The sequence below is a fragment of the Argiope bruennichi genome, chromosome 5 (genome assembly GCF_947563725.1).
Source record: "Argiope bruennichi chromosome 5, qqArgBrue1.1, whole genome shotgun sequence".
Classification (NCBI taxonomy): Eukaryota; Metazoa; Arthropoda; class Arachnida; order Araneae; family Araneidae; genus Argiope; species Argiope bruennichi.
The window spans coordinates 56020344-56308701 of record NC_079155.1 but is presented as its reverse complement, the minus strand read 5'-3'; the positions used below and the strand labels follow the sequence as shown (position 1 = coordinate 56308701).

At 28.5% G+C, this 288358-nt stretch overlaps 2 protein-coding genes across 2 annotated transcripts; one reads left to right on the top strand and one right to left on the bottom strand.

Moving 5' to 3' along the window:
• The first annotated feature begins 122188 nt into the window (after positions 1-122188).
• On the top strand, positions 122189-265752 carry LOC129968674 (pyrokinin-1 receptor-like). The gene is made up of 2 exons (XM_056082806.1): positions 122189-123390; positions 261402-265752. Exons 1-2 carry the CDS (start codon positions 122454-122456, stop codon positions 261860-261862), a joined length of 1398 nt encoding a protein of 465 aa, XP_055938781.1. The 5' UTR covers positions 122189-122453; the 3' UTR covers positions 261863-265752.
• LOC129968675 (vacuolar protein sorting-associated protein 26C-like) lies at positions 261321-285373 on the bottom strand. Its single transcript, XM_056082807.1, has 10 exons — positions 285228-285373; positions 284832-284975; positions 282627-282776; positions 279847-279927; positions 275295-275369; positions 272363-272443; positions 271627-271723; positions 270209-270334; positions 267246-267372; positions 261321-261764 (listed from the first exon to the last, which is right to left on the bottom strand). Exons 1-9 carry the CDS (start codon positions 285282-285284, stop codon positions 267290-267292), a joined length of 894 nt encoding a protein of 297 aa, XP_055938782.1. The 5' UTR covers positions 285285-285373; the 3' UTR covers positions 261321-261764; positions 267246-267289.
• Positions 285374-288358: the final 2985 nt, after the last annotated feature.

Here is a 288358-nt window from a genome sequence, read left to right as displayed (position 1 = left end):
AGTAAATACCGAAAAACCGGTATTTAAACTTGTGAATACCGGTATTACAAAATTGTACAAATGGCTCAAAATACCGGTATTCGGTATCCCGGTATACCGGTATTGCAATCCCTACACGTAACATAACCACTAGACAAAAGTGATCACCCCAGTCCGGAGACTGTTAACTGGCTTATGAAACTACCACCACAGGTGTACGTTGAAAAGATCCAATAAGCTCAAGAATGGTTAAAAACATTTTTTTCTCTTAAAATCCCTATTATAAAGTCCAGACGTAACGATTATAAAGCACAGCACAGGTAAAAAAAAGAACAAATGTAATATATTCAAAACAGAATTTGCCTTAAACAGCAGAAGAAACGCAGCAAATTACTAATAAGCTATCGTAATAGCACAAAATAATGAAAAGAGATTAATGTCCTAATAGAGATTTAGCTCAAAGAGCTCTCGTCTTTAAATGACTACTATCTATTTCTTTTCAGCTTTTACTCTCGACTTTATGCAGTCTCCGTAACAGAGAATTGAAAGTTCTAGAACAAAAGTTGGAATTTGGCACTCCATTCAAGAAGTAATGGCTAAAGTTCTCTAATGTCTTGTACAATTTATTTTCGTCTCAAAAATTGACAAATGTGTCGCCAAATCGCCAAATAGGGGCCAAAGTCGCTTCCATTCAGTAGTCATTACGATATCTGTAAGATAATATTTCTTACCAGTAGACTTATTACTCAAGGAAGTAATATTACATCCTAAGTTATACTTCATTCAATAAGGATGAAGTTAATTAGAAAGTTAGTTAGTTAGAAAAATGTATTTTAATTTTGTCATCGCAGCTATATGTCAAACAGCTGTATACACAGAGAGACAGATAGATAATCAACGAGTTGACAAATTATGTTAAAATTTGGTACATATATATTTTGCTGACCCTACATTTCAAACTTCATGTATCAAGTGCGGTTCTTTCTTGTGTTGTTATGTTCATTTGTACAAAGTTGGAGAAGCAGATAGAATTACTCTTGATTAATGTCATTTCACAAATCGAAAAAAAAACTGCATCGAAATATCATTCATCTAAAGTGTTTAATTTTTAATTATTCTTTCTAAATAGACACAATTCTAGAAATGTAGATTAGCACAGTTGATTGAATCGAAAGTATTGATATACAACATTCATACCAAATAATCTAGTCGGCGTCATATAAAATGTTCAGTTCTTAAGTTATTGAATCGAAGGTATTGATATACAACATTCATACCAAATAATCTAGTCGGCGTCATATAAAATGTTCAGTTCTTAAGTTATTGAATCGAAGTTATTGATATACAACATTCATACCAAATAATCTAGTCGGCGTCATATAAAGTGTTCAGTTCTTAAGTTATTGAATCGAAGGTATTGATATACAACATTCATACCAAATAATCTAGTCGGCGTCATATAAAGTGTTCAGTTCTTAAGTTATTGAATCGAAGGTATTGATATACAACATTCATACCAAATAATCTAGTCGGCGTCATATAAAATGTTCAGTTCTTAAGTTATTGAATCGAAGGTATTGATATACAACATTCATACCAAATAATCTAGTCGGCGTCATATAAAATGTTCAGTTCTTAAGTTATTGAATCGAAGGTATTGATATACAACATTCATACCAAATAATCTAGTCGGCGTCATATAAAATGTTCAGTTCTTAAGTTATTGAATCGAAGTTATTGATATACAACATTCATACCAAATAATCTAGTCGGCGTCATATAAAGTGTTCAGTTCTTAAGTTATTGAATCGAAGGTATTGATATACAACATTCATACCAAATAATCTAGTCGGCGTCATATAAAGTGTTCAGTTCTTAAGTTATTGAATCGAAGGTATTGATATACAACATTCATACCAAATAATCTAGTCGGCGTCATATAAAATGTTCAGTTCTTAAGTTATTGAATCGAAGGTATTGATATACAACATTCATACCAAATAATCTAGTCGGCGTCATATAAAATGTTCAGTTCTTAAGTTATTGAATCGAAGGTATTGATATACAACATTCATACCAAATAATCTAGTCGGCGTCATATAAAGTGTTCAGTTCTTAAGTTATTGAATCGAAGGTATTGATATACAACATTCATACCAAATAATCTAGTTGGCGTCATATAAAATGTTCAGTTCTTAAGTTATTGAATCGAAGGTATTGATATACAACATTCATACCAAATAATCTAGTTGGCGTCATATAAAATGTTCAGTCCTTAAGTTATTGAATTCCCGACAAATATAGTTCCAGAGAAATTAAAAGATTCATTAAAACCATGGCTTCGATTTTTTTTTCTGATAATAATCATTTCTTTTTTCATATATCTTACAAAAGAGAGTAAAAAAATCAAATATTGCTCTAATAATGTGCTTTTGTATTTTTTATTCATAGATAACACTTTTTCATTATGATAAGGAAAGAGGACTCCTGTGATATTCCTTTATATTTTGTTACAGAATATTACTCGAAGAATTTTTTTCTAATATATCGTACATTCATTCCGTCAAGAAGGGAAGATATTACTGACAAGCGTTCCTATCTGGTAGGACACTGGGGCATAAAAAGGAAGGATATTAATATTAAAATCCTTTTATTGGAGATTCAAGAATCTATATATAGATTTTTTTTCTAACATTCTTTTGTTCAAATCTCGCATTTATACATTTAATATCTAGGATCTCAGCAGTGATAGAAGATTTTTTTTTTCTCTCTTTCTTTTTCTTACTTATAGTTGCGATTCGTCCAAAAAAAATGTGAAATTAAAATTATTTTAAAAAATGCAATTGTAATTGTTTTTACATGCATTAGTTCATATTTTTCCATGTCATCACTATTTTCAAAACAATTAAATTATTGGTCCTGCGCTCTTAAAAAAACTGATATTAGAATAATTTTAAACTAAAACTTTTCAAATTGAACATCGTATGTTTAGGTCTTTTTAATTTTTTCAAAATATTAGATTTTTAATATTGTTTTTGTTTTAAAACATCATGAATATCTACTAAATACCATCATAAAGAGAACTTCTTTTCTCTTTTTTTTTAAGTAATGATATATTTTCCCTATATTTTCTTATCATTCAATTTCCATTTATTTTTTTCCATACGGAACAACAAGAAAATTATATTTTATGTTAAATAAAAATTGGCGAAATTGATATAGTGATTGAGGATGAAAAGCCCTGTCGTGTTTTCTTTTCACCGCAGACAATGCAAAGTAGTATTTTTAAGAATTCACTCAAATAATTGGTTCGAGGAAGATTGACTAATTGACGATTGAAGAAGTATCTAGATTTCATAATTTTCATATGAAACAAAAAGAGACGAAATCTGAGGATGGTTGTGGCTTGGAGACTGGTTTTATGGTTCTGCCAAGTTTTTTATTGCTATTATTTTTCTCACTGATTAAGTCATTGAAAAAATATTTGAATTCGTCTGGAAAATTTTGAATTAAATATCTGTCAATGTAGGTAATTTGATCTCTGGCGATGAATATCTCAATAATGGCCTTAAAAAATTTGAGAGAGATAACTGAATTAGAATGTTGGACACAGGAGTTTTTATTTCAGTTTCCCTCTCTTTTTTTTCTGGAAAAAGCCTCTAATTTCTTAAAATTCAAAAAAAAATTATGTCAGACTTGTAAAACAATTTTTTTTTAGAATGCCAATATTCTCTCTTTTTGGCGGTGCAAATATTTCTTCTATATTCACCAAAAACAGCACCACGAGCAAACACTTGCAAAAAAACATCCAAAACAGAGCAAAATATTAAATAAGATAAATTATATATTGGACCTTAAAATTCGGGCTTCGAAGCGCATTGATCTACCGTTACAACTACCTGTCTGTTAAATTTCAGAACTGTAAATATAACAGATTTATCTGGACACCACCGACGTACGTAAAGACACACAATCCTTTTTATAAGCATAAAAAATGCATTATACCTTTATCGTGAAATGGTTCCAATTTAAAAATAATGTCCATTCACCACAATTACGTTTTTGTAAGATTTCTTTCCAAATTTTGTAATAGAAAATTTTTATTGGAACCCTGAAATTGTTCGTTATCATTTCTTGTAACCACTCAGATGGCATTTTTTTTTTTTTTTGGCGAAATTTTGGATTTTTTGGCTCGATTTTGTTGTGCTTGATAAGAAACCAGGTATTAATCTTAAGTCTTACCATGAGATATTTATAATTAAGATTTCTGAGTTTCCGGATTTAAGCTGCAATAACTCAGTTTAATTGTCTGCACCTCGCTCTTAGGTTGGTTACTGCTCGTAGAATTGAAAGAAATCTGTTTACGTCCAAGCTTAATGGATTTTGAACTGGATCCGTAGTCCAATCCATTGATGAAAGGACTCATGATAAATCAATGAAGATCCGTTCTGAAAGGAGAGGATAAATTCATTTGATTAGCACAAACACATCTGATGCTTAGACGCTAATATCCGATCCAACCTCATGAAGGTCAACTAGCTCTGTTTACAAACCAAACCTTGCAAATGAAGATTTAACGGGCAAAATTTCCGCCGCATTAGCTCACTTCCATGGTCGAAATGGGGGAAAATCGAGGGGGCGATATATTAGTTTCCGTTAGTGAGAGATTATTCAATAATATGAGGATAACGGTCAGAGAAAAAAAATTGATTTTTTTCTATCCTGTTTTCACTTGGTGATATTTTACCATTTGGATATATTTTTTATCAACAATGTTTTCAAATAATTTTATTTAAAAATGGTTTATAGTCAAGTCTGTAACAAATTATTTTAAATGTATAACATTTTAAGAAGATTTTTTTATATATTTCTGAAGGTTTTTTCTTACTTTTATAATTTTTATTATTATTATTATTTAAATTTGATGAAAGGCAGCAAATATTTCAAAGATTATCTTTCATTTATTATTTTCTTTTCATTTGTTTATATGAATGATTTAAAGGTTATTTATAACCCCGAAAATGAAAGTTAAAATGTCACTGGATGATTCAAGATTTATATAAAAATCAACATCAGTCGTTTAATATTTTTGATAAATGTATTTGTAGCATTCTTTTGCCAATCTATCAACATTCTGTTAGATTTTAATGAAATAACACAGACACTTATATATAAGTAATTATAGATATACAAGGGTGTTCAAATGAAAGGTACGAAACGTCGTAACAACGTAACCGTTAACATATTTCCCTATGCCGCTATGGGAGACGTAACGAGACATATAGGGATGCGATTGGAGTCTCCGGTGTAGATCGGAGCATGCGAAGGCGCCCACATGCGCAGGAGAGAGAAGAGGCACTTATAAAGAGCGTCGTCCAATTGACGTACTTGTTGTATTCCTCGAGCACAGAACCATTAACTCCGATGTGTACTGTGAGACACTCCGAAAACTACGCAAGTCCATCAAGAACAAAAGACCGGGGCTACTCACGGAAGGTGGGATTCTGCTGCATGGTAACGCGCGTCCACACGTCTCCAGGATGACACACGCGGAACGGGCAAAGTTTCTGTAGGAGCAATTCGACCATCCGCCTTACAGCCCGGACATGTCGAACTGCGATTTTCATGTGTTTGGTCCCCTGGAAAAAACATCTGAAAGGGAAGTGCTTCAACTCGGACGGCGAACTCAAGAACGCTGTGAAGGACTGGATCTCGTCACGGCCATAGGAATTCTGAGAACAATGAATCCTTTGGCTCGTTAATCAGTGGTCCATTGTGATCATGCCTATAGTGTATATTTTAAATAAAGTCTTCATTTATACCCACAGTGTCGTTTCATACCTTTTCATTTGAAAACCCCTTGTAATATTTATGGCTATAATATTTCCGTATTGCATATCGGGAAATCGGTAAAACCTAAATTAATTTTTAATTATTTCAAATTTTCATAAAAAATCTCTACAAAGAGCGCATTACCATAATTCAAACTACAATTCTGCCAAATTTGATGGCCTTGATCAAGAAATGGACCATTCACAGACAAACACACATTCTTCGTGATTATTAGTAAAGATTAATTTTTTCATATTAAAAATAAACACATTTCGATTCAAAATAGAAAATTGACTTCTTGGTTTTTCGAATGTAATATTTATTCTCTTATTTTGTCTTCTATTGCTTCCAATCTTGCCTCATTGGAAACTTAATTTCCCATTTAATGCAATATTTTAAACATAAATAAAATAACCTTCTGGGGACAAGCAAGCAATCGAGTTGGAAACAGAAATTACTAATGAAAATTCATTATGAAATTATAAAGCTGTTTATTTCACTAATAATTAATCATCTTTGCCTTTTAAGTAACGAAACTGTAGTTATTTTCATTTTACAAAACTATGAAACTATGCTCTAAAATTGAAAATAACATTGAAGAGAAATATCAAATCAATAAAATATAAACCGAAGTGGCATTCGAATGAAGGCATTATTTACTGTAATTTTTTTTACCCTAAAAAAATTTAATTTCATAATATTTTTCTTTTTTTCTTTGTTTAATTTCATTTTAAACTGTGGTTGAAACTAGAAATTGCTTCTGACGTAACACAATTATGCTTTTCCCTTTTATTCACTTAAATTCGATTATTATTTTATCTTAATATGTAAACAACATGTCAAAGAATTTGAAAATTACTTCACAGATATTAACTTCGCTTGATAAACAAGACGTCCTCTAGAGACTTTAATGAGGACATAACGAAATTAGAAATTCCAATTCGATGTCCAATTAAATCTCAAAGGAAATTAATGGAAAATAGGATACTTGATGATGATATGAATTTATTTATGGTATTTTTAAATCATATAAGCAACGACTGACTTAAGGTTTGAAGATAAAACACTACCCATTTGATTCAAAACTTGTCAGGGGCTTTACAACAAGTAATCATTAAAAAAACCGTGAATTTAATAGAAACTGTTAAGATCTTTTCCGAAACAATTTAACTTATATGAAATTTCTAAAAAATGTTTTCAAGTTTTGAAAATACTGTCCTTACAATGACCATAGTAATCGTTTTAAAAATATGCTATATACATGATTTTAGAGCATAAGAAAATTATTTTCATTTTAATTATTTTCTGCTTTTTTCTCTGTCATTCTTTATTAAAATATAAAGGAATCTATTTATGGATTTCTGATTTGATGGATGTCTTAGGCATTTGAAATTCTGTAAGTTTAAACAAAATGCATATAAGCGAAATATATATATATATATATATATTGCATTTTGTTCTTAATTTTATCCTTACTTCTCTTTACATTTTCTTCTGAAAACAAAACAAAAATGATATTCTACAAATAAAACTGAAATATTAAAAGGCTTAGTATCCATAATAATAATTTTAAGAAATTCTACATACATGATTTTTTAATTTAATTATTTTCTACTTCTTTCTCTATTTTTCTTTATTAAAATATTAAGAAATCTTGATACTGATTATCTAACTTGGTGGGTATCTTAGACATTCGAAATTCTGTAAGTTAATACGTAAATAAATTATAAGCTTTAACAAAATGTTTATAAGCTAAATCTTTTTAAAAAATGTTCTTCTTAATTTTATCTTTATATCTCCTTTATAGATGTAGCATCTTTTTTTCTAAAAATAAAAATTGATATTCTGCAATTGTCTTTATTGCTAATAAAATAAAACATTAAAATGCTTATTAATGAACAATTGACAATTACAATATTCTTTGTCCCAAAAATAAATCTTTACTTTTTCGTTTACTCTTCTTCTGATCTCCATCGAAGCAATCTCGATATTTGATTTAAAAGAATGAAATTTCACGTACTTCTGCTTGAGCCAATAAAATTGCTTTTACGAAAAACCATCTGCGCCTGCCAAAATTTTGTATTCAAAGTTTAGTATTCATGTTCCTCATACACTTAACACAAAATATGAAATACATTCTAAGTAAATGTGGCAACATCTGCCAAAAATGCTTTCAATTTTTCAAAGAACGCGGAAGCAGCTCCTTACAGGAATACTCAAAATCCTAAAGGGAATCTGCTCGGAAAAATAAATTCAATTTTTGCAGACGATTTTTGAATGCTTCTTTGGAGTTGTTTGAGTGTATTACTTTTGCGACCTGTGGCAACAAGAAATAAGAAGACAGCCTCGATATGGATTTTGAATACATTAAATAATTCCAGATTTTGAAATAGTAAAGAATGTTGACAATTTATTTTTTATGTCATAAAATGCTGAGCAAAAGTTACAATGTATTTTAATAAGAATATATATGTGCTCAAACTTTAAAATACAAATATGGAATGACAGCTTCAGGAAATTTCATGTTTCGTAATTTGGAAGAATAGAGATGGATCTATAATATATTATTATATACTCACAGCCGAATAAGTATGTATTTATAAGTATGTAATAAATATGGAATGACAGCTCCAGGAAATTTCATGTTTCGTAATTTGGAAGAATAGAGATGGATCTATAATATATTATTATATACTCACAGCCGAATAAGTATGTATTTATAAGTATGTAATAAATATGGAATGACAGCTCCAGGAAATTTCATGTTTCGTAATTTGGAAGAATAGAGATGGATCTATAATATATTATTATATACTCACAGCCGAATAAGTATGTATTTATAAGTATGTAATAAATATGGAATGACAGCTCCAGGAAATTTCATGTTTCGTAATTTGGAAGAATAGAGATGGATCTATAATATATTATTATATACTCACAGCCGAATAAGTATGTATTTATAAGTATGTAATAAATATGGAATGACAGCTCCAGGAAATTTCATGTTTCGTAATTTGGAAGAATAGAGATGGATCTATAATATATTATTATATACTCACAGCCGAATAAGTATGTATTTATAGAAGCAAAACAAATACGTATTAATAAGTCGTATGTTTTGCATTATTATGTCATATATATTCTCATATGTCTTTATGTTTCTTTTAAAAATACAACTGTTGAAAATTATAAAAAGAAAACCTTTCATATTGAAAAGTCAATGGGTTTGGGTTAAATTGACTTCTTGACCAATTTTTTTAATTAAATGGCTAGTTAACCCATAACTGGAAACGGGAGTCAAAATGAATCCGCGTTGTTCATTAGCTTTGACTGTCACGTGTTACTTTGAATTCCATCATCTCCTCAGTACCTTCAAGTTGTTCTTTCAGCAGTATGTTGCCAGAAGTCTAAGTATGTACACGTGCGTATAACCGAGTTATTCTTTTTCAAAGATTTTTTTGTTATTTACGGAATCATTGACTCTATGTCTCTGAAACTGCTTTGCATTTGAGTAATGCAAAAAGAATAAAAAAATAATATTAAAAAAGTTATCTTAAACTATTGTATTCTTCATTTTTATTTGTTAAATTCTAACAGTTATTAACATTTGTGTAATTCCGTAATATCTAACCGAAGTAAATACTCATTAAAAGATTGCATAGGATTTTATTATAAAATTTTTCCAACGTTTAATACTAATAGTTTTAATACTTTTGGTAACTATATGATTTTCAGAATGTATTATGTTTCCAAAATAAATGCCAATATGTTTACAAAAGACAAAAATAAAAATAAGAATAGAGTCATTTTGACTCCATGTCTCTGACTGCTTGAGAAAATTTATATATCCAGTTACGGGTAAATTATTTGTATTTATTGTTATTTCAAAGAATGTATATGGAAGTTGGCAATCGGCAGGAAAGAATGTTTCAACTAGAATTATCAAATTGAGCACATCTATAATCTAAATGCTTGAATAAGGCATCTTGGAAGCAATTATTTTTGTAATTGATTAAAACTTAAGCAAGATCTTAATGTTTTCTCATGATATGTTTCGAAAACATAATTACATAAAAATGATTTTTATACTAATTTAGAATACAAAAATTTCTTTTTTATTTGTTTTTGAATTTTTTCCAAAATTGTGAATTATTTTTACAAAATTTTTGTTCAGTATTTGCAATAATATATTTCACTGTAACTACAAAATTCAAATTTTCATTCTTGCGTCAAATATTTACCCTCACACTTTTCTCCTATTGCCAAAAGATGAGTAAGAAATATTTCTAATTATTGTTTCCGAAGCTTAGAAGCAAAACATAAAATTGCGTTATGAAATAAAAATTTGCAGTTTGTAATAGATTACCGGGATAAGTGAGCTTTTATTTGCTCTCTCATGACATACGACTTACCTCTGATATGAAGATTCTAGCACATAATAAATAAACTACATGTAGACCTTCAAAATTGCATATATTAAAACCTTAAAAATACTTTTCTGGAAGAATCTTGAAGATTAACTTGTGAGTAAAAGCTCTAAATAAAATTAAATATAACCATTATTCTCAGTGAGCTAGCTGGTTATTAAAGACAGCCAATACAATATGTAAAATTCCCTTAATAAAAAGCTGTATTTATCAAAATTGCTCAAAAATTGTTAAGCAATCTACTTGGACATTTTTATTCCATAACACTATTTTCCAGAGCAAATATACATATTAAGGATATTACTTTTAAGTCATTTGAGCCAGAAAAATAAGTTGCTCACAATAAACAATAGTTACAAAAGACTCCCAAAGGCCTTTAGAGTGCTATTTTTGCCAGTTTTTTGGGATTAATTGCTAGTTAGTTTTTTACCCAAAAGCAAAAAGAAAATCAAATGTCTATTTTGGATGCTTTCTTTCCTACCAAATTAAATCAAAATTTAACGCATAACTACAATTGTAGTACAAAATCACATACTAAATTTCACAAATTAAACTCATTGAGTTTTTGGGTTATCGCATTTACATATTTATGATATTACAAACAGATAGACAGACAGAAATTTAACGCATAACTACAATTGTAGTACAAAATCACATACTAAATTTCACATATTAAACTCATTGAGTTTTTGGGTTATCGCATTTACATATTTATGATATTACAGACAGATAGACAGATAGGCTCAACTCAACCCTCTGACAAGCTTCGTTTCAAATTTGACACATATTTACACTTTAAATGTTAACTCTATGTACCATGCTTTATCTATCTTTCTTCGTTTTGTATTTGTAGTATTCTTTTTTGAATGTATTTGTTCAAAATTTGATAGAAATCCATATATCTGGAATAAAGATCATATACTAAATTTCATAAGCTTAGCTCAAAGCGTTTGTGAGTTATCGTGTGCAGACAGCTAAATAGATAGACAAATGACATAATCCAAAATTGTGTCTTTCGAATTCACGAAGAATCTGAACTCAAAGATACGATAAAATCTCGCTTTTGAATTATTTCACAATTACAATACTTTCTTTTTGAAAACTTCGTAAATTTTTTTTTCAAGTTTAAACAAAATCCAAAGAATAAAGTCTCTTTTTTTTTATCTGGGCAATATCAGGAACTAAGCTAAAATTACAAATGATATATCCATATGGAAGCTACCCAACTACAGTCTTAATGGATTTGGAATGGATTCCATTAGACAACCAGATTTGATGAATGGTTCCAGATAAGGGAATACAGGTCAATTCCGAATAAGATCTCAGTGCATGAAGAGGAAATAAATTCATTTGATAAGCGTAAAAGCATTTGACGATTGGATACTTAAAGATTAACCTATCTCCATATCGGTCAACTAATCCTTTTACCTACAATAGTTTCAAATGTAGATTTAATGGACAGAGTTTCCGCCGTAATAGCTCGCTTTGCTAGACGATATTATATTAATCTTAAAGTAAAAGTTTCATTACAGAGTAATTACTCAGTTAAGCTATAAGACTTTTGTTTCCAAATTCTTTAGTTATTTAATTTTTTCATAAATTCTAAATAACAAATATTTTGCTGCTATTTTAATTTAGGAGAAATTTATTTAATAAAATTATCTTTCCAACAACAGAAAAATTTAATGCTTTGCTATTTAATCTTATTATATCGTCTTATAAACTCAAGATAAACCTTTATTTTAATTATCCAAGTATAGTGAACGGAAAAAAATATACTGTCTCGAATTCCACAACTAAGCCTTTAAATATATTATATAGACCAAACCCTTAAAATAAATAAAACATTTATTATCATAATTAATTATCTAGCATTGCGTTACTATTACTAATTATTAAAATGAATCTAAAATTTATTGCATGAAATAAAATGCATAATCCAGGACTTTTCATTATTGCAGAGACAAGAAATTCTGCAATAGTTTATGAAATGACTGCTACTCGTAGATGTATGTCAGTGAAAAATTAATTATGGCTATAACAACCTCAAATAAACAAAGAATGTCTCGAAAACCCAATGTGAATGGTCCCGAGGGGAAACCCAATTAATAAGAAGGTATTATATAAATATTCCAACATCCAGAAGTTGGGATTTAGGCTTAAACTTGCATTTATTTGAAGTTAGAATATTGGGAGCCTTACGTACGTAGGTGCTAGGATTTTAGGATTATTTTGCTAAAAATTATTGTTTTATGGAAATTTTGATTGCATTAGTTAATTAATTTTAGGATTATTTTGTTGGAAAATATTGTGTTATAAAAATTTTGATTGCATTAGTTAATTAATTTTCTGGAAGAGCGTTTGAAATTGAAATTCAGATGTTTATGTGATATAATTAAGAATAATGGATTGTTTATTTAAATTATTACTTTGGAGAAAGTGATTATTCAGGAATTCATGAATTTATTTCGAAATCATATTAGTTACCAAAGAAAAGAAATAATTTATCAATATTTTAAAGATTTGAAAACAAAATAAGATAGAATTATTTTCACCTTTGAAAAAATAATATTTGGTAACTTTTAAATGAAGTATTGTTTGAAAACATGATAAAGTAGAAAAGAATAGAGTCAAATAGATTAAATAAGAATCGAATCTCTAGAACAACTTGTAATTTCCATGAAGTTTCGGTAAAATATACCACTAAAGTCATAATATAATTCGCTTATGATTTCATCATATAAATTATTTATTTATATCAAATTATTTAAAAAATGGAAATGTTGCTATTTCTGTGATAAATTAAACATATAATAAACTAGATGAATAAATTTCGCATGTCGTCTAAATATAATTAAAAATTGTAGTTGTCGGTTTTCCGCATACATACATAGTATGTATGTTTACTATGTATGTATGTATTTTTCACATCTCCTTCTAAACAACTGGGCAGAATTCAACCAACGTTTACACAATTATTATATAAATCATAAGAAAAAATGTCAATTTTTTAAAAAATACAACCAAATAAAAAATACACACGCACAAAAGTTAAATAAATATTTAATTAATTAGAAATTAATAAAAATACTGCTTTTTTCACACTTTGAATACGCTACCACTCTTTCTTTTAAATTTCTCGTTTTTTTTATTAGTCTTTTGACAATGCTGTTATTTATTTTAAAGAAATATTTCAGAATTGTTTTAAAAAAAAACATAAACCAATTGCTCAAACGCTGTTAACCTTTCTTATATTCTTAATTTCTTCAACATTTATGGGCAAAATTTTTAAAAATATTAATAACTTATGGAGAAAATTAGATATTAGTAGTTTTTAAAATAGTCTAGTTTATTTAATATTCTAACTTCAATTTAAAAAACAAAATAAAAGACATAAAGTGTTCAGTCAATAAAGTATTTACCATAATATTTTGTGCAAAATTAATTTTTATGTTAAAAGTATTAGTCTTTGCCTAAAGATGGTAATTCAAAGTTTAATTTGAAGAAAATCCGTTAAAGCGTAGATTGCTTGTTTTTTATATGAAGCCAATGACTGAAAACCTCACGAACTAGATAAATGAATTTCACAATGTGGTCTTGACATCAAAATTGTTGAATCGTTTCAAATTTTTGCGACAACCAACCATAAGAGACGTTTCCTCAAAATTAATTCGAAATTCTTTACAATCTAAACTAAAACTAATCACAAAATGTCCAATAGCAAAGAAGTGATGGTAAAGTGGAAAGGAGCATGTCTCCATTTATTCAGATTAATCAATTGAACTATTTGAATAACATGAATAAATATTCACAGCTTTCCTGCTAATTGATTTGAATGAAAAATACGTTGAAATGTAGCTTATTGTGGTTTGTAAATTGCTTCGTTCCATAATTAATTTTAACCAGAAACAACGAGATATATATACTAGTAACTTAGTGAATAGTTACGATTAATCAATTTACAGAGTTTTAACTCAGGAAATTAACTAATTAATTCCACTGCAAAGTAGATTTGAAAAGCGCTTTGTAGTTAAGTGCATCATTGACAAACAATTAGTCAGTTAATTCACCGAATGGATATGTTATTTAAATTTGCCAGATAAAATCCCTATAATCGACTAAAAGGATTCCTATTCTACTTTGCTATCATGAATTGCTTTGTAGTTTATTTATTATATTTTACAATATATAAGTATATCATTAAAATGTATTCTATCCCTCAAAGCATACGGAGATAATGAATAGTATACACAGGTATCTGAAAGGTTTACTTTCAAACTTTAAGTGTAAATCAGGCATATAAAAATAAAATTTTACAGTAGAGCATAGCGTTGCAAGCATAAACGGTGGCTTCTACAAAGAAATCCTTGTCATTGAATTAAATGGAATTAAAAAACTGATATTCCCTAAATAAATTGTTCGAAACAGATTTAATAGAATGCAAATTTATAATAGAGCAACAGTGCAATTTTAAAGATAATAGCACTCAAATCGTGTTTAGATTCATTCGGCAAGTTCTTTCAATGCTATTTTGATCATTCCAAAGGTGTATTTTTGTTATTGCGTCGTATTAGCCATTATATTTGCAATGTCGCGTATGGCTTGTAATATTGTAATATCATGGAATTGAATTCAATGTAGCCTATGTTGTACAGTATCTGATATATCCTTTAATTTTATGTATTTCACTTATAAAGAATTTCCTGCAGCGATCTTCTTCCTGCGTTTGAGAGCTAGTATTGTATTGCAGAAATGTCGTGTCTGCAAGTCCTATTATACCTTTAAATTTTGTGAGAATTCTTTTGGGATATTATATATGATAGTATACAATCTGTCCCAGCATTCTTAGGAGTATCTCAGGTATGGGAATGAGAAGTTACCCATGTGATGATTTAGTTCATGTTTATTGCAATGATACAGCCTCGAGCTAACTCCACTCCGATGATAGAGCATACTTCCTACGAAATAGGTTGAATCATGGCCAATGATGGCCATTAGAACTCAGTACCTCAGTATTGTAGCCATGAATGTCATTCATATTATTCCGTAAGCATTAGGGTTGAAGTATATGTTTTTTTATGTTGTGTGTGTATCAATAAACACTCTAATCATGGCCATTAAAAATAGGATACGCTTCCAATTCGGGGTATTGTTTAAAGAAATAAAGAATTATGTTTCATATTATTTAATCCGATAAATATACTTTTGAAAAAATTACAAAATAAACGTTTATAAATAGTCCTCATTTCCTATTTGTCATATTTAATAAAATAATCTCCACTCACTAGTGCTTTAAACAAAAACAAAAAATGCTTCACTCTTCTGAGATTAAAACTGGTCTAATAAAAGAAGCTTTGAATATTACGGTTTCAGACCACTTAAACGCCACTTCGAGACAGGTTCTAAGATTATTTATCGAGACAATAAATGAATGGTACATCTGCGATGCAAAATAATAATTCATTAATAAAAAACACATTCAATCTTAGGTAAATGGGACTTTTTTTTGTTTAAAATATTAATATGCCATGATTAGCTTACTAAATATGAGTAATAAGGCTCTATTCGAATCTCGAATCAAAATCTTGATTTAGAATATTTGGCGATGCCATATTTCATCTATAATTCGTATACGAGAAAGGCAAACATGCAAATGTTTGAAAAAAATCAAATGTTAAAAAAAATGAAAATGTTAAAAAATTAATGATTAGAATGTATAGTTTGTTATTTGAAATGTAAAATATCGTTTGCTACTTTTAAATTTATTCTTGTTTCAAAATGTCATATATAACATACTGTGGATTGAAGGAAATCTTTTGCATTTTCCGAAGAAAAATATTATGGAGAATTATTATGGGGATGAATATTCTTTTCCATAATTCAGTGACGTTGTAAAATGCATAATAATAAAATTTCTAAGCATAGAATAAGCAAAAATATTCATCGGAAAGGAAAGAACAGACAATGATTATTTTTGCATGGAAAGAAGACTCCAAACGATTGCCTAAAAAAAGGTCATATTGTTTCAAATATTTTTTAAGTGAAATCGCTGATAAAAACAGAATGTCTGTCATCGCAGAAATGAATTACGAGCCTTTAAATAAATCAATAGCAACAATAAATAAAATAATAAATCAAGAATTGCAACACAAAATTAAAAAAAAAACATATTGTTCACCAGCTTTATGTTCAAGGTATGAAATCTAATACTAAATAGCCTAAAGAACCCTGTACGTGCATTAGTTAACAGAATATAAACGGGAAAACATTGTGATCCTTGATGAAGGAATAGTTTATCTAAATGACTGCAACAGAAATAAGTCTATTTAGTATCGAAAATAAAGAGAAAAAACTGTAAAAATTTTGTTCCGTTTATGCGAAAGAAAGTGTAAGTACGGAGTTTATACTTGTCGCAGGAATATTAAAAATAAGAAAATTGAGGGGAATGTTAAAATCAACTTAAAGCAATATTAAGAGAAAGTTTTACATTTGGCATTTACAAAAAAAAATCCATTTCTTGATCCCAAGGATTTTTAAAGTGTATAACTTCATCAAGACAGAGCTACAAGTCATACTTCGAAAATTACCATTGCAAGCCTTGAAAAAATAAACACTGGGACAAGTATTGAATAAATATCTTTTCTGTATACTCCTTCGAAGTCTCTTGATGTTATCAATCATGGATTAGTGTTCCTTTGATCTGTTAAAAAGAGCTCTTTCTAAGCGCAAACCTACCACGTTTGATGGAATCTGAGAATTAGTGAACAGGGAAAGGAAATCAGTACCTCTGGAAATTTCACGAAAGCCTACGAGCATGGAAATCACAATGCTGATTTATAATCCGCAATGAAAGGTTATCAGCTCAAATAAACAAAAATTAGTCTTTAAAGCTCTGTACATTGATTCAATGATACCGAAATCGTTTTCAGAATGTGTAAACATCCACAGTAGGTAGGTACTGATTGCACATATACAGACTGCACATAGTATATAGTATTATTATGTGCTATATAGTACTCGAATAGTTATGTTACACATTACCGAATTTAAGTTGTAAATCTACGGGAGACTACATAGCACATGCGTGTTTAACGTACACTCTTCTAAGGTAAAGTATTGCCAAATGCAGAGTTTTTATGTTTTTGGCTCATCATTTAAGTATCCTCATGTATCTTTAGCTCGTTTGGGTAATATTTCCATATTACCCAAACGAGCTAAAGATACATGAGGATACTTAAATGACGAGTCAAAAACATAAAAACTCCATTTGGCAATACTTTACCTTAGAAGAGTGTATAAGGTAAGGTGTTCCAGTCATGCATTCTTATTTGATTCTGCCTACTTTGTTTATTTTTTACTTTCCCTATTTTTGAATTTAAAATATAATTGAGTTCATTAAACATCTCTAAAACTTTCATTTAATGTACTTAGCTTTGATTTTTCTCAGTCTCCTTAATGTGTTAGTTGTTCTACTTTTATTATTGCATCATCAAATATATGACTTTCAGTTATGTCTATGACCTTCATTATAGGAATATAAATTTAATCAAGAAATAATATAATATCATGTAATTTATTATTTTAACATGCATGATAATAGCAAAAATTCAGAATTGGAAAAATATTATCAAGACAAAAAAAAAAGAATGGTCTCCTTGAAACATTCTCGTGCTCTCAAAAAAATGTATTACCCCAACATGCTTCCTTTACGTAAAAATGTGATTGCTGATGCTCCCAATTTATTAAAAAAATCCCAATATGAGATTTTGCATCAAAAATATAAATTATAAACAGCGTAAGAAAGAAAAACAAATGTGAATTTGTATGGATTTTTTCCAACCAATTGAAATGGGAATTTAACATAGAACTACAATTTTAATAACAAGATCATGCATCAAATTTCATTGATTTAAGCCATTGCATTTTTGAGCTATTGCGTTTACATGCATATAGAAGTACACATTTGCAGACGTTCAACCTCTTATCAGAGTTATATTTAGACACAGATTTCGTGCTACACTTGTAAATCAAATTTCACTCATCTAGCTCTTTAAGTTTTGAAGTTATTGTGTAATCTTACATTAATATGGGCATACATAAATAATTAAATGAATTTTGTGAATGAATTTTGCTCAAATTTTGACAGAAATCTGCAAATTTGATGTAAGGGCCGCATGTTAAATACTATATATGTAATTCTATGTGTTTTTGAGTTATTATATTCAGAAATAAATGAATTATCTACAGACAAACATCTATTTTCTGTTTTTCAGGAAGGGTTAAAATGTGAAACATCACCAAAATTTCAAGTTTGATTTTTTTTTTTAAGTTATATTTCCTCCTTGTGCATTTTGTGTATCAAAATGTAAAAAGGAATTGTTAATTCTGGGCATAAAAGTAAAAATTTCAGGTTTAAAACACAAGAGAAAAAGTAAATTTTCCAATTTCGTCCTATAATACTAAATATTTGAATTGTGGAAAGCATGACGTTTTAATCTTTTTTTTTTATGTTACAAGTAAAAATAAATAAGTGTCTCGCAAATAAAAAGAAATATTTGAAGAAAATAAAAACTTCATCGGCTCATTTATTTGAAAAGGGAAAATCCCTCTTTTTTTTTAAGGTTATTTACCTAGTGGTTCATTTGAAGAATTCTAAGTCCATAAAAAAGAAGCACTTTGACAAAAACTTGCTAAATTCAAAGATGCTGTTAAGATAGGTTTTATGAAGAATTTTTTTAATGTTTCTGAATTTTATTTTAAATCTGAAAAGCAAATTTTTAAGCATAAAAAAAACTATGTTTTATTTTAAAATTCTTATTTTAAAATCTTTCTCTATCTCCTTTAATTCGTCTCTGCGCTTCCCTTCGTAGATTCAGGTAGTCTTAGAGTTTAGTGCTAAAAACCTAAAAACCACCGGAAATTAATATAGTAAAGCGATCAACAAACTGATTATTCAAATGTTCTAACTCTTTCTTCGAATAGGATATAAATTCCAAATTTTTCTGTCTCAGTACCAAAGATAATTTGAAACTTCTAAAACGTAAACCTGAGAAGAAAAGGAATGCAAAATTGCGATATTCACAATGTTAATGAAATGAGTCCTAAATAAGAAAGAAACATTTAAAAAGGAGAAAGGACACAGAAAACGAATTTAACCCGAAAATTGATTATATTAGTTGAAGAATCAAAAAGTGTTAATTCTATTCCTTATTTAGTCATGGAGGCAAAATATCAAAGGTATGGTGACTTCTTATATTATTTTTAATATATTATAAAGCCAAAATATTTAACAGAATAATTCATCCAGGAAGTGCAAGTAAAAGAAACAAACTATAAAAAATGAAAAGACTCCACCAGAACAACTTACTTGGTAAGAAAGAATAATATAAATATTTATCCTAAAGAATCGGAATACACTCTAAAGCTCAATGTTGAGGACATCGTTTCTATGAAGAGATGCTTGATAACGAAATTCAGTTTATAGGCATAAACTTAACAATGAATCAGATATTAAGAAAACAGCAAAACTAACAATGGTTTTTTTTAACCAGTTAACTGTTTTTGACGAGTATATTCGTCAAGGAAAAAAGTACAACATTTTGCGTTATGACGAGTTTATTCGGCGGGAGTAATAAATAGTAACAATTTGTAGTTTGAATTACAGTTTTAGTAAAACCTCAAACACATTCGTAAATTTCAAGATCTTTAAAATATTTTTGAATTCAAATCGAAATCGAAGGAAAAATATAAGATTATTATGCGCTGCACCATGCTTTGCTCAATACCATTCTCTAAGAGCAAATTAAAATAATAAAATATTTTTGTATGTTTCTTTTCGTTCATAAGCAAAATATTTATGTTAAATTAAATAAATAAATAAATGTGATTATTAAAATGAAAAAAATAAAAATCATTTCATTACAACATCATTTCATATTACATATACTCTGTGTTTGACGAGTGTATTCGTCATCGCTAATTTTTTATGAAGATGTTGGAGCAGTTAACTTTAAGACAGAATTCGTTTTGAGGCTTAGTCGATGAGATGTTTCACTCATCTTAGTTTTTGTAATTAATTATCCAAGGTCTGTCTACATATTTTTCAAATACAGACAGACAGTTATATAAATTCTAGTTTTTAGATTAATTAGCCTAAAATATCGCTTTCATCAGTTCATCAAAGACAGATCCCATACTCTTAAATCACCGTTATATGAAATTTTGCAAAATTTAAACGTCTCATTTGTTACATTTGCAACCCTTTTTGAAAACCCTGGAGAGATGTATAACAATGCCTTCTACAGTAATGATTAATAATGTAAAAGTCTTATTTTTGTTTCATTAAGTCCTGTAATATTGTAGAAGAGTGAAATTATGAATAAAAAGCTTTTCATGCATGGTCTTAGAGCTTTTATTCTTCGTTTGCATAATGTTCATTCTGTGTCAAGCTACTTCTAACTAGGGTCTTTTCTGCAAAGTACTCTTTAAATAAGTAAATAAACTTCTTGCCTTTTTGTATTTTATCTTGTATAATACTAAAGGGATTTTGTCCACCCTTTCAGAGATTTCTTTGTGAACACTTTTTGTCTTCACGCTCGAAGAAACTCCTTAAGGCTAAAAAAAGTCACCTTTGAAAATTTTAAACTTTTCGTGTGAGTAAATATAAGCTTATTAGGTAAAGAAAAAAAAAGTGGCATAATACCTTTTAAAAGAAAGTAAAAAAAATATTTCACGTTTCAGTAAAGGAAAGATATTTATGAAAAATTATTTTACTACTTGGTTCATTCCCTCGGTATAATATGAAAACTACGTTTAACAGTATAAATGCTTTTTAATATGTTTTAATTTTGCCTTCAAATACATTTTAAATTGCGATAATCAAAATATGAAGCATCCTATTTCTTTATTTTTACAATCTCGTATATAAAGTTTAGAAAAAGTATTGTAATTGTCAAAAAATTCAAACTCGAGATTTTGACAAAACTTCACATCTTAGACCACCGGACTCCCCTCCCCCCTAGTTCGAAAAACGCATTTTTAGAAAATCCCTCTCTGACTGTTACAAAGATAATTTAAAAATGACTGTATATAATTTTGAAATGTAAGTTTGGGACAATAAGTATACTTTTGTATCAAATTTTAATTTTAATCGGTTGGGAAAAAACGCGTCTAAACCCCAAATTAATTTTCGAATACTTTTAAGCAGTTGCTTAGTTGCCAACACTTCACAAAGAATCATACGATAGTAAAAACTAAATTCACGATAAACGTTAATATTTCGTAACTATCATTTGCCAATTATATGCAAGGCGTTCTCTGCGTTTTGGTTTGGTTTGGATTTTTTTTGGTGCAAGAGCCAATTTTAGCTAGACTGCGCCATACGAAGATGGTGGAAAATAAAGTATACCCAGAAACATGTGAAAGAAAATGTAAAACTTAAAAATCACTAGTTCGATCAAAACACGATTATATAAAAGTTGGCATTTTCTGGGATAAAATCTTTATTAAAGAATATGCGAAATTTTGAGGAGACCTGTTTAGAGAATATAATACACAACAATATTGAATAGAAAACACTGTTTAATTAATAAACATTTTAAGCAAACCAATATGCTTACCTCTTTCTCTAATATTCTGATAAAGCAGTAAGTTTAGTTATAGAAATTCTAAGTGTATTATATAATTTTTTTACTAATACCTCTTCAAAAAATTTTATTTGTAGTAGAAATTACAATGCATAATATAATAAAACTAAAAAGGAAAGACAATCAATTAATAAGAATACGACAAATAATTAAATAAAACACAAAATTAAAAGGAATATATTTCTTTTCCAATACTCCGCGAAATGTTTCGTTATACAGGGTGTCCATAAAACAACTCCGGGGTTTTAAAAAATCATAACGAGTTAACGGTATGAGTTTCGTCAGATCAATGAATTTTGGAAAAATTAGTAGCTCATCAAATTTTATTCACACCAGTTTCATTTGTTTTTTCAATACCATATAGCGTCGTGTGTCATTAACCTTGAAGAAACGTAGCAGACACTCATTCCATAGTGCAGTGCTATAGACAACAAAAGGCTTAGTGCTCCCGGTCTATTTTCAGCAAGATTGGACACCGACTCACTCAGTCTGCATATATGGGAAACATTGGATACTTCATTTGGCAACAGATTGGGAGAGAAAGGCCTATTTCTTGGTCTCCAAGAAGCCCGGATCTGACTCCATTGGACTTTTTTTTCTGGAGACATGTCAAGAATCTTGCTTTCGCTCAGGATCTCAGGTAAAGGATAATCATTTGTGTGGCAAACTTCACTCCAGACATGCTGGCCAGGACGTGGGAAGAGGTTGAATACCATTTGGATATGTGTCGTGCCACAAACGGAGCATATATTGAAATCCATTAAATGGTAAAAATCTTGATAAATTAACCTCTTTGTACAAATATCAACATTAACCTAATTTTATGATTGAATTTCATCAAAACCCAGGAGTTCTTTTATCGACACCCTGTATTTTACATCATAATTTTAGAAAGCATTCTTCTTCCAGTCTTATTATTTTACGTGGTACTAACAAGCTAAGATTTTATAACATTTTATTGATTTGCGAAGATAAACAAATAATTAGCAAAGAATGTTTTCATAAATAATAGGACTAATTAATATCATTAACAGAACAATCCTACGGTAAATGAAGCATTTTTGTCTTGCAGAGATCAATTGATACTGTTTCTTCATTAATTTCTTTAGCAGGCATAAGACAGGCCTTATTTGTAATAGGAAATGAAATTCGTGACATTTCAGTAGCAAATACAGAATTAAAATGTTTGGATCGTGACATGGTTATTCCAAATTACCTAGCATGAAATAAGTGTTAACACATCAAACAAACATAACTGCCATTAAAAATAAATGTTCCCAAAGTCAGAAACAAGTTAGAACCGTATTAATCAAATACTATAAAAGAAATTAGCATTTATGTTTACATAAGCCATTTACTGAAGCTAAAGTTTTCGAAAATGTTTGTGCAGAAGTTGAAATCGCACCAATTGTTTGCTGCAAAATATTTTATCACGTAAATAATGGTAGCTTTGTTTATTAGTTTTCTGCACGAATGCCTCAAATTCAAATTCCAGACTCTACGTGATTCATTTATTAATTATGGAATATTTATTTATGCAATTACTTTGGACAATACGATTTCAGAATCTCGATGAATTTAAAACAATAAATGGGAAATTCGTGAGCCGAATTTCCATACTTTTACTAAAATGTCAGTCCATTGAATTTCATTGACTTAATTTGATAACGCCATTAACGAAATGCATTGCATTTAATAAAGTTTTCTTTGCATCTGTTTGTTTTTCTTTAAAGTATACTTTATGGCGATGGTACCTAGAATGGTATTTAATTATATTTTTTTATTCATTTTCAAAATAGCAGCTGAACCTTCAAAATGCATCCAAAAATGCATACATGTTCTAAATTTGATATATATATAATTTAGAAGAATACAATTTGTTGAAAATTTTTTTTTATTTTTAAATAGAATTTTATTAATTAAAATAATCAATTGAAATGTTGGTGCTTTTTCCACAATAGGTTCCGAAAATAGTACTTACTACCCCAAATTTTGTATCAAGCTAAAATTGAAAAATCTATCTGTTCAATTCATACCGATTTTGCTACCATATATTTGTTATTTATTTTAAATAATTTTTTTTTAAACTTTGAGCGAATTTTGAAGCAATATATTTCATCGTTGAAGTGAAAAACCATTTCTAATGTTGCTACTAATATTTTGTATGACATTTTTTCCGCTATTGTTGATCAAGATGCGAAAAACTTTTTCAGAAATCATTATCTGTAAAAGATATAATTATTTTTTAAAAATGTTACTGTATTTACAATTAACATTTAATTTTAGAATTAAAAAAAATGAAAAATATTTAAAATGTCCACATTTTTAATATTTTTGTTCTTTTGTGTAATAATAGGAAGAAAAAAAGATGAACACAATGAATAAAACAATGTAAGACTTCTAAAACAGTAATAAAATAATAAACCACTATATGCCTTTCAAAATTGGGAGTTGAAAATATTTTAATAGAAAATCATTAAAATATAGTTACATGAAATTCAAACTCGAGATTTTGATGGATCTCCCTATTTCAAACCACGATTCGTACAAAAAGCAAATTTATGGCATTATATTTGTATGCTGTCGGTCTGTCTATCTGTCCAATTATTGAAAAACTCTTTAAAATTCGACATATAAAATAATGACCACATTTGTAAATTTCTATCAAATTTTGAACGAAATCCATTCACATCTGCCTTGGGGCCGCGATGACCTGGTGGTAAGGTCTCGGCTTCCGAACTGGAAGGTTTCAGGTTCGAGACCCAATTCCACTTAAGAACCGTCGTGTAAGCGGGTCTGGTGCACGTTAAACGTCCTGGCCAAACGTCCTCCCGCTGGTGTGGTGTGGCGTGGTGTGGAGAGGGGTTTGCCAACCCTGGTGTCATCCTCGTCATCTGACCGCGGTTCAAAATTACGAGGTCCGTCCCAAAGTAGCCCGAGTGTTGCTTTAAAACGGAACGTTAATATAACTAAACTAAACTAAACCATCTGCCTTGATGTTTGAGTAAAAGTGAACTCCATAATTAATGTAAACGACTAAGTCGAGAAAATCTGGTTTAGAAAATGTTTAGCATCCAAATTAAAGATTCTTATCGAATTTTGAACCAAATCTGTCCAACGGTTGACCGTATGTCGATATGTACTTTCTCACCCATGCAGACATAGTAACACTTAAAATGCAATGACTTAAATCAACTAAATTCAATATGTGATCTTGTGATTCCCGTAGTTTCGTGACAAATTTTGGATTTCAATCGTCGGGAAAAGGGAATCTTAAATACATATTCGCGTGATATATTCAGTAAAAATGCTTAATTGACCACAAAGTTCTATATTTCGCATCTGTCTTTCACCAATACCAAGCAAGGTATTCGCGAACTTATCCAAAGTCCCTAATTTTATACGGATGACATAATATAAGGCTTTAACTGAAGATAATACGGTAAAGTTTAGAGAAGACCTCTGGTATAACTAATTCAAACCATTTAATTTAACCTTACTACGACCTTTTTAACCACAGTTGTTAATTGTGCGGTGTATTTGCCATAGTATCCTTCTCCCTTTTGAACAAATTCCTTTTTTAATGTTTTAAAGCCCATTTGATATTATATTCAAGTTTAAAATACGTCTGACAATCAAAGTGTGCTGGAGAACATCATTTCTACTAAAGGATGCGTATTCAGAACAGAATATCGCCAAATTCTTCACGTTGCGCAACATTGGCTTAGTGATTCTTCGCCAAACTTAAGTTTACTACTGGTTATGCAAACTTTCCGAAAATTCGAATTTTGTTTATCAGAATTATTTCATTTTTTAATCAGATGGAGAAAACTGTCGAAGTTCAAGCTCGTCAGATATAGAAACAAAAAAAATTCTGTCTAAGTGGAAGCTAGAGATGGAAAAGCAACTAAGGTAAGTTCTAATTGTCGTAATTTCTCTATTTATGCTAGTGTAAGATAACTTTATGTCTGGACAGTGAAAAATGTGGATATGATACACGGAGCTGTACATTGTAAATCCGTATTAAAAAGATTATTTAGATCAATGCAGAAATGCTATGTTAAGAGGGAATCATGTACTTTTACATTTTTAATTCTTATTCCATAGTTAAACAGTACAATTTTCAAAAGTAAATATAACTTACAGTGAGCCACGAAATTGAGTATACACCTCTAAAACTTTTAGACTTCTTCCAATTACAAATTAAATATTGATTTAAAATAGATATTTTTTTTTATTCTAAATAATTTAACCTCTGCTTTACCATCCTATAATAACACAATTCTATAGTTAACTTATTTATTACGAAAAAAGTTAAGCGATTCGATGAAAAGATAGAAAACCATGCCACAAAATTGAGTATACACTTCTTATATTTGTAAATTTTGCCACCACTTTTTTTAGTTTCAAATTTTCTTTAAAGAGTTTCAGGAGTAGCTGCTGCTTATAACACGTGCTATTGCACTTCAACGTTTTTAAATAGTATTTTTTCTCATTAAAAATCGTAAAATGAGCTCTCGTAGAGAAACTACTGAATCTGAACGTTTATTGGTTGTAAAATGGTCGAAAGAGGGCAAATCTCTTCTAGAAATCACTTCCTTGATTGGTGTAACTCATGGTTGTGTCCAAAAAATACTACAGAAGTATAAAAAAAACTGGATCTGTGGCCAATATTTCTGGAAGAGGACGTAAAGAAACACTGAGTACTACAGCGAAGAGGAAGATCATTCACTCAGTAAAGAAAGATCCGAGGGTGAGTGCCTCTAAACTAGCTTTATCAATGTCCTCTACAATCGGGAAAAAGATCTCGGATGAAACAATTCGACGTACCCTTCACCAATATGGGTTTCATGGCCGTACACCAATACGAAAGTACACCAATATACCACTCATCAAGTATGTGAATAGACAAAAGAGAGTGATTTTCGCCAAAGAACATCGTTTAAAGCCTATTTCTTTCTGGAAAACTGTAATATTTTCTGATGAAAGTAAGTTTAATCTTTACGGAAGCGGTGGACGATTTAAAATATGGAGAGAAGCTGGGAAAGCACTGGCACCTAAAAACACCATTAAGAGAGTCAAGTTCGGAGGTGGATCTGTCCTCGTTTGGGGTTGTATGTCGGCTGGAGGAGTTGGAGAGTTTGCTTTTATTGATGGTATTATGGACAAACATGTATATTTGGGGATTTTAAATGATAACTTGAAAAAAAGTGCCAGTAAGTTGGGGCTTGGGTCAAGCTTCATATTCCAGCAGGACAACGACCTCAAGCATACAACGAAGATTGTGCAGTTATACTTGCTGTACCATTGCAGGAAGCAATTAAACACTCCAGCCCAATCTCCAGACCTAAACGTCATCGAAAATTTGTGGTCGCAATTAGAGAAAGCTGTACATGAGCACGAAATCACAAGCAAGGAAGTTCTCAAGAAGGTTCTGAGAGAAGAATGGGCTAAAACTTCTGTTAATACCACTAAAGCACCAGTAGAATCTATGCCTACAAGATTACAAGCTGTAATTCAAGCAAAAGGTTATGCAACAAAATATTAATTTGTACGTTAAAAGGAAATTAATAAAGGTGTATACTTATTTTTGTGGTATTGTTTTTCCTCTCGTCTCAGATCTTTTATTTTTTTTCGTAAAAAATAAATAAACTTAACAATTTTATTAGTATAGTACTGTAAAGCATACACTACTGTAAAGCATAGAAGTATATAAGGTAAAAATTTCAATCGTCTTAAAGCAATTTTTAATTTGTAATTGCAAAAAGTATCTAAGTTTCTAAGGTGTATACTCAATTTTGTGGCCCACTGTATTTCATTCGGGTAAACAAAAATTGTGCAGTTTGCAAAAAAAAATTAGGTGATCAAGTTATATGAAAAATACATTGCATTCTGTAATTTACAACTTTTATTGTAAATTATAGAGTAATTTACAATAAGGTTTGTAATTGATTCCTGTAATAAATTTTAGGCTTTCAACTCCTTTGCTGTATATGCGTCCTCAGACTGTTTGGTTGGCTGACATTTTATAATATACGATATGCAACCTGGATATAGTAATTACATGAAATAATATTAAAACGTCTTAAAACTGAACCCTGCTGAACAGTAGTCCTGCAATTATTTAATTATTACAATTATTTTATATATTTTATATAGCGGTGTCGAAACGATACTGGCGGACGGCGGACGTTTAAGGTTATAGAAATCCCGGACGTTCTATTAGTAAATGACACAATCTTATGTTACGGTACATGATTTCTTGATATATAAAATAGAGCTGTAATAACCAGAAACCAGCGAAAAGTTCTTAATTTGAAAGTGTTAAAATAAATCATATCCAATATTTCCCTATTATAATAACTTTGCAATTCCCTGAATTATAATTATTATTATGAAAGATTGTATAATCCCAACTCCCGTCAGAGTTAAAAGGGAATTTGTAATTTCATAATAGGAAATAATTATGTCAATTTTACACGACATTTAAATTTCTAATGCAGTGAGCGAATTCATAACTCTGAATACCTAATCATAAATGCTGGGTGGCTACTAAATTTTGTTACAAATATTGAATCCTTTTATTTCATTGGTAGATGACAAATATACCAATATGATGAATATCATAAACAGTATATCTTGAAATAAATTTATTCGAATCGACAACCATCATAATCGATGATTGAAGATAAACTAGTATATCACTGTTCGAATGCGACAAGAAACTTTTTATGTGTCTTCATGAGGCAATAACCCTTTTGATCTTTTCCGTTCATAAATTATGAAGAATTTGAGACATACCAAACTTCAGTACTGTTTAACATTGTTTTGGGTTCTACTATATACTAAAATCAATTGTCTAGAGCAGAGGTTCCCAAACTTTTTTTTCTCGTGGACCACTTTCAAAGTTTTACTATTTTCGGTAGACCCTCTACTGCTACATTTCTACTGTATTCCCAAAACTCCTAAAAAATATCACCCTAAATTGGGGGTGTTAAGAAGAAAAAAAAAGTAGCACATTTTCTTGTGTCCTATTTATTAAAATAATACTTGTGGTTATACAAAATTATAAACATTTATTATTATAAACAATCAACAGTTGACAAAAAATCAACAATGAACTCTTAAATGTATATCAACAATAAAAAAAGTCCCGACATGTGGTGTACACTTGTACTATTATCGATTGTTCTATTCAATTCTGTGTTTGAACTGAGTCTCGAATATTTTTGAGTACCTACCTAGTGAATGATACTACCTGCCTACGTTGATAGGTAAATCCAAGCCAAAATTTTTGTTCTTTACTATGAAAATCAGAAAATTTTTTGTGAACCCCCACTTACAACTTGTGAACCCCTGCTTTCTTTTCACGTCTACGTGGACCCCCGTGTGGTCTCCTATGGATCCCAGGGGGTCCACCTGGACCACTTTGGGAACCTATGGTCTAGAGGACTTAGATATGTTGTTGAAGGTGACAAATCTTCTTGCTTGATAAAATTTGACGTAAGGCATGGAGCAAAGTTGAATTCAACTATCCGAATATAAGTTAACATAATAACTATAATAGTTAGAAAGCCAGATAGACAATATTTGTAGCACATATTTAAAATCCAAAGTCTAGATATATATCAAATTTAAAACAAAATTCATCAATGCGTTAACTGTCTGTCGGTCCGGACTTTCACAAGTATTACACACAATGACTCAAAAAATATTGATTTAAATACATGAAATTTGATTTACGATTTCGGGACTAGAATTGTAGTTCTTTATCGAATATTGGTTTTATTCGGTTGAGAAAAAAGCAGCCAAAATACGAAATTCATCTTTCTGTACATGTGTACTAATCACATCTCAGCGCTTAATCGCCAAACAATTGCAATTGTAGATCGCATTCTCATAGGTTCTTTCATAACTATTGTTTGCCATTAATAATATGTGTAATACTACGCAAGTATATTTTTATAGTGCATGCGAGAAAGTTTCGAAGAAAAAACCACTCCCATTATGTTGGTATGTAATCTGTCAGGTTGCTGAAATAAATTTGAGGAAAATATGTTTTATTTGTAATATTCTAAATGATAATTGTCTCTTTATTGAAGAATTCCGGAGAAAATTTTATACTCTTTGAAATTGCATCCAAAGCCATAGCAGAAAATTTGTACTGGAAGTTTTAATAGCCCATACGTCTCATGTAATTCCTAAAAGCTTGATGAATATACTTTATATATAAGGGGTGCTCAAATGAAAAAGTACGAAACATCGTAGCAACGTAACCGTTGGCATATTTGCCTATGCCGCTATGGGAGAACGTAGCGAGACATCTAGGGATGCGATTGGAGTCTCCAGCGTAGATCGGAGCATGAGCAGGAGAGAGCAGAGGCACTTATAAGGAGAGCCGTCCATTTGACGTGACAGTGCATGGGAAGACAGGATTCCTCGAGCAAAGAAGTACCATTAACTCCGATGTGTACTGTGAGACACCCGAAGACTACGCAAGTCCATCAAGTGTATAAGACCGGTGCTACTCAAGGAGGGTGTGGTTCTGCTCCATTATAACGAGCGTCCACATGTCTCCGGGATCACACACGCGGAACTCGCCAAATTCAATCAGGAGCAGCTCAACCATTCGCCCTACAGCCCGGAGATGTCACCCTGCGATTTTCCTGTGTTTGGTCCGATGAAAAAACATCTGAAAGAGAAGCGCTTCCACTCGGACGGCGAACTCAAGGAATGCTGTGAAGGACCGGGTCTCTTCAAGGCCACAGGAATTCTAGGAACGAGGAATCCTTAGGCTCGTTAGTCAATTGGATCGTTGAGCTCAGGTCTATGCTGTATACTTTAAACAAAATCTACGTTTATACCGACAGTGTCGTTTCGTACTTTTTCATTCGTACACCCCTTGTAAATGGCTGATCTGTATCAAATAATGAATTAAATTTGTCAGGAACTGACCGTCCGTCTATATGTACTTTCACATGCATGAAAACGCGTTAACTCAAAACTGACACTACTTAAATAAATGAAATCCGTTTATGATATTGAGACCAAAATTGTGATTCTAAGTTAAATTTGATTTCTAGCGATTAAGAAAAGCGCCGTCTAAAATACATATTATGTTTTCATTACTGTACTATAAAGCATAAATATGCTGAATCTGGAAATAAAAATCTGAATGATCGGTGCAATCACAGCCTTGCTAAAAGTCCAGAATTTTCACGTTAAGATAGAGAGGATAAAGCTTTTATTAAGAAATATATTTAAAAGTTCCGGGTTAAGCAATCCCATTTTTATTAATTAAAGATTTTACCAGCAGGAATTTATGATCAAGAATACCTTTAACTATTATTCCTTGAGCTTCCATTGTTAAACGAACTATACATTTTTGCTTTAAACATAAAATATCTGCACCAGTAGAAGGTTGCTAGTCGCAGAGTCATAAATTCTTTCGCCAAATTACTGAAATTCGTTTTTATTTTTGGGGTATTACAGCATTTCGTAACCATCGAATGTACTTGAGCGCAATACCAACAACGCAGTGCACACAACAGTGAATTTCATTATGGTGAACTCTTATTTTTATGGTTGCATACGATCATTCGTACGATTACTAAAAAGATTCAGCTCTATTCGCTATTTCCATCATAAAAATATAAAACTTAACAGAAACTTGTCGAACATTAAATTGCGAAATACAACATAAAACAAGTCTTATGTAAATAACAATAAATGTCGCAAAAATATTTCAGATTTATTTTTCATTTCGCTGACAATCAATTATGCTCAAATATTTACATAGTAGCTATATTCGCATAATAAAACCTTAAACAAATAAAAAATAATAGCTACTCAATATAAATTTCCTGGTATGGAAACTGAAGTGAAGTGACAGCTTGAAAAGTAATCAAAATGTGCTTAGCTCAATGGTTTCTCGTTCCTTAGCTCCTATAATAAAACTTGAAAGAAAAAAGGAAAAGATAAAAAAAATGGCTTCTGTTTTAAGCTCTGAGACTAAGCAAAATCAGATACTTATAGATCATCGTAAATGTTTAAGTGTGATGTAGCACAGTGGCACAAATCAAAATAAAAATTTATTTGTATTATTATGATGCATTTTTATAATATAAAAATGCTTTATATTAACAAAATGCATATAAAAACTCCGTAACAAGAAATTGAAAATTGAAAAAGTAGAAAATAGAAAAGTACAAATAGAATAGTACCGTAAATTGAAAAAGTATCTTTCCAAATATTGTCATATCAATTTTCTTTCGATTTTTAAGGAATTGTTATACAATATTTTATTATATTTTACAATGATCTATTTTATTGTTGAAGTAAAAGTCAAATCATTTACATTGTTCCTTTTTTTTTTTTTTCATTATTGTGATCAATATATGAAGTTTCGGCTTATTTTTTCAAATTGAATAAATTTCGGTGTTTAAAAGGGTCTTTTTTTTCATATTGAATAAGATTTTTTTTAAATTGTTCTCGTGTTTTATAATTCTAAACACTAAGTTTTAAATTCACAATCAGTCACTGGTGGAAATTCTGGAAAGTGCGGTCAATTTTTCATGTATAAATATTTGAATAGTTTTAAAAAAATGATTAAATACAATTTCACATATGAATATATTTTGCTGATAATGAATATATTTTGCTGATAGTTATAACATAAAGTTTGATGGATTAATAAGTTGGATAGAGCTATATTAATGTTCCTTATTTTATTCTACTATCTGCGTTTGAAGACAAATTTCTCAGAAATCAATACTAATTGTTAAAGATTTGAACTAAATTAGCTTGCTCAATGAAATATGTTAAACCTTATATTTTAACAAGCAGATTGCTTATATTATGTACATAAGTTGTTAACTGTGTGTTTTGTTCAACCTGTTATGCATTTCCGCATTTTCTGTTTATATCTTTATATAGCCAATAATATCACTGTAAATATTAGCAATATTTAAAAACGGAAGCAACACTTTTTTAAAAATTCACTATTGCATAGCTTTGATGTTAAACCACAAATGTAATAACAACATTAATTTCAAAGCTTTTATTAAAAAATAAATTTTATGCTGAACCTACTCAGTATGAAAAAAATTGTTCCGAATCTTCATACTTTAACCATCAATGATGGGAAAAGAAACCTGTATGAAATATTACTCGCAACAAGTAAAATGATTTGAATTTCATTGCGATAATGAAATAAATTGTAAAATGCGCTTAAAATATTTTTAGAAACTGATTCAAAATTGAAAAAATATATATACAAAAAACTAACACGAAAAAAATTATGTTTGAAATAATTTATGAATTAAAATTTTTATAGAAAATGATAAAAAAAATGATAAAAAATCGCTTTAGGAAGTATATACCCTTTGTACAAAGTATGCGTCAAGTTTGGTAGCTCTAGTTCAAACGGTCTGACTTATAGAGTAGCAACACACACGTAGAGATTTGTCTTTAGTATATTTATTGGGGGAGAGTCGATGTAAAAATAAACAAATGTGTTAATTAAAACTTTCATAAAATATAGTCTTAAAAAATCGTTCTTATCAAAACCTTGGGGGCCCGCCTCGTGGGTTCTCATCAGTTTTAAATATAAGATTTTTTTAGATAATGAAATGCATGCTTTCAAAACTGAGATCGCAATATTTTGTGATGACTGCCATCCCGTACGATATACAGGTAATTAGAATTTGAATACTTCATTAAAATTTTAATCGAATTTTTGAAATCAAATATGTTACCAAGAAACAACGATAAACACTAAATTATAAAGGGTGTCCCAAAATTAACGCAAAATTTGAATTTTCCACCATTCGTGCAGTAAAGTGTTGGCAACCCTATTAGAAACCATTTGTCAAATGATAGTTTAGGGTTAGTTAAAAGGGAGAGTAACACGATAAAACAACGTGTTTTTCATTGCTGAACAATATTTCAAAAATAATGAAAGTTTGGCGGTCACAGTTCGCAAATTTCAGAATTGGTCCCGTAGATCGCATGATTTAACACCACTGGACTTTTTATGGGATTATTTGAAGTCAAAGGTCTGTTCTAACAAACCCACAAACACGCGTGCATTGAAGGAGGAAATGCAATGCTGCATCAACGAAATCAACCACATTTATGCAAAATGATCATAGAAAATTCGGCAAAAGATTGTGTATTTGTTAGCAAAGCCATGGAAACCATTTTTCCTATTTGTTATTCCATACATAACCCTATCCTGTGCACTTTACGATTCAATAAAAATATAACAATTTAAAGAAAAAAAAATTGCGTTCTTTATTTAATTCAAATTTTGTGTTAACACATAATTCTATCCTGTTGCGTTCCAATTTTGTTAATCCTAAACTATCAGCTATCAAATGATTTTTAATAGGGTTGTCAATACTTTACTGATCGATTGGTGGCAAAATCAAATACTCCGTTAACACCCTTAATGGGACACCCTTTATGAGTTAAATGTCTCAAGCATTAATGTTACATTTATTTGTTATTTTCCTCACCCAAACTCACAGCTGTTTATTTGTATGAAAGTATGTACCGTATGTCTGACTATCTCAAGATCATACAGCACATATAATAAATTGCATTAAGACTGAGAAGAAGAAGATAACGATTTTTGAAATCTTTTCCTTTGAATCCATTACCGAAGATAATACTGGCAACCTTCGCATGATATCAGAGTTACCAAACAGTTTCTTGGAGGAAGAGTATTTTTTATAACTAAGTGGTCTCGTCTAGACGGGCTTTTATCTTGTTAACAATATGTCAGCTCTGATTTAATGTATCTTACTTTTGTATGCAATTTTCTCACTTGCAAACCTTTGTTTCCTCTCTGTGAGATTTTCTCAACATATAATATTCACAAACATACAAAACAATCATTAAAATCGTATTGAATAAAAAATATATTACTATATTAATAAAAAAACTGCAATACTAAATGCAAGCTTTAAAAAAAGCTGAAGGAAAAAATTATTGGTTAATTCGTGATTATAATGTATCAGCATGAATATAAAACAATAAAAACTGCACACTTCAGCTCATTGACCTTTGCTACAATCCGGCATAAAATAACAAATAGAATGGGAAGTGTACGATGCCGTCACTAACTTTTTTTTATTTTATGAATGAAAAACAGCTGCAGGATCATAAACATTATTAGAAATCGTTGATAAATCACTCAATTTATGATCTATATTTATGAAACGCTAACATATAAGGCACAGGTATTTAATTTAGAATTTGTTTCGTAATGCATATAATGTATACATGAGATATATTGATGATTTTCATAACTTCTAACAAAATTAATATGTTAACCAAATATCTTAGTTATTTGATATCAAAATAAAGATTGTTATTTGAACACTCGACAATGATACGAACCAAAGAGAGAAAATATTTTAACTCTATCATGTATTACAAATGTCGTTGGAGGCTTCCATTATAATTATTCATCAAAGAAAACCAGGTCTCTAATAAATAATAAAATGCAGGAAGGGATTTAAAATTTCAAATAAATTCTTATTCTTCTAAATATAACTCTTTATCTTCTTCTGTAAAATCGGATTAATTTTTAAACATATTGTCACACAAATCAGAAAAAGTAGCATTCACATTGGCTCAGTCGACAAAGCATCGCATTTCTGATTGGTTAACCCGTGCTTCGAATCCCACCAACGGCGTTTTATCCAAACACTGGGATTCTTTTATTTAAAATGTTATCTATTGTTTAAATAAGTTCTGGAAGATTCTAGATCTTTCTAATATATTCAAATGGAATTGTTCACGAGCATTCTATATGGGTATAAAAGCTGAGCCCCATCGTCTCTGAGTAAGTTCTCATTCTCGTGCTGTTGAGAGTTCTTCGTTCTAATGGAATTAATTGTTTGTTAAATTAAGGACGGTTTTTTTTTTTTTTTTTTTTTACATCTTTGTGACAATATGGATATGATAACAATTTCATACAATAAAATGTGAAAACTAACTATACAGTGAAAAGCGCTGCTGTAAAATCTATTTGAAATGCTTTCTTAGTGAGCACCTTTTGAACAAAAACTAAGTTTCCATTTGGTATTTCTTCTTCTAATTATCATGTAAAGTTTTCTATATTAATTTTTCACTGCTGTAAAATCTATTTGAAATGCTTTCTTAGTGAGCACCTTTTGAACAAAAACTAAGGTTCCATTTGGTATTTCTTTTTCTAATTAAGATGTGAAGTTTTCTATTTTAATTTTTCCCTGCTGTAAAATATATTTGAAATGCTTTCCTAGTGAGCAACTTCTAAACAAAAACTAAGTTTCCATTTGGTATTTCTTCTTCTAATTATCATGTAAAGTTTTCTATATTAATTTTTCACTGCTGTGAAATATATTTGAAATGCTTTCTTAGTGAGCAGCTTTTAAACAAAAACTAAGTTTCCATTTGGTATTTCTTCTTCTAATTATCATGTAAAATATTCTATATTAATTCTTCATAGCATGCATCGTACGCAGAACTTTGCAGATAATTATAAGCATTATTAAGTTAAAAGATACAATTAAATGGTTTATTATACCTTCAAAACTGAAGTTATGTTTAATTTATGTTTAATTCGGTAATTTTGAATTTATGTTTAATTCGGTAACGGATATAAGAGAATTTCCAACAAATTACAAAGAAAACAATGTCAGTTCTAATAAGTACAATGAAGTTGAAAAAACTTAAGCTCAGATGGAACTAAAAAGTAAGTTAGAACAATATTAATAATATATTTCTGCATATAAGTAAAGAATTTAGAAATGAGCTCCGATTTAAAAAATAAAATGAAATATTTAATAAAATATATATAAATATATTATATGAAATAGAGTAATAGAATAGACTAATAGTATGATAGAGTTTTAAAAAATATAAAAAAATTATTAATATGAATAATAGAAGAGAACCAATAGTATGACAGATTTAAAAATTATAAAAATTTATTCATATAAAATAGAATAATAGAACAGATCAATATTATGAATAAATAAATAGGTCGGCAATAGATGGTTATTAAACAAAAAATTTTAAAGCATATATCAGCGATGGAATACAAATGCATGCAAACGATAATTATACCAATATATGTCAATAATGTAGAGTAATATGATGCTCCATTTTTTACATAAATATTCTTAAAAGAAATGAAATTGTTGTTAATACTTTTACAATCCAAGTAAAAAGGATTATGTAGAACAGTGTAACGACAAATTTTATTAAAAAATTTCCAATGAAAAGTATTCAATCAATCAATAAAGTTTAATCAAGCTATTCAAGAACTGAAAATAAATTTTTTTTCTGACATTTTTTATAGCATAACTAGCCGCCTTTGGTGACCAGCCGGTTCGCCAGTATTACCGCTCGCTACAATTTTCAATTAAATATTTTAAATAACTGGTCTCTTAATAGATTCCCAAACAAAACATTTTTAATCTTCAAATTTTGATAGTCAGGCCAAACTTCTACTGTTGTTTAGATCGTTTCGTTGAATTTACTATATATATTTTGCTAATTTGTTGTCATTTCCGGTAAAACTTCAACTTTAATTTAAAGTCGAAACGATGAAATTGCAATTAATATAAAGATATTTTTTAATAAAACCAAGCGTTTTATCTTATTTGTCATCTTTATTGTTATTTATTTATTATTATTATTATTGAATATGAGTATTGCAAACAGAATCGGTCGGTATTTAAGTCTTATGTGAACTACAAAATATTTTTCATAATTTATGTAATATCTTAAAGAATAATTCAACAAAAATTTCTCAGATTCAGCATAAAATTCAGTTTTTAGTTTTGCTTTCAAAAGGATTGAAATGAAATCAATAATATTATTTTGTTCCGGCCTATAAATATATTTCAAAAAATATGAAGTCTAAATTTAATGCAGTAAGATATTATATTCTGAGAAATATTCTGGATACGCCAAATTTTAAATAAATGAATGAATGTTTCTATTTTCCACGATCAACTAAGACTTATTTATGAAGTTTTGAATGTTAAAAATTTAGAAAAACTCAACATTTTCATAATCTTAAGCCAATTAATCTTGAGAAACTTGCTGTCTGATTGGCGTATTTTCTTTGAAACGATCGATGGAAAATCTAAAATTATCCTTTTTTATTGAATAGTGATATTGAAATTTTCATAAATCAGTCAGTTTAAGTGATTGATTTAGTTGATTGGAAATTAACTCTTTTTATTTAAAATATTAGTGTTTCGAGAACATTTTGTTAATCGTGATTTCCACAGCAGATGCTTTATGTAAAATCAAAAATTCTTTATTTATTAGAGCATTTATTGAATCAAGTTACATAAAATATAATCATTTCCCATTTAGACCATTTTAGCAGATCTGTGTCTTACTAAAGGTTTACAAATTAGCTGTGTGGCCCTGATTTGAATGAATATCCTGTTCATATTAAACAAAACTTGCCTTAAGATAAAACTGATTTATTGGATTAATAATATAGAGAGTGTAAAAGATCATAAAATAATTTTTCTTGAATTTTTTTTAAAAATAATATTTCATATTTGTTTTTTTTCCTACAGACACGTGCCGAAAATTATATTTTTGCAGATTTCATTTCCAAAAAGATTTAATTTATTTTTAATTGGAGCTTTAATCAATGTGATGGCAACACTTTGAAAAAAGCTAAATTTTTCCCATGAATGCGAAACGTGCTCGTGCAGCTTAAATTTTATTTTTATTTTGTACGAAAAAAAATTGTTGAAAAATATAGTTAAAATTTTTATTTAAAAATTCATTAAAAATAGAAATTTAATTTTAAGGTTAAAACATTGGTATCATTTAAAAGATAAATTTTTGATCTTTAACTTCATGTAAAAATCTTTTTTGTGCGGTAATATTTTCAAAAGTTATAACAGAAACACGCCAAAATTTCGCTTAATTTTTAAATAAATAAAATTCTAATTAAAAATTCGAAAAAATAACCCCCAGGTGCACATTCCCGGCCTCCAAGGTATACACGTGCCAAATTTGGTAGCTGTAGGTTGAATGGTCTGGCCTGTAGAGCGCCAACACACACACACACACATTGAGCTTTATTATAAGTATATAGATATAGATATTCCTTTATTTAAGAAAATATTGAAATATAATTTATTTTAAAAAAGATTTCTCATATATCTTTAGTTTTAAACTTAAATACCATCTGAAGTAAATATCTTTAAACAACATTTCAAAAAATTAAAAGTGCTTTTATTCAAAGTAATTCTGGAAATGCTTTGAAGAGAAAAACTACCTCATTTAATGGATTTGGAACATAATCTCTGCCCCCATCCATTAGCCAGTATTCTTGATCGATGAATCCATGATAAATGAATCCAGGGCAATCCTGGCAATGCAACAGTGCTTAAAGAGAGAATAAATTCATTTGATAAGCGCAAAAGCATTTAATGCCAGGACGCTCAAAGCCCAATCAATTCCTATAAAGGTCAACTAGCTCCTACCAAGACCAAACGTTTCAAATGAAGATTTAATAGCTCGAATTTCCGACGCATTAGGTCGCCACCATGGTCGAACTTGTGTAAAACCGAACGTGCGATAAATTAGTTTCTGTTAGAGTCTGATTATTCATTTATATGGGAGATAATGACCTGAGAAAATAAGGAAAGTAATCGCTTTTTTTATCCTATTCTCCTACAGTAGAGAATTTATCGCTAAGTCCGATGGGCCTTTTTTTTATCAGCGATATCCTGGTATCTGAAGCTTTATTGGAAAAAGTGGGTTCAAACACTAGTTAATTCCAAGATCAATCTTCTTGGCTGTAAGAATTCTAAATAAGTGGCGTCATTTATTTAATATATTTTCGCCACTTAACTATGCCTGCTATTAATTAAGTTACTTATTTTCGTAATGTTTTATATATATTAACTGACACTAGGAGGAAAATATTTTGATGCTTTTTTATTGATAAGAAATTATTTAATTGATTGTCACTATAACTTTCCTTGTTCTTATTTATTTACAGTATACAATAGTAATTTCTTTCCAATTATTTGAAGTGTAATAATTATTTTTCAGTTATTTGAAGTGCAGAAATTTCTTTCCAATTGTTTGAAATGCAGAAATTCCTTTCCAATTATTTGAAGTGTAGTAATTTCTTTCTAATTATTTAAAGTGTAGTAATTTCTTTCCAATTATTTAAAGTGAAGTAATTTCTTTCCAGTTATTTGAAGTTTAGTAATTTCTTTCCAGTTATTTGAAGTTTAGTAATTTCTTTCCAGTTATTTGAAATTTAGTAATTTCTTTCCAATTATTTCGAGTGTAGTCATTTCTTTTCAGTTATTTGAAGTGTAGTCATTTCTTTCCATTTATTTGAAGTGTAGTCATTTCTTTCCAGTCATTTGAAGTGTAGTCATTTCTTTCCAGTCATTTGAAGTGTAGTCATTTCTTTCCAGTCATTTGAAGTGTAGTCATTTCTTTCCAATTATTTGAAGTGTAGTAATTTCTTTCCAATTTTTTGAACTGTTGTAATTTCATTCCAGTTATTTGAAGTGTAGTCATTTCTTTCCAGTCATTTGAAGTGAAGTAATTTCTTTTCAATCATTTGAAGTGCAGAAATTTCTTTACAATTATTTGAAGTGCAGTCATTTTTTTCCAAATATTTGAAGTGTAGTAATTTCTTTCCAGTTATTTGAAGTGTAGTCATTTCTTTCCAATTATTTGAAGTGTAGTCATTTCTTTCCAATTATTTGAAGTGTAGTCATTTCTTTCCAATTATTTGAAGTGTAGTCATTTCTTTCCAATTATTTGAAATGTAGTAATTTCTTTCAAGTTATTTCATAAATAGTAAATGTTTGAAAAATGTGAGATATTTATAACAAGGGTAACATTTATCATATTCACATCGATTATTGATGGTTATATGTTTTCGATGTTATATATCAAAAAGAAAATCGAATTATAGTATACGAAAAAATGCCAGAAATTCGTACGAAGAAATACATTTTAAAAAAATTGAACATGTTTTTCATAATTTAAAAATGCTTTTATATAAAATATTTTTATACAAAAAAAAATATTTTTACGATTTTATTTCTGATTATTTGATTTTTGAGACAAGCTGGTTCACCGAGGATTTCTGTTATATTTTAATTAAGTAAATTACTTAGATATGGTTTCATCAAACTGTCAGACATTAAAGCCGTATTATTTTAATTGTCTTATATATGCTTTATATTGTGCACTTGAATCATTCTTATTGAGACTACTCCCATTGTATCTTGGCGCAATTAAAAACGTACATGTTCGATTTGTCGATCTCTAAATTTTCAAGTATTATAAATCCTCTTTTTTTATTTGTGTATGTCTAAAAAGTAAACTATACAGACAATGAACAGAATACTTCAGCTTCAGCTTCCAACATTGGAAGAAGATCACGTCAATAAATATTTGATGAAACAATTAAAATGGTTTAAATTTCAGCTCAACAATTTAATCTATTGTTGGAAAATAGACAAGTTATTGAGTTTACGTGCATGCGAAAGTACAGACCAACAAATGGTCAACCGTTTGATTTCGTTCAAATTTTGACAACAGTGCTAAAGTTAGATATTAAATCTTTGAACCAAATTTATTTGCCAGCTCTTTGTATTTTGTAATTATCAGGTTACCTTGAACTCGAACAGCCAGGCAAAATATGGACTGGTTTTAATGTGAATATAAAGAAACGTCAATTTCTCAAATCTGAACGAATCTCCTACTTTCAGTTTAAATCTACACAAAGAAAGTCGTGCTCGAAACGAAAACTCAAAAATAAATTTGAAATAGCATGATCCATCACCACAAGTTTCCTTCTTGAACAACAGCTTTACTTTAAGCAATGTGTCATTTTCTTTGACATGACATGATGAATAACAAAAACTTTCTCTTTACTTTACGGGACATAAAGCATTTGAAAGATCTTTGGAACAGGCCTTTTTGAAGGATTTATGCTGTTTCCATGGTAGGAGACATATACTGAAGCTGCACCATGACTTCAGTTTTGGTTAAGCCAATTAACCGTCTTTGAAGGATAGCTGGTTTGGTGGTAATATTGGTTGTGTATTATTTTAAACTAGCCACTTTTGACGACCAGCCGGTTAGCTAGTATAAATGTTCGCTAAAATGTTCAATTAATATTTTATGTAACTTGTTCGCATAATAGGTATTTCAACAAAATAGTTTTAATCTTCAAATTTTTATAGATATTCATTTATATTATTATGTAGACCTAAAGCTGTTGTATTCATTGTATTACTCATCTCTCTCCCCCTTATTTTCTATTAGCGCCTTTAAAATTCAATTTTAAATTTAAGTGGAAATGATGAAACTGCAATTAATATAAAGATAGATTTATTTTAGGGAATCCGAGCATATCTTTAAAAAAAAGAGAGATAGAATTGAAAGCAGAGTCATTCGGCATTGAAGTCTTATGTGCACGTCAGAATAAATTTCATAATTTATAATATCGCAAAGAATTATTCAATAAAGATTTCACAGATGCAATGAAAAAGTTGGTTTTTAGTTTTATTTTTTAAAAGGATATAAACGCTATCAATAATAATATTTTATTTTTTCCGGTTTATATTTCCAAAAATTACGAAGTTTAGATTTAGACTTTGTTGCTAAGGAATTATATTCTGCAAAATATTCTTGACACTCCAACTTTTAAATAAATAAATAAACGTTTCGATCTTCTACGTTCAAAATCTGACTGACTTATTAAGTTTTGAATATTACAATATTAGAACAAACAACATTTTTATAATCTAGGCCAATCAATATTGAGAAACTCCAGAAGATGATTGGTTTCTTTGAGACGGTCGATGAAGGGATCTAAAATCACCCGTTTCTATAGAATTGTGATATTTAAATTTTCATAAATAGATCAGCTTTAATGATTAATTTAGTTGATTGGAGTGCAATCTTTTTATTTAAAACATCAACGTCTGAAGAATGTTTTGTTAAATATGATACCCTGGGCAGAAGATATATATAAAATTCGCAATTCATAAGCATTTATTGACTCGATTTATATAAAATATAATTATTTATTACATTTAAAACATTTGTTAGAAAATGTATGTCTATTAAGAAAGGTTTACAAATTATCTGTTCTGCTCCGATTAGAACAGATATCGTGTACATAATAAACCGTATTTGCCTTAAATAAAATTGTTTAAATGACTAAGTTATATAGGTATTGTAAAAGATCATACAAAATGTTTCCTTGAATTTACTTTTCAAAAAATAACATGTTTCGTATTTATTTCATTTCATACAGAAAAGTACTGAAAATTGCATTTTTATATGCTTAATTTGCAATAATAGTTCATTTATTTTTTTAATTTGAGCTTTTGTCAATATGATGGCAACATGTTTTTTCCCATTAACGTGCAACGTGTTAAGCTTTATTATTATTATTATTTTGGGCAAAATAAATTGTTAAAAAATATGATAAAATTTTTTTTAAAAATTCATTAAAAACAAAATTTTAATTTGTTAGTTAAAACATTAGTATCATCGAAAAGATTATTTTTTGAGCTTCAATTTGATGTGAAAATTAATTTTGTGCTGTAATATGTTTGGAAATTATAGAGGAAAAACTCCAAAATTAGGCTTAATTTTTAATTAATTAAAATTCTAATTAAAAATTCAAAAAAATCGTTCCGAGGTGCACATTCCCGGTATATACGTAGCAAATTTGGTGGCTGTAGGTCGAACAGTCTGGCCTGTAGAGCTTCAATACACACACACACACACATACACATTGAGCTTTGTTATAAGTATATATATATATATATATATATATATATATATATACAGATATAGATAGATAGATAAATGTTAAGCCACATGAACAAAATACGATAAATATTAAAACCTACTTATTTTTAATGTTAGTAATTAACACATAATAGTTTTACGGAAATTCCATTCATTATGTACATGAGACTTCGCATTGAAATCGAAACCCTTGACATTATAGTGTCAAAAAATATTCAGTATCTAGGTAACATATTTCAAGCTGCACATTAACGTATGCGGTAATGCAATTGATGTAAAATGCGCATACAATTAGCAGAAAATTTCTACTTTTCAGTTATGAAAAAAAGAGCATATTTGATGAAATGTTGAAAATGGTTTGAACTTCATTGCAAAAATGAAAACTACTGTTGAAAATTATGCAAAAAAAAGAATATTTTTAGAAAAATGTCGGAAAATAATTAATTTAATATCATTCGAAAACAATGTTTTATTATTAAAATGTTATTAAATATATTATGTTTATTATGTATTAAATATATTATGTTTATTATGTATTAAATATATTATGTTTTAAAAATCAGTTTTGTGTAGCAATATTTTTAAAATCTATATTTGAAAATATTAAAATCTCGCTTAATTTTTAATTAATTGAATTTTTGATAAAAAAAAGTATACAAATCAAATCAAGTTGCATGTTCCATGCCTAAAAATATTTTTGAGCCTGATTATAGGATGCAGACAGAAGCGTGCCATTCGGCACACGCATCGACACATATACACAAGCACAGGCACATATTCTCCGTCAGTATTATATTATATTAGAGATTATTTTTACACACATTATCCTTTATTATTGTGTTATATTAGAGATTATTTTTACATATAGCGAAAACTAACTTTTCCACATTATAGTAACTAGAAATTCAGTTGCTTTAATTAAAATTTTCTCATTTTATACTATATGAATGAAAAATATATTTATCCACAAATGAAACATTTTGTAATAAATTATTTATTAATAATCGTTTATTTCTAAAGTTGTGAAGTTAAATTACCTTTTTTTTTCAAGTTTTTTTTTTTTTTTATTATTTTTAAGTTTTCATCAAATAAGCATAATCTTAAGGCTGAACTTTACTTTCCATTCTTTCATTTTAGAACAAAACATAAAAGAAATATTTCTATTTTATAAGTGATAAAGAATTTATTATTATTTTTTTCATTCATAGAAAAAAAATCCCTAATCCTAATAAATTTCTGATGAAAAAAAAAAGAAAGACGTTAATAAAATCGACAAAATGAAAGTCATTGATAAAGTCAAAAAAATTTAATGCATTCTACATCACGCATTCCATTAACAAGAAATCTTATTTTTCACTTAAGCATTTGCAGATAAAAAAAAAACTATTTTTGATTTCATTTTCAGAGATTATTTAAATTAAGTTTCATCATTTCTGACGTAACGCATTCATTTTTTTTTCATTTGAACTAAAAATCGATATTTATTGAAGAATATGTTTATAAAGGTCAATAAACATATACAAACTAAAATTCCATTACATTTAGCCTTATACAATTTCGTTTCTTGTTTTAAATTCAGAGTAGCATACATTGGAATATTAATTTATCCTAATAAGTCAGAAACAGGTTGATAGAATTGAAATTATTTCAGAAATCATACGTTTATAAACTCTTATCTATGCGAATTTTAGTTCTTGATAAAACAGCTTGAAAGGTATTATGTTTTGAAATTATTTGTCAAGTTTTAGAACAATTTTTCGGGTATGAAATTCGTCTAATTTTAAATTTACTCTCATGGTAAATAAATAAAAGCATAAGTATCGATAATAAAATGAATAAATGAAAGAAACGCGAACATCATATTTAAAAATGAAATTATTACACTTTGTATTAAAATTTATTATAAGCCTTAAAAGAGCAGATGTAATAGTAAAAGTATTATGATATAAAAAATTGCCAAGAAATCTTTTCTAATATTTTTTTATTGTATTTTTTTAAATCAGATAAAAAATAAATAATTTTACAAATAAAACTGTTTCAGCATCCGTATTACAACATAACCATGCAAAGTCGATTTCAAATTATCGTTTTGCGTTTTATTTTTCTTATCCTGAAACAAAGTGCCTCTGAAATCTATATTGTCGTCTGGCAGTGGCTAAAATACTTTTTTATTGATAAATTGTATCCAACTTCTAGAAAAGATGAAATATTGTCGCTAAGAACAAAGTTTCTTTTCATTGTATCTTTCGAAATTCTATCTGTATGTGGATTTATGTTACAAAAGTCGATGATTAGTTTTGTAAAATACAAAATATTATTCGCTATAAGTTCTATTTGCAAGTGAGAGATATACAGAAAGATATAATAATTCTCCTTAGAGATTTAGTTAGATTGCTAGGATTTCTGAAACTTTGGTAATTACATAGAGCAGACGCTTAGTTTTTTTTTTATGTGTAGTATATGTCTTATTTTGTTACATACTATATGAATGTTGCCATCTCATTTTTGTGTATTTATGTATTATACTATTATACTGTATACCTTTGGTGACCAGCTGCCTCAAACAATGGCTGCATTAAATTACAAAGAAATACTTCGTGCTTATAATTCTCTTGATAAAATATTTTTAAGCATCCCACAGTAATAAATATTAAAGCAGTACTAGAATATTTTATTAACCTTACACCTGTTTTATTTATTACTAGCCGCCTTTGGCGACCAGCCGGTTCGCCAATCTTAATGTTCGTTAAAATTTTAATAATTAAATATTTTATGCAATTCCTACTTTAATAACTTCTTCATCAAAATATTTTAAAACTTCAAATTTTGATTGTCATATAATTCATTCATAATATTATAAAGGCCTTTAGTCATAACGTAATATGTATCTCTCTAATTTTCTGTTAGAACCCGTAGAATTTATGCTTTAAATTAAAGTGGAAACAATTAATCTTCAATTAATATAATAATATTTTTTACTGAAACAAAGCATTTTATTTTTATAATCTGATTACTGAAAATAGAGTCACTCAGCGTTTAAACTTTACGGGCACTAAAGAATATCTTTTTTAATTTATGTAATATCTCAAGAATTTGTCAACAAAATTTTCTTAGATTCATTATGAGCAGATCGATTAATTAACAATGTTTAATTTTAAATGCATCAAACACTAAGAAAATAAAACGAATCGTTTAAAATAAACGGTTGAAAACAGGTTTTAAAAAAACTACTTAAAAAACGGTGTACTTAAAACTATAAGCATATACAAAAAATATATAGCTAACATAAATACATTTTAATTACAAAAGCATACAACGAACCTAAAAATAATTTAAATCCAGTCCGCATCCGTTGATAATAATTGTCAACACAATGCGGAATTCTGAACACAGTACGCATGCATGAATTTTCAACGCCAGTTACGTAACGCAAATACGTGATTTTTTCTGCGCCAGTTGGGGTAACGCTATGTGGATTGGAAATTTTTAATTTTCTTTATTCCGTTTTATTTTAATTCAAAAGTACTTCTGAATGAATCTGAAAGATCGATTAATTAACAATGTTTAATTTTAAATGCATCAAACATTAAGAAAATAAACAGAATCGTTTGAAATAATCCGCCGAAAAATGTTAACCCTAGTCTCATTACTGTTGGGAGAAAAAAAAACTGAAGGCTTACTCATTTGGCGGTGGATAAAACGGAAGATTTTTTTGGCGGAAAAGTTGGCGGTGGGGAAAATGGAAGATTTTTTTGGCGGGAAAGTTAGTTTTTAATTAATAATTAAAATTCTAATTAAAAATTCAAAAAAAGGAACCTCAGGTGCACATTCCCAACCTCCAAGGTATACATGTACCAAATTTGGTAGCTGTAGGTCAAACGGTCTGGCCTGTAGAGCGCCAACACACACACACACACACACACACACATTGAGCTTTATTATAAGTATATAGATGTGCAAATTTCTAAAACTTTGGTTAGGTAATTACATAGAATAGTCTCGTGTTTTCTCGTGTTTAGTAAGTGTCTTATCTAATGATAGGTTATATGGATGTCGCCATCTCTTCTTTGTGTATTTATGTATTTTATTAGATAATTTGGTGGCCTGCTAGTTCGACGAAAAACAATGGCTGCATTAGATTACAATGAAATTCTACATGATTATATGTTTAAAATATTTTTAAGCAACAAAGAGTAACAAATATTAAAACCAGGTAAAGTATTTTAATACCCTTACACACTTTTATTTATCATGTGCATGAACCTTCCCAGAAAATAAAATCTCATGATTACGAGGGTTATATATTTCTCGAGGGTTATACTGTATATTGCCATCTGATAAAATGTAATTTCATTTTCTATTCTTGAAGCAAATTGCGAAGATAATTCATCAGTGGAAGAAAGCGTGCAATTAAATATTTTATGAAATAAGGAAAACGGTTTGAGTTACATTGCAACCATGACAATACATTCAATTTCATTCAACATTTCTGTATCCGTTGAAATATTTATTGAGACAGCTTGGATGTTGAAACAACTATAATCTGTTTTCTGTTGTAGTTGTTTCAAAGTTTCACAATAATTCTAATAGCTTTACATACACATAAAAATCACTTATAAGGCTGTTAAAATAGTGAGCTTTAATATATAATATAATTTGATGATCAAAAATTATTTGTTGAAATACTCATAAGTTACACATTCGATATTTAATTAGCTAGTCATAAATAATCTCTTTTTGCGCCAAACAATGAATCTTATCAGGTTGAAGAAGCACGCTATAAATATTTCTCAAACAAATCATAACATTTAATCTTTTCTGGTAAAATTTCTTAAAGAATGAAAAACTACCCATTATATTTTGAGAAACCTGCATTGTAATATACGCCAATTGTCTCAGTTAGCAAACAATATGCCTTGAAGTTAGTATAGTTGATGGCTTTGTACTTCCTTAAATTCTATGAAATAGGAAACTATAAAAAAAATCTTAAAGTGAAGCATAGTTTTTCAATTATTTAAACTTATTCCATGAAATCATTAGGAAAAAAAATGGAAGACAGAAACGACGGTAATAAGTCATTATCATATCTCACGTTTCCTGGATCTAAGTTCCTTATTTTTTCTAACTCTTTTGTACTCCATCTGCACTTACGTTTAAAGTCAGTAATTTTGGTTGAAAAAAACTTTCTGAATGGGAAACAATTTGTCGCATTGAATGGTAATGATCTCTTCAGTTCAATAGCTTGTATGCAAATTCGAAAGTTAATTACGATCCTACACTCAAATGTAATATGTTATTGATTGAGTTAAAATGATATTTGTCCATTTTATTTCAACATCGGACTTTTCTTTTGCACATAATAGATGTTCAAATCTATTGAAACAAGATTTTATTGGAAATAAAATTAAATTTAATCAGAACATTTTTTTAAATTATTTTAGCAAAGTTATATTTTTTCTTTTATTAATTGTTTACTTTTTAATTTATTATTATAAATATTGTGGAATTTCGAAAGAAATATTTTTATGATTTCTTAATAGATGGCGCCACACTTATATGATCGAAATGCAATTAATTGCTGCTACTCGAAGTTAGAAAATATTCAGATATTGGATTAGTAGGGGAAAGGAGCAGGTATTTAAAAATTCAAAACTTTTAGATATTATTAAGAACTGAGTGCATAGAATAAATTTCTTATAATTATAGAAGAAGTTAAAATGTTTAAAGATGTAAAAAATTTATAGAAAGAATTATTCAGTTTATATTATATATCATGCAATCAATATTTATGAGAGAAATTATTATATTAATGGTAGGTGAAGAATCGATCTATTTATTACATTACAATGAATACTGCTTAAAATTAAAAAGCACTTTTTTGAAATAGAAGACGTATCATGAAAATAAACTTTAACCATATTATTTATGAAATGATGATTTCTATGAAGGAAATCTTTAAATTATCTTCCTTTATTACTGGAATTAAAATTATAATTGCCAGTTAAATATATTATTAGATCAATAATGTATAATTTTTATTACGGTTAGAAAATCTTACTAAGCACAATTTGGATGCCAAATTTTTACATTTTTGTATACGAAATATACTGCTAAGGGAAGCAAAAAAAAAACTTGCATACAAAAATGGTAGATAAAAACAAACGGCATACTTGTCTTTATACTATGAAATATACCGGGTGTCCCATAAATTTGTAAATACTTTAAAAATTCATAAAAATTGAAGAACTGGGTATATTTGAATGTGGTTTGCGAAACTATTATTCTCATAAAGGGGGATTTTTTTTGATACAGAAAAAAATAATTCAAAAATTTGTCAATAGAGGGCGCTGCACACGAGCAAATCGGTGGAAATATGCAAATTAAAGTCTTATGAAAGGTAGAGTGAGCGATTGACACATCATTTCTAAAGGTTTGCATAAGGTTTGTATTAAGATGTTGACACTGGTGGAAAGCACTATTGGTAAAGTTGTTTTATGTCAGCAACGAATCGGCGGCTGAATCCTTACGAAAGTTTAGGACCCAGAAAAGATTGAAGAAAGGTTCAGGTCCGATCACTCCTGCTGAACTTGTTTCCCTAGTACGCCGTTTCAAAGAAACTGGAAGTTTGTGTCATCGGCCACGCAGTGGTGCACCTCGTTTAACAACAGTCCGTACCCCCGATGTCTCTTCGCAAATGGACACGCTAAGGGAACAGTCTACAAGTGCAGTCAGCAGCGCACGAGAAGTGGCACGAATAACTGGTATACCAAAGACCGGTGTACCGTATCTTTCATGGTGTATTGCAATTGTACCCATACAAATTACAATCGCTACATCAGCTCTTACCAAATGATACTGCTAAGAGATTGGAATTCTCAAATTGGGCTTTGGCGAAAATTGAAGATGATCCGCGATGGCTGCTGAAAATATTGTGGACAGATCAGGCTCATTTTGCTTTGCATGGAGCAGTTAATACCCATAACTGTAGAATATGGGCACATGAGAATCCACATGCTTACACTGAGAAGCCCCAGCATTCACCACGGGTTACTGTTTGGTGTGGTTTCACTGCATCCATTATTGTAGGCCCTTTTTTCCTTGAAAAGCCCTGTAAAAAAGCAGGATGGAAGACATATTCACATAATGGAACAAGTTACTTGGAAATGTTACAGAAGGAAGTGATACCGTCCTTATTGGAACAAGATGTCCTTGACACAGTAACATTCATGCAAGACGGGGCACCTCCTCACATCGACACCGAAGTGAAGGCATTTTTGAGAAGAACTTTTACTGAAGAACGGATAATCAGCCGTCACTTTACACATGAATGGCACCCACGCTCACCAGATTTAAGACCCCTTAATTTTTGGCTATGGGGTTACCTTAAGTCTCGGGTGTACCGCCATAGGCCAAATTCGGTAGTGCAGATAAAGGAAGCCATTCGCCACGAAATCTCATGCATTCATCCGGATATGCTGTATGATGCAGTTACCAGTGTTGTCTCCCGCTTCCAAACTGTTATTTGTAGTGATGGTGGACACATAGAACAAGTATTGTAGTTCTGGTGTGATACGCATGTAAACAATTGCTTGCATGCAAATAAAAGTATTTTTCCCGTAGAATTGTATGTTTTGCTTGTGTTTAGCGCCCTCTATCGACAAATTTTTGAACTATTTCTTCTTTTTTTTTTTCTTCTTTTTTTTGTATAAAAAAAATCCCCCTTCATGAGAATAACAGTTTTGCAAACCGCATTAAAATATACTCATTCCTTCAATTTTTATAAATTTTTAAAGTATTTACAAAATTATGGGATACCCGGTACATAAATTTCACTTAAAAATTCACCAGCACCAAATCATTTTCGTCTATGTTATTTTAGTATGTTCGTTATATCTCAAGTTTAGACAATAATCGCAAACATATTTAATAATTGCTTCCATCTATTGCATTAATTAAACTTAAACCTTTTATGAAGTGAATAATGCATTTATTCGCTTTATAAAAAAATCCTTATACCTATATGCATTACCAAGTGAATTATAAAGTTGATTAGTTTATGAAAATAGCGAAATTCTGGCTACATCAATATATTCTTTAAGAAATGAAAGTATTAAAAAATTAGAAGAAAGGAAAGCTTATTTAAAAACTGAACATCAGCGAATACATAAAATTTTTAATACTATTATCGATTCAAAAAATTTTATATGTAAAAGTTTCCAGAACTGTAATTGAGAAATCTTAATTTTTAAAAATAATAAAGTATCAACGATCAAATTATTAAAAACAAATCATCTACCAAATTTGGCAATTTATGTGTGGAAAATGTAATTTTGATACGATTATGAGATTTTTAATACCATTTAACCACATCAGCCTGCATATCATCAAAAACTAATTATTTTTATCCATAAATAATATTACGACACTATAGATATATCATATTAGAATATCGTATACAATGACGCTTTTAATTCCAAAATTCTTTTAAATGCAAATATCTCTCACACAAAAGAAAATTAATACAGATATTAATTTTATAATCGAATGTCATTCCAGGATGAATTGTAATTGTAAAACCACAAAAAAATTTTTAATGATAAAGTGATTAAATTATTTTTAAAAATCTACCAAATACGACAGTTTGTGAGAGAAGGTTGTAATTTTCATATGCTTATGAGATTCTTTAATACCAATTAAAGACATTAGGTTGCATATCATTGGAAACAAATTATTTTTATTCATAAGTGATATATGTATAAGAGTATCGAGATATCATACAAGAATACCGAATTCTGAATACAATGCGGTTTTTTTTAAATTTAATATCTCTATTTTTTTAAATACGAATAACTGACACAAAAGAAAATTAATCTAGATATCAATTTTATGATCGAATATCATTTTAGAATGAAATCGTAATTAGTTTTTCAATTATATTGTAGAAAATATATTATTAATTCGTAAAATCGAATTCTCGTTTAGCTCAATATAGATTAGAAATTAAAAGCGATAAGTTTAACCCTTGAGGTTTTAAAAATAATAAAATAAAGATAATAACGTGATGCTTAATATTGCTTATAAACAGATATAATTCTTCGTAGAAGTCATTTAGTTAAATATATTTGATATTTTATAAATACAAATGAATATATACGTATCTCTACTAAACCATTTTCAAGCACTTTTGAACAATAATACTTTTTTTAGAAATAACTATACTTAATCGGATTTCAGTAACTATATTGTAGCTATATATTATATTCAGTAATTATATTACAACATATAATGTCTTATTTTGTATGTATCTTATTTTGTTGCAGAAGAAACAATTTAACAAAAATATTTTAGCAACAAATTTAAATATTGATGCTTTTGATAATCTCTCTTTTCTCTACTTCTCTCTGCGCTGCTGACAATATCTACTGACAAATATTTCTTTCAGTACTAAGACATTGGATTGCTGTTATTCTGTTTCGAGATCTTATTTCTCCTGCGGGATCTGAGTCCAAATCAGTTTCCCTAATCTCATAAGCTGTAGCCACTTCTTCCGACATATTAACAGAAATTCTCTTCGGACGATTGTTATTGATTGATTGCCATATACAAGAAAACCTAAACAAATTGAATTATTCGGGATTTACGAAGAAGTTTCAGTGAAATATTGTTAGAATGATTGATTTAATGCAATGGGTACTTCATAGATAATATTTAAATCTCTTTGCATAAAAAGAAGTCATAATAAATATTCAAATGCTAAATCTTGTAACTATTGTAAGGCATTCATTTGAAGTAAAATCGTACTCTTCTCTATCTTATAGTGATAGGGGCAAACGAAAATAAATATAAATAAAGCAATATTTATTCTTAAAAGAAACTGGATTAATTAAACAATAAACTAAAAATAGTGCTTCAAATTTTTATGTTTAGTGTTCAGATAACTACTGGGTTTTTAATAATTCTCCTAATTTTAAATTGCCTGCCTGTAAATATAATTTATTAAAAAAATTACTGTTCCCAGAAAGATAGAAGAAATAAAGTTATTATTTTGTGGTGAATAGTATATAAGCCAGCTAACAACTACGCTGCACGGACAATTGCTTTTGCATAAGGGTTATGTTACTGGACTGCTAACCAAAAGGTCCCAGGTTCTATCCTCGCTCATTACAAACCACCATAATTTATTTATTCATTAAGTGAAGGATGATTAACGTATTTAATCAAAAACTTTAAAATTTTTTTAAAGTAATTGCAGAAAAAAATATCTACAATGAATAACATTTTTACAGGGTGTCCCACAAGGTATGCAAAGTTTAATTTTTATAGATTCAGAAAGAACACGTTAAGGCGAGTATTTTGATATACAACATGTGGGACCTCCGAATCATAGTCTAATTACATGAAAACATTGATAATGAATCCGACAGTTTGTATTCCAAATTACGATGCATACGGCGATTGCCCAATATAGAAGTGATTGTGCAAATTCGTGGCAACTAATGAGAGGGAAGGCGTGTCTGCAAGTGAATATGCAAATTTCTGCAGCGGCATATAAGGCTAGAAAACAGGTTTGATAAGAATGAGTCGCGCGTTATTGGCTAAAAATTTTCTGTGTAATGTGTGGATTCGTTGAGGCTCTGAAATGAGCAAATATTCGATTCAACGTGTTTTAATGGTGCTGACTTATCATGAATTGCAATCAGATCACAGTGAGCTGAAAAAATTCGGCAATCACCACAACATAGACGACACGATGACTAAAAGAACGTACGAAAGATTTAAGGAAACCGGCACTGTGTTGGACAATGTGCTAGCGAAAATGTGAAGGGAAAAAAAGAGATGTGTGGAAGAACAGAATCTAATGTTCAGAAAGTGAAAGTTTTTGCATGACAGTGACATTCTATTTTTGCATGGCAAGATAAGCGATTATTAGTTTATGTAAGATAGTGCTAGACCTCAACTCACTCTCAAAACTTCGATCTCTTAGCTGAACAATTTCACGATAGACTGGTCGAGTTGGATTCCATTACGGAACAAATAATGATAGAGAATTGGCCACCTCTCTCCCTGGATCTTAACCTCTCCCCCATACTTTTTTTGGGACGTTTGAAAGACACAGTGCATCTCATACAACCCTCAACATTGGCGACTTGAAAGTAGCAATTGAAATCGAGGTCAAGGAAATTGGAACAGATGTTTTGCAGAAAACAGTTGAGAACTTCGATTCCAAACTTCGAAATTTTATTTGTTCCAAAAGCCAACATTTCAAAAATCTATTGTATTGAAAGTTCTCAATAAACATTTATTTTCATTTGGTTTTGTCCTCATTTATTTAAGTTTTCATGACACAAGCTTCACACCTTAATTAGACTATGACGTTATATTCGGGGGCCCCATATGTTACATATCAAAATGCTCGCCTTGATGCGTTCTGGACGAATCTGTAAAAAGATTGTCTTCTGTAGACGCTGCATACCTTGTGGGACACCCTGTACTTTTTCTCGTACGAAATATACAAAAAAGGTAATCTAACTCGAGTTCGTAAATATGAATTCGAGCTCGAGTATATGAATTCGAGCTCGATATTTCAATGAATCTCCATGTTTCAGAAATCACTGAATCTGAAAAACAAATTTTTGAAATCATGTGTTTTTTTTTTTCTGACTGTATCTGAGCATATTAACGCAAAAACTGTTTCATTTAGATGTATGAAATTCAGTGTTTGGTCATTACACAATGTTTGCAGATTTCTATCAAATTTTGAACGAAATCCATTCGATGAAAACCTGTCTGTCTGGCTATCAGAATCGAACTTAACACAATAACTGCGAAACAAATATGGATTAAAGTCTGTACAAAAATGTAACATCTAACGCGTAATCTACGTGAGTCAATTTCTGAACCAAATCTCTCAAGGGGTGCACCCCTGTCAGTCTGTTGTTTTGCACGCAACTAAACGCGATAACTCAGAAACATACTAACTTTTGTAAATGAAATTTGGTTAAGAGTTTTAACATCTAAAGTGTAGATTTTTATCAAATGTTGAGCCACATTTGTCAACGAAATGACAGTCTGTACTTTCATAAGCTTGCAAGCGCTTTAATTTGAAAACATAAAGGCTTAAATATATGAAATTCAGAATTTTATTTTGAGACATGAATTCTGTATCAAATTTTGGTTTCAATCGATCGGAGAAAAGGCTTACAAAATACATATCCTGCTTTCTGGTACTTGTGTGTTAACTGCATCTCAGTTATTAATTCCAAAAATCGCGCTCTTATAAGCTCTTTCATAAGTATTGTTTGCCAATGCCATGTAGTTCATAAAACACAAGTACATTTATCATATCAGAGAATATGTGAAACTGTTTCGGAAACATAATTCCATTGGTTGTATTATGAAACAAAGCTATCTACTCGAAATTAATTGGCAAATACAAGGGATGTGCAAAAGATAAGGTAAGAAATTACACTCTGGATATAAATGAAGACTTTATTAGTCTTCATAGGTCTGAGCACAATGATCCCATTGATAAACGAGCGGAAGGATTCCTTGTTCCCACAATTCCTCTAGCCGTGACGAGACTCAGTCCTTCACAGCGTCCTTGAGTTCGCCGTCCGAGTTGAAGCACTTCCCTTTCAGATGTTTTTTCATGGGACCAAACACATGAAAATCGTAGGGTGACATGTCCGGGCTGTAGGGTGGATGGTCTAGCTGCTCCCACTTGAAATTGTCCAGTTACGCGTGTGTGACTCTAGAGACGTGTAGGCGCTCGTTATCATGGAGTTGAACCACACTCTCCGTGAGTAGCCGCGGTCTTTTGTTCTTGATGGACCTGCGTAGTCTTCGAAGTGTCTCACAGTACGCATCGAAGTTAAGGGTTCTTCTGTGCTAGAGGAATCCTGTCTTCAAATGCACTGTCACTTCAAAAAATGGACGGCGCTCTTTATAAGAGCATCTGCTCTCTCCTGCGCATGCTTCGATTTACGCCGGAGTCTCCAATCGCATCCCTAGGTATCTCGTTACTTTCTCCCATAGCGGCATAAGCAAATATGTTAACGGTTACGTTGTTACGACATTTCGTACCTTTTCGTTTGAACACCCCTTGTTTCACTACTTCATACATTTGGATGATATGGAAATTTCCATTTGATTTAATATTTTTATTCAAGAAGTGTTTAGTAATATTTTTATAATATTGTTGGCAGAGATAGGCAAACGGAGTCATAGTTGTTATGATATGACAACGAAAATTTTCATTGAACTTGAAAATTCAAAAAATTTTATTCATTAACCTTTATTATTCATTTAATAGTAGAAAATAATTTTATCTATTGAGCTAAATAAAGACTAAATAAAGGCTTAATATTATTGAATTCATAACAACCAGCTTTCTAAGTTAAAAAATTACGTAAAGCTAAACATTAAATTAGAAAACTGTTCCTAAAAATTAACCCAATAAATCATATTTTTAGTTTAATTTATTTCATATAAATCAATCTGTTTCATGAAATAGTTTAAAACTCAAAGTACATGAAAATCATTCATTTAATTATATTAAATCAAAATTATAATTTGATTTTGAAGTGAAACAGCATCAAAAAGAAGCAAAAGTGATATTTAAGTATTTCCATATTTTCCTTTTAAATATGTTAAGCACTGTGTCGGGTCCTTTTTAATTCGGTATTTTTCTTCTGTTCATTGCCCTTATTTTACTGTCGTTAGTTTTTCAAATTTCACTGATCTGCTCAAGGAAAATAAATTTAGAATTAGAGAACAAATTAATTTTTCATTATATAATTTGCATATTAACCTCATTCTTATTACAACCAGCCGCTTTATATAATATAATTTTAAACGTTTAAACGTTTTTAAAAATTTGATTTATTAAAATCACTTAATATTCCAACTTCAAAATCAGTTTATTACTATTTCCTGATTGCAAAGCTGGGAAAATAACTTATTTTTAGAATAAAGCAAGCTCTTTAGTTCAAATTGAATGGTTCAACCCTTTCTTAGCCGCCTAACACAAATCATGTCTTAAATAAAGATAGCACGTTAAATCGTTGGTTAAACTAAGAAGAGTATGTTGTTTTTACAGTGACAGTGTACGAATTTATGGGAGTTCAGTGCCAAATTTCCAACCTTTCATTTATATCTTATGCCTATGAATAGAAATCTCATGTTGAGGAGCAGAGCTTTTGAATTCTCTTTCATTAACGGTACATTCCAGAGAAGACAAATGCTTTCAGAGCCTTTAGGAACACCTATTGCTTTTGTTGATCTACACGAATCTTTGTTTTGACATGCATGTCTGGTGATCTTTTTGAACTTTTACTTTCAGCAACATTTCTAATAAAGAAAGTACGACACAACTTTAAAATTTAAATATCTTTTGAACTTATTACCTATTTTTTAAAAAAAAGTGATTCAAACTTCCAGTATTATCATGGATAATGCCGGATTATCATATGATGATAATCCGGATTATCATATTATGATAATTTTTATCATATCATGATTATCATTACAGATTATCATATCATGATAATAATTATCATATCATGGTTATCATTCCAGATTATCATATCATGATAATAATTATCATATCATGGTTATCATTCCAGATTATCATATCATGATAATTGTTATCATATCATGATTATCATTCCAGATTATCATATCATGATAATTATTATCATATCATGATAATTTTTATCATATCATGATTATCATTCCAGATTATCATATTATGATAATTATTATCATATTATGATAATTATTATCATATTATGATAATTATTATCATATCATGATAATTTTTATCATATCATGATAATAATTGTCATATCATGATTATCATTCCAGATTATGATATGATATTTTTTATCATATCATGATTGTCATTCCAGATTATCATATCAGGATAATCTTTCAGTTGTGATTCCGCCTTTATTTCATTTTTGAGGTATTCGACTAGAAGGAAAATTCGAATTTTAATTTTTAATTTTTTTACAGTTTCAAAAAATAGGTACGTTTTTGTTTAGAGTGATATCTCTATTTTGTCTCTATATCAATTAGAAGCCACGTTATAGCTAATTATTGACATGTAATTAATGCTTATTTATAAGCATTTAAAAACTTTAAATCATTTTCTGAGGGACGAGTTTTTTTATAATTCTATTGTACGAGTATCATCATATCAAAAGTATCGTACGAGTATCGTCATATTGTCAAAAAATAATAAGATATCTTAATGAAATATTTAATGAGTGCTCGTTATGTTATGAAGCATGTAATCTACTAATTATTGGAAGTTGAATGCTCTAGAATTGGATTTAAGATTGTTTAATATAAATGTTGTGGAAAAACTTCCAGAATTTACTAGATAATTTCATATATTACAGACACGATTTTTTAATATAATTCTTAGATAATAGTTGATCCACACTCTAATTTATTTTATACATGCAATGCTACAACGAACAACAATATTTTTCTGTAGGACAATCCCAGTTTTTGTAAATAAAATCTAAAATTTACATCAAAATATACTTTTTCTTCAAGAGTTAAATATACAGGGTGTTTATAAAGTCCCGGACCCATTTTGATGTTTAATAACTCGTAAAATAATAAAGATATAAACAAACTTATGGCATTTATTGATGGAATAACTCATATATTTTCCTTTTCAGGTTTGAATATTTTTACTTTTGTAAATATCGTCTGCACGTGTGGTGAATTTCAGATAATTTCATTTTCCAGTCTAAATATCTGTACTTTTCTAAATATTGTCTGATTATTAATTGCATTTTTCTCTCTTTTGTTTTTGGCAACTATTGCAATGTTATGTTTACTTTTGATGTGTTTGTTCTATGTAGTACTTTTGTATGTGATGTTTTATTCTAGCGGATATTAAGGAGAATGCATACACCACAAGAGAAAGCACAGATTTTATGGTGGTTCATAGAGAAGTATCGAAGATAAGAAACGTTCCAGACGTCCTTGCACAAGTGATTTTGATGTTGAACGTGTCAGAGAGACATTTTTACACAATCCTAGAATATCTGTGAGATCAGCGGCAACAGAATTGGATATGCCAATTTCGACGGTGTACAAGGTTATTAAGAAAAAATTAAGACTGCATGCATACAAAGTTCAAATTGTTCAAGTTTTGGAACCGAACGATAGGCCTAGGAGGATGGCCTTTGCAACAGATATGCTAAGGAGGATAGAAGATGCTGCTGATTTTCTGAAGAGCATAATGTTCTCCGATGAAGCATCCTTTCATGTTTCTGGCATTGTTAATCGCCATAATGTGCGCAAATGGCTCTGTGGATGCCGACATGCTTGTCGCTACCTGGCGTGAAATTGACTATCGACTTGATATTCTCCGTGCGACGAAGGGGGCACACGTGGAAGTTCATTGACAAGGGTCATGAAACTTTTTGAGTCTATTTAACCATTTATGTTATTAATTTAAATCTATCTTTATTATTTTATGAGTTATTAAACATCAAAATGGGTCCTGTACTTTATAAACACCCTGTATATTTAAATAATTTCACTTTTATTTATCATTTTATCCTCATATTAATAAAAAATGATATAAGAAATGAAATATATATATATCCTCCTAACCTAGCTGAATACCTTAAGTTTTATTCTTAACTATATAGAAATAATAATTTTGAAGTTTTTAAAAAATATTTAAAACGGTCGTAACACTAGAGTATAAATGTAAAAATAAAGCAATTGAACATTTTCATAAAATATACAAATACATTTCAAACTTTTTTTAAAAAATTAATTCTAGAAAAAACTTAAGCGGGAAAAAAATGTGGGGCCATTGAATATTTTTTAAAGTAAAGTAAATAGCGCTTGAACAATAATACACTACGAAATTATAGTAGGAAAATATTAAGGTATCAATTAATTTTTAGTAAAATATTTGATAACAATTTTTAAAAAAACTCTTTTTCTAGTACTTACTACATAAGGTAATCAAATGCCAATTTAATAGCTTTTGATTCATCTATTTGCCTTTTGAGTATTAACCTGATTTTTATCCTCAACTTTTGCAAGTTTTGAAAATATTTGTATGAATAAATTTCAATGAAGGTATCATATTTCCACTGAAATTTAAACCGTTTCTATTGTTTGATCAAGTATTAAAGCGTATTATTTTTTTTTCATAGCTGAATGCCACAGGATGAAGTTTCTGATTATTTGGTGGACAATTTATATAATGAATCAAATAATGAAAATATATTATCTTATAACAACGTGCTGTTCGGTAAATATCATAATCTAAATCTGTTAATAGACATTTAGCAGACGATTCCTTTTCAGACATTTTATAACTGCTACTATTTTTATTTTGTTAAAATATTATTAAAAAGTAAAAGCAGACGATTTTTCTTTGATTAACATATTTTGTTAATATTATTTCGTTTATTTTTTGTATATAAGCTGATGATCAATTGTAAACCTTCTGAAATCTGGCAATGTTTGCAATATACGCTGTTATATTGAAAGAATAAACAAGCCGATGGAATTCTAAAATGCTTGGAGTATTATTTTAATTTTAAGAATTTAAGATGCTCTGCAAGCTATAGTTTGAAGCTTAAGAAAACGAGTAGTTTTCTAGAAAGCATGCAAAAACGTGCAATAATAGGATGGATTACAATGATAAACACGCTTCCATTGACACTATGACGTCATTTAACTGGATTCCAATTAGAATGTTCACATGTACAATAAACAGAAGGGACTTGTTATTAAAATAAAATAATTTCAATGCTTATAAAAATTTTGGTATCTGAAAATAGATTTTTAAGAAAATTAAATTTTGCATAAAAGATTTAATTAAAATTAAACACAATCAATATTTTTGTTGGCGATGCAAACATCAAAAGCATTTATTTACTTCAGAGCAATACGCACACTAAGACATTACTAAAATAATTAACTAAGAATATTACTTCTTCCTGAAGAATATATATTATAAAGAACGTTAGCAACAGCATCGTAAGGATCTCCATTCATATAGAATACATGTGAGAAAACATCTAGCATCTGGCGCATGAGCAGCTTTGGCAGCTTACGTAACGGCAGATTCTACTTTAGAAAAAAAAAGGGGGGGAGTCAGGAAAAGAAAATAAGCTTTGATAAGCATTTTTCGAGAATTTGAGTCCGAAATAGGATTTTTTCTTCCTCTTTTATTTCATAGAATGTTCCATTTTGAACTTGTACTTGCAATAACCTATTACAGACTGATTTCATTAATTTCATATTTAAAATATAATGAAATAACAAAATGAATTCCATAACGGTTCCAGTATTCCGGATGAAAAGGTAATTGCCAAAGGTAGTAAGTTACACTTACTAAAGGTAGTAAGTTACATTTACTAAAGGTAGTAAGTTACACTTACTACCTTTGCAACTTACCTTACTTTTTTGCCAAAGAAAAATGGCAGACAAGTAATTAAATAATTCCATTTTAATATGAAATATTTTATATAAAAAAGTACTGTTAATGTATTCACAGTAATAAAATATTTTTGTTCTTTTATGGAGACATTTCGCTGGCTATTTAATTTTTATAATGCAAAGAAAGATTAAATCTTTTTGGGATCATTTGGGATAATTCTATAACGAGAACCAATACTCCGGATGAAAAGGTGATAAGTTACACTTACTACCTTTGCAATGACTTTTTTCCCAAAAAATGGCAAAAAAGTAATTAAATGATTCCATTTTAATATGAAACATTTTATAAAAAGACGTATTGTTAATTTATTTAAAATATTAAAGTATTTTTGTTCTTTTATAGAGACTTTTCGTTGAATATTTAATTTTTATAATGCACAGAAAGAATGAAATCCTTTTGGTATAATTTGTAGAAAATATCTCTATAGATTTATTTCTACATAAGGACATAATTTAATCAATGTTGCAAAACAAAATCTAAATATATGTCATCCTTGATGTCGTTTCAACTTCAACGAAATTCAAAGAAGTATTCTAGTATAAAGTACAAGTTTCTAGACGGTGAATCATAATACTCTAGAAGCATCAAAGAAGTCACACCATTTTTCTAAGAAAATCTGACAGGATCTTAAAACAAACTGCTATGTTCGAAGTCTATCCAAGCACCTGGTTTTGAATAAAAGTAAAACTGTACAGAAGTTGAAGTTTAGCTGTCAGAAAAGTTTCGAAAGAAATAGAGATTGCTGTCACTGATATGTCAGGCTGTGAAAAATTATCCACAAGTAAGATGGAACTGTTTCATTTTTAGATAGATAACCCTGTCAGCCAAGAAATAAATTCAAATAAATTCTTGGAATGGGGATTTTAAAAGAACTACTCTGTTCCTGGAGTGGCACTTTTTCACTTTGTGAAAGTTAAAAAAATAATGGTGGGAATTGATTCATTGTAATTCATTCATTGGATTCCCTGGAATCAAATTGATTATGTTTTAATTATATGTAAACAATCTGATTTGACAGTTCCAAATTTATGTATTAATAATTATATTATCAATTCGTCTTTGCAATCGGAGCGATGTAATAAATTTGTTTTAATTAGCATAATTATTTCAAAGAGTTGTAAATGGTGTTCCAAAATTAACGCAAGATGTGAATTTATCACCATTTGTGCAGGAAAGTGTTGCCAACACTATTAAAAAAACCATTTATCAGCAAATAATTTAAGGTTAGTAAAAATGGTGCGTTATACGATAAAAACAACGTGTTTTCATTGGTGAACAATATTTCGAAAATAATGAAAATCTGGCGGCCACAATTCGAAAATTTGAGAATTGGCCCTCAAGATCGTCTGGTTTAACACCATTGGGATTCTTTTTATGGTGTTATTTGAAGTCAAAAATATATGGCAACAAGCCCACAAGAACGCGTGCATTAAAAGAGGAAATTCATCATTGCATCAACGAAATTCAGCCACATTTAGGCAAAAATAGTTATGGAAAATTTCGGCAAAAGAGTGCGCATGTGCCAGCAAAGCCATGGAGGCCATTTGCCCTTTGTGTTATTCCATGCATAATCCTGTCCTGTGTACTTTACGATTCAATAAAAATATAATAATTGAAAGGGGAAAAAACTATGCCTTTTATTTAAGTCAAATCTTGCGTCAATAGGTTGTTCTATCGTATAGCGTTCCATTTTTATTAACCCTAAACTGTCAAATGTTTTTTAATAGGATTGCCAACATTTTACTGCATGAATGGTGGCAAATTCAAATATTGCGTTATTTTTGGGACAACCTTTATAATTGAATACATTCATTGCCGGTTTATTTATATATTTGTAAATGTCGTATACGTAGAAATGCTTTTAGTTATATTAATAGGTCTCTTTTCCTGATACTATCAAGAAATGATCTCTAATTCTCTATATACCTTTTAGTATTCAGAATACAAATCCAAGCAATATCAAGCTATTCAGAATACAAATCCAAGTTTACTCATTAGAATCTTTATTCACTGCAGAATTATTCCAATTTGTACAGAAGATATAGCTCAAGTGATGATTAGTCCTATGATGCACTACATTATTATAAAAGCCACCATCGATGAGAGGGTATTAAATATATGCATCCTTCAGAACACTGAATAAATTTACTACCTTAACGAATATGCCTAAGCCCAATAAGCCACACTTGTTACCCAATTTCTTCATGAAAGTAACATTAAATAACACCTTCAAACTATTGCGGAGAAGTCTCTTTTTGTTTGCAGAATGACATATTTTCAACTCCTGTTATCTTTTTTGGCTGTCAAAATTGCAACTTTTTTCATTTCTATACTAGAGCTTTGTAAAGCTCTAAAAATCCAGAAGTCTCTCATGCTTCAGGCTATATCTAAATCGTTCGCTACACCTGTAGTATAACATTTATTGTCCAGGTTATCAATCATTCTTCTTCATAGTGGGACATCAAAACAGTTTCATCTCTCTGAAATACTTTCTTCTATTTTCATTTTCTTTTCTATCGAAAATATTTTCTCCTATTTTTATCTTCTAATCTATCGAAACAATTTCTTCTATTTTTTTTCTTTTGTATAATTGGCTAAAAATGCTATTCAATTTGTTGTTGTTGTTTCTCATGGTACTTGCCATGGACAAGCCCGCTGTTACGAAGACAGCGATTTTAAGCCGATGGGAAGCGTTTTTTTTTTTTTTTTTTTTTTTTTTTTTCCTGATGCGCCAACTAGGGCCAAGAGTACGACTTTGCTACTCACGCATCACTCATTCGCTTGCATAACCCTTTTTTATAGGAGGGCACATTCACACATCTCACAGATAGAACAATAGAAGAACAACCAGGCCCAAACCAGGACTCGAACCCAGGACGCCGGCGCTATTCAATTTAAATATGTTTATTTTGGTAATTAAAACTTTTAGTAAAATGCTGCATATTCAGTTCGAGAAATATAATAAAATTGTTTATAGTAACATTTAATTTCTTATATAAGTATTTAATATTATTGTTTCTGAAAATTTCTTTCTATTTAACTACATCTACTACGAGCAATAGATTTTCACAGCATGCTATTCGAAATCAATATGCACAATTGAATAAGAAACTATTTAGTGCAATACTTAAATTCTTGCAAATATACCAGCAATTGATGTTCGTTTTCATTTGATTCATATATTCCTTAAATCAGAGCTGATCTCGCTATAAGAAAGTTCTTCCCTGATTCACATTTTCCGGACTCTTCAATTGCTCCAACGTCTCCTTTCATAATAACAGATTCCTTTATCTTTTTTCATTCCATGGTTTTGTCATGTCAATTATTTCGGTATGCCTTTGACAAATGTCGCCTTGTTAAAGATGTCAGCAACCGTACGGTCCATTAAGGTTGATTTAAGATGGCCAACATATTTCATAATTCCCTTCGAACATTTATCTGATAAATCTTTGATATTTTATTAAGAATTAACTGAAAATTCAGGAAAGCAGTCTCGGTATCTGTCTTTGTCTGACTAATGTATAATTTCAACAAGAAAGTTTTGAACTTCGTTTCAAGTACATCAGATATCCATTCTATTATTTATTATACACTTAAACCAGAAATTCTTGATGGTAATTGCTTATAAATATTCATATTGATTAAGGTCTGGACTTTTTTAAAAGCTTCGTAAAGACATTTTGAATATGTAGCAAATTCTCTTTGTAATAATTTCGTGTGAATCCTGAAAAAAAGATTTTGCTAAAGAGAAATTGTTGTTATTGATAGTTTGATTATTTCCTTATAAAATGTTTATGAAATTATTCATATATAGCGATAATACTAATTTTATTGCTCTTATTAATTTATTTTGCACGTACTCGTTGCTATAAAATTGTATCTAACACATTTTAAACTATTTAATCTTTTCTAAGAATATCAACAAGAAAATTTAAATCAAAATTTTACAAATAATCAAAGTATCATAAAAGGTTGTTGAAAAAGAAAAGCCATTCTTCATTAGTTTTGAAATCGATATTCCCTAGCAAAGACATGAATTTTCTTGTTTTTTCAGAAATCATTTGCCTACTTATAGACTAGTTTTCCATTTTAATCTGGTTGATCAATGCATTTTCTTTTTCGATAGTATCTTCAATACTTCAATTTTTTTTTTCAGAATATACCTGTTGTGTTCTAAGAACCCTCATGCTTTTTCGCAACATAAAAAATAAGCTTTATACAACAATTATTTGTATTCATTTCAATTTAAAAGTGGGTGCTAATCCATTCTCCTCAAAAATTTATGCGCCAAATTTGGTAGTTCAAAGTCAAATAGGCACAAAGGATAGGCTAAAGAAAATCAATAATCACACACAAAGCATAAATGCTTTTGTACAGAGAGAGAGAGAGAAAGAACACATTCTTCTTAGTTATTAAATGAAACTAGTGACATTTATTAATCTTACACGATTGCAAAGGAAATGGTCTACCCCAAATTTTCTCGCTTGCTATCTACCGCAGGTGTTACCCTCATCTTCTTACCATATTAAATTAGGGGTCTTGGATAAGACTGTGAATCCCTTGCATGGCATTTTCGAAAAATATTGATTAAATATACAACACTAGTGATTACTCTTTAACACACGGGTTATATACAAGTACCCAAATGTAAGTTGGACGCCTTTTCTCCGACCGATTAAAATGAAATTTTGACATAGAAGAATTGTACATACTATATTTCGTTAAGAAATTGAGTTTTTGAGATATTGTGTTTACGGCAATGGCAACATCGTGATGTCGGAATTCCGCAATGACAAAGTGGTCACTAGCACTTCTGCATCATAATTTGGAATAACAATTTTAATTTGTAAATTTAAAGGGAAGATTAAAATTAATTGAAACTAGTTTATACGAACACATAAAGCTCTAATATCATTTGGTATAGTTATTTAATTAATTATTTTGATCTAATTGTTAATAGTGAAATAATATTTTGAATATTTATCTCGGAATTTAGAACTTAAATGGATTTGCGTTCCACGGGCCTTTCTATGGGTGCTGGTTTAATAAACTGTTTTGATTAGATATTTTCAAAAAAATTCAGAAAATTTCACGCGTGTAGCTCATTGTAGCTATCTAAGGACGAAATAGAAGTAATTTTGAAAAAACTTCAATGCACCAGATTGGCAACGGTGTTAGAAATTCTCGGTCATTTTACAGACGGAAAATTATAAATGTCAATTGCAGCCTAGGTCTTTTTCTATAGCTGGGCACAGCAGGATCATATGCTGAAATAACTCCTTGCGCATCTGGGGTAATTTTTCAAAGACCTTAATTAGATGTTCTTTTAATAAATTCCAAAACAGGTTCAATTTGGTGGTCAGTATAAAATATTTTCCTTCTAATGTACCAGGGAGCATTAACAATCTTCACCAGATGATTATTTTAAAAACACTCGCAACTTTTTTATTTTTTGAATCGAAGTGGCTCCCCAAATTTGAGAACCATACATCAAAATTGGTCGTAAAATGTCTTTGTAGAGCATAATCTATAGCTTATTCCATGGAGCAATCAGGCTGTTGAGTTTAACACTCATTATCGTAATTTTGGCAAGGGCCGCTTTAATATGGCTATTAAAGGTTAATTTTGTGTCTAAAACTAACCCTAGGTATTTATACTCATTTACCCAGGGAACGGGTTGGTCGAGAATTTGGATCGGCCATTTTCAATTTTTAAATGAAGAGAGGCACGCTTATTCATTTGGGTTGACTTTTATTTTCCAGCCGATGAGCCAGAGCTGTAAAAGAGTCATGTACTGTTGTAATTGCTTTGTGTAATTCTTGTAATTGAATTTGTGGATCCCTATACTGTGTAAGAATAGCAGTATCGACTGCAAAAATAGCTAAGTTACAATTCTGGTAAGTCGATACCATAAATGTTAAAAAGCTTTGGAGAGAGCATTCAAAAGTACACACCGACAAAAGTTAACCCCCTTTCAGGGTCTATTCAATATTTGATACTGATCATTTGATACATTTAAAAGTTCAATCTGTGTACTAAATTTTATGTCTAGTTATTAACATTTTGTAGCTATCAAGTTCATTTGTACTCTTCTGAATGCATTTCTTTCAAAAGCAGAGCCCATATACCAAATTTCATCCGTCTAGCCCAAATAGTTTTTGGATCATCATTTTTATAGACAGACATGTGTAATTTCGAAAATATGTTGTTGTTGTTGTTTTTACTGATATTGTTTTGAAGTGTGAAGACTCGTCAAAAAGTCAAATTTGTTGTTTTGATTTATGGCACTTTACAAGCCCGCTGACAGTTACCTGTTCACGATTTAAGCCGAGTGAGCGTCTCTTGCTTTTTCAGTAGCGCCACCACGGACCAAGGGTACGACTTAGCTACTACTTGCGATACATTCGCTTGTACAACCCCTTTTTACACGGGGCACATTCACTCACCTCACAAATAGAATACAGAAGAAGAAGAACATGTCCGACCCGGGACTCGCACCCGGGATACACAAATCACTGGGAAGACGCTCTACCCCTATGCAAGAACGCCGCCAAAAAGTCAAATTTGAAGTTTTTTAACGATTATATTAATTTATCTTCAATAATTTCTATACGAAAATGTAAAAAAAAAAAAGTGTTTTTATTCAGGTTTGATTCTTAATTTTGTATCTCACCTTTATCGTTTTCTAAGCTCGAGCGTGACTTCGAAATACTAAAAATGTTTTTTTAATTATCAAAACTAGAATTATCGATATAAATTTTTTCTAATGGCAAATTGTACTTTGTTTCTTAAGGTATTCGACTTGGTTGAAAATATGAATTTAAGTAAAAGGGTACCCAATTTCAAAAAAGAGGTACTTTTCAGCTTCCAGTGATATCTTTATTTTGCCTCTATGTTAGTTCGAAGCCAAGTTATAGCAAACTATTGACATGTAAGTGATGCTTATTTATAAGCATTTATAAAATTTTAAATGCATTTTCTGAATATCGAATTTTTTCATCATTTTACTGTACGAGTATCGCCATATCTCAAAAAATAATCGAGATATTTTAATGAAATTGATAATTAGTACTCGCTATGCTATGCAGAACGTAATGAAGTATTGTTCTAATGTTGAATGCCCTAAAAGTGGATTTATGATTTTTTTATTGTAAATACTGAAAAAAAATCCAAATTTCATATATTACGTACAAAAATTTTATTTTTGACTATAATTCTTAGATAATAGTTAGTTACAATCCAACATATATTGTACATGTAATGTTACAAGGAAAAATGAAAAACTGTAATAATTTTAGTTTTGGAAAATAAATACTAAAATTTACATCAAAATATGCTTTCTCTTCAAAAGCAACAAAATTATTTAAATAATTTCATTTTTATTCATAGTTTTATCCTTATATTAATAAAAAAAAAACATCATAAAAACATTATTTTGATATATTAAAACATTAAAAAAATAATGATGATAGATGCTGAAAAATCCCCTCCTAATCTTATCTAATACCTTAATAAGGAAATAAAATTGTAAAAAACGTGATTTTCACATTAATCTGAAAAGAAATCAGAGCCAATATCAGCATCAATCATCATTCATCTATAAAAAGATTTGCAATGGAATTAAGTCACGTGACCCCGGCGCCACGTGATATATGTTATCTAAACATATTCAGTTTTGTCCTTCTAAGATATGCAATTAGTTTCAGAATTAAATCAATATACTGATGATGTCGTATTCATCAGAACAATTCATCACAATTAGGGAATAAATAATACATTGTTCCTTTATCGTCATGATTTCCTAGATTTGATATTCGATTTCTGACATATATATTAAGCACATCAGATTTTATTGAGTCTGTTCTTTGTCACAAATATGAATAAATAATTGCGTTACGGATTATCCTTGAAGATCTATACTGAATCATTCCGCCTCTTTTGACCACTTACATCCAACAGTTAATTAAAACAGAGATGTTAACCCTAATGACCATATAATTCGCGTACATTTTAAGAAAAGTTCGTTTTTGTAACATGAGCTCTGATAGAAATCAAAGAGCGAAATCTTTGTTCCTGGTGTTATTAATTTTTCTTAAAAGCAATAATTAGCTTTCATCCTATAATTAGTGTGGTCTCTGATGTCTTAATAACCACTACATTTTTATCTGGGATAATTAGGATCAATAGATCCGCTGTTCATTTCATCCTTTGATTTTAAATTTGGAAAATATAACCACTCCTAAAAAAGAAATGAAAAGTCTTTCTACTTTTATCGAAATGACAATCTAATTTTCTGCAGAATGTTTTAGTTTGAAGGATTGGTCATTTTGCCTTTTCAATTGTTAACCTTTGCGCTTTATTATAATTATTATTTGAAGTATAGAAAGTCGTTAATTAAAAAAACATTCCATTTTTATAGTTGATTTATGGTATGGGACCACGTTCGGGACGAATTTTGAAAAACGTTTGAAAATTGTTATATTTTTTAATATTTTCATAAAAAAGATTGAAAAGACATCTATAAAATCAAAATATACCAATGAAATGCCAAAAGGTATTTTGAAAATTAGAAAAAAGGGTCTTTTTTTGGCTAAAAAATCATACAAACCAAAAATCATCTAGTTGAGAGATTTATTTAATGTGCTTAAAATTTTCAAATAACTTAACGAATATATTATCTAGTTCCTGAACTAAAAAAATAAGGTTTATTTCTATCTATTCGTTAAATATTGGCTTTCGACTGATAAATAACACGAAAGTTTCCATTTTTTTTTTCACATTGTGAAGTAATAAAGCAACAATAAAATATTTCTAAATAAATAGATTATTTATACTCCAGTTCAGGAACTACAGAACATATTGAGAAATTATTATACCAAATTTAAACAAAAAATTTGCATTAAATTTTAATTTATGAGATTTTTTGTTAGAAAATTCTATTATATTCTGTATTGAGAATAGAGCATCTAAAGATATAAAACAGCATTAAAACATACACAAATGCAAATATAAAAATCAGTGCCACTTCCCAAAAAATAGATTTAGAAAAAAAAAATACGGAGGGTTTTATAAAAAACCAGTTCAAACATTAAAAATATTAAATAAAAATATTCACAGTTTCACAAAAAATAGACTTTTCAACTTAGTCACCGACCTTATTACAAATAAATCGGTACAGTATAGCGAAATATGGATCAACTAATACAAATAATTAATCGAAATATGGATCAACTAATACAAATAATTAATCGAAATATGGATCAACTAATACAAGTAATTAATCGAAATATGGATCAACTAATACAAATAATTAATCGAAATATGGATCAACTAATACAAATAATTAATCGAAATATGGATCAACTATTACAAATAATTAATCGAAATATGGATCAACTAATACAAATAATTAATCGAAATATGGATCAACTATTACAAATAATTAATAACACAACAACTAAATTACAAATAATTAATCAACCAAATAATAGAAAGTAATTTAATTAACAAACAAGTATAATTTTTTTTGTCAGAAATTGTGCAAAAGTAAGAGAAAAATGTTTTAAATAACCTGGAAATTTAATCACATTTATAATACATTTTAAATTACAATTAATATTTGGATATTTTCTTTCTTATTCTTAATGCATTAATATCTGTATCTATTTATTTCAGTATCTCAAGTTTTAAAGATTTTTATTAATTTTTTTTTCTTTTTAGTATATTAATGAAATTTTTTCTTTTGTTAACAAATATTTTACACATTTCAATCTTTTGCATAATTTAGAATTCCTTAATATAATCGTCAAGTCAACAATTGTTTTCTCAAATTCATTACCAAACGATATTTTTTATATATGATAAATTTTTAATTAATTCGAATTAAATTAATTAATTTTAATTAAGTTAATTCGAATGATTGAAATTAAAATACGCAAATAATTTCATCGCAAATATAAATTGTTTGGCAACGGATTCTAAAATCCTCCGCGCTTTTGCTCATGCATTAGGATGAGTTTAATTCGACAAAATACTAATGAAACGAAAGATTAAAGGACGAGATGTTTACATTTAACAATAAAATTAATTCCGGAAATTCGCACATCCTTCCACGTTTCACTCCTTAATGAGATAGAATTGTCGAAAAGTGGTGGTCTCAGAATGCTGAAACGAACTGTATGTCAATATTTCAGAGTTCTACCACATCAGAAAAAGAAATGATTAGAAAATCTATTCAAAATTCTATCTCATCAAACATGAGATTTAGAAACATAAAAAAAGTCAAATTGAGCAAAAAGGAATATAAAATATTATTTTTTTTTTACATCTAAAGACTGTTTTGAAAACTTGGGAAAATATTTACTAAAGTAAATAATATTGTTCAACTAATATATTCATGACATTCAAAAGAAAAGAATTAATTTGCTATTGTCTATTTCTAGAAGTTTCATTTCTGTTTGAATAAATACATGAATGGACTTTGTATATTCACTCTGGATTATGAAAGCTTGCTTTTATTCCTTTCTTTAATGATATTTATGTTTCCCAGTTATTCTGTATTTGTACAACGAAGACAATGAAAATTCACTTTGCTTTCAACGTCTATCTTATTTCCTTTAATTTTAAAGCCAATAGAATTCTTTTTTTTTTCCTCATAATTCTTTATTTTGATACGTTTAAAGTATTTATCACGATTATTTTCAAATTTGTATTCAAAATTTGCATCAAACTACACTTAATGTTATCAAATCAGTACCAAATTTGATGTATTTAAGTCATTGCGTTTTGAATTATCGCGTTTTCATGCTTCTGAAATTACAGGTTAATAAACAGTCAGCCCTTGTATTTCGCTCAAAATGGGATAGACGTCTATACTAATTCTATATAGACTGTATTTGATAGGCTTCTACACAATTCTATTCTTTACTAGGCTTCTATACTAAAAGAATTTATTGGCTATTGTCTATTTCTATAAGTTCCATTTCTGTTTGAATGCATAAAGGGCTTATTGAATATTCAATATATATAGGATATTGAAGTTCATCTATGTAGCTCTTTTCGTTTCGTAGTTATTGTGCTAATTTATATTCGAACAGACGGATGGACAAATTTCTTCTGATTGGATTTTGTTCAAAATTTAATATATATCTACAAATTTGATTTTAAGCCTGTATAACAAATTTCTTCGTCCTAGCTCAAAGCATTTTTCAGTTATCTTTGTCACAGATAGATAAACGGAAATTTTCCAAAAATGTGTTTTTATAACAAAAATGTGTATTTATAATACCAAAAATGTGTTTTATTATGTGTATTTATAATACCAAAGATGTGTTTTATTGTGTGTTTTTATAACAAGAATGTGTTTGTTAATTCCACGTTTAATGTGTATCTAAAACGTGGAGACTCGTCAAAATCTCGACTTCGTATTTTTTGACTATTACTATATTTTCTCTAAACTATATATATGTGAAAGTAAAAAATTGTCTAATTGTGACTTTAATAAATCTCGATGTTTTGAACCTCTCTGTATCTGAAAAAAAAATTTTTGTATGTGAGCATATATAAAAATGTACATTTTTGTATGTATAAAAGAACTATGGGTGTGCGTGCGTGTGTATTTTAATTTATTTAAATATTAATGTGTAGGATTTTTCAAGCACACAACGTACTAAATCTCTAAAATTTGTCGTATAGACTTTTTCCAATATTTGTAGATTGTATAAAATATTTACTAAATTCGTCAGAGAGAAGCAATATTTTTCTTAAATATATACCGAGAAATATTGAATGTAAATTATTTTTATACATCTTTCTAAGAGAAATAACACATTCTTGAGATGAATTTGCAATAAAGAAAGATGGGTAACAATAAGAAAATAATCAATATATCATTATTTTATGCTTCTTTAACTCGCTCCAATTTTATTGAAAAACTTACAGAGGTTGTTATAGTAATTTTTTTAATCAATCAATGCTTATAATATTTTCTGTACAAAAAATAAATATTACGAAAAATAAATGCAATGGCAATTTGTATAAAAAAGTTTTCTTGTAACAAATTAAAAAAAAAAACGGATTACTTGCAATTGCATAAACTTGAAAACTGTGAAAATTAAGGAGAGAGAAAAAATCGTTTGGCTCATTAGTCACCTCATTAATAAAAATTAGTGAATAGTAATGTTTCTTTACGAAAAAAACTTCTAAAGCTAATTTATCAAACATTAGAAAAATAATATGTTAATGAAAAACAATACATTGCATTTACATTTATCTATTAATTGTTCCAAATATCTTCATATTGAAGCCAAATCTCTCTAATCAAATTAATATTATAGACATAAAAACCTTTTAATAGCATTTTAGCTTACTAATACATTAATGATGTTTTTAATTACATGTTCCTGCTTTTAGTAAGCAAATTAAAATTATTATATAATGAGACAATATTTTTTATATCAAGTTAATAAGACATTCATAGTTTTTTTCTGAATTAATCCTTTATTGCACAATAGATTGGTTTTAAATATATAAATTACATGATTCTTCGTAAATAAATATAAGTATTAAATGAAAAAAATAATTCACAAATGAATTCTCAACATTTTTTTCCCTAAGTAACTTTCCAAAAAAAATCATGTTTCATTAATGAAATTGTCCTCTTAACGAATTAAAAATAACATACTTAAGTTATTCATTTCTAAAAGATAAACCTTATAAAGAAAGAAAGGCTTCAAAAATGCTTATACAAAAATAATATATCGTCAATTATTTAATATTTAGGAGATTTTTTTATGAAAAATTAACATAAGTATTGCAATACAATTTGCCATTTGCTAATTGTATGATTTACGTAAATAATGTTATACATAATACATAAATAATGTGATTAGTTCTTTATTAAGGAGAAGTAGAGATATAGTAGAGAAGAGAAGTAGAGAATATATTTAGAGGCATTTGTAGAAAATTAAGACGCATTTTGGACCTCTTCATACTCACCGATTAGTTGCAAAATTTGATATGAGAATGTAATTTTAACCCTTTAAAGGGCCACTTTTTCTAGTCATATTATGTTAAAATATTTTCAGGCTTGAAATTAGAATAAGAAAAGGGATTCATTTAGCTTATTAGATAAATTTAATTTGATTAATTAATTAATTAATTAATTTGGTTAATTAATAATTAAGTAACAAATCAAGATACATCATTTTGTGTAAAATAAAGAACTAAAGCACCTAAGTTTCTGTCTTTCTAAAAAAATTTGTCAGAATTTATGCCAACCTACATAAATTCATACGAAGATTGATAAATTTGGTGGAAAGCATACTTCCCACGGCCCTAGAAAGGGTTAAGATAATATATTAGTTTTTTTTATTCTAAGTGTGTTTGAATGTTATCTGTCTATGTATTGGAGGGATTCATTCAGAAGTCATCTCACTCTGATATTTGGTTTTCCAATGATAGCCCGAATGCCAATAATAAAATGAATATTAGATTAATTACAAAATAACTATAATCGCAGTATAAACTTACCCATTTAGAAAAAGATATAACTAGTCAGCATTTACAGTAATACCACCATCACTTCTATCAACAAAACTCCTCTTTCTTTTCTTGTGACTTCCCATTCCCAAACATGAATTGCCCTCCGATGATAATTTTTTTTAATTGTACGATAATTCCTTCCTCTAAATTTTTTGCCTTTTTACTTTCTGGTGTATGTAGTGTAGAGAAAGTATAGTAATCGTCAAAAAATTCGAACTCGAGATTTTGACGAATCTTTACGTTTTAAACATCCCTAAGTTCGAAAACACATTTTTGAAAAATGTCCATCTGTGGCAGAAATAACTATAAAACGCTTTGAATTAGACAGTTGAAATTCGGTATACGGTCTTTAAACCAGATTTTAAGATTACATCAAATTTTGAGAAAAGTCTGTACTGAGAAAATCCGGCTATTCAAATATAAGTTAACACGATAACTACGAAACAAAGAGAGCTAGATAGATAAGATTCGGTAAGCAGATTTAATATCTATGGTGAAGACACCTGTCAAATATTGAGCCAAAGCCAAAAACGGTTTGACTGTCTGTTGGTCTGTACTTTCAGAAACATGTAAACGTAAACGTGATAGTTCAAACATGCAATGACTAAAATATATCAAATTAAATATCAGATTTTGTGATTACAAGTGCAGTTTTATATCAAATCTTAGTTTCAATCGACTGAGAAAAACATGTCTAAAGCATAAATTCGATTTTTGAATACTATTAACAGTATGCCAGGGATTATTCACTAAAAAAACTCGCCAATAATGGCACGATAAATTCAGTAAAAATGCCAAACTTTCGCCAAAATTTAATATTTCATAACTATTGTACGGCAGTATCATGCAAAATGTTCTCTTGCTTGACAAATTTATCAGACAGTATGAGGGAAAATTTTGGCGTATTCACTCCTGTTGGTTAATTTGTCATGCTTAACAGCATAAGCATAAATATGTAGACAGACAGTCACCCAGCTCAGGAATTTCGTTTAATATTTGATAACAATTTAGAATGCTACATTATGAAACTACACAAATTAGATGCATGACTGAATTTTTTTATTTATCGTTTTTATTTACATACGTATGGAAAAACAGACAAACAGCCACTTCCTGGAATGATAAAAAATACTTGATAAAAAGCTGCTATTTTGTTATTGCACTACATCTAAATTTCATCCATGTAGCTCATCACTTTTTTTTCTTATCTTGTTTCCAATTTAACAAGCAGAATTCACTCTTTACCTTATGATTCAAACACTTTATGATTCAGAATGTAAACTGTAGTGATTCATAAAAATCTCCATATCGGTTTTCTTTTTTATTATGATTTCAGAAATTGCTTTTTATATATACGGTAAAAGAGAAATTCATTGCACAATAAATGTACATCACAAAAAATACAATATCTAAAAAGACTTACTCACATCCTGCCAACAAATTTGACAAGACAATTAAGAAATAATTTTGTAATAAATTTATAAATAATTTAAAATTTAATAAAAATATTTATAAATTTATTAATTTAATTTTAAAATAATTTAATAGTTAAATTTTGAGATAAATAACTTAAAATTTTGCCAATATTTATTTGTATCACAAAACTCTGCATTACCGCGCAAATGCACCACTCCATAGTGTGAATCAGATTTTATATCGTATATTAGATTAATTCTGTTCAACAAAAAATAATTAAAATATGATCTGGACTTGAAAGAAAATTAAATTCCTTAAGATATATTAATACATCTGATTCACTCTAATGAATGCACAAACAAAATGAAAATATAGAATGATATCTGTAACTGCGTAATTCGTTGCTTCCATTTTCCTACAATCCGATAGCAAGATAATGAAGAGTTCCCAGACACCAAACAGGCATTGAATGAATGAAAAGAATAAACAGTGAAAAAGTGACACAAAAAATCCAAGAGTCACGGGGTCTTCTATGATTATATGATTACTCCGAATTACTCCGAAAAGGAAATGATTTTGACCTGACAAAGGACTGTAGATTCTTTTTTTTAATCTAGAATGGTCGATTTTATCTGAATACATCTGAGGGTTATTTTAACTATGAAAGATTTTTAAACAGCTCTGTTAGGAGCAGGATGGACTCATTATATGCAATAGTTTAACTATTCTTCAATGGAATTTCATTGATAGCAATTTAATGGGTACATTTTAGAATGATGTTACTAGATATTCCCTATCCAATGTCATTACATAACACATGATTCTTGTGCATTGAATCAGGAATGAGTATCCTAATAAGTATCAGAATCTTGTGTATTAATTTGTTCTGAGGCAATGCGTTGAAATATTGAAAGATTCGTGCCATGATTGAATGCTAAAATAATGAAAGATTCGTGCCATGATTGAATGCTAAAATACTGAAAGATTCGTGCCATGATTGAATGCTAAAATAATGAAAGATTCGTACCATGATTGAATGTTAAAATATTGAAAGATTCGTGCCCTGACTGAATGTTAAAATAATGAAAAATTCGTGCCATGATTGAATGCTCAAATACTGAAAGATTAGTGCCATGATTGAATGCTAAAATAATGACAGATTCGTGCCATGATTGAATGCTAAAATATTGGAAGATTTGTGCCATGACTGAATGCTAAAATAATGAAAAATTCGTGCCATGATTGAATGCTAAAATACTGAAAGATTCGTCCGATGATTGAACGCTAAAATAATAAAAAATTCGTGTCATGATTGAATGTTAAAATATTGGAAGAATAGATGAAAACACTAGATATTTATGTTATCGCGGGAAGCCATCTGAAGAATTCTCTGTCATTTTGGTATACTCAAGCATTAGTGTGAATGTTTGATGATTAACATCGCCCATAAATGAAAATAATTTAAAATGCATTATATTATTTTCCCCTTAGACCTATTACTTCCGAAATTTGGTATCATCAACAATGTTAATGTCAATACAAAAAAATGAGATTCCTTTATCTAATTTGTTGCATTATCAGTTATTGTATTTATATAAATACACACAGATTTATCATAAACGAACTGTATACAAAATTTAAAATAAGAAAGTATAATTTGTTTATCAAGTTTTGATCGTTTCGTATTCACGAAGAGATAGGCAGTAGTCCAAAACTTTACGTTACAGAATCAAGGAAGTCTGGAAAGTGAAATTAATATTATTAAAACCCCACATGACTTCCTTGAATGATTGTATTTCATGAGAATAACAATTTATCTTCAGAAACTGCGTATATGAAAAAATAAAGTAAATAAATATCAATACTTTGTTTGTTTATTGTTATAGTTTGGACAGATGAGGTATTTTACTATTTGTATTAACTAGATAGTAAAATATCTGATTGTTTAAACTAGATTAGAGTTAACAACTCAATTTTATGCTTAGAGTAATAATTTTCTATTTGAAGGCTTCTACAGCTAAATGAATGAATAGAATGAAACCACAGATTGAAATATACAGATAGAGTGAGTCATAAGAAGACGAATTTCAGAAAAAATTCCGATGCGGAAACAATTTGGTGCAGATGGAACCGAAAATAGACTTTCTCTGTGAACAAAATATTCCATCCAAGGTATGAAGTTCTCTACTGCTCATAAAATATCGCTTTGAAGGTTTGTAATAACTTCTGTTATTTCATCGTCTGACACCACTCTTCACCCTCTTTCATCTCAAATTCAAAACTTCTTAGAATAAAATTTCCACAAGTTTTTTTTAATAATACTTCTCTGTGATGCAGTAGATATTATATCTTCATATAAATTATTCCCTTTTTAAAATTCTCTAAAAGCTGCAGCAACTTCTATATATATTTATAAAACGCTATAACGTATGTGGCACAAGAATCGCTCTTATTACTTAGTTACAGAATGGCAACAACTCAAATGGAAACCTATCGTTTTGCGAAAGTTTCAGCAAACTGCTTTATTCAGCGTTTTTATAGCTGAACTTAATTCAATACTTGGCTAATTAAATAAAATTATTATATTATGAACGGTCTTGCCGTGTCAAGAACTTCATTCAGTCAGAAGATGCAAAAAAAATCAGAGATAAGCATTAGTCGGAGAATTTAATAATCGAGAGTGAAAAACAGACTTAACCATCACTATGAGTATTCGTATAGTGTAAAACAGCTTTACGAATAAAGCATATTGAGTTAAGATCGGCTTTCTGTTAACTCAAAATGACCAACAATATTATCACATCTTCTTTTCAGTATTGTACGGTATGTAAAATATAGAACATCTTGAAGATATCGCACATATTATGAACAAGTCAACAGTCAATCAAAGAACAACTGTTGATTGAATGCAATGTTTTTCATGATATCGATGTTGTCCCGTAAGCATGGGAAGTTTACATAATCTATCTAGATGGTACAAATTTTCTATCTTGTTCATGGCAACAGTGCCAAAAGTATCTGTTACTGGAGACACTAGTGTAAAAGACAAAATCATGGAATCTGTCTTCCGGTGCCTTTCATAATATCTATACAATTCTTTTCATTAGTTTTAGCTGCTGATGCCACCTCCAAACGGAGAAAGTTACTTTATGGCCATTCTGTAGTATATCATAGGAGAATATATTTTTGATTAATAGTTATATTTTTTTGGTGATTTTTATGAAGGCATTTTCATTATCAGTTTTTTTTCTGTTAAAAATAGTTTCATAAAACTTTTTAACAGTTATAAATAATTTAATAATTTTATTTTATTACACATTAATATCTGACAAAATATTAATATGTAAAGTATTAACATTCAACGTATTAACTATAAATCAATTACGTTCTTTTCTTGACACTTCTTTTGACTTTTCTATTTCAGTATTAACGATGCGAAAAATAAAACTATGACATAAATGAAATCACAATAATAAGCATGATTTCGCTTTTTTTTTCATTTTATCAACCGATTTTGGTAGTTACGGTTTTTTTTTTCTTTTCATTCTATTTAGCTTCAATATAATGCCATCATCTAGAGCAAGAAAAGAAAAACAGATAATCTACTTTTTCGGCGTTTCTATGAAATAAGGTTACCTTCAGATGGCGCTATTAATTTATCGTTTGCTATTTAACTTTTAATTAATTAATCTCTCACCATAAAAAAAAACACAAAAATATCGTTTGGTGTTTATAAACTTTGTTTTTCTATTTAATTATCGCCCTTTTGTAATAGGCAACTTCTGCTTATTTTTCAACAACCTTTTGTTTACTTTATAACCACACAACGACTTCAACTGCTTTCGTAAAAAATGTATTCTTCACGGAATATGTAAATATGTTGTAAACATTAGAAAATAATTTTAAAGCAAAACTGCATTGTATTTATTGAATTTTACCACATAAACAATAGCTTCTAGAATATTCCAGTAATAGAGAACTTGTGATTGAATTTCCTGCGGCTATTTATTTATTACCTTTAACTACCAAATTATAAACAAAATCATTTATTCCGCTTCTTCCTTTTCGCTTCTTACAGACATCTCGATAGAATATAACCTCGATATATTATATAATATAAGGAATTCTTTTTTTTAAATGTTGAATTTCTTATAGAAATGAAAAGAAATCTTTATATAAAAAGAAAAGACATTTTATTTCAAACATCATGCATAAATTTTATGCAAAACAATTTTTTTCAAAAAAACAAAATGTGTCAAAAATATTAATGATCGAGTATTGTCTCCTCTCAGATATATTGAATTAATAAAAGGATTACTTAGGATATATAGAGAACATTCTGGTTTTATTTTTACAAGGATGTCTGGCAAAAAACTCCATAGAGAAATTACGAAAGTGCGTTATTACTTTGTAAGAATCATTCAAAACCATTCCATCTATACTTAAAGAGAATGATGATAAAGACTGAAATAATGAGCATTGTTGGAGACAAAATAAAAAGCATAATAACATAGAAAAACGTGGTATTTACCGCGTAGTAATAGCAGATTGCTTACACGTTCAGTACATTATCCATCTGTTTCTTTTAGCCTCTTGCAGACATCTAAAAATGTTTTCTTTTCCCATTTGGGTCATTTCTTTCTTTTGTTCTCTCCTTTTACACCTTAAAGGGCCATAATAGTTTTGTACTAAGGAATCTAAGGATCGTGAAAATTCAATTTCCTTGTTATATGATCTTATAAATGTTGTCTGGTGTTCAGGTGTTCTCCATGTTACTTAAGCACATTTCAAAATTATGATGCTCAAATCCAAATTTAGAAACCCTTTTATAGTATTAAAAACAAAAGGTTAATAAAAAAGAAACTTCCATATCCATAACTTCTGAAATGAAAGTTATTCAAAAATATGTAGGTACGTCTAAAAATATAAAAGGACAAGAAACGCTGTAAACATATTACAAAATTAAATTTAAAAAATGTAATGCTTTAAATTTGTGAATTGTTTTTATTAGAATTTGAGAAATGCTCTACAAATAAACTAACATTAACAAATACTTTGCTATTTATATTATATATCAATTTCCTTTCCTTTCTCTCACAAAGTTTGATCAGAAAAGTATATAACAGAATCCAGCATAGTTGAAATTACTGTTAAAATTCGAAAGATATTTTTAAAATAAGTTTCAAAACATCGCAAAAATAATAATTTTGAATACAGGAAAGGCAAACATTTTATATTTTACGAAACAATTTAACAACATCCGATATTTGTATACAGTTACAGTTCGTAACAAAACTATTCAGCCTCATGGATATTTAGAACCATGCAAGTCACTGGAATTGTTCTTTAACTATTGACAAAATACTCTCCTGACTTTATTGGTCTCATTTGTTCTCATGTCTGCGAACAATGTATGGTTAGTTTTAAATTAATCCTTTCGCTTCCTGCAAAATTAGACGGCAAATATTTGCCAGTCCAAAAAATATTGCTCAGTTACTGTCGTTTAGAGAACTTGTCTTGAAAGAACTATCAACACAATCTTTTAAGATTGATGGATTTAATCAAAATCTTTTGTGGGAAAGCCTCATTTTGTTTGAAAAGAAAGTGAATTATTTTTCCATTGTATCCACGCCCTTAGCTACTTCATTTGCTGTTGGTGGAAATATTCTGTTAAGTGTTATTAAGTGAATTAAAAAATCTCTCCAAATCGATCTTCTTTGAGTAATAATTGAGTATATTATTGTTAGGTACTTTAAGAAAACTTTCATTGCATATACATTTTTAAGAGCCAACTGAATATATACTTAAAATAATTAGGAAAAACCATAGAATCAGTCCTCCATCCCTAATTTTGGTCAGAATTCGTCAAATTTATCTTATATAAAAGATCATGATATCTAAACATGTCATTGGTGGTCGTCTCTCACACATTAACTTCCTATTTTAGGTAGAAGTATTAAAACACACTACTAATGAATATATTCTGCTTTATAAGAAAAATACGACAGAGCTTCCCAGCTCTAACCGCTGTACAAATTTCGCCATTTCTTTTATTTCAGTTGAAAGTGCATAACATCCATGTACTTCGTCAATGTTTACTAGACCATTAAACCCCACTCCTTCAGTGTGTTCTATTTTCTAGAGATATTGCAAAATGAAACTTTGTTAGAGCCTCCAGCTTCAACAACTGGACCACTTTTGATCATTCAATCTCTAATTAATTTCGCCACTTTGAAATACGAATGGTCTATATTTTTGAGCAAGTGTAATTTGAAGTAGTAGTTCCATTTATTGTGATAAACTGATATTCATCAAAGTTGGTAGGCATTACTAAATTATGGCTATAAATGCCATAGTCGAACATCTAGTCGCTGAAGAAGGCTTGTTATTAACAAAAATAATATAAAAAATTATTTCTATTTTTGGGAGGTAATTTTAAAATAGATTTGTTAGCATTAAATCTTACGAATTAGAAATCAGTTTTAAGTGTATTGAGAGAAATTTGGAATCACTCGCGTTTAGAAGCGATTTAAGAGTATCCATCCACCATCTTTTGATTATAACATATCGCGTCTAGGAAATCGTTAAAAATATTGTCTCTTTAAAAAAAACCGTAAAACTATCCATCATCGTGCTCTTATTTACCTTACAATATTTTTCCACTGAGGAGTGGGGGCGCATTCAGATATTAGGATGAGAATCTTCCGGTGTAGCGGTTGGTTCTTGCCACCCGGGTGGGTACAGAAATTGTAGGAGTCGATTACCTCTTAGTTATGAAGGGACTTGCTGCCCACGGGAAGAGTTGTGTCAAAGCCAGTGAAGCTCCTTAAGATTCAACCATACTTCCCACCAGTGCTGTCGTGGCAGTCCGGTCAGTCATTTTAATCCATGTACCATAGTTGCAGGTCGGGGGGGTCAAATTATGTTTACCGTACGATATTGAAATTTTCAAATGACCAGATGGAGGGAATTTATCGGAATTCTCACAGAATTTGGTAAGGTCGCGGTGGTCTGGTGGTAAGGTCTCGACTTCGGAGCCGGAGAGTTTCAGGTTCGAGACCGAATATACCGAAGAACCGTCGTGTAAGCGGGTCTGGTGCATGTTAAATTCGTCAGGGTCAAACGTCCTCCGGCTGGTGTGGTGTGGAAGTTTGGAGACAGGTGCCAGCTCAGATGTCGCCTTCGTCATCTGACCGTAGTTCAAAATGACGAGGACCGTCCCAAAATAACCCTAGTTTTGCTTTAAAACAGGACGTAAATATAACTAATCAAAACAAAACAAAACCCAGAACTCGGTGAATACAATCGAGCTATTATTTCGGTGTTCACGCTTAGTTTGTTAAAGATCCCATGCTGATTATTTCAGAAGTTAGTGAGATATGACTTATTTTTTAAGTGTTTTAGCATAAAAGTTAAATACTTTCTGAAAAATTAAAATCCATATTATAAAGACAAATCCCAACACTCATTTACAAATCTTTACAGACCAGCGTGATTTGAAGTGCCGAATTTTTAATTTTTAAACCTCGAACAAGTCATCAAATTCGTTCTTTAGGCATTGACAAAATACTCTTCGAACTTTTATGGCTTCTCATTTGTTCCCTTGTCTTCGAACAATGATGGAGTAAAGAATGAATGGCTGGTTTTTAAAGTAACGCTTTCGCCTCCCAGAGAGTCAGGCAGACAATATTTACGAGCCAAAGAAATGTTGTCCATTTACAGCCGTTAGAAATCTTGACGTGAAAGAGCCATCAGCACGCTCGTTTAAGATTAATGGATTTAATCAGAATCTTTTCAGGAAAAAGCTCATTCTGCTTGGCACGGAAATGAATTATTTCTATGCTATATCTTGGTGGGGGAATATTCATTTATTGGTGCAAGGAAAAAAATTGTTAAGTGTTGTTAAGTCAATAAATAACTCTTTGTGTATTGATCCTTTTCTTTAACTTGATGCTGATGTTGCTAGTGGATATTTTTAAGATATGAGCGCTGTTTTCAAACTAAAGAGTAATCAATAAAATACGAAAGGTTATAATTATGTTCTATTTTTAGATAAGAAATTGAAAACGTATGGTTTGCTATTATTTAATACTTGAATTATTTGTCTGGGTAATACTCAGAAAAGTGGATTTAGAGTTAAGTTGAAATAATCAAAGACGACTTTATTTAAACAAGAACAGATTTCCTACGTTATGATAAGGAATTTTATATTATGCGTATTATTATCTTTGCATTTGTATTTCAGAAATAGTTCAGAATTAGAAAAGGAGCATTTAGTTTATAAAAGAAATGAAAATGTTTTGATCACACATAAAAGAACGTATTAATTAAGCATCAGTTATACAAGGAAGTATCAATGTACGAAGTAGAAAAGATAAATTCTGAAATAGAAATTGATTTTAAACAAGAATAAAATATTCCTCTAGGAAAACTAGAAGACAAAGGTAGATTCCTCTACATTTAAATTACTATCTGGCAACATAAATTGTTGGTGTTAGAAAAAGTCAATATTAGAACTTAAAAATCATTTTTCAGCCCCTAATTTCTAAGATATTAGAGTTATCGAAAACCTTCAAATTCAAAAGTTGTTCGTCCTTGATAAGGCGTTCATTAGCTTTATGGGATTTATTTTTCTATCTTCAAAATAAAAAAAGTTGTAGCGAAATGAAAATTTCAATCCCCACCATTTCCATCCCCTTTGAGTTAGATAAGCCATTTACGAACTTGTCCGAGATTTTTACATTTCTAACAATATATTCCAAACCAGTTAAAATTCAAACAAAATTACTATAGTTATCTTCTTACCAAAATAACATGGAGAAAGAAGGTGGTTTTGAGTTCTAGGGACCATGATCGATAAAGAACTGAAGAAATGTTCCCGAAGTCTTGTCATGAGCAATATGTAGTTTTCCTATAGAAATCTACCTACAATGAATTGGGGAAATAGTTGCTTTACAGACTTTAGGTCTCATTACTCAGAATTTAGGTGTAATAATTTGACAGTGAAAAGCCTTCATTCGTCCAACGATTTCTTTGAAAATAAATCTCAATATTTAAAAAAAAAAAAATGTATATTGAGGTCTTGAAATTACTAGGTAAATGCTATCTTTACGTATCAAATTACCAGTTTCCTTTTATTTTCAACGCTTTATAGAACCAAAGTATAAGTTTTAAAATTATTACCTTTAAATACAGAACTATCCATTAAAATTTTTATATCCGCATCAACTTGAGAATAGCGACAACGATAGTCACAAATTTGGCGTCTAGGTATGGTAAATTTACCATGTGCTACACGGTAAAGTCGATTACAATGCCATCTCGTGGCAAACAACAGAGTTAGCATTTTTATCTCAAAAAGGGTATAAAGTATAGGAATAAAAAGTCATTTCCTTTACAAAACTATAGAGCGTATTCCAGTTAGAACAAACGGATGCTTTGTGAACAATAATATTAAGAACAAAATGTGTAAAATGTACCAAATGTTTGGTAGGCAATTTTTCCAATTCTGTGATATAATAGCTGGTGACAACACGAGTAAATATCATCTTTTGAACTATAAAGGTTTACCATGATGCTTTACAGCATTTCTAACATAAAAAATAAAAGCATCTGCTAATAATTAATAGTTTTGATTTATTTCTAAGGATTTTTCTAGTGTAAAAATGTTGAATCGAAGACACAGTATAATTTTGTAACGAGTCCCCCCCCCCCATATCATGTACCATTTTTGAGATCGAAACCCTAACTCTTCTGTCGTTTGCAGCAAGATGGTGCTTTATATAATCTCATCGTGTAGCGCATATTCATTTTAATATATTTAGACACCCAGTTTGTGACTATCGTTGTCGCCATTCTCAAGTTAATGAGGATAGAAAGAATTTAGTGGACACCCTCTATTTAAAGATAATAATTTATAAACTCATATTTTGGTTACATAAAGTATTAAAAATAAACGGATATTGGTATTTAATTTGTTAGAGATAATTTTAATAAACAGAAAAAAGGTACAAATTAAAAAAGGAGTTATAAACTGAAATCATTTTTCGACATATCAGAAAATAAATTTTCAGATTAATATGTCAATTCGAGCTTTAAGCAATATCCAGTTCTCTCGCCTACAATGACTCGATGACGCCACTGTGACATGATGATTGATTATTGTATGTATGTTATGACGTAAAGCGCTAAAAGTATTGCGTAAACAAGAAATTATTAGAATGGTTGTAGGTCGGTTATGCTGCTCCTGGCAGTGACCAATTTCCTTTTACTGTCCAATCGCCAATGGGCATCCGGTATAAAATACAAATCCAGACAGGCAAAATAAAGGAACAATTAGGTCCAAACACTAAATGTCACAGTCGTTGTGAAAAACAGGATTTAATTGTTTGTTACTTATTATTTTTAAATGTTTAGCATTTGAAATAACGTTTCAAATGCTAAACAAATAATGTTCAAATAATATTTAAAAAATTGTTTGTTAAGTTATTTATCTAATCAGGTGCGGTTTCACATTGCCTGAGTATATTTTAAGTTTATTTTTGAAATTTCATAATAATTTTACACCGTTTTACTTGTTTTCGTTGATCTTCAAGCAGTGAAGGTCAATGGAATTAAAGTATCAAACATCCATCCATCCATCCATCGTTAATAAACGGCCGGAGAGACAATTCTACCTTTCTGATTGTCAGAATTCTCATTCTTTTAAATTTCCAATTACATATTATAAATGACATACTATTTTAGATGATAAATATAAATTCGATAACACGGAATGAATGATTTTTTTCAAGAAATTGTAAGTTTTTGTGAACTTTTAAGGAGTGGGCATTTACAAAATTAAGGCATCAGTCATCGCTAAAAATGCTTTGAAATAATAATGACATCTTTCAAACTGCTTCTTTCACTTATATGAGATTTATTTGTAAATTTGTATTGATATATTTCAAATTACATATTATCTTATATGTTTAATACTAGATCAATTTCAAGAGATGAGTAATTTCTTTTGAAATTGTGGATTATATCCGAAAATTAGTGCAAAAATTATTAGTAATTATTTTTAATTTCAGAGTGTACTTTAGGAGAATTTAGTTGTTATTTTATTTTAATTAAATTGTTTTGCCTTTTGGCTTCTGAAGGTAGCTTAAATCTGAGTGGAGCTGTATGCAGATAATTCTTTACTAATGGCAAACTGAAATGGACTAACCCATCTTTTTCCCTCTCAACAGGTGGTAAAAAAATCCACAGATGTTAATATTGATTAACACTTCTGAGGTTGAAAATCTCCAGACGATATTTTACATTAGGTAGTAATAGAAATTATATGCGGGGAAAATATAACGTTTTTTCACTTTTTATATAATAATAAGGATTTATAATTTTTTTTTCAATGCAGTTTTATTAAATATATGGAAACAATTTATTTAATTGTAAAATCACCACAGTTATGAAATGAACTTTTCCATTGATATTTATATGCATTTTATTAAGTACTTCCTAATTTCGAACTGTAAATATATCTTTGGTTAATTGCATTAATTTTAAAACAAAAATGTTGTATTCATCAAAAAAATGCGAAGTTGAGATTTTGACGAATCTCCAACTACAAATCTCCCTGAATCTGAAAAGCAGATCCTTGGAAATGCCTGTCCGTCTATCTGCCTGTCTATGTGTGGACACAATAAATAAAAGCGCTTTGAAATACACTGAAGAATATGGTATATGATCTTTACACTAAATTTGTATATTCCTATCAAATTTTTGAGTGAACTCTTTACACTAAATTTGTATATTCCTATCAAATTTTTGAGTGAACTCTTTACACTAAATTTGTATATTCCTATCAAATTTTTGAGTGAACTCTTTACACTAAATTTGTATATTCCTATCAAATTTTTGAGTGAACTCTTTACACTAAATTTGTATATTCCTATCAAAATTTTGAGTGAACTCTTTACACTAAATTTGTATATTCCTATCAAATTTTTGAGTGAACTCTTTACACTAAATTTGTATATTCCTATCAAATTTTTGAGTGAACTCTTTACACTAAATTTGTATATTCCTATCAAATTTTTGAGTGAACTCTTTACACTAAATTTGTATATTCCTATCAAATTTTTGAGTGAACTCTTTACACTAAATTTGTATATTCCTATCAAAATTTTGAGTGAACTCTTTACACTAAATTTGTATATTCCTATCAAAATTTTGAGTGAACTCTTTACACTAAATTTGTATATTCCTATCAAATTTTTGAGTGAACTCTTTACACTAAATTTGTATATTCCTATCAAATTTTTGAGTGAACTCTTTACACTAAATTTGTATATTCCTATCAAATTTTTGAGTGAACTCTTTACACTAAATTTGTATATTCCTATCAAATTTTGAGCGAAATCCATAATGATGAAGTCAGCTATTCGAATATAAGCTAGCACTACAATTGAAAAACGAAGAGACCAAGATAAATAAAATTTGGTATGCAGATTTATCATTTATGGTATAGATAAGCAGAAAATTTGGAAACAAATCCATCAAGGCCTTAACTTCCTGTCGGTATGTACTTTCACGAGCATATAAAAGCAATAATTTAAATTCATGAAATTTGGTATATGACTTTATGACTATAATTATAGTTCTGTGACAAATCTTAGTTTAATTGGTCAGCAAAATGTCATCCAAAGTAGACATTTGGTTTTTCTGGTAATTTTGCGTTAACCGCATCTCATAGATTAATCGTCAAAAAGAAAAAGTCGCAATAGAGTGATGCTAATAAGCTGTTTCATAATTGTGATTTGTCAATGGCATGTGGTTAATGATACATAAGAACATTAAATTAGAGAGTAAGCGATAATTGTTGGGAAAAATCATTTCTGTGTTCCTTTTTTTTTTTTTTTTTTGTATATATGTTTCTGATAAAACAATCCAACTTGAATCTCATCTTTAATTTTTCTATTATTGCTTTTTTCAATAATTTGAATTCAAACGAATTCCTGGTGATGTACACAAACTTATAAAAAGTAAACTATGCATATTTTAAAAAGGCGCTTTGGAAATGTGCAATCAAATCAAATCTAAACTCAAATTTTAACCCTTTAAAGGGCCATTTTTTTCTAGTCATATTATGTTAAAATATTTTTAGGCTTGAAATTAGAATAAGAAAAGGGATTCATTTAGCTTATTAGATAAATTTAAGTTGATTAATTAATTAATTTGGTTAATTAATAATTAAGTAACTAATCAAGACACATCATTTTGTCTGAGATAAAGAACTGAAGGATCTAAGTTTCTGACTTACTAAAAAAGTGTCAGAACTTATGTCAACCTACATAATTTCATACTAAGATTGATAAATTTGGTGGGAAGCATACTTCCCACTGCCCTAAAAAGGGTTAAATCAATTAAATGGAAATAATAAACTTAAAAGAAATATCAATTTTTTGATAATTCTGTCCATAATTTATAAGTAAATAGATTTATCATTAAGAACTGAACTGTTTTATAAATTTAATTATTGAACCTTTTTAAGCTTCCAGGAAAGAAATAAGGAAAACCTCTATCTTAAAGGATAATTATTTCATGCCATTTGACACGGTACGGATAGCAGTTAAACAAAAAATAAAAAATGGTGCTCAATTTGATTTATAACTGCAGGAAAAATAAAATATCTTAATTATTGCAATGTATTCTTTTGAAAAACCAACATCAAGTACCCTTGAACATTAAGTTGCTGTTAAAAATACTTCGAGTTCATTCCATGCTTTCAACAATGATATGTTATTTTCTTCTTTTTTGAATTATTTTGTCGCCAAAAAAATAAAATTATTTTACGCCGCCCTAAAACCTTCACCTTCGCTTTTATATGTCACGCATTGCTTTGATGCCAGACTCTACACAAAAGGAAATAATTTACGGAAATTAAACTGTTTTTAATAATTATTGTTTTTGTTGCCAAATCTTCTTTCTAAAACTCACTCATACTTATTGTTTACCACGACTAGGTTGTGTAAATCTTTCGTCGCTGTAATCAACGTACGAATCTCAACTCCAAACGAGGAAAATATAAAGTCTAGAAGATGAAATTCGGTCGTCGTGGTTGGATAGGCTTGAAACAAAGGCATTTGAAGTAAACTTTAGCTTCTTTCTTTTGTTTTGCTTTATTTTTCTTATTGCTATGATGGATACCATACGTCGCACAATGTCCCTCCACGGTAATTTACATCTACCATCTATTTTTAAACGTAGAACTCGGAATAATACCCTAACATTAGAATTATATTTATTAATAATTGTTATTTGTAAGAACTTTCATCATGTGCCAATGACTCATAATTTTGCTTTCTTGTTGATGACGGAATTCATGCTGTCTTCTTCACTTGAAGTGTATTGGGCATTTTTAACTGCATACGTGAAGCTTTTGTCCGCTGTGATTTCATCAACATTTTATATCATGTTGTCAGCCACCACATGCCTTGCGTATAGTTTGTCAGTTGATGACTTTTTGTGGTGTTTTCGAAAAACCTCTCAAGAAGTTCGAAGAAAATGGACTGTTTTCTGCAGTACTTTATTTTCGGTTGCAAAAGAGTTTATTGGCAATGCAGTTTATGCTGCCAGCTTTGTGCTTCTTACCTCCTTGCAAAAATATATCCTTACTTCAAGAAGATCCTCAACTATTCTTCTAAGCTATATACTGACTTATATATTGCACAAACTTTTGTATAATGGATACTATCGATATTTGTCCTCAATACTGTATGTGATGGTAAGAACAAGTTACTGGACATCAATCGCTTATCGGTTTTTTGCTTATATAATAATGATCAGAGATATGTTAAATTTATCCATAATTATTAAAATGCATCTAAATTTTATTTTAAATAATTCCACTTTAATGTTTTTATCCGCTATTAAAGTCTTAGCTCATATGTATTTTGTATTTTGCCTTCTGATATATAAATCTTCTAGTATATTCATGTGTATAATCTCAAATTTATTCAATTTATTTCATGTTTCTATTAACTTTCTTTCAATAATTTTTGTTGAAGTTTTCTGTCTACTGACATTAAGTCTCTTATATATATTTTCAAGTATCAAGTTTAAATTTATTAATTATTTACGATCAGAGAATTTTATTTTCATTGTTAAAATATCAGAAAACATACTACTTTTTATATATTTCATGATCATTTACATTTTTCAATCCATTTTTCGCCTTTGTACTAACTTGTTACATGTTTATTTAATATTAATTACTAAAATGATCATCAAACTACGCACAGTTTTCTCTTTTATTGGTTTTTATTATTTTAATATCGTTAAAATGTCGGTTTCCTTTTTATTAAGCATTGATTTCAATTCCCTGTGGGTACTTTTCCTCAATATCTGCATTGTGTGCTACATATTATTTTACTTAATTTGCCTAGCTATAATTTTATCTGTTAAAAAATTGTTTGTTGCTTTTAAATTTTATTTGATTACTTCGACAGCAGTTATTGATAAAGTTGGCTTTGTTATTACTAAAATTTTCAACTTACAACTGCAATGTTTGCATAAAGTACTTCTTATTTTGTACTATTTCAAGTTTTATACGCTTTTTAAAGATGTATTACATTGTATGAAGATTTTATTATCAGTTACCTATTTTTTATTGTACAATCTAGAAAAGAAATGCCTACCCATTATTATCCCTTCTGATTTATTTTTCTTAATTAAAGTGTATTTAGCTCAATTTTTAATATTTAAATTTTTTTCCTTGATTCTCCTTGAATAAAGTAAACCTTTCAACTGTAAAGTGGAAATTATATTGAGTATGTCGGTCTATTTATTAAAATATTTTTTCAAAAAAATATGAAAACAATTTTAACTAAAAGATTATTAATTATTCTATTCATTTTTGAATAGAACACATTTTATTCAGAATATTATATTATTTCCAGCTATTTTCTGATTGAATATTTAATTTTTCTTTAATTATATTCATGTTTTTTTTGAAATATTGTTTTCAATTAATCAATTCAATCAATCAATTAATTAATCAATTTTTTTGAAATATTGTTTTTAATTAATCAATTAGTCCTTCATAATTATTCCTCATTTTCTCATTGCCGTTTATGCCTTTTCTTAAATTGCTTTTAATCATTTGTTAGCTGGTTAATGTAATTAATTGCTTACCACAATTTTTTACTTAAAGAAAAATGTTAGAAAAAATTATTTATGTAAATATTTTCTATTAAATATTGACTATTTTATTGAATAATGTTTTCAATTAATTAAGAATTCAGAAAATTATTTCTGATTTCCTTTTCTCTGTGTCACATACATTCATTTTTATGTACAGGATGACCATTTTAGTTATGATAAAGTAGTTCATTTCTAAAGCATTAGAATTAAGCCTATATTTCCAATTGGAAAAAGGCTTTAAATGATTAAACAATTAAATGTTGTGTTGTTTCTGATATTAAATGTAATGTTGAAAAATTGCAAAATCTAAATTCGTATTCAGTCCCTAGATTCATGATATCTTAACCTGAGACCATTTCACAGCTGTATCAAAGAATATGTCCTATCCACGTTTCCCTGAGGTTAAAAATGTTGCTGATTGGTCTGAATAAATGAAATTCAAAGTTTCATAATTTGGTCAGTTGTTGGCCCTAAAATTGAGTTTTTTGTTTAATGTACCAAAAATATTTTACTCTGAGTAGTATTGAGTAGGATGTTCCATAGAATTGAGGAAAAATCTATACAAAGATATGGGTTTTGTAATTTTTTTCAGTATTATATTTATCGGCAAAAACAACAGAAGACTCTTAAAGTCATTTCAGTCATTTTTACATATATATTCTGCCTACAATAGTTTAGACATAAGTCGTTGAGGCCACAATTAGATTGAACTGTGGATGCCCAATTCCAACTAGCACATTTATGTTGTACAATTTTGTAGGATATAAAACAATATTCGCAATATTGTAAAACATTGTTAAATATAGAATAATATAATATGATATCGCACATTATTATGCAACAGGCTTTATTACCTGTGAATATACATTTTTTATCGAAAAATAAAATAAGATTTATAAAAGGTAGTCTTACAATTCAAAAGAAATTATTCATAATAGTGTCTTATAACTTAATTTTTTTTTTAATATTTAGACGACGTACTTGTATTTACAAATGTAAAATAGGCAAAAATATATTTGCAGTTCAAATATTCTGTGGAAAATAATGTTGGCAAAGTTGCAGCAAAGAAAAATGAGATGCATGTTACTTGTAAAACAAATGTGGTATCAAGTGCCATAGACGGATTTTCAAAAATAACTACATAGATGTATTTCAGAATTTGTCTTAACACATGTAAAGAAATAAATGATTTTCTAACTATATTTGGCTTTTGTATCATTAAATCCAAAGAAGCCAATCGAGCTCTCTTAAAACTGCTAGAAGAATCATTGATTCTAGTGATGATTTTTCTCCCATACAACATGCAAGTCACGAAGTGATATCATACCCAGATGTATTGAAGTAACAGCAGTGACTACAATCCCGTGTCATTTCTATGACGAGAAATGACATGTTGCTCAATGTTTTCCTTACTATAATAATTTTTTATAACTTCAAATAACACAATACGGAAAAGAAAATGTTATGTTTTAGTCTGGAAGATTTTCCATCAGTCATTTACTTCGTTTCTGCTTTTATTTAAAAAGTAAACTTACATTCTTCAATTGTTTTGATTACCATGTTGATTGTAATCATTTATCTCTACATTCGTGTCATTGAGTGATCAAATTATATTTTAGCGCATGACATTTCAATGAATAAGCACATCTTCTCTATCTATCTCTACTAATCATAAAGAAGGATATATCTGTGTGCCTGTCTCTCTCTCTTTTCTCTGACTGTGCATGTATGCATGTATATTTGTGTACGTGCGTGTGTGTAAGTGTGTGTGTCTCTCTTTGTATGTGAGTGTGTGTGGGTGTGTGTCTCTCTCTATGTATCTCTCTCTTTGTGTATGTGAGTGTGTATGTTTATGTCTTTGTGTGTGAGTATGTGTGTGTGTGTCTATGTCTCTCTGTGTGTGAGAGTTCCATGTCCAACCAACTGTTTGAATAATCGTAAAGATTATAGTCGCAGCGGCATGGATAGGTGTTATGTTATGTGTGTGTGAGTGTGTGTATGTGTCTATGTCTCTCAGTGTGAGTGAGTGTGTATGCGTGTGTGTTTGTGTGTGTATGTCTATGTCCTTCTGTGTGTGTGAGAATGTATGTGTGTCTATGTCTCTGTGTGTGTGAGAGAAGGTATGTGTGTCTATGTCTCTGTGTGTGTGTGAGAATGTATGTGTGTCTATGTCACTCTGTGTGTGAGTATGTGTGTGTGTCTTTATGTGTGAGTGAGTGTCTCTTTCTCTCTCTCTCTCTCTCTCTCTCTCTCTGTGTGTGTGTGTGTGTGTCCCTCTCTCTCTATTCTCTGTGTGTGTGTCTCCTTCTGTCTCTCTCTCTCTCCTTCTCTGTGTGCGTGTGTGTGCGCGTGCGTGGGTGTATGTTTGCGCTCTACCAGCCACACCATTTGACACAGAGCTACCAAACTTGGCATATATATATTGAGGAGGGTGGAAATGTGTACCCTGGATTGAAACTCTTGGGATTTTAATTACTTTAAAATTACGTAAAATCCGTTCGCCTTTACCGTGGTAATATCCGGAAATATCACAAAATAAAATTAATTTTTACATCACCTTAAAATTCAATCAAAAATTTATATTTTTACTGTGACTAATATTTTGATGTATAATATTTTTTATTCTTAATTAATTTTTCTAAATACTTTAAACTTAATTTACAACAAAATATTTCATATTTGAACTCATAATTGTTTTGTCGTTTTCATAATTGTTACTAAGATAACTTCCACAATTTTTTTCCTTGAGTTTCAGCATCAAACTTAGATTCTTTTTATAGTATGGAAAATATTTTAGCCATTTTTATTTGAGATCATTGCGTTGGTCCCTTTTTTCTCCTTGTGACATTTTATTTTTTTCCTTAAATACAATATATTTTATTTATAGCATCTTTTCTGCGATATTTTTAGAATTTTACAGTTGTAATATTTAAAAAAATCGCTTTTCACCTCTCTGTTAGTCTTCTTTTTTTTCCATATTGATGACCAATTTTTGACAGTAAGCTTAGAAACTTTCAAAGTGTATTTTATGCTTAAAATTTTATTTAATTATGTTTATTTAACTAGTTATTTATTTAATTATGTTTATTTAACTAGTTATTTATTTAATTATGTTTATTTAACTAGTTATTTATTTAATTATGTTTATTTAATGGGCAATTATCATTCATTGCCATTAAATTTAAAATCATTTAATGGGTTTAAAAGTTCAAGTCTGAAACCACTCATCGCAATGGTTTATGAAGTAAAATAAAATTACGAACTACGCTTAGAATTAAATTACAAAAATGATGGTGCCAAGTAGTTCTTTCTCTGTACAGCTAACGAAAGTTACAGGAATGTTGAACAACCACACCATAGTGTTAATGTGATTACAATGAACGGGACCTATATAAAGGAGCATTAAAAGAATATGCAAATATTAATAAAGTTTTCGTGTCATTTTCTATAGTTGAAGATATCTAACATTCTGTAAGTAGTTAAAGTTTTCGTTAATATGTTCAGATATTTCGTAAACTTAATATAATTTACTCGAAAAAAAAGTCATTTTGAATCTTTGGATTTAAAGTCATGACTTCTTTGAATTACTGATAACTTTCATCAATAATCGCTCTTCCTTTTAAGCTTATCGCTTTGAAACAAAAGTAAGTGTGATAGCTTTTAATTTTTAATAATGTCTTTTTTACTTTCTCGTCTATAAAACATAGTAAAAGTATTGTAAGCGTCAAAAAATTAGAACTCGAAATTTTGACAAATCTCCACGTTTTAGACCTTTCTGAGTTCGAAACCACATTTCTGGAAAATGTCTCTACCAGTCTCTCTCTGATAAAGATAACTCAAAACGATTTAAACTGAAATTTTGCAAAGTGTCTGTTCACCAAATTTGTATATATCTCTAAAATTCTGAGCAAATATACGAGGGATTAATCGCCAAAAAATCCCCAAGATTCATGCGATATATTCAGTAAAAAACTCTAGATTTGCGTCAAAGATCTATATTTTGTAACTATTATTTGCCATTGTCATGTAAGGGATAACATGACAATGGCAAATTATAATTAATAGAGAGTATTAGAACGTATGCGAGAAAGTTTAGAGGAAATCAATCCTGCTATTTATTTCGGTGTAGTTGTTTGATAGTTTCGAAGTTATAAATTTTAAGTGAAAAATAGTTAGAGACTCGATAGGTAGTTTCGAAATTCTTTTTTAGAGCAAACAATAGTAGCAAAGGTAAATCTGTTGCAGTTGGTAAGGAGAATCCTATGTACATGATAAACAAACGCCTATCATACTGATAGATACAGATATGAAATGAAAAACATTTTTTCTGTGGAAATTCCTTATCCAAAAATTGGTATTTATTCTTTTTGTTTTACTTAAGTGCATGGAAACCTATTCAACATGGAAAATAAGCCAAATTTTGATATATTGATCACTAGCCGCCTTTGGGGATCAGTTGATTCTCCTTTATGAATGGTTGCTAAAAATTTCAATTAAGTATTCTGTGTTAATATGCCTTAATGGTCTACTCATCAAACTATTTTTAAACTCCCAATTTTGTTGAATATGTATTACTCACACTATTTTAGAAGCCCTGTACTGTTCTTTTTTTTAAATTTTATATTGCTTTGCATTTTCCTCTTTTCTTTCTATGTATGCAATTATATCAGAGGAAAGAGCAGCAATATTCGAAAAAAGAATCAAATTCGAACATTTCCCATTTTGTCTGATACTAAAATTAAATTTTAATTGTGAATAAAACAAAACTTTCATTAAATTTCTGAAAATTACACAATATCGAGCAATAAACAAAATAATCCTATCTTGGTTATTAACAACGAGAAAAAGTAGAATTAAATATTAGTAACAAAAAATAAATCGGTTTGAACTTTACTTCAACAATTAAATATGATATTGGAAAATACGCTTAAATTATTTTTTAAATGATTAAAAATAGATAATTAATTGTACAGAAATTAAACAGCCTAGGAGCACATTCAAGGCCTTCAAACTATATAATTATCAAATTTGATGATTCTATGTTAGACAGTCTGTTCTGTAGAGTGTCAATGTACACACAGGCGCGCATTTTCCTTCCTTCTTATTATTCGAAACGCCATTTTGGTGATCAGCTGATTCAGCGTGGATATTGGCTACATTGAATTTCACTTAAATCATTTAAATATAATTTCATGACCATGATTTCATGAAAATATTAAATGCTAAACGGTGTTATTTCAATTGTTATTTATGTTCTTTACATTGCACATGAACTTTTCTAATGGAGGACCAGTTCCATGATATCATAAACGTCAAAAGTTTACTTAATTTCTAAACAATCAAAATTTTAAATAAAAATTTGAAAAAAATGGCTTCTTATTGCACATTTCCACCCTCCAATGTTATTCTTACCTAGTAGCTCAGTGTCAGATGGTTTGGCATGTAAAGCGCCAACACGCGCAGCACACGCATTCATCTTTATTATTAATAAACAATCGGGGAAAAAAGTCAAGGTGAAATATTAGAAGCAACAATGAAAAAGATTTAAGTTTCATTTCCACAATGAAATAAATAGTTAAAAAATTTTGGTTTAAATATTTTTAAATTCATTAAAAATATCAGAAAAACTATACGAGAATTGAATTGACATCGTTAAAAAGATATATATGTTTTAAGTTTTAAAATGGTGTAAAAAAACAATTTTCTAGTGTAATATTTTTGGAAGTTACAGTGAGAAAAGGCTCAAATTGTGCTTTATTATCAGTTTTTTAAAGTCTTGATTAAAATTTCTGAAAAATAGCTCCAAAGTGTACATTTCCGATATGCGCGCGATGCTTTTTAGTTTTAAGTCAAAAGATCTATTCTGTACAGAATCAACACGCACGCACATTCATCTTTATTATTAGTGGAGATCTACAGGTGGTGGACAAACGGTTGGATCACAGAAGGCGGCTTGCTTTCTAAATAAAGAGTTTTAAATCTATTGTTTCACTAAAAAAAAAAATACTAAAATTCGTGTAAAGTTAATTAGTTAAAAGATGTGTTGACAGCTATGTGTTAAGTGGTAAAATATGTGTTGACAAATTTACTAGATTCACTTCTGATTTTGAAACTACAAGAAGACCAATTTTATATATTCTCGTCATTTTCAACCTTAATCTGGCTTGTAAATCGACATCTGAGATGGTATCCACTTTTTAATCTTCCGTACATTGTTAATGATCCCAGTGGTTTTAACTTTTACTCGTTATTAGTACCGGATTTGCGACTTCTCTTTGAACCAATTACCTTTTAAATCGTAACAGAAAATGAATCATTTGTTCTTCGATACCTAATACTTTCAGCTGAAGATTAATTCATGGGTGTTCTTCATTTATTTTAAATCATATAAATCGTAACAGAAAATGAATCATTTGTTCTTCGATACCTAATACTTTCAGCTGAAGATTAATTCATGGGTGTTCTTCATTTATTTTAAATCATATAAATCGTAACAGAAAATGAATCATTTGTTCTCCGATACCTAATACTTTCAGCTGAAGATTAATTCATGGATGTTCTTCATTTATTTTAAATCATATAAATCGTAACAAAAAATGAATCGTCTGTTCTCCGATACCTAATACTTTCAGCTGAAGATTAATTCATGGATGTTCTTCATTTATTTTAAATCATATAAATCGTAACAAAAAATGAATCATCTGTTCTCCGATACCTAATACTTTCAGCTGAAGATTAATTCATGAGTGTTCTTCATTTATTTTAAATTTCATATATAATTTCATTATTATGTTCATTTCTAAATGTTTAGCTTGAATTTTCTCAAAAAATATAGATTTAATCACTTTTCATCAGGCTTAGTTGTTAAATCGTTTGTAAACAGTTTTTTAAGTAGAATTCCTATTTTTGTAGATTGCATAACAATGACGGCTTTTTGCGATAGTATCCCCCCCCCATACGCAATGTTTATCTTAGGACCAGTTTCGGCGTTCATAACAACTCTATTAAATGTAAAAAGCAAATTATATCATAAAACTCAATTCTGTCCCCTTTAGTTTCAATAGCTTTAATTTTAATATACAGAAAAATTTTGGCAATAAAAAAAATTAAATATACTATCTTGTGTAATATAAATTCTCTTACAAATATATGAAATAATTTATAAATGTAATTTATTTCGGTGTGATTTTTAAACTGAAAAAAGAATTATCAATGAAGAATAGAATGCATCATTTCTCAATACAAGATTAGAATTCTGAATTGGTTACCACAACTATAAACCTTATCCGTGTAATATGAGTAACTACATGCAAAATTGTACAATAGGAAATCAAAATGGCTTAAATATCACATTTTTTAAAACTAAAACAAGTTTTCTACTTTAGTTGAAATAATAAAACTCTGTGAAAAACCACTTCCACTATTTTGAAATATGTGTGGTAAAGTGATGAAAAGTTTTATCTATGTTTGTTTGTTTGTTTGTTCCTGAAATAAAGCAGATGATGTAATGTTGCGGGAAGAATGATGGCACCATTGAACTTGTAGGTGTTGTTGACAAATGTTCTGATTTTTAAAGTGGTGATTCATTCTTAAAACTTTTCTAATTAATCACCACGAATGGCGACTTATGGCGGCTCTGAATTAGATGGTTTCTTGTGAAATATTTTTTTTTTTTTCTTATTTCACAAGAAATTGTGAAAATAGATTTTGATAAACAAATGTGTTTCGCTTCTTAAATGTTAAAGTGAAGAAAAAAAAATAATTCGAGGAATTTCAAAAATACTTCCTTTTTCAAAAAGAACTTGTTATTATATGTTTACATTTTTCTTTTCTAAAAAAAAACCTATTTTTATAAATATTTTTAATTCAATACGCATGAAGGTCACTGCGGTTATGTAAGAATATACATTCCACTTGTTCTTCCACGTGTCTGAGTCGAATTCAGTCAAATTGTGAGCATTCATTGTTTAACTCAAAAGAAAAAATACTGTTAAGTTTTCAAAGTACAAAAATTAGTTAAATACTCAATTACTTGGAATTTGTGGGGAATTTTGCCTTTTCTCCGCCTAAATTTCAAAGCAATATATCCCAAAATAAATGTTTTATGACATCTTAAAATTCAAATTTTATTTTTTAATTGCTGCCAATTTTATTTCCACTAGATTTTCCTTAATTCTTTTTTTTATTTATTTTTCAAAATTTAGTAAAAAATTGAATAGATGTAGAGGATTTGAATGGCAAATTATAAATATGGCATCCGATGATACTCAAAATGGGGAGACTTTGAACCATTTTCTATATATTTTATTATCATGTGAAAACATGATGTTGTTTTGGCTTGAGGTTTTTGAAGCCTCAAAATGCGTAATCAACAAATTGTTGAAGCCTCAAAATGCGTAGCTAACAAATTTTAGAGATTTATTTATTGGCGAAAATATTACAGCACAAAATTGATTTTTACATCATATTGAAATAATCATTTCGATGATACTAGTGTTTTGATGTATAAATTAAATTTCTATTTTTAAATATATAATTAAATCATATTTTTCAACAATTAATTTCGCACAAAATAAAAATAAAATTTAATCTGCACGAGCATCGCAAAAAATTAGCTTTTATTAACTTGTTGCCATCTCATTTACAAAAGCTCTGATTAAAAAATAAGTTAATTACTACTGCAAATTAAAGCTAGAAAAATGTAATTTTCTGCATGGGATTGTATGAAATGAAATAAATAGAAAATGGGATATTTGACAGAAATGTGATAACAAATTGGCGAGTTGTCGCTTTTGAGGCATCAATTTTCCGCTTTTAGGGTTATTAGAAAATAATACGAATGGTGTCACATTTGGCAATTTATCGCCAACTAAAGTTACAATTCATTTCCAAATTATTCATTCTCTGAATTTTTACGAATTGTCTTAATTAATTTAAATCATTAACCAGTTTAAACCTGTTTGAAATAATAACGAGACTATCAGGTAGCGCATGCGTCGATATTTAAAAAAAACGATGTTTTTTCCCTAATTTCAAAATCGATCGAGATCTAAAACTTTGTTTGCCAGATTGAATGAAAATTTGAAAAATTGAAAATAAAACTTTTAAAAAAATGATCACTATATATATATATATATATATATATATATATATATATATTCAGAGAGAGAGAAATCTCGTGATTGTTTTGAACCGGTTTAAACTGGTTAATGACTTAAAATAATAATGACTTAAAAAATAATAATGATAACTTGAAATTTGCGATCGTAGATTTCCTTTTTATTTATTTTTTTCACTTATCTTCATTATATTTTATTGATTGATTGATAATTTTATTTTATTTTTTAAAAAGGTTTTTTGCAACAAGTATTTTATTGATTTAAAAAAGAGCCACTCTTTGTTACCATCTGGTTTGTCTAATTTACAGGTTGCTAAAATTTTCAATTAGATATTTTATGTATAATATTCTTTTATATCTCGTTTAGTGAATTTCTCATACCATGTTTTAGACACTGAAATTTCTTGTCTTCTTATTTTTGTTTCAAGATGAATATAAACAATGAATAAAAATTATTTACAGTAAGATAAAACTGTGTTTCACAGGGAAAACTTTTAAATAAAATATATTAAACGTAATATTGGGTTGACTAAGAATCATAAGCGCTTGTCAAATTTATTGCAAATTTGCTGATTTATGTTTTTAAAAAAATTTCTGCTTATTTAATGAAGTTGGTTCAATTATCCTTATTTATTTATTATTATTTTTTTATTATTCTATTGGTATATTCAAGCATTGCTACTTCTCAAAAGACAGCACAAATATCAAGAATAGATACAGTGGTTTTAACCCTTATTAAATGCCAAAACATATCTGAATTTATCGAAAATGCTCAATTTTGTCCGCTTGGCATTCCATTTTAATAATTTGAAAAAAAGTAATAATTTTGTAAATCTAAATTATTATCTCTAGAATATTAATCTCTCTTGCAATTTATATAAAACATTCTGTCAATACATTTTGTTTCTATGCCCATATTTAAAACTGAAAAAAATCGGTTAAAATTCCAATCCACTATTAGCTGGGTACTTTTTGTATAGCGCTTTGAACATAGATTAAATGAGAGAAATGCATCTTTTAGTTGGTGAAAAATTAGTAGTAAATCATTAAACTGGGATATCTACAGTTCATTTACAATTATATTTTGATTAAAAAGAAATTGAACATAAACTATTATTTCGACCTTGCTCAAAAATTGGCACTTTTATGTCGATGAAATATTGAAGTGTCTTACATATTTTTAATTATAATGTCTTACATATTTTTAATCACTTTCTGAATATTTTTTTAATTTTTAATTAATGTTTAAGATTTTTTTTAATATTTAGTTGAGTTTCTTTTTCCCGTCGTGTTACCTTCAGCGACTCTTGCTTGATTTTTTTTAATTCTTATTTTTTTAAAGATTTTTTTTAATACGCCAATAAAAATTGCTTTTGAAAACTTTATTATTATTTTTTACCATATTTTCTCATTTAGTCTCTAATATCTTCCAAGATTCATCACAATTATTAATGCAATTTTTCTATTTTTTCTTAAACTAACCACCATTGCACTTCTTGTAGGGAAACAAAATGAAGTAAAATCAAACAGTTAATTAAAACCTAATTTTTTTAAATGTTAATTTTGCATTTTCACCAGAACTTATCCAGAGAATTTTATAACTCTAGTGCATTAGAAAAGAAGGAAAAATCGATAACAATGTTCCGTCTTCATAAACAGGAAATTTAACATGAAGCGCCAAGTTATATAAAAGTTATAAAAAGAAATTTAAACTGATTCTATGAATTGTATTCAATAAAGCATAATGTTTTTTTTAGCTTATAAAATTTTCCTCCTATAGATTAATAATTTCATAATTGAGGGGATAATTGCAAGAAATTATCTCAGTGTTTTGAATTCAATGAATCGTGTGTTTTTTGTTTTTTTTTACTTTATATTTTTTGCAATTACATAAATAATTTAATAATTAAGGACACAATTGCAAGAAAGTAACTTGGTAATCGGAATTCAATGAAGAATAATATCCTTTCGATACCGAAATTTTTAAAAAATTCGTGAATATTTAAATAATTCCACATTTAAGAAGTTAACTACAAGAAATTAATTCAATGAAGTAGTTCAATTCAGTAAAATTTAAAGTTTTAACAATTCCAACAGCTTTCTGCAAATATATAAGCGTCTTTTTTGTTAATAATAAAGAAGGTAATTATAAAAGGCTATCAATAAATATCTGCGCATTACAAAGATAATTAGAAAAGAATAATAAAAGAAATACAAAGTAAGAAAAGAGTAATAAAAAAATAAGAAAAATATCTTACATTTCAAAACCTGTCATCAAATAAAGATGCAAAAAATGATAATCATATGTAAATCTTTCCAAAAATTTATTGTTAAAAGAGTAACATCGTCGTGAGACAACTAAAAATATCTATAATGACTTGATGAAAAATATATATATTTGTGTTTTTTTTTTAAGTATTTCAAGTTTCTTTAATTTTTTATTAAACGCGTAATGCTGTATGAGAAATAATATGAAGAATATACTTAATTAAATTTGAAAAAATCTAAAAGTAATGTTAGTGCGTATAATTTGTTTAATTTTAGAAAGAAATTAAAAAATATATAATGTAAGATTTATTGAATGATTTGATTCATTTTATTTTTTTTTATTTTTTATTTTTTTTATATTATAAAGCTTCGAAAGGCATGTTTTCAACAATGTCTTATTTATTTGTAGAAATCTTAATTTATTCAAATCGGTAAAATAATTTACAGAGATTACCGTTTCTCTTCTAAAACATCCTTGCAATGTCAGTTTTTGGCGTATATCCTTCATTGGCTTTCAAGGGCACATTTTGTAAAATAGAAGTGTTTTATCTTGTCATCAAAGAATGTGAATAACTTATATTTTCCTATCAAATATTGAAAACTTTTTACTTAATTTGCATATAGATAGATGTTCATAAAAGATCATCTTGGTATCCTGAAGGATTTTATCCACTTTCTTTCCTCGAAGAATTTTAATCTGGACTTTAATAAAACTAAGTATTTTGGGAAATTCAGGAAGAACTTTGTTAATAGACGGCTTTTCTCAAAATGACTAGGAATGCAAAAAGTTCTTAATGAGAACAAAGAAAAAAAAATATGATAATCCTCATTCTTTTGTTTAAATTTTTTTCTCTTGATAGCTTTTGAAATGAAATTCTGTGAAAAAAAAGCAACATGCATTACTAAATCTGATATAAATGAATGTATGAATAAAAAATATCAATTTTATAAAATTATTGTTGGATTTTAATGAGATGTAAGAACTGTTTAGGAAATATTTCTTCAAAAAAATGTTATTAAAATAATTATAATTCTTGATAACTGATGAAAAAAATTATTCTGCGTTTCAAATAATAATAGACATTATGCTAGAAGAAAATATGTGGAAATATAATTTGTTTTTATCGTTTTTTAAGGCGATGAATAAAGGTTTTTGTCACCAAATAACAAAAAAAAATAATAATAAAATTTTAGAAAAGGCAAAGTAAATAATATTTGAATTACAAAAAAAGAAACCCTACAATTCTTGTTAAAGATGATAGATTTTTAATGTTTAGTGTGATTTCAATGTTTTTTATGCATCTTTTTTTTCTTTTTTTTTCATATATATATGTTGTAAAAATCGGTTAATCTTTTGCGATATAAATTCATTTGAAGAAACCTGTATAGCGACGTGCAACTAGTATGTCATTATAGCTCAAAAATTAATTTCTTTCTCATTTTTAACATTGTTTCCTCAGGTAACGCATTTTTATCTTAGTTAACCCTTTAAAGGGCCATTTTTTTCTAGTCATATTATGTTAAAATATTTTTAGGCTTGAAATTAGAATAAGAAAAGGGATTCATTTAGCTTATTAGATAAATTTAATTTGATTCATTAATTAATTTGGTTAATTAATAATTATCAAATCAAGACACATCATTTTGTGCAAAATAAAGAACTACAGCATCTAAGTTTCTGTCTTTCTAAAAAAATTTGTCAGAACTTATGCCAACCTACATAAATTCATACAAGGATTGATAAATTTGGTGGGAAGCATACTTCCCACGGCCCTAGAAAGGGTTAAGTAACTGTTTAAATTTTCATTAGAACGTTAATGTCTTTGGAGAATGATGTTGTGCAAATAACTTTTTTTTTTTTGGTTTTACCCTATTTCTTCTATCTTGTTGATTATGAATTAATTATTAGCATTGTTGTTATTTATGAAAACTAAGTATAAACTAACTTTACTTACATTTCATACTTGTATATAATAGTACTTATTTGAATTTATTGTATATTCAGTGTGTTTATATGCTTTGTATTGATTATTTTTTGTATTGGATTATTGGCATTAGTATTTTTATTTTTTATTTTTATTTGTATTAAATTCCGTATACCGTTACCCGTGGGGTAGAGTGAAAATTGTGTTGCCATCATTTTTATTAATGCTGATATAATTAATTGAAATATTATTTTTCCAAATTAATTCATTTAAGGGAAATCCAATATGTTTTTAAAAAGTTCTATAATTTTCTCTTTTTTTATTCATTTTGAATTCCAAAACTTCCGAAAAATTGTAGCAGTGAAGTGAGACTGCCCGAATAAGTTTTCCATAACTATGCGCAATCCATTTGTCAATAATATATATATTAACAGTTTGGAATCCAATGAATAGAGCGACTAGGTAATGATAAAAGTCAGGCAAATCATTTTTGAATTTAAGATAAGTGACTACGGTAAAAAGTCGATTTTATTAATATTTTTAATATAATATAATAATTTATTTAATAATTTAATTAATATAATATATTAATATAATTATTATTTTTAATGTTCGAACAGGTTTCTTTATAAAACCATTAGAATTTTATTTCTATTTTTTAGGAAGTTATACTTATTTTAAATCTGTATTTATATACTTTTTCATACTATCTTATATCTTAATATGCTACTCTCTCAAATCTTAACTTTTGAGAGAATTTTCCTATGAACAACCTCATAAATTAAAATCTAATGCATATTTTTTGCTTATATTTGGTATTAAATATCTCAATATGTTTTGCAATTATTGAAATAGAGAATAGGTACTCTATTCGTTTAGAAATATTTTATAATGGCTTTAGCGCATTAAAATGTGAAAAAAATGGAAAATTTCGTGTTATTTATCAGTCGAACAACAATATTTAAAGAATGGATAGAAATACACCATTTATTTTTACTCAGAAACTAGATAATATTTGTCTGAAGCTATCTGTTTTTGCGACTTTAAATGCGGTTTCATGTCAAATTTTAGTTTCAGTCAGCTGGGAAGAAAGCGTCTGAAATCTTTATTCGGGTTGGGATATTTTTAACCGTATGCTTCGGGTTCATCACTAAAAAAACTTGCCAAGGATCGCACGAGATATTCAGTAAAAATACTAAATTCAGGCCAAAGTTTAATATTTCATAACTATTGTAAGCCAATGCCATGCAAGGCTTTCTTTGGCATGAAAAATTTTTTAGAGAGTATGCGAGAAAGTTTTAGGGAGACCAACCTACTGGTTAAATATATTTTTCTACGGTGCTTTTCATTGTTACAGTTCCTGTATTTGTGCATATCAGTATTGCAAATATACTTAGCACTTTTTTCTATGTGTGCACGTTACATTGGCTTTAACTAAAAATAAAATTCTCAATTTAAAACAAAGAAAGACGAATCAAATCTAAAGCATTACCGTTCTAGGATGTTTTGTATTAAGCATTCAGACTATTTTACTTTTTTAATGAGATATAAGTCCCTGTGTTACTTTTCATTAGTTTGATGTATTTTCCAATTAAAATTCAAGCGTCATTAATTCTAAAAATAGCTTAAATTGTCCAAAATTGTGAAATGTATTTGACTTTTTAAAATCTCTTTCTTTCTTGATTTTATCACAATATATTGTGATCTGCTATTTAGAAGCAATTTCTGAAGTTTAGTTATTGATGTTCTATTTGAAAAGAATAATTGACAGACACACAAAAAAATTAAGTATTGCATGCATTCGTCGAAAAAATTTTAAGAGATAGCTTTAATTGCTTCTAATTTTTTTTAAATGTAACACCAATGGCTAAATAATTCTGTGTTCCTTTTTCTATCAAATTTCGATATGCTACTGCTTTAATTCAGAAATTAATAATTATTTTAACTCATGATAGATCAGGAACCCTTCAATCTTGAATAATTAAACAAAGTATTGAATTAGTTTATCCTTATCTTACTATCTTTATCTTGAAGTATCTAGTATTTTAATATGTTCTAAAGATTGTCCAAGATAAGTAGAAATCAAAAAGAATGTCTACGGCGGAAAAAAATGACATATTACCAGGCACTCCTTAACACACCCTATGAGTTCCATACTCTTCATTCAAAAGAACAATATCACAGAAAACTGATTGACAATATTATTACGAGAGATAAAAGTTTTTGATGTATTGATTGTTCGTAAGTACTATTAGATCTTTTTTCATGAAAAATAATTGGCAATACCAAATTTTATCCTTTGTCTTCCTGGTGTTTTATTCTTTCAAGCAATCATCCTAGGTAATCTTGTGCATGCCCTTTAAATGAAATTCTGCATGAACATGCACGAATACATGAATTTTCATAGCATTTGATAGATTTTGAAGATGTAATTTTTTAACTATATTTAATGTTGAACAACATTTTTGTATTACTTATAAAAGAATAAGTTTTGGAATTATTTTAATATAAGAATGTAGCAAAAAATCATACCTTGTGCAAATGTTCAATTTTATGTCACTGCTAACTGATGCACTCAACATTGGACGGAATAAAATTTTCATGCTTTTTTTAAAGAAAAAAGGGAAAAAAGTTGTTTAATTAATTACCACAAAATCTTCATTAGAACCTGGTTTATACTTCAGCAATTTGGATAAAAATTTGAAGTACTTATAACAAATAATTATAGAAAAGTTTAAAATTATAATATAACAAATCAGCTTTTGAAAGCTTCGAGGAAATGTGTGAAATGTGAAAAAATATATATAATATGTATACGAGAAAATGTGAGAAATGTATGAGAGAAAATGTATATAATATTATATATTTAATATTAACGCTACAAGCAATTCAAACGCGTCCGTAAAGAAATACTTTTAAATAAATCATCTTAAATGCAAAATTTTATTTTAAATAAAATAATCAGCAAAATACATCTATTAAATATTTTTTTTATTTATTTTTTTATTAAAATAGGAAAAATATATTTCAGCAAAATCTTTTACTTTCACTTAGTTTTTCAAAAAATTTAAATCCCAAACGATTTTTAAAAACATAAAAAAAATATTATTCTATTTAATTTTAATACTAATTTTAAAAACAAATTTAAAACAAACGATAACTTAAGTGAAAACTTACAACTTTAGAATACAAATATGGGCATTTTTAGGAATAAACTTCAATCCCTAACTCCTAACTGTTTAATTTTGTATACTTTTTTAAGCAACAATAAACTTTAAAATGTTAAAAAATATTTCGAAAAAAAATTCCTCATGTTAAAAAAATAACTATTTTTTGTACCAATAAAATAGAATATTTTTATTTAATTATCTGTCTCATGCTTTGGGTATTTCAATTCTTTTTTGTAAACATACCTCAGACGCTGTCATAATGTTGTTGTCGCAATAATGCTATTTTCAAAGGAAACATTTTACTTAATAAAAAATTTGCCATTTAATTAATTGCCATGGAACCATCACTGTCAACTTCCTTGTACTCTACAAAATATGTAAGAAAAAATTCAAAATAATTGACGTTTCAGTTTTATTTATATAGATGATATTACAGATTTATTTATTCTAAGAACTTTTACGCGCCTTTTTCATTTATCTATGGAACCAGTCTGTAGAAAAACATTGCATTCATTTATTCCATTTTTCTTTAAATCAATGATTTTGTTTCTTCTAGAAAATCTTATTGATTTTAAAAAAGGCTGAATGAGTCTTTCCATTAAGAATAGATCGATATACCTAAAAGATTGCTTTCAATGTTTCTACGAAAATAAGTATTCATTCACGAAGTTGTAAGTTCTGATTAGGTAGTTAAAATCAGTAAATTTCTATTTTATTTCATCTTGGATGACTCTTCTCATTCTCAGCACTGTTTAGTTATATGTGTTCACATTAATGCATGAACATCCCAGTGCCAAATTAACAGCATTTTTAAACCTGAAAGGAATGTCAATGACAATAATTTAATCTATATCAGTATTTCTTAATACATTGACCGACATCTGGTTATTTTGTAAGCGCCGTGTAAGCCAAAGTGACTGGCAAAGTAAACTATGTTTGAGCAATCGTTCAACTCTACCGCTCATACTTTGTGTTTTTCATTATATGAAACAATCGACGTAGCAATTCTGGATACTGTTGCTATTGAACCAGACAATATTATTTGAAAGAAACATAATATATGCGCATCTGCAGTAAAATTATTCCATTAGCGCTGTGCCAGGTAATGTCAAAATAGCTTCAAAATTTCATTAAAAATACATCAATACAATAAAATTCTAATTATGTTTCTATGTCCTTACAAAATAGATTTAAAAAATAAATGGTCGTTTTTCAACAATTTGTATAAAATTCTATGGCAATCAATGTGCTATATAAAAAAATTAAAAGGTTTGATGCGCGTAAACGTGTAAAATATTTCATTGATATGACAAAAAAAATTATTTTTCGATGTGACAAAAAACAATCACGACTTAAATTCTGAGAAAAAATATAAACGTGTAAAATATTTCATTGATACGACAAAAAAATTATTTTTTGATGTGTCAAAAAACTATCAGGCCTTAAATTTTGAGAAAAGTATAATTTTTTAATAGTGTTCTGAAACTTTAAAACGTTGTTAATGTTAAGAAATTCAGGCTTTCTCACTCAAGAAATTATATAAGTTTTGACTTGTTTGAACGTTAAACTAGGCTATTGGTCAACTTTAAAACTGCATTTATACTTTTATGAGTGGGCGTTGAAAATCATTATCACTAAGATGGGAAAATGTTACCTGAACTTGTAATTCAATATCGCATAGCACCAAAATGACAAAGTTTTGCAACCGGTGCATCTGATATATCCCAAAACCATAAACAGATGAGTTTCCGAGGGAATCAGTCTCATATCCATAATCATTTGCTCTTCAAACTGAAATTTAGTGACAGAACCACGATTCACTTTCATTATGCAATTTTCTACAAAAAAAAAAAAAAGAGCGAAATTTGTAGAAAATCAAAAGCTTGAAAGTTAATAAACCAAAAAAAAAACTTCTTCTTTAAAAAACTACGAGATGCCTTAGAAGTTAAAAGTCTCCTTAAGTCGTATATGATTATTTATTTTGAATATTTACGGTTAAACAAAATAAAATGTTTATTTTTACAATATAGATGAATTAAGTTGATCCAGTATCTAATAAATATGCTATATCATAAATAAAATGTATGCATTATAAACCCTGTAACTGATAATTACAGGGTTTATAATATATATAGACATAAGCCCTATACTATGATAATTTTTGTTTTAAAATTTTTAATAAAGAGAAACTGATAATTAATTTTTAACTCAAAATTTACAATTTCAATAATATTGTCACAAATTATTTCGCAATGTCAAAACATCCAGAGCGTATTTTGAATCTTATTTTCGAACAATTGTAATCAAAATTTTACATAGAACATCAATTGTAGTCATAGAATCACATACCAAATTTCATATATTTGAATCGCTGGGATTTTGAGTTATTTTGAATTATGATATTTTTAGTTGACAAACAGCCAACCTGCTGCTCCATTTAGCTCAAAATTTAATACTTATCTTCTCATAACCTATTAGTTATGTGTACCATATTTTTTCTATTTAAATCCCACCGTTTTGCAGTTTTCGTGTTAACTTCTATTTGGACAAATGGCTACAGTGACTTTCACAAAATGTGATAGAACTCTAAAAATCTGGAACGGAGACTATGTACCAAATTTCATCAGTCTAGCTCAATTCATTTTTGAGTTAATTACCGTGATCACTGGAAAACAGATATAATTAAAAAAAATGTGTTGTATTTTAGAACTCAGGGAGATTTATCAAAAGCTCAAATTCAAATTTTTTGACAATTTTCTCATTATATACTTTCAAAAAGGGGTTTTGATATGAAAAAGGAAAAAAAAAGGCAGAATTTAAAATTTATTGTTCTTTCCACCGATTTGCTTCAAATACAGAAAATAATAAAAGATAAAAGGATGTTATTAAAATAAACTATTCTCCTTAAAAATTAGTTAATACAAATAAGCAGAATGAAAAATTCATCTACAAATTAACTATTTAAAATTCTGCAAAATAATTTTGATTTCTTTTTTAATAGATATTAAAAAAAGTTTAAAAAAATCGAGAAATGCTGCGTTAATATACAATTTTAAAAATCAATGGCGACTTTCCTTTCCAAAACATATGCAAAATGGCAGTTTTTATCCTCATCTTTATCATTAGAAATTCTTTTATACTTATAAAAAAATCCATGCAATAAAAACAAATTCCATAGAATTTATCGTCAACTTTTACCATTAAATCTAAACATGAATACTAAAGAAATTTTGAAAAAGATCATTGACTCATGCAAAAAAGAAAAATAAATAAATAAAAAACAAAATGTTCCAACTGCAACAAAACATTGAAATCGTAAAAGAATCCCAATTTAATGGAAAAAGAAGACAGACGCTAACAGAGAGACGCAGCATTCTTTTATCCTCTAACACAGACAATTGAATTCTTCTCCTACCCAGTCTCGTGCATAATGATACTCTCTTAAAGGGAAAATCCTGCATTCATTATGTATGAATTATGCACGTGCGAGCAATCTGAATATTTTCACTCATTATCCACAGGATACATAAAATTATCAGAATGATTCAGATTGTGACTGTTTTTCATCCATTCCAAGTACAGATGCACCAGCTTAAAAAATATGATGATTTTTCGAATAAATTTCCTGTGCATATTACGATAAATCTAATCGCTAAAAAATATATTCGAAACTTCTGAAAAATCGTTTGGTAAAGCTTAAAAGAATTATTTTATTCACTAAAAATATCTTACGCTTGCTTTTTTTTAATATTTGAAAATGTGTAGTAATATAAATAAATATTATATTTATTAATAATATTATAATAAATAAATATTATATTTATATTACTACATATTTATTCCATTTTAAATACTATTTTTAGCTAAATTTCAAATTTGTTCAGATTACTTACTAAGAAATGTCAATGCAGAAAAACTTCTTTGATAATCCTCAATAAAAAATAAATATATAATAAAAATAATATATAATAAATATATATAATAATATATATAATAATATGTATAAAATAATATATAATAAAAATATTGATCCTCAATAAAAAAAAACCTCCGAAATAAACCTTAGATTCAAATCGTGATAAACTATATGCTTCATCTATAACAGGTCTGAATAAAACAAATCAATTTAAATTATTTTATTATAAAAAGAAATTAAATTGTAATATTTCCTTATGCTTTTTCATTTTTGTTCACCTAGTTAGCAAGAAAATGCCCCAACTTTTGATAAACATAAATATGATAGTTTTTTTTATAATTGCGATGTTTGATTTTTGCCGTCTAATGGTATCATTATGGATAGAATTTATATGCTTTAAAATTACTATAATTACGAATACTATGTGCTTGCGTGTTGTGGATTTCTACAAGTGCTCACTTTGGTTAAGTTTCTTACTACCTGCGCTTCTGGATTTCTTGATGGATAAAGCAACATTTTAGTTTATTCTTAGGTTGGAATTCTTTCAATCTCCATCCAATGGACAATATCTACAACAATATTGAAAAGAATATTTGAAAATACATTCTCTTATATGGCTGAAAATGCAATTTTTTTTCTCCATGTTTACCCTATAATGAGTCGAAAATTGGATGAGAAAAACAAAAAAAAAATCACAACGATTGTGTAATTACATATGACTGAATACTTATCACATCTTATCACATTACAATGAATATTTAAAAAAATATATCTTTTAGTGAATTAGAATCCACATATCATGTTACGAACACAGTTATAAAATATTATTTTTTTATAGCTTTTGTTTTTTAATCTCGATTAAATAGTATCTGTAAACAGAAATGTTAAAAATAAAGCTAAAATATATAAAATGTTCAGCAAAAGTTCTGCAATAAATTACTTTATTGTTTAGACTACAAAAGTTATCATTACTCGCTTTGCCATTGAGTTTTGTGTTTTTACTGAAAATTCTTCTTTGAGTAACTTTTTTTTTTTTTTGATGAATTAGAGTAAGTCTTTGCGTTTTAAAATTTCAGTATTTCGTAAATTCTATAAACATATTTCTTTAAATAGATATTCTGAGATTTTAGAGTCTAAATCAAAGAATTCATTTTTTTACTGCGATTATTTTTATTAAAAAAAAGTAATCTAAAAAGCGAAATAATCTAGTTCTATGTCAAAAAAAAAAAAATACCATTCGTAAAACATTATTCCGAAAAGGCTTATAGCTTTTAGCCTAACTGGAAATAGAAATTTCTTTAGAAACTATGTTTACAGAGTAACTATTATAATATTTAAAATTATAGTAAATTTCAAAAAGATAGATGACAAAGTTTGTCATAATAAGTTAATAGCAAAGTTAAACAACTTTGTCACAACTCTCTCTTATGACCCACTTTATGATATCAGTTGCAAAAAGACTTCTAAGATCAAATATTAATACATGCTATTTAAATAAAAATCCAATGTTATTTTCATTATGTTTTATGATTTCGACTTTCCAAGCTCTATAAGTGGCGAGAAAAATAACAAACAACTCAAAGTGAAAAAGTAATAAACAAGGAATATGTTTATTTTTTTAACCCTATCTCGGAATTGCCGTCATTATAACCAAAAGAAATATCATCACTATTGCTTTTTATCAATCTTAAATTGAAATATTTCTATTACTTTCCAAAAAGTTATAGTTTCTATCATTTCAACACACAATATGTAAAATACTTTCCAAACTTCACCTCTTTTCCTCATAAAGAAAACTATTAAAAAAAATTCGCTCTTTCTATGCAACGTGTTCGGAAGAAGATAGTGCTATCTTTAAAATATACAGGAGCCGTGTTTAAATTTACTATAACGTGACAAAGCTATCTCAGACTAAAAAGTAAATATTCTTATCGCCCCTGTTCTTTTTATCAACATAACCTTATTTATCCTTTAAATCACGTACCGCCGAGCATAAAGTTGAATGAGATCGTATTGCTTTCATACTTCCACTTTCTCAGATGTTCAAGTTGGAGAAGACTGCCTTTTTAACTTTTTCAAATAGTTTTCTTCTAAGTTTTTTTATTAGCTATTGCCTTATATACCATTTTTCTGTTCTCAAAAGTCCACTTGTTTAAGAAATTTTATTTACAAATGGCAGAAATGTTTTAACACGATCTTCTTATTAGCTGGTATACTATATGTGTGTTGCGTCACGTATGAAGCAGCATACAAGATGAAAAATGTTACCAAATGTTATGAAGAATCTGCTGTCGGGCTTCAATTTACCAAATTAAAGAATTAGGTTTTTTTTTTTTTTTTTTTTTTTTTACGGGGATGGGGAGGGGATGTACATAACTTGAGAACATATAATTACAAACAATCCCTTTACTAGTTTAACCCTTTATTTACCAAGTTATGTTGCCATCAATTTTTCAACTTCATTTTTGCACTAGTAGTTAAGTTGTCTTGCAGAATAATCCCAGGGAACCCAAGAAAAATATTTTAATTAAAAGAAATATCTTAATTAATTTAATTATTAATTAAATATTTTTAATTCCTACTTTTAGCTTATATTAACTTTTTGCTATTTGGGTTACATTCTCCGTGTTATTTAGAATACCATCAGCAAAAATAATAATATTACGAAGATATAAGCCAGATTTAAATGATACTTTTAAGTACCGTCAGTAAATAAAGGGTTAAATTTTTCTTAAAAAAAGGCTATTTGGTGAAATGAATTTTTCTTTCTCTGCAATTTTTTCTCTAATTTTAATAATTTTTAATTATTTTAATCTTTTGTTTTAGTAACGACACACATGCATATGTAAGGCACGTTACGAGTAATATTTAATTTTTTTTCTTCTGTGTATATGCAAATTATGGCCGATATATAATTAACAGTCAATTTTAAAGATAAACTAATCAAGTTTGAAACATTATAACTCTCCAATGATTTGCACTTGAGGTTTGAATATTTTTAAATTTTTGTAGTGAGTTTTGGGAACCATTGAAACATGATTTAAGTAAAAAGCTAAATATATTAAATTTCTTCATTTATAATAACATTTAATACTCATAATTTTTAGATTCACTGTATTATTTAATGTGAAGCAAAATATGAATATTCTGCTTTCGCAAGTTTCAAGTTATCATGTGAAGAACATTATTTTTTAAGTCACGTGGTAATAGTGCCTCTCTGTTTCGCGTTCATTCCCATTCTCCTCTGTGTGCTTCTTCGTACGATAACCTCTTACGACCCTTTCTTTTATTGACCATAAAAGAGAATCAGGTGCATTGCGGGCATTCATGCCAAGTTGTAACTTTTTGTTGGCGATAAGTCGCCAAAATGTAACATTCATCATTTCTAATAACCCTACTGAAAACCTTTGCCTCAAAAGCCATAAATCACCAATTTTCTGTCCGTGCAGGTTGTGGATTCAAAAACCTGAAACGAAAATAACATCATGTTCTGACAAGATTAAAAAAATATATATATATATAATAATAAGCGGAAGCGGTTTCCCCATAATTTTCTCGCATGCTCACTAATAAATTTGGCATTGACGTACAATAGTTCAAAAATATTTGGCTTGGCGAAAATTTAGCATTTTTGCTGAATCTATCGTGTCATCCTTGGCGAGTTATTTTGACAATTAATCCCTGGAATGAGAGTATCCTGGTTAAAAGTAAGTAAAAATCGAATTTTGGTTTTTGAAGCGTTTTGCCCAACCGATTGAAGAAAATAATTGACACAAAACTGCACTTGTATTCAGAAAATTCCAAATCAATTTTAATACATTTAAAATCATTTCCATTTTTAAGTTATCGCTTTTACCTGTTTCTCAAAATACAGACCGATCCCTTGCTGGATTTGGTTCAAAATTTGGTAGTTGTCTACACTATAGATGCTAAATCTGTATTCTGAATTTCATCTATCTAGCTCTCTTCGTTTTGTAGTTATAGTGTTAAATTATATTCGAACAGAGGGACGGACGGATTTCCTCTGAGCGGAATTTTCCTAAAATTTAATAGAATTCTACAAATTTGGTGAAAAGATGATATACCAAATTTCATCCATCTAGATTAAAAAAGTTTTTGAGTATCTTTATCACAGACAGACATTTCTCAAATAAGTGTTTTCCGAAATCGGAAAGTCCTGAAACGTGGAGATTCGTCAAAATATCGAGTTCAAATTTTTTGACGATTACTACATATACGATAAAGTAGTGTGTGTGTGTGTGTGTGTGTGTGTGTGTGTGTGTGTGTGTGTGTGTGTGTGTGTGTGTGCGTGTGTGTTTAGTCTAAAACAATTATCTAGCTACTACAGTTCGAACTAGAGGTTCAAAACTCTTTTTTGTATTTTTTGAGATACTTCCTGTGAGTAGTTGCTGTCTTTCTCAGGTTACACTGATTCAGGTTAATTGGTTCTGAAACTGTCCAAATCAACTTCAAGTTTGTCAGGCGGACAAGAACTTTTTTAAGAATCTGCTGAAATGCTCTTCAGACCTACTTTCTTTTTTTATATACTATTTATAAAAACTGTTCTGCATCCACAAGCAGAAAGTTTTTTTTTTTTTTCTTTTTTTTTTTTTTCATCTTTACTCGCAATAGAACGTTTTTCCCGGTACTAAAGTTTAATCTTTTTCTCTCTTAGAATAAGCAATATATGTAAAGTACAGTTTAATCGGCCGAAACTTGAGTATTAAGATTTTTTATATATATATGGACATTTTAGACATTACGGTTGCAAGAAAAAAAAAATTATTATGTTTGAGTTTCTCTCCATCGATATGTGTCTGAAAGTTAGTACTCATATACTCATAAGTTCTACGGGCTAGATTAGTGAAATTTGAATTACAGCCGTTACACCTAAATTCCAGATTATGAAATGGAAAGATTAATTTGCCACAACAGATGTTCATGGTTTTTTTTTTTTTTTTCATATACAAAATTATAATCATATTTGCAAACACTTTTTTAACATGGAGGTTATCATTCTTGCCAAAAAAAAAAAAGAAGAAGGAGGAGCTACTACCGCTATTAAAATAAAAACAAATAAATAACTAATAAAGTTATAACTGTTGTTTTCGACACAAATTAAAAATTTCGACAAAAATGTTTTTTTCCGACTAAAGAGACTTCAATATCCCCTAGATCTTCTTCCCTAATAGCTTTCTTTATCTTAATGGAAATTTGGAAAGTTTATAAAGACATTATAAAATCACTTTTTATCTATATATCATTGCCTTTAATTTATATATTTCATTTTACTATGTTTATTTTGATTCATGCTTCAACAAAATACAAAAATATATATTAAAAAAACTGGTGGAAACCCAACATAAATTTTTCAGCGAAATATGTTAAGGATGAAGAAATTCGCATTACTTATCGAATAATGTTTGAAAATGGAAGGATCATTTATGAATCTTAGAGACAAAGGCAATGCCTTCTACCATCTGTAAATGATACATAACTAGAATATTTAGAAATGATGCATAACCAGAATACTGCATATTTAAAAGTAGCATATTGAATTAGCAGGAAGGTCCATGTAGCTTCATTTATTTTTACTTTCTGATATCTGAAGTGGAGAGAAAATATTGTAATTGGAAAAGAAAAATTGAAGTCGCGATTTTAGCAAATTTCCAAATGTTAAACTTCCTCCAAGTTCTCAAAACCATATTTGGTATTATGTCTTGAGTTATCTTATGACAAAGATAACTCAAGACTGCTGAAACTTTATATGTGAATCGGTTCACCAAATTTGTAGATTTCTGTCAAATTTTCGGCGACATTTATTCGAAGGAAATCTGTCTGTCCCGCTGTACGCGTATAAGTTAACTACAAAACGAGGATAAAATTTAGTACGTAGATTTTACATCTGAAGTGTGAATATCTGTCAAATTTGGAACCGTTAAAGGGTTGACTTTCTGTCTTTCTGTACTTTCTCAAACAAGAAAAGGCGATAATTCAAAAACACAGTAACTTAAATATATGAAATTTAGTATGTAATTTTGTGTATGCAATGTAGTTCTGAGTCAAATTTTGGTTTTAATCGATTGGAAAGAATGCATCTAAAATACAAATTCGATTGTTATACTAAAATACTATTCGGAACCAGTTACTAAATACCAGGGATTAATTGGAATTTAGTATGCAATTTCGTCATACGAGTCAAATTTTGGTTTTAATCGATCGGAAAGAATGCATCTAAAATACAAATTCGACTATTATACTAAAATACTATTCGGTACCTATTACTAACAACCAGGGATTAATTGGAATTTAACATTAATTTCGTCACACGAGTCAAATTTTGGTTTTAATCGATTGGAAAGAATGCATCTAAAATACAAATTCGATTGTTATACTAAAATACTATTCGGAACCAATTACTAAATACCAGGGATTAATTGGAATTTAGTATGCAATTTCGTCATACGAGTCAAATTTTGGTTTTAATCGATCGGAAAGAATGCATCTAAAATACAAATTCGACTATTATACTAAAATACTATTCGGTACCTATTACTAACAACCAGGGATTAATTGGAATTTAACATTAATTTCGTCACACGAGTCAAATTTTGGTTTTAATCGATTGGAAAGAATGCATCTAAAATACAAATTCGATTATTATACTAAAATACTATTCGATACCAATTGCTAAATACCAGGGATTAATTGGAATTTAGTATGTAATTTCGTCATACGTCAAATTTTGGTTTTAATCGATTGGAAACAACGCATCTAAAATGCAAATTCGATTTTCGGGTACCTATTACTAAATACCAGGCATTCATTGCCAAAATAACGCCAAGCAAATGTTTTAAATTCATGCTAATGATTCGTATTTCAAAACTATCGTTCGCTAATGCTAAATAAGGCATTTCCTGCCTTATCCGAGGTCTGGATTTTATGTTCGATTCCTTTATTAGAGATTATACGAATAAGTGTTGAGACGCTTGCTCCTTCATTACTGGCTCGTCGTTTGGCATCTGTTTCATCTTGTAAGATAAAATTTTCTATTCACAAAATAATAATAATAAATACCGGCGTCCTTGCATAGGGGTAGCGCATCTTCCCCATGATATGGGCGTCCCGGGTTCGAATCCAGGTTCGGGCTTGGTTGTTCTACATCTGTGTTTTATCTGTGATGTGTGTGAATGTGTCCCCATGTAAAAAGGGGTTGTGCAAGCGAATGTGTGAGTTTCATCTTCATATGAGCTAGAAGTCATACTTCTGCCCTATGTACTCAGGGGTCTTTACCCTCAGAAGCTACTGGACCCCCTTTCCGTGGTAACGCGGACACGACATCATCAATCATAATAAATAAATAAAACTATCCGAAGTGCTTTGGGCATCAATTCCGAAATAAAATTTTCACTTCTGCTTTTATTTTGTGGTATATATATACATTTAAAGATGCACGAGTTTTAATTTGTTTTGACTTATTCATTTAATTTCATATCTTTCCGTCTCATCAAATAACAAGGCAAATTTTTTTTAAATATATATACCTTCCTAATTAATAATTGAAACCAAAAATAATCTGGGTGGACAAGTTGGTCACCAACAGTGGCTAGTTGACTGGTTAATAGTGATTAAATTTTTCGTAATAATAAATAGCCAAAAATTACACAGAAAACCGGGGAATTTCATAAGTGAAATAAATAAAAAATAAAAAAATCTATATTTTTTTCAGTGTGCGATACAATTAGTATTGAACTATACAATTTTTTCTGTTGTATTGAATCATTCTGATTTATTTTGTCTTAGCGGCATCCTCAAGAGACTAGAACTTAGAACATCCATATTCCTTTGCCTCCCCCCCCCCCTTCTTTTCTCTGTAGCTACGCCACTTGATATCTTAATTTCTTTTTGTAAATAAAGCATAGAACGCAATTCAAAATATAATCAAAAACAAACTTTATAAACTTTAATGCTAATTGCAAAAACATAGGACATGTAGGCCCCAAAAAAATCATGATAGAAATCACAATAAAAGAGGAAAAAAATTTTTTTATTATTATTTGTCACTTTGATTAATGAGTTTAAATCATAATCCCATAAATCAACACGAGTCCATTTGTTGTAGTTAACAAGAGAGCATCACCTTACAGAACTAATTATTTCTCCATATAAAACGAGGTCTTATTCTTTTAATTAAAGCATTGCCGCAGATATCGAAATTCAACCACAACACGGAGCCGACCCCAAGCGCGAATTGCCGGCGACTGACTGCTGATCTGTCTAGGAACGGGTTCTTCGCTTTTTTTCTTACTTTTTTTTCACGCCGACATGCGTCGACTATCAATCGGGCGGGGGAATGCCCACGTGACTTAGGCGATGGCCTGCCGCCAGCGAATGGGAAACCTCTTCTTTCGAGTTACAGGATAAAACGCGTGGTTCGGTTAAATTACCACGCGAAAATCTCTTGCGATGTTTTTCTTTGTATTTTTACTGCTCTCGGGAGTCGTTTATGTTTACACTCCGACAGATATCACTCCGTTAATGACAGCCGGTGGTGGAACATGAGAAATAGTCGTTCTTCAAAACTCCCCACCTGCTCTTCGATTAAAATCACTATGCAACTGTGGATCGACTCATTTAAGTTCTCAGCTGGAGAATTGTGATAACTAAATCGGTCGGGGTAAAGTTTGTAAACATTGCAAACCAAAAATGGCCTTTAGCAATGAGTCGGCGAATGCAGGGTTAAATGTGTCGAATATTTTTCCCACACTTACACCGGTTACTGCTACTGGCCTGGGGCTAGAAGAAGAAGAAATCGCCAGCAATTCCACGTATGTTTTCGACTTCGGTCCCAAGCGGGACTCGCTATCTTCTGTCATTCCCATGACAGTAATTTATATTGTCATACTGATAACGGGACTTGTGGGTAATATCTGTACCTGCTTTGTTATCATCCGTAACAAGCACATGAGAACTGTGACTAATTATTACCTTTTCAGCCTCGCCTTATCAGATTTGTTGCTCTTAATTGTAGGTTTGCCACAAGAACTTTACCTTTTGTGGAATAAATATCCTTATGTGTTTGGAGAGGCCTTCTGTATCATCCGTGGTTATACAGCGGAAATGTCGACTTATGCGTCAATTCTTACTATAACCTTGTTCACTTTGGAAAGATACTTTGCAATATGTCATCCTTTGAAGACCCATACAATGTCCAAGCTGTCCCGGGCCATCTACATGATAATAGGTGTGTGGATCTTTAGTTTATTATCAGCAACCCACGTGGCATTGCAGTTAGGTGTTGTCTTCTATGAATACAAAGGTCAGAAAATACATGAAACTGCGGAATGTACTTTGAAAACGCCACTTCAGCATGCATTTTTGGGTTCCACGCTGGCATTTTTCATCGTACCTATGATCGTCATCTCTGTGCTGTATGTCCAAATTGGAATGCAACTGAGAGAGTCTGACACGGTGAGTAACAACCGCTCAGAAATAAATATTGAACAGAGTGAAACCTTAAATGGGGATAATAAGCAGTTTTCTTTGAAAAAAGTCCATCTGGCTAAACTGCTTAAGAGACATTCGACAAGAAGTATAAGAGGCTCGGCGTCTAGCTCAAGGAAGGCTGTGATCAAGATGTTATGTGAGTACTTAATTTTTTCTATTACAGTAAGAGTTACTTAAATCTCGTGCGTTTTTTTATAGAAAATAACCCACTTAATTTTTTTAAATGATAATTTTCTTCAACCGAAATTTAGAAATATTTAGTCATTAACAAGATATTTATCCCTCTAAAATTTGTACAAATTATTTGTTTTATATATCTATATGCTGCAAAAGACTTGAAAAACAAAAGTCCAGATTTCCACGAATAAAAATTTTAAAAAAAACTCTACAATAAAAAGTGACAAATTAATTTATTGGAATCAGAGATTTTATTCTACGAAATACATAATTTTTTCCATTCGTTTAAAAGTACGAATTTAATATAGAATATTTCATTTAATTTGCTAAATGACTATATTAAAATATATTCCCTTTGGTAATCATTGTCTAATCAATTTATTTTATTTTTTTCCGTAAATTTAAATTTGGTCCGCAAATATCCACTCACAAAAATTTTTCTCAACAAACGTGGGAAAAGTTTCTTGTACTGAAAAAGTTCCAAAGGTTCAAAGGTAAAAAAAATAAATAAAGGGATTTTTTTTTCATAAAAAATATTATGATACATAGAAATGTTTTTGCTTTGAATCAATTAATTGTTTTCAATAATATAAGAAAGGTGACGTATTAAAAATAGGAAGTGTTCTTTTCTTTTTCTTTATGTTAATTTTTTATTATATTTCTTCATTGTGTTAATTCTTTTTAAAAAGTGTCAAAACTTCAAATAGATAAGGAATTTTTAAATTCTTTTATCATTTTTCTTTGTTTTTGAAAAGCATTTTTAAACTTTAAAATAATTAATAAATTTTGATTTGATAATTCTTGGAAAAAAGATGCAGGAGTTTTATTTCATATGAAAGATTTATGAAACATATACATAAGACAAAACTTTAGAAACTATTATTAGTACGAAGAAATAAGTATTTAAATTATCTAAACTACATCTAAATCAAAATAAGCATTTGATAAAAATTAATTGCTTTATTTTGATAAAACAATTAATCTATATTATATCATTATTTTCATTATAAAAAACATTTATTCTTGAATTAAACTTAAAAAAAACGAAGAATTATAAATCCATACTAAAAAATTATTTCACTAGGTACGAGATAATAAATTTTCTAATAAAGCATCCTTTAATACGCATTTCGTCTGATTACCGTCAATTGTACGTTCAAAGGAAAAGCACTTCCGCGTTTTCTCTTTTTTATTCAATTAAAAGTGGTAATTATTTTATTGCTCTTTTTAACCGACATAATTACCACATTTTTTGCACAGTCGGCTAATTTAAATGTTGAAGCTGTTGTTTTAATCATTCTACACTTAAGAATCATTCTGAAATTTCTGGAAGTTTTAAGAGTAAGTACTGGCATAAACTCATATCAAATTTAATTTTCATGCGCTAATGATTTGAATTTCTTTCCATTGTCTTTCGTTTCAGTATTTATGTAAATTATTATTGAATCTCTGCGAATTATACGTGGAGTTCTTAAGTTTATTTAATTTATTTACGCATTTTGGAAAATGGAATTATATTATTAACAAAAATTAAATTAAGGAATTTATATCCAAAACTTTAAGTTATTTATTTCGTCTATTTTGATCTTCTAATGCAGCCTCTTTTATTATTCTGATTCAGTTTGTATACTAATATAATGGATAGAAATTATTATGCAGATATATTAATTATCTGAAATAATTATAGAAATTCCATTTTTGTGGTGTGTATTTAATTTACGCCATATTATACCCTAGAAATGGGATCCGCAATGATTCTCCATCGATTTTTTGTAATCATATGTGGAATATATTTAATATACTAAAATAATATAATGTAAGCGCACAAGAAATTATTTTTTTCCAATTAACTAATTAAGAAAATTAAGAAGTCTAAATTAATAGAATTAACCACAAGATTTTATATCTGCAGAATTATTGGCATAATATCAGCTCCATCTGAGTTGCATAAAGGGAATTTCAGATGAACTGCTGCTATGGTTCCTGGATGGTAGTGTATCGTCTACGTGTCCGAAGGGTTTCAGGTTCTTAACCCGATTCCACTGCAGAATCGGCTTGTAGGGGTTCTGGTGCGTGCTTAATTCCAACGGCTCAAATGCGTTCCCATTAGTGTGACATGAAAATTGGAGAATGAAGGGTTACCGGTTCAAGCTTCATTCTGTTATCTGTTTACGGTTTCGAGTTACGTCAAATGCCCCAAAATACCCCTAGTATAGTTTCAAGACAAGACTTAATATAATTAAGTCAAACCTGATGGATTTCTATATTGCTTATTTTAGAATGGCACCTACTATTTTATCTAAAAAGTTTTAAATTCTAAGATCATTTCGTACATTCAGTGAGCAAAATTTTATAAAACTGGAATAAAGTTTGTTTTAGACACACGGCTAATATCATTCCCATTGATAAAAAAATATACGTAGTTGTAGGTTTGAACTGCTGGCATATTAGAGGAAGATATTAGAAATGGAATCCTTCTCCAAGCTTTCGAACCATTAATCAAGAAAAATATAGCATAATAAAAAAGCATGAAAACAAAAAAGAGAGAAAGATGGTGGGATTTAATATACAGATTTAACATCTAAAATACAGTTATAAACAAATTTAAAACCAAATCCTTCAAGAGATTGATCATCTGTCTGTCTGTACTTTCACAATCATGTAAACGCGATAATTCAAAAACGCAATGGCTATAAATGTATGGAACTTTGTACGTCAACTTGCGACTTCAATTATAGTTCTATGTGAAATGTTCGTTTTAATCAATCGAAAAAAGGTGTCTAGAATATAAATACGGTTTTCTTACACTTTTGTATTAACTGCAGCATTTAATCGCCAATGATCCGTCTCTAACAAGCCTATTCATAACTATTTTTCGCCAATGGCATGAAGTTAAAAAAATTCGTGTACGTTTATTAGAGAATATATACGAAAATTTTGTGGCTGAAAGAATATGCGAACTTCTTGCCGTTGGTCTTTTTAATTGATAGTGTGTCAAAAATATTTTACTCAGTATGATTGTTTGTTTGTTTCTTATGGCACTTGCCACTGACAAGCCCGCTGTTACGAAGACAGCGATTTAAGCCTGAGGGGGACGTCTCTTATTTTTTATAGCAGCGCCAACTAGGGCCAAGAGTACGACTTTGCTACTCACGCATCATTCATTCGCTTGCACAACCCCTTTTTACAGGAGGACACATTCACACATCTCACAGATAGAACAACAGAAGAACAACCATGCCCAAACCGGGACTCGAACCCGGGACGCCCAGATCACGGGGAAGACGCGCTACCCCTATGCCAGGACGCCGGCCTCAGTATCATTAAAAGCGCAAATGTATCGGATAAAAATTAAGATTTCGCAAATTTTCAACTACACATTCATGGACTGAAACATATTTAAAATGTTGATCTTTCCGTTATTTATAACATTTTAAACCCTTGACATAAGAATTTACTTAACTGCCTAATTAGAGGACACATTCTGTTTTCGGACATTTATTGTTATTTTGATTTCAATAATAATAATACGGACATTTGAAATGTTGAAACATTTCTAAGTAATTTTTGCATTTTTAAATACTTTATTCTTTCACTTAATTGTTTAAACTAAAAATTCAAAAACTAAAAATTCAAACTTAAAACTGAAAATTCAGTAATTTGATGCTCGTGTCAGACACGTTAGTGTGTGTCAGTGTGTGCAAAGGGGTTAATATTTGAATGCATAAGACTATTCATAATGATTATCGTGCCTAATGTCTTGAAAATTAGTGTTATGTAAAATTAGTATTTGGATACTATGAGAATGGCAATTTGTATCAATGATTCCACTTTAGATTTATAACTGGGGAGATATCACCTTGGACATTCACCAGGTCCGACATTCAACATTACTTTGAATTTATTAAATATTTGAACTGTTAAACAAACAAATGTTAGAACGATGAAAATGTGGTTTATGGAACGTTTTTAGAGAAAACTCTGACTAAAAGACTGCAATTAATGAATAAATGTTTATTTGTTGATATTATCAATTAAATATTTTAACAAAAAAATTTAAGTTCTTGAGCCGTTTTAAAGTAAGTAGATATGAAATATGTTTTTATATACTCAGAGAGGAAATTTGTTTGACTTCTATTTAATAAAATAATTTAAAGATAAGATTAAGCGTTTTTTGTGGAGCCGCGGTGGCCTGGTGGTAAGATCTCGTCCTCAGAAATGGAGGGCTCTAGGTTCGAGACCTGATTCCACCGATCAACCGCTTTATAAACGGGTCCGATGTACGCCAAATCCATCGAAGTCAAACGCTTCTCCCCCATTCGCTGGTGTGGTGCGGAAGTTTAGAGAAGGGCCTTCCAACGCAGGCGCCGTCCTTGGCATCTGTCCGCAGCTCAAAATTGCGTTGCTCGCTCCAAAATAGCCTTAGTGTTGCGCTAAAAAGAGGGCGTTAATATAACTAAACGTTATGTAATTTCGTAGGCGTTCAACATCTTAGAAAATTAGCAATGCTGCAAAAAAATTCGCCTAAAAAATTATATTTTTTAAAAATGTTGTTTAACTCACTTGTAACTTAAATTTTGAAATTTTAAAACCCAATATGAAATCTAACAAAAATTGCTATATTTATTTATTCTTTTCTATTGCTATACATTCCTTAAATGTTTATTTTTTCAAATTTGTTAAAATTATCGAGTTTATTTTTGGGGGTGGGGTGGCAGATAATGCAAATCATTCAGCCATCAACAGTCCATATGTCATCTCCACCATAATGTAAACATAAATTAGAATAAATTTGTCAGCGAAATTTGCATTTTTCAACAATGTTTAAATCTGGCATAGAGCGACTTTTATTTTTAAATTCAATTTTTCATTCAGTGACAACTGTGGAAATGTAACTTTTTTTTGGGAAGATGTGCATCGTTTTTTACATGTAATAGTTAATAATAATTAATCGTTTTTATAAAAAAATTTTTAACTGAATAACATTTTAGATAATTATCTACTAACCTCTTTTTCAAAGAATGAATTTTAATAAAAGAAATTGAATATTCAATAAACCAAATATGTTTCCATGAAAACAACAAGAAAGGAAACCGAAAATGATAAAAGAGTCAATAAGTGGGGGGGAGGGGACCAAGAACCAACGAATGAAATGACGCATGGATCTGCAGAAACTGCAGCTCAAATATATTTAAATTTAAAATTGGGAAATGTTGGTTTTCAAATCAATCTGTAAATAATGCGTGTAATCGGCTGCAAGAAAACTAGTTCTGATCTGCGTCCCACTAATTGTTGATTTATTTTCTGTTTTCCCTTCGCGTTTTTATTGTTTTTATATTATATTTTTCGCTAATGGCCTGGGGCAGGTAGCCTGGTGGTAAGGTTTTGGCTTCGGAACCGAAGGGTTTCAGGTTCGAGACCCGATTCCACGAAAAACCGTCATGTAAGCGGATTTGGTACACGCCAAATCCTTCAGAGCTAAACGTCCTCTCGCTGGTGTAATGTGGAATTTTGGAGAGGCTTGCTCAGGTGTCGCCCTCGTCATATGACCGCGGTTCAAAATTACGAGGTCCACCCACATATAGCCCTAACGGTGCCTTAAAATGGAACTTTAAAATAACTAAATAAATTTCGCTATTTACCGGAATTTCAGACCGATGAAGTAAGCACAAAGCATCGAATTGGAAAAAGTAGTTAAATGTGTAAAAAGCGAAAATAATCTTCGGAGCTGAAGCAGGCCTGATGAACGAGCCGCCACTGATATATTTGAATGTGTACATAAAAATAAAAGCTATTCAGATTGGAACACAAACATTTCACTGTATTGGATTGTACAATCATACAGACTGATAGTATTTAAACAGCATTTGGAAAAACATAAAAAACTTTTCTATGTAAAGATTCGGTTTGTTATAAAATCCATTATGAGCTAGAAAAATAACTCCAAACATCTTTCTTCAGGCCTTCATTTTCGATTAACACAAAAAAAGTCTATTTAATACAAAAAGAAAATAACTCTCTCAAAAGCTGTAGTAATAACTTGAAAAAATAACATTGGTATTCTGTACATTTCGTATTGGACATAAAATTGCTTTCAGCCTTGAATTTTGGAAGCCAAAGCACACTTGAACTAGATTTATACTTATCACGTAATTCAAACAACTTGGAAAGTTATTTCGTTGAGATCGTAATTGCTTGTTTAGGGTTCCAGTTTTTTCTATCTGCTTACTTCGACGAAAAATCAAATTTGTGAATCAAAAGTTATTTTGCTTTCATTGTTCCTAAGAAAAAAAATGAGTTTCATTTTTTTAAAGTCAGTTTATTTAATTGAAATTATGGGACAATTTTGATATGCGTTTTTAATACTTAAAAATGTATACCCTAAAAAAACAATATTAAAATATTCTAAAAATAAAAATTGCAGAAAATTCTACACCTTTTATTTATTTATTTATTTATTTTTGGTTTAGATAACTTATGTATATTAGGTTTATTACGTTGATATTCAATAAAAGGTTGACAGTTACTCGTTTTCTGAATTATGTTTGATTTTTTTCTTATCTCCCACTCTTTAAACAACAAAAGTTTAACTTATTTATTCCTTTTCGGTCTCAATAGTATTATTATGTATTATGCCCAGAAGAAGACAATGTTATTTAAGAGACTGAAATACATGCAGGATAATTCACTTAAAGGTCGTTCAGTATGCCACGCAGAATCCAAGTATCTATTCAAGGATCCATGCATCATAAAGTTTCATCAGTGCTTCAAATTCTGATGTGTCTAATACGAACAATGTTATCAAACCCCATGTGCAACCTTGACCCTCATTAGCGAACAGAAAAGCAGACACTATTTAACTTGTTTACAAAATTTGGCCACGCTAGATTTATCCATATTGACTTGTTGCTAGGTAAACAACCACCTCTGTTTTCGCAATGTCATTGCCAAATGCTGTCCAACATATATTATCAGATTTCCCTAATTTCAATGCCCAGCGTTTACAGTTTTTTTCAAAAGTCTTGAACTCCATTATCTTTCTTGCTTGATAAGACACCTCATTTCCAACTCATTTAAAATCCATTATCCATTTATTTAAATCTTGATTACATTTTAGAGTTCCTTCTCATATTCAATTCAATGACTCTTTTAAAATGATATAATTTTACCTATTATTTGGCGCAGCATGGTCAAAATCATGGCTCTTGCGCCAGAACCCCCCCCCCCAAAAAAAAAAATCAAATCAAAATCTGACGTGTCTAAATCATAAACAGGATAATATTTATATCAAAGACAGGCGAAAACTTAATATTTAACATTTCCATGGATTTAAACTATCTAACTGATATCTGTATGCATAGAAGTATATCTATTAAAGCAAATTTTTTCATAATGCCCGAATTTTAAATGAAAGCCGTCTAATAAAATTTAAAAAAATTGGTTAAATATTTATTGAATAAGAAACTATTCATTACAATAGCATAAAATATCACATTTTAATCAATTACAAAATTAATAATATTTAGTTTCAAATTATTATGTTTTATTTTATATTCTATAGTGGAACAGATTTTTATTAAGGTTATTTTTTATGTATTATATTCTTGATAAACATGATGGCCAAGGCTATTGTGTTAACCCTTTCTAGGGCCGTGGGAAGTATGCTTCCTATCAAATTTAACAATCTTTGTATGAATTTATGTAGGTTGGCATCAGTTCTGACACATTTTTTTAGAAAGACAGAAATTTAGAGGCTTCAGTTCTTTATCTTACACAAAATAATGTGTCTTGATTTGTTACTTAATTATTAATTAACCTAATTAATTAATTAAACAAATTAAATTTATCTAATAAGCTAAATGAATCCCTTTTCTTATTCTAATTTCAAGCCTAAAAATATTTTAAAATAATATGACTAGAAAAAAATGGCCCTTTAAAGGGTTAAATCAAATTGTAATCATTAGCAGTTTTAAGTATTTCGTAATAACTACTCTTCATTTATACATATTCATTACAATAACATAAAATCTACTGATCTCTCATTTGAATTAATTACAAAATTAATCGTATTTAGTTTCAAATTATTATGCATTATTTTGTATTCTATAATATAACAGATTTAATTAAAGTTTCGATTAAGATTTTTTTATATTATTATAATCACAGTTTGACCAACACTATTACCTGGATCATAAATATAATGACCATGGTAATTATGTTGTATCAAATTGTGATCATAAGAAATTTTAAGTATCTCTGGATTCCCACATATAATATATTATTCAAAATAATAAACATTATAAACATTCCTATAAAACAAAATTACTATAACTATCTTCAGTTGTCATTCAGCATATTTGTTTCAACTCCATGATAAAAATCTGTAAACGATTCTTGAAAAAAAATATATTAGCTACTAATTTCATAAATTTTATTTCGGCCATGTACATTTGCAGATCATTCTTCATAATCGGTTGCCAATCTATTGCAATGACTTGACATCTGGCAGCAGATCTCAAGCCATAGAATACAAGTTTACAATAAATCAACATTTTCATCCTAAAATAAATTTATCGTTTGGCGATATAAATCAAAAATTCAAAGTTTGCGCCATGACATTTTAAGTGTTTATGTCATTATTCAATATTTATAAAAATATTAAATAACTATAAAACTTTTATTGAAACTGATAAATTAACAAAACGGGTCTGACACCTCGATTCCGATGTCTTCCTCGTGCTTGAACTCTCTTGTGTAAGGCTTAATGATTCCATATAATTTTACTTTATCATATATTGATTTATATAAATTATAGATACATATATAAATTATTTATATTATGTATAAATTATATAGTATTGATATTGATACGCGTAAATAATATTTAAATATAACCCGATGCTGAAAAATTAACTTTCATGTTAAGAAACTAAAACGAACAAATAAAAAGAAATTGGTAAATAAACAAAATTTAAAATGATTTTTTTTAATGATGATTTTGGAATTTTAGATGATTTTCGCTTCTTTCTCAAAACCTTATCTAAAATACTCATTAAAAATATAGCCAGATAAAAAAGCAAAAGCAATTTGGGATTTTTATTAAATATCATAAATAAATATACATATTTTAATTTTCAATGGCAACATGATTTACAAAATCGATTTGTCGTATACTTTTATTACAAAGCTATGTATTACACAAGACATGTTTATTTATTTATTGAAATGAAAGTTTACGATTCGTTGAGCTTGTATAAAAAAATATCTAAATGGCCACTTCTCTTCCTTTCCTTTTTGAAGGGCATCCACATCATCTACTATGACATATTTTGTCACTTTCATCCATTTCATTCTTGGTGACATTTTATACGGTTTAAAAGAAAGAACAAAGTTTTATTTTGCGTTAAAAATAGCACCTGCAAGTTTTATGACTTGTATTTCATGCGTTTTCGCGCAGCTGTTTCACGAAGAGAAATCAGACATGAAAATCATAAAAACTAATAACAGCAATAAAACATATTCAGCACGTGTAACAAACTCGGTTAAAACTGTATTTATATTCCGAATCTAAAAAGAAAGCGCGTAACTATTTTATTAGTTTAAACAAAAGAAAAAAGGAAAAAAAACAGCTTCTTTGAAAGAATATTTTTGTTATGATCTAAATCATTCGAGTTATTTACAAAGTAAACCACTTAAAACTTTGAAATTTTAATACTGTAACATGTGTTGGGAATATTAACAGACACGGCTGTACATTTGAAATAAAATAGTACACACAGAAAGAAACGCTTACCGAAAATAAATCAGATGCAAAATATTTCTTTCGTAACATAAATGTACTTGGATATTTAAACTTTTATCTGAAGAGTATAGACACTTTACATTAGAGTCATTCAATGTTAAGAGATCTATCAATATTTCGAGATCTATGGAATTGCTATTCTTATTTTTCCTCTTCAGCCTTCTGTGTATTCCTCACTTATTTGTCAATATTCAAGGAGTAAAATATTCTACAGATTTATTAAAATCTAAAATTAACTGGACAAAGTGTATAAAACTTAAATGGTGGCAGTCATGCCACTCTACAAATTTAATAAAAATAATAAATAAATAATATAAGAATATATAAATGTAATAAAAATAATAAATAAATAATATAAGAATATATAAATTTAATAAAAATAATAAATAAATAATATAAGAATATATAAATTTAATAAAAATAATAAATAAATAATATAAGAATATATAAATTTAATAAAAACAATTTTTAAAACTCACTTTTTCTAGTCGTTATTCTCTTGGGCTTAAAAAGGGATGCAGATATATTTTTTACTATTTTAATTTGTTTATATATTTAAGCCATTAATAAATTATTCATTTTTATAAATATTATTCAATCTTTTAATTAAGTTTTCTTATTAAATTCATTACTAGATGGAGCCACTTTTGTGGAATCAAAATATAACTAAATTAATGGACTAGTAATTAAATTTCTAAAAATATTAAAAGAGTGATTATTTTCAAAAATCAAGCAGAATACACAATTTAAATATTCGACAAACAAAAATAAGTCAAAATTCGAAATAAAAAGTATGGAAAAATAAAATATCAATACATATATACTTTTAATTGCACGTGTGAATTTAAAAAAAATTATTGTTGTTATTATTATTGTTAGTAGTAGTAGTTTTGCTAAATTTATGAAAAAACATTCAGTTTTACTTATTCTTTACTTAAATAAAATTTGGCGTGTAGTTTTAGCTTATTACATATAAATTTGTATCCAATTTTGAACGAAATCTGTTCAACCGATCAACCGATATTCAGACGGACCGTTTATCAGTCTGTCTGATGCATCTAAACTTAATAACTGAAAAATTCACTGAATTAAATAAATGAAGTTTGGTATCAGAACTTGTTAGTAAAACTGTAATTATGTCAAATTTCAGTTTCAATAGTCGAAAAATTAGACATGCAGAATATGTATTCTGATTTCTTCATTTGCAACAAAGTACAAAACATTCAAGTGCGAAAAAATAAAAATAAAAATTTTAAAACATTGGTGGCCTTTATGGCAATATCCAAGATCCACATTTTTTATTCTGGTGGGGTAGGGACAAACCTTATTTAGAGAGTGGGCAATAAAGTTCTGAATGGACAACTTCTACATGTTCTTATTTTGTCTGACATCTATGCACTTGAAGTAAGTTGAAGGAAAAAAATCGCAATGAAATATACTATAGCGGAAACTGTTAACAAGGAAATTGCGTGCATGTCTTATTGATAATCGTGGGAAAATTTAACTATTCTCTAACACAATTGTGCCGAAATAATGAATGATACAAAAATATGCCAAAGCGGTCAGTGATCCACCTTTCAAAGTAAGAAAGAAAAACGGAAAAGCAATCGCAAATAATGTTTGAAATGGTCCCGGATGTAATGCTTACGCCAAGGATAATATTTTTAGATCTCTCCTCTGAAATAGTAACACGTATTGATAAGGACATACGATCGCTTTTTTTTTTCTTTTATAAGTAGGAAATATTGTTCAGCTGTTCTCATATAATATGTCAAACGGAGAGGCACTATTCCAAGGCATGCAAGTATGTCAGATTCGTATCTTTCATCATCTTTTAATTAATTCCTTGAAATTTACTTAGATTTGCACCTAACCTCTTAACCACATTTCATCTTTTTTTTGCAATTAATTGATATATTCGGCATTACCCGGGGCAACAAGCAGCAAAATATTCATTAAAGCATGTTTTTTACTTCAGTGTTTGGGTGAAAAATTTGAAGCACTTGTATCAAAACAAATATTTTTTTAATTCAAATTTCCCGTCCGATACATTGCAGTATAATAATATTTTGGAATGGATTCGTTTATATTTATTTTATTCTAATCAAAGCTTTCAAAAAATAAAACAAATTTTTTATTTTATTCTTAAAATCAAAACTATTAACTTTCAAATATATAGTAATGAAATTGTGCTCACACAAAATCTATGTAATAACTTCGCAAATCTCCTGTGTATAAATATAGTAATTTTAAAAATTTAAAGCGTTGTTTAAATTATTTTTAAAAATTTATTAAAATAAAAAGAACATAGTAAAGAAGTAAAATGAATACCGCTGAAAAGATTATTTTCTGAATTTTTAAATAGTATTAAATTAATATTTTAATAAATTGCTTCTAAGTTATTAGGGGCAAATGAAATATTAAATTTTTTTCTGAAAAAAGATAGTTAAAATTTTCCAAAACCCTTTTTTATTAAGCACTTACTAGTCCTGGCTGATGACCAAACTTCATTATAATGATATATTGTCCAAGATAAATCGATATTTCTTGGTATATCATGATTTTATTCTTTATTTATTTATTGCAATAATAAATTATAAATAATAACATTGATTTGCAAGAACTTTTCCAAAAAGAGGAATTTACAGTTATCTTGCTAATTTTCATTTATGTGATATAGATATTCGTTTTCTCCTTTCAATAAACTAATTAAAATGTACTGATATTAAAATCATTTCAAAAGAGGACCTTAGCAATTGTTGCTTTAAAGTGGGACGTTAATATAACCAAACCAAAAAGAGGTTTGAATATAACTTAAAATTTTAGACAACAAAAAGAAAAGTTTAAAAAATAATATTTCCTAGATGGGGATGAATATTAAATATTACTGTAATGTAAACGCATTTATCAAAGAATATTACAATCCATTAAAGTTTTAGAAAGGGCTTTCAATTGAGGCAATTACAATACATGAACAAATGAAAGAAAAATACTTCTGTAGCATATCATTCTGTATTAACCTAAAAATAATTTAAATCAAGTCCGAATCCGTTGAAAATAGTTGTCAACAATCAGAACAATGCGCATGCGTGAATTTTCAACGCCAGTTATGATCACGCAAATGCGTGAATTTTCTATGCCAGTTGGGGTAACGCTATGTATATTAGAAATTTTTAATTTCCTTTATTCTGTTTTATTTTAATTCAAAAGTACATCAGAATGAATCTGAAAAATGGATTAATTAACAATATTTAATTTTAAATGCATCAAACATTAAGAAAATAAACAGAATCCTTTAAAATAATCGACCGAAAACATGTTAAGCCTACCTTATTAGCGTGGAAAAAACTGAAGCCTTACTCATTTGGCGGGAAAGTTAGTTTTTAATTAATAATTAAAATTCTACTTAAAAATTCAAAAAAGGGACCCCAGGTACACATTCCCGACCTCCAAGGTATACATGACCAAATTTGGTAGCTTAAGTCAAACGGTCTGGCCTGTAGAGCGCCAACACACACACACACATTAAGCTTTATTATAAGTATAGATTACGAAATAATACTAGTAGATAGTAAATAACATGCAATTGATTGTGAAAATTAAGCGTCACTATCCATTTGAGGAAAGCATTGACTCAATCAAAATATGTCATTTACATCCAACCATTCCAACGTCTGTGAAACCTCACCTCACTATTTTTCTCATTTTTCATCCATCTTTTCCATTTAAATTATTTTAGACAAACCATTCGAACAAATTGAGCTGATGAAATCCACACTTCACTTTCCATATTTGCATCGGTATCTGATTTTCCACAAACATCGCTTTAAATTCAGTGACAAGGAATTAAACGATGGAAAAATCTTATCTCAAAAAAAAAAAAAGCCAGACTCGTAGAAAATCTAAACAGATAAAGATCCGAGAAACCATAAAGATGCAGAGAGAAATAGATTAGTTCTGTAAGGGATGCCTGTCTGTGTTTATTTACCGCCTTCGAGTCACTTGAACAAAGTAGTTGAACAGACACCTCTTTATCTCTACTGAACTCTTTATCTCCTTCACTTTTCGCGATCCGCCAACACGAGGAATGTCGTTTTGAGCCAAGAATTTAATTTCCTGTTTGTCACTAACATGAATTATATGTTTACATATGTTTATAGAGAAATTTTCCTGTGGTTCACTAAATTAAATTTTATGTTTGCATCTATTTACAGCGAAATTATGCTATGCAAATTCAAGTACCTATGTTTGTGAAATGTCTACCTACATTAATTAAATAGGGCATGAACTTTCATTAGAGGAGGATTGCAACACAACTGACGACGAATTTTATAAGTAAGAAATAAAATGTGTTGCAAATATATAGAAATCATTGTTTTAGCACTTTCATACACCGATAATTGAAATAAATACTATGAAACATAATACTACTACACTACATAATGCTATGAAATGCATACCTCACGAACTATCTATCTATGAAAGCTATCGAATGCATATCTATGAAAACTATCTAATGCACATATCTATGAAAACTATCGAATGCATATCTATGAAAACTATCTAATGCACTTATCTATGAAAACTATCTAATGCACATATCTATGAAAACTATCTAATGCACATATCTATGAAAACTATCGAATGCATATCTATGAAAACTATCTAATGCATATCTATGAAAACTATCTAATGCATATCTATGAAAACTATCTAATGCATGTCGATGAAAACTTTCTAATGCGTATCTATGAAAACTATCGAATGCATATCTATGAAAACTATCGAATGCATATCAATGAAAACTATCTAATGCATTCATATCCTTTTCATCTACAGAACTACTAAATCACGAAACAATTTAAAAAGATACATATTTATATCAAATAATAAAATTAATTTTATAGTAAGAAATTTCAGAATATTATTAGTATAAATAACAGGATGTATGTAGGGTAAAACATGATTTTATGTCGATATTTTCGATGTGTACTTGAATTGCCTAGTGTCTGTTTATAATTTAAACATCAATTTTTCAGTCACTGTTTAAATTACGTAAATAACTTAAATTTAGTCATGAAACTTGAAACGGTATATATTATAAGACATAGATTATAACGATATATATTATTAATTTCTTATGTAATTATTATTTAAAATGTTTATATATATTTGATGCACTTCAAATGCTTAAATTTACATGGCATGTAAATATGTATATTCACACGTTATTAAATTTTACATGTTTTATAAACATGTGAATGAAAAAATAATAGAAGGTTTAGAGTTTTTTTTTCGTTCAAATTAAAATAGTTTTCCTGTTCTCCGATATCCAGATTCGACTTTCAATTACTGTGATAATCAAAAGTAGTTCAACCTTTTAAATGATAATTTTTTATAACTATAAATTGACGACAACTCTGTGACTACTTCATTGTGTTTTCAATAATCTAATATACATTTTCTTCTGGCCGGGATAGCCTGGTTGGATTCGCTTCCCTTGGATTGCGAGTTCGAGCCCCGCCGGCCGAAGACTCCTCGTGTGTGTGTGTGTGTGTGTGTGTGTGGTGGCTGGGTCACGTATAAATCTGTCGTGGTCTCAAAGTACACCGTGTCGAGAGTAATACTACTGGGGGTACTGGATCAGGGGGGGGGGATCGTTCTCTGACTCAGGTCTAAATTGCGATCTGTGGATGAGTGAATGGAATGCATGAATGAAGTCCTCCCATTAGAAAGGGTTATAATATGTGTATAGCTAAGTCATGCTTTTGGCCCTAAATGGTGCTACTTAAAAACAAGAGACGTCCCCTTGGATTAAAATCACTGACTTCTAAAGTCAGTGGACTTTGTCTATGACAAACTGTTCGCTCTCTTTAAAATAATTTGCAATACATTTGTTATTAACAATAGTATTTATTTAAGTATTTAAGATTCACCAAACTTAATTATTGAACAAAACAATGATGCCATTTGTTCTATCTTGATGTGTATTTTAAAGTGTTATGTTTTCTATGAAGTTAAAAAACATTGGTTAAATAAGACAAAAATCATTTTGGTCATTGTCGCGTTCAGAGTCAAATCGAAAAAAAGCCGATGCGAATTCGATGCGTTTAATGATTGGTAAGTCACTGAATAAATATATCATTTATACTTTTTTGTTGTATACTCTAATTAATTAATTATGCTAGCTGTCTTAAAATGTTGTTTTTCTAAAATTTAAAAAGATTGACTTTACGAGACTCGCTTCTATCAATGATGCATACAGATTCACCTCGAAGATATCAGTTCGAATTTGATGGATTTAATCAACAGTCATTCATCATCATTAGTCCAATCAACAGTTAATTGTCATTATTTTCTCAATCAACAGTCAGTTTGTCATCATTTGTCCCATCTTGACGCATTTTTTAAATTTTTTACCCACGTTATTTTAAATTTTTTACCCAAAATACCACGTTAACGCTAAGGTTTGAAGATTATTAGTTTAGTGTGAATCATGCTTTTGTACTTTCATTTCATTCACCTTGACTATATCTGGTTAAATAAACCATAACAGTGAGTATTTAAGAAATCGTGGCGAATAATCGTGACATTTGCTTTATTTCACTCATTTATTTTTTACAATTATGTTTTATTTTAATGCATAAATTTCTTGGGAGGGAGTATTTTCCAGAAATGACGCAAATTGTCAAAGTATTTTTAAAAAATAATACATAGTATGTCTTAAAGAGAAAACATACAAACTTAAATGTTCTACGAGTTTACTTTCATATGCATCAGCACTATTTTTTTTTTTTCACCTTGAAAACTGTTTCTAAGGTTACTTCGCAGTTATGTTCAAGCAAACACTGTGGCAACATGGATTTATTCCGTAAGTTAAAGACAACATGTCGTTACTTTCAGCAAATTTATTACAGGAAATTTATACACAATATTCTTATGTACTTAGAAAGAAAATACATAAGCAGGCATTTACAAAAAATAAGGCGTTCTTTTGAGAAGATTCATCTTAAAATATTACACAATGGCATCGAATACAGCATATCCTTATATTTTAAAATACCTATTAATGCCTGTAATTTCCAATTATCCTTCATTCATAATCTCTTATGAAACACTACTTAAGGAAACCACTGTAACCGAAACTTTTTTCCTGTTTATTTGAATGTTCTGTTCTGAAATCAGCATATCGATGTATTTGGTTTCTATTTTTATTTTGAAATAATTCATTATTCGAGCTTCATTGATCAATATGATGACATTTTACCGGTCATTATTTAAATCGAGAGCTTATTTAACTAGAATGCAACAAAGATTGTTAATGGTTTTAGAATAAAATATTTATAAATCTAGAAAAGTAATGTTTTTCAAATTGAAGGGCGCGACTCAGACTAGGATTGCTTACAAAAATGAATGCGAAAATAGCGGAAGCGAGTATTTCTGCGAAAAGGATCTTAAGAAAAGCAATGAAATCGAAATTTTTTCCTGTTTATATGAAGGATCAATTCTGGAAATCAACATATAAATGCATTTTCTTTCTGTTCCCGCTCGAACTTATTTATTACTTGAGCTCCAATGAGTAATATAATGACATTTTAATTGTTATTGTTTAAATTGAAGAAATATTAAAATAAAATTTAACGAATATGTCGAACAAAAAATATATTTTCAATTCTAAAAGGAATTTTTTTTTAATTATAAGGAGCGAGTCAGGCTTGGATCAGAGCACAGAGAAATATGAAAACAACTGCAATCAGTATTTCTGTGAGAAACAATATTGATGAGCATGGAAAAAACCGAAAAGAATTGCAATCAGTATTTCTGTGAGAAATAATATAGGTGACCATATTTCACTGGAATTTTTTTCTCTTGCATTCTTTTTATTAAAAGTTTTTTTTTTACTTTGAAATTTTGATGAACTTCCGTTTTTAAATCGTCAAACTCCAATATCTCTTAATGAAATTTTTTTTAAAAAATACCTTAAAGGTAAAAAAAAAAAAAAAGGCATTTCGCAAATTTGCTAATTGATCCGTCTTAAATACCTATTTATTTATTTATTTATTTGAAATCTTGAAAGGGAAGCTGTAAGGATATTGCAGCAGTATAGAATTACCTTTATACCATTAACGTCTCATAATCGCTTCGCTTTTTAATTAGGAAATTTTTTGCATCATTTGTAGACCTTTGCATTTATTCCAATTTTCTATAAACAGCAATAATATGTTTATTCATTTCACAAAAAATGAATTAAAATAAGCCGAGACCGATTTTTTTTTCTTTTAAAAAGAAATTAGCATTTCTATTTTGTTGAGAAGATATGGAAATGCCATTTCAAAAACGAAGTTTACATATGATACATCATTCTTCTGGTTAAGCGCAGAGTTTTATATAATCTACTTATTTGATTCGATACAAATTTCTTCATAAATCGCGAAACTGTTTTTGTTATAAATTTTAGCTTCATATAGCTGATAGCTTCTCATACCGTATCACATTTTAATTATATAAGATTATAAAGTTTACAAAGCAGTTCTCGGAAAGTATCTTATTCTATTTAATCTTAATGTATTTCATTCATTCAATATTTTTCTCAAAAAGAAACAGTTAAAAATTGATCCTTAATAACATATATTCATCCTACAATTATTGGAATCAGCAAATTTTCTCAGAAAAAGATTGAAAATTATTTCAAAATCTTTTTTATGAATTTATTCAGTTAGTATTTCTAAATATTGTGAGCTGAATAAGCATTAATAAATTTAGGAAATGTAAAAAATATGTGACTATTACGCTAATGATAGACACATGCCACCATATAGACTCTCAGTAAGAATCTTACCACGTTTTGCAAACATCAATAAATCAGTCAGTATTAGCTGAAAGAAAAATGAAATTATTTTATACTGAAATCTCAGAGAATATAATTTTTTAATAATTCACTTATTATTTAAATGTTTACACCTTCTCTGTATTTTACTTATGTGAATATCGCTTGTAATGCAATAAAGTTAGTTATTTTGAAACGACTAGTCAGAGTTTTAATTAAGTCATACTTTTTTATTTTGGTATAAATAGAAATGTGATCTGCTAAGTTTGAAGAAATAAGATTAAAATTATTTGCATAATATAAGGGATTATTTTTTATCTTAAAATCTCATCTGATCCGAGTAAATAAATTTTTATCATTTAAATAAATTTAAAGAAATTATTTATCATTTCTAATAATAAAGATTGTGGGCACAGAGCAATTTTTTTTGAAATTTTAATTAATTAAAAATAAGTATTAATTAAATTAATAATATTAATTTTAATAGTTAATAATTAATTAAAATTTTAATAATAATTAATTTAATAAATTAATATAATTATGAATGAACGATAATTAATTTTAATTAATTTAATAATAAATATTATTATTAAAATAAATTAATTAATAATAATATTTAATAAATTAATAATAATTAATTTAATTAAAATAATAAATTAAATAATTAAATAAAATCTTGAAGTTTCCAAATTTGAACAACTGTTTTTTTAATGATACCAGTTTAATAATAGTGCAATATTTCTTGAATTTCAGCAAATTTTTTAAATAACATTTTTTAAATCTAATTCCAACAATAAATTCCTTGCTGCATTGAAATTCAAGCCATCATCAGTGTTTCATCAAATATTTAATTGTATGATTTTCTTTTAATGTTGAAAGCTAACGAAGAAGATTTGCTTAAATCTGTATGGCTTATAAGAAAAATAAAAAAATGGAATTAAAATACCACTAAATTTAATAGATAGATGACCTGCTCATTTACGATTTATATAGCATTACGATGCCAGTGGATTGATCTTCATTGGGAAGGTCCATGTGTAGACTGAACATAACATATGAAAGACAGTTAAAATAAGGCATCTTTAATACCCGAGAGTTTAAGAGAACCATAGACATGAAGTTATATCCAAATTATTCAAATGAAATTGTATATAACTAATATCTCCGGCAAACCAGCTGGTCACCAAAAGCGACTAGTTATTAAATATTTTTACTCAAAGATTGAGATTATTGAATAATTTTATTTTTCTTACAAATCAATTCAATCAAAAATTCAAAACAAACGCCAACACACTGAATGCAGTTGTTTTGTCTCGCTAAAAGCAAGGCGTGTTGAGGAAGTCGAAACAATACCTTGAACTGAAGGCTTTACTTAATCGAATTTCCCAGTACGCTAACAAAGACTGACAAATGCTTCTTGAATAAATAAATGAAATAAGGAGTCTATGAGTTTTTTGAACTTGACATAGTGACGTGTCAGAATTTATAGGTACCTGAAGCGGAAAGTCCTTGAGTGCACGTAACTGATTTAATTTCAGAAAGGAAATGAAAATACTGTAATTTTAAAAAGGTATTTGAAATATTTGAATGTTATTATAGTAGACTTTTGGTAAAGGATGCGAAAAACGGTGGATGATGGAAAACAAAATCCATTCAAAGATAATCGTGCTGTGTTCGAATTTTTAATTAACCATTCATTGATCCATCACTGAATTTAAAACATTTTTACCACTAGTTCGCTCTGGAGATTTGAAGAAAATCAGATCCAAAATTATCTAATTTCATAAAATGTTTATTTATATGCCAAAGCAATAAAATATATTATTTTGCTCATTTTTTTATGACGCTCGTTCTTGATGCCACCATCTTTTTTGGGAGCATAAAGTTTTCTACTTTTTATTTATCAATTGTTCCAATAATTATGTGATTTCTTAACATATTTGTATAAGAGCAAAAATAATAATACATATATCTTTTTCGATTTTTATGAGAATTGAAGTTCGATCTTGATTCTGCAGTCCTTCTAGGCCCCATAATGTTTTCTGATTTTTATTTATGAATTATTCCAATAATTATGTAATTTCTTAAAATATTTATATACGAACAGAAATAATAATACATATATCTTTTTCGATTTTTATGAGAATTGAAGTTCGTTTCTGATGCTGCAAACCTTTTGGATTCCATAATGTTTTCTGCTTTTTATCTGTAAATTGTTCTGGTAATTATTTAATTTTATGTGCTTATTTATGAGCAAAAATAACAAATATACTAATTACTATTTTATGAGGAATGAAGTTCTTTTTTTGTTGCTGTAATCTAAGACTTATTATTTGTGAATTGTTCCGATAAAAAATATACAAATAATTTTCCGGAAATTATTTATTGTCGAATTTATTCAAAATCTGAATAGTTCTTAAGCATTCATTGCATAACAAAACACTATTAAAGCATTCTTTATTTAAAATCATGATAATTTATATGTTATACAGCTTTATGAATTCATTACGAAATTAATAGTGAGAAAATCTTTATCTATGCAAAAATTAAACTTAATGCTTGTATTAAATTCTCGTTCATATGTTTTTAAAAATATACAAACATCTTTCCCACAGTTTTATTATTATGATTATTATTTTATTCTCACAACAGAGTATATATAGAGTCAATATATACATCCTTGAATTAAATAAAATAATGTATTGGCTCAAACAATTACACCTGTCAAAGTTTGTGTGAATATTTTAATCAATGGATATCCTGATTTGCTAATGTTTGATTTTACCTTATCTTGATGTTTAGAACATTTGCTGGTAAAGTCTAAGAAATTTTGTTTGTTGAATACTGTAATTAGAAAGAGTTTATATGTGTTATCACATATGCTTTATATTTCCTTAATGATTTTGTTTCTTTATCTAATTATATGAACATCTTTTTTTCCCAGAATGTGCTGATGGTGCAACTAATAGTTATGTAACATTCGTACCGAATTATAGCGTTTTAAAATTATCAGTTTCACATTATAAATTTTAAGAAGTAATTCAATTCCTAAAGAATGTGAAAGCACGGCTATTAACGGTTAAAGTATCCATGCACTAGTAAAGTTTATTATTATGACCTTCGTTTTCAAAAGGACAAATGGGAAATGTTAAAGAGAAAACAAGTCACGGCATTTTGATTTTAACGCAACGTAAACAGCAAGAATTTCAATTAAACTTTTTCAGTATTTATTTTATACTATCACCGGTAACCGGTTTAGTTCGCGGTTAATATTAGTTGTTTGTTTTTAGTTTCAATTAAATCTCCTATGATATCCATGATATCCTTTATAAAGTATTTTTCAGTAAAAAATAAAATTGCAAACAAATATTAAAATCCTTTTATTTTTATTTTAATGAGCTTACACCTTTTCTATTTATTGTGTACATGAACCTTCCTTAAGTATTCGAGCCCCATCGTATCGTAGTGCCATTAAATTCTTAAGTGTCTGGATAACTTATTTCAAATTGTACGTTGCCATTTGCAGTAATGTAATTTCCCTTTTTGATCTTTCATAAAAAAAAAAATATGCATATAATTAGTGGAATTTTTTTCCTTCGGATTTCAATAACGAAAAAAAAATCATGCTATTGAATATTTGGGGAAACAATGAAAATGAAATCTATTATTAAAAATTATACTGAAAAATATTTTTAAAACATTTCAAAATTCAGGAAATTTTTTTGCAACTATATTGCTATCATTAAAAATACATATTTTTTTAATTTTAAAATCATATAAAAACCATTTTTGTGCAATAATAATTTTGAGAATTATTGCTAAAAACACCAAATTTTGTTTAATTTTTACCTAAATAAAATTCCAAAGAAATTGCCATGAAATACATATTCTTTCCCTCTAAAGCATAGCTGTGTCTACTTCAGTAGCTCTAGATTCAACGATTTGTTTCGTACAATATTGCCTACAAACTCACAAATTCTCCTTTTTTATTACTAGAGATAGTATAATTTTTTGTATAATTTTGTACATTTTAAAATATTTTGTGTAATAAGCATGCATTTTGCTATGAAATGTATTTATTTAAATTATCAATGCGTCCTGTTAATTCGTTTCTTTCATTAATCTAGAAGTCTTCTGATCCGAGATCTGCTGGCTTACTAAAGTTTAATAAAATATAGAAATCCATTAATTTCGATGATTATAACCATCGAAATTCATCAATTTTGATATTTCGATGAATTTCCACGAATTATGTGAATACAATGTATATAAAAAAATAGAACGAGCAGAATGAATAAATTTAGTAAGCAACTACACATAAATTTAAACTTTTTGGTAATTTTTTGGACGAAATATGTCGAAAATAATCTGTCTGGCTGCCAATTGATGCCTAATACCATAATTCAAAATTACAATAAGCTAGATAGATAAAATTTTGTTAATATTTTTATCACCAGAATCATTAATGAATCAAATTTTGCTTCCTTTGCCTGTCTTCTGTCTATCTGTAACTTTAAAAAAATGCAGCGAGGTAAATTAATGAGATTTAGTGCATGACCGTTACACCAAATATTGTAGTTTACTATCAAATATTGACCGATTTGCTCCAAAAAGAAAAGATACTAGGCCAAAATATTTATTAATTTTTGTTTAATATTACAAGTATAATACACTCCTGAAAATCCGGCCTAATGTGACGGAAAGACAGACTGAATAACAAAAAATTCGGATAGGCCGGAGCTTTTCGAACTCATTTCTTTTTCTACCAAGACCAGAAGACAAAGTTTTACCAAGACCAGAAGACAAAATTCACTGTTATAATATGTATTTTCTCTCTCCTTATTGAATACTAAGCCCTCCATTTATTTCAAGACATGTAGAATGTGAACTCGACCGCGACCCGGTGAATTATAGAAATATTTGCCGGTAACGTGTTGACTTGAAGTAGAACTTTCTGTGCTGATAGTTATATATGTTTACTGCACTGCACGTTTCAAGATTTTATTTTAAAAGAAAGTAAGTTAAATTATATAAATTGTTCACATTTTAATATAAACTTAAATGCAGGAAACGTAAACAAAACGGAAAAGTAAATCATAGGCCTAGCTCTAAAGAGAATTGACTCAAACTGATTTTATTTTTCACTGATAAATAATTACACAGATATGAAAAGGTAACCCTAAGATAAGAGTCAACACTTATAGTTTTTAGTTTTTGAAAAAATCTTTAACAGATGACTGCTTTTGCAATGCCTTGCCTTCCTCATTTAATTACGATAAAAGAAAACTAGGTTGGATAGTACGGAGGCCGGATAGCCACGAATCGGATACTCGGGAGTGTACTGTATATAAAAAATCCTGGAGGAACGAATACTCCGGTTGGGTAAATTTGTTTTCTGCTACTTCTCAAGGACGGCATATTTCAGGAAATGATACTTGAAGACATACTGTTCTAAAATTCTTATTCAGTTCAATTGACCATTGGGAAAACGTACAAGAAAGTCTGGTGGAACAGAACACTCAGTCAGATTGTATTTTTTCCCATATGCATAGGATTCTACACATGAGGAAATGGTGCTTGACTCCCAACATCTTTATCCTGGATTATTACTGTGTCTCACAAAATTGATTATGAAACAGTATTGTCAAGCCATTATTCAAAATAACAATCAAAATGTTTAAAAGATTTTCATGCATGGATTTGACATTGAAAAGAAAAGATCAGAATGGCAGATTGTCCAGTAATTGGCATGGTTCGATTTGCATTTCACTTTTCCTTCCTCGTGCCATTAAAGCGATAAGACATCGAAGCTATTTCAAACAATTAGTTAACATTCTCCATCCATATTCTTGTCCTGAAAGTGAACTGTATCAAGTAGGAAATCAATATTTCGTCCAGACTGATAAGAACAATTTTTGAAAAATTGATTTCTAAGGGAAAATCTAAAAAGGATATCCTGTTGTGTTTTACAATGTGATTTCTTATATTTCGTTTCTTAGATTTCCTGAGATAAATTTATAATTACAATACCGTAATTATTAATTAATGATTTTTATTTATCTCAATATATGATTATCTATGTGTTGGTACTTTGCAAAGCAGACTATCTGGTCTAGAATGAACAGATTTGGCACAGATATATTTTGGACGTTGAAAATAATGCAAATTGTACAAAGCGATTTTTTATGTGAAATTTTATTTAATTAAAAGTTGAGCGAGATTTTTACGTTTTCTTACAATGAATTCTAATAATATAGCAGCAAGTATTGATTTGTTTCAACATTTTAAAATTTCAAAAACTGCCTTATGATGATATCCATTTTTCTTGTATTTTTACAATATACTTATTTGCTTGATTTTTATCAATTTTTTTTCATTGCTAAAATGAAAATCAAGACATTTTCATTCAAATCAAATATTTTCTTTAAATACTTTAAATATATTTTTTCCATTGCTGAAATGCAAATAAAAAGAAAGATTCTATTCATAAGCTGTGCATGTTTCTATGAGGTCCAGAAAGTGAAATTACATTACACATAAAACAGTGTGCAATTTAAAATAAATTATCTAGATATTTAAGTTTTTAATAGCTCTTGGCTGTCATGGACTCAATTAGAAAGGTTCATGTACATGATAAATTGCACATGTGTAAGGCTATTAAAATAGAGGGGCTTTAATGTGTTTTACAAATTGATGTTTAAAATATTTTGTTGAGGGAATCAGGAGTATCAAGATATGAACAAGAGATTTGATTGAAATTAAATACAATATTATTCCCAACGAACCAATTCATTGACAATGACGGTGTACTTTATCACATACTAACTAGAACACATACTGATTTAAGGAAGAATATATAAGTAAAAGCATAATAAATTAAAATGTAATGTAAACCTCTAATATCAAAGCTAAGTTTTTGAAAATTCTTTTCAAAATTTAGTTTATTAACCTAATATGCATTTTTATGAGTTCAAATAAATTTTCAAACGTAAAACTACATACAATTTCACAATTCTTAAATAATTTCTGTTCCATAACTCCTTTTTTTAAAGTAGATGACTGAAGAAAGAAGATTTGAGAACAATTATAAGCTAATATGTACAACCAACCGATCACCACGGTTTTCAGAATTCAGAGAACAGATATCGGAAAAAAATGCATGTACTTAATAACTGACTGAATATAAATATTCTTGATCAATTTAATACTAAAACATTAACATTTCACTGAATTTTCAGTTCTTTCATTTACGAATGTGCAAACGTAGTTTCAATATAAATTTAATTCATGTAAATGCTTTACCGACTTATTGTTTTTTATACTTCACAATTTTCTTCCGTTACAATATTAGAGGCTCCATTTTTATATATTGATTTTGGTTAGGCTCAACTAAAATTTACATTGTATCATTTTTTATAATATAATTTTCCAATTATACATTGTATCAATTTTTAAAAGACAATAAGCTTGAAGAACTCAGTCTAAACATGCGCATTATTGTTATAACAATATACTTTAATATCAAGTATTTGCATGTCTTTATACAATCGAAAGCTGTTTTAAATGTTTCTTTTAATTTTCCCGAATGTGAAGAATATAAAAAAGAGTAGTGTAATCGTCGAAATATTCTATCTCGAGATACTGATAAATCCGCGTGTTGTATCTCCCTTAGCCAAAAAAAAAAGACACAATGTTGAAAATATGTGTGTCTTTGGCCTAGGTAATTTAAAACGCATTGATCTAGAACAATGAAATTTAGTGCGTTCTATAAACAAATTTAAAGATTTTTAACTAATTTTGAACGAAATGTGCTGAAGGAATGTAATGATAAAATTTGGAACATAATAGTATTATCAAGTATGTATATGCGTATCAAATGAAGGGCCGCGGTGGCCTGATCGTATGGTCTCGGTTTCGGAGCCAGAGGGTTTCAGACCCGATTCCCCCGAAGAGCCGTCGTGTGAGTGGATCTGGTGCACGTTAAATCCATCTGGGCCAAACGTCCAACCGCTGGTGTGGTGTGGAAATTTGGAGAGGTGGGTGCTGGCTGATGTATCGTTCTCGTCATCTGACCGCTGTTCAAAATTACGAGATCTGTCCTAAAATAGCCCTTGTGTTGCTTTAAAACGGACGTTAATATAAGTAAACTAAGATATTCGTACCAAATTTCGGACCAAATCTGTCAACCAGGTGAACTTTGTTATTCAGTATTCACTTGCGCATACGGATATATTAATTTGAAAGTGCAACAAATTAAATAAATAAAATTTAATATGCCGTATTTTTTGCCAAAATAGTAGATTTGAACAAAAAAAACCTGAGTTCCAATCAGCTGAAAAGAACGCGTCCAAAATTCATACTAGTTTTTTTTTCATATACGATGCCAACATTAAGCGCAATATAATGAGCCATTACACGCGGAAATCTGATGGGGGAGAACTCGTGCTTATCTATTTCCTGTGACCTTCGAGACTAAACACTTTCTTTCCCACCCCTTCCCTACCTCCGCGATACGTTCGCGAGACTCAGACTTTCGCAAAAAGAACCGAAAACAAATTGCATTTCCTTAGAAATTAAGAGAGAGAGAGATTCAGTGGTAGAAAAGTCCTGTGTTAATTTCATCCTGAACTAGATGAATCTTGAATAATTTCTGTGGCAAGAACTTCAGTCAGCTTTTCCTCTAGCTGTTTTCTTTTTTCGTGCAGCTATCGGCCTACAATGTAATTTTCTTTTCTCTGTCGCTGTCAGAAAAGAAAACTGTCCGATTTGCATGTTGAAGGCTAAGGTTAAACTACTCAGAGTGCAGCGTCCTTCTGTTAAAGGTTACAAACACAGACTGCTCTCGGCGGCTGTCATGCTTGCATAGCTATTCGGTCATTGTGCCTTATCTAAACATTTATTGAACTCGTATAAGTCTGCCTCATCTGACCAAAAGAGTATTGGTAATCGAATGCGCAGAAATAATGTGATTAGTAGATAGTTGTATCTTGTCTTAATGAGTATTATATTACTTTTATTAAAAAGAAAATATTCTTGGACAAACCAAAGCAAAATTCAATAATTTAAAATCTATATTAAGGCTTACATTTTGATTATATATACTGTTAAAGGTTACAAACACAGACTGCTCTCGGCGGCTGTCATGCTTGCATAGCTATTCGGTCATTGTGCCTTATCTAAACATTTATTGAACTCGTATAAGTCTGCCTCATCTGACCAAAAGAGTATTGGTAATCGAATGCGCAGAAATAATGTGATTAGTAGATAGTTGTATCTTGTCTTAATGAGTATTATATTACTTTTATTAAAAAGAAAATATTCTTGGACAAACCAAAGCAAAATTCAATAATTTAAAATCTATATTAAGGCTTACATTTTGATTATATATACTGTTAAAGGTTACAAACACAGACTGCTCTCGGCGGCTGTCATGCTTGCATAGCTATTCGGTCATTGTGTCTTATCTAAACATTTATTGAACTTGTGTAAGTCTGCCTTATCTGACCAAAAGAGTATTGGTAATCGAATGCGCAGAAATAATGTGATGAATAGATAGTTGTATCTTGTCTTAATGAACATTATATCACTTTTACTAAAAAGAAAATATTCTTTGACAAACCAAAGCAAAATTCAATAATTTAAAATCTATATTAAGACTTAAATTTTGATTATATATAATACTTGTTTTTCCTGTTAACCCAAATTCAACATATTTCTTACATTTTAGTTGATTGTTGAGGAATATTTTGTAATTTTGAGCAAAAATATCTATTTATCGTAGCCGATTTTGGTTACTAGATTTCGCTCAAATTATTGACATTTAAGAGGTTAATTCATTTTTTAATTTAACTTTCTTATTTGATAAGATTGGAAAACCGAGATTTAAATGAATCATTCTGTTATAAATGACTGGTTCAATTAAACCCAAAATTAAGAAAGTATATATACGACGAAATAAAAATAGAAATGAAAATCCTACTTGCGTTAGATTAATATCCGTCAAAGGAACACTGATAAAACACGCAACTGAATGTTTTGAGGAATGAGTCTCAATGAACGAAGGAATTTTAACATAACTTTTAAAAACATTGTTATAGATTTTGTATGAAATTTTCAAAAATATATGTATGAAAAAATAAATAAATAGTTATATGGAAATGAAACTGATATCATTAAAGAGGTATTTACTTTAGTTTTAAGGTATTATCAAAATCATTCTTGTAATAATAGTTTTCGAATATGAAAGCATCACTTTCCATAGGCAAGTCATAGTGATTGCTTTTCGAGCGATAACCAAGCCTATTTTTTTCCTTGGATTAAGCGTTTTGTTTAACGTCTATTTCTGTCAGTTTTATTTCTTTTACATTTTTTTTCCTCTGATTGATTGGGAGTTTTAGTAACAGGATGAGCCCTCTCCTAAGAATTTCTAATAATATTTTGAAGCTTCATTATTTAGAGAAGCGATGCGTTGAATTAGGTCCAATTCACAATATAAAACCTTTCATTGGAATTCTGCATTTATTACTCTGCGAATTCAATTTCTATCAAATTTATTAACATGAAATTAATGTATTGGAGAACAAATTTTTCGTTAAAATTTTACAGTTATCACTTTATCGATTCTAGTTCTTAGTCGTTTGTTAATACAAAATAGATACAAAGAAATATAATTTTTCTTTTGAATTGTGTTTCTGCAGTTCTTTAATTACATGAAATTGATACATTGAAAACAAACTCCAGCTCTCTTCTGTTGAGTTTTAGTGTCTTTCCAAAACATTTCATTAAAACAATAATACATAGGTTATATAAATACAGAAAAAAAATCGAAAAGTATATTTTTCCAAAATTAATTATTTCATGTTAAACATTCATGCACCAGGGTTTGGTTAATTTTATATAACAAATTTGGTTACGGTTTAAAACGGAGAATCCGAAATCTGTAGTATGATAATTGATCTCCAGTTTCCTAAAAGCAGCAAAATAATACTAGTGACCCTGAAAACAGGTAGTTAGAACAGATTATTCCCTCAAATCTGCTAGTTATTTTTCAACATCAGTTATTTACATTAATCAAATATAAGAGAGGTTATAAATACAGCATCAATAAGAATTTTTTACTACTCTATTTTGAATGATATTTAGTATTTTAACTAGATGATTTTATTTTATATATTGTGGAAAAAGAGAAAATTTTTAATTTTTATTTTAAAATGAACTGAACTTAAAATTTTGAATAAGTATTAATATCTAAAAATTAGTTAATGATGCTTATGGTATTTATACATATTCTAAACAGTCTTTATCTATACATCTGCAAATCGGTTCTTACAAGAGATACCGATTTCAACACCGGCATCCAATTTTATTCACAAGTTATTAATATTTGTTTTGTTGCTGATGCAAATTTTATTCACTGAAGTTAAAGTTTAAGAAATGTTGTTCTCGTTTTGAGTAATTGACCTAAGCGCAGTTTTAAACATGGTTAAATCACTGCTTTAAGACCAATAAAGGCATTGTCAATAGTCGTATTAAAATTTTGAAAAATTTTGAAAAGTATAATGGTAGCGTAATGATTAGTTCAAAGCGTAAGAAAAAAAATTATTAATTTCTAATGAATTGAATTTTTATTGGTTCCGATGATTTGAAAAGCTGGCTCATGTCATACAAAATAAATGTGTGACATTTGGTTTAATTAATCCTTTTATTTAAAAGGAGATATTGAACATACATACATAACCGCGATTATTTCTATTTATATTAAGATATTCTGTTTTATTTCCGGAATATTTATTTATTTCAATTCATTTTGAAAAGTAAAATATTTTCAACCCGGAAACAGCCTATAAAATACAATATCCTCCAGCTAAGAATTACAACTTGTAGTGCCTTTGCTAGACTTGTGATACCTTTCTGCTGCTAGATGTCACATTTGTAAATCTCAGAGGTCGATGTGTCTTGTCTTATTAAAGTTCAGTGAACTTGACACAGACATAGATAATTACAGATTACATAATTATCATAATCCGGAAAATGGTAATGAAAGTGAAATATTAATTGGCAAGTTCTTCTAGCGATAAATTATCTTATATTTTTAGTACAGAATGTGTCATATGTTTAATAACAAAAAATGTGTGTGAAAGAAATTCATGCAAATTGCGACACCCCCCCCCCCCATATCAAAAAAAGGGTTCTAACATATCAAGGAGTACTTCCTGTTGATATCTGTCATAACTACCATGACGTTTTTACATCTGGTTGCTTTACTGGAAGTTTCCGACATTTGAATGCCACAAATTTATACTGAGCAATTTAGAGAATAAGACAACTTCTATTTTCAATGAAAAGAATGTGTCATTAAGTATAGTTTTAAAAACATGAAAAACAGTCAAAACATCTTGTGCAGTCTCTGAGTTCAATGTCCCCTAAATATTAAAATTAGCTTCTGATTGGTACAGGTGAAACTAAATGCTGGAGGTGAGAAATGTGCTTATTTATGAGCGAGACATGACACATTGTTTCGCCATTTTGATTGACAACTCAGACGATAATTGCGAATGTATGTTACAGAATGGCAATAATTAAAATAAAACAAAAATAGATTCATTCATTAGATAACTATCAATTTGAATTTTTGTCATCAATCTTAAAATTATCTTTCGTTTTGAATCTGAAGGATTATTTTTTTTTTATTGGAGACTTTCACTTCTCAAAATTTTATTCAATTCCAAATACGAAATCAAAATGTTAGTTTGAATAACTGCTAAAAAATCTGAGAATTCTTAATTTTTTTTTTTTTTTTAGTTTACATTAAAGAATATTTTTGAAAAATCCGTTTAAAAACCCAAAAGGAAGACATCAACATATTATTTGAACTAAATAAAAACATCTTTAAAATATGTCTATGAATAATTCATTTTTATCAAATTAAGAATTTTATTGCTGTATTTATTCAAAAGGAATTTTTTATTTGAATTGTGCTCTAATATTTATGAAGCATGAAAATTATGATGCAAATGTTATCTTCAATGTCTGGAGCCGAAATTCTATAGATTACCCATGCATTTTATAAAATTCCAAGAACTGGTGGCAATGTAAAAAACGATTAAACATTTTACATATCTCTTAGGAACTCTATAGAATGCTTAATGTCAAAAAAAGATGCATGAAATCCATCCCCGATGCTAAATATGGGCCTTTTTTCAAATAACGCGAATGAGATTATATTAGTTGGTAGATTAAATCAGCGTGATGGTGGCATGCTTCCGAATGAGCTTCCGTTTTGATACCTATTAAGTCTGTTCAAAGGAAACTGGTAATGTACATGCATACACAAAATATCACCAAAAATTCATGCCTATATTGGCTATGCTAATCAAGACGAGGAAGTGAAATTTTTCATCTTTTGTTTGAAAGCTAATAAACTAATTACATAATAGAGTTATCAATACCCTTTTTCCTATTTTGCCTAAAAGAGCATTTGTTTTTCTATAAAATGCCTTAGTATTATATACAAGATCTAGAAAGCCGGCGTCTTGGCCTATGGGTAGCGCGTCTTCCTCGTGATCTGGGCGTCCTGGTTCGGGCATGGTTGTTCTTTTATATGTGTTCTATCTATGAAGTCTGTGAAAGAGCCTTTCTGTATAAAGGGGTTGCGCAAGCGAGTGTGTGAGTATCATCTTCACATGAGCTAGAAATCAGACTTCTGCTCTCGGGTGCTAAAGGGCATTTACCCACAGAAACTACTGTACCAACTCGGCTAAAATCGCTGACTTCGGGCGGACTTGTCTATGACAAGTACCATAAGTAACAACAACGACAATAACAGATCTAGAGAAAATGTATAATCATTCTCATATTTCATACTTTGCCAAAGAGTGCCTAAGGTGTACGTGTTATTCTATAGAATACTGTAGTTCAAACATTGCCAGCCATATAAATAACAATTCTGGTCTAGTGGCACCATTTTCATTTAATACGATTTCCAACATGATCATAAGAAAATGCTTACAAAATTTTAATACATATTTTATAACATCAAAAAGTTATACCTGAAATATATAAATCTTAAAATTACTTTAAAAAGTACCGTCTGGTGGTAAACATTTTAACTATTTTTTTCATTGCAGAAATATTTTCCCCATGGTCCATATAACATAGATATACCAAATTTCCTCAAAATCCGATAGGTACAATACATTCTAAAGGGGTCCGAATAGGGTCTCTTTAATTATAACTATTTGTATTAAAAGATAACAGTCTGAAAATTTAGTCTTTGGGTCTGATCGCTAAAGTAGTTAGTTGTCAATCCACTAAAATTTTTTCCAGTTTGTGTAAAGTATATTTTTTGTCACAATTTGAATATTTTTAAAGATTTCGGTTACATTTAATCCATCTGCAAAACGAAAGAAAAAAAATATGACGAATAAATTTGTTCACATGGAAAATAATTAACTAAACAATACATGTGATTATTATTTTTTCCCCTCTGTATTAGTGTATTGTTCATTGTTTACATTAAATTCCGTTCTATTTTTGCTTCTTTCATGTTTTGATTTGGCTATTTTTAGATTTTAAAGATGAAAAAAATGAAATAATCTGTTCATTTAACAATTTAGATGCAACATGTTATTCTAATCGAATTATTTTTCTGCGATTCTTAAACCATCTTCCATTTTAGTTCTAAGACCAATAGGATGTTTTGTATTATTTTTCTGTATTTATAATAGCTAGATTCTAAGAGTATTTGTTTAATCTTATATTGTTTAAATGGGAGGAATTAGTTATAAAAGAGACTGGACAAAAAAGTAATGCAATAAGTAAACAGTGAAACCTCGCAAATTACAACAACAAAAAACAAAAAAAAAGCGCATGAATAGCATTTAAATTTTCATATAAATACATACGAGCATTAATTAATTAGCTTGCAAAGGTTAAGAAAACAGCATCATTATAGAAAAGAACGTCATTAATAGCGTGCTTTTCATGCAAATAAATATTAAAATAAAAGTGTTACATAAACATTCGATACAGCCATCGATGAATCATATTATCGATGGAGTCATAAAAACTAACAAACTAGTTAGACTGCAAAATAACTTTTTTTCTTCTTTCGTGTGACTTTTCTTCATAACAAACGATTGCTTATTTTTTATTTTTAAATCCTTCACTTATTGTTAGAATGCGCTACTCAATAGAGTCTACCGTCTCAAAAGATTTGTGATTCTTTTTTGCAAAAGAACCTGGCCTTGCTTCAACTTTGCAACTATCATTTGCTTTCTTGGCGCATGTGTCTTTGTTAAGTCGGCTATATAGTCTACCTCTCATTTTACTCATACCTATAAGCTCGTCGGCTGTCAACCCTTTTCTATTCAAGAGTTCACTGACATCACTATTAACAACTACGTCTAATAGTTCTTCTAATTATATTACGTCTACGTCTAATAGCCAGGCAAGGTTACTAATTATAATTACACCAGTGACTTGATTTATTTTTGTTGTTGTTCCTAATTTATTTTTGAAAGAAAAAAAAATGGCAAATTTTCTTCATTTCCTAATTTTTTATTTGCATCTTTTCTAACATAGAATGCTATAATCGAAGCAAAAGAATCATATAATTTCGCATTCGTTTAAGTCGAGGCATCCCTATTAGGACAAGATATTGTACGATATACCCACGATTTTCTTCGATATTCTGAATGCTAAACAATATTGTGAGGAAATCGTACCAACGTTGCTGTGCATATTATGCTAATAGATTGCTAATTTTTCTTCTTACCTAAAACTCAATTCCTTATGCATAAATAGAGGATATTGTTGTACCTTGGACCATTTTTATGTATTTTAGAATAAAAACTAATGCTTTACATTTTTATTTAATTGTAAACATTCTATTCCATTCTATACTAGTCTATTCAGCTTCAGTTTTCGCTCTCTATAAATTGGAAGAAAAGAGAGGTTAATTTAAAAAAAAAAAGAAAAAAAGAAAAATTATATTTACACGTAAAGTAGGCCTTGAAACAAAATGGTCTTGATTTTTTTTATTTCACATGAGATAAAGAGAAAGAATTCAATCTCAACTATACGTCTTTGAGATTTTTAAAGAACGTTTCCAACAGTGGTAAGATTGAAAGCCTTTGCCTATAAGAAAATTCTTTCTGTTTCTTTATTGGATAATTTTACAGCTTAACTCGTCGTAAATAATCTCAACTATTTGTCTATTGTTTTGTCTTCATTCTTCTTGATAAGGCGAAATATTAATATTGTTCCTGTACAAACTTCTTAGCCAGATTCCATATTCATTTCTTCGTCAATCTACTATTAACCTTTGGCACTATATTTATATACCTTTCAAGTGTATATCTTCTTTTTCATAAAATAATTTCCTAGTTTCGTACTGAACAATACATTTGAATTTCTCTGTTCCTAGATTTTTTAAAAGCCATTAAATGCCGAAATAATATTGTAAATTTAAATTTAAACTCTACATTTTTCTTTAATTGAATCTTTCTCTCCTTCAACGGGCTCAGTTTCAACTTTTTATCTTTTATAGCTCTAGGATCAATATCCTCGTATTTTTTCCTCGGATTTCTTTATGTTATAATATTTTAACCTGAAAAAGACCATGATAATTTGTATATGATATCCTATTTACATATTTCGGATTATGGATCCTTAATCTAGAAGAAGTGGCAATTTACATTATCAAATTTTTCATTTGACAATTTTTGCAGGTTATATTCGAACCTACAAACAACATGTAGTTTTACTTACCAAAATGTCTTGCACTATCTGAAATATAAAGGATATCGTCATGCAGTTTTTGATAATAAATTTTTTTTTTTTACATAGAATAAAAAAATAATTTCATAGCAGCATTTATCAACAACATCTGAATGAAAAGCAGCAACAAGTTTCTACTAAATATTAGCTAGAACTGTATGAGATAGTGGAATTGTCCACTACAAGATGGCAGTCCATACTGATATAAAGTTTAATGATAGAAAGTATGCAATACCCAAGGGGCATCGGCCTCCATATTTTATGCAAATACGTTTCCTGAAATATAAAAGAATTAGATAAATTATTTATTATAAATCGTTTAAACTGAAAAACATTTTCAAGAACAATTATATATTATCCATACACAGATTATCTTCCTCTTTATATAATATTACCATAAAATTCTCATAAAATTTATCATTAAAAATGTTCTTAAACCCCCTCCTCTCCAAAAAAATCATACTTTCAAGTAACTTTCATTAATCTTCTATTTAAACTAAATGCCAGACTATCAGGTAACAAGAAAAGAACATTAACTTTTTTCCACGTTCTCTTGAAAGACTTATCTGAAATTTAAGCTGGTGCATTAAGAATACTTTAATAAAATGTCAAATTGTTACTCATCAAGTTGAAATCGATTGCTTTTAATAAAGAGACTATTCTTCAGTTAAAGTAAAAGAGGGATTTGAAGATCTTTTCATATTCTTATTTTCTTCCCAATTTATGATGTAGGAAAAAAGAGTGGTTTTGACAGGTTTTATGACGCGAAATGAATGGTCTCTCTCCCAAATAAAACCGATTGAATATTTAACGACTGAATCAAGAAATTTTATTAAAAGCTCGACGTATTTTATCGTAAAAGACAAGTTTTTTGGCAGAGAATAGAATTTAGGATGAAAAATGATAGTTTGATGCAGGATAACTATCTCATTCTGTTAAAGCTGTTAATGTCCTTTATACGACGAAAATACTGCAATCAAAATAGGATATAAATTTCTCACAGCGGAGTTTGTATGACTTTATAAATAATTAAATATAATATCTGATCTATTTTACTGTAAGAAGAAATAATTTTATATTATGTACAATCCATGCAAAAGAATTAATTGGAATAGATGAAATTGAAGAAAAAGTAGTTGTCCCGTCGGGACAATTACTTGCCATCGACCGAACAGCATTTTTCAGCCTTTATACGCATGCGCTGCCTACTGGCCGGCTTATAAATGTCTGAGTGTAAACCCGAAATAATATTGCATATCAGGGATTTCAAACTGTAGGTTTCGAATCATTTTTTAATGAGTCATGGATAAATTTTGAATGCAATGTATCTTTCCACAATTTGCGAAAATGTATGTGAATTTGAAATATTCATGAAGCCACATGATAGTAAAAAAAAAACACAATATACTAACAAGCGGTTCTTTTTGAATGATAAGAAATGGAGAAACAAAACAATTCTTTTGAATACGGAGGAGTTTTCAACTTTTTGAACATGATACATTTATTGCATCAAATGAATGCTCCTAGAATGATCGTGGCTATTAAGTTCCTAATAAAGCAATCACATTCCTGCATTTTAGAAAGCCATTATTTTTTACGCCCAATTCGTCTCCAAGCCATCAAAAGATCGCGAAGGTTTGTGATCATCGGTTTGATATCTATCCAGCATCTGTTAGAGATATCTGTATATCTTTTTTCCCCTTATTATGAGACTAATTATGCAGAGAATTAATATTACAGATTCATAATAATATTTTTCTTCATACCACTATGACTGAAATAAAATGTCCCGTGACTAAAATCCAATTAACTGATAATTTCAAATTAATGGGACTTTTTAAGTCATCAATTTCAATTCGAAATTTATGCTTATGGGATTAAAAAATGAAATAAGTTAGCGATGAGGAAAAGCAGTTTAGTGAAGTGGATGTTGACCATGTTCTAGTTACAATTTCTCCAGAATATGATATAATAACCGAACCAATTTTGCGATAGGAGAGAGATGATGAAGAGCAAGAAGAGGATGGGGTTGGAGGAAACCAGCAGACGAAGGAAGTTCATAAGGTCCTAACGAACATCGATATTAGTGATACATTGAAAACGAAAGATTAAATTTCTTCTTTACTAGGGCACTGATATGGTTTATTTTGGAGGAATGGACAAGTTTTTGATAAAGTTGGCATATTGTAACTAGAATGGTATTTGGGGTATTCAACATTAAATATCTTGGCGATTATTCGATTTTAAATTTAGCCTAGGTTTTTTCGTTTGTAGTTCGGCTTTAAATCGAGATATCTTGATGAAAATAGTGTCAAACAGTCACTTTAGATCCATATTTTAAAGGCTAAAACTAAGTACCAAATTTAACCATCAAACTCTTCATGCGTTTTAGTTGTCGTGTTTACTGCTATCATACATGCTTTCTGTCTGCGTATTTCATTTGAAATTTGAGAGAATTCCACAAATTTAGTGTAAAGATTTGGTGGTGTTGGAATCAAATTTCCTCCATCTTGCTCAAAGAGTTTTCAAGTTATCGAATTTACCAATAAACGACAGACAGACATAATTCCAAATACTTATTTTTCGTTCTTACGAAGTAAACGTAAAGCGTAAAATTTAATCAAACTGTTGTGCACGAATTTTTTGTTGACAATAACAGTTCTTTCTTTTTGTATATTTCATTTAGGAAAAAAGTAAAAATGCGCACATTTCTTGCTATTTTAAAATATATTGCTTCATTTTGTTTTTTCCAGTCATAAAATTACGTTATGTTTTAATTTTAAACTATCTAAACAATTTTTGATATTGTTCATTACTTTGTGACCGATAGATAGAAAAAAATGTTAGGCATTCTGCAGTTTTTACTGATAATTCCACTAAACACTAATACAGAAATTCCTTGAAGCATAATTCAATTTTCTGGAAAAATCTCTCATTCGATATTGATGAGGTTGTGGCGGATTGTAATGAGCGAGGATAGACCTTGTGGTTCGCAGCCCAGTAACATGACCACAATACAAAAGCAATTCCCCGTGTAGCGTAGCTGTTAGCTGGCTTATACGCTTTCACTACAAGGTCCTATTATTGCTGGATAAGAAATATTGTATTATTTTCGTTTTAGGATGAGAGGAACAAATGAAGTCAATATGCATTTCGTTTCTGGTGACCACTTGTTACTTTTATGTATAAGAATTATATAAAGGAAAAGTATTGTGATCGTCAAAAATTCGATGCTAAGATTTTGTCTTAATCTTTACACTTCAGATTTTCATGAATCCAAAATACATATTTTTGGTATTATTCTGTTTTTCTGTGAACATTATAATTCAAAAAGCATTTGATCTAGACAGATGAAATTTTGTATAATATTTTTATATCAAATTCTTACATTTCTATGAAATTTTGTTCACCTTTCCTTCAGAGGATGTTTGTCTGTGCGAATGTCCAGCTATAAACGAGCATGAAATGTACAAAACGTAAAGAACCAAATAAGTAAAATTTGGTACAGAAATTGAGAAGTTACAAAATAAATCCATATCAATTTTGGAATAAAATCCACCAAACGGTTGATTGTCTGTCCATCAAAATTTGACACAATTCTACAATTTCAGTCATAAGATCGCAAACCAAATTTCATTTATTTAAATCATTGTGTTTCCATGGATTCAAAAGCAAAGATCGACAGATAGTCAGCTCCTTGATGGGCTTGGTTCCAAATTCAATGTGAATCTACACATTAGTTGCTAAATTTATTCACCGAATTTTCTATAACTATTTCAAATCGTTTTGTAGTTATCATATAACTTGCATTTGGGCAGCCGGACAAACAGACATAACGCCACAAAAAATATTTTTCGGACTCAAGAAAGTCTGAAACGTGGAGATTTATGAAAATATCGAGTTTAAATTTTCTGATGATTTCAATTCTTTCACTTTATATGCTTCCTATATGAGAAAGTAATATATATATGTAACATTATTTGTTGTGAAGCATGATGCAGTTTGAAGACAGTGAAGATACTTTTAATTTTTGTGACGTCGTTTTATTTCATTTTGAAGAAGCAAGCATATGTACAAGCGATGAGCACACAGAGCGACACAGAGAGGAATGAGGAAAAAGCTCTTGGACATTTTATCCCTGGTCTTATATAACCTATGATCTTGATAGGGAAAATATTTCTTTACAGTGCTAATGTATTGTGAGATTTCGATAGGGATTTTCGTTACACGGGTGGACAAGGTAGGGGAAACACAGGGAGATTTTAAAAAAGAATTTGCCTGATCAGCGGTATTTTATCTCTTCAAGCGCAGTGTGGGAAAGTTAGATTTTAGCTGATTCAACAATTTAACAAAGCTTCTCTTGAATTAATTAAGTAGCGACAATGGAATTGGAGCACGAAATAAGAGAATATTTTAGAATGAAGTTACTATGGGCTAAATTAAGATAGAAACTTGAAAATTAATTAAATTGAAATTAGAGTTAAAATATTATTACATATATATATGCTTTTTTCCTAATAGTACAGAAAAGAAATGAATTACGCCGAAAATACGCTGACTATATTAAAAAGGAATGAAAATGATTCTAAAGACTTCAGTCTTTTCAATCTTCTTCACATCATGATCCACAGGTAGAAAAAAAAAAAAAGATGGAATACTTTTCTCCAAATTAAACAAGCGTAACATTAATAAATATTTAAAAGGTGGAATAATACTGTTAAATTTCCTTTTTCGGAACTTCCCTTTCAGCAACCTTACGTATAATCGATTTAATTTGCCATCATCCGATTAGCCATTTATAGACAATACATTTTTGCAATGAAAATTTTTAGTAGATTTTTTCCGCTGTAAGATAAATTGTCTTTGCTACATTGAAGGTCATATGACTTATAAAAAGAATAGAATCGATCATACTTTATCCGCTGATTACCTTAGGTAATTGCTGAAAAGAAGGCTTTTTACAAAATTATTAGATTATCCATTTCGCTTTTATAGCAATTTTTAGTTTGGCATCTGAAATGCATCACGGTGAAAATTCTAATCAATGAAGTTTTGGAAGATTGAGATGCGCGAAGATAGAACCTGGGACCTTGTGGTTCGCAGTCCAGTAACATGACCAGCATACAAAAGCATATGCTCTGGCTTATATGCTAGTTAACTGGCTTACATGCTAGTCACCACAGACTCTCCCTCCAGTGAATCGGAGGTGAGACGAACGATATGACTTGTTGAGTGGTGATGTATTTAGCTGTTGTCTAATGGGCCTGTACCCAGCTGAGTAGCGCCAATCGTTATGGCGATCGTGTGTGGTTGTTGCGTCAAGTGAGTCTGACGACTCTGGTTGCGGGTAGATGGCGCCACAACAGCTGTGCGAATGTTGAAGGTTCATCTTCCGAGGTCACCATTTTAGCGATATGTGATGTGCGAGAATAGAACCTGAGACCTTGTGGTTCGCAGTAAAGTAATATAACCAGGATACAAAAGAATATGCTCGTCTAGCGTAGTTGTTAACTGACTTATATGCTATTCACCACTAAGTCATGTGATAAAAGTTACACCTCAATTTTTACTTTCTCGCATGCGTAGTATAGAAAAAGTATAATAATTGTCGAAAAATTCTAACACCAAATTTTGACGAATCTCCACGTTTTAAATGCTCCTGAGTTCGAAAAACACATTTTTTATAAAATGTCCATCTGTCTGTTTGTCTGTGACAAAGATAACACAAAAATGCTTTGAGTTAGATGGATGCAATTTGATATACGATCTTTACACTAAATTTCTAGTTTTCAATCTTATTTTGAGCAAATTTCCTTCAAAAGAAGTCTGTCTATCAGCATTTTCGAATTAAGTTAACTGCAAAACGAGAAGAATCAAATAAATGAAATTCCGCAGACATATTTAACATTTATAATTTAGACATCTGTCAAACTTTAAGCCAAATCCATTGAGGTGTTGACCGTTTGTCTGTCCGTTCTTTCAGAAACATCAAAAACGCAATGAGTTAAATATATTAAATTTGATATGCAATTTTGTGACTACAAGCGTAGCTTTTTAACAAATTTTTGCTTCAATCGATTGGGAAAACGCATCTGAAATGCAGGAAATGCAGGATTTGATTTTGGAAGAATTTATTAACCTCATTTATTAATCGCCAAATAATTCGCCAAAGATGACACGATAGATTCAATACAAATGTTAAATTTACGCCAAAGGATATTATTTTGTTACTATTGTACACCAATGGAATGCTAAGCGTTCTCTGATGTAATACCTTTATTAGAGAGTATGTAAGAAAAAATTTTGAAAGACGCTGTTTTTTTTTTTGTTTTTTTTCTGCTTTCTCTCGTTATTTGTTTATAAATATCAGTTTCGCGTCTTGTTGTCTTGGGGGAAACATATTTGGAGTATTGAATATTTATTTTCTTTCATTAGAAATTACTCTGCCAAATAAAAAAGAGAAAGTACATAGAAAAAAAATTTTAATGCTATTTAGACAAAAAAAAATTTATATAGAAGGACCTGTTATTATTAATTATTGTATATAAAAAATTAGGAATGATGTAGATGACCAAGAAAAAATATGTTTTCATAGTTTCCACTGAACGGAAAGCTAAATATGAAAAATGCTGGCTCCTCTGTCCTGGTTTTTGACATTGTTTAAAAGCTTCAAGCAGGAAAGCACAGCAGCAACGAAAATTACGCAGCCAACATTACCCTAACACTTTGATTATATAGCTGTAAAGTAAAAAAAAAAAAAAAAACATAATCTTTCCCCTCCCCCCTCCTCTACATGCTTACTTTCTGATGGAGATGATGTTCGTTTGGGTGATTTTCGGCAGTTTCCTGGAGATAAAAAATCTTACGAAAATTTTGAGCGACATTTAAGCATTTTTTAATACAATGTATATGTAAATTAAGATTCATGTTAATTCCTTAAATGTTTTAAAGAATTAAAAATAAATCAAGCTTCTTTAAGGTATCCGATTAGGTTCGGATGGGAATTTTCAAAAAAAAAAACGTTTATATGGTGTTTTTTTATTCATATAAGAATATCACTGTATTGATTTAACTCTGAAACTAATTGCATACCTTAGAAGGACAAAAATGAATGTATTTAGATGTAGACATATTTCACGTGGCGCGGGCGTCACGTGACTTAATTCCATTGCAAATCTTTTTATAGATGAATGATGATTGATGCTGATATTGGCTCTGATTCGCTTTTAGATTAATGTTAAAATCAAGTTGTATTTTTTTAATTTTATTTCCTTATTAAGGTATCCGGCTAGGTTCGGAGGGAATTAAAAAATGTTTTTATGATTTTTTTTATTAATATAAGAATAAAAGTGAAATTATTTCAATATATATGCAGTTTTTGAGGAAAAAGCATACTTTGATATAAATTTTAACATTTATTTACAAAAATTAGAATTGTTCTAGAGAAAAAAAATTGTTACAGTTATTTATTTTACTTTGTAACATTTCATGTGTTACATATCTTAGAGTATAACTATTATCTAAGAACTATATTCAAAAATAAATTTTTTATTTGTAATAAATGAAATTATCTGCAAAATTTTGGAAGTATTTCAATAATATTTACGTTAAACAAACATAAATCAAGCTCTAGAATATTCAACATATTCTGCATAACATAACGATTTCTGATTATAAATTTCTTTAAGTTATCTTGATTTTTTTTTTTTTTTTTTTTTTTTGAGATCTGACAACGTTTGTACAATAAAATTATGGGAAAACTCATTCTTCATAAAATGCATTTTTAAATTTTAAATGCTTATAAATAAGCATTACTTACATGTCAATAGTTTGCTATAGCTTGGCTTCTAATTCACATAGAGACAAAATAACGATACCACTGGAAACAAAAACAGACCTATTTTTTAAAAACTGCCAAAAAAATGCACTTTTTTTTTTTTATCCAATTATGTTTTTATTTTTGTAGGATACTTTAACATTTACATTAAAACGATAATATGGATTTATTTTTAAATTTTTGAATCAACATTATTATGCAATAAATCAAAGCTTAAAGGCTTACTTCTTAAAGTAAACTTAGGCTAGATCTTCCAATTTATATTGTCCCGTCAATCATCATTATAACGCCTGCAATTAGTTTTAAAACGTTAAGCACATATTCTCATCAATATAATTTTATTTTGTTGTTGTTGGGCGAAGAATAAAGAAACCCGTGTTCTAGATGGTGTGATTCTGTGATTTATAAGATAAATATTGACTGATGGGAGACTGATAAAGCTGAAAGATTATCTTGTCTATCAGACCTTCAGAAGATAGGAGAGTGTCCATCTTTCAATGGCAGATTGAAAGAAAAATCCTTTGAAAAAATTTTATGTTGACATTTTTATCAGAATTTAAGTAGAGATTTATCTTTCCGTCAGACATTGATCAATTGTCATTTACAAATGAAAACAAGAACTTTAATGATTTAGCGTTTCTTTGTGTTTGGTTCATATTGTTTGGAAATATTCTTAGTGAAAAAAAGCTAGACGTTTAACATGTCAAAGATAGGCTTCAAATTTTCAAACTATTTCGCATATTTAATCGGAAATTCTTGTGAAATTTATTTTTTGTAATATTGTCTATTATCGACATAAAAATTTGAAATACAGAAATGTTCTTTGAGTTTTAAAAGGCGTTTTATATTATTAAAATAAAGATGTGTCTATCCGAGTTTTTTTTTTATTATTTTTGGCAAGGAAAAGATATTGCATAAGTGACCTTGTTTTACATGTAGTAAGATTTTTAACATAGTAATAATTAAAGGCTGGCATTCGGTCTGTCAGCAATATTATACGATATGTATAATGGTAAAGAAAAAAAATCAAAAAACCTCATTTAAAAGGCTAACAAAGCAGACCAAGGGCTACGAAATTTGATAAATAGTTTTTGAGAAGTAGCTGATCAATAAGAAAAGTTTTTTTTAAAAAAAATTTAATCATATATTAAAATATTAAAAGTTAATCAAAATTTTAAAATTTATCCCCTGTAATTTTAGAAATAAAAACCATTTTTAACATTTAAAAATTTTAAAAAATTAAATAATCTTACCATTGATATTAACTTTAATTTCCGTGTACATTTTTTTCTGTAATTTATGTAAATTTTTAAAAATATTTTTAGATATAATTCACAGCAATACCTTACATTGTTTTAATCACAGCATTTAAACATATACGCATTGAGACGATATTAAATACATTTTTTGCGAGCATATTCACTGCTGCCATTACGAGTCAATCTTGAAAAATAAAATAAAGACAAATAGTTAAAGTCGAATGTTATCATGCAATGGTGTTTCAGACTCAAATTCCTTAAAAAATTTTATCTAATAGGAGAAATTAATAATTAAATTTTCACATAATGAAAGTTATTTACAACTATTTTTCGTATTAAATGAGATCTTTTCCTTCAAATTTTATCAAAACTATTCTCCTTTTTATCTAATAGGAGAAATCAATAATTAAATTTTCACATAATGAAAGTTATTTACAACTCTTTTTCGTATTAAATAAGATCTTTTCCTTCAAATTTTATCAAAACTTCTTCTGTACCTCTCTTACTTTTCTGAGTCCAAAGTAACACTATTTAAGTTTGATGTAGACTCGCCCTTTGAATGAGCGATTCTTTCTTAGACAAGACGTCATAGATACATTTCCCCCACAACGTTCCGTTTACCTCATCTTTTTACAGTTCATTAGTCATTAAATTTTTCACTCTTTTTCAATCAAAAACACTCCCTTTTGCTGTTGAAAAATTGCATCGCGTTTTGCGTCAAAGCTTCCAAAAGGTGCCAATTTAAACTTCCGGTAGCATAAATGAATAACTCAACGCCCGCACAACCGGATCTGGTTGGTCTCTTATACAACATCATGTTTATAGTTGTTGCTCACAAAACTTAAGATGAAATTCACCTTATAAACTTTTTAAAGTTATTGTTTTTGTAAAAGTTGGTGGAAATGGAAAAATTTTTAAACGTAGTACAATAGACCAATGTCTACTACAGTCTTCTTATGACTGAATTAATAATACATGTTTGTCATTTTACATTCATATTGAATTATCTATATGTCTCTACTAAAATATATAATCTCAATCTAATTAAATTATTTATAATCTCTTACAATTTATTAATTTATTATAAGCCAAAATTAAACGAAACAGAAATTTTAAACTGCTAACTCTGCGCATTTTAAAGGAATTTCTAGAAAAAAAAATTTTTAGAGAAATTATTATAATAAAATAAAACGTTACAACTTTTTGTTGCACCATTAGATTTATATTTTTAACAAACTTTTTTTCCCTTAGAAATCGAATCTTTTTTAAAAAAAACACTATTTCCGCAAATAGAAGAAATTCTGATTATGTTAATGAGGTTGGTTTTGAAAATTTCATGGAAAAAAATCTAATAATATTAAGTAATTTATTAAAATCAATGAAGTACTTCCTTAATATTAGCAGAAATTTTAATATTTATTCTTAAAAAAAAAAGAAAACAATAAAGAGTGATTTAATTTACTTAGACCAGAAAATATGTTTGTTCTAAATTTCTATAAGAAAATCAATGTTTTATAATCATTTTTTCGATTTCGATGTTACTTTTTATAATTAAAAAAAATCATTCAAGTTCCATTTATTTTGTATAACCTGTTACTTAAAACAATTTCTATATTTTGTTAATGGAAATCACAGTTTCATTTATTACATCTTTACTATTCCTTTCATATATAATGTAAGAAAAATTAAAATGGTTTAAATATAAGATTTAAACCATGTAGATTTAAACTATAGATGATGAAACTAAACATGAGTTCAACAACATATCAAAGCAGACTACTAAAAGACAGGCTTTTGGCAAGGTAACAAATTTGTTGATTATTTTGTCTTTTTGGCATTGTAGCAAAAATAATAATAAGTTCCGGTCATAGTGAACAAAACATATCGTTTGGCTCCGAAGCAAGAAATTGTAGATAAAGAACTTAGTTTGGGAACTTAAGCTTAGAAAAACATTTTTGTTTAGCATAAAAACACTTTATAAATGTTATTAGTCTTTACAAGTATTTTACGAAAATTGTATTTTTTCTTCTGCGCGTGCATTCGTAGAATTTGGTGGATTTTTTGGCGTGAAAAAATTGATCACTTACCATACATTAATTCGTACATTTTTTGCTCTTTGTTCTTTCTGATGCGAGGTTGTTTGTGTGGGTTTCATTTTATGTGCCATTTCTTTTCTATAGTGTTCCAAATTTAAATATGCTGATTTTTTTATTATTTTACCATGTTTCTTTGTGTAAATATCCATCAGTTTAACGCAACGAAAAAGAAAAATTCAGAGTCGCCAAAACGGCAATTTTTAGCCAAGCATGGAATGTCTGAATCAATCTTATGAAATTGTGGCAAACATAAATAAATCCCTTTCTACGCATGCGCTACCTACTTGCCGTCTTAAAACTGGCCGAGTGTAATCCTAGCATTAATACAGTTTGAAATCCCTGATATGCAATATTAGTATAGATTGAAATTCCTGATATTTAATATTAGTACGGTGTATATACTAAATGTTTATCTCAATTTCCTTGACCTATATTAGTAATTTCCCGCAATTTTCACTTTTTTCGTCGTTTACTTCACTAATCTTCTACTTCCTTGAAAAATATAAAAGCACGGCAATGTTATATTAAGAAATTGTTTTATGAATTGTTTTAGATTGCTATTATTTACTTCATTCTGTTTTGTTTATTAATTAAAAAAATCTGACAGATATTATTAATATCGATGTTTCAGCGTCCCAAAATTTTTGTAACGGCAGCGGCGGACTGATGGTAAGGTCTCGACTTAGGCACAAGAGACTTTCAGGTTCGAAATACGCTTCCACCATGACCACCGCCAATTCGCTTCCAATTCCATGAAGAACCGTCGTGTAAGCGGGTGACTGACTGAGGGTAAGGTCTCGGCTTAGTAACAAGGGGCTTTCAGGTTCGAAATACGCTTCCACCATGGCCACCGCCAATTCGCTTTCAATTCCATGAAGAACTGTCGTGTAACCGAGTGACTGATGGTAAGGTCTCGGCTTAGGAACAAGGGGCTTTCAGATTCGAAATACGCTTCCACCATGGCCACAGCCAATTCGCTTCCAATTCCATGAAGAACCGTCGTGTAAGCGGGTGACTGACTGAGGGTAAGGTCTCGGCTTAGGAACAAGGGGCTTTCAGGTTCGAAATACGCTTCCACCATGGCCACAGCCAATTCGCTTCCAATTCCATGAAGAACCATCGTGTAAGCGAATGTGCTGTACGATAAATTCATCGGGGCCAAACTTCCACCCGCTGATGCCAACTCAAGTAGCGTCCTCGTCCTGTGATCAAAATTACGAGGTCCGTCCCAAAATAATACCAATGTTTCTTTAAAACTGGACATTAGTGCAACTAAACTAAGCTCAAAATTTTGGCACAATCTGCGAATTGTGAATTAAACCAGATTATGAAGTCCTTAATAAATATTATGTACATCCTTGTAAGGATAGATAAAATTAGTTTGCCACGAAAAATGCATCAATCTTATTTACCACTTTAATAATGTTACAACGACGTGTTTTATCTCCAAATTAATTTTGTGCGTCGAATGACGGAAAATGTTCAAAACATCAAGTTTGGGAAAACTTAAATAAATGGAACCAAAAGTTCCGGCATAAATAAACTTTTCATTCCGGTCATCACGTAAAAATGATTGAGGAGGCTACTTGAGGATTCTCCGTCAAGAGGGAAAAATAAACAACGCGTTCTTTATCACGCAATTTCCGAGCTGTAATAGACAAGTTCCATTAATGCAGAGTAAAATGTCGTGAGGTCATGATGATACACTTAGAAATATCTTCTCTTTTAACCACGTTTTCGAAGAATAAAGTTTGTTTCCGAAAACTCGTTTATTATTACGACGTGCAAAAGGGGTCGTGAAAACAAAGCTGCATTCATTAGTCACCAGAAAGCCGAAAATAGCGCTTTTAGAACTAAAATTAGTTACAAACAAAGGCCATCTTAATAAGGTTCGTTCGCGCGTTTTATTTACAAAACGCAAGTTTGGAATAATTTAATTCTTCGGAATAATATCGGAGAGAATAGACTTGGACGAATTTTTCTTTGAACGAATATTCTGCGTGTCTTTTGTTATTTAGATATTTATTGATTAAAGTATATTAGTTTTCGTGAAATATGTGAAGAAAGACATTGAATATCGTTAAAAATGGAATTAAAATTGTAGAAGCCGATGATGGCTCTTCAAATGATAGTGAAGATAAACTAAGCCGGCGCTCTGGCTTAGGGGTAACGCGTCTTCCCAGTGATCTGGGCGTCCGGGGTTCGAGTCCCGATTCAGGCATTCTTTCCTTGTGTTCTGTCTATGAGGTGTGTGAAAGACCCCTTCCCCTGTAAAAAGGAGTTTTCTGCAAGCTAATGTGGGTGTCTTCTTCCTGTGACTGAGTGGACGAAATGCATGAATGAAGTTCGTCCCGTAAAAAGGGTTGTAACGCATGAGCAGCTAAGACGTACTCTTGGTCTTAGATGGCGCTACTGGAAACAAGAAACGCTCTCTTGGCTTAAATATCGCTGACTTCTTCAGCGGACTTGTCTATGACAAGTGCCGTAAGAAACGACAACATATAAACTGATATTTACGGTGTAGCTAATGAAAATGATTCTAAGAATTGCAGTATAGCTAAAAATGATGAATACGATCCTTCCATAAAATGCGGTTTATTGGACTATGAGAAGAGGTATGGAGTTCCTGCTACCAACGGTATAGCATCGCATTCGGTCTTCAAATCTAGTTCTGGAAGGTAATGACCAGCTCAGTTACAAAAGGGAGCAACCCTAGATTGGGATCTCGCCAACTTGGTAGCCATTGGTATCAAAGTACTTACAAAAATAATTATAAAACATATTGATTATTATCCCAGAATTTACATACACTGTAACATTACTATCTACATTGATAAAGGAAAGAATTATATCTGACTACTCCGGCCTGAGTTTCATACAGCAAGAGAAATAGACATCATCTTGCATCATGTCTTCTCATCATTCGTTATGCGAAACATCGCTCCTTAATCAAATATTTTTATTAACTCTTTGTGCGAGATGGACGGTAAGTGATTTTTTACAGCATTTTTATCACAATAAATAATTTCTGTTTTTTAATTTAAATTAATGAGATTTATTACATACTGATAAGGTTTCTACATCTACTCAGATTTACACACATTGTAAATTCTAAATTCCAGTGCGTCTCAAATTATTTTTTTTATGGAATATTTCCATCCTTGTTTATAAAATGTTCCAAACTTCTTTTCGTGCTTTTTACGTTTTCATTTTATCGCATACGTAGCAAAGAGAAAATATTGTAAGCGTCAAAAAAATTCGAAGTCGAGATTTTGACGATTCTCCACGTTTCAAATCTCCCTGAATCCAAGAAACACTTTTTTTTAATTATATTTGTCTATCTACCCGTCTGCCTGTCTGCGAACACAATAATTCAAAAGCCGTTTGAGCTAGATGGGTGAAGTTTGGCATGTAGTCTTTACACCAAATCTGTAGATTTCTATCCAATTTTATGTGAAATCCATTCAGAGGAGGTCTGTCTGTCCGGTTGTCCGAATATAAATTAACATAATAGCAACAAAACACATAAAGCTAGACACATAGAATTTGGTATGCAGTTTTAATATCAGGTACACATCCAAAGTATAGATACCTCTAAAAGTTGAAACCAATCTGTTAAGGGATTAGTCGTATGTTGGTTTATACATTCAGAAACATTTAAATGCAGAAATTAAGAAAACTAAAAAAAAATTAAATATATGAAAGTTTAGTATATGATTTTGCTGCTCACATCTTTAGTTCTGTGCCAAAGTTTGGTTTCAGTGAGTCAAAAAAATATGTTGGAAATTCGGTTATCTGTTGCATACTTATTAATCACATGGTAGAGATTAATTCCAAAAGATCGTAAGTCGTTTATTTCATTATTATTTTTCGTTGATAATCTTTAACACACCAATATATTTATTATAGAGCATACGTGAAAGTTTCAAAGAAGCTACTTCTGCTGGGATCAAATATATTACAAAATATTATCATATACAAAAATAGTGACAGTCTTATTATTATATAAAATGAAACAAGCATCATATATAATATTTATAATAAAAAGGAAATTTGAAAAAAAAATAGATTGTTATGGACAGTTTTGTTAAATTTCAACTGCAAATCCTCTTACGGTTCACTAAAGGTACTTTAGGTAAACACTAAAAGCCTACGCTTAATAGCAAAAGTCACTTATAAAACTAGCAACTGATTGTTTTCCTGGGAAGGCTTTTACAGCCTGAATAAATTGCACCCTATCAATAATAAAAGAACACGACGGAGAAGAAAAAAAAAGAAAAGTGTTGAAAAGAGCTCGAAGAAGACAGTTACAGGATGACTGCCAAGAGCGGTAAGACGGTAAGCTTTACGAAACCTTATTTCATCAATCATTCAGGAGGGCGAAAATGGGGCTTCTAGCAGTCTGCTGCCATTGAAGACAAACTTTTTTTCAAGGTAAAAGAGCTTTTTCCAGCCTCTTATCTACTGGGAAGAACACTCACTAGTGAATAGTCCCTAACTTGAAATTAAATTCAGTCTTCTTCGTCATTTTGTGTTCGTGATAGCATTCTTGTTCGTACAGAAAGATTCTGAAGCAAGCTTGAATGGTTTCACCAGTGTTCTGTGTTATCTAAAACGTTGGAATAAGCTTTGAGGTGTATGCAAAAGATTCGAGGCACATCTCCAGATTTTGTTTTGGTTCTTAAAAATTTAAATGCATATTTTGGCTTCCAAAGAATCTATTCGAAAGCTCCTCGCCTTTTTGGAAAAGCGTATGTTTTTTTATAATGTTGCGGCTTGTATTTTAAAAAGATCCGAACGCAGGTGCCAGATAAAATGGAAAACCTTTTCAGTAGATGCCCTTTTATTTTTTAGTTCTTATTCGTTCTTGAGAGAAACGAAACTTGTTGCAAAATAAATGCGCTTTTCCAACAGTACTGCTTTAAATACATGAAAAAAATTAAGACTTATAAAATTGTGGTAGGCTTGCAGTCTTAAAATTTAAACAAAAACAAATGATTCTCACTACTCAAATTAATTTCTCTATTCAAGTTTTAATTTAATATGCCCAAAATATAATGAATTATATTATAGTGCAGGTAAAACTTTATCATTTAAATAAATGTTTATATCTTATTCATACAGAATTTCGTGAAAAACTTACTCGTGTATCCTCTAATAAGCTTGTCATGCTAGAGAACGCCTTTCGAGGCATTGGCATGCAATAATTACGAAATATTAACTTTTGGCGTGAATTTAGCATTTTTACTGAATCTATCATGTCCTCCTTGGCGAGTTATTTGGCGATTAATCTCTGGCATGCGTTAAAAGTATCCAAAAGTCGAATTTGTGTATTAGACACTTTTTTATCAATAAATTGAAACAAAAATTTGACTCAAAACTGCAAGTTAAAAAATCCTTTACTAAATTTTATATATTTAAGTCTTTGCGTTTTTGAATTATCGTGTTTACATGTTTCTGAAAGTACAGACCGACAGACAATCAACCCGTGGTTAGATTTGATTCAAAATTTGATAGGAATCTACTTCATAGATATTAAATCTGCGTGCCAAATCTCATCTATTTCGCTCTCTTTGTTTTGTAATGATTGTGTTAACTTATATTCTATCAGTTGGACAGATGGACTTCCTCTGAACAGATTTTACACAGAATTGGATAGAAATCTGCAAATTTTATGTTATGACCGAATACCAAATTTCAACCGTCTAGCTCAAAGTGGTTTTTTTTTTTAGTTATCTTTGTCACAGACAGACAGGCGGACGATCATTTTCCAAAAATGTGTTTCTCGAACTTAGAAAGGTTTAAAATGTGGAGATTCGTCAAATATAGAGTTGGAATTTTTTGAAGATTTCTATACTTTCTCTATGCTACTTATATGAGAAAGTGAAAGTGCTTCACGTTCGTAGAACTAATGTACGTTTTCTTTTCCTCTCGCTTGAGTATTTATTTGATACCAATGTCTATGTAATTTCCCTGAAGTGGAATGTAAAACGTTACTTTGCGAAAACTTTTGAAAATTTACAACCATTTCAAGACTGGTTAGAGAAACCGCTTAGAATAAAGTTTGGAATGATTTGCGAAGGGTATAATTATTTTTGAAGTAGTAGTAAGAAACTTCACACATAAGATTGCGACGCAGACTATTTCAAATTAGAATAGTTTAAGGGTAGGGAATTATTTAGCAATGGTATTTGGATATACAAGTATCCTTTCATTGAGGTCGAAGAATGTTTGACTGCTAATAAATGGTTTGGTTTAAGTATTTATTAGCTTGATTCTGATTAAAATTTTCAATTTTCAGATAGCTATATATGACAGTATTTCTGATTTACCATTCCGCATTTTTCTTCAAACGGCGAGTTTTATTTTGTAGAATATTGATTTTCCTTCAGTGCATTTTTGCTTTAAATCACCTTGATACTTTTTACTTTATTGTATACGTAGTATAGAGAAAGTATAATGATCTTCAAAAAAAAATAGAACTCGGGATTCTGACAAATCTTCATGTTTTAAACCTCACTGAGTTCGAAAAACATACTTTCGGGAAATGTCCATCTGTTTGCCTGTCTATGACAAAGATAACTGAGAAGGGCATTGAGCTAGACAGTTAAAACTCGATATACAGTCTATACAATATTTGTATCGAATTCGTACATTTCTATCAAATTTTGAGCAAAATCTGCTCAGAGGAACTCTGTCTGTCCAGCTAATTTAATTTAAGTTAACACTATAAATTAAGGGAATTAAGAGTAAATAGATAAAGTTCAGTACACAGATTTAAAATCTATAGTGTAGGTGCCTATCATGTTTTAAGCTAAATTCAACATGGGGTTGACTATCTTTCAATACTTATTTTCAGAAGCGCAAAAACTCAAAAACCGCAATGACTTATCAAATTTTTTCGAGATTTTGTGACTACAAGTGCAGTTTTGTGTCAAAATTTAGTTGCAATTGGTTGAGAAAAACGCGTCTAAAACACTAATTCAATTTTTTTATACTATATGCCAGGGATTAATCACCAAAACTATCGCCAAGGATTATACGAAAGCTTAAATCAAACTGCTAAATTCTTGCCAAATGTTAATATTTCGTAATTGTTGTACATCAATTCCATGTAAGACGTTCTCGGAGATGACACCTTTTTGAGGAAGTATGCGAGAAAGTTTTCAGAAGACCACTCCCACTGGTTTTCTTGCTAAATAAAAAGATAAAGTCTTTGTGGTTTCCTGAAATATATTAATGGAAATTATCTCTAATGATATTTTATTCACATAATTAAATTATACTAAATAATATCATCTTTGTGCTCCCGCTTAATAAAATGTGTCACATTGGAAGTTTTCAAAAAACAGCATAATAGATTTATAATAATAAAATATCTCGCCACAAAATTTCGTTCTGGAAGAAATTTTTATGCGATTTCATTTGATACCAAGGAATTCCTTTTTATTTCAATTAGAACGAATCAGTTTGGTCTAGATTTGTGCATTTTGCAAGCTAAATTACGATTTCCATTTATATTCTTTTTATTTAAAAAAGCTGTGTTTTTCGACTTCTGTTAATAAATTACATTTCATAGAATTGTAATAAATGTACATAACTGATTGTTCTGCGAGAAGAATTCACCATTTTATTCATGCAAATTTTCTGCAAAAAGCATTTTGATACGAATTCTGTTTGACTGTATGCTCTAATATTTAGAATCTCATTCCTACATTCTCAGCATAAAATATGCATTAAAATGAATGGAAAAGTAAGCAAATAACCCAAAACAAAGAAAATTTTTAATCATAAAAAAACACTTCTCGGCCATTTTCTGTCTGTGAAAATAATTTTCAGGCTTTTAGAAATGTTACATTTTTTATGTTTCGCTTTCTATTCAGAACTGATTTCTTTATTCAAGAAACATATGCAGAAATAATTTATTTTAGTTACACGTTCCACAGAAAAAAAATGTGAGCAAAATGATTCTGATGCATTTTGAAATATAACATTTTTTTTTATATTATAGAACTCTGTTTTGTTGTAGAACATTTTTGTTGAAGTAGAAAGTGTAAAATTTTAGGCGATTCCTAAAGCGTTTTATTCATATTTCTAAAGAAGTTCTTTTTGAGGCTTTATAGATAGAAAAAAAAAAACTTGAAATCTGAATTTACTTATAAAACAACTAGCTATAATCTTAAGCAATAAGAAAAATTTCTTTTTAATTTCAAAGTATAGTTAGGATTATTTGAGATTCATATTTTTATTATGCATTATGCTGTTCTTCAAAAAGACAAAGAAATAGAAATATATGTATATCAAACTAAAATAAATTTTCATTTAAATTTTAAATGACACAGAGAAACAAAGTGTTTCAAAAATATATAAAATAAAGCTTATCATATTACCAGCTCGAAAGATTTTTTAAAAAGTATTGCTAAAATTTACCAAACATACAGAACAAAATAATCCGAATAAAAATAAACTCCCAAAGAAATAATCTCATAAACAAAATGTAAATTGTCTTTTATATCATCTTATAAATATGTTCATTTGTACAACATAAAATTAAAAATATCATTTATAAAATGATTTCATATCCGCTTTTAAAAAACATCCCTTGTAATTTAATTCTATTTTGTCAAGAAATTTTAAAACTTAAAACCTGGCATCGATCCATAAACAGAAATGACAGTACGATTTCGATTCAAAAATTTATTGTATTATGCTAAAATTACATCGAAGCTTAATCTCTTTTACGTAATGAAAAATAAAGATTTTCTGTTATCACAACGAACGTTACAGTTTAAGACTTATGATATGGATAGAAATTAATGTCTCCGCTTAGATGCCAAAATAAATAAACAGAAATAAAAGTAATCTTAGTCTTAATTTCTTAAATATTGTAATCTTCGTGCTTCCATCAAATGTTAATTGATCCTAAAGTGATGTGAAACATTTTTCCTTTCTTTTGTCTGTTTGATATTCTTTAAATCTTACTGCAGACACGTCTTGAAAAAGCTAATGACATTAGAATGTTGCATAAAAATCAAAAATCAGAAAAGATAAAAGTAATTATACTCTGCTGATAGTATTGCCTAATTTAGAATGCATTTTCTGAAGCGAAATTCTATTGCATAAAATAAAATTTCATTATTTTTTTAAATTTTATATTAATCTCAAAATATGCCGACAAAATATGCATTAAACTGACTAATTTCTTAAATTAAAATTTTAAAAAAGAACGTTGAAAAAATATTCCTTAGCTTTGGAGATCAATTCAAACTCTACATATTTGGTCATTTTATGAAGAGCCATTTTAAATGAAATAGAATTAAATGCATCATCTTAAAAGAATTTAATTAAAAAAATCATTTGAAAATCTTTTTTTATTTATTCAAGATTAAATTTATGGAACGCAACAAAAAAAAAATCAATTGCGAAATAAATTTTCATTCAACTGCCAGCTTATGAATGAAAATCTTAGAATAGCGTCTTCTCTGAAAGGATTTAACTTCAATTTCTAACACTCAAATTTCTTGAAATGGGATATTGTTTAAAGTTTATATTTCAAATTACCAAAAATAGCAAAAATTCTGTTTGCAAAATATAGCTTTAAGTTCTCTATACAAACCTAAATTCTGTTGTTAAAACTGCGCATAATTACTCCTTTTCAGAAGAATTCAATCTTTCCTCTTAAAAGAAATCTGTTTCTGTTGCCATAACGAATGTGACATTGCAATAATAAATAAATAAATAGCAGTTAATCGCTTCGTTTAATTCTAAAGTAGCCAAACGATAATGAAAAGAAAGTCTTGTCGTTTTAAATATTGCAATCTTCATGTTTCCATCAAGTGCTAATTAATCCCAGAACACAAAGAATACTTTTTTCTTTTATCTTTAACCTCTATCAGGTGGATATTAAAGGTTATTGGAAACCGGTTTGAAGATTCACTTGGTAAAACCTTGGTTGTTTTCCGCTTGAAAAGAATTTTAATATCATAAGAATACTTCCTGCAAACCAGAAGCAGTAAAAGTGACAATGTCGTGAACTTGAGATAATAAATTCTCTTCGGGTACAAAAGGTTCGTTTAGATAAACAATGTCTTTTCTTTTTATATACCTTTTGAAATCTTTCTGGTTATTTAGTTCAAAAGTGGATTACCGTAAAATTAGAATGGTATATTGTTTGAAAATGAAGTATTATTTCATATACCTGTAATATATTCTTCATTAAAACAAAACGAATAATTTTTATGTTTTTATATATCTCTGCAGACCAGAGTTGATTTTAAATCAGGATAAGATTTACATTTTCATTGATATCAGATATCGCATATAAAAAAGGATAATAATACAGATCAAAATTTTTTTAATTTGAATAAACAGGAATTTTGAAGAAATGTTGTGTTAATACTTATTATACTTATAACTGATACCTTTTTATCAGCACTTGAATATTATCCAAGATAAATATTTTTTTTATTTTAGATAATGCAAAAAAATCTTAATAAATTTAAAAGATTATATCAATAAAATTATTTCATATTAATGTTGAATATGTGCAGTAAATTCTTCTTAAAATAAAATGAATAATTTATATATTTTTTATATATCTCTGTAGACTAGAGTTGATTTTAAATTTGGATATGATTTAAAACTGGATGGTTTATGACTGGATACGATTACATAAAATATCGTATATAAAAAGGTTACTAATTCAAATTAAGAATTTTTTTTAAATTTTTCATAACTATGAATTAAAACATTGTTATGTTAATGATTATTGTACTTTATAATTAATGATTACTATACTTTTATTAACACTTGAATATTACCTAAGATAATTATTTTTTCTTTTTTTAGATAGTGCAAAAAAAAAATCTTAATGAATTTAAAAGAATACATAAAAGAAAAAAATATATAATGTTTTTATCTAAAACTAACCGCTTTTAACGACCAGATGCTCAACAAGGGGAATATTGGTGTATTTAATTTCAATCTTATATGTGATATGATACTCATTATTTCACTAGCAAATAATTCATAATTATCACATTGTAATATGCATTAAAATTGTGTGTTTGATAGCCTTACACCTGTTCGGTTAATTCCATATATTAACCTTCTTAATTGTTCTCAAGACATCATATATTAGAAACTAGATGGACAGTTACATTTTGTCTAGTAACTACCCAGTTCATCTATCTTCCATTTTTCACGGTGTCTTCTCTTTCTTATTCCTCATGTAAATTGTGCAGATAGTAAATAATCTTTTACTTCTTTCAGTAATTGAAAAAACAATAGAATGCAATTAGTTATTTGATGAAACAATGAAAACGGTTTGAATTTCATTGTAACAATGAAATGTAAATTGATGAAAAGAAATTAAAATATGCTCTCTAACTAAATTAATGTTATTGAAATCTTTTTTTCATTGGTGGTCATTCATTTCATTTATCCAATAAAATGTTCGGTATTACATAGGGAAAATACCGAAATTTCGCTTAATATTTAATTAATTAGATTTTTTTAAAAAATCGCTCTAAGGTGCACGTTTCCATTCTCCAAAAAATATATTTGCTCCATTTGGTAGCTCTAAGTCAGTCGGTCTTTGCCGTAGAGCCGCAAAACACAATCTGGCACTTTTATTATTAGTAGTGATAAAAATAATATGGTCTTTCTTATAGCTTATCTTCAAAATCAGGATTATTTTATTAAATTTAAATTTCACAAAATTAATTATTTTTAAAATTTTCTTAAAAATACAAAATAGGAATCAAATTATTCGAAAAAGAAAATAATTCCTTTATTACAAAAGAGTTATCATATTTAATAATTATTTGTGTTGACTCAATGTTTTTAACGAGATATCATAACTATATATTATTTGTGAATATATTTTTCCAGTCATGTTATCATCGGATTCAGTGATTCTTAAAAGAATTTTGCTATGCGATAAGCAGAAACCAATAAACTGATAAAAAGAAAGAGCAGTCATATTTCACCACGGACTGATAAGAATTTTCATTCTTATTAATATCAAATTCTTGCGGAGTTATAAATGGTGTTCTTAATGGAGTAAGAATTAGAAATGAAGCCTATTTATAAGAACCAGAAATATGACGCAACTTTATGTATTACTTTTCTATCGTAAGATGATTTATAATGTGACGGAGTGGTCGACTTCTTTTTCTTAGAAGAACCATATTTAGGTCACGGGAAAAAGAAATAAACAATTTTTACATTAAGTAAAAAGACTAGCTAATAGCAGGGTTCGCAAGTTCAACAACCGTTACGAATTTTTAAAATAAAGCTACTTTTTCCGTTGAAAATATGATTTTGGAACGCAATGAAAAATTTATCCTTATATTTTATTACTTTAGAATGTATTTTTTTTTTCATGTATATTTTTAAAAAAAATTCGTTTTTATTGAATTGTTCTGCTATAATTTTGGTTTTGTGACACATTTATTCGAATTATGAAACGCTTGGTTGATTAAATAATTCGTAGTTATATCTTATGATTGAAATGATGAATACTTTACATAAAGGATACATTAAAAAATATACCAATAGTTTTCTAAATTGCCTAAAATGACGCATTGTATATCTGATTACAAGCTTACAAAATATGAAACTATTTACCATTTAGAAAAGTTGCTACATCATGAGCATATACAATTTTATGAGCATCTTTAAAAGAATAGAAAGTTAGATATATCTTTATTTGATCTTAAAAACTTTGTTTTTAGAAACTTAATAAATTCATTCCAAAACTAACAGGAGTATTCTATTCAAACCTTTCTTTCATACTCCGTATGAAGTGTACTTGTATGTTATTAATCGTATGCCATTGGCAAATAATATTTACGAAAGAGCCAATTAGCCAAAATCTTTTGTCTTTTCTCAAAGTATGCTTACCCATACAAATATCAGAAAACTAAAGGCTTGTATTTTGGTGGTCTCTTACCCCAATAATTGAAATAAAAATTTAACAGAGATCTACAATTGTAATCACAAATTCACATTCACAAATTGCATACATGCAAAAGTACAAACCAACAAGCGTTCAACCTTTGACATATTTAGTTACAAGTATCAGAAAACCGAATGCCTGTATTTTGGTGGCCTCTTACCCCAATAATTGAAATAAAAATTTAACAGATATCTACAATTGTAATCACAAATTCACATTCACAAATTGCATACATGCAAAAGTACAAACCAACAAGCGTTCAACCTTTGACATATTTAATTACAAGTATCAGAAAACCGAATGCCTGTATTTTGGTGGCCTCTTGCTCCAATGATTGAAACAAGAATTTGACAGAAGTCTGTAATTGTCAACACAAATTGTAAAATTACAAAAATACAAACCAACGAATGGTCACCCTTTTGGCATATTTGGTTAAAAACACAAGAAAGCCAAATGTCTGTTGTTTGGTATCCTCTTTCTCCAAGGATTGAAACAAAAGTTTAATATTTATAATAATATTTTACCAGTTTTTTTTATTCCAAAATATTTCAAATCAATGAATATATGAGCTAAAAATGATTATTAAAGAATTATATATTTTCAAAGTTTTATATTCGCGTGAAATATTTATAATTCTTTTTATTTGCAGATATTATAAAATACTGTTTTGAAAGTTATATTTTCATAGTTTTAAATTAATTGAAACGAATTTTTAAAATTATTAGAAAATCAGAGGATTTAATCGAGAATTTCTTGAAATAAATAAAAATTAATTTTCGATTGCTAAGATTCCAATTATTAATATTTCGATTCTTAATATTTCTTTTTGAATTTTTTTGAATGAATTATTGAGTTGTAATTAAAAATGAGGCAATATAGGACATTTTCTCACGATACAATATGGAGTCAAAATTCGGAACTATTCCGCTGATTCGAATAATCATAATTCCGCTGATAGAATACCATTTGTCATAAGAGTTTCTAAACGATATAAGCATGATATGATTAAGGACATACGTATGATAAGTTAAAATTGCTTAAACATTTATATAATCCTTTTGATGAAACAACTAAACAATTTTACTAACAATGTATCAACATTATCCAATTTTTAGAAAAAAGGTAATATCATTTTTGGTAAATACTTAAACTCGGTCATTTCCAGAGATATTATACCAACACAATATTAGTGACAAAGCATTTATTTGCAAATCATACATGATTTTTTTGTAAAATCATCCTGCTCTTTATCGATTCCATTGTCTTTACAGACATTTCACGGAAAATTTTTCTACCTGAGTTTCAAAAGGCAACACTTTAGAATAGTCTTTGCCATGCAAAGGTCACAATGTAATGCGTCTTAAATATTTCCCTATATTCTAATTGTTAAATGATTTTACAAGATTCCATTAAATTATAGGAGAAATTCCTTCAAATAATAACATACTTAGTAGTCGAAATTGGAGTTAATGAAGCGTCTAAAGGATAAAAATGGAAAATCGTTTTCAAAAATTTTATTGTTTCCGATGCTGTGTTATATAATGTTCGATTTTTAAAACAGTAAACAAAGGACAATTTGGGAAAGAGAAATCGTAATTTGAATCTGTACAGTAATCTTAAATCTGGTCAAGACTAACATTATTAATTTTTTGTATGCGGTTTTCCTACAATAATATTGAGAAAATCGAAATTTTTAAAGAAGAATGTCTAGTTTTATTGGTTGTAGTATAATTACTAATTTTATAATTTTTTTTGTTTGTTTTTTAAATGATTCTATAACACCAAATACAGAAAATAATTATAAAACTATAAGCATATGCTCTTCAATCTGCCATAATCCATTGCTGTGGAAATTATTTAAAAATCCCTCATATTTTAATTCAACGTAATTATACAGACTCATTGCATCTTACATATTTTGCCTATGTCATTTGTAATCTTCCATTTTTAAATGTACATAAACAACATAATAATATTTTCCTTTATTCAAAGAAAGCTGTTTTTGTTATGAAATTTGGATATTTTAATTTCTTCATCTAATAATTGCTGTTACTTTATAACTGACTTTTTAAATTTCGGTTACTAAATTCTTTTGCATCAGTTTTTAAGATGCTTTTTTAAGGCTCTCACCTAGTTTTAACAAAGCTTACCCAGCGAATGGCACTTGCGCCAGAATAATATTTACAATTATTTACTTAAACAAGGAATCATAAATTTTCTGAGTTCACAGAAGCTACAGTACTTTAAGTCAAATTATTACTATATGGGCATTAAAATGTAAATGTTTATATGCTTGCTGTCAACTTATTTTATCAATAGAAATCCCTGCATTTCATAATAATGACTTTTTTGTAAAAATAGGACAAAATAATCGGGAAAATTGAGTGACTCACATTCAGAAAGATTTTCTGTGATAGAATTAATGTTTTAACTATTATATATCGGTCGGGATGGCGTGATAGGTACAGTGGTTCAAAAAATTGAGAGTACACCTTACTTTTATTTCATAAATCCGACTTTCAATATAAATAACAAATTACCGAGAAGTGCAAACTTTTTTTTTATTTTTACACATAACAAATGGTTTAATTTAAAGTAAAAACAAAGAACAAAGAAAAACCTCGAAATGGAAAAGTTTCTGAAGCATTTTAAATGAACATATGCAGATTTTTGCCTCAAAAAATTGAGAATACACCGATAAAATTTTTGTAATATATCGCATAGAAAGAAAGTGCCAGTATTTAGTTGCATGTCTTTCGGCTTTTATAATGACCTCTAAACGTCGTGATACTGATTCGACCAAATTTTTGGTGGTATCTGAAAATATTTTACCCCATTCTTCTTGCAACACTGGTTTTAAAGGGGTTTTGTTTCTAATTTTATGTTTTTGGACCACTGTTTAGAGTGTGGTCCACAGATATTCAATAGCATTGATGTCAAGATACTGTGGTGGTATGTGTAACTGCTGTTTACAATGAAAAAGACGCCACATTTTGACGTTATGTGCAGTATGTTTGGAGTCGTTGTTGTGTAGAAAAATGGAATTTCTATCTAAACCCAAATTTTTATCAATTTCTTTGAGATTGCTGTAACCGTATAGTTCACCCAACTTGTTGCAGAAACTTCTCAAATCATAGAAGAGTGTAATATCAGAAATGTAATTTCTGAAACTGGTCGAAATGTAATTAGACAAACTGGATATAAAAGTCGAATTGTTAGAGAGAAGCCATTCACGAGCTTGAAAATTCAGAAAAAACGTCTGAAGTTTGCAAAAAATCCATCAATGGAAGACCAATAACTTTTGGGAGAAAGTTATATTTAATGATGAAGAAAACTCAACAATTTTGACAGTGACAGAGGTCGCACGATATGGAGAAAGCCTAATACTGCTTTGGATCCAAAAAATTTACGACCTACAGTTAAACATGGTGGTGATGCCGTCGTGATTTAGGGTTGTATGGCTTCATCCTGGGTAGGAAATTTAGTTCTTATAGATGGCATTATAAACTATAGGTTTACTTGAATATACTTCATAGCAATCTAAAGGAAAATACTAAAAATATGGGTTTGGATGGAAAATTCATTTTTCAGCAGGATAACGATCCCAAACACACTCATGCAACGTCAAAATGTGATGTCTTTTTCGCTGTAGACAGCAGTTACACACACCACCCCAGTTCCCCGACATCAATGTCATTGAAAATCTAAGGGCAACACTCGAAAAGCGGTCCAAAAACACAAATTTAAAAACAAAACCCATTTAAAACAAATGTTGCACGAAGAATGGGGTAAAATATCTTCAGATATCACAAAAGGTTGGTCGAATGGGTACCACGATGTTTAGAGGCCATTATAAAAGCCGAAAGGTATGCAACTAAATATTGACGCTTTCTTTGTATGCTTGATATTACAAAAATTTCATTGGTTTAATCTCAATTTTTTGAGGCAAAAATCTGCACATGTTTATTTAAAATGCTTCTGAAATTTTTCAATTTAGAGGTTTTTCGTTAGTTGTTCTTTATTTTAATTTTAAATTAAATCTGTTGTGATGTGTAAAAATAAAAACATGTTTGCACTTCAGTAATGTGTTATTTATATTGAAAGTTGGATTTAATAAATAAAAGCAAGGTGTACCCTTAATTGTTTGTATACTCAATTGAGAACTCGACTTCGAGATTGAAACGTTCCATTCGGAACCGATCCTACAGAAGATTCTTCGTGTATCTGGGATTGGTACATCTTTAACTTATTTGTAAGGTTAAATATCCCCAATCTGTATGTTGCGGAAGTTTCTAGAACACATATGAACAATCGTCTTTAACTGACATAGATTTGGATTTATGAGTCTGTCATAAGTTATTTTTTGGTTTCCCCAAAATAAAAATCAATTTTGGCTAAAATCATATCAAGTGCCGTTGTTCAATAAAATATAAATTTAATCTTTAATTTCAGTTTTTTATTGTATTAATCAGAAATCGTTAGCTACCGCTTTTATCCTAATTATTCTTTAACTATTCCTTAATTTCCGAAAATTATGAAGAACAAAACTTTTATACATTAAGAAAATGAATGGAACTCAAAAATATAATATGATGTTCTTTTCCGGTTATTTTTTAAAAGATATAATTGATTCCGAATTTCTAAATACCTGAATCTGAATCATTATAAAATAATTGAACACCTATTCATTCTCTCTGACAAACTATTCAAAAGATGGCGAAAGCATATCATTGAATATTTCGTTGCAAAGAGCTTAGATTGCTAATGATTCTGAAAACTATGTTGAAAGTTCTTTTTTAAATTACAAATGACTCAAAATCCTTTTTTTATGTGAAAGGATGCTCTGAAAAAGTTCCTTTAAAAATGATATCTTTTTAACTACCTGCATTCTGACGTTCCGTTCACTTCCAGTATTTAAAATCGTTTACCTTATGACTATTCACATGTCATCTATCTTTCCATAAATGAGCAGCTGTTGAATCATCATTTATTTCTTAACGCATATATTATTTTTAAATATCATTGCATGTTTTAATTAAAATATTTATTGTACTAAGATAATTTCGAAAACAACACAATTAAGCTGTTAATTCCCAGAATATAATTTTTACAAAATGCAAATTCAATAACATTTCTGATAATCGAAGCGAGAAATTTAACACTAAACGTTTTTCGATAGCCTTAAGAAAGCAATTTAACTCATTCGTCTATGATCTTTGAAAAATCTGACGATAAAAAAAAATGTCTCAGCTTTCCGTCTTTACGATATTTAATGTATTAATCAATACGATGTCTAAAAGTAATTTTAGAACTAATGAATTATGTATAATCAAAAGAATGACTGTTTGAAACAAACAGAAACGATAACGTTGCCTTTAATTTTATTAAACATCCATATATTGATAGCCTTGTCATGGAAACGTCAAAACGATACAAAATTGGTTATTTGAAAAATGACATTGTCTTTTCAATTTTGCAGTATCATGAATCAGATGTGAAAACAAAAGTATCATTAGTAAACAGATAGATGCAGATTCTAAAAGGCATTGATTGAGTTCTATAACATGTCATTATGTTTCGAAATATGCTCGTTATTTTACTTAAATATTAAACGAATTTTCCTGTTATGAAATCTCATTTTAGTTATATTTTACTTTAAATCAACAAGAAAAATCATCGTTAGAAGAAAGCTTTCGAACAATGAGTCATCTTTTCACAAATCAGCGGAAGAAGAAAAAAATGGTGAAATCTTGAATTGAAACAATTCGCGTCCTCGTTTTAAGATGATAATGTTTATACGTTATCATGTTGTTTGTAAACGACATGATGTGACATTCATGATGAAACAATTATTAAAAACACTTTAAATAGAAGTACTTAACACTTTATATTCAAAACCCTTTGAATGACACGTAGTTCCTTCTTAGATAACAGCTGCTCACTAATAAAGGTTTTTTTAAATATTTATTTAGATTCTTAATTAATCAAAAATCTAATTTTAGATTATTAGATAATTGATTAATTTATTAGATTTAAAAATTAATCAAAATGTTAAAGGCTTTTTCCTCTATACATTTGAAGTATATTATTTCAAAAAAAGTCTTTCAATTTTGTCTTTTCAATTTTGCAGTATCATGAATCAGATGTGGAAAACAAAAGTATCGTTACTAAACAGATAGATGCAGATTCTAAAAGGCATTGATTGAGTTCTATAACATGTCATTATGTTTCGAAATACGCTCGTTATTTTACTTAACGTATATTAAACGAATTTTCCTGTTATGAAATCTCATTCAAATTATATTTTACTTTAAATCAACAAGAAAAACCATCGTTAGAAGAAAGCTTTCGAACAATGAGTCATCTTTTCACAAATCAGCGGAAGAAGAAAAAATGGTGAAATCTTGAATCGGAACAATTCGTATCCTCGTTTTAAGATGATAAGGTTTTTACGTTATCATGTTGTTTGTAAACGACATGATGTGCATTCATGATGAAAGAATTATTCAAAACACTTTAAATAGAAGTACTTAACACTTTATATTCAAAACACTTTAAATAGAAGTACTTAACACTTTATATTAAAAACACTTTAAATAGAAGTACTTAACACTTTATATTCAAAACACTTTGAATGACACGTAGTTCCTTCTTAGATAATAGTTGCTCACTAATAAAGGGATTTTTTAAATATTTATTTAGATTTTTAATTAATCAAAGATCTAATAATTTAATTTTAGAATTACATAATTGATTTAGTTATTTAATTTAATTTATTAGATTTAAAAATGAATCAAAATGTTGAAGTTTTTTTCCTCCATGCATTTGTAGCATATTATTTCAAAAAAAGTATTTTACACTACTTTCAAATTTTAAAAAATGAGCTTTTAAATGATATCGCACATTTTCGTCCTCCAATTTTATTACATATTTTTACTATTTTTATTTATATTTTGCACCAATAATTTTCATTGTATTAATTATTAGGCTTATATACATACGCGCTGTGATAATATTAAATGCATTTGTTTGTGTACACATTATCACTACTGTATAGTTAGAAAAAAATTTAAAAATAAGATAGAAGAATCAAAAATAAAATGATATCATGCTGCAATGTTTCGGAACTAGAGGATGAATCTTCAAGGATATTTAAAATTGTCCTCGAAAGAAGTTTTACTCCACATAAGTTTATATTACATACTTAGTTTTAATAAGATTTATAATGTTACCTATTTTCCCTCCGTCGTCGGTGTATGATGTGAAAAGAACACACAATCAGCAGGCCTCAGTTCAAAACAACGGCGTTTACTTACACGAAGAGACGAACACAAAGAAGACGAATACATAGACGACAAATATTTACAGCTGAGACAAGCACAGGACAGCACACAGTAGCACACTTCAGACAAAAGTAGCTCACAAGTAGTAATCGTCCACAGCACACGAAGCGGCCAGACAGAATTCACCAGGAGAGGGGATCCTCGAAGCTTCGCTCTACGGTCTCTCCAATGGCTGAACTTTTCACTGTCTCTTCTCGCTTTAGCTTCCGATTCACTACTTCTCACAATCGGCTACTACAAACAATATACGACGTTGCCTCCACAGTAGACAACAGGACTCTGATCACAACAATTCAATACTCGCTCCACACAACGCTGGTAATTCACTGTCCTCTCGAAGATTCGTTACTTGTCGGCAACTCCGACTGCTCACACACATAGCTTGAAGTGCCGGTCTTTTATAGTTCCGGGAAGCGAGGCTGGAATCTTCTAGACCAATCAGGCGTATCTCGGTTCCTAATGGATGAATCGACAAAATTCTCGAAGTTTCGAGCATTATCCATTTTGTGGTCAAATTTGTCGCCAAATGGTCGAAAAGCTTGTCGCTAAGCTCTGGGACCATTGGCTCGGCATCCGACAGCATCCAATACAGATGACTGTAAAACGGTCTTTCTTATGATGACACTATTCGTTCTGGGAAGCAAAATTACAGGTTTGTAACAATAATAATCACAGGGAAATTAAAATCTATGAGACTCCCTAATTGAAAGAAATAAAAAAAAAAACATTCCTTGTTAAACAGTCATTAGCATGAAAAGACAGAAGCAAATTAAAACATCTGCTATGCACTCTAAATAACTCTGCTGTTAATAAGGAAGCGTTGCTATCATTTCTTATCACAGAATTCTGTCCTTTTGTAATCGATGAATAGTTACGATTGTTATTTCTTTCATTAATAAATTTATGTTTCTATTTCTTGTTAAGTCATTTGTCAGACACCATTCGTCTGTCCATTTGACTGTTATATAAGAACAGTTTTTAAAAAATTGAGAAACCATTTTTCAAAGGAAGGTTGTCTTGATATTTCTTTGTTATACTGTAAAATAATTACAGTTGTAATGTAAATATCAAAAAACTAATATATCTAATTAATATTAAGGTAAGAATCAGTTTATGAAAAATTAAGTAAATATAATATGAGCCAAAAGAGTCTTAAATTTAAAATTCTTCGTTTGAAATTAATTTTTCAATGCACTTACATATTGTTACTCTAATGGATTTTGAAATACTTATAGTCATATCACTTACTCTCCGCTCCGCCTAAAGGCACACGGATAATAAATACTGAATGATTGGTCCGCCGCAACAGTAACACTGGCGGGAACTGTGATTGAGTTCTAAGGACCATCACCGGCCACGGCACAACCCTTCCCGAAGGAAGTACGTCCCGAGGATCCAGACCCCCCACTTATTTACCTGTACCCTCCAGGGTGGCGAGATCCAACCAGCATGCCGGAAGCATCTCATCCTCTTTTTGAGGTGCCCCTCGGGGGGAATTGAAATACCTATATATGTACTTATTAGGGAAAGATATATATTTCTTATATTACTTCTTTCTAGCATTTATATCATCAAATTTTTTAAAAAATCTTCAAACTTGAAATAAAAATTATTCTGTGATTAAAATTTCTTTGGAATTCTTTCTGAATATATTGTAAGAAACAGAAACATATTAATAGTATTCTTTCTCTTGTAACGAAATAACATACAATTACACTAGGCAATAATTTTGTTTATAATTATTCTCATTATTTAAAGAGACAATGTGGTGAAGAGCTTGTAAGCCAGTTAACAGCTACGAAACACGGGCAATTGCTTTTGTGTTGCGGTCTTGTTACTCGGCTGCGAACTAGAAGGTCGCAGGTTCTGTCCTCGCTCATACTAATCCGCTACAACAATATAATGTTACCTAGAGTGATAGTGAAAATTACAAATTTCAGATTGGTGCCAATATAATAGTTGTCAGAGGCAATGTTCGTTTCTCAACTTAATTGCATATTCCTCAAAATGGTGCATTTTGCGGTATATGTAATCTTCAATGTATAGTGAAGGAAAAGCAATGTGCACTTTGTTCCACTTCTATTTGCTTAACTATGTGTGATGCCAATACCACCAACAAATATTTATTTATCAAATTAAATTTTTAAGTGAATGCTTTCAAATTCATTGTAATAGACAAACTATAAACAGCCAATCATTTAAGGAATTTAGTCCAAATTATGTAGTATATTTACGTTGTTGATAAGTTACATTGTTATGATAAGACCAAACGTCGAATTTTATCCATTCAGTTCACTTTGTTTTTGAATTAACGCATCATTTACGAATAGATATATTTTTCAACACATGTATTTTGTTCATAATTTTATATAAACACGCATTTTTTGGGTAGAGTCCATATCTCAAATTTCACTAATCTAGCTCGTTCCAATCTTGAGTTATCATGTTCTCAGCGAGACACACATAATTAAAAAAAAATCCCTTTTCAGATAGAGAAATCTCATCTAAACCTTGAGGTACGAGTACTTTTAAGATTATAATTATTTCTTCTTATGCACTTCATATGCGTGAAAAATATACCACGTAACCACTTAGAAACTACCCACGCCCTATTTAAGCAGCCCGAATAATCTGAATGACCGTCCTAGCGATAGCATGGAATCGATAACTTAGGTTGTGTCATAATACTCATTTCCGACTACTCTACAACACTTCAAGTAGTAGATACAGCCCACCCCAAATATAGAGAAGGCTCAGTTCCACAATCTTAATGTATCTACCCGAGAAGCGAGAACAAATCACCATATCAGCAGCTCCTCTATATATTTGACGTTCTCCCCTTCATATAAGAAATCTATGATGTTATGCGTTAAATCCTTTAAAAATTGCTTTCCCACTGTTGTGTTGAGGAAAGTTAGAGAGAGAGAGAGAGGGAGAGAGGATCCATCTCAGTTGTCATCCACGTGATTTAATCATTGCTCAAAATTAGAGACCTAATGTCTCTCTTGTGGCTTCAAATTGAGATATAAAACTAACAGGATCTGACTAAACAAAAGTAAGTGATTTTGTACGAGAAGGTAATATTACTAATCGAGAAATAAGAAAGCAACAACTCTCTGAATTTGTGAGACATTTTTCTTTTGCATCGTAGATGATTTAGAGAACTAAATGATAATGCAGACAAAAGTTTTTTTTTTTTAAAAAAAAGAGCTTATCCATCTATAAATTTATTAGTCCTGTCTCGCTCTCTTAGATGGAAAAATGATGTAACAAATAAAAAGACAAGAGCTCAATTTTCGTAGTCAGACACCATACGAGTGCTAATAACAGCATTAACATTCTAATGAACAAGTAAAAAAAAAATAACAGGAAAAAGAAACAAATAACGTCTAAGTAGGTTTGTCTCAAGAGCAATGTTATTGGGTTTTCGTTCCAGTTGGGAAAAAAAAAAGAATTCTCAATCATTTTTATGATACGGTACTTCTTTATCTCCCAGAGAAATTAGGCTTAGGAAAAAGTTCTAAAATTAATCTATTTCTGTGATGATCATTATCAGAAAATTAAAGCTTTTTCGCAGAAATTTTTCTTTTATCGGTAAATTACATTTGTTTTGGAAAAAAATATTGCTTGTGTTAATGAGTCTTTTGAAGCAGACGATAATTCAGAACTCTCCAAATCCTCTTGCTAAAAATACTTATAATTGGTTTAAAATTGTTGAACTCGTGAAAAATTAAAAGACGAAGAAATTTTTCAAAAGTAAAATGGTGTTTTATTTTTGTTGGAGTTAATTAACTGATGTGATAAAACTATGCTTTATTCGCATTCATTTCTGATAATTTGCATCTGAAGTTTTATGTATATTAATATAGACTGCAGTGATATCTATTACATTAAGATCATATGGATAATTAAAACGATTTTTGCTTTTTCAACTATTATAATTATTTTACAATAATATATATTGACAGGGGGTTTCTATTTTTATACAATCATAATCAAACTCTGTTTAAACTCTGGCACCATTTTTGTTTATTCACTTCATTTTATGAAAGTTTATTTGCATACTTACTAAAGACAAAATAAATTTTTAGATAAAACTATTTTTTTTCTTTTCCTCATGTATTTCCGCAAGATAGCAGTAGTAATTCACAATATGTTTTTAAAAAATTTAATGGGTCTTTTTCTTTCGATTTTTTTAATAAAAAATTTGAGTATTTTCTTTTTATTGGCATAGGCTAGATAAACAAAACTTGGTGCACAGATGCGTAAGTTATAGACTCACAAAACTCTGTCTATCTATGACTTAGATCTGTATAAAATTTGGAATCAAATACACCAAGGAGCTTACTGTCTGTCGGTCTGTATTTCTCATGCATGGAAATATAATAACTCAAAATCGCGGTGACTTAAATAAATGAAGTTAGGTTTAAGATCTTGTGACTACAATTGTATGCCAGATTTTAATTGCAATCGGTCTGAAAAAAAGGTATTTAAAACAGATATTCACTTTTCTGATGCCTGATCGTTTAGCAGATATCAGCAATTAATCGTTAAAAAATTCGCCAAAGGTCTTTAGTAAAAATACTGGATTCGCGCCAATGATCGAACTTTTATAACTATTGCTCGCCAATTGCATGCAGTTAATATACAAATGTTGGTTTTCTTTGCTACACTACGAATTACATAATTCACATGTATGAAAATAAAAATTTGAATTCTCGTGTCGTTTACAGTCTTGCCTTAAATCCGTAATTTCATGCGGAGGAGGAGGTTATTTTTATTGGAGAATAGGAAGTTTCTGATTAAAATTCGCCTCAACTCTCATGTTTTTTTATTTAATTGTAGAAAAAAAAGCACTTTCATGATAAAGCTTCTTTAAAATTATATTAAAGTTTTCTATGCATATATTTTCATGCAAGAAGTTCTTTTTAAAAAAAGACAACATTTGTTATCAGCAAGAAAAGCTTTTAGAATGGCATTCTGCCAAATAATGCCACTAGAGAATATCAACGCATTTACCGAACAGCAAAATCTTTCCATTAGCATGTCGCAGTAGAGTACGAAGATTCTTTTCTTTTTATTATTTCCATCTGAAAGACAAAATATTTATTCCGTCATGTTAAATATGTGACTGTTTTCTAAACATGTACTAGATGACAGAAGTGAGTCCTTCACCTAATAATCTCTTTCTATGAAATTTTGAAAAATTTTGCTCTTAAATGAAAGTGGTTTAAATAAACAAAGATCTGCCAGTTTCCATATGTTGTCTTTTATATTTTGTTTCCCGAGTACGATGTTTATGTAGCGCTAATTATTCGCTGGTAAATCCAAACGTTGCCCAGAATGATATTACTATCAAGTTTTTTTCCTTAATGAAAAATTTATTATTTAGCTAGTTGTTACAAACATTTTATAAAAACCATTCCGAATATATGAACGAAATTTGAAGTACTTATGACTAAGCAAATATTTATAGCAAAAGTTAAAGTTATCACATATTAAATCAGCATATCATATAATTTCAATCTAAGAAGATTCTTTCATGTGATGCATTTATTACAATATGTAAAATCTTTCTATCGTCTGCAATTTTATTTTAATTAAACTAGAAAAAAATTTCATAAATCTATTCGAAATAAAAAAAATTATAGATTGTAACAAACGAATTTTAAATCCCACAGAAAGATAATTTTGTCGTTAGTAATTTTTAAAGCAGATATAAAATTTAGTTAAGCATTATGAGTAGTAATATGTATTTTGTTTGTTTAAAGATGCAGTATTAAGGCAGTCACGACGTTGAATTTCAATTTCTACAAATCATTAGAAGCAATTAATCAAGTTTTGAATATTTTTTAAATGATAGAAAATTTTAAATGTTTTTCAATTTAGTAATTTCCACTTAATTCATTAAAACTAAAATATATACTGTAGTCTTGAGTTTTAAAATGCATTTCTTTTCATTGTAATTCTTAATACTCTTTGTTTTCCGATTGTTTTAGATAAAAGTGAATTCGTTTAGTACTTACTAGTCTCAGAAAATGTGAACTTGAAACAAGGACCCCCTGCGTTTGTATTTAAAAGAACAAATTTAATTTGGTTAAAAGCCAGTTATTTGGAAACAATTGAGTACTTTATCTAAAGCAAGTTTTATTTTTATTTTGAACAATTAAAGTGTGTTTATTTCGTTTTTCTTCTTTCATCTTTCAAGTTTAAACTTTCTGCTCTGGAATACTTGCAAAGAATAGCAGTGTTTTAAACCAGAATTTTTGAGAAGTGGCCAACGGTATTATTGCGTTACTAATCCTAATTTATTCCTAATTCCCGTGTGGAAACTATCAGATGATTTCATATATGCTATTAAAACTAGTTCGTACGAAAATATTTTAAAAATCCATTTAAAATTTGAGGTAACTTTTTAGACATCAGTAATGGAAAGATAGAATATTTTTTATGTTTATGATACTATTAAATTTTTTAATATAAAGAATATCACAAAAAAATTTACATATGAAAATTGGAAACAGAATTTCAAATTAATTGTACTGAGTAGTTATAACAAATTATTGGTTTCCAAAATCTCACTAGTTTTTTATTTAAAAAGCTTTTAGCAAATAAAGCGAATATGACAAAAAAGCGTAATTTGTAAACAATGTATATTTAATATTAATGATTGAAAACTGTAATATAATTTTTAAAAGAATTTACAAATAAATAAATATATGTAAATTAATTGACATAACTATACATCTATAAAGTTAAATATCTCTTTCTAGATATATAGCTTTTTTTCAATATTGATGAAATTCAGCACATGTCAAACAAAGGAACTTCAAAACAAAGGAAAGGCTACTAGCAACTTTACAAATCAAATTCCAAAAATTAATTAAAACTAAGCGAGTGTCTTATGCTTTTCAGCAATCTTTTCTAAAAATATATCTCCTAATAGGGATTCTATACTGTCTTAAAACTCAAAAATTACCTTTTTGCTTTCTCGCATAAGGAGTATAGAGAAAGTATAGCAATCATCGAGTAAGTATAGTAATCGAAAGTATAGTAATCTAAAAATATTGAACTCGAGACTTTGACAAATCTTCACGTTTTAGATCTCCCAGAGTGCGAAAAACACATTTTGGAAAATGTCCATCTGTCTGTCTGTGGCAAAGATAATTCAAAAATGTTTTAGGCTAGACTGATGAAATTTGGTTTACAGACTTAACACCGAATTTGTGGATTTCTATGAAATTTTGCGCAAAAATCCATTCAGAAGAAATCCGTTCGTCTGGCTGTTCGAATATAAATTAGCACCATAATTACAAAATGAAGAGAGCTGGATAGATAAAATTTAATACACATATTTAATATCTTTAGTATAGAACCTATCGAATTTTGAGCAAAATCCAACAAAGGGTTAACCTTCTGTCTATCTGTACTTTCAGTAACGCGATAGCTTAAATATATCAAATTTGCTGTGTCATTTTGTGACTACAAGTGTAGTTTTATGTCAAATTTTTGTTTCAATCGGTTGCCAAAAACGCGTCTGAAACCCAAATTCGATTGTTTGACACTTTTGACTGCATGCCAGGGATTAAACGCCAAATAACTCGCCAAGGATAACAAGATAGATTCCATGAAAATGTTAAATTCACGCCAAAGGTTAATATTTCGGGTCTATTGTTCGCCTATGCTATGCAAGACTTCTAGTGAAATAACATCTTTATTAAAGAAAATGCGACAAAGTTGATTAATAATTTAAATTTTATTCATTCCTCTAATTTTTTAAAGATTTTATTCAATTTGATTCACAATCTGTTGCAATGTTTTTTATTATTGTAATGAAATTTAAACTAATTTCATTCATCTTTCCAAACAATTCAATTTCCTGCTTTTGCCAGTGTAAGAATTAAAACAAGAAAAATTCCTTCTTTGAGTATTAATTCCAAAGACGGATTTTTGTTCCTAGTTTTATTTCGTAATATATACATTCCTGAATGCGCACGTGCCATAGTTTACAATACATTGATTTCATTATATTACTTTGAGACTTATTTAATGATGAAGAACATTTTAAATAAATGCATTCCATGTTAATTCTTTAATAACTAGGAAAGAATATATTTTGGGTGAAAACGCTTCAATCTCGATGTCGAATCGAAGTTTTATACCTCCCCAAGTCCTAAGAAATTACCTTTGAAATAATTCCTTTGGTTTGTACTATAAAATGTGAATGATTACTCAAAACGTAAACAAATTAGGAAAATTAAATTTGTCACGTAGCACTAAATTACAAATCTATGTGATCTCTTAGAACAAATCCATCAATATCCAAAAATACACAGGCATTTCTGCATTGTTTCATGTAGGAAATATAGGAAAAGATTACATATTGAAAGAATAACTACCTACACAAATTAGAGGATATTTCAAAAGGAATATGAAGGGAGTGAATTAATTTACAAAAAACTCATATTAAATAAAGATATTAATGTATAATTTTAATTATAATTTAATAATATATATCATCAGTCGAAAATGACAATCTGAATACAAATTATATTCTCAGTCAACAGTGAGTGATGTGACCTGGATGAAAGGTACAAAGTCAATCACCAATAACTGACGAGATACGAAATGAAAGTATACTATCATTCACTGATGTTTTTCATAATGCAAATGGAAACTTCAGTGTCAGTCACCGGTGAGTGACATGCTGCTAACTTGTTAAAGAAAAAAACAGTGGGAGTGGTTTTAACTTCCTCTCTCCCCCAAATTGTGGATATTGTGCAAATCCGTGAACATTACAAATGCAAAGATTTTTATTATCAGAGTATTGCACATGAGAAGAGTATGCTTTGGGGTAAAAGAAAAAATAAATATGTATTTTGAGCCGTTTTTGCTTCGATTGAAACCAAAATTGACGCAATTTAAGAATTTTAGTCATAGGATCATCTACTAAAATGCTCATATTTTTATTTTCAGAGTATCGCAGATAAGAGGTGTGTTCGTCGTAGTATAGTAAAAAAATATTATACTAAGACGGATATGCATTTTCGGCCCTTTTTTTTTTATATTGATTGAAAATTTGACACAGAACTGCAATATCAATCATAATTTCCTAAACCAAATTTCATTTTTTAAAGACATTGCGTTTTTTATTTATCGCATTTATATATATGCAAAAGTACAAATGAACAGACCCTTGAATATAATTGTTTCAAAAATTGATAAGTATCTATAATTTAGATGCTAAAACTATATGCCAAATTTCATGAACCTAAGTTTTTGAATTATTGCTCTCTGACGGATTTGGTTCCAAAATCTCCTATTGATCTAGCCTTTCGATATAAAACTTATTTTTCAAATTCTATTTATCTAATTTTTCATATTTTGTAGTTTTTATATTCTCTTGTACTCGAACTGATGGGCAGATTGATTTCTCCTCAAAAGATTTAGTTCCAAATTTTATAGAAACCTACAAATTTGATGTAAAAATTTACATCAAATTTCGTCCGTCAAACTTAAAACGTTTTGGAATTGTAATATCCACGGACTGAGCGACACACAGACAAACATAATTCGAAAAATGTATTTTTCGACTTCAGGGAGATTTGGAACTTGAAGATCAATCAAAATTTAAAGTTCGAAATTTTTAGCAATTACAACACTTTTTTTTTTCTTCTTCTTCTTCTTCTTTTGACATACAAGAAATTAAAATGAAATTTGCCCTTTTTTTGACACATTACATTTATTTAAAATGTCGTCTAGTCTTTAAAGGTAGGTTTGTTTTTTTTTCCGTTGAGTTAAAACCTTAGACGAAATATTAATAATTAAATTTATTTATGTATAGTTACCATTCCACCCATTAAAAATTTAAATCACTTTAATTGAGTGCTAGTTGCCTCGGATATAATGTATTGATATTTTTACGTTTTAAAATTTGAATTATTTATGTTTACTTTTTAAAGTTTTAACATGAATTGCTTAAAAAAATTGTGAAAATTTGAATTCTTCGAAAAATAACTTCCATATTTGGTAAAAATCAAATCTACGAAAAAAGTAGAAATAGTGAATTTTGAAAGGTAAAATAAGTTTGATTACTTTTAGAATATTTTTATTAACGCCAATTAAGAATGTTTGAATTCATAATTTCAGAACAAAATTTACTTGAATATTCATATAAATAATTTTCTTACGCAGAAGCTAAATTTGAAATTTGACGATTTTTTTTATATAAACCTTGTGATTGGAATTAAAATTAATATTTTTACTTATGATATCAATAGTTGTTTAATTTTTTTCTAATCACATTCATATTTTTTAATCATTATTTTAACGCTCGTTATATTTTATTTTTATATCGTATAGTTTTATATTGTTTTCAAAATAACGCATTGTGATGACATTGTTCGTGTTGATGTTGTTCTTCTATTAGCGCCAATAAACCAGTCTCGAATTCTTGGACCTCAGACACGGAAGACTAAAATAACAGCTCTTAATTTCACAAACAGTACTTGAATCACAGTTATTTTTGGACATAAAGCTTCTGCTCCGTAAAATAAGTGTGTCTAAAACCCAACCTTGAACCGAAAAGTTCCAGAGCTCTAAACTTCTCTTTTTGTTTGTTTTGCACTCCGATTCACGCTCATGTTTGACGCTTTGATATGCTAATTTCCTTTAGATTTGTGTATTCAGGTGTTTGAATTCAAAACATAAAGAAACGTTCGAAAGAAACATTTTTATAATATACTTGGAACAAGATTTGTTTTGTCTGTGATATTGTAGTGTGTTGTAAAAAAACTTTTAATTTTATTTAATATTTATTTAATTTTTGGCTTTGTATACAGTATAAATTATAATCTGAGTTAGTTTCATTTTTATAGAATTCTTTATCGATATATTCATGATTTATATCAGTGCTTATATTATGAAAAAATAGTTTTGCAAGACATAACAATTACTGAAAGCTCGCCATAATGAACTACTTAAAATATTGAAATGTCAGTAATATAGTTTAATTAGCGCAGTTTAATTTTAAACTTCACAATTTACTGCAAGGTCAAAAATTGAGTAATATTTGCTGTAATCAATCATATTTTAAAACCTGGCAAGAATTTTTCAACTTTTTTCTGTCCTGCTTTTAAAAGATTATTTAAGAACCACTTTCTTTGACTTTATTCTGAATTCAGAATTTTTTTCAAATGAAAGCGAATAAAAAAAATTAATTAAGGATTATATTTTTTTTTTCTTCAAAACCTTTATCAAATGATAATTTAATAATATTTTAAAACTGAATTTGTTGCTTTATCGAGATAAAGAAAAATAGGAACATTTCGTATAGATTTTTGAAAAATATTTACACCTTTCAGACATTAAAAAAATCTGTACAAAATTCAAATAGAATTGATCCCTTTTTTTTAAAGCTTATTTATATTTATTTTCAATTTCTAATGCGCAGTAAATTCACTTGTAATCAATCAGACATTATTTATTTAATGATATTTCTTACATAACAAAAATATAGATCAACTCTTTATGATAAGTCCATAACTATTATACTAACTAAAATCATACAAAATTGTTGAAAGTCATTTAATTTAAAATGAAGGTTTCAAATTTTTGTTTAGAACAAATTTTGTTTGTAGAAATATTTGAAAGTTTTTAATTCAGTTCTTACGAAAATATATGATAGATTTTGCTTTATTTTTTCATTAAAAGGTTATTATGATTAAAATCCAAACCATGGTTATTTTTGTAATATTCAGTTGAAAAATCTCTATCTTCTAATGATTTTTATAAATTGATACAGTTTTACTTTTTGCTTGTATGGAAAATTTCTCTATGACCACATTAGTTAATTTTAAATACCCCTTCTTTGAAATTAAAAACATTTCTGTACAATGTTTTGTTTGGATTTAATATTCATATTATTTCCAATTAAAATGTAAATAAAATGTATTATACTCTTTTCTGAAGCAAGTTTAGCTGATATCTTAACTAATCTTTTACAATTCGAAATTGTATTTATCAAAATTTATAATAATCGGAAAGGCAATCAATCTGAAAAAAATTATTAAAAAATTCATAAATTTAAAAAGATTTTAAAAAATTAAATTTTTATTATTTTTATAATAAAAATTTCAACAATTTCATTTTTATATTATTCTATTTCATGGCTCGTTAAAAAGGTATTCAATTTCTTAAATAGAACAATTTTTCATAATTCTGGGGAAAAAATATATCAACTAAGATTTGCGGTCCAGGCTTCTGTATTTACTTTCCCTTTTGCTTGAAACGGTAAAGAGCGAAAACAAACTTGTTAAGACAGAGTGTATTCAAATTTAAAGCTGAGTTATCACAACAGAGAGTAAAAAAACACCGTCTTTATTTAAGCATTCGTGTGGTCCCGTGAAAACAACGAAATAAATGTCTTCATAAAACGTCGCTCAGCAGCGAGTTCTAGTTAGAACTCTCGAAAAATAAACACAGAACCTACGCTACGGAAATCACGAACCGTACAATCCATCGAAAAATAGTTGCCATCCTACTAACATAAAAATAAATATTTTCCGAATTAAAAATGAAAATAGTTTTTCAGCCGAGTCTTTTTTTTTTCTCATCCATGACAGGTAGTGAGAAGTTCATATCCTTGACAAGGTTGAACAGCGTGTTTCATTTATCTTGTTCTATTTAGTATTTTTTTTTTCACTTGGAGAAACAACTTTCTCTTAAAAAGTTTTACAATTCTCCGCACGTTCTGTTAATATCGTCTGCGCGACTCGGAATTCAAGATATCTTTCCGCAACAAAATCTAACAGTTCATGCACATTTTTGAAGTCATTTTTATGTACATCAAAGGAATAAATATTTTTTTCTTTGCTTTTAATTCAATGTCTTAGGGTCTCGAGTTAACTGGATTTACCAGATAAAGATGCTTTTGGGTCTTAGTCTCGTATATATCATCGACTATATCTTTATCTCGTTATCTTTGTCGCATTCCACCATACATTCTTCACTTTCGTATTCATTGCATATAAATTCCTGACGTCATTGAATCCTTTGCGAAGTCTGCACTTTGTTGCTTAGCTAAGCAGAAGACCACTGAATATCTATCTGTTAATGTATCTTGAATTTCCATTAATTCTTTAAAAGACTTCGCTGTTGAAAATATTTGATACTCCGTTCTCATTATGGTATTATCCACAACAATAGATTTTTAAATATAATTTATTATCTCTATAAGATATCTAACCGGAAATCATCTCAATTTAAAAGGTTCAACAGGAAATAGCGTAACCTTTGAAAATGCTTTCTGTTAAAGATTCATCTTTTCATTTCAGTTTAATTTTACTGCTTAGAGTAAGATATTTCCAATTATGGCTTCATTTCTGAATAGAAGCGTTTGTATTAATTAAAACACTTTAATGAATCTTATGCTTCTTCTAATGTTGAAATAAACTGCATTTTTATTTTTCAACTTTGGTTGAAAGAAACACGTGATTTATTTAACATGGCATATAAATTAAAAATGATAGCTATTATTTTATTCTCGACCAGCTGCCATAGGCGACCAGTTGGTTCACCATGAATATTGATTATATCTAATTTCGGTGAAATCGCTTAAATATAGATTCATGTCTATGATTCCGACAAATTATCTGACTTTAAAACCGTTTTATTGTAATAGTCTTGCATATGTTCTGTTTATAGCGTACATGAACCTTCTAATGGAGGCCAGTCCCATGATATCAAAGCGCTATTAGAAACGCAATTGTGTGGTTCTTATACCTTCTAAATTCGCATTATTAAAAAAAATAGCTTCGAGATGCTTATTTCCATCCTCCAAAGTATGTATGTGCCAAATATGACACCTGTAGACCGAAGGTTTGTTTGTAGGTTTGTCTTTATTATTAGTAGAGATGCTATGAATATGAATTTTTGTGGCTTATTGCCCTTGTCTAAATTGTATTTTATGAAATATTTCTTCTGATGTGCGTTCCGAAGAGATTAAATGCTATTATGCAACATTTAAGTTCTATGTATTGTTTTCATATATTTTTGTACAATGGATAGAAAACTTTCAAAGCGCTTAAACATGAACATAAACAAAAGGAAGTCTACAAAACTGAATTATTTTGTTCTTAACAAATGAAAATTCGCATTAAATATAAGAAGAAAAATTCAGTCTCACAAAAAGAAAGGTTACCCACAGTATCCAAAACGGAAGCAAAAATCTAATCTTAAACAATTGATAGTCATCAGAGTTCTATGTTTGTCTTATTGGTTCCGATTTGCAAACTAATCAAAACTCAAAATGCTTTTGAGCAGTTACAGAACCAAGCACGACAAATTTTTAGAAATATATAATTTTGCAAGTTTATTAGCGCTTTCAGGAAAATCCAGAACTAAAGATCTCGTTTGTCCCAAATTTCATATAAAATTATCAAATGCTTTATTTTAGCGACAAAAAATGTATCCTAAAATATCTCAAAAAATATTTGATTTAGAATATGCAATTTGCATTTAAAATTCTTTATACAAGAAATTGTACGTTTCCGTTCCTCGAATTTGGCACCAAAACGTTTAGGTATTTTTTATTAGCTAATGTTCTTAAACGATTTATGAATAAAAAATTCGTTAGATTACGAGATTCCGATTATTAGTTAAATTCACGATTTATACGCTTTGAAATCTCATTATTATCACACCTAAATAAATGATTGCTTGAAAAGATGGTACTTGAATCATTCTATAAAATCTAATTTCTTGTTAAATCAGTGGCGGATTTAAGCATTTTACGGTCCTGAGCAGTGGGTGTTATGAGGCTTTTCTTTTTAAAAGCTGGCCAATTTAATTTCACTTTTCAACATATTTTAAACTTAAACAGCTTGTTTATGATTCGTTTCATTTTTTTTTTTTTTTTACTCTAATAAATTTGTGGAAAAGTTTTTATTTATTTACTATCTATACCGACCTTCGCATTTATATACAATTATATTTAAGCTCCTTATTTTTTTATAAATATTGTAAGGACTATGTAAAGGTATCAAACAGATAGGAGCTTGAATCAATTATGCTTATAATGCATTAATATTTTATAACGTGTAGTATTTATAATTTTATTTAGTATTTATTTTTTAATATTTTTTATTAATGTGGCAACTAGGCTATTTTTTTATCGACCACCCTGAGGGTCCTGCGATTATAGACAGCTGCCTAGTCGGAAATCCACCACAGTGTAAAGGGTCTGATGAAGATATCACTTCAGCTTTGAAACAAAATAGAAAAGAAACTAATTAAAAGCAATTGTAAATTTAAAGTAAATGCAACGTTAAAACAAATTAGATTCAAGCACTCGAAAATATTCAAAGCAGTTCTCGAATTGCTTACTTTTTATACAAGAATTCCAACTACCTTTGAAATCAAGTCTTGAATAGCAAGGAATTTTGAGAATCATTATTTGATTCTTAAAAGTATCCATTGCTCAAATTGTTCAGACTTTTCCCACCCATCTAGTTTCCGAAAATGTTAATTAAAAAAAATCGTTGACAGAGAAGGCGGGGAGAGGAGGATTCACAACATACTTTCTTTTTTATCTTTCGTCTTAACGGTCAAGGTGTTCTGGCGTCATGAAATATGACAGTATGTTTTTTTCTTCTGTAAAATGTATCACTTGCCCGAAAATTGCAGTTTTCACCAGCTGCTTAGAGGTATTATGTGAGACGATAGCAATGGAATGTTGTAAGCGCTTCTTTTAATTTTGATTTTGTTGGATTAAGGCCTCATTTTGAAGTTTCGAAAAGTTAGAAACTGCATTCGTTCTTGATCAATTAGGTCAGTCCTTCAGGCGATATCTTAAGTTCCAAACTTTCCCATCACCCTCCCTTTCGGATATTAACGCATCCACAGATTTAATGAATGTAGATTCCTCACAAAAATACGGATATTTTGAGAAATTATGACACGATTGCATTAATATACTATTTTGATGCTGAAATTCGAACTAGTCACAACAGTAGTGTTTGCATTAACAATGAGATTACCATAATACATTTAATTTGATTGTATTGTCAGCATGATATTTGATTACTATAAAGGCGTTGAACAAGCTGTTGAATACGACTTCAAATCATAAACGAAATAATAAGTTAGCGTTCTTATATAACCAAATTAGAAATACGTATTAAATTTAAATGAATAAACTGGAATAAAAAATGAAAAAACTGAATGAAAAGGAATAAAAAAGAATTATTTTAAAAGATGAATAAAATGGAATAAAAGAAAAACTACAAATCCTAAAATTAAAGCAATATATATGAAACTCACTTATAAAAATATTTCCTGAGTCTTAAATTATTAAAAGGAAGATACATAATATTTAGAGCGTGCCAATATTGCTACATCTGAAACACAAATGAACTTAACCAAATTCGAAATAAATATTAAGTTTAAATCGCAGAAACATGAATAAAATGGAAAAAATATGAATGAAATGAAATAAAAAAGAAACTACAAACCATAAAATTAAAGTACTATTTATGAAATTAACTTATAAAGTAAATATTTTCTCTATTAAAAGGAAGAAGCATTGTATTAGGAGCACGCCAAAACTGCTACACCTAAAACACGAATAAACTTAACCAAATTAGGAAAAAATCTTAAGTTTAAATTGGAAAAACATGAATAAAATGGAATAAAAATTGGAATTAGTATTCTTAAATATCTAGTTAATTCAATCGGTAGAAGAAATGGAAGACAAGATAATGCTATTGTGTTATTTTACTGCTGTAAGACCGCAGATAAAAAATATTTTCTTCCATTTTGAAATTAAATGTGTTTAATTTTTCAAATATTACATATTTCAATACCTATTTACTGATTAATATCCATAAATTTGCTGAATCATATGTCATTTTTGTTGAATTTGATTTTAGCCGAGTTTATATATATATATATATATATATATATATATATATATATATATATATATATATATATATATATATATATATATATATATATATATATATATAACCAATCTAAAGAAAGAAAAAGTTTGAAAACGAAACTAAAATGAAAACGAAACAAAACAGTTTCGAAATCGCAACTAAAATTTATTACCTATTTAAACTAAAACCAAAAAGGAACTTCATAGTATTTAGAGAGCGCAATTGCAGCTACTTCTAAAACACAGATGAATTGATACAAAAGTATTAGAATCAAGTTAATAGGAAAAACAAAATTCAAATAAAAATTAAACCAAAAAAATTATTAAAAAAATATTAAAAAAAGAATCCGGCCTGAATATATATATATATATATATATATATATATATATATATATATATATATATATATATATATAACCGTTCGAATTGTGATTCTATTTTTTGGAAACTTGCACCGATTTTTATATTTATTTTTAATGCTATTTTACATTTTTAGATTATTTTCTCATATTCTAATCTTTTATAGAATTTTCTTACGAAAAACTTCATAAATTAAAATCTAATACATATTTTTTGTTCAAATATGGTAAAATAATTTATCAATATATTCTGTAGTTACTGAACTAGGGAATAAGTAATCTATTCATTTAGAAAGATTTTATAGCTGCTTTAGAGCTTCACAAAGTGGAAAAAAATTGAAAATTTCTTTTTTTTTATTAGTTGAACTTCGATATATAAAGAATTAATAGAAATGAAGCTTATTTTTTTTTAGTTCAGGAATTAGATAATATATGTCTTAAGCTATCTCCAAAATTTTAAGCAAATCTCTAAACTAGAAGATTTTTTTAATTTTACATTCCTTTTAGCCAAAATAAGGCACTTTTTTACAATTTCTAAAACCCTTTTGCACTTAACTGGTATATTTTGTTTCAGAGATTTTTTCAATCATTTTTATGCAAATATTCAAAAATATAACAGTTTTGAAACGTTTTTCAAAAAATTCATTCCAACGTACTTTACCTCACATACCTTAATAAAGAATAAAAGTTTATTTCTGCGTAACATTTTGTATACCTAATAAAAAAAACTATTGATAACTTATAAGCTATATACTCCACAAAATCCAATTCTGTAATGACAGCATGAGAGGTAGCAAAGTATATTTACCTCGGGTGCCTTCAGGACAAAACTTGCGCTATTTAATTCACTTATTCCACTTTCGAAAGCCAACTATAGATATTGTGTGAAAAAATAGCACTTTGTCTCTGACGTCATTTACTTTTACAACGCCACGAGCAAGAATATATGTTTAAACATTTCTGTCAAAAATTTAAACTACATATTCAGGCATGTTTGTAATTATTTCCACTAAATATGCAGCGAACATAACGAATGTTATTCACAAGTATATAATTATCTAATATTTACAAACAAGTAAGAAAAGTTGAGCAGACAGTAACTTAACTAAATCACCAACTTAAGAAAAAGATCATGTTCCATATTTCGTAGTTTTAATAAAGAGCGAAAGCTTTTAGCATGATTAAAATTATAAGGAGAATTAATAAAAAAAGTTAGAATAAATGTTTATAATTATTTTTAATTAATTCTAAGCAACAATAACAACAATGTTTAAAATATGATTTTTGATTTTAGCTAACATAAGTGCGTACCTACTATTAATTTATATTAAAAGTTTATAAATATTGAAAAAAGAAAATTGGCTATCTGCAGTATTTGGAAAAACAAAAGGAAAAATATAATCGAAAATGATGCCTGAAATAATATGCTACTTATTATATAAAATTTTTAGAAAGTAACAAAAAAATTTCGAAATATTTTTATTGGATAGAAACTATATTTTTTATTATAAAATTAAAATATTTTACCTAGAAATTTCCAACAAGGCAGATGCGAAGATTATTAATTTAATTGTAAGCATTTTTCATAAAGTTATTATGAGGGAAAAATTTCTACCAGTTTTATTACAGGAAAACTCAATTCCAATTTGCAAAATGGCAATTTAAAACAATTGCATTGGAAGAATAACTAATGTATATTTTTACAAAAATGAGTTTGAATTTGAGTTTTCGTAGACTTTAGAGGTTATCATTTGAGGTGTATTATCATTTATTCCAATAAAACATGTTTATTTAATGTTTGTCATTTTATTCTAAATGAATTCTGAGAGATAAACTATATTTGTAAAGTGACGAAATTAATTAGCGGATGAAACTGACGAAACCGCTCTATTTGTTGAGGTGGGTGCTTTTATACTTTTTTTAGTATCATCTACCAAATCTGAAAGATGGTGGGGGTCATTCGTTTTCAAATGAAACAATAATTGGCGCAATCAGTATAGTGGCGGGAACTGGGGAACCTCTCATGATTTTTTCCCTTTGAGAATATACAATGAGTAATATGAAGTATGAGATAAATATAATTTAATATTTCTCTCAAAATTATGGAGAAATGGAAGTAATCGTCCATCTAATGATCATGAACTTTTATATAATATGAAAATAGGCGAAATCAACACAGTGAAAGAGGCTCTCAGAAATAAAGAGAGGAAGGGCAAGTCACTATTTATGACTTATCTAGAGATCATGAGTTCTCATGTGAAATTAAAATATTACATGGTTGGAACTCGGGGACTAGTTTTTTCCGTTACTTGGTTATTTTAACCCTCCAGCTGCGTATCTCGCGATTTCCGTGGGTTGACAATCAGTCCATTTTCTGTTGCATCCCACGTTTTTTGCAGTTATTTTTACTTTTACAGATTTTTACTATATTGCATTATTATCGAGTGACATATAGTATCAGTTCATTTTCTTTGAAAAATATTTGAACTTATTTGCAAACATCGCATCTAAATAGTGATCTTAAATAATTACGCAGCCACAGGGTTAAATATACAAATGGAACAAAAAGTAACTCGAAAAATGGTAATTCCTTTCCGATTTATTTATCACTTAAAAGTATTTAAAAATGTCTTAATTATCTGATATACAATTTAATAGCTTAATGATTATAAATTAGAGATATTAATTAGTTAATTATCAGAAAGATTATCAACTGGCCGAAAAAGAAAGCAGTAATTTTATTAATCCATCTGTAACCTGCTATTGTTAAAAGTTGCTATGCAAAGTAATCTCTTTACAATGATTGATAACTGAATTAACTGTATGGAGAAATCTATGGTATATACGAACATAATGAATTAATAAGCTTAATTAAGTAGTCCTGAAAACTATAATTATGTATTTAGAAGCAAATTCTGTATTTGAGCAGAATTCAGTTTAAACTTCACTATCCTATGCATTGAATTTCTGCATTTAATAAGAAAGTTCTTAGAATTTCTAGAATATTCTCAAAACCCAAGTGACATGTAGAAATCCTTATCATGTCATTCAGAGGTAATATACCCCTTCTTTCCTCACATTGTCACCTAATAATTTACATGCATTATAACAAGCTTATTATCAGGATGGGGTTAAGTAGTTTATCTAACCACTGCTATTGTATATATGACTCAACTTATTTCCCATTTTATCTGAAGTCTTATCATGTGCATAATAATTTTCTCCGGCATTTTATTGACATTAGCATTCATTCTTTTCGTAAATACCTTCTTCCAAAATATTCCTTATTATCATATGATTATTAATGTATGCTATGATGTAGATTTCAATCTCATTATGTCGTATTGTGTTCAAACTATTTCAGCAAACATAGATCTTAAAAATGATTTTGAATCGAAATTTGTTTCAAGAGATGCCCATGCATTGCTTTAAATAAATTGTCTTTCGTTTAGAATAATAATGATTTTATATAAAGTCTGAAAAATACGTCATTCCCATTTCCATTAGCATAATAATCAGAGTTGAAAATGCATTTTCTTCTAAAGATGGAAATTCTGGTAATAAGTGTATTTAGTAAATTATAGGCACATATTAATTAATTCATCTGAAAATATACGTTTTAATATCCACTTGACTTACTTCGTTTGAAAGAATTTTTGAATCTTAAAATTATATTTCGTAGCATGGTTTGAATTAAGTTTTGAAGTAAAAAAAATCACCTCTTTGTTATTATCATTTTCCATTTTATTTTAACTTATTAGAATTAATTATGCAAAACTAAAAGTGTTTCTAAAAGAAAAAAGTGATATGTATTGATTTATTTGAATATTGATGTAATATGTATTGATTGACATGAATTAATATCTTTATTCATGTTAACAAAGCCATTAAGCAGTGTTCGTGAAATATTTCAACATTTTTAAAAAATGGAATTTCGTAAAGCATTTCTTTGAAATTCTAGAATACCGAAATTTATGCAGAATTGAAATTTGCCTTCCCAACGGCTCATAATGCATCCTCAAAGCATGTCATTAACCGAAAAATAAAAATAAAATTATTTTTAACAGTTTTTTTTATTTGAAAAAGAAAAAATTTACTTATGTTTTGTTTGTTTGTTTTATTATCTGAACTAAAAATATTTAAAAAATTACAATGAATTAAAATATTGTTTGTTAGAAAACTAAACAAAGAAATAAAAATATAAAATTCACAAAAAAATAATTAAAAATTGATTAAAAATTTCCAAGAATAAAATTTTATTCACAAACGAAGTGAAATAAGAAGCAGTACAAAATAATTTTTTGACTTCCTAATGGTTGCAATTAATAAGTCGCAAAGTTCGATTATAAATTTCTTTTTTTTTTATTTATTTAACTTTTCATTCAAATGTCTCAGTTATTTTTAAGTATTAAGTGTGTGTGTGTGTGTGTGTGTGTGTGTGTGTGTGTGTGTGTGTGTGTGTGTGTGTGTGTGTGTGTGTGTGTGTGTGTGTGTGTGTGTGTGTGTGTGTGTGCCTCTCAGGCATCGCTAAAAACGATCTTGCTATTAAATCCTGCCTGGACAGCACCAAACACATACATTTTAACTGGACGATACTTTTGGATCGACGATCTTATCCATTAACATCTTTACTGAAGAATTCCTTGCATTCTGACATGCGACAGCTAAGTTCATTAATCAGAATTAATTAGTTCATTAATTGCATCTTATTAAATGACAATTTATCCGTCTTGAAAGCCTTTCAGTCTTCGAACATCCATTCCAAGTATGTCATCAATCTTTAGGCACGGGAAATTTCAAAGATCGTAGCCACCTAGGCATCGCCGAAAACGAGCTTGCTGATAATCTTGCCTAGATTGCACCAAGCAGCTATATTTTTAAACATGTATTATGAAAGATCTCATCCATTATTTGAAAGAAAATATGCAAAATGAAATCGAAACAACATGGAAGAATTCCAAATATTCTGAAAGTTTTACGCATCCTAATAGCATCAAAACTCAGCATCGCTTATTACCCTTCTATAGAAAAATAGGTATCATGCTGACGCAATGTCTTGTGCATCAAGTACAACAAAGGTCATAACATTTGCCACATTCTATTAAAAGTATACATCACATAAAGTTGGGAAAAACTTAAAATTGAAGGACCGAACATTTCATTTACTTTTCTTTTTTCTCAAGCTCTCGCAAGAAAGCATCATTTAAGCATCTTTTATTCAAGCCTTCCAATATTTTGATATCCACTAACTGAAACTTTTCGGCACGCAAAGGATAGAAATTATTGTCGCTATATCCCGCACTGTTTACATTCAAGTTCAACATGCTGGTGACCCTAATTATGAAAAGAAAAACTTTAAAAAAAAGAAATTGGAACAGAATGAAGATTCTTAACAAGAAGGCAAAGACAGAATCAATAAGGTAAGCGTTGAAATTCCTCTTTGGGCAGAAGAACTTGAAATTTGTTTGTTTTTTCGAATTGATGTGCATTTCTCAATAACTATTACTCGTGATCTGACAAAATTCGATTACCTTTTGATACAATTGGAAATAAATGTTCTAAAAAAAATATATTGTATGTAATCGAAGAATCGAAAGTTATTAATAATTCCTGCATCACCAAAATCAATTTTTTTTTAATATCATTCTTTCCAACTCATTTCATAATCCTACGATTTAAAATTTTAACTCAAGATTTAGTCTTGAGAATGCCATTTTGTTATATCTAAAGGAAAGCGAGCTATTTGAGAATATTTTCTTAATAACATTGTGTGTGTATCAGGTTGCACAACCATTTTTTTGTGCAATCTGAATTACTAAATATTTTTCTGGTATAATAATAAATTTCAAATTATCGACTTAGAAGTCGATAATTGTAATTTTGTGTGAACCAAGAATTTATAAATAACATCAATCAAAGCCATTTCATATTTTATTGAAAATACATATCAATATTTTTTTCTACAAAACTTTTATAGATCGGCAAGAATTCTTTTTTATTTTCATCTTCAATAGGAAAAATTTTATTTTTGTTAGTTTTTAAAAAACAGCCATATTTTATAAGGTAATCTCCTTTTCTTGGGTGGATTGAATTTCAGACTGAATAAAGTCCTCTAAAATACACAAAAGGAAGAATGGAATTTTTCTTCTGGAATCCCGTTTTGAAATGCAGACGCAACATGTGTTTTGAAATATTAAAGTCTGGGTTCAAAAACTAGATTTTTTTAATGTATTTATTTTCTTCTTTTAAAATTAATTCCATTATTTCTAAAAGTTATTTATAAAATAGTTAATTTAATCGCAATAATGAATCAGAAATTTGAACCCTATATTCTTCTTTAAATCTAAAATTTAATTGCTGTCAAAATTTATTTCCCGGTCAGAAAATAGAAATGCAAATAATGATATAATGGTCATAAAATATTGCAATACTGAAAACAAGTTTTAGATCATATATTATTTCATATTCTTCAATTTTTTTATTGCTCTTTTTATTGAATGCATTTAAAAATTATAAATTAAGCTCAAATTAATATTTTGCTTGAAATTTGAGCTTTTATTTGATAAATGGTTTTCATCCTGATTACGCAACAATATTTTAGAAGGTCTTAATGACTTGGTAGACAGGTTGATAACTTAATCATTAGAACTATTAACTAGTTAATTATTAGGAAATTTTCTAATTGTTTGGGAGAATAAAAGATTGCCTCATTTATTTACTTATAACGAATCCACTTTATTGTTCGTATAACTTTTAATTTAGATTTTTTGTAGAATGTAAAATTTATGCATAATTTTAATGATTCTTCTCTTAATAAATCACATTATAATTACTGTCTCCTCAGTCAATCAATTGAGTCAATTTACATCATGTCACAATCACAGGACAAACATAAAATATCCTCTTGCATCTAGCTATCTAGTGTCTCTCATCGTATTGTGAGATCGTATCTTTTTTTCTCCTACAAAGCTGGAAAATATAATAGATTCTATAATTAACTGCCAAGATACAAATGGCGTCTATCATTTAAGTATGAATTGGGGCCCTCTATAACATTGTTGAAAAAAATTAAGTTAATAGGAAAGTAATTAAGCAATACATTTCAATTATGAGATTACTTTCTCCTTCCGAATCGAGGGATGCCAGCTCAGGTGTCAACTTCGTTATCTGACTGCGGTTCAAAATGTCCGTCCCAAAATAGCCCTAATGCTGCTTTTAAAAACGGGACGTTAATATCACTAAACTAAACTGTCTTCGAATTTACGCGATGACTGCTACCATAAATCGGAATTTTACCCAAATGACTAGGAAGATAATAGAGATGTTACACCACTTATCTAATTCCTCTCGTCTGACCTAACAATAGAATGTCCTATACTCAAAAGAATCATGAAAGTGAACCACACATCACTTCTTAAATCGTCATTCCTCTCAAACGATCCTACTCGAACTGTAGAAAGGAAACTTGGTAAATGGACGACAGAAGTTTCAGCGTTGGAATGATCGTTCTTTTATTTGACTGTTCTCATCCCTTGATTGTCATGTGTAGTACAGTCCCAAATAACAATTTCGCTTGCTCGTTAGAGGACCCTTTCGACCTATTCCAGGTCTTGAGAAGGTGATAAAACAGATCACGTGATTCGGGAGAAAAGTGACTTTGGAAAGCCACTTATTATTAATGGAACTTAATATCTATAATATAATTAATATATATAATATCTTAATTGTAATATAATTAATAGATATTACATTAATAGAATGAAATCGAACTAAAACTCGATTCATATCTTCAGCTTTGGGGTAATTACTATATAACATAAGTCATTTATCTAGTTCTTTAACTTTTGATTTGTTGTATTATTAAACGCAGGCTAAAAGAAATCTCAATCATGGTCAAACAGTTCATTGTTTTTTTTTTCAGTTTATATAATATTTCAATTATATCATAAATGCGGTTGCATAAAAATCTAATTACCTGTTGTCTTATGCTGAGTGTGTCATCGATTTTAGGTAGATGCCTATAGGAAGATTACCTATTTGCAATGGTTCTCATGACAAGACTTCGGGGTAATTTCTTTAGTTCTTTACCGTCAAGGTCCCTAAAACCCAAAACCACCCTTCGTTCAAAAGTTATATATGCCGGCGTCCTGGCCTAGGGGTAGCGCGTCTTCTCCATGATCTAGGAGTTCCGGGTTCGAGTCCTGGTTCGGGCAGGGTTGTTCTCTTCCTTGTGTTCTCTCTGTGAGGTGCGTGAATGAGCACCCCTGTAAAAATGCGTTGTACAAGTGAGTGTGTGTGTGTGTTCTATCTTCATTTGAGCTAGAAGTCAGACTTCTGCCCTCGGGTGCTCAGGGGTCTTTACCCTCAGGAGCTACTGCGCAAAATTTGGCTTAAAATAGTCACAAGACAATATATATATGTAATGTTATAACACTTTGCCCATATTATCTTATGAAAATATAACTAGAGTAATTTTGTTTGAATTTTAATTGGCTTGGAATATATTGTTAGAAATGTAAAAATCTATGACGAGTTCATAAATGCCCATTTAGCTCAAAAGGGGGTGGAAATGATGGGGAGAGAAATTTAAAAAAAAACTGTCTTAGTATTAAAAATAGAAGAATAAATTCAATTATCCAAATTAGCACTTTAAATACAAAAATCCTTTTGTATTTAAAACTTTTCGATAACTGCAATAACTTAGAGGTTAGGGGCTGAAAAGTGATATTCAAGCCCTAATATTGACTATTTCTAACATCAACAATTTAAATTGCTAGATAGTAGCTTAGATGTAAAGGAATATATCTACCTTTATCTTCCAGCTTGCCGAGAAGAATTTTTTCTTTCTGCAAGTTACGTACTCGATTGCAAAATTCACTTTGTTTTTCGCTTCTACATAGTTTGTATGAGCACAAATTATTTCATATTAATTTTTGAAATGAATTACCATAAGTTGACTTTTCATACAATCCAGTTTAAAGCTTTGTCTGAAGCCCCGATCAGTATGAACTGTCCCGATTTGCATTATAAGAAAATATAATGCTTAAAAAAATTATTAATAAATAACTAAACAGTCCTCAACTAATTTTTCATAATTTCTTTGTTTAAAGTTTTTATTAAGAAAAATAGTCGTAAAATAAGAAAGAAAAATAAAAGCTATTTTAATTTCTAATTTAACTTTGAAATGTTTTCGGCTATACTTTAAAAAAAATGTAGTTCTCATTGTTTATAAGCTAGACCTGCAGTGATATCTTTCATGATATGCATTTACATTTTTTTAATCATGAAAGTCGAATACTTTTTTTAAAAAAAATTTCAGTTTTTTTAAAGATATTTCATTATTATAAACATGCAAGTTGAAATGAATTTATTTGCTTTAACTTATAATTTACAAAGCAAACAATCAAAAATTTGTAATAACAGTAATAGATAAAATGCATAATGAATAATTAATATGACAATAATAAAAAAAGTGTCCCTTATCTATATTTTTTTAAGAAGACAAATTTATTGGCCTAATCATAAAAATCATGGATTCTTAAAGATATTTCCTTGAAAAAACTGTCAGAAATATAATTAGAGTATAATAATTCCCTTAATCCTAGAAAACTTAATTAACGCTTAATCCATTTCAATTAAAGTTAACCAATACCTTCAGAATGTTTCGAAACAAATCCTGTTTCAAAATGAATGAAATATTTTTCTTCTATCCCAAAACGAATTCTTCTGGCGAAAGTAATAAATAAGAACAGCTGTGCAGTTCATGAAATTTGATGAGTTTCTATATCTGGCAAGGCTCATGAATTAAGGATAAAACAGAACAGCAAAACTCGTTTACACGTTTCTCAGCGTTTGAAGCAAGACAAAAAAAAAAAAGCGAAAAATCTTTAAACAAAACGTGGCATTAATTTAAAAAAGGATTCAAGTTCGAATTCTTTTTTTTAAGAAAAGAATTTTTTAAAGGAATTATTATAAAAACAAACAAAATAAATTGAAAAAAAAATCGTTTGCTTCACAAAATAAATCAAAATTAAGCATTTGTTATTTAAATCAAATTTATTGTTTTATCTTCCAATTACAAACTTTTATAATTCTTATAATAAACAATTTACTGGTTACATATATGAAGAGTAACTATAAAAAATTTTTTACCAACGGAAATGCGGATTAAAAATATTCAGATATTTAAGATGTAGCATTTATTTTTTTTAAATATCAAAGAAATAAGAAGAAACATTACTTCTTTTTTAGGTGTTTTTGTTGATTTTTTTTTCAGACTTTTGTTCTACAATAATGTCTGGAAAAAGATTTAATTTTTCCCCGCTGAAAACTGTTCTTTCTATTTCAAGTCAAAGCTTTATTTTGTGTATAATTTTTATACTTACAAATGTGCAGTGAAAATTAGATAAATTTATCTATAAGTAGAAAACGGTTCCTCAAATCATAATACATGTATTACCTCAAATCATGCATTACAGCCACTGTTTCCTTATGCAAAAGTTGATATTTAATAAGCATAATAGCCAGTCACAATAATGTCTTTTTATACGGCTTAGTTCTGTGGTAACGGGGTGACTAGCTATAAATAGAATAAAAATTCATGCATTACATTAATTTTAATATTACAGTTCTTGTGCAGATTTAAAAGCATGTTCAAATTAAATGTTAATTAGCCCTTTTTGTTTTAATCTTTATTATTCAGAAGTATGCATATTTTTCCATTTTTATTATTACACACTATTTAATGCAATACAAAGCACATTTGTATTTTATTGTATGTAAAAGTTTTATTTGTGAATATAAGTATTTTATATTTAAAATATTGTTTGATTAGAAATACTCCTTTTAGAATACACAAATTTTTATTCGAAAAATGTTTTTATAGTGGTCGATATAATTTTGATTTTTTTTTATGATAAAAAGATTGAACTTCTGTGTTAGAAACTAACCCTAAACTTTTTTTAACCCAAAAAACCATCAACTGTCAAATGATTTTTTTATAGCGTTGCCAATTTACTGCACGAATGTTGGCAAATTCAAGTCTTGCATTAATTTTGCCACATCCTTTATTTATTTATTTTTCAGAAGCTTGGAAAGAATTTGTATATTGGATGTCATTTCAACCAAATATTGTCCCAAATTTATTTACATCTTTTTTTTTATTTTATTTTGAAGACATTATTCGATTTATGATGATAATATTAAATGTCATATATCGTTTGGGTTTATAATAAAAATTATTTCCATTCGTTTTCCATAGCTTCAAGAATTATTTTATCTCAAAAAACATTTATATTTCCTAGAAAACGGGGAATTGTACTTTAAAAATGGATCACTACATTTCTACATTGGATAAAAATCTATGCATTCTAATAACTTATTTATGGCAAATATTCATAGTCTTTAAATTATATCTGACTAATACTAAAAGGTGTCTAATTTTAGCTGTCTAATAATTGACTAAGAGATCATTTTGTGTTCAGGTTTAATCACTTGAAAATGAAATTGTACAATCATTAATCAATAAAGAATCTTATCTGAAAAGGTGACAAGACAAAAGATTAACTGCAAATACAATGTGTAATATAACACAACCACCTTTCAATTTTCTTCTGCAGTTTTAAAAGATTTAGCAACTCGGCCATTAATTTTAAATATCAACCTATCGTAAAAACTTTGACTATCTTCCTTGTGCTATTATTTTTACTTTATTTTCTAGCGAAAGTTTTGAGATTACATTAATAATTCACTTGGAATTCTTGAGTAAATTCTTTATTGGAAGACAGAAACCGCCCGAGGGGAATCATTTTATGACGCAAAATTTACAGGAAACTATCTAAAATTAAGCTAGGCATTTAATAATGTTGAAGTTATTTTTTCGTGGAAAAATATGCTTTTTAACATTCATTAATTAAAGATGTAGTAGTATACCTTTTGTGTTCAAACGAGGATTAATTGTAAAACTGCTCTGTATATTTAAGAAACATTTTATGTTGCTACCGCAGTAGGCTTTTTAAAAAAAGATCTATATTTATTTAATTTGATAAAGACAAACAAAATTACGACACAGAATTGAAATTTCAATAATAGATCGAGTATCGCCTGCTAGATAAAAAATAATAAGCAAATGTGTAATTTTCCTTGATTGGACAAAAAGAAAAGAATTACATGACTAATTTTTTTTAAATATTTTTTAAAAGTCCGATCATGTTGTCTTAATATAAGTCAAAAGAATCGTGTCAGTTTTATTTTGGAATATTACAAAAGAAAAAAATAAGGACAACGTACATCTAAATGTTAAATGACGAACGCAATTACATTTGCCATGTGATCACAACATCACATAGAGAACTTATATTACATTAATTTTCGCTGAAAATTTTGAAATATCATTTCCAATAAAGCTCTGTTTACACTCGGTCAGTTATAAGACGGCCATTAAGCAAGCATGTGTAGAAAGGCCGAAAAATGCTGTTCAGTCCAAGGCAAGTACTTGTCCTGACGGAACAACATGCCGCTGTATAGTTTTTTTTTTTTTTTTTTTTCCCTTACTAAGCATGTTTTTGGAATGTTTTTTACGTGGAAAAAAAATTGATCACTTATCATAGATTAATTCCGATATTTTTTGCTCAGTTAATAAGTTCCGGTCATAGTGAACAAAACATATCGTTTGGCTCCGAAGCAAGAAATTGTAGATAAAGAACTTAGTTTGGGAACTTAAGCTTAGAAAAACATTTTTGTTTGGCATAAAAACACTTTATAAATGTTATTAGTCTTTACAAGTATTTTACGAAAATTGTATTTTTTCTTACTGCGCATGCGTTCGTAGAATTTGGTGGATTTTTTTTGGCGTGAAAAAATTGATCACTTATCATAGATTAATTCGTACATTTTTTGCTCTTTGTTCTTTCTGATGCGAGGTTGTGCTTTTTTTTCCATTTTATTTGCCATTTCTTTTCTATAGTATCCCAATTTAAATATTTAAATATGTTGACCTTTTTTTTTTATTCTACCATTTTTTTTTTTTTTTTTTTTTTTGCAAATATCCATTATTTAATAATATACTCGGTGAAAAAGAAAAATTGGGACGCTAAAACAGCAATTTATAGCCAAGCATGGAATGTCAGAATCTATCTTATGAATGTGGCAAACATAAATCTCTTTCCGCGCATGCGCTGTCTTACTGGCAGTCTTATAACTGGCCGAGTGAAAACCCACCTTAAATACATTCAAGGCGACTTCTAAATATAAAGTAAAGCTATATACATAAATTATTTGCTCTTTCCAAAATAGCCATTCTATGATAAAAATTCCATAATGAAAAAAAGAATAGATTTCGGTTGTAAAAAAGAAATATATATTTAAAAAAAATTCTTGACATTGCCCTTAAAAAGCGAATTTCTACTTTTAATGTTTATTATATATTTAAAAATAGCTTTTTGAAGCAAGCATTTGTGTTTGTTTATATTTGCATTCATTTATTGTCTGCTTACAGCTTTTCTACAATATTTAAATTTTCTTCAAAGAAACAATACTCTCATTAATATTATTACAAAAAATAGGTAGAATTATTTCTGCATAGATTTTTGTTTTTTCTATTTACTGCTTGAAATATTCTTTCTGCTTTCAGTGGTGTAACTTATTGTTATCTAGCGCCAGTGATAATAATAGACGAAGAATGAACGGTGACATATTTTATTCATAAGCGTATGAGAGAAAAAGAAATGTCAAAAGAAACGTTTCTTTAGGCCTAATGTTAGCGAGTTTATTTAGTATTAAATCAGTGCGAAAGTATTCGAAATACGAAAAACATTTTTTCGTGAAATTAGGCATTGTAATTTTGGAAACAAAACCTGGAAAAATTTTACATAGAATACTTTTGTTTATGTATATAGCAAATGTTTTACATATTTCATTAATTTATTGATGTTTACTATGTAATATTTATTTATTTCATAGTTTTTTATTTGTTTATTTCATTATGTCATTACAAGTGGTTTTGAGGAATTTTTTCGGAGTGCAATTCCTTCCAAACGATTTATATATTTGACAATAACCTATAAATTATTGTATAGCTCTCAACAAGAAAAATGCGATTGCATATTTGATGAAACAAATTGAATTTCATTAGTACAATGAAATTTATTGTTGAAAATCTTTAAAGAAAGAAAGAAAAAATTTAAAATATTGCCAAAGCCTAAGAAAAAGTTGCATAGCAATTAGATTGATATCATTTAAAAGACAATTGTTTTGGATTTTAAAATGATGCAATAATTAATTTTATGCAGTTGTGTTTTCCGAAATAATCGTGGACAACTCCAAAATCTCAATTTTTAATCAATTAAATTTTTTTAAACTCGCTCAGAGATGCACATTTTCTCCAAATTATCCAGTACGCACACATTTTTGAACACGATAACAAATGTAAAATTTCTATTACATGGTGTTAAAAGAACTTTTCTTCGCTATTTTGTTATTCATATTTAAGAAAATCTGATGTTATAATTCTTTTCCAGTTTATATTTTCGAAAAGAAAGACTTATTCTTATCTTAATATGTTAATTTCTAAAATAGATAGTTTGTTTTCTGAAAACAAATATATCTATAGGCTCACTGTAACCTATACCTGTAATACCTGTAAATATATCAATATCTTTAAGGATATGTTCTGTAGAGCGTTAATACGCACTTACACACATTTAGCTTCATTTTTAGTGGAAATATATCGGGATATTTCAATATTAGTTATTTAATTCAAATAGAAATATATTGCTTTATTACTTAAAAAAAAAATTAATCTTAGAAAGTATTTAGAATTATTTCAATATTTAGTTATTTCATTGAAAAAAAAAGTACATTTATTATTTTCTTCTACGAATCTGTATATTTCTTTTATTATTATTTACATTAGAAGTATGTAGAATTTCTTTTTGTTTTCAGAATCCTTATTTCCATTGGAAAGTTTTCATTGGAAACTTGAGTCGAGAATTGTTTTTCTTTTTTTTAAAAAAAACTGAACTTGTTAGAAAACTTTTTTTTGTCATAATGCACCTATTGAAGAAGAACAATAAAATAGGTACGAGCACTTTTAAACAAGTTTCGAATTCTTTATTTAGAAGCATCTTAAAAGACTTTCTTGGGGAAAACCGCGGAGGCTGAAATTGAACCTTAATAATTACCTATCAGTAATACCAAACGACTTCATTTGCGTCTCTGCTGCTTTTTCTTTTCACTTTTATTTATTTATTTATTTTTTCCTTTTTCCTCAAGAATTATCTGTGCAGTATTCTAAGAGCTGCAGGCATCGAATGTCTCCGACTTATTTCACTCTTAGCAATTTTCTCCACTTCATTGATTTCTTACTTTGCTTCAATTGACTTTTGGCCTTTGTTTTTCCTGTTAACCATTGCACTACAAGTTCTATGAAGTGAATTTTTATTTTATTTTTTGATATCGTGTCAGTAAATCACATATGCATGTTGGGTGCTTAAGTATTTTAACAACCTTTTTTGTATAAAATAGCAATAAGGTAGTTTGACTCATTTTTGTTATTTTGTAAAGCTTTTAGTGACTCTTTAAAATAATTCTTTAATTCTGCTACAGAAGTTATAAATGTTAAGAAACGATTTTATTCCTATTTCATCTTTTAAAAACATATAAATTTATAAAATATGCTGTTATAAATTTCCGACGTACGTACTGATAAAATATAATGCTATTATTTAAAAACTATAGAATTTAATCATTATACCTATAAGAGCATATACGTATCCTAGTCCAATAAAAATCAATACATTAAAGACTTAACATTAACATTAAACATCATTAATTTATCATCATTAATTTATGATGATTAATTTATGATGTTTAAAAATAATTTTAAACGAGCAATTTATATATAAATTTATTTCGTGTATCTCGGTTCAAATTTTATATTTAGATACGGTTTTGCCTTTTAAGTTTATCTATAAAGGTGTCTTTTTTGAATAAACGGAATTTTTTAAAAAATAAATAACTATTAGAGCCTTTTTCTATCTGCTTTCTTGCTAACAATATCATATAGCGCCATCCCGGACTCGATTTCACCATGGTGAACTTATGTTCAAAAATATAAGTAATAATAGATAAACTGTAAAATGAATACTGTAATGTAGCTGATTATTTCGAATCACATGTTAAACGAGGCGAATTCATGACTTTTTTTATTTAAATACTCAGTTCTTATGTAGTTAAGATTGAAAAATATTTATATGTAATCAGTATGTGATTCGTATCTAAATATTTACTCAGAAAGCACGATTTTACAAAAAAAAAAAAAAATGTCGAGCTAAGCTCGGTCACCCAGGTACTGATGTTCAAAAATGTGAATGCAGCTGTGTGATTTTGATAACAATTGTATTGTAGAAAAACTTTATGAAATCTAAGACAATTTGAGTTTTTATTGCTTCATATCTAGCAAAATTTATAAACTAAATATGTTTTAGATGATTTAATTTTTCTTCTTGATGCTTTTGACAACAACGGTAGTAATTTACTAGGTGTTTTGCATACTATTTTATAAAGGTGTTCTGTTCTTTCCTTCTCAGTATAAAAATTGTGATTTTTATTCTAAGAGTCCTGACATGACCATTTCGTGCTTCGTACTACAGAGATGAAAAACGACTACAGATTTTAAATGCTTATTATTTGAATGCGATTGAAATAAAAATTTTACATAGAAATATAGTAATAAAATAACAAACCAAATCCCATTTATCTAGATTGTGGCATTTTTGAATTAACGCATGCGAAAGAAAAATAGAGAGATAAAACGTCAAGCATTTGATAGATTTGGTTCAAACTCTGATACAAATTCACATTTTAGATGAGTCAAATTTGTGAGTCAAATTTTATCCTTCTGTTTGTATTTCATAATTATCGTTTTCATTTATTTTCGAACACAGAAAGAGAAAAATTTCCTTTAAATGGATTTCTTTCAAAATTTGATAGAAATCTACAAATTCGACGATATTATAAGACAAATTTCATCTGTCTAGATCAGTGTGCTTTTGAGTTATCGTATTTAAAGGCAGATAGATAGATAGAAAAAATGAATCTTTCGAACTCATGGAAATTTAAGACATGAAGATTCATCAAACGCTCTAGTTTAATTTTTTCTTTTTTTATTTATTTTTTATGAATACAATTTTTTTTCCTCTATGCGTACTTTATATATGAACTAAAAGCTCTATTCTAGTTGATTTATTTCTATTGTATGGCTTGAAATTTCTACTTTAGAAATTTCCAATGAAGTTTTAATCTCTATAAACTGAAAACTTTTCTCCTGATTAAACTTACTTCTAATTATACTTTTTTTCTTATTTTTTCCATTAAAAGAACACAGTTTAATGCATAGAAAATTTCAAAATCTGTACTCCATAGAAAACTTATTTTGCAAATTTTTTTTCTATGTATTAGTAAAAATATTTTTTTTTTAAAAACTTATGACGCGAGGTAAAGTAAAATCTGTTTCAAATTCACACTTGCTCATCTCTCGAATTTATCCAGCTGAATTTGTTGTCTATGTTTGAAATAGAAAAATGAACGTGCCAGGTTTTATTTAAACAGATTTGTCTGTGATATATAACTATGTATATTTTTAGCTGGTGTATGTTTTCTAGTTACGAAATCCATTTAACTCCAGTCGAAATGAAATTTCAAAACTGTGATCAGCTGGCATTTGAGATCTTTCTCTTATTGTGTGATATTATTCGTGGCATGTTTTCTGTGATAAATTACAAATTTGGATTTTCTTTAAATTTAAGTTTTATTACTCACTTTTTTTGCCTATTAAATATTTTACTTTGATATTATAATGCATAACTTCAAGTGCAATAGTATATTTTAAGTATTGTTCATTGCTCAAATCATGATTTAAATAACTGATTATTCTATAACATTTCGTTCGCAACTAATCCGTTGAATTCTAAAATTTACTATTATTTTTATTTTTGATTACAACTAAATGCAAATTGAAACAAAGTTTAAAAGAATTTTATACCGATATGTTTATCAAATTTGTCACTATTTCATAGTCTTTTTCCTTGATCGTAAAATGCATTACATAAGAAATTAGATATCACAAGGAATAATAAACAAAGTACTCTTTTACTGAAATATTTTATTTTAAAGGAGTGTTGATAAAAAATTAAAGGGATATGCATGCATACATAGGTATGACGCATATTCAAAGTAACTGAAAATAAAGTAAGGGATATCCCATCCATTAAGTTTCTGCTGTTCCATTTACCAATATTTTTGGTAATATTAGAAACTCAAAATTAGAATTTATAGAGAGACAAGACTCTTTATACCTTCATTATGAGTAGATGAAAATTATAGACGAGTTTTAGGAGCAGTTATTTTCTATGTTCCTCATTTCGCAAAACAAAACAAATAGGAACACGAAAACACATAACACTCACTAGAATACAATCTAATAATGACCCTCAAGAAGGATCATGGGAAATATATCTTGATGTTAGTTAGGTTACGCCATCTGTTGTATAGAAAGAGAAGGTAGTAAAGTTATGTGACCACTACAAAATTTAATTTTCAAAAAAGCAAAGAACCGTTAGCGTTCCATTTGCCTATTTGTGTAGGACCATTATACAAATACTATTTCAAAATTGTGATAAGGTATCATCTAGTATTAAATTTTATTTATTCAGTATATTTTACAGTAAAAAATATTGCTTCAATTTTTTATTTCGTGAGATTTTTTCATTTTGAAATCCAAATGATCCGTTTATTTCTTTGTATAAATAAATACAGACTTGGAAATTCGTTCCATTTTAGTTCAGTGGTACATTTTACGTTAAAGATGTGCTACTTCAGTTCGTTTATATATTTATATGTCATAACTGCACTCAAAAATTTTCATAAGCATTGTAAGAATGATATATAAAACAGCACAGAATAAAAAAAAAGTTCACAAATTGTCAGCTTAAACATATTCTTCTCAACCAAACCAGCCAAATATTTCTAGAAAAAAATTTAAGATTGATAAAGTAAACAAAGAACCCTAAACTTAATTAATAATTCTATATTTTTCTTTATTTTCCCATTTTCTGCCTTTCACTCTTATTTCAGGATACTTTTTTTTCTGGTGTTCGCTGATGCAATTTTTCTAGATAATTGCTTTTGAAAAAATTATGCGGAAAAGTTTTTCCCTGGTGATGTTTATACCTGGGCTTGGTATATCATGAAAAAAAAATAATGAATTATGCTAGTTATTTTTAAATAAATATCTCCATAGAAATCTGTTTCCCCTAAAATCTTTTTACATAAAATGACAATGTTGTTTTTAAAACTTAGTTACGCATATCTTAAACATTTTTTACTTGAAATGTTTGTGTAATATTTGAATATCCAAGTTTTTATTGGTGCGAAAAAAAAATCGTTTGGACCCATTTTCTGAAAACTTTAGCGATCAATTGAGTTTATAGAACATTTTTTTTAACTCTTTTTATTACAAATCGCATTCCAAGTATTTTTAACAAAGTTTGTTAATAATAAACAACTCTTTTTAATATTTCATTAAATACTGAGTCACTAAATTATATTTAATGGCAATAGTTTTGTCACTATCCAATTTTAAAGAAATAAAGAATATCGATTGTTTTGCTGCCCACTTAACACTAAAACATGTGTTTTAAATCAGACTCTATTTCTAAGCTGACATTTTAAGCACCGTTTTAAGCTTTTTTCAAAACTATTTTTAAAAACTTGTTAACTTCGGAATTTTATACGATGATAGGTAATTAAAAATAGAATTATTTATTGGGTAAAGTTCTGCTAAGGAAAAAAAAGATATAATTGGTCTTTCAAATTCCATTAATTTCCAATGTATTCCATTAATCTTTTTTATAATTATCTTTGCTTTACGCCCTTTAAATAATATATATTTTAAGTGAAAATTTGCTAAAATCTTTTGTCTGTTATCTGTGAAGAAGGATAGGTTATTTAAATGCTTTTTCTTTTATTGCTTTTGTACACATATATGCTTAAATAGGCTTTATAAAAAATTAAAACACTATAGTTAACACTTTGTTCTGCTAGTTATTCTTTTATTTCATATGGAGGGGGTGTTCTTTCCAAGTATAAAAGGTTTCTGTACTATATACTTTTGTGAAAGGAAATGAGGTCTTTTATATTTTCGTTAAAAATATTCTCTTTTAATTTTGATAAAACCCATTTGCAGCTTAGAAGAAGAAAAAAATAATAACTGAGGACTATTTTGAGCATTAATTGGAAAATAAATACTTTAGCAGTTGCATTGCTCTATCTTCTCTTTTGGATAATAGATGGCGATGCCTGTTAGGTACGCATCCCATAGTGCATTGCGATTGTAATGAAAATGAGATGACAAGCTGTTCTGTTAAGCTACGCGCGTGAATGTTTTGTCTTGTTTTGTGTTTGTTTGGTGTGAATGTGATTATTAAAGAAATGTTCCCGGAAACATACGTCCTGTTGCTTCCACTGCACGGATCATTATGATCTACATTCCACCACAATACCATTTTTTCATGAATTTTTAATATTTTCTTTATTATACTACTACATTAAAAATTGTTGAATCTCATTTTATTAAGATTACAGATAGAAATTGTTTATTTGAATCTGAACTAACTGAATCTATGCGATTCAGTTAGTTGGTTCAGTTATTAGTCGTAACTATGCGATCTGAATCCGGTTCTAATTAATCAGCTAATTTTGGGAAATATAATAATTCTTTTGAAAAAAAAATATATTTTAAAAGCTCCAGAGCCTTCTGATATATTTGATTTTACTAATTTCAAAACAAATAAATACAATTATCAATATAAAATGTTTTGAAAAAGTAATATTTTTTCTATGTGCCAACTACATCCAATCTTTCTAGACTGGAAAACTTCATGCAATACTGTAGTATCATATTGCACCTTACGATGTCAAGAGAAATGAACTCTTCTATGTGACTCTCACAAATAAAATCGAAAAAATGCTTTAGCGGCTTTATTCCACGTAGTAGAAGTTTGAGATTCTCAGCTATATAAGCTGTGTATATCAGTACAAAACAGTATAAACTGGTTAGAGATGAAGAATGATTAGAAGAATGTGAGTGTCTGTTCTCTTCTGTTCGAAAAACTCAAGAGGTACTATTGCAAATGTCAAAACATTCCACATAAGATTCTAAAAGAAGTGTATATTAATAGAATTATAGCTGTTTGTAAACACGACAACTCAAAGATGGAATTGGCGAATGAAATTTGGGTGTGCTAGACTTGTAAGAAACAATCTGGCATGTGATTTTGTTACCACAATCGCAGTTCTTTGTCAAATTGTAGTACCAACCAATTGGGAAAAAAAAACTTTTCTAAAACATAAATTCAGTTTTCGGATATCATTAACAGTATACCAGGAATTAATCGCTAAAAAAGATTGCCAAGGTTCGCCAAAATTAATCGCCAAAAAATTGCATATAATAAAAACGCGGATTCAAACTAGAGATCTACATGTCGCAACTATTGTTCTCCAATGTCATACAAGGGATTCAGGATTTTGGCCAAGGCTAACAATTTTATGTAAGAAAAAGAGACTAACATCTTTATTATAGAGTATTCAAGGAAATTTCAGTGGACCACTCCTGCTGATCTGGTTTCTTATCGGGTCTACATGATTACGAAAACTGATGTGTAGCTGACAGATGATAATCCTTTAACAAATTTGTTTCGATATTTTGTGTGAACATATAGATACAAAATTTCTAGTTCCAAATTCATCTAGTTCTTTACTTGCAAATACTCGGGCAAATATCCTGTGAATGAATTTACTCTGTAATTTGATAGAAATTTACAAATTTGTTGTAAAGGCAATGCACCAAATAAATTCCATCCATCTTTCTCGATGCCTTTTTTTGATTTATCGTGTTCACAGAGAAACTTTTTTGCACAGAAAGATCTGAAAAGTGGAAATATATATATTGTCAATATTGTAGTCTTCCAATATTTTGGAGATTACAATACTTACTCCTTGTATATTTCATATAAGAAAAGGCAAAAGCTGAATATATAAGAAATATATTTAGAAGAAACAAATTGTTGATAATGTTGTTTGTTCAAAAATAAAATATTCTAAAGAAATCTATTGAATACGTTTTTATCGTTTCATAATTTTTCCTTCAGAAATTTTTAAAATTAATTTTGTAGATATTAAAGCAGTTAAATCAAAACAATGGGATGTTCAGTGGATTAATCAATATTAAAGAATCATCAATAGATCATCTTTGTTTTGTTCCATCACTTTTGCTGTCACTTTTTTTTTGGCACATCTAACTAAACACAAAGAGAAAGACAGCATCCAATCATTCATGGTACACCATTTACATAACAAAAGGCATTTCGCATTTTTATCTTTAAAAATCATCTCTACAACAGCTTCCTGAAGAATCGCTCAAAATTTCTAAAGGATAAAGTACAAGGTCTAGTATTTAAATCAGTACATTGAAGTCAAGATGTTAGGTAATGCAAATTTGTTAACAATTTCCGGTTGATGTTTTTCAAGACTTTTAGAGACACATAATCATCGCTTCTATCTAAATTCTAACTTGAAATGTTAAAATCTTTCCTCTTTCTTCTGTTGAAAGTTTGCTTCATAGATAACTACTCATATCGTCTTTCTATTTGCATATTTTGGATAGTAATAAAATTTGTCAAAATTTATCACGTATTTTAATTTTTCTTATCGAAAAATTTGAAAAAAAATTCATCAGAAATGACAAGTTACATATATCTAAAAAGAAAGAAATTTGTTGCTTTTTTTCCTTGTTTATTTATTACAATCAAGATGTGGAGACTTCCCTATTCAAAAGCGTTAAAAAATTCCTTTTTAATCATTTTTTTATTCTTAAAAAATGTACATGAAAATACTTAAAAATTATTTCAATATAATATAGAGAGTTTTAATGAATTAGTGTTCGTTAAATTATAGAAAATTAGTGTTCGTAAATTTTTAAAAAGTTGTAATTTTGTTTGCTCTGTATAAAATTTTAGATTCGTTCATTTTGGATTTTATGTATAAAAAGTTTGAAATAATAATACCCAGGAAAAAGAATTTATCGTCTTTCAAAAGAAAAGAAAGTACCTTTTTTTTCTTGTTTGAATAAAAGATTTTTTTTCCAATTCAAAATAATCCTACTGTATAGAAAAAAAAAATTTCTGCCAGTTTGTTTCTCCTGCCCATTTGTTTGTTTGAAAAAAAAATGGAAATATCTAATAAATACTTGAATGTCATAGAATGTTTTGGTGAATTATTTTTTGCTGTCTGTTTTAAAGAAGTTATAACTTTAGTTTCCCAGCATAACATTTTAATTTATCAATATAAAAAAAGGAAAAAAAATTCAAGAAGACAAAATAAGCAATGCTTGTTAAAGATGAATTTTATTTCTTCAATTTTAAAATCTACAAAGAATACTTTGTTCTATTCGAAATAAAATTAATTTGCTTGAATGCCTTTTTGTTATTTTTTTTATCTAACAATTTTGAATTATACAAATATTTAGAAAATATGTTAATATCAATGTATTTTTTTGTGAATTCTATTATGCTAGATTTTTTTTTTTAAAGCGCAATTAATTTATATTCTCTATGTTTGGATTCAAGGAACTGTATCGTTTATTTATCGTCCCGCTTTAACATTTTTTTTTATAATCTGAAGTACACTTTTTATTTCCCTAACTGGCAACGATTCAATACCCGATTCAGCCCACGTGCATATCAAAAAATCTTTGAAATTCCATATTTTTATTTACGTTTATTTATTTATTTATTTTTACTTTTTCATTTTTTGTCGGTAAATAAATTGCTATTATTATTGTTTATGTTAAATTAAAATGATTTCATATTTCTTAGAAATTTATATGTCTCCAAAACCCTATATAAATTTTTATTTTTCTCATTTCTGTTTTTTTTTAATAAAAAAATGGGAAAATGCTGAAAAGAAAAAAAAATTGCCAATGTCTGTAAAGAAAGAAATTTATTTATTGCATTAATGAAAACGAAACATTTTTATGCAAAGATTTTGTTTTTCTTTTTCTAATAAAATTTTGAAGCATTGCGATATTTAATAAACATTTCAATATGTCATAGAATGTTTTAATAAATTATTACATGCTTATTGTTTTAAGTAGTTATAGTTTTAACTTCCCTCGTTTTGATTTATTTATATAAAAAAAACGAAAAAAAGTGAAATTGCCATTGTTTGTGGATGAAAAAATTAGTTTTCGGTATAAAAATGAAAGAAAAAACCTTTTTTTCATATAAATGTCTAAAATTACAAGATGCATCCTTTAATAATTCTAGTAACGATATTGTGACTAAGTAAACAAAACAAATCCAAAAAGTTGAAATTTTAAAAATTCTAACTGGCAAAGCATTACATTACATCTTAAGTCAAACGATGGCAAGTTCTGCCAAAAAAATATATAAATTCTTTAACAATCCATTAAAAAATGTATTCCTCTAAGAATAATGACGAAGCTTTTCACTGAAAGTAAAACAACAGCACAAAAAGTCCACACAAAAAAAAATTCTCCAAAAATCCATTTTAAAAAACTTATTCCTCTAATAAAAGCAAATATAAAAGCAAAAAAAACTTAAAGATAGTTTCATTTTATTCGAAGTGATATTCAATAAAAAAAAATTAGATTATGAAAATATTCGAAGCTATGCAAAATTCATAAATCAATTTAACGAAGGCTTTTTATTTTTGATAACTACAATATCGTATCAAAATTGTGCAAATCTAATTTGATTGCATCTTTAAATGAAGCATGGCGATTTAAAGAATTTTTTCTCAATTTATTCAATAATGGCAATGATAAATTTAAGGAAGATGAGTATGGTTCAAGTATGGCTTTTATTACGGGGAATATTGAAATAAGATTACTCCACAAAAAAAAAAGCAGGAGTTGGGCACTTTGATGGAATTGAATTCATTTAAATGTAATCTCCTTTAAATGAAATTACTTTTCATTTGTTTTTTTAAGAAAAAAAAGAAATTGTTTTTCTTGGGTAAACTTTGTTACGTATCCATCATTATTATTTTTTTTACGTTCTCATATGTGAAAATACAAAAAGAAAGTATTGTAATCGATAGAAAATTTGAAATTGTGATTAATCGAAATACCCTTTAAACATCCTTGAATAAAAGTAAAATTTAAAATTTGGGGACAATATCTGCCTGCCGGTCAATCTATATAACGAGAAATCCAAAAAAACAAGGGATGAAATTTCAAAAATATAAAAATAGTCAAGTTTGGAAGAATGAAATTCGGTACATGTTCTTTACAACATGGTTGTAAATTTCTGTTATATTTTAAAATAGTCGCCTATGGCGACCAGATGATAAGCCGGGAATTTTTATATCACTAAAGTTTCTTGGACATAACTTCATGTTCAGAATTCCATCAGATAACAATTGTGTTATTTTAATATACTTTAATCTGTCCTGTTCATTTTACATCAGAACTATATATAGTTAAGTCCCATGACATCATATTGCTATTAAAAATATAAGTCCGCAGTTAATATTCTAACGTTCGCGAGTATATTAAAGTACAGCAATCGTCAAAAATTTTGACCTCAAGATTTTGGCTAGCCTCCACGTTTTATACCTCCCTCAGTTCGAAAAACACATTTTTGGTAAATGTCTGTCTGTCTATTTGTGACAAAGATAATTCAAAACCGCTTTGAGCTAGACGGTTGAAATTTGGTCTTAACACCTGTCTGTCCGGCTGTTCGAATATCAGTTAACCCGATAATAACAAAATGAAGTGAGCTAAATAGATAAAATTCGGTACACAGATTTAACGTTTTTAGTGTAGACGTCTGTTGAATTTTGAACCAAATCCAATGACTTTCTGCCAATCTGTACTTTAGATAATGTGAAAGCGATCATTCAAAAACGAATTGTCAAATTTGGGGTGGGATTTTGTGACTAGACATTTTAGTTTCAATAGGTTGGGAAAAACTTTTCTAAAGCACAAATTCGGTTTTTGAGTACTATTAACGCATGTCAGGAATTAATCGACCAATTACTTGCCACTGATGATAGATTCAGTAAGAATGCTAAATTCATGCCAAAGACTCGTATTTCGTAACTGTTGTACACTAATGCCATGTAAGACGTTTACTGTCATGACAAGTTCATTAAAGTGTAAGTTAGAAAATTGTGAGAAGACCACTTCCGCTGATCTATATCTCATATAAATTACAGAGATATTAAATAGAATTCTTCTGTCTTAGCTTTCAACAATTGAATTAAAATCACGTAATTAAATATTTGACGAAACGAGGAAAATGATTTGGGTTTCCTTCACAACGTTAAAAATATCGCTATGAAATAGGCTTAAAATAATAATTAAACGTTAATTGAATCTAAAGAACTTGAACCGAAACTAAAGTGGCACCGTTAAAAAGATAATTTTTTGGATTTAATAAAAAATGTGTAAATATCATTTTTATTTGGAAATCTGCTCAGAAATCATCGTTAAAAACCATCAAAATCTTTTTTATTATTATTAATTAAAATTCTAGAAAAAAAAATTTTAAAAAATCGCTCAAATGTGCACATTTCTCCTCTCCAAAGTATATTATATGCTAAATTTAGTATCCAAATAGTCTATCCTGAACAGCCATTTTGCTATCTTGTCTGTCTGTAAGTCTGTCTGTTTGTGAGCACGGTAACTCGAAACACGCAGAGAGCTACGTGGATGACATTTTGTAAGTGATGTCTGAACTAAAATGATAGGTGTGTTTCAAATGATGAATTAATCAGCGAAAATATCAATATTTGTTGATGACGTCATAAATGCATTAAACTGGATTTGAACTAAATTTGTTAGCTAATTAAATGCCAACCTATCTTTACTTGTGTGTATGTGAACACTAAAGCTCAAAAATACAAGTTATATAATTGAATTTTTAATATGATATTTACACCAAAATAGTATATATGTATCAAATTTTGAAAGAATTTACCCTTACTTACATGAAAACAAATGATTATCCAAACTAAATGAAATTTGGTGTGTGCTCTGTACATTGTAATAAAGAAACTTTGTTTAAATTTATATTTAATCAGTTCTAAGAAATAATTTCATTGCACGGCGAAATTAAATGCAAAATGCATTAAGTTGTGGAATTATGCAAGATAGTCAAGGAGAGAACTCTGTTACAATTTTATATTTAATATTTAAAACTATTCGACTTTGACGTGCAACTTGTTTATCCAGTTTATCGGACTTTCTAGGCTGTTAAACAATTAATATAGAACAGATTGATTTTTTGTAAAATTTTAGCTTTTTATTTGATACAATTGAAAACCATGAACTCAGATGAGTTAATAAACTGCAGATTATTGCGAGTGGAAATTAAAAAGTATATATAATTACGGTATAAAAGCAAAAGTAAAAAACCTACTTCGGAGTTTAAAAGATTACGAAAGCAAGCAAAAAAAGTCTACAAAAAAATACGGAAATAAAATTGATATCATTAATTTTTTTTTACGATAATGTAAACAATCGTTTTTAAGATTAAGGTTAAGTTATTTGGATGCTTCATTAAACTTTCTATTTGACATTTATTTCTGTCATCCTACTCTTTCACGTCTCTTCTCCCTGACTGAAATGTTTGGAGGTACGGCGAACCCTCTCCCAAGCATTTCTAATAATAATTTACAGTCCCATTAATTGTTAAGAGAAGCGTAGATTTGTATGAAGCTATAAAATATCCAATGAAGCAGTATGAAATTCGGAAGGTGATTTATTTACAATTAACTGCTGCCATTTCACAATAAGTAATAACAGCGATTTCTGCACCATATACGTTATCATTTTATATATGTATAGATTATTTTATAAGGTTTTAGAAAATTATTCGTTTATTTTAAGAGCACTGTATTTGCTTAACTGTTTACCATTTTTTTTTTCTATTCTGAACGAATACTTCTAGCAGAATGCAAATTTCGCAAATTCTAAACAAATATGCTGACAGCTAGAAACAATCGTTTATTTGCCTAATAATTCACGTAGAGCACAAAATTAATATACGACTTTCCTTTGTTATGATTGTCGCGCCGAACACGTGGAACACGCGCGTTGAAATTTATCATGATTTATGAAGGCACGTGTATTGAATGGCTGATACATTGAGATAAATTCAACAAGCAAAGTTTGCGGAAAATCAACTTTGATTTTCATGGGCCGATAAAAAAATCTTTTTCCCTTAGAAAAATCAGATTTGCATTTAATTTGAAGTTCTTGTATAAATAGATAAGATATTTTTAAATAATATTATATTTTCCTATGTGATCAAGCAATCGATGATGATGACAGAAGGAACAAAGATAATTATTGACAGTTCATATCCAAAATTATTAAAATGAATGTTTGCAACTATATTATTAATGCAGGAAAAATTTTGATATTCATAATACATGGAATTTTTAATATAAGACTGCAGGTTGGCATATGATTTTTAAGTTGCATCATGCGACATATGTGGTGAATATATCATTTAAAAGGCCTATACAGGGAAGAACGACCAAGTTTGACATGTAGTTATTTCTTAGATAATAAAAGCTCATGAAGAAAGAATTTTTCTTTTAAAAAAGTGAATTTTTAATTTAAAAAGTTTATTGGAATCATAAGGTTTTTTTCTCAACATCTTCAGAATCTATTGTCGCACAAAATTTCTTTGTATACCGCTTAAAATTTAAAAAATTAGCTTTTGAAATTAAATCAATTTTATTTTTGTATTGTTCTTTTCTCTTACTTTTTGAAATTTTTCTAATTATTTTTAATCATCTTGAACAGCAACACTTTTCTTTGCTTTAGCAACTAAGCTTATACATACATTGGTTATTAATGTGTGTGTGTGTACATATAATACAGGGTGTTCATTAATTATTGTCGGGGTTTCCGTACCTCATAACTTTCGAATAAAAAATATTACGCAAAAACTGATTACGTATTCGTAAATTACAACTTAAAGAATTTTATTAATGATATTAAAGTGTAAAGCTTGCACAATTTGCATTTTGTAGGCATTCAGTTGAAGGCGATTATGTATTCGTAAATTACAACTCAAAGAGTTATGAATACGTAAATTACAACTCAAAAAATTATGAATACGTAAATTACAACTCAAAAAATTATGTATTCGTAAATTACAACTCAAAGAATTATGTATTCGTAAAGTACAACTCAAAGAATCGCCTTCAGCTGAATACCTTCAAAGTGCAAATTGTGCAAGCTTTACACTTTAATATCATTAATAAAATTCTTTGAGTTGTAATTTACGAAAACGTAATCGGTTTTTGCGTAATATTTTTTATTCGAAAGTTATGAGGTACGGAAACCCCGACAATAATTAATGAACACCGTGTGTATGCTGTAGTTGTTGTAAATGAATTAAATACGTTAATGCATGTTGTATACATGCTATTGTTGCTATAATTAAAAGCAGGTTTTTAAAAATAATACAATAATTGACGATTCAATCCTAAAATTCTATCGTCCTATAATATTTCTTATTAGAGTTCCGAATCTAATTTAATTTTTAATATTTTATGCGATAGAGATAAAGCATAAAAATGATTTAATTTATTTGAATTGCAGCAGGACAAAGATAACGAAGAAGAAAGCAGCAATAAGTATCATTTTTCTTTTTGTCATTTTTTACTTTCTCATTCATGAAATATACACAGCGAAAATATTGTAATAATCAAAAAATTTGAACTCAATGTTTTGACGTATCTTCTCATTTCAAACTTATCGGTGTCTGAAAAGAACATATGTATGGAATTATGTCCATCTGTCTAAACACGATAACTCAAAAACGCTTTGGGTTGGTAGATGAAACTTGGTACATGGTCTTCATATTTGTAAATTTTTATCAAATTTTGAACGAAACCCATTCAGAGGAAGTCGGCTATCTGTTTCTGTTCGGCTATCCGAATGCAAGTAGCACGTCATTTTTACGATAGCTACAAAAAGATATATAATATAAAATTCGACACACAGATTTAACATTTAAAGTGTCGATAAATATGGACTTTTGGACGAAATTCTCTGATTTCTGTCGGTTCTGTTTTTGCATATATATATAAAGCCAATAATTCAAAAATGCAGTGACTTAAAATACAAAAATTTATATGTGATCCTGTGATTTCAATCGATCTAAAAAAAGGCATAAAAATACATATTTGATTTTCTGATTCTTGTGTATTAACCACATCCCTTTAATCAATCACCAAAGTTGGCATGCTAAAATGCTCTTTTACAACTATTGTTCATACATTGGCATGAGGTTAATACGTAAGTTCATATTAGAGAATATGCGAGAAAGTTTTGAGGAGACTATTCTCACTGGTATTGTCAAGATATGACTCATACATACTCAGCTTTTCATGGTATCAGAAATATGAAACACAGTTTGTAATGACAATTTGATCGATTCATCGTGCGAAACATGACAATTTTATATTGAATCTATAAGTACATTTGTAGTTTTATATAATCTTACACAATCTTTCACGTATACCTTCACATCTTTAATATAAATTAACGTAACTTTCGGATAATTTTTAAATAATAACCGTCAGATCAAATGTTTTTCTCTTTATTTTACTTATTGCTAGTCAGTTCTTTTGAGCCATGTTTCCACTTATAAAGCGTAACAGGAAAGATTCGGTAAGTGAGCATTCCCAATGACAAATCGTTTTGGAAAAAATGGTAAAACGTGTTAAGACAAGACAAAACAGTTAAATTTTTTTAAGTGATAATTGCTTTCTTTCAGATTAAACTCAACCAAATTCCATCAGATTATTAGTTGATACATCGTGCTATCTTTAAAAACAATCCAATTTGTCCTTGAAAAAATATTTTGAACTTAATATATTTCAAGTATTCTTAATTAAAATTTAATTCATCTTTTATGTGCCATTTTAATGTTGCTGACTTTGCTTAACTTGTCTTCAAGCTTGTCATTGTTTATGAATTTGACAATTCCATCTGTCTCAGCTCGATATTTGTTAAGTCATCTATTCTTGACAATAGTCTTATTGTGGACGTGGGAGATGAGACATTCCTTTAATTATCTCTCTTTTAATCCTGTAAACAAATTATTTATAACTTGTATTGTTTTAAAAGCTATCGCTCCTTTTTCCTAACCAATTTGATTTATCTTAGTTTGCTATTTTCCTGAATTTCGATATATTAATATAAGATATTTTGATCCAATTATATTTATTGAATTCGATCTTTGACCAGCCATCCCAACTTCAATATGTAGGTAGATGATGTACAGAAGTAAAATTAAGTAGACAGATCTGGACTATGTTCAAAAATATAGTATCTAAAATCAATCTGAAAATTTGCAATTTAAATGCAATGTAAACAAATGAGTAGTAGAGATAGAAACGCATACTTTTAATTAACATGCATTTTATGCACTTTCATTTAAATTAATATGCTTCAGGTTTGTGATGACAGAATTTTATAATCCATTTTTCACTCACTTCTTAAAATGCGATAGAATTCTGAAATTCTGGAAATCTGTGTGTTCCTGATGATAATGCGCCATTTTAAAATTTTTAGAATTTAATTTTTATCTAATCGAATCTTTTAATTAAATTTTGATTCAATACCCTTGACCACGTTGTAGTGAATTAACTAAAAAAATTGATCTGAAATAATCTATAAAGTTTATAATAATGATTTGTGAATTAAAGAACTAGCAAATAAAAAAATTAATTACTTATAAGTCCACTAATAAAAACATTTATTAAAAATCTCTTTTTATAATGTGATAACATGTTGTTTTGGTTTGGGGGTTTTGAATAATCAAAATACAGGGCAGAAAATTGACCGTTTATGGCTTTTGAGGCATCAATTTTTCGCTTTTAGAATTATTAGAAAATGGTAGGAAAGGTTGTCACATTTGATGACTGATTGCCAACAAAAGTTTACAACTATTGCGAATGTCCGCCATGTACTCGATTCTACTGTCTGGTCAATAACGGGGATGGACTTTAGAAGTTATCGCCCGAAGCAGCTCAGAGAAGAAAATAAACGCGAAACAGCGAGGGGAAATATCGAAGGTATTATGTATAGCTAAAACAAACGATTTTGAGATGAAAAAAAAAACATTGTTTTTTTAAATATCGACACCTGTAATCTGATAATCACGGGATTGTTTCAAACCGGTTTTAACTGGTTTAATAACTTAAATTAATTAAGACGAACAATGACTTAACAAAATAATAATATTCTCATATGATAACTTGAAGTTTGCGATGGCAGATTTCAATTTTTAACATTTGTTTTCTTTTTTTATTATTACATTTATTTTTATCCGTAAATAAACATCTGAAAATAAAACTAGAAATCCCCTTAAAAGAATTTTTCTTAAAAAGTACTTTCTCCTACTCCTCTCTCAAATTTTGTTCTATCATATCAACTTTTCAAGACTGAAAAGACACAAACTCACATTCAACTGTTCTTCCATCAACCCCAAAAGTTTTATTCCCTCAGAATCATCTATCCAAGGAACAATGTTACGAAACTTTCTCAAATAGAGACAAACAACAAATCCGGAAGAAAGTTCGATTGTGAAAACAAAAAATCTAACTTCAACCTCGCATTTCAAATAAAGCGATGCTTTTACAGCGAAAGTCTAGTGCCTCTTCAAATAACGTTGGCAACTTAACGCGAAATGCAGAAGTATTAAAAACTTGTCAAACATTTAGAAGGGAAAAAAACGTTGACAGTCCTGTCTGATAGTATTTCTGCAACTGCCAGATAGATATTGACATAGGATACGCTTCACTTTGATGTCACGAGTGACTTTATTATTTTATACTGGGATCCATGTTTTCTTTATTTCTTCCTTAAAAAGTGACTTCGATAAGTTTGATAAGTGTCTTATATTTCTTCCATTACTTTTTTTTTTCTAAAATGTACCCTGATATTATTTTTTTCTATTGATACTATTGTCGTATTTTCAAGAATTTATTTTAGAGATAAGAATGAAAAACGATCATAAGAAAGTAGATTTGAAAGCGTATGGACTGAAATTTACACGTAAAAAGTTAATATATTTAATTTTAACCTATATCCATGATCTTATTTAACCAATACATCGGATTCTGCACATCCTGTTGCACAATATCATACAATATTGTGCGATATTATATCATTTGTTATTCAACAAGATTATAAAATATTGTAAATATTGTTTAATATCCTACAATATTGTACAATATATATGTGCTATTAGGATAGGGGTATACGAAAATCCTTGTATAGATCGCAAAAATCATATAAAACAAAAACTGTATAATATAGAAACAAAATGTCTTTAATAATTTACACAAGAAATGCTAAATTTAACAAATCTCTGACATCATTTGATTATACATAGTATGTTTAAACGATACTCAGCTTAACGATATGCATTTGTAAGACGAAGAGTTAGGGATTGAATAGCAGCTGAAATGCGCTGCTTTAACCGAATTACTTTACCCTCAATTTTTCAAAATTTTTTTGAACCATTAATTAAATTTTGGTACAGAATAAACGCTGGAAGGAAAAAAAATTCATTAAAATAATTTATTAATTAAATTAATTATAAAAGATTTTTAATGTTATTTTTTAGATGACTGCTTTGTATTGGAAAAATATTCTTGGTGTCAAAAATATTCTTTCAAATACTGTTCGAAAAAATAGTCATATTGTGTAGATATCAGTCGGATTTAAACGGTACTTTAAAATACTATCGGCAAATAAAGGGTTAGATCCTGCAAATAGCTGCAAAAGATCGAATACATACTATGTTTCCATAACCGCTCATGAAAAAAAATCTAAGGGACTTAATTTTGCAAATCTCAATATATTAACTGCTAAATGAAATTTTCTCATTAAATCGCCATCAATTCATACATAGCGCCATCTATCGGATTCTGAAAAAAAGCAATACTGTGAAATAAAACTTGATGAGCCATGTTATCAATATGCAAAATCGAAGAAATATCATTATTCCAAATTATTCTTTCATATATTTTTTAATATGACCAAAAATTCTTAGATACTCTATATTATGTAATAGTTTTTGCTTTAATACATAAAGGATGCCCTATAACTTCTTGTACAAACTTCGAAGGAAAGCAAAAAACATCTCGAGGAATCATTTAATACATTTACATTGTTTAATTTCCATTGTTCAATTATTATTAGATTTATACACAGTTCACATCGAGATGTTATTTAATGAAACAGTGCATATATATGTACACTTTATTTCCTCTATAGGACAGCTCAGAGTAATTTTTTTTTAAATAATATAAATACAAACTGAATTAAGCCTAAAACATCATCATAACGATGTTTTGGATTAATCAAATCGCTTTTGAATTGGTTTTTGCCCTCAAAAATAACTATTGTAATCACAAAATACCAACTTGACCAAACGCAAACGAATAACAAATTCAGATGCTCAGATATAACTTTACGTTCGTAATTCCGAGCTATAAGATGCCGATGTTTGCGGATATTGAAATTCTCCTTTTCAAATAACTTAGACAACTTAACACGTGACATGCTCTTCGATACAAAAATATTAAAACCTTGACACACGCGTAGGAAAAATGCTGACGGGGGCTTGTCAGATAATATCACTGATATTAAAAAGATATCGATGCAGATCCACTCTACAAGTGACTAATTTTTTTTTGAATTGCGTTGATGTTTTACTTTATTTTGCTGTCAAAAAAAAGTTATCAGTTCTGCAAGGATCTAAAATTTTTTTATCACACTGTTATTTCTTAGAAAAAGTACGTTTACTTTTAAAATAGTTTTTTACCCTTTTTTTTACAGCAGTCTCATATTCTCTAGTTTTTGCGTGGGATTGAAGGTTCTGCAGTGAAATTTTTTCAATTTATTCAGACCATTCATCAAAATATCTTGCATATAATTTTTTATGTATATACACTATACCAATAGAGCTTATTTTTAAATGTGAGTTTTTGTATACTATTATTTAACTCGATATTTGTATTTTACATTTGTAAAATATGGAATTTTATGTTCATTTTTACTCTCGATACATTGTGAGCTATAATTTTAAAATATCGCGCATTTGCGTGTTCATGATAGCAATACACGTTTCTAATATTTGAAGAAGTTGATTAACAGTTAATTGATTAATTTACTTGAATTCTGATTCCATATTAGTGACATCAACTCGAAATGAATCTGAAGAAAGATTGATTTCAATATTTTATAAATTGTAAAATAATGAATTAGAAATTAACTAGGTAGAAAATAACTTTAATAAAAGAGAAGTTGCTTTTTAGTTTTACTAATAAAAGTTGCGCTTTTAAATTATTTTTTAAATTAAATTTATTTTTTCTGACTTTTTACTTGAGTGCTTTTCACATTTGGAACATGGGATAGACCGTTTAAGCTAAAGCTAAAAAATTTGGAGAGTGGGAATCTGTTCCTCGTAGTGATATTTTTGAAATTTTAAAAATTTCATAATGAATGAGGCAACATTTTGGCATTTTTCGGAGATAATTCCTTAAGTATAGCTTTACAAAGCCGACTTTTATGCCATTTAAAAATTTAAAATGTTGTCACTTTAATGATACCAATTTAATCGTCGTGTAAATGTTTTCTGGAATTTGGCAATTTTTTAAAAAATACTTTTACATAATTCTTACCAATAGATTTCATTTTTTCTATGAAATTCAAATTGTTTCATTGTTTCATCAAATATTTAATCGCGAGATTTTCTGTCATTTTTGAAAGCTAAGGAAGAAAGGTTTTGCTTATTATCTATGTAATTTACGTGAGAAATCGAAGTGAAAGTGCATTTCCGCTAAAGACAAAGAGCAATTTGAAAGAGACGCTTAAATGGTTTTAATGGTTCTATGATGTTATTGTGTTAAATTCCATTAGAAAACTTCATGTACACAATAAACAGAATAGGTAAACAATTATTAAAATCATTGAGAAATCGAAACAAAAATCTTAAAAGCATGAAGAGCAGATAGAAAAACTTTAAATAAATTGGAATCATAATTACATTTAAAATGTATTTTGATTTTTATGTAAGTATTGTTTGGGATTATTTTTATTTCATATGATATTCACTATGATTTTATAGTCATCTATTGTTTTCTTCCCCTTACTGTTGTACGAGTTTTGTTTTGACCTCTAAACTCTTTGCTAAAAAAATTGGATCACTAATTAAAAATGCTATTTTGAAATTTTTTATTTATTTTATTTATTTATTTACTTTTTATCTCTTATAATATTCATTATGGTTTTAAAAATAAGCTCAAATCTGGAAATCAAACGCTGGCACGCAGGTGTTACAATATCGTACATAATCTATTATACCAAATCAGCTGTCATTCTTTCAAATTGCATTCATATTCTAAACAATCATGGAACATTTTATGGCGAATAAAATTAAACTTTTTTATTATTCAATATTTGTAAGAGTAAATATTTTAAATTATACATTATCTAAATATTTTAAATTCTATTAGAATAGAAAATATTTTAATTCTCATTCGTAATAGCAATATTTTTCTAAGAATTATGGTTTAACTAGCTTTTTATAATATTCTATATTTTAATACTTAATATATTAAGAAAATTTGAATTTTATCACATTTATAATATATTTTAACTTTCAATAATAATTCGAAAATTTCTTTCTTATCATCATATTTTATCTTGATTTCTTTGTAAAATTGCTAGTTTTCAAAAACGATAGTTTCTTACTCTTTAATAGGCTAATAAAATTGTGTGTAAATCCGTTTTTATTTTTATTATTTTCTGAAATGTTCTATTCTGATTATTATTTCTGAAGTATTCTATTGTTATCTAGAACCAATAACGATAGAAAATTTCAGAATTCTCGTGATTTAGAAAATAAATGAAGAATGTATTACAGAATTCAATCTTTACAAAAATGAAATACACGAGGTTAAACAAAAACATATAAAAACGCATTAAAATTAAAATCATTCTATTTTTCCTCTAAATAATGATCTTTAAAATTCAGAGTACGCACATTGTGATTTCCTTATCTGTTATTCATTTTAAAGAAATTCCTTTAAGATAATGCCTTGTAAAATGAGGATATTTAAAGAAAACACATCGTTATTCATTCACTTTTTCTTCACTCGATGCAGATGATTCTGCTTGATAATAGCGAATTCCAGATGATATTTATTTTAATTTCTTATTAAAGCTTTCAATATGGAGGAAAAATCATTTTCTTGAAAGAATATCATCGAATACAGAAATCAGGAAACATTTAATATAAAAAGATCCAATCGTCCTTGAAAAAATAATCTTTACATTGCATGTTGAGATTATAAGAGCTCTGTTTCCCCCTTTCATAGATAAAAAAGAAGTTAAAATATTGTGAATTTCGTCGCAAACGATTATTCTTTTCAAAATTTTATTCCAAATTGATGAACTAACTTCATTCTTGTCATCTTAATTGGATGGAAATTCACTAAAATTATCTATAGTTTCTTCAAAAATTAAGGAAAGTATTTTTCATAAAACTTAAGATTAAATAAAATTATTCTCCGGAATGTACTATTAACTTTATACATATTGCTTGCAAAATGTGAATTTAAATGGAATACACGTGTTTCAAAATGTTACAGCGATTATCTTTGTAATCATTCTTTTAAGAAACACACTTCGTGTTTTTAAATAAGTTTTAAATGTTTAGAAAATTGGTCGGCGCGTTTTATATTAGTGGAACAATTTTGTTTAAATTGTTAATATACTTTTTTATTCATATTTTACAGTTTTTTAATGCTGTATTCTTCTGCATATATTTTATGATAAAATGTCAAAATCGCAAACGTTTTTCGGTTGCACAATTAATAATTAAAATAAAATAATTTTTAAATAAAAGAAATTGATAACTGATTTTTTTTAATTTAAACATTTTTAAAAGGATAGAACGATGTACAAAATTGACTAATAAAAGAAAAAACAACCAAATGACCATATTCTTAATTTGACTTTTAATGGCGTGTTCTTATTCGCTTAAAAATAAATATTCCTTTTTTTTTGTGCAATAAATAAATAAGAAATATGTTTTTTATAAAGTTTATTAAAAAAGTAATTAATAAATCGACGAATACCGTAAATTCACCCTGTTGTTTATAATAGTTTCTAAAACGTTTTTTTTTTTTTTAACTGTTCGTTTTCACATTTTGAAAAGAGACGAAACCGCCACCGCATAGTTCATAAAAAGGCGAAATACAAATCATATATTTTCTCAGATATTCCTTTTTTTTTTTCCCTATTATAAAGCGTATTTTTCATAACTTTTAAGAATAAATAGGCAATAAACGATACAAATTCTTTAATTCTAGATTTTATTTTAAAAAGGCAATTATTAATAGAATTAAAAAATTTACTCAATTTGGAAACACAGGTAATGCTTACATTTGTCAATCTACTGTTTCCTAAGAATAGAGCTGTTTAAAAATAGTTGAACTTCTAAAAAAATCTATTTCTCAAGTTAAAAAAAAACGAACCAACCATTTATTCTTTCACTAAAAGACAGTTACAGAATTTAGATGAAAGAATTATAGTTCAATGAATTATACACATTCAGTGTGAAATCTTTTAACAAAACAAATGAATATTTAAAAAGAAAGGAATTTTCGGAAAGTGCATTTCTATCCTAATTTAGTTCGGAATGTAAGAAATACAGTGTGGATAACTAGCTCTGTGAAAATGTTTAATAATTTGAAAAATGTAAGATTAAACTGAAACGTGCAAGTATTAGAAAATAATGCACACTAACAATTAAAAATAACCTGTCCCATGTCCCTCTTCAAGTAAATTAACAATCTGTATAATCACATGTAAGTAGAAATTATTTTTAAATATTCATTACAGATCGCAAATTTTGTACTACCGTTTTATTTTTGTTTCATGTTACCAAATTTCGATGATGCTATTAAAACTAATATTTTTAAAACTATTCATAAATTAATTAAAATATTCTGCCCCGCTTTTTATCTCCACGCGTTTATCTGTTCTATATGTATGAAAAAAAAGGACAATATATATTTACATTTTAACTGAAGCTAAAAAGCAGTTATTAAAGAGACATTTATATCCCAAATAGACCTATTAAAATTTTGAAGTGTTAAAAAATCTGACATAAAATTGACAAATATTAAAAAATATTGAACTAATTTTAAAAAGGTTTCTAAGATAAATTACTCCCTTGCAGATTAAGACGAGTCTATATCGAGAAATGAAAGTAGCAGAAATAACATTCAATTAACTGGAAGAAGTACGCAAGTGATAAATGTGAATTAAATAAAATAGTTTTATAGTGAGGGTGTTGTGATTTTCTAATGAACTGCCCGGTTTTAAATATAATATTTTTAATCTTCACAAACACAGCTACACTACAAAATTTACAAACACAAATAGACAATTAGGTTAACGAAAACAGTATGGTGGAGGGATTCCACTGGTTCCAGCCGAAAGCAGTCGGCGTTAGCGCAAGGGTTGCGCATGGGAAAAGGTCGACCTCAGGATGCAGATCTCCCTTTCAACTGTTTGTCTGTAAACGCCACAAGGGGCTTCTGTAAAACGCTACAAAGGGACGCTCTCTGCTCAAGGGGAAAAAGAGGTGCTGCAGTTTATAAATTAAATTAAATAGTGATAAATTGTTTATAGGTTTAATATTACAAAAAAGAAACATCTTTTCAAATTGAGTTTAGAATAATTTTGAAAGCGTAATTATAGATAGACGTACGGAAATAGAATTGGGGCCATTAAAATATTTTTTAAAAATTTTAATATGATGTGAAAATTGTCTTATTGTGATGGTACCTTCCAAAATTGTGATTTGACGACAATAGGTTCTTATTGTTATTTCAATTCCTTTATTTCAGGAGGGAGGGGGGGACTCGCAACTTTTTGATGGCGTAATTAATACCTCAAGATATTAGCATGTGCGCTAAATTTTATTTGTTTAAATCCATCAGATGGTGTGGAATTGTTTAATATTTAAACAAACATATTTAGAATTGTGTGTGTGTGTGTGTGTGTGTGTGTATATATATATACTAGCCGCCTTTGGCGACCAGCCGGTTCGCCAATCTTAATGTTCGTTAAAATTTTAATACTTAAATATTTTATGCAATTTCTACTTTAATAGCTTCTTCATCAAAATATTTTAAAACTTCAAATTTTGATTATCATATAATTCATTCATAATATTATAAAGGCCTTCAGTCATAACGTAATATGTATCTCTCTCATTTTCTGTTAGCACCCGTAGAATTTATGCTTTAAATTAAAGTGGAAAGAATTTATCTTCAATTAATATAATAATATTTTTTACTGAAACAAAGCATTTTTTTATAATCTGATTACTGAAAATAGAATCACTCAGCGTTTAAACTTTATGGGCACTAAAGAATATCTCTCTAAATTTATGTAATATCTCAAGAGTTGGTCAACGAAATTTTCTTAGATTCATTATGAGCAGATCGATTAATTAACAATGTTTAAATTTAAATGCATCAAACACTAAGAAAATAAAACGAATCGTTTAAAATAAACGGTTGAAAACAGGTTTTAGAAAAACTACTTAAAAAACGATGTACTTAAAACTATAAGCATATACAAAAAATATATAACTAACATAAATACAATTTACTTACAAAAGCATGCAACTAACCCAAAAATAATTTAAATCATCCATTGATAACGTTGTCATGGCAACAATCAGAACAGAATGCGCATGCGTGAATTTTCTTCGCCGGTTACGTAACGCAAATACGTGATTTTTCCTACGCCAGTTGGGGTAACGCTATGCGGATTAGAAATTTTTAATTTCCTTTATTCTGTTTTATTTTAATTCAAAAGTACTTCAGAATGAATCTGAAAGATTGATTCATTAACAATGTTTAATTTTAAATGCATCAAACATTAAGAAAATAAACAGAACCGATTGAAATAATCCGCCGAAAATTTTTAACCCTAGCCTCATTACTGTTGGGAGAAAAAAAAAAAAAAACTGAAGCCTTTCTCGTTTGGCGCTGGGGATAATGGAAGATTTTTTTGGCGGAAAAGTTGGCGGTGGGGAAAATGGAAGATTTTTTTTGGCGGGAAAGTTAGTTTTTAATTAATAATTAAAATTCTAATTAAAAATTCGAAAAAAGAAACCCCAGGTGCACATTCCCAACCTCCAAGGTATACATGTACCAAATTTGGTAGCTGTATGTCAAACGGTCTGGCCTGTAGAGCGCCAACACACACACACACACACACATTGAGCTTTATTATAAGTATATATATATATATATATATATATATATAATATGTAATGATATTTTAATTCTAATTTCAATTTAATTACTTTCCAAGATTTTATCTTAATTTAGCCCATAGTAACTTCATTCTAAAAATATTCTCTTATTCCGTGATCCAATTCCACTTTCAGTTTAATTAATTCCTCTGTAAAACTAATGCGCCATCAGTACTACGTATCAAATGAAAGTGATACTTCCGTAGCCCTTGTCAAAGCTCAACATATATGTATTCCATCGGCACGTGGCCGGAAATCCTATGTTATATAAGACTAGTGATCATTTGTTTCGCTCTCTTCTCTACTTTTGCTTTTGTGCCGCACTGTGGCGTACGTGCCTTGTCCGCGTCTCTGCTTGTAAATAATTATGCTTTCATGAAATAGATATTAAAATTAATTTAAAAATACAACGTCTCGTCTATGTCTTCAAACCTACCTTCTGCTGCAAACAAAATAATATTATATATGAATTAACGTCATTTCCTTGATGCACTCCTGTTACTCTTCTTGATTTTTTGGAGGGGAGGGGGGGGGCTATATTAAAGACAGAGGTATTTACCGCACCATTTGCTGACGTTGGGAAATTGAAGTAATAAAAGAGGCTGTAAGTGCCATTATCTGGTAACCTCCTGACAATATTATACCCCTTTGACATTCTTAGTGTAACAAAAGTGAAACACGCTGAATTTTACCTTATTAAAAACTTTGTAATAGTATTTACAGTGAATCTATGCAAGCATTTATTTAATTATAATATTTTTCGATCGACAGTTTTTTTACAAACAAGCAGGAATTTTGCTCACCATATATATATATATATATATATATATATATATATATATATATATATATATATATATATATATATATATATATATATATATATAGGTAGATAGATAAATAGACAGATATTTTTAATAGTATGAAATTTATAATTATCTGAAATAAGTAAGAATCACTTTTAAAATATGGTATTGTTTATTTTTTATTGTTGTTTTCCATGCCATCTTGAAGAAAAATATACGTTCCATTCTGCTTCCTACATATTCTATCAACAATAGCTTTCAAACAGAACAAAAATTGAATCCAATAAGATGCCCCTACCCTCCTTATTTTACCTTTCGGCCAAAACAAAACTTTTTGTTCCACAAATTGAATCACGTGGAATGTTCTCGGTAAACAAAAACATTTCGAAAGCTGCTGTTTTAGAAACAAAGGCAGACCACTTTGATCAAAACAGTCCACTGATTAATACCGTTGCTTTCAAACTGTTGTTTCCGAATTGAATCTCTGGAGTATTTTTCATTGTGAATCGTGAACAACAGCAGAGAAACAGAATGGGTTTGTGGTTTCTGAGAAATTCTAAAATGTGCATTATCTATTTTAGGTTTGGCTGTAAACTTTATGTTCTTCGTCGAACGTGATTTTTAAAACCATGGAAAAGAGCGAACGTGACGAAAATAATTTTAAGGTTTTGAAAAGTAATATAAATACACAATATACCTTGTTTTTATAGCACAGAATAGGGCTGCCATTTCGTAGAAAAATTTCGCAGATTTATAAATACGAAGCCATACTATTAAAATAACTAATATTTCGATCTGTTTTTCTCAAATTTTTTATATATTTCCATGTAAGAAAATCATTTATAAAGTATAATCCAAACCAATTATCACATAATGTATATCACATAATCAAATATTCTCACCTATAATCACTAAAAAGAATGTAAAACTGTACTGTTATGGAATGGTTTGTCATATTACTAAGATTGCATTCGGAGGAAAGAAAAATATTAAACATGATAAAATGAATTCCAATTTTACATCTTGAAGAAATATATTCTGAATAAATTCTACAATTTGGTTTTTGTCTTCAAATTTAAATGTTGGGCCATAGCGAGATAATTCTAAAAAGCTTTTATCCGTCTCTTGTTAGTGTAGTTTGGAATTTCGAATAGGAATAACGATTCAGATGTCATCGTCGTCATCTGATCACTGGCAAAATTTAGAGTCCGTCACAAAATGGTCTTCGAGTAGCTTCAAAAATCAGGACTTTAACATGACTAAACTAAATCAAATACATTTTTTTTCAGACTTTCAAATATCTTTAACGGCAATATCCTTAAAAAAAAAAAATATTTACGTCGTATTTACTGAATCTTAAAATGCTTCTCTCAATTATGCAACTGCTGATTGTTTTACGACCAGTTTAAAATACAAACAAATCGAACAAAAATATTTTTTCTGAAAAAAAAATTATGTTTGGATAACTACAGAAAACATAAAGCAACAATTCTGTGAATTAAGATTTGCTGAAATCATATTGTTGCCTGCAGCTGTTGGTGCAATCTCAGGAGATAAATTCTCTGAAATTAATAATGAAATTGAAACAAATGTTACAGATATCGAACTTGAAGTAGTCAAAATGGGGCGCTCCAAGAACAGTCCCAAAAAGTGAATTCTTGGAGAAGGGGGGAGGGGAATAGTGAAATGTAATTGTTCGTAAGAAAAAGATAGTCAAAGCCAATATGTGGTATTAAAGCTCTTTTTTTAATGGAAAAATGTCAGAATATAACATTCTTGACAACCAAAACCGAGAGGTTAATAGGTTTCGGAACTTCTTATGATTATAGCATTACTTCCAAAATTATCTTTTCAAAAAAAAAGAATTCGGTATTGGACATCATCTTTAACCCTCTACAGACGCGATGTGGAGCAAATATGAGAGATAAAAATTCAGGAAAGAATGTGTATATAAGCTGTTGCTAATATGATATACTTTTTCTTTGCTTTGAAATGTGATATACATCCCAAAATAATTTTTGTATGAATTTATAAGGAGCATTTACAAGTAATTTGCAATGTTACCATGTTCTTTTTTTCATTAAAATACCCTCACTTCTTAAATATATAGGGATTTATTTTATACAAAATCCTTTTTTAACTTAACTAGACGCCTTCGATTACCAGTTATTCATCAGTCATATTAATAATATTAATTTAGATGTATCAATCCCGGATAATCTTCATCCCAGCTCTACTGAATAAATTTGGATTTCATAACAGCACTGGCTGTCTCTTCTGCAACGAAAAAAATGCCATTGAACATATTCTCTTGCGCTGTTTGAAGCATTCAACTCAAAGAATTTATCTTTGGAGTAAGCTGACTTTCAATCACCAAGAAATTTTGTCTCTTAAAATTCTGATCTAAAAAACTGTTTTTCTAAAGTGCTTTCTTCAAATTTTTCTTCGTTCGCTGAAGTTTTTTGATATTTATTTGATTCTCTGGCATTAAGGAATGACAGCCTTTGCTGCTAAAGATCCCAAATATATCGTTTTAATAATAATAGTCGTATCAAGTTATTATGATACAATTTAATCGATGAATTATATTTTATCATAATAAAAGAAAGTTCTGTTTTTAATTAAACAATGAACATTGAACATTTTGAACGGTCTGTAGTGTCTGCAAATTGGTGAATGATATTTGCGAAATCGATGCATTTCTTAAAGATGGGAGGAGGGGGTTGCAAATTTTATTTTGCGATGTCTGTCGAAGCTTTGAAACGGTGAGTGAAGAAAGTAGACGACTATTAATGTGATATGAAGGAGTCGAGAATTTTCATATGAAACAAATATTTTCGAAATTGGTTCAAAGGTTATGATCAGGTAACTCTGATACGATCTTTTTCCATAGAATATGTACAGTGCAGTAATTTTATTGCATTTTTTCTTGAAAATTGAAAGCGGTGAAGTGCAAACAATTCTTAACGACATTTTAGTGGTTACAAGCTTTCATATAAAGCAAAAATTTGTGAAATTGAATGGGGAGATTGGTTCTTTGATTTCTCTGGTTAATATATAAATAGAATCCAGATGCTTGATATTTAGTTACTGCTTTCAAATATAACAAAAGACCACTTCATTGCATTATTTATTTCACCCGTTAATCTTTAACTCTCTTTAAAAATGTATATCTTAATTTCAAAGAGAAATGTATTTTTTAGTAGTATACTAGCTGATATACCCACCACCACTCGGCATTAAAATCTTTTCATATATAATATTTTTTTAATGAAGGAACTTTTATTTAAAATATCAATTAAACCAAACGATATTTAAAAATCGCCGATATTTTTACTCGAGAAGTTTTGGCAATGGTTGCCATAGCTCGAAGCCACTGCTGTCATTGGACATCTGTTTCATTGACTCACAAAAATTTTACTTTTCTTCGTTTGATTTACTGACTTAAGTTAACATTTAAGCATCTCTAAATCATTACTTTAAAATCGAGAAAAGCATTAACAAAAAGACATGCATCAAAATCACAGAATTTTTTAAAAATAGTGGTGGAATAGTTTTAAAAAAAAAATCAGCAGGAGTTGTCTTTCCAAAACTTTCTAGCATACTCTTTAATAAATTTGTCATGACAGAAAACGCCTTACATGGCATTGGCTTACAATAGTTACGAAATATTAACTTTTGACGCAAATTTAGTGTTTTTAAATCTATCGTGTCATCCTTAGCGAGTAATTTAGCAATTAATCCCTAGCATGCCCTAAAAGTATCCAAAAATCAAATTTGTATTTTAGATGCGTTTTTTTTTTCAACTGATTTGAACAGCTGAACAGAAAATCTTGTACCAAATTTGATATATTTAAGTCATTGCGTTTTGAATTATCGCGTTTGCATGTTTCTGAATATACAGACCAACTGACAGTGAACTCGTGGTTGGATTTGGCTCAAAATTTGGCAGGTGTTTACACTATAGGTGCTTACTGTGTCTCACGAATTTTATTTCTATATTAATCTTCTTTTTATAATTACCGTGTTATATTCGAACAGACGGACTTCCTCTGAACAGATTTTGCTCAAAATTAACTTATATTTGAACAGCTGGACAGACGGACATCATCTGAACTGAATTTTCTCCAAAATTTTATAGAAATCTGTAAATTCGATGTAAAGACCGTATACCAAATTTCATCTGTCTAGTGCAAAGCGTTTTTGAGTTATCTTTGTCACAGATAGACACACAGACTTCGACGCACATTTTCCAAAAATGTGTTTTTCGAACTCAGGAAGATATAAAACGTGGAGATTCGTCAAAATCTCGTGTTCGAATTTTTCGACAATTACTGTATTTTCTTTATACTACGTATACGAGGAAATAAAAAGGTAAAAATTTGGTTCCTGTCTAATGAATTGAATATCGGATTCGTTTCTCAATTCCTTCTATTAGCTCACACTCTTTCAATCTTGTTCAAATTTTCGATCGTTAATAAAATACTTTTTATTCATCCACTCAAGTTCAAATACCTTTTTTTAAAACTTGTAGTGGATGGCACTTGATGTTAATACAGATTTTTTTCAAATATTAATTAATTAATTAAATTGTCCAATAATTTCTATTTGGTCGCTAAAGTCGACAAATCCGTCGCCATGTCGCCAAATGGTCGCCAAGCTCTATTTTGCCATTTAATATTGTAATTCTGTCATATGTATAGACATATTTATATTATTTGTAATTATATAATAAAAAGTAACTGAAATAAAAAAAATTTGTTGACCTAAGTAGAAACTGACTTAAAAAATTCTTTTTTGTATATTACTTGCTATATTTTATATCACATCAAAGATCATCGACATTGGTTGTACAATGTAAACCAGTCAGTCATAATTCTTCATGTGTAGAAAAATATTTTTTTTTAAATTTGTTTTATGAGTTTGAGTCGAATTCTAAAATGTGCACGAACTGTTTCTGGTTTGCCTATAAACTTTATGTCCTTCTCCGCCGAGACCTATGATTTATTTCTTTCCCTGCTGACGTTATTTTTGAAACTTTGTGGAGAAGTACGTGACAAACATACTTTTAACGCTTAAAAAAAAGTATCTTTGTTTTCATAACACACAATAGGGCTGTCAAAGTTTTCAAGAAAGAATAAAAAATAGCAAGATTCGAATGCATTCACGATCGAATAGTGTGTGCATATATCACTTACGCGTGTGAACGGAAAAACGTTTTTTTAAAAAGGGCCATCACTTTTCAGAACTAACAAGAAATTATATGGAACGGTTCTAGTAAATTTATTGCATGGTTAGTAGTGTGATTCACAACATATAGCATCGGCTTCCATTTTTGACTCGGGTTATGCAAAGGTTGAATCTACATATGTTCTCAAAGGAATAAATATATCTGCATGTTATATGAGTAGTTTTTGGAATATGTATATAGTTTGGTTAGGATGAAAGTATATATATTCAGAGTAATAAAAAATCCTTCGCTATTGCAGAAATGCGCAATCAGTTATATGTATTACCAAACATAAATAAATTACTAAAAAAATAATATGTAATTTTATATGAATTAAATATATAATTCTTATCGAATTTTAATAAATTTTCATATATATATTTAAGCACTGCTTGAGTTACTGCACTTATATTCACGTACGTTCCCAACATATCAAATACATTATCTATGTCCACATTATTGCTGCTATATATTGTTCATTCTCGGATTCGAAAACCCTTTTCACTTCTGCGCATGCGTCAGGAAGAATTTATTTCATTAAAAAAAAAAAAAAAAGGTTAAGTGACAAGATGAAATGTAGATGTTTACATTTATCAACAGGACGAACTGAAATTATTCGTGGAATCAGAATAGGAAACAGCCTCTGATCTTTCTTCGCACCACCCCTAAGCGAAGTAAAATTATCGAAAGTGTTAATCTCGGGATACTGAAACTGACAGTAATTAAGATTTTATTTTTAAAATAAAAAAGGTAAACGACTTAAGACTAAAACATTTTCGAACTAGAGGTTTCAAACCCCTTTGAAAATTTTTTTATTTAATTTGTCTGACAGAGTTATAATATTTAAAATGCAAAATAACCAAATCGGTTATTAACCCCTTAACTGCCGCTCATTTTGTATTATTGGATTAGATGCCAACTCCCGTTTTGAGAATGTGTTGCTTTCTATTAACCCTTCTTTGCATGATGATGGAAATCTCCATCATAACATTTAGTGAATAAAAAATTGTACTCAAAATAGTTGTACTGTAAATTGGTTATTGCTGATAACTTTTTTCACGACTGTTGCGTAATAAGGAAAGTAGCTGTAAAAAAAATATCAAATGTCACAATCATTATAACTTGTCATTCCGCTGTTTGTTGTGGTCGAAAGAAACGAGCGATTTCTTGAATATTTCTTATAATTAATCTTAGATTTTTTTGCTAATAAAAGCTATATTGAGTCTAGAAATTTTGAAGAGAGGGACAATGACTGAGTTTAACATGTAAATTTGCATGATGGTGGATATTTCCTTCATACTTTTTTTTTAATTATTTTATATTATATATTTATACTAGAATTTTTTTTATACATTTTTCCTTTAATCTAGGGCATGAATTAAATCACCCTGATTTATTTCACAAAAAAAGAAGAAGAAATCATGCAAAGAAGGGTTAATTAAATTAATAATCGATGGAACATTTTAAAAGCTCGTAAATTATTTATAAATTTTATATCAAATTATAGCATCTTAGAATGATTTAATTTCAATTTTTAACTTTCAGAAACAATTATTCGACGTACGAACACGATGAATAAAGGATTAAATGGAATTTATACGATATACACAGGAGTATTGATAATATTTCGAAATCAATCAATTCCGAAGAAGGGTAATAGCTTACATACTTTCGACTCCGGTATATTTTCCTATTCCTGTAAGTAACTGCCATCAATAGACCCGAAAAAAAAAGACATATAGCACATTATTTATATACATAATAGATAGACATATATAAAAAAACATATGCGTCAGCACTTAAAGAAAATATGCAATCCATTAAGGATCCAATCAGTAGCAATATGATGTCATTTATTTATGCAGTATTCTTATTGGCTACTTTTATTTCAGCATATGGCTGGTAAATAGAAATTATTCCGAGATAAAATTTGCAATAAATTTGCAAATGTCATACACATTTATTTAACAATTTCTTTTTCCCTGTTTTAAAATGGAAAAAAAATATTATTTTGCTTATTTTTTAATTTTTAATGTCAATTTTCTCCTTATTTGAAGCTACATTTATTATTTACTTCTACAATCATAGTAAAATTTAATTATATTGTATCTCGTTTTGAATTTACAAGAGGATTATTTTTGAGATGGATTTCATAATTCTGAGCAATAATTAGATGACGAGAACGATACCTGAGCCAAGAAATGTTTCTCTTGCCTTTCCAAATCGCTTCAACAGGAAGACGTTAATCCTCGATAACTTATTTAATGCGCATCATTCTCACAATATCACGGATCTTTGTCGAAATAGATTTCGAATCTCTGTTGTATTGTATTGTGACTTATGGCACTTTACAAGCCCTTCGACAGTTATCTGTCAGCGATTTAAGCCGAGTGAGCGTCTCTTGTTTTTTCAGTAACGCCAACTAGGGCCAAGAGTACGACTTAGCTATTTCATGCGTCACATTCGCTTGCATAACACCTTTTTACAGGGGGGGGGCGCATTCACACACCTCATAGATAGAACACAAAAGAACAACCATGCCCGAACTGGGACTCGAACCCGGGACGCCCAAATCACGGGGATGACGCGCTACCCCTATGCCAGGACTTCGGCTTTCGAATCTCTAGTTCCCACTACTAAGATCTTATCGTTACACCTCAAAGGGTCTTTAATATTGAAATATTGTTGGTCCTAGACAATCACCTTTACCTCACAAAGGGGTGATACTCACTCATCCTCTTACCGCGTTTCTTTTTTATAAGTCATGACTTTCGTCCTGTTAGATCTATTTTCTTTTAGTTTTTAATATTTATGTGAGCTGCACTATTTCATACTGTTCCGAAATTTGTATATTAATTCCCACTTGATTAGTTCAATTTTATGGATTATCACCGGTTATGAAACCATTTAATTGCGCCGATAAATGGGATTTATGTATTGTTAAATAACTGTAAACACATCGACCTCCATCTTCCCATTTACACTCATTTTTGTGAAATCAACACCTCTTGGCACATGCGCAAAAGTGCGCAAGGTTTTTGTATAGGAGAATATACAGAACTTTGAATATTTTTTTTTTTTTTAATGAAAGGAAATGATGGTCAAATTGTTTAAAATGTCGTGGCACACTCAAGACGCTACAAATCAATTCGTCGCAAAGTAATTTCCTTTTATAAATTCCTTTCTTTACAACTCCCGATACTGCAAGTTTTATCTTAAATGTGAAAGCGTACGTTTTCAATTTCTCGTTTACAAAGTATACAAAAAGAAAAAAAGAAAGAAAGAAAGAAAAAAGGAAGTATTGTAACCATCGTAAATATTCGAACTCGAGATTTTGAACCATATCTGTCTACAGATTGACCGTTTTTTGGTCTGTATTTTATTCTAATACATGTGAAGAACGCAATAATTCAAAAATGCAATGACAAATAAATGAAATTCGATATGTGACTACATCTGCAGTTTTGGTTTCAATCGGAAAATACATAATCGAGCTGCATCCTTATGTATTAACTTGAATGTCAGAGATTAATCACCAAATATCATACGAAAAATTCAGTAAAAATTTTAGATTTGCGCCAAACATCTATATTTTATAACTATTGTTCGCCAATGCCACGCAAGCTATTCGCGGCCTCAATCAATTTTCACAATATTATGTAAGGGAGAGAGTTCTTTATTAGAGAGTATACTAGAAAATTTTAGGGAACCCATTCTCGCTGGATTTGTAGACTCTTGAGTGCAAATTAGCACAAATTACAGTTAACCCGTTTTTAGCGCTTTCTCAACACTTTTTATAAATCACTCAAATTAAGTTGAAATGGAAATTTATGAAAATAGTTTCCCAAAATTTAAGTTTTATTCCAGTGGTACATCGAAATTCTTCTTTTCTTTTGAAAAATGTAAAAGTTGGGCAGCACTCCATTTTGATTTAAAGCATATCTCAAACAAATTCATTAAATAAAATATCTTTAAAATATTTTATTTAACCATTAACACTTTCCAGTTAAGACCATTAACCAACCATTAACCCTTTCAACGCTACCGACGAGATATCTTGTCTTTCTGATACTTCCAGTTATAGGTTTCTGTGGGTTAAAAATTGTCTCCTATGCCAGTTTAGATTGGTTGAACTTTCTAATACATATGTAAAGAATGCCTTTACTTTTTTTCAAACTGGCATAAGAAACAAATTTTAGCCCATAGAAACCTATAATTAGAAGTCTCAGAAAGACGAGATATCTCGTCAGTAGCGTTGAAAGTGTTCATTATGTATTAGTCCATTTAAATTTCCCATATAAAAACGCGTAAAAAAGTTATATAACTAGCCCCCTTTGGAGATCCTATAAATATCGAATCGGGTTGAGTTTAATTCAAATTAAATCTGTTAAGCATAATTAGATATTCATGATCCTTTGATTAAAGGAAGCAGTCGAGTCTCATGACATCATTAAAAACTTAAGTGTCTGAGTAATCGGTTTCAAATTGCACATTGTCTCATATAATAAAGCGATTTCCTTTTCTGATTCTTCTTCATGTACAGTGCACACATGATAAGCATGTCTTTCTCCTTTAAGTTCAAAAGCTATGGTAATTAAATTTTCATAAGCTCCCAATAATGGAAAAAAATAGCACGATTACTGATTTGATTTAAGGAGATTATAAAACAGAATTTCGATTGGAAGTATAGATAATTTTTTTAAATTTTAAAATGGTCTAAAAATTCAAATTTGTTCTCTGATATTTTAAGATGTAATAGCGGAAAAAATGTCAGAATTTTGCTTAATTTTTAATTAAAATTTCAAAAAGGAAACGTTCTGTTCAATTAACATTTATCTTTCATCAGAATACAAGGAAATGTTTAATGCCCTTCATGAAAGACAGATTATTCTTCCGAAAAGTACATCCATTATTATACTACACTTCGATTATTTTTATCATACTCTGAAAAAAAATAAGCAAAAAACACATCTATTAATTTTTGGGGTAGAGAAAGGAAAAACCAATTTATCAATTTTTTTTTTTTTTATTTTTTTTTTTTTTGCTTACAGATTGTGCTTGTAAAGTAAGCATTTATTAGCAGTTTTTAAAAATTAACGTCTAGCAGTTGCCATTTAGAGGCTAAAAGTATTGTGATCTCGAAACATATTTACATGATCGATAAATATTATAAAATGCAAGTGGGACGTCGTCTTGGCATGGGGGTAGCGCGTCTTCCCCGTGATTTCGGCATCCTGGGTTCGAGTCCCGGTTTGGGCATGGTTGTTCTCCATCTGTTCTATCTGTGAGATGTATGAATGTGCCCCCCTGTAAAAAGGGGTTGTGCAGGCGAATGTGATGCGTGAATAGCTAAGACGTACTCTTGGTTCTAGTTGGCGCTACTAAAACAAGAGACGCTTCCTTGGCTTAAAATCGCTGCCTTCGCCAGCGAGCTTGCCCATGGCACCATTAGGAACAACAAATGCAAGAAGAATATAACAGGTGTTCTTAGAGCTATTTATTCAAGCATCTAAAAGTAACACGAAAGAAATTAGTGATGTATTTGATCTGTAATGTTAAAATATAATTGTATGGTCCTTAATTTCTTCTTTTTCATTAAGAGTAGAAACCCTGTCTGAGAACTTTTAACCCTTCTTTGCATGATGATGAAAATTTCCATCATAGCATTTAGAGAACAGAAAATTGTATTCAAAACAGATGTATTGTAAATTGGTAGTTGCTAGCAACTTTTTCCGCGGATATTGCGTACTGAGGAACGTAAATGTTTAAAAAAATCGAATGTCACAATCATTATAGCGGGTTTGAACTTGTCATTCCGCTGTTTGTTGTGGTTGGAAGAAACATGCGATTTCTTGAATATTTTTTATAACTAATGTGATTTTTTTTGCTAATAAAATCGATAATGAGAGGGAAAATTTAGAAGAGAGAGACATTGAAGATTTTGTACTGAGCTTAATGTATAAATTTCAACCATACTGTTTTTAATTATATTATATATTTATACTAGGCTTTTTTTAAACATTCTTCCTTTAATCTAGAGCTTGATTTATTTCACAAAAAAAGAAAAAAATCATGTAAAGAAAGATTAATACTCCCATTAATTTAATGTAAAATAAATATATCACGAGCAAAAAAGAATTCGAGAATACTTCAATGCCAATTTACAAAAAAACTAATCTAACAATAAGTACAAATATATATAAATTATTTATTTACAATCCATTACAAAAGAACAGAATTTACAAATAATTATTTCATTTTCCTTTCAGTTGCTGTAGTGGTGGCATTTTTTATTTGCTGGGCCCCCTTCCACGCTCAGAGACTGATGGCAATTTACGTAGTCCACCAGACTCCAACCGCCGTCATGATCTACACTACCCTCACCCACATCTCGGGTATAACATATTATGTGAGTGCAACCATCAACCCCATCCTATACAGTATTATGTCCAAAAAGTTCCGGCACGCTTTCAAAAACACGCTGGCTCACTGCTGCAGAAAAAATGGATCTTACGATCGGAATTCTTTGAGATACAGCAGCTATGCCGGATGTCAGACGAGTGTGGTGCGAGCCAACAACGGTTCAAATTTCAATAATAATTCCAGTTCGACACGAAAGAAAAAGCCACCGCCTGAAAAAGAAGAAAACAGGAATGGTAACACAGAATGGAGACATTTAGCAAATAATAACGGAATAAAAAGGGAAAGTGTTCTTAGTATGGAACCATGAGTAAGTTAATGAACTACAGTGAAATAGAGGAATAAAAAATAAAAAATTTTGGGGATCATTACAATTTTTATGTGGGCCAGCATAAAGGAAACAATTCTGGTAATTACATATTTTTGTCATAAAGACAAAACTCAACAAATTTGTTGAAAACTAACTCTGTGAGTTTACTTGTAATATTAGCGTCCTACTTTGAAGGTGAAAGCAGCAGAGATTCGTTGAATGAATTAATGGTGTAGAAAATATTTAAAAGAAGTGCTTTCTAAATATATTAAACCAAAACTTTTACATTCAATGATATATATCTTCAGTACCTATTTCACTTTAAAGTATTAAGTAAACCAGGTTTAATATGTTCGTTTTGGAAAACACAGGAATAATTATATCTTATAATATTTGACATACAGACTGTGATTACTAAAAGAAGTAGAAAATGAGATTCCAAGAATATCGATTTCCTATTTTTCTTGTGATTAAAAATAGACCGTGAGGCTCTGAAACCTGTGAAAGACTTAAGGAAATGACATATAAAGTGGTGTTCATTCAATTTGATATAAATTGTATGGAGTCATATCATTCTTTAACAAATAAATGATTTTTTTTTAATCTTTCATTACAAAGGATCAACGAAATATTAAAAATTCTAAAAACAGCTCAATTACTGTGCAGCCTGATATATGAGACTTATTCTGGAGCTGACGATTTTTAAACATGGTTAGAAATAAAATAGTAAAAACCTTTTTTACCATTATACTTTTAAAAATAAATATATTCAAAAGAGTTTAAAATATTTATTCCTTTAAAACTCAGACATTAAATGTACTGGAAAAAAGGGGCGGGGAGTTCCCATCAGAGTATAAATTACTGAGTTACAAGGAATTCTTCATAAATTGAATATGCAATATCAGAAATCCACAAGAGCAATAGTTTTATGTCACATAACTTTACATCAGGATGCAAGTAACATTATCCAAAATGACGATTTTTAATATGTGGCAAAGCCAAAAGTATTGAATGAAATGCCCCAGATTTCAAAAAGACACAAAAACAACTGAATTTTTAAAACCCTTGTCATCAACATACTGTAATGCAATGATTTTAATTTACTATATATTTCAAGCAGTAATTATTCTAAACATTTCTTCAACCTCTTTAAAAAATGATTAAATAAAAACTGCAATTATACCATCACCTTATTTTCAGAAATGCTCCTCTTCCTTTATAGCTTTAAAAACTAAATGGAAATTATACAAATTTATCATATATATATAATATACAATTTGTCTATATAAAAGGCTATCAACTTATTTTTTTAGATTAACATAACAAATCTCAAGATGCCCTCTTAAAGTGGGGTTTATATTAAAGAAACAAGAAAATCGCTATTTCCTTTTTCACAATAAGTTAAAGAGGAAGGACAATCTGTGATCTACTTGGGACATCCATATATACCTATTTATATCTGCCTTGAAGATCTGTCTAGTTGTTGATAATGTACCAATTAATGCAATATGGAAATGAAACTACATAAAGTGCAATTAAAATTTTTCAGATATAATTCAATGCTTTAGATGAACATAATGACTTTATAGTACAACAGCCGAATAAAAACTTAACTCTCATTTGATAATTGCATCAATTTCCATATCAAATACGAACTTTCAGATTTAATTTGCATCAAATCCAAATACATAGAGTGAATTTTAGATAAAATTATGTCTTGTATCAACAACCTACTATCTCAGAGTTACCTATTTTGTAAAACCTGATGATAAAATATTAGCACAAATTACATGGAAGCACAAAAACAATTTAGAAATGAAGGTAATCTGTGATAAAATTCAAAATTTTTAATATCACATTATAATATTTTCTATGAATGCAAGGTAAAATTGCTAGGATGTCTAAATTGTAAACAATAATATGATTCAAAGAGATTAACTAAGAAAAGCTGTCAAAAAACAGGCATTAAATTTTTAAGATTCACAGGAATTTGAAAACTGTATATTTATTTTAACTTTTAACACTCAATTAATAATGTCAAAGATCCTCAAAAAAATTAAGGATTCTTTATGCAAAAATATCTTCTTTCCCTTCTTCTAAAGATAAAATCAATGGCCTCTTATCATTTAAAACTAATCTTGTCTTCTTTTAATGTCAAATTCAACTATTGCACAACAACAGGATAAGAAAATAAAATGTATAGAATTATCTAAAAGATAGTTCAGCACGTTGTGAAGTCCTAATGGTTAAAAGGTGGTTCAAGCTTTCCATAAATTTATTCCAAATGATGAAATTCTTCTATGACATCTTTCAGTGATATGTGCTAAAGATGCAATAATGGACATTGATAGATAGGATACAAGAGAAAAAAAATAAAAGGATGTTACAATAAATGGTATTTTTTTCAATCCAAATTATATATAATTAAATTGAATCCAATTTAAAATAATAAAATTCAATCAAATATTGAAAATTTTATATATTTTAAATTCAGTTTATCTTGACATTTTATATGCAAGTTCAATACCTGCTGAGAGAGACACCAGCTGACACCTGATATTAATAGGTATATTTCAATAATTCTTGCACAAAGCAGTCTCCATGTTCCCATTAATGTGCTTAAATATCTATTATTTTTAATTAAATAAGCATTATAACATTATACACCATTTTTGCATAACTGGTAAAAAAAATTCTATATTTGAGCATTGTTGCTTATTTGTTTGTAAAGCCTAGTTATTATACATAAGGGATCAATTTGGGGTATGTGGAACAGTGAAAATAGATCCAGGAGTCGCAAGTAAAAAAAAAGGTCGAGGAATGGTTAAAACCTTTTGCATGTTAACACTAGGGTGAAAATATAAAATCTTAATCTGTTCATTGACAGCTCATATTCAAGTAGAAGAATACTAGTGGAACAGCCTTTAGGAATAAAGAAATGTTGATACAATTTTAATGTATTGAAATTTTTTAAGTACATGCAGTGTATATTTCATGATTCTAAAGTTAGGGAACAAAAAACAAATCCTGTATATGTTATTTTATTTGTTATTAAAGAAATCGTGAATTAATTCTTACGAGAATGTCATGAAAAATTGGCCAGCACAAGAAAAGAGAATATCAAGAAAAGAAAAAGCTTGTTCCAAGAACTTTTAAATTCAAGGATCAATTTTAAATGTTGTCATTCAAAAAAATATACCAAAGAAATTCTTCAGCCACTATATCCAATGTAACATTATACTTGTATACAGAAAACAGATGTCTAAAAATCACTTGTTGAATGTGACATTAGAATACTGCAACATTTACATGAATGATACAAGAAATGAAGGCTTCAAGAACAGGTGTAAAAACATTGATTCAAGAATTCCTGATCGAAGAAGCTATTTTAAATATTATGTCAACAAAAATAAAAGCCAAAGAAATTCTTTGAACATTGATTTGTATTACCATCAGACTAATATGACAGATAACAGTTCAACAGAAGAAAAACTCAGCTGCATTCTGAATACATGACATGTGAATATGACACTAGTTACAATGAATAATAGAGGCAGTTATATCCAATACAAAAAAAATGTAAAGAAAAGAATGTACTACATCATTTCAAAACAACTTTTCAAACACTTAAGTGTATATAGTTAGTATTAATTGATACCAAAGCCCCTAGAAGGAACTTGAGTTTGATATTGATGTCAAAGGTTAATATCCTGAATAAACTAAACTTCTCCAATTAAAATATTATTTATACTTTTCTTATTTTTCTTGTGACTGAAAAAGCTTCAATTTTTAAAGTATACTTTTTATATTGTTCAACTTTAAACTTTTTTAAAGTTCCTATGTATGTTTTAACTTAAATATATTGAAGGAATTTACTCTGGATATGGCAATAACAGTATTAAAGATTGTGAATATTATTTCTACTTAAGTGTTTATGTAATAATAAGCTAATAAAAAAAATTAAAAAAAGACCTGCATTTTTTATTTAAATGAAGTATAGTCATTTTAAATTATCGTTTTTCACAGTTTATTAGAAATTATTGACACTTTTAGAAAAAATAGTTTATTTGATAATTTCATAAATTCATTTGAAATTCCAAACATAATTAGCCAAAATCAGACATTTTTTTTCATATATCATGCTATATTGTATGATTCAAAACTGCATTTATATAGATTTTTTTTAATATTATGTAGGATATCAAGATCAATTAATTAAAATTTATTTAAATAAGTACGGAGAAAAAAAATACTTAATAGATTGGGGGTTTTTTGTGTTTTTTTTTTTGTTTGTTTGTTTTTTAATGGGACATTTAATACTTCTTTTAAAAAACTAAGTTTTAATATGATAATAATTTTAGCATTAAGATTAAAAATTAAATAAAAAGATAGGACTTTAGATTTGGAACTGTAACTGCTCACATTAAGATGAATAATTTAACTTCTATAACAAAATAATAATATGCATAGTGAATAAAAAATGATAACAAATTGCTAAATATGCATACAGTTTTGCAAGTACAAACTTTAAAAACAGTAAACACAGTAAGCATTGTTCTAAAATAGTATAGTCAATCAATTGTCAAATAAGTTCTTAGAATAAAAATCTCTTGATCATTAGAGGGCCTAGCCATTATGATCCCATTTACTCAGAAAAATTGTTTTTTGAAATATGAGAAATAAAACAGTTTTGAAATACCTTTTACTTACAGATATCAAATATTTAATAAAATCAATTAAAGCTAATGACTTATATGCACATAAATTTAATGTATATTATATCATTTTTTTAATCATAATTAGTTTGAACCGCAATCAAGAGATGCTTATTTAAAATTGTTAAAATGAAATTAACATGCAAAAACTTTAATTTAAATAAAAATTAACAACACTCTTTCAAAGTAAGGATATATAACTTCATATATATATTTCCAGCATTGTTAGAATATGAGTTGACATGGCATTACTTGGTGCAGAACACACATTTAAAATGCAATTTTGGCTTGAAATATATGAAAGAGTATAAGATATCAACAAATCCAACTTTTTATCTACTCAATTTCATGAATTCTCCACTTAACTTTTTAATAAGTAAGTCATGTAATTAATGGCAAAAAAGTATGTTTTTCTACAATAAGTATTAAAATTGTAACACAAACAAAAACTTTTACTTCTAAAAATTATATCAAATTTATTTACTTTTAAAAGTAACAAAATCAAAAATATTTCTAAAAAAACCCATAAAAGTGCTCAAATGAAATAAACTTAATTTTTTTAGAAAAGGAGTGGACTCATTACAATCATTTTATAAAACAAATGGCTTCAAGATGCTACCCATCCATAAATACAAAAGAAATAAAGTTTATTTAAAAAATTTTATTACCTGTGATGATTGAGAATTATCGGTTATTGAATAAAATCATAAAATTATGGTCTGATGATTTCAATTGGGAAGTTTTCAGTTATTATATGTTCATCTTCAAAAACTACAACTACATTCACTTCAAATTCTGAAAAGAAATGGAAAATAATATAAAAAGGAATTTTATATATATATATATATATAAAAAGCACAATATTAAAAAATATATGTTTATAAATATTTACAAACCCAGCAAGTATGGTTGATTTATATATAAAAAAGCATATTTTCTATTTAAACATTTTCTAACAAAAAGACTCAATATTACTTTTTTTTATAATAATTTATGTAATGTATGTTTTTAACTTAAAAAAATAAATATCTATCATAAATACATACAAACTAGGGAAATAGAATTAAAAGTTGTTTAAAGCAGAAATTTTCAAATTTAAAATAAGTTTCAGTTTCAAAATGAAAAATACTGTAAAATAACTGAATGCTAAATCACATATAAAACACTAGAATCAAATATGAGCAACATAAAAAGTGGTTTTATAAAGGATAGTTATTAATTTATGAAGGACAATTGTGACATTTATCCATGTGTTTATAAGGAAATATCACTTGTTTAAAACATCAATTTTCAGAAATTTCAAAAAATACAGACTAGCCTACGATACAGATACTTGTGCTAATTCATTGTTATTGCAATTATAGTTCATCAGCTTTTTGTTTGTTTTTCAATTGAAGTATTTAAACTCATTTTCCAAAATAAATTCAATAAAATATTTTAAAATTGTTAAATATTTTGTTTAATAATTTAGTTAATTATTTTAGTAAAAAGATCAATAGATATAAGGAAATGAATCTAAAATACCAAAAGTTTTTATCCAAAAACTTTTAATACTTTTATAGATAAGCAAAATTTAGATTTCGGTTAAACTAAAATTAAGCACATTTTCAGTATAAAAGTCAGTTTTAATGCTATAAATCAATAAAAAAGGATCAGTTTGAAATTTTTTTTTCTTTATTATATTTTTAGTAAAAACATGATTAGTTAATTTAAGATCTTGTGAGGAGAAAAAAGATGTATATTGAGATTATTTAAGTTAATGTTTATAGAGATGTCTCTTATTAACATATCGTTAGTCACATCACACACATGTAGACAATAGTAACATTTCCCAGAGGGCCACATTGCACACATATGTGAGACAGATATTTTTATCTTCATAGACATGATACATTGTACTTAGCATTATTACAAATGCATTTTATTTGGATGTCTGATATATTGACTATAAAGGAAATACCATTTAAGTATGGTTATCACAGATGTAAACTAATTAAATATGTTCGTACCATACTACTCACATGTGGGTAACAACAAAATGAGCTGAAAACTAATAATACTAAAATAATTTAATTAAATCATGCATCAGATGTATTTGATGTCAAATGAATGTGAATTACAAAAACATGCCATAACCCCCTGGAAAATAGTACTCACTTGACTATAGTATAAAACTGTTAAAATATTATATAATGCAAAAAACTTTTAGGCAGTAAAATCTAATAAGGGCAAACATAAAAATTAAAAAAGAACTTTCTATGCAAGATATAATTATTTCATGAAAATCAAAATTAATTTTTTAAAAAAAATAATAGTTTTGTTAAAAAAATAATAAAACTAAAATGAAGTTCATTGATTAATTATATATCAATCATTCAAAACTCAATTTTTTTCTTTTACACAATAAAATTAAAATAAACAAACTGTAATATTTCAGGAATGAAAGCAGATAACTGCATTTATTGGCTATTAATAAAATATTTAATTTTCCTAACTGCAATCAAATTCTAACTGATATACTTGAAGTTCGAAATTTTTCTATCTATCTAAGCATTCAATAATTTGAATTTTTTTCTTTTAATCGCTTTTTTAATCTTCCAATAATATTAATATATTTAATACAAAAGTTTTAATTATGAAACATTTTGTTGGACAATTTTACTGAAAATTTTAAATCTTGCTGATTTAATAGAATGATTGCCCTCATATGATGGGCCAACCACCTAATCAATAATGATATTAATAAAGATAATTATTTTTTTAATTAGCTCAAAATAATGATATACATATTTGTAGTTTCTTTCAATACATTTCTAGCCAAACTGTGATTTACATTAGTAAATCACAGATAATTACAAAGTAAATCTTTATATTTTCAGTTTTTTCAATTAGAATTAAAAATATTGTAAAAAGCCAAATTTGGAAATAAATTTACTACTACAAGATAAATAAAATTAATTACAACAAGCAAAGATTTACTTCCACACTGTAACAGGTAGAAAGGTTACAAATTCAAACTCATGGCAAAATGTGGAAATAAAGCTAGTAAATCATGATTCACTTCATTGAAATTGTAAATATATATAGGTTACTTTAATCTGTAGAATTTGAATTTGTATTACAAATTAAATATTACCAATGAAAAAATTTGAATTACAACAAATTTTAATATGAGAATGGCAACCTGCAGAAACAAACTGTGCATACCTTTTAGACATTTTTTTGTGCTAGCAGAAAATAGAAATTTTCAGATTTTAATAAATGATAAAATAGCTCTGAATAATTTAATTGATGTATCTGATAAATTCAATGATAAATGCAAATGAATGATGATTTAATTCAATGATAAATGCACCTGAATATTTTTTTATATGAACAGTATCAAAATATTAGGAAATTCACTAAATTTAAAACTCTGGATTTGCTTATAAAATAAAGTATTCTAATGAGGATACTTGAAACATAAACCATTTTCAAATCCAACCCAATGCTGAATAAGAGCCTTATGAAATAAACAGCACAACAAATTTGTAGCTGTTGTGTTAAAAAAATATCATAAATGTACAATGGACATATTTGATATCATACTAAATATTTTTCAAGTAAACAATAGGATAAAATCTATACATACCAATTTTAAAGTTGTTTGTTTTAAGTGTTGGACATGTAAAAAGTCTTGGAAATATCATATGAATTGGAATCAAAATGTTTCTGCATACATCTCCTTCACCAATCTGAATATTTTGTATTTCAGTAGCTATGATACAAGAAAATTAATCACAAATTTGTTACTAAAAATCAGAATTTTACATATATCATATTAATCAATTTTAAATTGATCATTAATTTTATTTTATTATATTTTATTTTTTTATCCTTTTCAGATATCACCTCGCAACTAGCAACTAGCAACTCTACCTATTTCAACTTTGCAATGTTAACAAGAGGGGAGGTGGGGGAATGAATTTTTTACAATCAATAACAAATATTTCCAGGTTGTTGTTTTTTTCCCCATATCTGATATATAAGATGTAAATATAATCAATAATATTCACTAACATTTGTGAAAAATCTAGATTGTTCATGTAAACTTGATTAACAACATTGATTTTTAAGCAGTCATATAAAAATTCTTACAAATTGGCACTAAATTTCACAATGCTGATTTCAATTAAAATTTCCAAACTAATACTGAGCAAAATATAATATAAACAGTGATCACTGAAATGTACAATAATGCTATGAATTATATAAAACATGATTATATGCATTATATAACTAAATAATTCAAAAAAAGGTAAATAACTATGGCTTTAAATATAGAGTTAGAGTGCATAGAATATGAATAACTATCATTTCAAATTAAATTATGGATATAGGCAATATGAATTTTAAATAAAACAACACAGTATTCTGTGCCATAAAATATAGCATGAAGTGACATTTTGTATACAAGTATACAATAAGAGGCAGATTTCCGACTAAGCATCTATCTTGGGCTGCAAGCTAGTAGACTGAAAGTTTTATTATCATAGTTCCCATATAAATAAACCTGTAAAAATTCATATTCCAGAAATTATTAAATATTAGAATGATGTCATAATTTTGGGAAAATAACTAGCCAGGTTTCTATCTATTTCATTATATTTATTATAATATTTATTAATATTTAAGCATCTGTTTAAATAAAGTGTGTACAATGCAACTTATAATCATAAGAAAGAAATAAAAACATACCATCTCTACAAAATTACAAAAAAAAAAAAAAATCACCCTAAAATAAATTATTAACATAAAATTAAATTTAAAATATATTAAAATATAAAACTGAATTAACTAGTTTATTGAAAGAGGGTCCTCATATTCTATACTGTCTAGGGCTAAGAAATACTTAAATCTGCTGCCATGTAGAATTAACAAGAATTGCTATTACAGATCATAATGGCTTGATTAAAAAAATTATAATGGAAAAGTAATAGTAAAAAAGTACTACAAGTCATAACCATTGTTTTAAATATAGAAAAAAATATACAAAGTTAGAGCAAATACCATCTCGTGAGTATCCCTCAGAACATCCACAAGTCTCTACTCGGACTAACTGCAGTTCTACAGACCTTATAGGTGCATCACATTTTTCAATACATAGCTAATAAACAGAAAATAAATGTAAATAAAAATTTTAAAAAAATTAATTATAAGAAATTTATTTTATTTTTATTTTGATTTTTTTACATTCAGAAGCAATTATTTATGTTTAATAAATCATATATAAACATTAATTATTAAATAAAATAATTTAAAATATACTTTTTATTATTTAAATTTTATATGTTATATCAAAACAAAAAATTACATTAATTACAATTAAAGATTTGATTATCAGTAACAAAATTAACATTGAAAGTTATTTTTACTAAAAACAAGTAAAAATACTTAATAATGATTGTTTTCACGTTTTAAAAATGTATAAAGTTCTATACAATTTTTTATTATATAATGAAATATCAGTAAGTTAATGCCATTAGAAAAATAAAAATACAGTAAAGACTCTTAAAAAAATGTAAGAAATGATCATAAATTTATTTACCTTAAATGTTAGAATACATTAGATGATAAGTTATCTTAACGTTGAGTTATTTCTAAAAATCTCTAAAATATTTTGAAAATCAAACAATAAGCATATAGCAAAATATTTGTGAAAAAAATCAGTTGTAGGTTATTTATAGACAACCAATCATATATTACTATAATCATATATTTAATAATAAAACTGATGATTTCGTACCTCTCCAGTAAATGGCTGCATAATATTGCATGCAGTTGAATCAATCCGTCCTTTTATGACAAAATTTGGCATGTTTTTTCTCTAGGAAAAAAATATATATCCGATATTTAGTAAAAAAATATTTCAACTTAAATAAACAAAATTATTTACAATTAACAAATTTATTAAAAATAAAGTTAATTTTAACCTAAATGATAAAAATTCTAGATATTATATCCTGACAATCAAATCACAAAAAGAAAACATATTGTTTTTGTAAATTAATGCAAAAAGTCATAAAAATTATGATAGTTAAAAAAAAGTTATATACCCATTTTATTAAAAAGGACATGAGAGATATAAAGTATAATAAGATAAAAACAAAATGACAAAAATATTGAGAATATTAATACTTTTCATACTATAATAAACAGAATGGTGTATCATTATTTCTGTTTTAAAGATATAGTCTGAATTACCACACATCTACAATAACTTTTTGAACATGATTATATCAAGAAAATGAAAACTTAAAAATAAAATGAACATATATATTTTTAAAAAGACTGGACATAGAACTCACTGTAATTAATCTCTTTACTATAAATTTTTAATTATATATAAATGTTTGATCAATCTTTTCACACTGCACTATGCAATTTTAAACTGATTTAATTCAAGTTTTCTTCTAATGAAATATGCTCATCTCCATTTCACTACATTTGCACACCATAGCAAAATCCAATAAAGAACCAAACTAAAAAAATATTATTAGTATTGTTTACAATTAAATGGAAAATATCATATTTCATTAATATAATCTGGTTGCTAATAATCACAACATATTTTTTTTTTTAATTTGAGGACTGAATCTGTTTTGAAAAGGACTTTTTACTAGACCATTAATTTCACTTCAAGTAAAGGAGATAAAAAAAATTCTAGGATAGAAGAGACAAAAACAACAGATCCATTCAAGATACTAATAAATTTGACTAGTTTGAATATAAAATACTAGCATGACAAAGAAATAAAATTTAAAATTCTTAAAATTTAAATGCAATATTTCATAAGATCTAACTTTTTAAATTATTATGAGCCAATTATAATAAATGCCAAAGCATAAGGTAACACAAAATTGCAAGTGCATAACAAAGTGCTATATCTGAATAATTCCTTAAAATTTTATTACATAAAACATTATTTATAAGACCAATAAAGATCTTTTATAAACAATTTATATTTTCTTTACGAAAAGAATCACTAAATGAAATACAAGTAAACTTCTGAAAAAAAGTGTTTAAAAATGCTTTCTTTGATTAATTAAATTTTTATCTGTTATTTATCGAAAATTTATCTTTAAAATAATATAAGAAGTGTATCTCAATTTCGTTCTTAACTATCACTAAAGTTCATAATTTAAAGATTTAGCAATAGAGAGCAGAGAGTATCAGACACCATTCCTACTAAAATAAACAATTCTTTGATATTTGGGGTATTCTTCATAAAAATGGCTTCGTAATTATTTATTAATGACATGAATTGGCTGTTTTTCAATAAACTGTAAAAATACAAGAAAACTGAAAATAATATACAGATGAAGAAAAATTATAAATTTCCATTATCTCCTTTTTTCTATATAAAACTTAACTTGACAGATCATCTTTTCCATCACAAAAAAAAACTCGGATTTATTCTTAAAATGACTTTTTTGAAAGGTGAAACCATAATATTATCCTCCCTTGTAAATCTCCCAAAGTTTTTCAAGAAATACAAGTCAATTATTACAGAGTTGTGAACTCAAGTAAATAAAATAAAAAAAATCAAACAAGAAATTGAAAGTATTTTCAAGAATGTTTAAATGAGCATCCAAGAAATAATAATTGAATGCTTTATTATCACAATAACTTATTGCAAAATAATTGCATTAATTTCTGGATCAGAAATCAAAGCAACTTTATATATAACAATATTAAAGATTATGGTAATCTAATAACATTCTTCTCTCCATTTTTCATAATGTATTTAAAGAAATAATAAAGAATTTCAATGAAATTACTGAATAACTATATAAAACAGTTTCTTTTTAATTGTCTGATTAATCTTCTTCATAATGTTGTATTTTGTTGCTTACAACAATTTTTTTTTTCTATTAAAAAAGAATCAAAAATGAAAAAAGAAATTAAGGAGCCCTTTGTATAACAACTTCAAAAACCATGATAATTTAAAATTGATAAAAATATTTCTACAGTAAAATTTCTATTATTTTTTCTTATATTCTAAATAAATATCTTATGCTTTTCAAATTTTACAGATTATAAAATTCATGAATGCCTAAAAATCATTTCCAATGAAACTAACAATTTAAATTAACATCGCCATAAGGACAAAAAAATGATGTTTTACAATAAAATAAAATATATTTCATTCTCTTTATTAAATTTTACTTCATAAAAATCAGTTTATAATTCAAATGGCAATAATTTACAAATCATTTGGTATAATGCATATGAGAAAAAATAAATTTATAACAAAAAATGGTTTTAAAAATATTGAAATAAAGACAAACAGATGAAAGATTTGTACTCAAAATTAAATCATTTAGAAAAGTTTGTACACTTGATTTTGATGGTTGAGAGTAGAAAGATAAAATTTACAGGAGTCATTTATCACTTCTCTGAAAATATGCAATAAATAGAGTAATTTATTTATCCTTTTATTGCTAATATTATATTTAATTGTATTTTAATTAATTACTCCACTTTTCAGTAAAAATAAATATAAGAAATTTTTAATAATTACCTAAAGTGCTGACTACTGTGTAAGATATGTGTATTACATCATATCCACTTTTTTTCTTAAGATTCTAAAAACTATATAAAAGTAAAAGCCGCAATTGTAAAAAGAATTTATTATTTGTATAAATACGAAAGTCATGAAATAAAAGTTTTCATACATATCTGACATTCTGTAAAGATTCTGGAGTGATACTGAAATTTACAGGAACAGCTTTAGAATCTCCTTTTTGACTCTGAAATATTAATATTACATGTAAAATTATTAGTAATTTGCATTACCAACACAAAAATAAACTGAGCATTTTTAAAGAATATATGTGAAACTTATGACTGACTGAAGGATAAAAATAAGAAAGACATTTACACTAAAACAAGATTTTAAAAACCCTTTGCTATGCAGGGTTTGCAAACAAGATTTTAAAAACCCTTTGCTATTTAAAATCCCATGCACATTTTATCAACCTGAAAAGTAAAAAGTGTGAACTAATTTTAAAAATTAAACGAAAAGTAAAACAAAAATACAGTTAGACCTCACTGTATGGAAGAAAAAGATTTTCAAAACAAGGATGATTTCAATGTCTTGAGTTACATAAAAATTGCAGAAAATTGACACTATTACGAGATCTACAACATCTTTCGTACAAGAAATTTGACCAAGAGGAGACTAGGTATAAACTAAAGCAAAAATAATATCAACAAAATAAAGCAGAGTAAGTTACTGCAAAAAAAAAATAATAATAATAATAAATAATGAGCTGTGCCATTTGAAAGAGTTTAAAATTTAGATTTAAAAAATCATTTTAAAGAATATTTTAATAAAACATATTGATGCTAACAGCAAAAAAAAAAAAAAAAAAAAAAAAGAATCCACAGTAAAAAAAAAAAAACAACATTTTGCCATCTCATCATTTCCACTTATACTGGTAAAAAAAAATACAGTAGATCTCATTTAAACTTTAAGCTATGTTTAATTTTTTTAACATAGTATCTATCTTGATCGAGATTAAAGTAATTAAGTAAAATCTTAAATACAGATCCTGGAATAAATTAATTTATTTGCACTAGACTAGGCTCATGGACATTTTGGTACACTAATGAGATTAAGTTTCTACAAAAATGAATAAAATTTATGAATGGAAATTTGATTATGTTTCAAAACAGAAATTGGTTTATTTAAAGATATAAATATTTTATAACTAAATATATGGAATAAAGTGTATTGAAGTGATAACTGACTGCTTTGAAAAAAACTTTAATGAACTTTAAAGTCAATGTCTGAGACAATTTTTTTTTCACACTCTATATTAGTCATATGAGTAATAAAAGCAAAAGTTTTTACTGAACATATTAATGATTACAGCAGCTAAAAAGCACATAATACTTAACTGCAACAGCTATAAATAACTAGAAATTGTAGAACTAGACATTTAAAGTAAGATTTTTTTTTTTTTTTCAATTTTAGAAAAAATATCTAATTTTATGTATAAAAAAGTCAAAAGACTCTCCGTTGAAAATAAAAAATAGATAAAAAAGATTTAAAAAGCAGGATGAAATGGCAGAAATAAACAGTCATTTTTCCAATGGATTTCAAATTTTATTTGTAATACTGCTCTCATCTTTGTAATTATTTTTTGAATTACTAAGTTTTAATTATTTAATTAAAATTTAACTTTAAATTAAACTTTTGACTTTTTAATTATTCCTCTACAATGAGAGGAAGATTAAATATCTGTACAACTATTAATATTAAATATTTATACGACTAATCATTATTTTTAAGTTCACTCAACATATAATTAAAATTTTATAATATATACCTGATTAAAAATTTATTTCTAATTTCTTTATTTCTTATTTCTAATTTATTTTTAATTTCTTTCATTTAATTTGTTTGTTTGCAGAACAAATCAATAAAAAAGAAAAAAAAGTCTATTATCCTACTCATCCTGTCTTCCCTGAAGATATTATTATTAGTAGTAGTTCAGTGGATTTTATTCTTTCTTCCCATTACATTCAATTAACATGAATAACAGAAATTATCAATTTATTTTTCAAGTTCAAAGAATATAAATCATGGTCTTTAACAAAGGAATTTTTCATGCTTTAAAATAATTAAATAATAGATTTGAGAAAATATAATGAACTGGCACCAAATTATTTAGATTACTAATTCACTAAAAAGTATAAAACATGATTGATTTATGATCATATAAAAATAATACAGCAAAATATTTCAAACAATATTTAGTTCTACCCTTTAATTTATTCTTTATCATAAAATTCATGCATAACTGTTCTTTTAAAGTAACAAAAGCTGAGATTTTTTTTTCTTTTAAGTTTCACTGATTCAAGTTAAGTTAAGAAGTTCATCAAGTTTTAAGTTTAAGAATCAACAGTGCATTTCCACAAATTTGCTTAAAAATCAATTAAATGAGATCAGAACATTTTGTTATTTATTATAAAGAATACTTAATTTTTTTATGATACAAGTGAGAACTAAAGTGATAATATGTATTAAATGCCTAGAAGTATGGTTATGTTTTTATTAATGAATATGTAATTATTTCATTTGCTTAGCATAAAAACTGAGTTTCATATAGGCATACATTAAAAGAGATATATTAAAATACCCAAAAAATTTTAAAAGCATTCAGGATATTTTTCATAATTTTAAAATACTGCAGATCTTTCCCTGTCTTTTTTGTTTGAGTTCTACATGAGCCAATAAGGATTTATTACTCCAGGCTACTTACTTAACGTTATTTTTAAAGCTGTACAAGTGCAATTTTGGAAAGACACGATAATTATAAATTGCAATTCAAAAGACAGTTTGAGTTTGAGTTGCGTTTTCTGGCGCAAGAGCCATGTTTGGCCATGCTGCGGCAATCTAATGGTAAAATTATAAAAAGGTTTATAAAAAATTCATTTATTCAAAAACAGGATCAGCGGTATAAAGATAAAAACACATGAATAAAGATGAGACAGATATGAATAGAATCGAAACTATGATTTATAGGAATACAAAACAAAGAAGTAATTCGTTTAAACTTTTTATCACTAAAGGAGAAAACAATATGCTAAATGCAAGTGAAAAAATTAATAGCTTTTAAAAAATTAAAAATATTTGGGTGGTATTTTTCACCCACCAGGTCTTGTAATGTTAAAGATGCCGAGTTAAAGAAACGAGCACGATAAGAATTAAAAACAGGACATTCAATTAAGACATGTTGAACAGTAAAAGGAACTTTGCAACTGTTGCACATGGGTGCATTTTCTCCAAATATGAGATGTTTATGGGTGAAGCGCGTATGCCCTATACAGAGACGAGTTAACTTAACATCCATCTGCCGTATAGGATGAACAGGCCATAAAGCAATGTCCGTTTTAATAAAATGTAATTTATTTTGGATCTGCAGATCCCATGACATTTTCCAGTTAGAACAGATTTGGTGATAGATGGACCTTTTAATGTTGCAAAAGGGAATTCCTATGTTTAAAAAGGTTGTTGCAGATTTTGCAGCCAAGTCTGCCCTCTCATTTCTCAAGATGCCGACATGACTCGGAACCCAACAGAAAATGATTTGAAACCCATCATTCTGCAACAGTCGCAAAGTAAACAAAATTTTAATAGCAATCGGATGCATCCAATTGTCGTAATGTGAAAGTGTCTCCAAAGCACACATGCTATCGGAGTTTCAAAAGACAGAGGCAGCACTTAAATAGCACATACCAAAGTCAAACTTCCATACTATATCAATGGAAGAAAATTTGATCCTAATAAATTTAAAAGCATGTCATTCACATAGTACATTAAATCATAATCTTCTAGTTCTAAAGTCAAAATTTTATTGTAGGTTATGTAGACCTAAATGAGAATAGCAAGATTTAGTCTGATTTAGTTAAATTAATATTAAATTTTGAAACTATATGAGAGCTTTTTTGGAATGGACATCAAAATTTGATTACGTGGAATGACGAAGGGCTCAAACGATGAGATCATCAACTGAACTAGTACCATTCACAACAAACTGCCACAGCACACCAACTAGGAGACATCTGATCTCAATAGATTTAACATGAATAAATAAAATATCTTTGGTAGAATTGATTTGTAACAACAAATTAGAAAACTACAACTACCATTATTCAACTGGAACTGAAATCAGTAAGGAACCTTTTAGAGTTAACATGGTATATGAGAAATGTATAATTTTCAAAACTGCAGGTATAGATTCAGTGAAAAAAATGTTTATAATTGCAAATTTTCACCTTTTTTTAAGAAAGAGAAAAAGAAAAATAACATGTTTCGTTTTCCAAACAGAGGAATAGTTACAATAAAATAAAATGAAAGAATACTGAAATAGAACTGACTTCATATGTTTAACATGTCTTTAAATGATTAGATCATAAACACATTGTGATTTATCATATCAATTATAATCTGTACGTAGCAATAGTTCATTTTCTTGAGTTTACTGACAAATTGAAACTAAAGTAATTTTTGAAAAAAATGGCTTCACACTTTTCTATTTAAATTATTTTCTTATAACTTTTGATATAAAACAGTAAATGAGAACAATAAGCTATAATTACTTTGCAAAGAAGTAAATTTACATGGAAATATTTATTCTATTATTTTTAATTAAAAGAATAATGACAATAAAAACTGCATCTTGAGAAATTTTGGAATAAAAAATAAAGCATGCATACCTTATATTCCATAATGAACTCCAGAAGTTTCTGCAAATCTTTATTCAATAAAGATCGCTTCATTTCACATTTTAAGTAATACTGAAAGAAAGAAAATAAATTTTAGAGATCTGCACTTCTTAAAACAAAAGTTTCAGAAAATAAAGCATGTGAATGAAATAAATTATAATATATATATATATATATATATATATATATATATATATATATATAAAAGATATTATCAAAATAGAACCAAAAATATGAATAGAATATTAAATACAAAAATATCACTTCATATAACTAATAGTTTTACTTTTGGAAAGGAATGAAGTTTCATCCTATATCTCTGTAATTGTAAAACAAATAAGAATTTGAGAGATAAGAATTAAACTGATTATAAATTAATACTGGACAATTCCAAGAAGATTTATTATTTTAAAAAGTTATTGCCAACAGTAAAGGAAAACCAAAACAAAAGAGTAAAAGATTAAATGAATTTCTTAGAAAACATGTTTATTAGGTTCCATAGAATTTTTTAACACTGCATTTTAATAAACTTTCTGCATCATCTTTCAAGATCTACTAAGATAACCTAAATATACTTTTCCAATTAAAATGCTGTAAGTATTTAATCAATCTTTTGTGGAATCACCAATGTATTGAGAAAAGTATGATAATAGTATGATAAATAAAAAATAAAAACAGACTAACATATGCATTTTAGTTCTTCCTCTACTAACATGAATCAATTATGAATGCAGTAAACCATAACTATGGCAAGATCTTATTACAGCAAATTTTAATATGTTACAGCTGATTTCTGAATATACATTTAATATATCATTTTATTTATATAAACTTTTAGATGGCAAAGCTAACAAATTTCAATAACAAATCTATATTATTTTAAGAATCCATTCCATTTTCCACACAGTTTCTGTTCCCATAGGTATTACAGACCTTTTTAATTCCCAAAATGATTCTGAGAAAATTTTGTCATTTTTTTTCCCCAACCAGATGACCACCTTTGCATACATGCTGCTATAGATATCATAATATGATGTTATTAGAATTTCTTTCCTATCAGATATTATACAGGAAATATACTGAATTTTTTTTTAATTCCTTTATCAATATTGTAATTGTGTGTATTGTGCTATTTTAAGAAGATATTGCACAATTCCATTAAATGGTAACCTAAAGAGTACCACAAAGTAAATATTTTTGACTATGTACTATTTTTATTTAGCAGAAACTGAAAACAAAAGATTGTTTCAGAAATTAAAATAAAATTGACTTCCCTATATATTATGATACATATTGTATATTTTAGTACAACAAACAATATGCTTTACTGCTCTCAATATAAGATTTCTGAACAGAAGATTGAAATCTTAACAAAACTTTATATATAGTTGATGCCTCGCTATAAAATCTAAAATAGCAGGACAGCAGGTTGTAAAATAACATTTTCAGGTACACTATATATATATATATTTCTAAAACCCACTTTTATTTATATTTTCTGGCTTCTATGAACAAACCAGCATTTTATTAATATTTGTTACGAGTCTTCATTATATATTTAAAAAATGTATTACAAAAGTCCAATAATAAAAATACTATAGACATTTACAACAGACTATTGTTTTTTTTTTTTATTTCATAGTAAATTTTCAACTGCATTTATCAGAAAAAGTTTCAAATCAGATTATTTGATCATTCTAATTTAGTTATTAGATTCACAAAATTGCAATATTGGTTCAATAACTGTTTATAAAAGTGATATCATCAAAGGTTCAAAATGGGATTTAAATTAAATAAGGAAAAACTGGGTATGATCATGTAACATATTAGAAAATTTGAAAAGAAATGTTATTTCAAGTTGTGACAACTTTAAAAGGTATTTTTAACGAAATGGAATAATTAAATTAATATATTTAGTAGAATAATACAGAATTAGCTCACTGTTACACTGCCATCTTTTTGTTTTCTCATTATTTAGATAAATTTTTTGATGATCCCTTTTTTATGTTTATAATGTATTAAAATCACAAAGTTTATGTTTATTAAACAGATGTGTAATGTGTGTGCTTTCTTACATCATGCCAAGCTGTTTAAGTGGGGGGGGAGGATTGAGGTAAAGCAATGTCATAACTAATAAGAAACATTTTTAGCATTTATGGCATCATCTATGTACATGTATTTTGTAAAAGAGAAGCATATCTACATTTTTCATGAATTCAAAAGACAAATAGTGGATATAAAGAATAAAAGATACTAATAGAAATGTTTTGGATTACATAATTTAGAAAGAATCAGTAACTATGCAATCACCATCAGGAATAAACATTTTCTAATATTTTATTTATAATGTTAACTATCAAAATTTAAAATTTTCAAACAAAGAAAGAACATTCATTATACCTTAGTAATTCCATACTTATAATATGAAAGAAAACCACATTATTATACATTACACAATATTTCAATCACTTTTCTTCTCGCCAGTAACAAAGTTATAAAAAGCAGACAAGTGTCAGCAACTAATTTACACTAAAATTAATTTGAAATAAGTATTAGAAATAAGAGTAAAATACTTTACTGTATTAATAAATACATTTATGTATGATTTACTTCTTTACTGATCTATAAAAATCTCCAAAGAATTTTCACTAACTTAAAAATCTTCCCATCATTTACATCACTATTCCTCAGACCCCTTGAAAAGTATAAAAGTGAGATAATATTGCATCATGATAAACATACCAAACAAAACAATTATAATAAAGACATACCTGAATACTTATAAAAACTCCATGATAAGTTTCATATAATGTCCTATTAGTTCTGGGTTTCAATGGTATTTCAAAAGGAATTTCTGTCCGTCCAGGAGGTAATTTGCCTGGTTTGGCAATTTCAATTATAGAACTGGTTAATAAAACTGGCTGGATATGAGAAGAAAAAAAAAATATTAAAAAATATTGTAAAAAATATGCATTGTCTGATGAACACTAAATCATATTTTATTTTTAAAAACTATTAAGTATACTGTTAAGTGATACCATTAAGAATAGCAATCTATTCTTTTGATTTAATACATTAACATCTCATTATGAGAAGACGTCATAATTTGAACATTCAATCAGACAGGGTGATAAATCATACTACAAATCTTCGTATTACATTAATGTGAAGACATCTGAAACATTGTAGATTCAATGACTAAAATACGCACACATTTTATTTTTGATAAAACAAATTTTAAAACAGCATCTTTCAACCCAGAAATTGATTATGCCTTATAAATTACGCTGTAATAATTTCTTTGATGGGGTTAAGCATATACATATATATAATTTCATGTGCATATTTCCTTTCAAAATATATATTAAACTCTTTTAATCAAACAATCAATAATGTGGTATATCATAATCATTGCATCGTTTTGAACAAAATCTTTTTCTTTTCCCCCTTTTAAATATTTTTAATTTGGAAATTTGCTTCAAATACCTTTTTAATTATATAAGTATAGGAATTTAAATATAAAAGCTCATTTCTACCTAAATTTAATTTAAAAAAGCATTCTAAGAGAATTGAAAGAATGAATCAATGTAAAAAAAGCACATATTCTACTTATTCTGTTTAAATAAAAACCTTGGAAATATATAGGTTAAAATGCAAGATAACTGAGATTTCTTCTATTTTTTTTTAAAGCTCAGAGAACTTCATATTAAATTATGCAAAGTTTTCTTTAATTAAATAGGTAACATACATGAGATATATGTATAGTTAGCCCTCAACTTAACAAAATCAACAAATGTTCTTGAGTTTTATGTCACTAACTTGGAATCTTCATTAAATGGTTAATTTTTAATTTCCATCTTATAATAACTTATAATGAATAATACAATACACAGAACCCCCATAATTATAATGGCAAACTACCACCATTAACCATGATAATAATGTTTGAAGCATGACAGGTAATATCAAGATCATACAGGTACTGTATATTCTGCAGAATCAGCAATTAAATCCGCAGTCCTTAGATATTAGTCCAAGATTTCACATTCAGGCCATTACTAATATCAAAATGAATACATATTTTTGTAATTTATGTTTTATTAGCTAGAAAAATTTATTGGAATAACCAAATAAATTCAACATGTGTTATTTATTAAATGGTTGTATGAATTTCCAAACTTCGTCTGCAATCTAATTTATTTAAAACTACATCATTATCTACATCATCAGGTTACTTTCCAGGATATGTATATTATGCTGGCTTTCTTTTTCCACATTGATTCTAGTACATGCTGGAACTAAAAATGTTTTCTTTGCAAGATTTCATTTTAACTCTATATAAACCCAAAAAATATTTCGAAGGTCTGTTTTAACTCATTCCTATCTTCCTATTAACTTCACGGTACTATCTGGTCATGATTCTTACAAAGAAATCTTGATAATGGATAAAAATTGAATTCCTTCCATAATATCATGAAGAATACAAATTGCTAATGAATTCTACACCTGCTTCTCTTTAAATCAAAGAATAATTTACATACATAAATATATTAAATGATGATTTAAATTCATCACACGTGTCTGTAATATAATACAAATAAAGTCATATATTCTAAACATCTATATCATATTAATGCAAGGATTGTTATCCTTCAACATCTTTAAAACAGAACATATTTATATACATAGTATGTTTTCTTGGAATCTGATTTCAAAATTATGTCACAGAAAATGCCATTGCAAAAAATAAGATTTGTGAGGGGGGATAGAATGTTTTCTTTTGTTTTATTAGCAAATTTCTTTTAAAATAATTCCAGTATTGTGTACTAGCATTTTGAAACATTAATTTTATTAATCGTCACTTCAGAGTGTATGAAATAATAATATCAATATCAAAAAGAAAATATCAACAGAAAAAAAAATGACATGTCACAGCTCAATTTATATCACCTATTCTTATTACAAAGAATTCATACCTTTGCAGATGAATAAAACGCTTCCAGAATTCCTACATTTTTCGCACTTAATTGCATAGTAACATTTCCTTCCATTGTTAAAGTGATCCCTTCATGTTTAACTTCGGATTTACTTTCTACTACAACATAACCTATAATGATTTCCTAAAAGAAAAAAGCACAAACTTCAATGCAAATATTTATCAGTACGGCTAATGATAAAATAAAAACAATCATTATAGTTTTTTTTTTGTTTTTTTTTTTTTTTGTATAATGTCAATATTTAAATAATTATTATGTTTCGGTACAAAATGAAATTAAAGGCACTGTCACGGAATAATATATAAAATTATCTCCTTCTAAAATAAATTACAGTTGCATAATTAAGACATAAATTTCGATTCAATAAAGACAAACCTCTTCATGATAAATTTTATTCACTCGTTTTAATCTGATATCTAATGTAACAGACATTTTTGTACAGCGAATTCAAGATAGCAGACAGCAAACACAATTTCAAAATAAACATAATTTACAATACAAAATAAACAAAATAAACAATAATTTCCTCTAAAACGATGACGATTAAATATGGACTTCGATATTTGAAAATTTCAATCACAGAGTAGTTAAGGTTATTGAATAAGTTATACAATGGTTTCAAAAAAATCTTAGTGGATGATGAAGAGATTATAAGAATTTCTTTAATTGTTTTTAACGCTAAAACATTCATAAAACAAAAAATGACGTCGTAAACTTTTGTGGATTTGCTTAATTTACAAATTATCATTACTTTCGAATGAATAAACAGAAAATCTGCTTTATATTTTCCTTTACACAAATATATTCAAAACACATTAATTTTTTTTAAATAATGCATTTATATTATAACAGTGAACTAAGATATCGGGTTTCAGTATTTAATATCGTACAATATAATTTAATTTCTCCATTATTGAACAAATACTAGAAATATTTCCAAAATTCATTTAAATTTTAAAAGCTATAATCTTCCTTACGCCTCTTAATTATGCTTATCTTAAAGTTTGATATATCTATGTTATCACTTACCTAGGGATTCGAACCCTGTACCTTTTAATCTGCTGGCAGTTTTCTCCATTCTACATTACACCAGCGAGAAACGGAAATGTGATTCACGATTATGGTAATTGCGTGTTTGACTCGATAGAATTGCATCTAATGTAGATTTTCCTTCAAATTTTTATGACTTTTTTTATAATTTAAAATCAACATTGTAATATCAAGTCAAAGAGGAAGCGATTTCAGGCGCAACTAAGCTTTTCTAAAAGAATAATTATGGTAGTTAAGTAAAAAACAATGGCCTTTAAATGTATGGGACGATAAAAAAATATTATTATTTTTCCAAAGCTATTTAGTGTTTCTTCGCCTTGATAAAGAATAAAATTTGAATATTAAGAAGAGTGCAATATAAGGTTCTCAGTTAAAAATGGATTTCTTATCAAAGTTCTTGATAGTTTGTTTAAACATGATGTGAAAGCTTATAAGCCAGTTAACAGCTACGCTACACTAGCAATTGATTTTGTATTGTGGTCATGTTACTGGACTGCGAAGCACAAGGTCCCAGGTTCTAACCTCGCTCATCACAATTCCGCTACAAACCTAAAAATTTTGACATATTCAATTCTGATTTTAGTGTATAAGAAAATTTCTATGAACCACTTTTGGTGGGAGTTTTTTCCAAAATGCTATACAGTGATTCTTTTTTATCCCCCCCCCTCCCCCAAGAGAATGTCAATTTTGTGAAATTGACATTCTCAGAATACAAAGTGGAGCGCCGGCGTCCTGGCATAGGGGTAGCGCGTCTTCCCCGTGATCTGGGCGTCCCGGGTTCGAGTCCCGGTTTGGGCATGGTTGTTCTTCTGTTGTTCTATCTGTGAGATGTGTGAATGTGCCCTCCTGTAAAAAGGGGTTGTGCAAGCGAATGAATGATGCGTGAGTGGCAAAGTCGTACTCTTGGCCCTAATTGGCGCTGCTATAAAAAATAAGAGACGTAAGCCCTCAGGCTTAAATCGCTGTCTTCGTAACAGCGGGCTTGTCAGTGGCAAGTGCCATAAGAAACAAACAAACAAACAAAGTGGAGCTGTCTTCTATTCTAAAATGAGACATACAAGAATTCAAAAATGATTATATCATAAGACTTTGGATGCGAAAAACAGAAGAACAGTTCAGGACAAAGGACCATTTCATGGGAAGGGGAATGGGATTTTCTTATCCAGCGGCCCCAGAGAATGAAAGTTGCTTTGAGTCGTTGGACTGAGGAGGAGTCACAAGCAGGTCAAATAAAAATATTATTAGCCTGGTTACCAAATAAATAAACTTATAAATTATTAATTATTTGGCTTCTAAATTTAGGACTACAATTTGACACAACATATTGTATTATTAAAATAATTATTAACTAAATTAAAATATAATTAATTCATAATAAATTGGAATATTAATTATTCATTTAACAAACTGTTATATTCCCCTTCCCAGAACCTGCAAATAATTTCTAATGTTGTATTGTCAGAAAACATAAAGCCAGTTTCATACATTTATAAGTTATCGCATTTGCATACTTGTGAAACTTCAGACCGCCAAAACAATCAACTCCATGGCGTATTTTGCACCAAATTTGGAACATGTTTGTATTTTAGTTGTTAAATCTGTGTACCAAATTTTATCCATCTAACTTTCTTTATTTTGTAATTATCATATCATCTTATATTTGGACTGCTAGACAGACAGATTTCTTCAGAGTGAATTTCGTTTAAAATTTGTCAAAAACCTGAGGTCGAATTTTTTTGAACAATTAGAGTGTTTTCTCTTTGTTTAGTTCACATATAAGAAAGTAAAAGAAAAAAAAAAGATTAAGTAAATTCGACATAGGTCGAAAACGCTTGATAAAAATTCATATAGCGCGAAATACACAATTCTCTGATATGTTAGTCTTTAATATCGTCTCGTTAATACATCCATTTGGCTTTGTCCTGATTTAATTCAATGAATGGTACAGCGAGGAAAAGGGGAAGATGGTGAATAGTGTGATTGTTTTAAGCCTCAATCGCCATCAGAGACTTAGAGAGTTTAAATGGTTCAGGATGCTTTTTTTTCCACTGATGTTATTTGGCTTTAAAATTTGACATAATATCATTAATTATTTTTATTTCTATATCACGCGAGCATCTATATTTTTTTATTTCTGCATCGAAGGAATACAATAAAGCATCACCCAAAATTCTTAAAGGATCAAAAATTTTATTCACGGCAGTCAAATCTGAAGATATGCTTTCAAACTTTCCTAAATAAAAAGAAACCCAAAAAATATTAAAATAAAGAATTTATTTCTTTTGTAATAAAATTATCTGAATTTTTATCTTTTGTAATAAAATTATCTGAATTTTTATCTTTTGTAATAAAATTATTTAAGATACTGCAATGCAGCCAATAGCAAGAATTGCATTTTGTTATATGTTCCGCTATGAAAAAAAAGAAATTTCTATAAATGGTTACTCATGAAATAT

Coding starts and splice junctions, on each gene's coding strand:
- LOC129968674 (XM_056082806.1), top strand. CDS start 122,454: ATGGCCTTTAGCAATGAGTCGGCGAATGCAGGGTTAAATGTGTCGAAT. Junction 123,391..261,401: donor GGCTGTGATCAAGATGTTAT/GTGAGTACTTAA, acceptor TTTTCCTTTCAG/TTGCTGTAGTGGTGGCATTT.
- LOC129968675 (XM_056082807.1), bottom strand. CDS start 285,284: ATGTCTGTTACATTAGATATCAGATTAAAACGAGTGAATAAAATTTAT. Junction 270,335..271,626: donor TGAGGGATACTCACGAGATG/GTATTTGCTCTA, acceptor CTTGTATCATAG/CTACTGAAATACAAAATATT. Junction 267,373..270,208: donor AACAAACAACTTTAAAATTG/GTATGTATAGAT, acceptor ATTTCTTTTCAG/AATTTGAAGTGAATGTAGTT.